This window comes from Anolis sagrei, chromosome Y (assembly GCF_037176765.1).
Source record: "Anolis sagrei isolate rAnoSag1 chromosome Y, rAnoSag1.mat, whole genome shotgun sequence".
NCBI lineage: Eukaryota > Metazoa > Chordata > Lepidosauria > Squamata > Dactyloidae > Anolis > Anolis sagrei.
The window spans coordinates 74,529,639-74,791,385 of NC_090035.1; the positions used below are offsets into that span (position 1 = coordinate 74,529,639).

Genomic DNA, 261,747 nt, shown 5'->3' on the forward strand with positions numbered 1-261,747 from the left:
TTGGCAACAACTAGTACATCTCTTTGACAGGAGAGTGGTTCAGTTCATCTTGAAGGAGGTGGGCTTCACAGATTCTTAACAGATTCTGGAACATCTGAACAGCATCCACCCTAACATCCAGTTCACTATGGAAAAAGAAAAGGAAGGAAGACTGCCTTTTCTAGATGTCCTAGTCATCCGCAAACCAGATCAACAATTGGGTCACACCGTTTACAGAAAACCCACACACACAGATAGATATCTACATAAAAACTCCAACCATCACCCAAGTCAAAAAAGAAGCACCATTAAAGCCTTGGCAGACCATGCAAAAAGAATCTGCGAAGCCCACCTCCTCCAAGATGAACTGAACCACCTCAACTGGGCTCTCCAGGCCAATGGAGACTCCACCTCAGACATCAGAAGAGCTGCAAGACCAAGAACAAGCCACGAGAGTAAAGATGAAGATCCACCCAGAGGAAAAGTGTTCCTGCCATACATCAAGGGAACCACTGACCGCCTAGGGAAGCTGATGAGGAAACACAACATACGAACCACCTACAGACCTACTAAGAAAATCCAACAAATGCTACGTTCAGCAAAGGACAAGAGGGATCCTCTCACCTCTGCAGGAGTCTACCGTGTACCATGCAGCTATGGACAAGTCTACATAGGGACCACCAAATGCAGCATTGCCCAAACACGAATCAAGGAACATGAAAGGCACTGCAGACTACTTCAGCCAGAGAAATCAGCCATAGCAGAGCTCCTGATGAACCAGCCTGGACACAGCATATTATTTGAGAACACAGAAATGCTGGACCACACCAACAACCACCATGTCAGACTACACAGAAAAACCATTGAAATCCACAAGCATGTGGACAATTTCAACAGAAAGGAGGAAACCATGAAAATGAACAAAATCTGGCTACCAGTATTAAAAAATTCTAAAATTGCAACAGCAAAAACAGCAGAGAGGAAACAGGCAGGGACATCTAATTACCTTTCAAGAAGAGTTTGCTCCAGGCACAGTCAGCCCATTGTATGCTAATCAAGGTGGTCAGTTGAAATATTCACACCTAGCCCAACTGACAAAAGTCCTTTGTCTCACCCTGGTCATTCCACAGATATATAAACCCTTTTTCCCAGTTCCAACAGACCTCACCTCTGAGGATGCTTGCCATAGATGCAGGCGAAACGTCAGGAGAAATGCCTCTAGAACATGGCCATATAGCCCAAAAAAACCCACAAGAACGTAACATCTTCACTCTCACAGAGCCTCTTCTCACACTAAACTTACACAGGAGCTTCACACAGAAGCCTTTTACACACAGCAGTCTTCACACTGGATATTTACACACGAGGCCTTCAAACGAGATTCTCTCACAGAAGCTTCTTACACCAGACTTTCTCATACTGAGGCCTACTAACACTGAGGACTCTCTCAGACTGAGGCCTTTCTCCTACTGAGGCCTTTTCACACTGAGGACTCTCTCAGACTGATGGCTACTAAGCTACAGGCACGCCTGCTTATATTGAACTGCATCATTTGATGAGTTATTGCATCCATTTAACCCTTTCAGTGCTTGACTCATTTTTGTAATTAAAAATACCTACTTACTATTTAATGTTCCTGTCAGAATCCCGCAGATAGGGTTGCCCTACTGAAAGTCAGAGAAAGCTCTTGTGCTTTTGATGTCTGTGCAGCATGACCCAGCATGAGGAGCCAAAAGTGATAAAAAGAGCAAAACCACACAGACCAACGTTATCTCTTCTTTAGGAGGCTTTTCTTTAGAGCAAAATAATATAGTTGCACTATTTACAAGAACAAGGTTTCCATAACACAAATAAAGTTCTTTATACTTCCTACTTTGCTTCCACGCTGGGCTTCTTTCTCATACAGATAAACAACTTCGCTCTCACTGAGCTTCCTCTTACACCGAACTTACACAGGAGCTTCACACAGTCGCCTTTTACACACAGCAGCCGTCGCACTGGAGCTTTACACACGAGGCCTTCAACCTGGGACTTCTCTCACTGAAACTTTTTACAGACCAGGTCTACTCACACTGAGACCTTCTCTAAGGCCTACCTCACACTGTGAGTCCTTCTCAGAAACTGAGACGTTTCTCACACTGAGGCAAACTAACACAGAGGCCTACTAAGCTACAGGCACACCTGATTATATAGAACTACAGCTTTTGCTGAGCCATTGCATCCTTTTAACCCTTTCAGTGCTTGGCTCACATTTTTGTAATTATAAATACCTAGTTAATTTTGAATATTTCTGACAGAGTCTTCCCTACTCCAAGGAGCTTCCAACTTTATGAATTCAATACTTATCTTCCGGAATTCACAGCTAAACCTTTTAAAGAATGCGAAGTCCCTTGAGTTAGCATTTTCTGCCAGCAAATACTAATCCCGTAGCCATCGGATAACAATTGAGCCTACAGAATCGAAGCAGATCTTGAGAAATCTTGTCATGAACATTCATATGGCCTGTGAAAACAGGAAACAAAAGCTGCAAGAATGGAGAAGCCATAGCTAGTAGGCAATAGTTTTGTAACCAATCTATACAAGAGTCAAAAATAGGTTTGGGTTGTTGTAGGTTTTTCCGTGCTATATGGCTATGTTCTAGAGGCATTTTCTCCTGATGTTTTGCCTCTGATGTTTTGTACTACCTCTGAGGATGCTTGCCATAGATGCAGGCAAAACGTCAGGAGAAAATGCCTCTAGAACATGGCCATATAGCCCGGAAAAACCTACAACAACCCAGTGATTCCAGCCATGAAAGCCTTCGACAAAAATAGGTTTGTTGGAGTGTTTGTACCAGAAAGGCTGCTATGTGCCTGGATGGATCTGAACCACACTTGTCACATGTACCCTTTGTTACCCAACTTACAATAATTGCAGCCTTTCAACTCCAAAGTTGGCTCCAAAAAAAAGGGGGGGGGGAGGTATACTGTGTTCCCCTGCTACTTCGCGGTTCGCTCATTGCGGACTCACTGTTTCATAGGTTTTTCATCCTTTAGGGAGCTGCGGGGTGGGAGTTGCTACTGCTGTGTTGTCACCACCTGCTGCAAGTGCTCGGGGGCACTCTAATAATAATAATAATAATAATAATAATAATAATAATAATCTTTATTTATACTCTGCTATCATCTCCCCAAGGGACTTGGTGTGGCTTACATGAAGCCGAGCCCATAATACAACAATACAAGCAATAACAACAACAATACAAGCAATTAAAATCAATAAACAAAAACAGTAAAACCATAACATAAGCTTTAACAGTAGGACAACACTCTTTAAAATCTATGGGTAGGCCGAATGTAATTAAAAATTTAAAAAATAATGCTGGACATGGGCGAAAAAGGGATGGGGCGTTTGTGGAAACATACAAGCAGACCTAAAACAATATGAAGTGCTTTGGAGGACAAAGTGCTATGGGATCCTTATTCTGGGAAGGCACACTGGAACAACCACGTCTTCAAGCTCCTCTTAAAGACTGCCAGAGTTAGGGCAAGACTGATGTCCTTAGGAAGTGAGTTCCAGAGTCGAGGGGCCACCACCGAAAAGGCCCTCTCTCTCGTCCCCACCAATTGCGCCTGCAATTACAGGTGGAAGCGCGAGCAGGGGCTCTCCAGATGATCGAAGAGATTGCGTGGGTTAGTATACTGAGATGCGGTCACGAAGGTAGGCTTCTCCTTCACTCTTCTTCACATCCAGGCTGAGCTTCCCTACGGATTTTCACTTATTGCGGGTGGTCCCGGAACAGAACCCCCGCAATAAGTGAGGGAAGACTGTATATGTATGCAGCACTCAGATACACAAGAGGACAGTATATGGGTAGAAGGGATAGGTTACTGTTAAAATGCCGGACAATGAGGCCTACAACACATCCCTGAAGACCAGTGTTCAGGCATCCTCCACATAAGGAAGTAGGCAATTTCACGTAGATGTGTATTTAGGAAGGAGTGTGTATGTCTGAGCCTTGCTCTGAAACTGAGACACTTTGACTTCCAAGAAAAGGCCAGATGAAGGAAGAAAAAGAAAAGGGGAAAGTGTTGTGGGAGGGATGGAAAGGAAAGGAAATAACAGGAGAGGAGAAAGAGAGGGAAAATGACAAAAAGGAGGGAAAAGAGGACAAAAAGGTAGGCAAGATAGAGAAAAAAGTGAACACGAAAGAAGCAAGAGGAAAGGAAGAAAAAAATAAAGGTGAAAGGAAGTTTTATGGTGGAAAGAACTGAAAGAAAGAAAAGCAAGAAGGACAAGATGAATGAGGGAAGGGAGGAAGAAATGAAAACTAATTTGAGCAATGGCCGATATATACACTGGACTGTGGCGCAGTTGGCTAGGAGTCAGCTGCATTAAATCACCACTGACCAAAAGGTCATGAGTTCGAAGCCAGCCCGGGTTGGGGTAAGCTCCTGACCATTTGTCTAGCTTGCTTTTGACCTTTGCAGCCCAAAAGACAGTTGCATCTATCAAGAAGGAAATTTATGTACCGCTTATGCGGGGAGGCTAATTTAACTAATTTATGATGCCATAAAAATCTCCAGCAACTGGTGAAAGAATGAGGAAGTACTCCATCAAGGACTCAGTGCCACAAGTGGGCCATGAAGCAACAGCTCCCCCGGTGGCCGGAATTCAAGCATACCGAACATGAAGCTGATGTATAATTGATGGTTTTAATTGCTTTAAAATTGTTGTTGATATATGTTTTTCTCTTATTGTTTGTGTTGGCATTGAATTGTGCCTTTTTGTAAGCCGCCCTGAGTCTCCCCTCAGGGGTTGAGAAGGGCGGGGTAAAAATGCACGAAATAAATAATAAATAAATAAGCTGGGATGTGTAGGTTGCTTACCTGTAAACATGGTTTCCCGAGTGACCACCTGTGGATTTGCACCTATGGTAATTCCTAAAATAGCCTCTGTGTCTATATATGTTGTGCGTCCAATGGCATTGAATGCCATGTATATGTGCATTGGAATCCGCCCTGAGTCCCCTTCTTCTGAGAAGAGCAGAATATAAATAAAATATAAAATATAAAATATAAAATATAAAATAATATAAAATAATATAAAATAATATAAAATAATATAAAATAATATAAAATAATATAAAATAATATAAAATAATATAAAATAATATAAAATAATATAAAATAATATAAAATATAAAATAAAGGGCAGGCTTGGAAAAGCTCTCCAAGACAAGAGATCTTTCTGATCAAGTCCCACTGACTCTAGGGTGCCCTGAGGTGTGAAATCCTATGAGTGAATCCAGAAAGGGAGGTGAAAGATCCAATCAGTCAAGAAAATCAAGTTAAGCCTTCACTCTGTATGTCACAGATAATTAGGACCGCAGATAAAGAGGATCCGTGCCGGGTGAGCACAAGCTAACCAAATAGGCCAACAGAGAAACACTCACCAAGGTGAAGACAAGCCACAGAGGTTATTTTCAATCTGGTCTAAAGAGATGTAAGTACATGCGGATGCTTCAGAGTGTAAAAGCATAACACAGAGAGAAAAGCATAGTTTTTTATACACATGACAACTATTCAAAAATTCTCGCTGCCCTTCCTGATTGGCTGGGAATGGGGCTGGTCTGAATCTGCACCCTGATTGGCCGAGGGCACTGCTGATGACACTGCCTCCAGGAGGGATTCCCTTTTGTGGGGAAATTGTAGTCTGGGATTTGCTGGCATTCTTCATGGATACAATAGTCAAAGTGATAGTAATGAGTCTTTGATTGACTCAGCAGTCCAGTTCCAAACTTTGACAAAGGTGGTGATCCTGGCAATCAAGGATTGGGCTCGTAATAAAAAGGTACATTTTCTGAGCCTCTGTTTCCACGGTGAGCACTGTCTCTGTCTATGCAGACCACATCTATATAAATAAAAATGTAATGTTTGTTTGTGGGATTAATATAACTCAAAAACCACTGGGCAAATTGCTGCCAAATTTGGCGACAAGACACCTACTAACCCAAGGAGTGACCATCACTCAAAAAAATTGATTTTGCAATTTGAGAGTTGTAGTTGTTGGGATTTATAGTTTACTTACAATTAAAGAGCATGCTGAACTCAACCAATGATGAAATTGAACCAAACATGGCACACAGGACTCCCATGACCAACAGAAAAGACTAGAAGAGTTTGGTGGGCATTGACTTTGAGTTTCTGAGTTGTAGTTCACCTTCATCCAGAGAGCACTGTGGACTCAAACAATAATGGATCGTGACCAAACTTGGCACGAATATTCCATATGGCCAAATATGAACACAGATGAAGTTTGGGGGAAATAGACCTTGACATTTGGGAGGTGTAGTTACTGGGATTTATAGTTCACCTATAATCAAAGAGCATGCTGAACCCTACCAATGACAGAATTGGGGAAAACTTCCCACACAGAACCCCCATCACAAGGGTAAGAAAACGTAATCAAAGCCTTCCTGACAAAGAGCCATCCAGCCATAGATATAGATAGATAGATATGATTCACACACACACACACACATGTATATGACAGATATAGTATCATAGACTTGAAAGGAACTCCTAAAGAAGGACAATGATATGTTGCATGTTCCCGAATAGGCAAACCAGACACTCTCCACATCAACACTGACAAAGAAACAGCAAGAAATACTGTTTACCCACAAGAATAAAGAAATTACATATATTAGAAAACAACACTTTCTCATTACTTTATTTTCCAGATCATCAGACTGGGCCACAGCAACGCGTGGCAGGGGACAGCTAGTGCTTAAATAAATATTTGCGGGCTTATGTGCTCTAACACGGAAACTGTCTATCTCCCTGCATACACATACAATGGCTTATGATGGTTGTCCTGGCTGGGAATGGCCAGGGGGATTTGCCCGACCTTTCCTGACTGGGAAATGTCTCAGCAAGGTTACAAAAGGGGGTTTACCTCTGGGCTCGGCCTTGCTACGTTTTGACAGGAAACATATACCTTTTATATAAAGGGACAGATACAATACATATAAAGATACAACATAGGCAGGAAGTTAGAATAAAAAGATACATTTTATTAAAGAGTTGAAACGATAAAGTCTTTGTGGGGAAGGGGCTGCTGCTGGTTCATTCTCAATCTCCGATGCTCCTGAATAACAGAAGATTGAACAATACAAATACCTACACAAATTCGACAATGCGAATTCATATATTGTGTTGTCGAAGGCTTTCATGGCCGGAATCACTGGGTTGTTTTAGGTTTTTCAGGCTGTATGGCCATGTTCTAGAAGTATTCTCTCCTGACGTTTCGCCTGCATCTGTGGCAGGCATCCTTAGAGGTTGTGAGGTCACAACCTCTGAGGTGACGTCACAACCTCTGAGGATGCCTGCCACAGATGCAGGTGAAACATCAAGAGAGAATGCTTCTAGAACATGGCCATACAGCCCGAAAAATCTACAACCCAAATTCATATGTTCATTCGTTCAGTCATCTCCGACTCTTTGTGACCTCATGGACCAGCCCACGCCAGAGCTCCCTGTCGGCCGTCACCACCCCCAGCTCCTTCAAGGTCAGTCCAGTCACTTCAAGGATGCCATCCATCCATCTTGCCCTTGGTCGGCCCCTCTTCCTTTTGCCTTCCACTTTCCCCAGCATCATTGTCTTCTCCAGGCTTTGCTGTCTCCTCATGATATGACCAAAGTACTTCAACTTTGTCTCTAGTATCCTTCCCTCCAATGAGCAGCCGGGCTTTCTTTCCTGGAGGATGGACTGGTTGGATCTTCTCGCAGTCCAAGGCACTCTCAGAACTTTCCTCCAACACCACAGCTCAAAAGCATCTCTCTTCCTTCGCTCAGCCTTCCCTAAGGTCCAGCTCTCACATCCGTAGGTTACTACAGCGAATACCATGGCTTTGACTATGCCATTCATAGTCATATATTTATTATCATATTCATATATTTATTATCATATTCATATATTTATTATCATATTCATATATTTATTATCAAAGCCCTTGGTAAACTATATATTTATCGGGGTGGGGGAAGTTATCGTGGTTTGACAACATGTACACCAGTACATGTTCTGTAGGCCCACAATATGCTGAAGGAAGTGTGGAATTCAATGCCAATTTGGTTTTGTTATTTTATGTATTTTATTTTGATGTTATTATTTGCTATTTGCATTTTATTTTGTTGTATTGTAATTCTGGGCATGGCCTCATGTTAGCCACTCCGAGTCCCCCTTGGGGAGATGGTGGTGGGGTATATATAAATTATTATTATTATTATTATTATTATTATTATTAATTCAAAGGCTGAGGATGGCGTTAACCGAGTCAAACCAGGGTAGGATCCTGTGCACTTAAGATATATCCCTTGCATGGATTAGGTCTGGCCATGTATTGTCAAGTAACATCTAAAATAGGTCATCATGGTATGATCAGCAGGAAGAAGGCAGAGGTTTTTCATGGGAGATGTCAAATGCTGAACAGTTTACCCTTTAAATCAGTGCTTCTCAACCTGAGGGTCCCCAGGTGTTTTGGCCTACAACTCCCAGAAATCTCAGCTGGTTTACCAGCTGTTAGGATTTCTGCAAGTTGAAGGCCAAAACATCTAGGGATCCACAAGTTAAGAACCACTGCTTTAAATCTTCCCAAGAGCTTTGAGGAGGTACTTCACCACACACACTCTGGCCATGTTACACGCAGACATTTTATGGATATACATACTCTACCGTTGTCTTCTGTGGCAGCACTTCCAACGTGGGATATCCTTTCCTTGGAGGGCAGCTGATGCCAACACTGGGTTCATTGGGGTGCCATGCTAAAGCTGGGCTCTTCATGCAATCCCTTTGGTTGCAATGAGCATGGTTTGACTTTTACCTGTTGTTTCGGTCCCCCTATATTACCTTGTGGGATTGATTTACATTGTTACGGGCACCACAATTCAAGAAGGATATGGACCAACTGGAAGGTGTCCAGAGAAGGGTGACTGAAATTGTCAAAGGTTTGGAAGCCAAGACTCTCTCTGAGGAGCAGCTGATCAAGGCAGCCAATTAAAATATTCACACCTACCTCCAGCAGACAAGAGTTCTTTCTCCCACTCTGGACATTCCACAGGTATATAAACTCCATTTGCCTAGTTTCCAACAGACCTCACAACCTCTGAGGATGCCTGCCATAGATGCAGACAAAACGTCAGGAGATAATCCTTATGAAACATGGCCATACAGTCCAAAAAAACTTAGAACAACCCATTCCATCTAAACTTTGGGGGAAAAGTTTTCTTTGGAGGATGGTGGGTGGGCTTATCAGGTCTTCAAAAATTTGGAGACCCCCAAAATAAAATACAATAATAATAATAATAATAATAATAATAATAATAATAATAGAGGTTTTTTTGTAACCCATCCTATCTTCCTGAGGGGATTCAGAGCAGTTTCCAACAGAAAAATGGCAAACATTCAATGCCAAAGATGAACAATAACCAATAAACAACCAAAATGGATGTGAGGGCGATCTGGCTGTGACATCTGTCACCCCATTGATCGGCAGGGTTGATTCGGCTGATCTGGCTGGCTAGGTGGGTGTCCCCTTCCTCCCTCACAGCTCCATGTGCGTCCCTCCTGAAGCTGCGCACTCGGTGGAAGAGGACGACGTTCCAGGTACAGAAGGAGTGTACCGAGGTCTCCAGTCTTCGGTCCCGGGTATACGATAGCTGCACTTTCCTACTAGAACCTCCAAACAAGCTCAACCAAATTAAAACCAATAAACAAAACAACATAAGAACTTGTAACAATAAGGCAGTCAAATAGTTAAATAGAACGTAATCAATCCAAATCAAACATACACCCACATAATAAGGATCTAATAAAGCTAAAATACTTTAAAATTATTAAATAAGGACTGCAACTCCAACAAGCCTGAGTAGGTTAGTCTCAAAATACTTTTGATCCCAAAATGTCTCTGGGCCTCTCAAGGCCCTCTATACTATACTGCTGGTCCAAGGATAATCAAAATAAACTGTTTGCTATCATCCAGTTTCAGGCATCCATGAAGTGTCTGGGATTGTATCCCCCATGGACAAAGGGTTGTTGTAAGCCTAGGACAGGGAAGGGGTAATTTCTAGTGGCCATGGCAAAGGTGGCATCTGGTTGCAAATGGAGTGTGGTTGCTGTAAATCAGGGACAACCTAGCAGCTCCATTGGGACATTTGTATTGGTTATCAGAAGATCCAGAAGTGTTGCTGGCATAGGATGGTTGCCTTGGAGGAGAGTTGTCTAGGGAAAGACATAAAGCACTACAGCACATCCATCTTCCTTCCTTCCTTTCTTGCTTGCTTCCAGTTGTGTCACCACTTCATGGATGTAAGCAAAGTTAGAACAACACACTAAGGTTATCAATATCTGGTGTTCAACAGCACCACCCTTAAACCAGAGGGACCGACATCCTGGGTACTCCATTTTACTCTGTCAGGAGACCGTTTTGGAACTACCAATACTCTCTCTCATTTACTAGGCCAAATTGGCAATCTCAATTGGAGGGAGAGCCTTTGGTATCTTCTGAGTAGTGGGAGCTATAGCTGCTTGTGGGGACAGGAGCTTATCTGTGTAAGTGGACACCCCAGCTACACACACATACATATTTTCACTTTTATTATGTGTGTAGATTGACACCTGAGTCTTAGAGTTTAGTGGATGGATATGTAAAATAAAAAAATAGTAAAAATTCATGCAGTCCAGAAACACTAGTCAAAGATAAAGATAAAGATTCCTAGCTGCTGAAATGGTGGCGGATGAAAGGAACTGAGGCAGTAGCCCCTCCCACTGGCTATATATATACTCTAAAGGGGAGAGTGGGCGGGGCTACCGCCTAAAAGTGTCTAATAAGTTTTCTAGAAGATTCCGAACTGTCTGTGCAGGCAAAGGAAATACCATATGTGTGATCCACAGTGACCACGATGCTTTTAGAAGGTTCTGAATGCTGCTACGCAGGCGCAGAGAATACCAAATGTATGATTCGCAGTGATTACGACTGGAAAATGAGAGATGCCAGATTCAATGTGAGTTTTGCATCTTGGTGTCTTGGCATCCAAAAGTTAACAGCTGATAGGATAACCAAAAACACTTCTGGTTGAAAACTATTCTCCAGATGTGCTGGCAATGAAATTTGGTAGTTGTGGCAGTGGGATCATCTCTGCTTTAGGGGAGAAGATGATTTCTAGTTCTACACTCTACGGCTACAGGAAAGCAAGAGACACTCATTCTCAAAGCAAATTCCACAATAACTTGTGCCTTTATTGAATTAGTCAGCTTTCTGAAACGACAGGCAAAACTAGTAACAATGGAGAGAAACGTATAGTTTAAAACAATACTGGCAAAAATAAGCCTGCACTCTTATTAAGAAGTGAGGTAGGGAAAGGTGCAAATGCTCTCCTTTCAGCCACAGCCCATGCACTTTTTAAAAGGAATGTAGTTCAGGAACAGGCCACGCAGGAGTAGAAACTCACTGATCCCACTTTATGAGGTGGGAATAACAAGCCCTTTAAAAAAACATTCAAACCATCCTGGATAATTCTGTGTCAGGTTGCATCCTATGAGAAAACGCAAGGGCAAGAAAATAGAAGGCACATGCGATTAGACAGTGATATATACTACCCACAGGCCCAAAAAGTGTAAGAGAACTAGTAAATTAATAATAAAAAAACCCAAAGATACACATATGCTTCCAATTCCTTTTGGCCCGAGTAAAAAATAGTGTATTTTATGGGTGACGATGTCCCTTTTGTCACCAACGGATCCAACAGTCGCTGAGTTGCCACAACCTGCTGCGTTGACACCGGCAGCCGCTGAGTTCATTCCGGATCATCCTCCGCATGAGGAAAGGCAAAGAGGAGCCCTTCGCGTCATAGTCAGGGGAGGGGAAGAAGCAAACTGGGGGGCATTAGTGCATAAACGAAGCTCCCGGTGCATCCGCTTTGCGGGAAGGCGGTGGCGAATGGCTTCGCAAGATTTCAGAGGCAGCATGTTGCAGTGATGACTGGCTGGTGAACGATGAGGTGAAGGTGAGGCTGGACGCTGGCAGCAAAAGAAGACGGAGAAAGAAGGTATTTTGAGAAACACATTCTGGAAATTGCTAAGACAAAGGAGAGGTTCAAGGTGTCGGTTCATACACTGTCGTTGTGGAGAATGGGACTGACAAGGTGGAAAAGGAGAGCTAGATAGAGCATCTATGTCTGCATGCACACCTTGGGACAGAGTCAGGCTATTAGGTAAATGATGGACATACTATCAATCATAGATGGTGCTGATAATAGGTTTGTTCCCTAAAGCCTTCCTGACATGTGCATCTCTCCGGAGAGAAAGGAACATAGTTGCTTATCCAACCTTTGCTTATCCAACATTCCGTCTTAACCGATGCCCCCTTTTCCTCCAACATTTCCCCTTCAATTAAAGGAGCGCTCCCCAACTCTCTCTTCATTCCCAATAAGTGAAAAAGGCAAGACAAAGAGGAGGAGGAGGGAGAAAAGGGGGAAAAGAGGCAGGACAGGAAGCGGAAGTGCCCTCCCTCCTTCCCTCTGGGATTTCCACGCTCCTCTTCCATATCCAGGAACTTCCTGCTGGGCCGCTCTAGCCTTGAGGCATTGCCTTGCCTTAACCTAGGCATCCTCAAACTGTGGCCCTTCAGTTGTTCAGGCCTTCAACTCCCAGAATTCTGGGCACCACAATTGAAGAGAGATGTTGACAAGTTGGAATATGTCCAAAGGAGGGTGACTAAAATGATCAAGGGTCTGGAGAACAAGCCCTATGAGGAGCGGCTGAAAGAGCTGGGCATGTTTAGCCTGAAGAAGAGAAGGCTGAGAGGAGATATGATAGCCATGCATAAATATGTGAGAGGAAGTCACAGGGAGGAGGGAGCAAGCTTGTTCTCTGCTTCCTTGGAGACTATGACACGGAACAATGGCTTCAAACTACAAGAAAGGAGATTCCATCTGAACATGAGGAAGAACTTCCTGACTGTGAGAGCCGTTCAGCAGTGGAACTCTCTGCCCCAGAGTGTGGTGGAGGCTCCTTCTTTGGAAGTTTTTAAACAGAGGCTGGATGGCCATCTATCAGGGGTGCTTTGAATGCAATATTCCTGCTTCTTGGCAGGGGGTTGGACTGGATGGCCCATGAGGTCTCTTCCAACTCTAGGATTCTATTATTCTAATTAAACAAGCCTATTAGGGCTTCTGGGAGTTGGAGGCTCAAACTGCTGGAGGGCCGCAGTTTGAGGATGCCTGCCTCAACCCTTTGAGTTCCTGTTATTAGTATTCTAGGTGTCTAGCATCATGTCGGACGGATAACAGTAGGAGACTCTGTATTAGCCAACATTTTTGTTTATCTGATGTTCTGCCGGCCTGTTTATGTCGAATAAGCGAGACTCTGCTGTATGTTATATTCTGGTGCTGGCTTATATACTGTCAAAGTGGAGTATGGGATTGGCAATGCAGAGAAGCAGGGCCAGATATGGCACCTATGTCTCCATGCATACTTTGGGATCGACTCTATTTTAAAAATGTTCTCTCTCCTCCTCACTTTCCCCTCAACTTAAATTAGTTGCAGAAAATTGATTTCAATGTGCAAAAGTACTGTATATACTCGAGTATAAGCCTAGTTTTTCAGACCTTTTTTTGGGCTGAAAAAGTCCCTCTCGGCTTATACTCGAGTCAAGGTTATTTATTATTTTACTCTGTTATAAATACGTAATAAATGTATTATTATTATTATTATTATTATTATTACATTTATTATTTTACTTTATTATTGTTGTTATTATTACATTTATTATTTTACTCTATTTATTACTGTTGTTGTTATTACATTTATTATTTTACTCTATTTATTGTTATTTTTACATTTATTATTTTACTCTATTTATTTTTATTGGAAGGGTACGCAAGCACATTTACATTGAAGACGGTCAGAACGGTTTAATCAGAGTTGAGCTGTCTTATCTTAAATTACAATTTTATGTAAATATTCAAAAACATTGAACCTCCTGATGCCTCAATTAATGTAATTTTATTGGTATCTATTTTTATTTCGAAATTTACCAGTATCTGTTGCATTTCCCATCCTCAGCTTATACTCGAGTCAATCTATTTTCCCAGTTTTTTGTGGTAAAATTAAGTGACTCGGCTTATATTCGGATCGGCTTATACTCAAGCATATACGGTATTTTCCACTTTACTGCCCTGGAGAAGGGGTAAGTGGGCAGGAAGGGATGAGATTTTCCCTTCCCAACAGACTCCGGCAAAACCAAACTGCTGCAGCTTTCTGCCACCTGGAACGCGCTCTGTTGTTTGCTCCTTGTGCCTTGAGTTTCACGTATGAAACATTGCAGGGGATGTGGGTCCCATTCTTTTAGCACTTTAGTAAGGCAAGGGGGCCCAATAATGAAAACGTGGCTCAATCCTGAAACCCAGGGGAAGGGGGGTTAAGGTATAAGTGAACAAACTAAGACCTGAGAGTATGATTCTTATAATATGATTATTCTTATAGTTTTGCCGCCATTTTCCAGGTTCAATTTTGCTCAAAATGCCTCCAAGCTCACGGACCACCTTCTCTCCAGCAGAAGTGTCAGAAAGAAGCTGAAAAGAAATCTTGGAGGCCTCAAAGAACGTTTCTCTTCTTTAATGGTGCTTAGTAGATCGGTGGCCAGCTCACCTGTCCGGAAAACAATGGCTTGTTCCAGCCTCAAGAAGACGCCGCTGATTAAGACCTTGACCTTAGGACCCACGGAAAGTGTGACTATGTATAGCAGAAGGATGCCAAAGATGGAAGCCATCGACACCTAGGAGCAGAAAAAATACATTTTTGAAAGGGGAGGTGTTTCCGCAGGAGTTTCCACAGCAAACAGGAGTACCTTTATCCCAGGGGATCACAGCCAGACACAGTGAAGACATCTGTCCTTGCGCTGTGCTACTCTGCTGCTGAGTACGCATGCCCAGTGTGGAACATATCTCACCACGCTAAAACAGTGGATGTGGCTCTTAATGAGACATGCCGCATTATCACGGGGTGTCTGCGCCCTACACCACTAGAGAAATTACACTGCTTAGCCGGTATTGCACCACCTGACATCCGCCGGGAAGTAGCAGCCAATAGTGAAAGGACCAAGGCAGAGACATCTCCAGCTCATCCCCTATTTGGGTATCAGCCAGCACGTCAACAACTTAAATCTAGAAATATTTTTTTAAGATCTACAGAGACACTCGCTGGAACACCTCAGCAAGCGAGAGTCCAAAAGTGGCAGGCTGAAACCCAGAACCTCAACCAATGGCTGATACCAAATGAGAGACTCCCTCCTGGGCACACGGAGGACTGGGCAACTTGGAAGGCGCTGAACAGACTGCGTTCTGGCACCATGAGATGCAGAACCAACCTCAAGAAATGGGGCTACAAAGTGGAGCCCATAACATGTGAGTGTGGAGAGGAGCAAACCACTGACCACCTGCTGCAATGCAACCTGAGCCCTGCCACATGCACCATGGAGGACCTTCTTGCGGCAACACCAGAGGCACTTCAAGTGGCCAGATACTGGTCAAAGGACATTTAATCAACTACCAAACTCACAAATTTTGTATTTTGTCTGTTTGTTTGCTTTGTTCTGTTAGAAATATAATATAATATAATATAATATAATATAATATAATATAATATAATATAATATAATATAATATAATTTCCAGGTGTGGGAATATTGTGGTTTTGAACTGAATATGCAGATCTTTGCATGCCTGTATGTCCCTGCAATTGGAAATCATGTTTTTTTTAAAAAAAAATTGTTTGTTCCCTGGTTTTACATGTTTGTTCCTGATCAGCCGGTTCCTATAAAGAAGGTGACAGTTAAGTAGACAATGAAACTTTGTTTGTGTGCCAGAAACTTCACGAAATGTGTGGAGGAAGTATTTTCTCTGGCCAGGACAAAGTTTGGCCCCCTAGTCAACATTGCACATATTTTCACAATAAGAGTAATCAGGAGCAGACATGTATAACCCAGGAACAATACACTCTCCGTACAGCTTATATAACCCAGAAACGAAACTTATACTTGCATCTTTGCATGCTTGCATCTTAAGGGTTTAGGAAAACCCGCTGAAATTTCCAACGGAAGTCCAGCAGCAGCCATCTTGGGAGCCTCTAAATCTTGTAACAAAGCATCAAGTCTGGACAATGGAGGCAGAAATCCCAAGACCAATAGGTCTGCATGTGAACCTCTTCTGAAGTCCCAGGATTTTTTGCCCCTGATTAAAACCCGTGATTTAGTGCTGTCTGGAGGTACTCCAAGTCACTCCCACTGGCTATATATGCTCATAAGGGGAGAGTGGGCGGGGCTAACCGCAGAAATGTTTGATAAGATCTCTAGAAGGTTCTGAAGCTGTCTGCGCAGGCACAGAAATTACCATATGTGCAATTCACAGGGACCACGATGGGAAACAAACATTGCAAGAGAGGAAGGTTTGGGATGGTTGATTAGGATCTCATCACACTAGAGAAGGCTGAGCAAAGGAAGAGAGATGCTTTTGAACTGTGGTGTTGGAGGAAAGTTCTGAGAGTGCCTTGGACTGCGAGAAGATCCAACCAGTCCATCATCCAGGAAATAAAGCCCGACTGCTCATTGGAGGGAAGGATACTAGAGACAAAGTTGAAGTACTTTGGCCACATCATGAGGAGACAGCAAAGCCTAAAGAAGACAATTATGCTGTGGAAAGTAGAAGGAAAAAGGAAGAGGGGCGGACCAAGGGCAAGATGGATGGATGGCATCCTTGAAGTGACTGACCTTGAAGGAGCTGGGGGTGGTGACGGCCGACAGCGAGCTCTGCCGTGGGCTGGTCCATGAGGTCACGAAGAGTCGGAGACGACTGAACGAATGAACAACAACAACACTAGAGAAAAAATCCACTTTAAATCTGGTTTCTGCCTCCTGCAGAATTCTGGGGTTTGTAGTTTATGGAGGAGCCTTTAACAGCCTCACTAAACTACAAACTCCGGAATTCTGCAGGAGGCAGAAACTGGATTTTAAGTGGATTTTTTTCTCTAGTGTGATGAAGTGGTCAAACCCAAGTATTATTATTTTTTTAATTGGTATGAATTTTTACAACTCTAAATAATAATAATAATAATAATAATAATAAACATGCCAAACTCCTCTGGACTTCCGGATTCAGACAGACAGAGTTTTGGAGCATAATACTCCTGACCTCACAATCGTGTTAAAAAACAAAGTATGGATCTGGGTTAATGTAGGTTTTTTCGGGCTATATGGCCATGGTCTGGAGGCATTCTCACCTGACATTTCTCCTGCATCTATGGCAAGCATCCTCAGAGGTAGTGAGGTCTGTTGGAACTAGGAAAAGGGGCTTATATACCTGTGGAATAACCGGAGTGGGACAAAAGACTCTTGTCTGCTGGAACTAGGTGTGAATGTTTCAACTGATCACCTTGATAAGCATATAATGGCCTGACAGTGAAAGTATGGATCGTCAATGTCGCAATCCCAGGTGACTGCAGGATTGAAGAGAAACAACTGGAAAAGCTGACACGATATGAGGATTTAAAGATCGAACTGCAAAGACTCTGGCACAAGCCAGTTAAGGTGGTCCCAGTGGTGATCGGCACACTAGGTGCAGTACCTAAAGACCTTGGCCTGCACTTAAACACAATCGGCACTGACAAAATTACCATCTGCCAGCTGCAAAAGGCCACCTTACTGGGATCTGCACGCATTATTCGCTGATACATCACACAGTCCTAGACCCTTGGGAACTGTCCGACATGTCATCCAATTCAACAACCAGCAGAGTGTCTGCTGAGGACTCATCTTGTTGTGTTTCAAATAACAACAACAACAACAACAACTTTATTCTTATTTCCCGCCACCCTTTCCCCAAAGGGACTCGAGACAATTTACATATGGGACAGAAAGTTCAACAGACATAAAAGCAACACAATCGACTAAAATAAGAGCATCGTAAAATACAACAATCCAGATAAAAACACAATTAAACATAAGAGGACAGCAGCATTGAAACTCAAAACAGAGAGCGGCCAAAAAACAACACAATCGACTAAAATAAGAGCATCGTAAAATACAACAATCCAGATAAAAACACAATTAAACATAAAAGGACAGCAGCACTGAAACTCAAAACAGAGAGTGGCCAAAAAGCAGCTCTGAAGCTTCATGCTAGACTTCCAAGCCAGCTAACTCCTGCAATTCCAAAGGACAGAGTTGTCTCAAAAGCATGTTAACACCACAAAGCAGAAGGTAAGGTATACAAATCTTAAATCCCTGCTCCTACAGATCGAGGAATCTCTAGAGTCTAGAAAGAATAAACTGCTACTGGTGGAGCCATGCCAAGCATACCAAACTCTAGAGAAGAAATGCCAAGGAGCACGTAGGCCCAGCTATAGTTACCTGCAAGAGAAAGACGGACCTCGTACGGCTAAGGGGCAGGCCGTGGATGTGGACGATGAACTCCAAGGCGTAGTCGCAGTAGGTGGTTTGGTCCACTCCCCTGCAGAAGCAAAAAGGAGAGAAGGAGGTTGGCTGCTGGGAAAGAGGAGTTTGGGGTCAAGTCTTCCACTTTCTCTTTCTTTCTTCTCTCACAATATGATGGCTGGATCTTGATCCCATTCTGACCACTTGCATCACATTGAAGCAATGAAACGGTTGGCTAAGTAGAGCTGAGTAGAGATCCCTTTCTCAATGAAATGGATAATTTCCCTACCATCATCACACTGTTAAATGTATCCATGCAACTCAGTAGTACTCCGCATTCTGTGAGTTTATTTGTTTTCACATTATAGAGATTTGGCCCCGCCCACCATCACTCCCCTTGCATTATTTGTTGAAAAGAAACCTCCTCTCATTTGAAATCCCAGCTTCCTAACAAATGCAAGATTACATGTCTTCAATTCTGGAAGCAGGAAGGGAGGAAGGGAGAACTGCAATTCCCAAGACTATCTCATGGAGACATGGCATTTAAAGTAAGGCCCGCCTGCATTCATTCCACAGTGTAGATGTACCAAGAGAAGGGTATGGGCCTTGGGAAACTATAACTCCCAGGAGGACTACATTGCATGGAGAGAGGGTTCATGAACCTTCGGAAACTGCAATTCCCAAGCCTATCTCATGGAGACATGGCATTTAAAGTAAGGTCCGCCTGCATTCATTCCACAGGGTAGATGCACCAAGAGAAGGGTATGGGCCTTGGGAAACTATAACTCCCAGGAGAACTACATCGCATAGAGAGAGGGTTCATGAACCTTCGGAAACTGCAATTCCCAAGCCTATCTCATGGAGACATGGCATTTAAAGTAAGGTCCACCTGCATTCATTCCACAGTGTAGATGCACCAAGAGAAGGGTATGGGCCTTGGGAAACTATAATTCCCAGGAGAACTACATCGCATGGAGAGAGGGTTCATGAACCTTCGGAAACTGCAATTCCCAAGACTATCTCATGGAGACATGGCATTTAAAGTAAGGTCCACCTGCATTCATTCCACAGGGTAGATGCACCAAGAGAAGGGTATGGACCTTGGGAAACTATAACTCCCAGGAGGACTACATCGCATGGAGAGAGGGGGTTCATGAACCTTCGGAAACTGCAATTCTCAAGACTATCTCATGGAGACATGGCATCTAAAATAAGGTCCACCTGCATTCATTTCACAGTGTAGATGCACCAAGAGAAGGGTATGGGCCTTGGGAAACTATAACTCCCAGGAGGACTCCATCGCATGGAGCCATGGCATTTAAAGAGGGATGAAAGGGCATTCATTCCATGCTGTAAATGCACCAAGAGAAGGGTATGCACTTTGGAAAACTGACTCCCAGGACTGCACAGCATGGAGACATGGCATAAGAACAACAACAACAACAACAACAACAACAACAACAATCCTTCTCTCCCAGCTTTCCCATGCAATACAAGGCGGAGACATATCACGGAAGGAAGGGAAGGGTAGGAAAGAACCCGGAAAGGCTGTTTTTTAAAAAGAAATTGTTCTGGCAAAGTAAAAACTCAGTGAGCAAAAGGTAATGCTTTCCCTAACAAGGGTACTTTTGGATATCATAATTTCCCCTCCCACAATTTCATTTCAAACCTGGGAGCAGCAAATGCCATCATATTACAGAAATGGCCAATCATCCAGATCATTTTTAAAAATCCACTTCCCTACCAGCTCTTGAAATGTTTGAAAAGAATGCTGGTGCCCACACATAAAATACACAAAGAATGCTCTATCCTACACTTGAAGCCAAACTAATGTGATAAGGAATGTGGCTTCCCGGATTATAAGTGTAGCACTCAGTGGAATTTGGTAAATGTGATGAAGTGGTCAGTGCTGCGGGTATCAAGTCAGAGGTTTGGAATTGTAGGCAATATGCCACAGGAGGCATTGCATCTTACACTGGTTTGAAGTCCCCATCCAGGATTTAGATACACAGATGACTTAACGTCAAGGGGAAACTTTTACCTTTACCTTTAAAGATTTAATATACTAACAAAAACTCCACTGCCCCACCTTCCCATTTTTACTCCCACCCTTTTTGTGTGTGTGTGTGTGTGGGGGGGGGGGGGGGGAGATGGAAATATTTAAAATATATATTAATTAAAAAAAGAATGCTCTGAAAAGCAGATATCCTTCATGCTGGTTTCAGCACCATGAATAGCACTCAGTGCTTAACTAATTGTGCTCTAGCCAGGCATGCTGGTTTCAGCACCATGGATAGCACTCAGTGCTTAGCTAATTGTGCTCTAGCCAGGCAACACAGACTTTAGCCAAATGTACTTCAACTGATTTATTGCTCCCACGTCATTTAACTGTTTAATTGTGACCCGATTAAACATAACAATTGCAAAAGGATTTAAGAGCTGTTACCTCCAAAGGGCGGCCTACAAGTATAAAAGTAAAAGTTTTCCATTGACATTAAGTCTAGTCATCTCCAACTCTGGGAGGTGGTGCTCATCTCCATTTCTAAACCGTCCTGAGTCACCTGTGGGCTGAGAAGGACGGTATACAAATATAGTAAATAAATAAATTTCTAAGCCGAAGAGCTGGCGTTGTCCATAGACACCTCCAGAGTCATGTGGCCAGCATGACTGCATGGAGTGCCTTTACCTTTCCACTGAAGTTATAGCTATTGACCTACTCACATTTGTGTGTTTTTGATCTGCTAGGTTGGCAGAAGCTGGGGCTAACAGCGGGAGCTCATCCCGTCCTGAGAATCTGAACCACCAACCTTCACTTCACTTCACTTTATTTCTTAATTAGTCACTCTCAACCAAGGTGCTCCTTCCAGTCAACTAGAGAGTGTTTGAGGACCGGGACATCCATAGGGAGACCAAGGTGCTTGTTTATAAAGTTATTGTCCTCCCAACCCTGCTATATGCCTGCAAAACATGGACTGTCTACAAACGTCATATGCAACTCCTGGAACGATTCCACCAGCGCTGCCTCCGGAAAATCCTGCAAATCTCTTGGGAAGACAGGTGGACAAATGTCAGCGTGCTGGAAGAAGCAAAGGCCACCAGCATTGAAGCGATGGTCCTCCGCCATCAACTCCGCTGGACCGGCCATGTTGTCCGGATGCCTAACCACTGTCTCCCAAAGCAGTTGCTCTACTCCAGTGGTTCTCAACCTGGGGTCCCCAGATGTTTTTGGCCTTCAATTCCCAGAAATCCTAACAGCTGATTAACTGGCTGGGATTTCTGGGAATTGTAGGCCAAAAACATCTGGGGACCCCAGGTTGAGAACCACTGCTCTACTCCAAACTCAAGAACAGAAAACGGAATGTTGGTGGGCAGGAAAAGAGATTTAAAGACAGGGCCCAAAGCCAACCTTAAATACTCTGGCATAGACACTGAGAACTGGGAAGACATGGCCCGTGAGCGCTCCAGCTGGAGGTCAGCTGTGACCAGCAGTGCTGCAGAGTTTGAAGAGGCACGAATGGAGAGTGAAAGAGAGAAACATGCCAAGAGGAAGGTGCGTCAAGCCAACCTCGAGCGAGACCATCTTCCACCTGGAAACCAATGCCCTCACTGCGGGAGAAGATGCAGATCAAGAATAGGGCTCCACAGCCACCTACGGACCCACAAGAATACTGATCCTGGAAGACTATCCTACTCGGCCAACGAGGGATCGCTAGTTCTGTAACTCAGCGGTTTAACCCGCTGCACAATCACAGCCCACTTGTAAGTATAGCAAGTTATAAATTGAATAAAACCCCAAGGTGTAGTTACCTGTTTGATACCTTCAGCACAAAAAAGTAATCTGGAGTAAAGGCATTAGTGGGAAGAATGTCGTAACAGGGAGAGTTCTGCTGGCAGACCCACCTATGAGAGAGAGAGAGAGCGAGAGAAGAGGGTCTTATGACAGATCATGCAAGGAGTTTGTGTCACGTGCCTGAGTTGAGTGCAATAGAGCTTTGGGATGAGGGATTGTAGGAGAGAGGGCGGAACAATCAGGGAAGGGAAAAATTGGACTCGAAGGAAGTTTCATAACCAACGCACCTATCACTGCCTCATTGATTTCAGAGGAAGATCAGAGACCTAGGGCAGAATGAATGTACTCTATACCGTGAAGCTTACAGTATCCCAGAGCTGGCTTGAGAGAGGACATGGAAACCTTCAGCACTGGTCATGTTATCTTCACCATCAGCCCTAAACCAGATAAGACTTGATGTTTCCCTGGGAAGAGAAAGGGAAATCAGCAAGAGCTGAGAGCAGTTGGGACACATATGGCCCTCCCAATATTGCTTGACTGGATCAACAGCAACTCCAATCAGGATGATGGGAGCTGTAGTCTAATTTCTGAGGGGCTGTACATCCTCAAATCAAGGGCTCCACAAACAAGTCAATACAGGCTAATTGTTGAACTGTTACACTGTGTAACAAAATTTGAAAAGCAATTTTGTTCCTGGTTTGGAAGTGTTATTTTCTGTTTAATTGTGCGGTCCTTACTTTGAAAGTACTGTATATACTCGAGTATAATCTGAACCAAATATAAGTCAAGACACCTAATTTTACCACAAAAATCTGGGAAAACTTATTGACTCGAGTATAAGCCGAGAGTAGAAATGCAGCAACAATTGATACATTTCAAAATAAAAATAGATACCAATAAAATGACATTAATTGAGGCATCAGTAGGTTGTTTTTGAATATTTACATAAAACTGTAATTTAAGATAAGACTGTCCAACTCTGATTCAACCATTATTCTAACCTTCTTCAATATAAACGTGCTTACGTAGCCTTCCAATAATAATAAAGTAAAATAATAAATGTAATAAAAATAGAGTACAATAATGGAAATGTAATAATAACAGTAATAATAAAGTAAAATAATAGAAATGTAATAATGATAGTTATAGTAGAATAAAATAATAAATGTTATAATAATGTAATAAAATAATAAATGTAATAAGAATAATACAGTAAAATAATGGAAATGTAATAAAATAATAATAGAATACAATAATATAAATGTAGTAATAACAATAATAGAGTAAAATAATACATGTAATAATAATAAAGTAAAGTAATAAATGTAATAACAAAAGTAGAGTAAAATAATACATGTAATAAAATAATAGAGTAAAATAATAAATGTAATAATCATGTAATAAAATAATAAATGTAATAATCATGTAATAAAATAATAAATGTAATAATAATAGAGTAAAATAATGGAAATGTAATAAAATAATAATAGAATACAATAACATAAATATAATAATAACAATAATTGAGTAAAATAATACATGTAATAATAACAGAGTAAAATAATAAATGTAATAATAATAATAGAGTAAAATAATGTAAATGTAATAATAATAATAATAATAATAATAATAGAGTAAAATAATAAATGTAATAATAATAACAACAAAGTAAAATAATAAATAACTCTGACTCTAGTATAAGCCGGAGGGGGCATTTTCAGCCAAAAGAGGGGCTGAAAAACTCGGCTTACACTCAAGTACATAGGGTACTTGTTCTGCTTCAGAAACTTCGTTATTGTGGCTGCCACAAACTATGTTGAATTGGTTGAGACTTAAGGAAGTATTCATTGAAAAGCTATAGCAAAATGTGCTGCAGGATGTTCCTCCCAAAAAAACCCCAAAGCTTTCTGTAGCTTAATACACTTTTCTATGTTTTTTGATAGAACCAATTAGGAAATGACATTTATAACTCAGGAACAAAATTCGTGTTACATAGTGTTATTAAAAGCAACTATGCATTGTGTGATACTTTAGAAATTAGCAAGTTTATTATGGCATTTCCCCCCAATGGGCTACTGCATATTGTACATACCTGCCAGTCACAGTGTTGTATTGCAAAATTTCCTCTGGGGTGAAGTATCGGATGTTATCTTCAGAAAAAGCTCCCCCACCAATGATGGTGAAGATGTAGCTGCCAGTTAAAAAAAAGCAGGGGAAGAAAAAGAAGGCGAGTTTGCAAGCAAAAGCCTTAACTATTGCAAAGCCTTCAATTTCAAACCTCAGTACTTACTGGGAAAGACAGCAGTGTCTTTTGTGGAGAGAAAAAGCGAGATGCAAAAAGACATAATAATCATAATCATAATGATAATAATTCTGCCCCTTCCTCTCCTCCTGCTAACTTTTGCATTTTGAACTCAATCTGAAGCAACTGAAGTTAAGGGAGAAACTGTGAAGAGGTGAGAGAAACCAGGACATTTTAAAAGTACCGTTTATACTCGAGTATAAGCCAGGTTTTTCAGCTCTTTTTTTTTTTAGGGTGCTTGGGTCTTACCTTCCATTGAAACGCCCCGAGTGCCCTGTCACCATGTCTTGGATCAAGAAGAAAGGGTAAAACACTGCCAAGAAAGAAAAGAAAGAAGAAAGTGTGTCAAATATGCTGAATGCTTGGAATGGTCCCAGGTGGAACGGGCTGAACTGAACAACCCCTCTTGACACTGTCTTAGTGACCAGAACCAAACATCAATTTTTACTGGTCCTAGTTGAGGAACCACTCGATTTATGCATCTTTTCTGCCATAACAAACAGATCCTTCTTGGACACAGAATGCCCCAGAGAATGTCCGTTCCACTCATCTGACTTCCCAGCTCACTTCATGGCAGAAAACCAATGCGCCCAGGTATTCCTCCCGCTGTCCTTACCATCACTGAAGTAGAAGCAGGGCATCTCGGGGTCCGGTTTCACACAGTCGAAGTAGCGCTTGTTCTTCTCGGTAGTGTAATTCTTGGTGTAAGTGATGTCAAAAGCCAGCCTTTTGCCTGGAGGACATCCAATATTAATGCCAATTGTATCACTGCCCTGCAAGGTAGGTAGAGAGTAAAGGTAAAAAGCCTTTTGCTTTACAGTTAGTAATTTCAAATTTCAAGCCTGTCTCACTTATTGTACATATTCAAAGATAAGCCAATATTTTCAGATCTTTTTATGGGCTGAAAAAGCCTCTCTCGTCTTAGAATGGGGTGAAGCCGGGCAGCGGAGCCTGGAGGCCATTGCTTGCCTTATATATTTCTTTCTCAGCTTCCCCTCCCTAAACAGTGTGTATTCTTTTCTGCTTCTGCTTTTGCTTCTGCACTGCTTCTCTTCCCAGGCTGGAATGTTTTGTAAAGGGAAAGGAGAGAAGCGCTTGCAAGTCAGGAATATCCATTAAGCATTTTCCCCTGAAATATTTGTTAATATCTCCTACAGATATATAGGCATTTCCCCACGCAAGCCTTTGCAATTGCTATGTACCTATATATCTCTATCTATCTATCTATCTATCTACCTATTTTATTTATTTATTTCCATATATTTATACCCCGCCCTTCTTCCCCCAAAGAGGGACTCAGGCCAGCCTAACAAAAGCATCATACGATGCTAGCATCATAAAAACAATCACAGTACAATCAAAATATTAAAAATTAAAACAACAATTAATTAAGACACAGCCATTAAAGTTGAAATCCAAAAACCAGTCCGGGTCAATTCATTGCCGTAAGTTGTGTCATCTTCTTCCACTTGTTGCTCACTGATCAAACACTTGGCCCCATAACCAGGTCTTGATTTTCCTTCTAAAAGACAAGAGGGAGGAGGCCAATCTGATATCTCTAGAGAGGGCATTCCATAGGCACGGGGGGGGGGGGGGCACTGCTGTGAAGGCCCTGTCTCTCGTCCCCATCAACCATGTTTGCGATAGTGGTAGGATTGAGAGCGGGGCCTCAATCACGAAGATCTTAAACTTCACGAAGATCTTAAACTTCGTGATGGTTCGTGGCAGGAGATATAGGACAGGTAGTCTGGGCCAGAACCGTTTTGGGCTTTAAAAGTTAAAACCAGCACTTTGAATGGTGCTCAGAAGCTGATCGGCAGCCAGTGGAGTTGGCATAACAAAGGAGTTGTATGTTCGCTGTACATCGCTCTGGTGAGCAACCTGGCTGCCAACCGTTGGACTAGTTGAAGCTTCCAGGCAACCTTCAAAGGCAGCCCCACGTAGAGTGCATTGCAGTAGTCTATTCGGGATGTAACAAGAGCATGGACCACCGTGGCCAAGTCAGACTTCTCAAGGAATGGGTGCAGCTGGCACACAAGTTTTAATTGTGCAAAAGCTCTCCTGGCTACCGCTGAGACTTGGGGTTCCAGGCTCAGCGATGAGTCCAGGATCATTCCCAAACTGCGAACCTGTGTCTTCAAGGGGAGTGTAACCCCATCTAACACAGGCTGTAAACCTCTATCTATATACATTAATTTTATATAGGAATTTCTCCTCATATGTTTGCAGGTCTTTGCAAATCCTATATACTTATACGTTGCTTACCTGTAACTGTCGTTTTCTTAGTAGTCACCTGCGAATGCGTACATTTGGTTCTCTCTGCGCCTGCGTAGCAGCATTCGGAACCTTCTGAAAGCAAAAAGAATGACAGTTAGCTAGGCCATGCCCCCCTTCCCCTGGTATAAATAGCCCGTGGGCAGGGCCAACCGTCAGTTCTCTTCCGCCACAAAGCAGCTGGAAGGCGCGGCATGACACCTGAGGGGAGGAGGGTGGGTATGTACGCATCCGCAGGTGACTACTAAGGAAGCAACAGTTACAGGTAAGCAACTTACAATTTCCTGTCATAGTCACTGCGAATCGTACATTTGGTAGATTAGCGAGCTACTGACCGTGGTTGGTGGGAGTCATGCCACCGCCGAAAACAGCGCCGCCCTGCCGAACTCAGCATCCTTCTTAGAGGCAATATCCAGCTTATAGTGTGAGACGAACAACAGCGGATTCGTCCAGATGGCAGCACGGCAGATGACATCTAGCGGTACTCCTCTCATGAAGGCAGCAGTAGTCGACATGGCTCTGGTAGAATGGCCTTTGACCTGCAATGGTAAGTCCTTGCCAGCCAAGTGGTAGCATAATTTAATGGTTGAAACAATCCATGAGGAGAATCTCTGAGACGACAAAGGCAAACCCTCCATATCCTTGCGATATTTAATAAAGAAACGTGGCGTCTTTCTCAGAGATGCTGTTCTGTCAACGTAGTAAGCTATGGCTCTACGGACATCCAACAGGTGCAAGGTACGTTCAATAGGTGAAGAGGGATTTTGAAAAAAAGCTGGGAGTATTATCTCTTGGGACATGTGGAAAAAAGAAGAGACCTTGGGCAAAAAGGCAACATCTGTTCTAAGCACAACCTTATCCTTATGTATCCTCAAATAAGGGGGGTCTACCCTTAGTGCGCACAGTTCGCTTGCACGCCTTGCTGATGTTATGGCCACCAAGAATGATGTTTTCCATGAGAGGTAAGAGATGTGTGTAGAAGCCATGGGTTCGAGCGGTGGTTTGGTTAGAAACGATAGCACTAGCTCTAGGCTCCATGCCGGAGCTACTGAGGCTACTGCTGGCCTAGTGTTCGCCATTCCTCTGAGGAAAACCCTCACTAGGGGATGCGCAAAAACACGAAGGGAGACCTTCCTTTCTACGGAACCACGAGACCGCTGCTAGATAGCATTTTAGCGATGCGTGAGATAACCCCGCATCTGCCAGAGACACTAGGAAATCCAGTACAACTGAAATTGGGGCCGTGGAAGGACTTTCCCCCTTTGCGTTTGCAAATGCACAAAACTTAGACCACTTGTACACATAAGATCTCTTTGTTGCTGGCTTGTGGGCCGCCTCTATAATGGTCTGAATGTTACTAGACAGTGCAGATATTGGAATTAGTGGTTCGGCCGAATTCTCCATGCCGTTAACCTCAGTTTCTCTACCTCCGGGTAAAATACCCGACCGCCCTGTGACGTCAGCAGATCTACCCTGTAGGGGAACTTGAAGAAAATTCTCTGGGACATTCGAAGCAGAGGGGAGAACCAGGACTGTCTTGGCCACCAAGGGGTTACCAAGATGCACCTCGCGTTCTCCCTCTGAATCTTTGCTACAACTCTCAATAGCAAGGGAAAGCATACAGTGGGTGACCTGACCACCCCTGCAGGAACGCGTCCCCCAAACATCCCTCCTGTTGGGAGATGTGTCGGTGCGCGCAAAACAGAGCGCACTTGGCATTGGCCTTGGACGCAAAGAGGTCCACCTCCGGACAACCCCACGCTCTGAAGAGCCTGTTCACCTCCTCTTGGTTGAGGGACCACTCGTGATTCGCAAGCGGATTCCTGCTGAGTGAATCCGCTAGCGTGTTCTCCTCCCCCGGAACATGTGTTGCTAACAAGTGTATATTTCTCTCCAGACACCAATCCCAGATCTGGAGAGTGAGATTCAACAGGGGGAGTGAGTGAGTGCCGCCCTGTTTGTTTAAGTAAAACATGACTGTGGTGTTGTCTGTGAGGATTTGGATGATCTGACCCCTTACGATCCCCTCAAAGGATTTCAGTGCTCTGTCTACAGCCAGTAATTCGAGAAGATTTATGTGTGATGTTTTTTCTTCTTCTGTCCACTCTCCGTGAGCGGTGAGACCTTGAGTATGAGCACCCCACCCCGAGAGGGAAGAATCTATTGTAACTACACAGGTTGGCTTGGGAGCATAAAAAGGGTGCCCCCTGCACACCCACCCTCTGTCTTCCCAACACAGAAGTGACTGGAGGACAGACTCGGGGATGGAAAGGTGAGTGTCTTGACTGTCTATTAGTGGGTTTTATGCCGATATGAACCATGATTGTAGCGGGCGCATATGCAATCTGGCATACGATATGACCGCAGTTGCAGAAGCCATATGTCCCAAAAGTTTCTGGACCTGCTTGGCTGTAAGGCATGGAGCATGGACAGCTTGTTGGACCATGGCCTGCAGGTTGACAAATCGGTCCTCTGGAAGATAGGCCCTTTTGATTGTGGAATCCAAAAGAGCGCCTATAAATTGGATTTGTTGAGTTGGGACCAGTGTCAATTTTTCCATGTTGATCACGAGTTCTAGCGACTGTATAAGAGACAAAATAATAGAAAGTTGTGACTGAAGTAGGACACGTGATTCAGCCACCACTAACCAATCATCGATATAGGGGTAGACCGAAATTCCCCTCGTGTGTAGGTATGCCGCCACAACAGACATACACTTAGTGAATACCCTTGGGGCAGCAGATAAACCAAAAGGTAAAACATTGAAACAAAATGGGCTATTCCCCACCATAAAGGAAAGATACCTACAATGGTGTTTAGCAATAGATAAGTGAAAATAGGCATCTTTTAAATCAATAGTGGCAAACCAAGCTCCCTTAAATAATAAGGGCAATATAGTATTGAGAGTGACCATGCGAAACTTCCTTGGTCGAACATGTTTATTTAGTAACCTTAGGTCTAAAATAGGTCTCAATCCACCAGTACGTTCTTAATCAGAAAATAACGCGAGAAAAAACAATACAAAACATCAACCGAATTAAGGGGGGAAATAGCTCCCTTCTGTAGTAACATTTGAATCTCTTCCCATAACGGTTGGGAGAAAGGGGTACTTCGAACATGTCCAACCCTGGGAAGGTCTAGAAACTCAATAACGTAACCGTGGGCAACAATAGATAGGACCCACTTATCAGTGGTAATCCCCGTCCACATGTCAAAAAGACGACAATCTGTCACCAAACATACATAGCTGTGGAGTAGTGTCAACATAACTAGTGGAATTAACAACAGTAGCAACATCTATTGCCTTGATGGCCTCAGACCCAATGGTTAATGTGTCAATAGTAAGAACGTCAAAGATGCTTTTTTGGATTTCCCTGTGGCTTCCCTTTGTTAGTCCAGGTCTGGGATCTCCCTCTGGAAAAATAGGAATTCCTTCTTCCCGATTGGAATCTATTGGTGGAGAAATTACGACCTCTATTTGATCCAGAGAAAGAATTCCCAGAATTCCTCCGGAAGTTGGAATTATAAGGATGCCAGCGCTGTCTCTGTTGAGAGTATGGCTGCCACGTGTAGCCAAATTTGTTTGCTGCTTGTCTCACATCCTGTTTTTCCTTAATCCTAACATCGGTCTTTGGATTAAAGAGTCCTTCCTCATGGAAGGGAAGGTCTTCCGCCAGAGCCCTTCCTTCCTCAGATAAATTAGCAGAACGCAACCAAGCATGACGTCTTATTGACGTAGCCGTGGAATACAAATTACCAGCCATCTCTGCAAGATGCTTGGCAAAATCCTTTTGAATCCTGGACAACACAATAACTTCCGCCTGTAACGCTCTCGGGAAGCGTTGCTTGTCTAATGGGAGAAACTCAAAGTAAGGAAGTATTTTTGCCCACAAAAAGCTTTGGTACCCACTAAGATAGGTTGCGTAGTGAGCCATCCGTGTAAGGAGGCCAGCTGACAGGTGTGCCTTTTTACCCATGGTGTCTATCTTTTTTCCCTCCCTATCTGGGGGTGTGGTAAGTGTATTTTTTGGTCTCTTTGTCTTTGCTACTTCTGCTACAACAGTATTGGGCCTGGGGGGAGTAACCACCCACTTATTAGAAGAGATATCAATCTTGTAAAGCACATCCAGCCTCCTTGGAATTGCAGGGACTGACATGGGAGATGTATCTACTACACGTGCCAACTTCAGCAAGTAGGGCAATACAGGTAAGATAGTAGCAGGTGATGTTATCTGTTCATCAGAAGGGAACATGGGATCGTCTACATGTTCTGGTGCTTTTGGAGCGGGAAGATCTAAAGCTTTAATCATTCTACCTATCAGTACATTAAATTTATTAATCTCGGCAGTTTGCATTAGAGAAGTGTTATCATTGTCTCCCTGACAAAGATAATCAGGTACATCAGACTCCTCAGATGAACTGTCCATGTGTCTGGTTAAATGTTCAACTCCCTCAATTTGAGAAGCAGCATCAGGACCTTGAGGGGTTGCATCACCTTGCGCATGAGTAGAAACTGGTTCATCATGTGCATCATTGATGGACGCTAGTGGCTCACTTGTTGGCCTCAAAGTGGCCATTCCAGCCATAGGAACGTTAATAGAATGTCTTGATGGATCCATCCCTACAGGAGATGAAGAAGATGCAGCTTGGCTCTGTGTTTCTTGTATCTCTTGAGACACACAATGGGGTCTTACACTTGAAATGGCTGATGTGGAGGGGTCTTGAACATCAGCAGGATGTACATCCAATCCTGGGTTCCCCACTCTTCTATGATGCGGATATCTCTGTCTTTGTGTAATAGAGTCAGGAGTTTGCAAGGGCATCTCTTGGTTTAAATGCCCCTCCTGACAGCAGCCTGGATGAGGATAGTAACCCATTGGAGGGTGGCCCCAATAAGGTGGATAATGATAAAAACTACGCCTATGGCGCTTATGCTGCCTTGACCTCCCTTGAGGGGAGGGGGAGCGTGAGGATGATGAAGATGATTTTGACGATGATGACGATGAAGCAGAGGGGGAATGCCCATGGCCCCCCGCCTTGAAGCCACCCGATGTCGGCGGCGGTGAGATCGAGAACTGCGCCTAGAAGGAGACCTGGAGCATCTCGGGCGCTTGCTCCCTCTCCTCGATGTGCGTCTTGGCGAAGGCCTTTCTACAGACGCTGCAGCCCTTACTGGCGTTAATTCAATTGGATTGAGAGGTAAAGCCTCAGTCATTAGGGGAGGAGCCGAGCCCGACTGCCTCCCTGCTCCATAAGCCTCGATATCAGCAGGAGGAGTCTTTGCGCGCTCCGCCACTTCAGCTGGAGCCGCAGCAGTAGGTGGGGCTGCGCTTGTGTGCCCCGCCCCCTCGTTCAGCTCAATCTCGGCGGCAGAGGGCTGAAAAGCAGGCAATGAGACCTCCGCTGCAAGCGTCTCTTCTCGAGCCCCAATCGCTGTCGGAGGCAATTTTGAGAGCGAAGCTGCTCCTGAGATCGAGGCCCCCATCTCCCCAGAGGGTGGGGGTTGATTAGGCAGGAGAATCGGCATTGGAGGGGTGAGTTTTGCTGACCTCGGTTCCCCTTCGCGTCCCTTTTGGCTAGGAGTTATATTGACGCTTTTCTTGGCCAATAGAGGGGGTATGTCCCCCCTCTCCTTCGGTCTCGATAGGGTCTCAGCATTGTGATGGGCAGCTAACGAACTGCCCACTGCCCCAGCAACGGCCGTTTTTCTGTTAACGGCCAAGCGGCCATCTTGGGCCCCTTTGTCTTTAGGTTTCTTTACCTTCTTCTTGGGGGCTATCAATTGCGCCTGAGGCGGGTCAATTTTAATAGGATCACTCGATGGTAGAAGTGCCCGTTCATAAAGGGCTGCTTTAAGTCTCAAAATCCTGTTTTTTCCTTGTCTGCGGAGTAAAAGATTGGCAGACTGTACAGGATTGAAATAAGTGAGCCTCACCCAAACAAGCGAGGCAGAGGTCATGCCCATCATTGTCAGGTAAGACATTGGGGCATTTAGTACACTTTTTAAAAGAATTAGTCGCCATAATAGTAGGCAATAGATCATAAGAGATTGCTTTCCGTTAGTAAACTGTAGCTCGCAGAGCAGAAGGTTCTCCAGCTGATTGTCAGTGTGGATGAAGAGAACTGATGGTTGGCCCCGCCCACGGGCTATTTATACCAGGGGAAGGGGGGGACGTGGCCTAGCTAACTGTCATTCTTTTTGCTTTCAGAAGGTTCTGAATGCTGCTACGCAGGCGCAGAGAATACCAAATGTACGCATTCGCAGTGACCACGACAGGAAAATATAGATATCTAGAGATTTCCATTACCTGCATATCTGCATCTATATGTATACATTATTTTATATATGAATTTTCCTCTCACATGTTTGCAAGTCTCTGTAAATCTTATATATAGATATCAATAAGTATATAGAGGTACCTATATATCTGTATATCTGTGTATATGTATGTATATATACAAATAATTTTATTTATGAATTTTCCCCTCACATGTTTGCAACTCTTTGTAAATCCTATATAGATATAATTATCTATACATAGAGAGATGTCTCTATAGATATATATGAATATAGTTATATGGGGCTGGCAAATATTACAGGGGGGAAATGCACACACAAACATATATAAATATGTGTAGATATGAATATATATAGGACATGCACACACACAAATAGAGAGATGACTAGACAGATATAAACATAGATGTATAGGGCTTGCAAATATTGCAGGAGGGAAAAGCACATATAGAGAGAGGGAATTTGCAAACGTTTCAGGGGGAAATGCATATGTGAAATTACTATATATAATTATAGATCTATATCTATCTCTGCATTGTTTATATAGGCATCGAATGTTTGCCTGTTACTATGTTGGAAGCCGGTCTGAGCCCCTTATGGGGAGATAGGAAGAGATAAATATAAAGTTTTTTTTTATTATTATTATTATTATTATTATTATTATTATTATTATTATGTTATTGTTGATACCATATTGTTTTCGTTGACATTACTTTTCCACTTACAGAGCTAGTTTACTGTTTTTCTTTGAAATACAGTAAATATTCAAAAACATTTCCCTACTTATGCCTCAATTAATGAAATTTTATTGGTATCTATTGTTATTTTTAAATTAACCAGAAGCTTCTGCATTTCCCACCCCCAGCTTATACTGAAACCAATACTTTCCCCAGTTTTTGGTGGTAAAATTAGGTGTCTCAGCTTATATTCAGTTTGGCTTATACTCGAGTGTATACAGTAATTTCAAATTTCAAACTGGTCTCCATTACCATGCTTCATATAACTGTGAGAATCACCATCAAGAAGTCAAAACCATAATTACCTGTGTGTCTGGTCCTTCCTCCGCGTACCTGTAGCAATTCATCCCTGAGTGTGCAACCTGGAAAAAGCAGGACAAACAAAACCTATCTCAAAGGACCAGCTAGTCTGGCACACCAGATAATACCTGATGGCCATCTTAGCCCTGGACTAAGAATTATCCTAAGAAACATGACAACGGAATTAAAAGATTTGGAACTGACCAAGACTGTTCTCTTACCTTTAAGTTAACAGAGCTCTTCAACAGCTCCTTCCCACTGAGCTGCTGCCTAGGGTACATGCCGCTGTCTGTGATTATCACCTGTGGGTTGTAAAGCAATGCTTTTGGGTATTGCTGTATGGCTACCCGTCTCCTCCCAGTAGACTTAAATCAAGCAAAAGTTTCATGAGAACCATCACTCCTCTTAATGATCCCCCAGCAAGAGCAAGAATATCCCTCTGGGCAGCAAAATCAGGCAATTCCAACTGGATTGCTCCCCACGAGGGTCTTCCTCCAGGGGCAAACCAAGAATGGGCAACTTGGAAGTCCCTGAACAGATCAAAAGGCAACCTGGCAAAATGGCACGACCTAGAACAGTGTTTCTCAACCTTCCTAAAGCTGCATCTCCTTAATACAGTTCCTCATGTTGCACTGACCCCCAACCATAACATTATTTTTGTTGCTATCTGATAACTGTAATTTTACAATTGTTATGAATAACTGCTGCATAAGCAGCGGATGAAAAGAACTGAGGCGGTGGCGCCACCCACCTACTACTTATACTCGCAAGGGGAGAGTGGGCAGGGCCAACCACCAAATCTATCTAGAAGGTTCCGAAGCTGTCTGCTCAGGCGCAGAAACTACCATATGTGCGATTCACAGTTGACCACGATGGGAAATTTAAATATCTGATATGCAGGATGTATTTTCACACACTGGATCAAATTTGGCACAAATACCCAATACACCCAAATTTAAATACTGGTGGGGTTGGGGCGGGGGGTCGATTTTGTCATTTGGGAGTTGTAGTTGCTGGGATTTATAGTTATTTTACAATCAAAGAACATTCTAAACACCACCAAAATTGGAACACAGAACTCTCATGGACAACAAAAATACTGAAAGGGTTTGGTGGGAATTGACCTTGAGTTTTGAAGTTTCCCCTACATCCAGAGAAAACTGTGGACTCAAACAATGATGAATCTGGACCAAACTTGGCACAAATACTCAATATGCCCAAACAGGAACACTAGTGGAGTTTGGGAAAAATAGATCTTGACATTTGGGAACTTTAGTTTCTGGGATTTACAGTTCCCCTACAATCAAAGAGAATTCTGAACACCACCAAAGAGAGAATTGGGCCAAACTTCCCACAAAGAACCAGCATGGTCAACAGAAAATACTGTTTTCTGATGGTCTTTGGGGACCCCTCTGACACCCTCTTGTGATCCCCCCAGGGGTTCCAACCCCCAGGTAGAGAAACGCTGACCTAGAAGAACCCTCCACCTTGTGCGACTGTAGAGCAGAACAGACAATTCAGCATCTGCATGCTTGCCCACAATGTCCTGCCTCAGGTACAGAGGAAGAACTGTTTAAAGCTACAGCTGCCTGTTTTTGGTCCAAAATCATTTAGCTGTGTGTTCTCCCTTTATTTTATAAGTTTTGTATTTATTTATTTATGCAATGCTTTTGACACGAAATAAATAAATAAACCCGTGGGTTTTCAATAGTACGGAAAAGGTAGAGGCAAAACAGAGAGAGGTTTGATGAAATGCTGTTTCAATGCATCAGACGTGAACCTGTTCTCCATGCAGGCTCACCTGAATGCTACCCTTCAGGCATTCAGAATCAATAAAGGTAAAGGTTTTCTCCTGACATTAAGTCCAGCCGTGTCTGACTCTGGGGGTTGGTGCTCATCTCCATTTCTAAGCCGAAGAGCTAGCATTGTCCGTAGACACCTCCAAGGTCATGTGGCCAGCATGACTGCATGGAGCGCCATTACCTTCCCATAAAAGCGGTACCTACTGACCTATTGATTGCTTATGTTGTAAATTGTACCTGGTTTTATATGTTGTACACTGCCATGAGTCGCCCTAGGGCTGAGAACGGCGGTCTACAAGTGCAGTAATAAATAAATAAATAAATAAATAAATACTCACATTTGCATGTTTTCAAACTGCTGGGTTGGCAGAAGTAAACTTATAGTAAACTTTATTTAATACCCCACCACCATCTCCCCAATGGGCAGCTTACATGAGGCCAAGCCCAACACCATATTTCCATAAGATAAAACCAAAACACAACAGCAACACAGTAAAATACATATGCGCAAGCGAACACTTCATACATCCAAGGAAACCATCTGCCAGGAGGCAGTTCTGAAATCTGCTACAGAAAAAGGTAATATGGAATCTAGCATAACATTTCACGATGGACAAAACAAGAATTTGCACACAAAAGGCTGTGCCAAACAAAATGTTCCAGGCTTTCATATGCCATAAAACCCTTTGGGGTTTTAGTCTATGAAAGACAGTGCCATGGAATAACAAATAATAATAATCTATATAAATAAAAATGTAATGTTTGTTTGTGGGATTAACATAACTCAAAAACCACTGGGGGAATTGACATGAAATTTGGACACAAGACACCTAACAGTCCAACAAGTGTCCATCACCCCTAAACACACACACAACCCCAGCGGAACAGACTTAAAAATACACTATCTATCTATCTATCTATCTATCTATCTATCTATCTACATACATATACACTCATATACATATACACATGCACACATTCATTCATACACACACACACTGTTAGCTGGGGCTAACAGAGGGAGCTCACTCTGCTCCCCGGATTCAAACCTGCAATCTTTCGGTCAGCGAGTTCAGCAGCTCAGTGGTTTAACCCACTGCGCCACCGGGGTTTCACTGCAGAATTGATAGTCAAAAGGATTTGTATCGCTTTTCCCCCAGCTGAATTTTTTTCCAGTATAGGTTCTACTGGCCTCTGTAAAATCCACCAATCAAACAAATTTCAAAGATGGCTATTACTGGGAAAACCAGATCATTATCTCCTCTGTTCCATTATCAAAGCTTTGAGAAGTTAGTTTTAGGAATGAAGCTCCCAGAACACCCCAACCAGCATCATTGGTCTGTTAAAAATCCATTTGTTGATCATCACACCAAGTGTTTTCCAGAATGGTAATGTGTACATGCTCAGAGATACACTGCTTTCCCAGAATGATGATTGGTGCATTTCTGACGCGTATAGCCTGACTTCAATTTATCTGACCTTATACAGGACGGAGCCTCTGCTGATGAGTTCGTGCCTCTGTAGATCAGCATGGATATATTCCGGATGGGCTAAAAGTACGGTGAGCCACATGTAGTTGAGAGAATTCTCTTCCGCCGTTTCCCCCACTACAGGCAAAAAAAGAAGGCCCTTTGCTCCACTTCAACCCATATGAAGCATTTATACTTATATAGAAACAGTTCCTTCACTGCATAAAAACCAAAATCTATAAATTTAAAGCAGAAAGCAATTTGGGACGCTATATTCAAAACGGAGTCAAAGCCTTGGTTTTAACAATAAAATGTGCACTTTGTGCTGTTGAGAGCTTTCATGTCCAGAATCACTGGGTTGCTGTGAGTTTTCTGGGCTGTCTGGGGCCATGTTCCAGAAGCATTCTCTCCTGGAGGTTCACCCACACCTATAGCAAGCCATCCTCAGAGGTTGTGAGGTCTGTTGGAAACTACGCAAGTGGGGTTTATATATCTGTGGAATGTCCAGGGTGGGAGAAAGAGCTCTTGTCTGTTTGAGGCAAGTGCGAATGTTGCAATTGGCCACCTTGATTAGTATTAAATGACTGTACAACTTCAAAGCCTGCCTGGTTGCTACCTGGGGAAATCCTTTTGTTATTTGGGAGTTGTAGTTGCTGGGATTTATAGTTAACCTACAATCAAAGAGTATTCTGAACCCCACCAATGATGGAATTGAACCAGACTTGGCAGACAGGACTCCCATGACCAACAGAAAATACTGGAAGGGTTTGGTGGGCATTGACCTTGAGTTTTGGAGCTGTAGTTCACCTACATCCAGAGAGCACTGTGGACTCAAACAGTGATGGATCTGGACCAAACTTGGCATGAATATTCCATATGCCCAAAGATGAACACAGATGGAGTTTGGGGGAAATAGACCTTGACATTTGGGAGTTGTAGTTGCTGGGATTTATAGTTCACCTACAATCAAAGAGTATTCTGAGCCCCACCAATAACAGAATTGCTATACCTTGTTTTCTGATAGTCCTTGGCGACCCCTCTGACACCCCCTCCTGACCCCCCCAGTGGTCCCCACCCCCAGATTGAGAAATGCTGCCCTAATATATAGAAACTGTCCCTACAAATCAACTTCTGCTTCAGTCCCCATAATTCCAGCAATGCAGGGAGTGAAACCTTGAAAATCCTTCAAACCTAGAATTCTTCAAATGCTCTTGGTCAAATGCGCCAGTTCCTTTTCTCTGGATGGTGTTTTAAAAAAGTCAAGTGAACCTTTAAGCTACTGCGAGGTTAGGAATGTGAGGCAAATGCCGTGGGGAGGGGGGATTTTATTGGGGGACAATGCCATTATCTCCCGCATCATCTTACTGCTCTGTTTGGTCGTCCGGATGCTCAAGTACACAGAGAAAAAGAAAGTCTGTTCCTTGTCCAAGTAGATGGTTTTTGGCAGCACATTATTGGGCCTGAGATTGTAGATCTTCACATAGTTGGCCATGTCAACATAGACGCCTCCAGAAGATTTCATGTTGCTGGCCAAGTAGTAGTAGTATTCCTGGAAAGAGTTGAATGCAACTCAGTTAGGCATATCAACCATCCAATCTACATATATATATAATGGTTCCTGTCGTAATGAGTGGCTTAAAAAGAAAAGAACTACTGGGCCAATACCCATCAAATTTGGCAACAAAACTCCTCACCATACAAGGTGTGACCATCAATAATAAATAACAAAAGAAAAAACTTACAAATCCTAAAAAAGGAGAAGATGCCACTGGGCATGCGTACAGGGAGGGGGAGTGCGCGCGCTCACACACACAGGGCAGCTCCACGTGGTGGAGCCTGTGCTGGCAACGGCCTGGAGTCAGCCTCGGCTCCTCGAGGTTCTGCAGCGGGAAGCCACTCACCAGCCTGACCAAGTCAGCTGGAGGCAGAGAGGCCTCTTCTTCCTCCTTCTCCCTCCTGCCTCGGGAGTAGGGATTGGAAATCAGTATGCCGGAGGAGAAAGAAGAGGAGGAGGTGGTCCAATTTTCCAGCAGGAAGGAAGGCAAGGCCAAGGAAAGGAACTTCCATTTTAATGCTCTGCCATGCAAATTGTAGTCTACACTCTTTCCTCTTTCATCCCCTTCCTTCCTTCCTTTTATTCCTTCTTGCTCTCTCCCTCATCCTTCTCTCCCTCCCTTCTCTCTTCCCCCATTTCCTTCCTTCATGTCTTCCCTTCCTCCTCTCCTCCCTCATCCTTCCCCTCTTTCCTTCTCTCTTTCCTTGCCTCCCTCCCTTCTCTCCTTCCCTTCTATCATTCCTCCTTCCCTTCTTCCTCTTTAGCTCTCCCCTTGGGTGCCGCCATCATGGGGTTCCAGTAAGCCCTGCCCCTAATGAAGCAGAGTGTGCTGAGGAAGGAAGGAAGCTAGGAAGGAAGGAAGGAAGGAAGGAAGGAAGGAAGGAAGGAAGGAGGGAAGGAAGGAAGGAAGGAAGGGGAGAGCCCAGTTCCACCTCCTCATTAATTGCAGGTGAGCTGGACATCCAAGCAGCCCCCAAGGTCAATTTCCCCCAATTTCCACCAGAATTCATATTTGGCCATGTTGAGTATAAAACCCAAGTTTGGTCCGATCCAGCTTTCTTTCCCAGTGCTATCCGGATGAACAATTTCTCCTCCCCCTCCCCCTCCTCATTCTCTCATCCACCCCAACTCCTCCTTCCTTCCCTCCTTCCTTCCTTCCTTCCTTTCTCTACTTCCTTCTCCTTCCTTTAATTCTTTGCCTCCCTGCCTTCCCTCCTTCCTCTCCCTCCTTCTTCCCTTTCCTTTTCTCCATTACTCCTCCCACCCTTTCTTTCCTTCCCTCCTTTTCCTTCCTCCCTTTCTTTCCTTCCTTTCTCCCCCCCCCCCCCACCATATATAATTACAATACTTTTTATATTACTGTTATATATACTGCTATCTCCAGCAAAGGATCACCGCCTTGTCGGGGCGCTGGAGCTTGAGCACCTCAATGATGTCATGAGCGAAACCGTGAAGGGCCACCCAAGACGGGACGGTCGTGGCAGAGAGGTCAGACCAAGCGTGATCCCTGGGGAAGGCAATGGCAAACCACTCCAGTATCCTTGCCAAGAAAACTAAATGGACCAGTACAACCAGAGATATGTCGGTATGCCATTGGAAGATGGGACTCCCAGGTCGGAAGATGGCCAAAATGCTACTGGGGAGGAGCAGAGGATAAGTTCAACTAGCCCCAGATGTGATGACGCAGCTAGCTCAAAGCCGAAAGGAAGGCTAGCGGCCGACGGTACTGGAGGTGAACGACGAATCCGATGCTCTAAAGATCAACACACCATAGGAACCTGGAATGTAAGATCTATGAGCCAGGGCAAATTGGATGTTGTTATTGGTGAGATGTCAAGACTAAAGATAGACATTCTGGGGGTCAGCGAACTGAAATGGACTGGAATGGGCCACTTCACATCAGATGACCACCAGATCTATTACTGCGGACAAGAGGAACATCGAAGAAATGGAGTAGCCTTCATAATTAATAAGAAATTCGCTAAAGCGGTGCTTGGATACAACCCAAAAAGCGACAGAATGATCTCAATTCGAGTGCAAGGAAAGCCTTTCAACATTACAGTGATCCAAATATATGCCCCAACCACAGCTGCTGAAGAAGCAGAAGTAGATCAGTTCTATGAGGATCTGCAGGACCTACTGGATAATACACCAAAAAGAGACATTATTTTCATTACAGGAGACTGGAATGCCAAGGTGGGAAGTCAAATGACAACTGGGATCACAGGCAAGCATGGTCTGGGAGAACAAAATGAAGCAGGACGCAGGCTGATAGAATTTTGCCAGGAAAACTCGCTGTGCATAACAAACACTCTCTTCCAACAACCTAAAAGACGGCTTTATACATGGACTTCACCAGATGGTCAGCACTGAAATCAGATTGACTACATCCTTTGCAGCCAAAGGTGGCGGACATCCATCCAGTCGGTGAAAACAAGACCTGGGGCTGACTGTAGCTCAGATCACGAACTTCTTATTGCTCAATTTAAAATAAAACTAAAGAGATCAGGGAAAATACACAGACCAGTTAGATATGATCTCACTAACATTCCTAGCGAATATACAGTGGAAGTGAAGAACAGATTTGAAGGACTAGATTTAGTAAACAGAGTCCCAGAAGAACTATGGACAGAAGTCCGCAACATTGTTCAGGAGACGGCAACAAAGTACGTTCCAAAGAAAAAGAAAACCAAGAAGGCAAAATGGTTGTCTGCTGAGACACTGGAAGTAGCCCAAGAAAGGAGGAAAGCAAAAGGAAACAGTGATAGTAAGGGGAGATATGCCCAGTTAAATGCGCAATTCCAGAGGTTAGCCAGAAGAGATAAGGAACTATTTTTAAATAAGCAATGCATGGAAGTGGAAGAAGACAACAGAATAGGAAGGACAAGAGACCTCTTCCAGAAAATTAGAAACATTGGAGGTAAATTTCAGGCAAAAATTGGTATGATAAGAAACAAAGATGGCAGGGACTTAACAGAAGCTGAAGAGATCAAGAGAAGGTGGCGAGACTATACAGAAGATCTGTATAGAAAGGATAATAATATTGAGGATAGTTATGACGGTGTGGTGAATGAATTAGAACCAGACATCCTGAGGAGTGAGGTTGAATGGGCCTTAAGAAGCATTGCTAACAACAAGGCAGCAGGAGACGACGGGATCCCAGCTGAACTGTTTAAAATCTTAAAAGATGATGCTGTCAAGGTGATGCATGCCATTTGCCAGCAAATATGGAAAACACAAGAATGGCCATCAGACTGGAAAAAATCAACTTATATCCCCATACCAAAAAAGGGAAATGCGAAAGACTGCTCCAACTTCCGTACAGTGGCCCTTATTTCTCATGCCAGTAAGGTCATGCTCAAGATCCTGCAAGGAAGACTCCAGCAATACATGGAGCGAGAATTGCCAGATGTTCAAGCTGGGTTTAGAAAAGGCAGAGGAACGAGAGACCAGATTGCCAATATCCGCTGGATAATGGAGAAAGGCAGGGAGTTTCAGAAAAACATCTACTTCTGCTTCATTGACTATTCTAAAGCCTTTGACTGTGTGGATCATAATAAATTGTGGCAAGTTCTTGGTGGGATGGGCATACCAAGCCACCTTGTCTCTCTCCTGAGGAATCTGTACAAGGACCAAGTAGCAACAGTCAGAACTGACCACGGAACAACAGACTGGTTCAAGATTGGGAAAGGCGTACGGCAAGGCTGCATCCTCTCACCCAACCTTTTTAACTTGTATGCAGAACACATCATGCGATGTGCGGGGCTGGATGAATGCAAAGCTGGGGTGAAAATTGCTGGAAGAAACATTAACAACCTCAGATATGCAGATGACACCACTCTGATGGCCGAAAGCGAGGAGGAGCTGAGGAGCCTTCTAATCAAGGTGAAAGAAGAAAGCGCAAAAGCCGGATTGCAGCTAAACGTCAAAAAAACCAAGATTATGGCAACAAGAATGATTGACAACTGGAAAATAGAGGGAGAAACCGTGGAGGCCGTGACAGACTTTGTATTTCTAGGTGCAAAGATTACTGCAGACGCAGACTGCAGCCAGGAAATCAGAAGACGCTTACTTCTTGGGAGGAGAGCAATGTCCAGTATCGATAAAATAGTGAAGAGTAGAGACATCAGACTGACAACAAAGATCCGCCTAGTCAAGGCCATGGTATTCCCTGTAGTAACCTACGGATGTGAGAGCTGGACCTTAGGGAAGACTGAGCGAAGGAAGATCGATGCTTTTGAGCTGTGGTGTTGGAGGAAAGTTCTGAGAGTGCCTTGGACTGCAAGAAGATCCAACCAGTCCATCCTCCAGGAAATAAAGCCCGACTGCTCACTGGAGGGAAAGATACTAGAGACAAAGTTGAAGTACTTTGGCCACATCATGAGGAGACAGGAAAGCCTAGAGAAGACAATTATGCTGGGGAAAGTGGAAGGCAAAAGGAAGAGGGGCCGACCAAGGGCAAGATGGATGGATGGCATCCTTGAAGTGACTGGACTGACCTTGAGGGAGCTGGGGGTGGTAACGGCCGACAGGGAGCTCTGGCGTGGGCTGGTCCATGAGGTCACGAAGAGTCGGAGACGACTGAACGAATGAACAACAACAACATACTGCTATATAATACATAAATATTATATATATTATTGCTATATGTATTACTATATAATATGCTACTACTATATATTACTATATTAAATAGACTTATAGAATAGAGTTAGAAGGGACTCTACCGTGTTATTGGGGGAGAACAGACAGGAAAGAAGGAAGGAGGGAAGGCAGGAAGGAGAGAAGGAAGGAAAGAAAGGTACCAAAGAAAGGAAGGAAGGAAGAAGATAAGTAGAAATGAAAGGAAAGGCGGGAAAGAGGTAAAGAAGGAAGGAGAAAAGGAAATAAAAAGTGAAAGAAGCAAGGAAACAGAAGGAAGAAATGAGACAAAGGAAGAAGTAGAGAAAGGGGGAGGGAAGGAAGAAAAGAGAGAATGAAGGATGAAACCAAAGAGTGAAAGAAGGAATGAAAGAAACAGGTAGAGAAGGAAGAAAGGAGAAAAAGGGGAAGGGAAAGAAAAAGGGGGGAAGGAATAGGTTGGTACCTCTCTTTCATAACAGTCCAGATATCTACCTCTACTTCGAAAATTCTTACTACAGGCCACAGCAACGCGTGGCAGGGCACAGCTAGGCCTATATATGGCCATAGGAGTGCTAGTATTATTAATGGGTCGGTTTACACTTTCCTTTTCCTTATGTGTTTGTTATTATGTATTGAATCAGCTGCTCCTGCTTTGATTCAAATGGGAGAGGTAGGTAAGAAAAGAGGTAGGCCTTTTGCAGAAAAGGTGTGTCTGCAGCAGAACTTTTCAAAATAAAAGCAATCACTCCATTCAGACAATGATAATCCTGTAAGATGAGTACCTGAAATAGGAACTCTATGCCAACTATATAAATACGTCACATAGTCTTATTGCTATTAGTAAGGAGCCACCAGTGGTGCAATGGGTTAAACACTTGTGCCGGAAGGCATGCTGACCAAAAGGTCAGCGGTTCGAATCCAGGGAGTGGGGTGAGCTCCCATCTGTCAACTCCAGCTTCTCATGTGGGGACATGAGAGAAGCCTCCCACAAGATGGTAAAAGATCAATCATCCAGGCGCCCCTTGCAGATGGCCAATTCTCTCACACCAGTAGCAACTCATTATATTATTAAGATATGCCTGGAATTAATCTTTGGGGAGAGGGGTCTTTGTGGGGAATCATTCCCAAGACTGTTTTTTTTTTTCCTTACTGCATCTTGCTTCTTGTTCTTCCACCAGCGCCACGTGGGGTCATGGACTGGATCGGCATAAGACTGGCAAGATAAAAAAAACTTGGTAAGGAACAGTTTGAAGACAGAGGGAGAAAGAGAAAAAATCCATCTAGGCAAGAACAACTATCCTCACTCTGTGGTAAGCTGAGTGCAGCTGGAGTAGCTGGTAGACCAGACCCTGGTATACAACCAGCGCCTTCACATCATAGAAGTTTGTTTTCTCCATGACTTCCGGTGGCTTGGCACGGTAATGCTCCATCCGAGTATAGCGCTGTGGGAATGGCAAATCCACAAAGCGGAGCACGGCAAACGGGCAACGGTGGGTGAATCTAATGTAGCTTATCCGACTGGGGAGAAAGAAGCAGACACATCAGACAAGGTTCTGAACATTGTGGTCTCTGCCCATTGGGAATGCTGCTTAGAACTAGCATGTGGAATATGGGGCCCTCCAGAACAGCGAGTTGCTTACCTCACACACACACAGCCTTTATTGGCATACAACAACAACACCACAACACAGGCACAGAAAAAAAAAGAGGAAGTCACAGATAAAAATGAAAGCAGAATGAAAGTGTTACTAATCTCCAGAATTAAATTTGCAACACAAAAGAATGCCCTAGTATACCTTGCTATATTAGCCCAGCCCTCCCATAGTTATCGAGGCCCACTCTCGAATCTTGGCCGTAGGAAACCGAACTTGCCCAATGGAATTAGCATTGAACTGTTTTTTTAAATTTTAAATATGTATGACTATTTTATAGTATTATGTCTATAATGATTGAAGCCCCCGGTGATGCAGTGTGTTAAAATGCTGAGCTTGTTGACCGAAAGGTCGCAGGTTCGAATCCGGGGAGCGGCGTGAGCTTCCGCTGTCAGCTCCAGTTTCTGCCAACCTAGCAGTTCACTGCTATACAGATAAATAGCAGGGAAATGTAGTTTCAGTAGAATATGGGGAACTTAAAAAGCTTAAAAAGTTATAAAAGACTTTATTCAAAGAATTACATACCTAGGTAGGAAAGTTAAGAAGGTCTATCTATCTATCTATCTATCTCCGCAGGGGAGCCCCCAGTGGTGCAGTGGGTTAAACCACTGAGTTGCTAATCTTGTTGACCAAAAGGTTGCAGGTTCGAATCCGGGGAGCGGCAAGAGCTTCCGCTGTCAGCCCCAGCTTCTGCCAACCTAGCAGTTCGAAAACATGCAAATGCGAGTAGATCAATAGGTACTGCTCCGGCAGGAAGGTAAGGGCGCTCCATGCAGTCCACATGACCTTGGAGGTGTCTACGGATAACACTGGCTCTTCGACTTAGAAATGGAAATGAGCACCACACCCCAGAGCCGGAAATGACTGGACTTAATGTCAGGGGAAAACCTTTACCTTATAACGATTACTTGTAATTTTTATGTCTGTAATTTCAGTGTTTGACCTATACTGGAAACCATCCAGAATCTCCTTGGGGAGATAAAGCGGTATACAAATAAAATATTGTTGTTGTTGTTGTTGTTGTTATAGTTGGACAGTAAGCTAGGCTGAAGTTTGGGTGCTCACCCTGATCAAACTGCCAACCTTTCGGTTGGGAAAGATCTATTGCTGGTGATTAAAAAGAACCTTAAAACCTGGCTCTTCCGCTGCGCCTTTGGTGAATAGGTATTCAATCCCACATTATCGCTCAGTCTCAATGCTCTGTCATTAGAGTATACGTCCGTCCGTCCGTCCCCCCGCCTCGTGGGAAAGCCTGATTCCATAACCCCCGCTATAATGAGCCCCCCTCCGCAAATAATCTGTTTCTCTTTTATCTCACCCGAGTTTTTAACTAGCTTTAATTAGCTCCTCTTTTAATCATTACATGTAGCCCGCCCATTGTCATTGGGTTGTTTCTACTGTAATTTTATATTGTTATGTATTCACATGTTTTATGTAATCATGATGTTGTTTATTGTTCGCTTTTTTGGTTTGCGTTTCGGTTTCTCTTTATTGTAATTGTTGTTTGGGCTTGCTCCCATGTAAGCCGCTCCGAGTCCCCATTGGGGAGATGGTGGCGGGGTATAAATAAAGATTATTATTATTATTATTATTATTATTAACTAGCTGTGCTCAAGCCCGGCCCCACACCTTGTGCATTCACAACTCACTTGTGCGTCATTCCTTTGTGTGGAGTGCTGATCATCTGGTCATAGGTCAGGATATGATCCAGAGGGAATTTCCTCTTGATTAACTTTCCAGTTGTTCCAGGATCCTCTTTATAAATCAGCTTTTAAAAAATGGGGCCAAGGACAATCATTTTAGCCTGGAGCGACCAGATACCCAATATACAAATGACTATCTCCACACTTCCTCCATAATGTATAATTATGCAACACTCTGTAATATTTAGTTCCGCTATACTGCCACAGACTTCAAGCCAAAGGAAAGCTATCACAGGGTTTTCTTGGCATGATTTGTTCTGAGGGGTTTCTCCATCATCTTCCTCTGAGACTGAGAGAGGGTTGGTGATGAGATTGTTTTATGGTTTTAATAACTGTTTTGATATTTGATGATGTACTGTTTTTAATATGATTTATGTTTAAAGTGTGGCTTTACTGTTGTAGTTGTAAGGCATTTAATTTAAAGTCTGATCAAGATCTGAACATGAAACCCCTGGCCCTACCACTACTCCTTTTTGGAAAGTCTGATCTGGTCCACGCTCTGGTTACATCCCGAATAGATTACTGCAATGCGCTCTACGTGGGGCTGCCTCTGAAGACGGTTCAGAAACTTCAGTTAGTTCAACGGGCGGCAGCCAGATTACTAACTGGGGCTGCATACAGGAAGCATACCACCCCCCTGTTATGCCAGCTCCACTGGCTTCCGGTCCATCTCCGAGCCCATTTCAAAGTGCTGTATAAAGCTCTATACGGTTTGGGCCCAGCTTACTTGTCCGAATGCATCCACCCCTACGTCCCACCTCGCAATTTAAGATCATCTGGGGAGGCCCTGCTCTTGCTCCCGTCAACCGTGCAAATGCGGCTGGCGGGGACGAGGAGCAGGGCCTTCTCAGCTGTGGCCCCCCGCCTATGGAACACACTCCCAAAGGAGGTAAGATCTGCTCCCTCACTCCTGACCGTTAGAAAAAAAATTAAAATCATGGTTCTGGGACCAGGCCTTCGGACAATAGATGTATATGCAGCTTTTAGTGGGATAAGGACTGGAACAGTAACTCGAATGATGAGATTGTTTTATGGTTTTAATAACTGTTTTGATATTTGATGATGTACTGTTTTTAATATGATTTATGTTTAAAGTGTGGCTTTACTGTTGATGTGCAAATATTGTGTATTATGTTTTTATGGTTTTAAATTGCATACTGTTGATTGTTGTATTTTGTTGTAAACCGCGTTGAGTCGCCGGCTAGGCTGAGAAACAGCGGTATACAAGTATAGCAAATAAATAAATAAATAAATAAATAAATACTGTTGTAGTTGTAAGGCATTTAATTTTTGCCATTATCTATGTGTAAACCGCTTTGAGTTTTACACCCCTCGGGTGTAAAACCCCTCGGGGTGAGAAAAGCGGTATATAAATACTGTAAATAAATAAATAAATAAATAAATAAATACATTTTTCAAATGTCAAAAACCACAGCAAAGGAAACCCACCTCTTGCATCCCATCCTTGTCAAAGAAAACACTGACTAGAGAATGATTGGCAGCCAAATCATAATCTGGTGAGCCTTCCATCACTTGCAGTGTATTGTACACGTTCCAGGCATCTGAGGGATACGCTTTTTTGACCTCTGTGCTGCCCTCTTTCATAACCCAGACCTTGAATTGGGGGGAGAGAAGTGCTCAATTAAAATCTCTCTTTTCACACACAGAGAGCAGTGGGGCATTTCCCTGAATCTTTCCCCACCAATTCCTTTTTGCAGTGGTCACTGATAGAAAAAGAAAAGCAACAAACAACACGACTAACGCTAAAAACAGAGACCTGTAAAACATTAGCAATGAATTACTTTGAAAAACAATTTTCAATGATCCAGGCTGAGCTCACCCAGTATCTGCACAACTAGGCCGAGAGAAACGTATGGCCCATGACATTTTCAGAAACCATTCAAAAGTTGGGTTGCTGAGTTTTCTGGGCTGTATGGCCATGTTCCAGAAGCATTCTCTCCTGATGTTTTGCACACATCTACGGCAAGCATCCTCAGAGGTTATGAGGTATATTGATACTTACTTGCTTAGGCAATCCCTCATAGCCCAAGAATGGTGGTCCTTCAAGTCTGGTGTTTTGGTGGTGGGTTTGTAGCTGGCTGTGCAGCCCTATTCTTGATCTGCATGTTCTCCCACAGTAAGGACATCGATTTCCAGTCAACTCAGCTGGACTGGTCACTTTGTCGGAATGCCCGATCACCGTCTCCCAAAGTAGTTACTATACTCCCAACTCAGGAACAGGAAATGTAACGTTGATGGACAGGAAAAGAGATTTAAAGGTGGGCTTAAAGCCAACTTTAAAAACTGTGGATTAGACACCGAGAACTGGGAAGCCCTAGCCCTTGAGTGCTCTCACTGGAGGTCAGCTGTGACCAGCAGTGCTGCAGAATTCAAAGAGGCATGAATGGAGAGTGAAAGGGAGAAACGTGCCAAGAGGAAGGTGCATCAAGCCAACTCTGACGGGGACCACCTTCCAACTGTATATTAGAACATTGCTTCTAACAAACAAGAGTTCTTTCTCCCACCCTAGACCTTCAACAGATATATAAGCCTCCCTTGTCTAGTTTCCAATATACTTCACAATCTCTGAGGATGCCTGCCATAGATGTGGGCCAAATGTCACAAGAGAATGCTTCTAAAACATGGCCATACAGCCCAGAAAACTCACAGCAACCCAGTGATCCTGGCCATGAAAGCCTTTGACAAGATATCTGTGGAACGTCCAGGGTGGGAGAAAGAACTCTTGTCTGTTGGAGGCAAGTATGAATGTTGCAACTGGTCACCTTAAAAAACAGAGGAATTCTTGACATAAAAAATCAGGGCCAGTTAACACCTTCCAACACAGGATTCTCCCAGGCAGGAAGCAGTCAGTCTTTGAAGTTGCAAAGCCATTCAATGGTAATCAAGGCCGGTGGCGCAGTGGGTTCAACCCCTGTGCCGGCAGGACTGATGACCGACAGGTTGCAGGTTCGAATCCGGGGAGAGGCGGATGAGTTTCCTCTATCAGCTCCAGCTCTTCATGCGGGGACATGAGAGAAGCCTCCCACAAGGATGATAAAAAAATCAAATCATTCATGCGTTCCCTGGACAACGTCCTTGCAGACAGCCAATTATCTCACACCAGAAGCGACTTGCAGTTTCTCAAGTCGCTCCTGACGCAACAAAAAAAAAGCAACCAATTGCAACATTCACACTTGCCTCAAGCAGACAAGAGTTCTTTCTCCCACCCTGGACATTATTGCACAGATATATAAACCCCACTTGCCTAGTTTCCAACAGACTTCACAACCTCTGAGGATGCTTGCCGTAGATGTGTGCAAAACATCAGGAGAGAATGCTTCTGGAACATGGCCATACAGCCTGGAAAACTCACAGCAACCCAGTGATTCCGGCCATGAAAGCCTTCTACAACACATTCAAGAGTTGTAACCAACAGATGAAATTCAAGAAAAACATGCAAGCCAAATCTGGCCAAATTATGCCCACAGAGAAGAAGAGAGCTCCTCATCCCATATCTATCTACAAGCAAACAGGAGCAGGCTAGCCTTGCTCAGCTACTTTGATAGTAAATAATCCATTAGTAATTAATTAATTCAATAAATCCTTTTCTTGTTTCAGTCATGGATGTCAACAGTGCTGAAAGCAATCAACTCTTATTCTCCTTCCAACATGCTGCTACTGATTTTGCTATATTTAAGGTGATGTTTCACATTCTGGGAGCCCCATTGGTGCAGCAGGTCAAACTGCTGAGCTGGTAAACTTGCTGACCAAAAGGTCAGTGGTTCAAATTCAGGGAACGGGATGAGCTCTCGTTGTTAGCCCCAGCTTCTGTCAATCTAGCAGTCGAAAACATGCAAATGTGAGTAGATCAATAGGTACCGCTTCTGCAAGTAGGTAACGGCATTCCATGCAGTCATGCCGGCCACATGACCTTGGAGGTGTCTATACACAACGCCAGCTCTTCAGCTTAGAAATAGAGATGAGCACCACCCCCCAGAGATGGATACGACTAGACTTAACGTCAGGAGAAACCTTTACCTTTACCAACACATCCTGACATAAATAAACAACAATGCCTCCACTTCCCATAACAATTAGCTACTGGGTCCACAAGGAAAATAAACACACGTACCTCATCTGCGTCCGTCACAAATGCAATGTTCCCAGTAAAGGACATAACAAAATATTTGATGGGTGAGTCTCCCCGAAAGTTGGACAAATATATGTAACTTGCCATGTCGTTGCTGTCAAGGAAAGTCGGGGGGGGGGGGGGGGAGACATTTTGTACAAATGTTATCAGCAAGGGGTTGTTGTAGGTTTTTTCAGGCTATATGGCCATGGTCTAGAGGTATTTTCTCCTGACGTTTCGCCTGCACTATGGCAAACGTCATAGATGCAGGCGAAACGTCAGTAGAAAATGCCTCTAGACCATGGCCATATAGCCCGAAAAAACCTACAACAACCCAGTGATTCCGGCCATGAAAGCCTTCGACAATACGTTATCAGCAATATATAAAGATGAGCAGGTTCTTCTGCTCCCAGAAAGTGAGTACGGTTGGGGCAGATGGGGGAATGTGAACATAAATGATAAATGTAGCCAGGTAAACTAGCAGTAGAAGTAGGAATAATGAGAAGAATGGGCAAGGAAAAATGTATCTGGAATTGGGAAGCGGAGGAAGGACAAAGAAGCAATAAGTTTAAAAAACGAGTGAGAGGAGTACAACTAGATCAGGTATGGGCAAACTTGGGCCCTCCAGGTGTTCTGGACTCCAACTCCCGCCATTCCTAACAGCCTCCGGCCCTTTTCCTTAAGCTTAAGCGCCGGGGGGAGGGGGGGAGGATGGGGCCTGAGGCTGTTAGGAATGGTGGGAGTTGAAGTCCAAAACACCTGGAGTGCCCACGTTTACCCATACCTGTACTAGATGGAAGAGGAGAAGATGTTTCGTCAGTAGTTGTAGAAGTGAGAGTGAAGAAATGGAAAGAGGACAAGAGTGAAACAAAAGGGCGTAGAAAGAGAGGAATGAATGAATGGTTTATTGTACTAGCCATAGGCCATGACATAAAATATACAACCTTTGGAAGTACAATAAGCACTTTTCAATATAAGTATTAAAACAAGTTCCGTACACAGGCTCTTTAAAATTATAGTAGTAGTGACATAATAACAATTACAAATGTCTGACTTGTATCATCCCCAAAATATCTTAATTTCCATTTCTAGCTTCTGCTGTGGGCTTTACGAGTTTGGCTTGAATTTTTTTGGGCTGCGAATGCCAATGTGGCAACCTTTAATGTTATATTTTTGGAATAATCTGCTAACAAGTCACAGATAACTGCTGACTGTTGCCATGCTGCCCTTTCTCCCAAAAGGGCTCCCAGAAGATTGTTTCGAGGGTCATTATACAGTGGGCAATGTAAGAGATAGTGTGTTAAATCCTCTCTTTCCCCGGACCCATAAATACAAAGACGTTGGGCATGAGGGATCCCTCTATGTCCTCCCTCTAACCAGCCTGATGGCATTGTTTGAAAGAGCAGGGCTGTAAACGCTTTTCTAAGGGCTAAATCTTGAAAATATTGTTGGCAATGTTAGTCACTCTTTAGTAGAGGATACCAAGTGGAGAAACCCTGCTGTTTACTAGTCCGCAAGTTGTCAATTACATCCATACATCGGCTTCTTGTTCAACTGCATTAGGGTTATTGTTGACCCATCAAAATACTGGTGGAGCAGAGGATGTTTAGCTAGGAGTTGTGGGGAAAAGACTAATGCAAGAGGGAAAGTTGGGCCATATTCAAATCAGCAGGTTTGGAGCAGCAAGTCTTACCTTTGCAAGATAACATTCCCCCAGATGTAGAATATCTTACTGAAGGGGTTTAAAGCCAAACCTCTTGGTTCGAGGGTTCGATTTGTATAATGCTCGTTCCCTAGTAACAGTACGAAACCCCCATCGGAGGCAGCTAAGGAGGTAACAGAAAGAAAGGCATGGAACGTGGAAACGCGCCGTGACCTTATAGCTGTCCAGCAACAGCACATCCCAATAAACCAGACACAAAGTCTTCCTCGCTACAGTGCAAAATGGACTGCGTTTCTATTTAACTGCCTCCAAATAGGCAGTTATGCAAAGAACCATATGCAAATCTTTGTTTCCCCCTTTCTCATCTTGTCTTGATGATATATGATATGACTAGCCCCCTCAGCGTACACCATGTTTGCAGAACCGTGATATCCCATGAAAGCTAAAGCTAACAGCAAACACGAAGACACATTGAATATTAACTAGGTATTTTTAATTACAAAAAAATTGAGTCAAGCACTGAAAGGCTTAAATGAATGCAACAACTCAGCAAACAATGCAGTTCAATATAAGCAGGTATGCCTGTAGCTTAGTAGCCGTCAGTCTGAGAGAGTCCTCAGTGGAAGAAAGGCCTCAGTGTTAGTAGGCCTCAGTATGAGAAGGCCTGGCGTAAGAAGCTTCTGTGAGAGAAGCCCAGGTTGAAGGCCTTGTGTATAAAGCTCCAGTGTGAAGGTTGCTGTGTGTAAAAGGCTACCGCGTGAAGCTCCTGCGTATGTTTAGTGTGAGAAGAGGCTCTGTGAGAGTGAAGCTGTTTATTTGCATGAGAAAGAAGCCCAGCTTGGAAGTAAGAAGGAAGTATAAAGAACTTTATTTGTGTTATGGAAATCTTGTTCTTGTAAATAGTACAACCATATTATTTTGCTATAAAAATCCTCCTAAGGAAAAGATAACATTGGTCTGTGTGTTTTTGTTCATTTTATCACTTTGGGCTACTGGTGCTGGGTCACACTGCTGCTGGTAAGTTACTCTGCTATGCACTTATGAGGAGGGTGTTTTGTTTATAAGCCCACTCACCCAACAGATTCCTCATTCTATAATGTGATTTCAAGGGCTCATATCTTCCCCTGTCAAAGCAAACAAATGAAGCAGGCCTGCCACAACTTTAGATTCCTACACAATTTCAGAGGGTGGGCTGCTGGCACTATCAATGAATGTAGAGTGCCTAGATGCAGTCTTTTAAATGGAACATCGAAGTTTGCCCTGTTACAGATCCTGTGGTTCTTACCTCTGGGTATCAATGCGGGGATGTCATATAGATGCTTATAATACACATCTGGAAATGGAATAGAGAAAAGAGGCACATGAAGATCTATATAAATAAAAATGTAATGTTCGTTTGTGGGATTAACATAACTGAAAAACCACTGGACGAACCAACGCGAAATTTGGACACAAGACACCTATCAGGCCAACGAGTGACCATCACTCATAAAAACACCGAAAAACACAGCAGAGGGGACTTAAATAGCCAAAAACAAAGAGCAAAAAGATGCTACAGTGCATGTGCAAAATGACTCCTCCTGGCAAACAAAACATACAAGAGCATATCCACACTCTCTTCCGGACTACAGTTCCCAGCATCCCCTAGACCAGGCCCTTTAAGAGAGGAGGATGATCCAAATACACTGTTTCCAAGCTGCAAGCTTTCTTCTCCTTGGATTTCTTTGAGAGCATCCCAATCCCTGCATATTTCCAGTTTACTATTCCTGGACTGCAACTCCCAGCAATCCTCCAGATAGATAAGATAGATAGATTACATATAGATAGGTAGGTAGATTGATCAGGAGGACTGCTGAGAGTTGCAGTCCAAGAATAGGGAGAGAAGGAAGAAGGAAGAAAGAGGAGAAAGAAGCAGGGGGGGAAAGTGGGGTGGGGGGGAGGAAGGGAAGAGGAAGAGAAGGAAGGAAGGAGAGAAAGGAGGAGAGAAAGAGGGAGGGAAGTTTGGCCACAGCAACGCGTGGCGAGTACAGCTAGTGTGAAATAAAAATGCTAATTTGTTGCTCATTTCGGTCACTAGGTGCTCCTACGATCTTTGGCTTCTGCTCAGACCTAGGGTTTCGTTCATTCATACATACACACAACAATAGTTCAGATTCCCCATTTGAAGTATGCAGGGTGACAGTTTAACATGGCAAAACAAATGGCGCACTAATCAATCCCTTGCCCAGAATGATCTTTCTTGACTAATTGCAGTCTTTCTGTATCTTTCCACTTCTATTAACTCACTGGGAATAAGCTGCCTTTGTTCTAGTTTACGCAGAGACAAAATTGATTTATGCAAACTATGTGGCTGTGCAGTATATGGAATTGTCCATTTCACTTAATACTATTTCCTATGTTGATTGGCAGCAGCACTCATGTTTCAAACAAAAGTCTAGCTCAGCGTTTCTCAACCTCAGGGTTGGTACCGGGGGGGGGGGGGGGGAGGGGTGTCAGGAGAGGGTGTCAGAGGGGTTGTCAAAGACCACCAGAAAACACATTATGAGTGTGTGAGGATGGAGGGAGCCGTACGCCAGTGAGTCCCTTCAAGACATGGTGGTTCTGTGTGGGAAGTTTGACACAATTCTATCATTGGTGAGGTTCAGAATGCTCTTTGATTATAGATGAACTATAAATCCCAGCAACTACAATTCCCAAATGTCAAGGTCTATTTTCCCCAAACTCCACCAGTGTTCACATTTGGGCATATTAAGTGTTCATACCAAGAGTCCACAGTGCTCTTTGCATGGAGGTGAACTACAACTCCAAAACTCAAGGGCAATGCCCATCAAACCCTTCCAGTATTTTTTGTTGTCATGGGAGTTCTGTGTGCCAATCTTGGCTCAATTCCATCATTGGTGGAATTTAGAATGCTCTTTAATTGTAGGTTAACTATAAATCCCAGCAACTACAAACCCCAAACGACAAAATCAATACACTAGCCACCGGGATTGTGGCACAGCTGGCTGAGTGTCAGCTGCATTAAGATCACTCTGACCAAAAGGTCATGAGTTCGAAGCCAGCCCGGCTTGGAGTGGGTTTCCAACCAATTGTTGTCGACCTGTTGTTGACCTTTGCAACCCGAAAGACAGTTGCATCTGTCAAGTAGGAAAATTAGGTACCACCTTAAAGTGTGGGGAGGCTAAATTAACTGATTTATGAGGCCATAAAAAAGACTCTAGCAAGCACTCCAGCAAAAAGCATGCGGGGAATGCGGAAGTACTTCATGAAAGCGACAGCTCCCCTGGCGGCCAGAAATTTTTTTTAAATAGCCTCTGTGTATGTCTGTATATGTTGTATATCAAAAATTGGCATTGAATGTTTGCAATATATGTGTACACTGTAATCCGCCCTGAGTCCCCTGCAGGGTGAGAAGGGGAGACTATAAAAGTTGTAAGTAAATAATAAATAATAAATATTCAAATTTGAGCGTATCGGGTATTTGTGCCAAATTTGATCCAGTGATTGGAAACACATCCTGCATATCAGATATTGACATGATGATTCATAACAGGAGCAAAATTACAGTTATGAAGTAGCAACAAAAATAATGTTATGGTTGGGGGTCACCACAACATGAGGAACTGTGTTATGGGGTTGTGGAATTAGGAAGGTTGAGAAACACTGGTCTAGTTGGACACAATAGGGATTGAATCAAGGACCTTCTGCAGGTAAGTAACTGGTTTTTTTCATCAAACAGAAACCTTCTCTCTAGAACTGTCATTCATTTCTTGGTCAGGAGGGGTGTTCTCTGCATTCCTAATCAGTTTCACCTCACTTCGTAATCATGTAATTCTGATGCATCTGAAATTGCCTTTTTATTTTCTCCTGTCTTTTTTTTTTAAAAAAAAAACTTTGTTTCATAGCTATTAAACTGTCAACTGCTCTTGTTTGTTAGATTGTTAGTTTGCAGTACCCACCTGAATTTTAAGTGATGCTAGTGGAAGCAGGAATGATAGAGGTGATGGAGATGATGATGATGATAATAATGATGATAACGATAACAATGCTTAAGAAAGTCAGGCTAACCTTTCCGGAATTCCACAAGGTAGAAGAAATGTGATCCTTGATCGTTCACTAGCAAAAAGAACTTGTTTTCATTTGCAGAGAAGACAGCCCACTCAATCTCACAATGAACTGGAAGGGAGAAAATGTCTCTCAAGGCTTGTTGATAATACACTGGGAGTGGGAATCATAAGTCGGAGGGATGGAATGACTTTTGAGATGACCATCCTATGAAAGAACTACCCGTATATACTCGAGTATAAGCCAACCCAAATATAAGCGGAGGCACCTAATTTTACCACAAAAAACTGGGAAAACATATTGACCCGAGTATAAGCCGTGGGTTGGAAATGCAGCAGCTACTAGTAAATTTCAAAATAAAAAGAGCTACCCATAAAATAACATTAATTGAGGCATCAGGAGGTTAAATGAATTTTGAATATTTACATAAAACTATAATTTAAGATAAGACTGTCCAACTCTGATTAAACCATTATTCTAACCTTCTTAAATGTAAATGTGCTTACATATCCTTCCAATAATAATAAATAGAGCAAAATCATAAATGTAATAATAATATAGAGCAAAATAATAAATGTAATAACAATAATAAATAGAGCAAAATAATAAATGTAATTATAATATAAATAGAGTAAAATAATAAATGTAATAACAATAATGAATAGAGTAAATGATAAATGTAATAATAATATAGTGCAAAATAATAAATGTAATAACAATAATAAATAGAGCAAAATAATAAATGTAATAATAATATAGAGCAAAATAATAGATGTATGTAATAATAATAACATAAATAGAGTAAAATAATAAATGTAATAACAATAATAAATAGAGTAAATGATAAATGTAATAATAATATAGTGCAAAATAATAAATGTAATAAAAATAATAGAATAAAATAATAAATGTAATAATAATATAAATAGAGTAAAATAATAAATGTAATAATAATATAGAGCAAAATAATAAATGTATGTAATAATAATAATATAAATAGAGTAAAATAATAACTGTAATAACAATAATAAATAGAGTAAATGATAAATGTAATAATAATATAGTGCAAAATAATAAATGTAATAACAATCATAAATAGAGCAAAATAATAAATGTAATAACAATCATAAATAGAGCAAAATAATAAATGTAATAACAATAATAAATAGAGTAAAATAATAAATGTAATAATAATATAGAGCAAAATAAATGTAATAATAATAGAATAAAATTATAAATGTAATAATAATAATAATAAATAGGGTAGAATAATCAATGTAATAAAAATAATAGAGTAAAATAATGTAAATGTAAGAATATTAATAAATAGAGTATAATAATAAATTTAATACAAATAATAACAGAGTAAAATAATAACTAACTTTGACTTGAGTATAAACTGAGGGGGGCCTTTTCAACCTAAAAAGAGCTGAAAAACTCAGTTTATACTCAAGTATATACGGTACATTGTCTGGGGGAGAAAAAACAATAAACACTTCTGATAATTTAATGAATGGGTACTTAATTTCACCTGGAGAATAACAGAACTGAAGAGACCACAATCTGCAAAGATATTTTAGCTGCTTTTTTATATTATGCTCCCAGTAGAAGGAAGATCTGTAAAGTTAGTTTAAATTCAGTCCAGCCATGCCAGCATGGACTGAATAAGTACATTTCATCGCATAACAGTTGCACTTTTATCCCTTTTTTAAACAAAATAAGGGGTGCAACTATTATAATAAAGAAATTTGCATTTGATTCTATGGTTTCTGTTTCTCTGAAGAAAAATTAATTGCCTTACTTCCGAGTCAAGAGGAGGAGGAACTGATCTCCCATTCCTTCCTTTATTATTTCTCCAGAAAGCAAGGCACTTTTCAAATCTGAAATTGGGCTGTTTGGAGGAAGGAAAAAGGAAGGAAGATCCAACTTCCAGAAACCTCCATTTCAGGTTTTTTAACTGCCTTGCCTTCAGAGAAAAAAGGAAGGAAAGGGGAATGAGCCCCAAAACTGCCTTGCAACTATTATGTGAGGAACACAAAAATACCAATTTTGCCACACAAAAAATGGGGGTGCAACTGTTATGACGGCAATGAAATATGGTATTTCAATGGTGTCAGAAGAGCACTCCCCATGCCTTTTTCTGTCCATGTTCATGGGTGGAGAGGTAGACGACAAAAGTGTAGAAAAACCTACGATTCAGAAAATCGCACACTGTCTTCTCGCGTACCCTCAGAGAGCCAGAGGAATTCACAATCCCATCTGTAAAAGAGGAGAAAAGTGATAACGTTAAAATATTAAAGCTATTCTTTTCCTTCTTAACATATAGAGAAACCCAATGCAAACAGAATTGCATGACCGCTTAGTCTCATTTGTTTCCTTAGTTTCTATTTTATCTTATCCTGTGGATTTATGAAGTAATTTGTCAAATTCTTTACTAGTAGTGTCTAAAATTATGTACAATATGTTCTGCCATAACAAAGCATTTCTATTACTGTCTGTTGCCGTATTATATTATAACTAGCTGTCCCCTGCCACGCATTACTGTGGTCCAGTCTGTGTATATGTGTTTTGTGTGTGTATATGTGTGTGTATGTGTGTATATATGTGTTTTTGCATATATATGTGTGTGTGTGTGTGTGTGTGATTTTGCACATGTGTTGTAATGTATTTTTTTATATTTTAACTTTTTAAGTCTCTTCCGCTGTGTTTTTCAGTGTTTTTATGAGTGATGGTCATTTGTTGGCCTGAGACGTGTATTGTGTCCAAATTTGGTGTCAATTCGTCCAGTGGTTTTTGAGTTATGTTAACCCCACAAACTAACGTTACATTTTTATTTATATAGATTATATTATTTTATAGATCTGTTCTATATAACCTGGTGCAGCAGGTTAAACCACTGAGGTGCTGAAGTTGCTGATCAAAAGGTTGACAGTTCAAATCCAGGGGAGCGGGCTGAGCTCTGGCTGTTAGCCCCAGCTTCTGCCAACCTAGCGGTTTGAAAACATGCAAATGTGAGTAGATCAATAGGTACTACTTCCATGCAGTAATGCCGGCTACATGATCTTGGAGGTGTCTACGGACAACGCCGGCTCTTCAGCTTAGAAATGGAGATGAACATCACCTCTCAGAATCAGACATGACTAGACTTACTATCAAGGGGAACCTTTTACCTTTACCTTTGTAGATCTGTTCTCAACCAATTCATAGAATTGCAGAATTATAGAGTTGGAAGAGACCACATGGACCATCTAGTCCAGTGGTTCTCAACCTGGGGTCCCCAGATGTTTTTGGCCTACAACTCCCAGAAATCCCAGCCAGTTTACCAGCTGTTAGGATTTCTGGGAGTTGAAGGCCAGAAACATCTGGAGATCCCAGGTTGAGAACCACTGATTTAGTCCAAGCTCCTGCCATACAGGAAAATTAGGAATAATTATACTTTATTTGTAGCCCACCCTATCTCCCCGAGGGAACACAGGACGGTTTCTAATGAGTAACAAAAATGGCAAACATTCAATGCCAAAAACAGACGAATTACAAATCAAGTCAAAAACAATGGATAAAACAAACTCAACGTGACATAACACTGATCAAATAATAGCCAAGAATGATTATTTTTTACAGTCTACCACACTGACTTTGTAGTCTTTTTTCCCTTTTTTTCCCTGCTGCCTGTGGGATGTTTGTCAGAAATATTTAAAACTAGGTATTTTTAATTACAAAAATGGGAGTCAAGCACTGAAAGGATTAAATGGATGCAACCATTCAGCAAAAGCTGCAGTTCAATATAATCAGGTGTGCCTGTAGCTTAGTAGCCATCAGTCTGAGGTAGTTCTCAGTCTGTGAGAGATCTCTGTGGAAGAAAGGCTTCAGTGTGTTAATAGGCCTCAGTATGAGTTGGCCTCAGTGTTAATTCACCTCAATGAATTAACATATCCAGGATTTTGATTCGGGGAGTGCTGAGTTTGATTCGGGGGGGGGGGGGGGGGCTGAGGATCTACCCTAGCAAACCTTTTGTATCGTTATCCCAATAGCCCCATGCATATGGGATATATTGAGCATGGTGATCAGATCATGATATGAATAAATATAACAGTTTAAATAATATATCAGTAAGGCTTTCTCATGGACTACCCTGAGGATTTTGGGGGGGGGGGGGGGTATGAAGCCCCTCAAGCCCCCCCCCCCCCCCCGGCTACATGCCTGCCTCAATGGAGAAAGGTGTCAGTCTGAGAGAGCCATCAGTGTGAGAAGGCCTCAGTGTGAGGTAGGCCTCAGTGTTAGTAGGGCTCGGTATGAGAAGTCCTGGTGTGAGAAGCCCAGGTTGAAGGCCATCATGTGTGAAGGTTGCTGTGTGTAAAAAGCTACTGTGTGAAGCTCCTGTGTAACTTTGGTGTGAGAAGAGAATCGGTGAGAGCAAAGCTGCTTATCTGCATGAGAAAGAAGCCTAACGTGGAATCAAAGAAGAAAATATAAAGAACTTTATTTGTGTTATGGAAACCTTGTTCTTGCAAACAGTACAACTGTATTATTTTGCAATAAAGAAAAGCTTCTTTTGGAAAAGATACGATTGGTCTGTTTTTTTTTTTTTTTTGTTCTTTTTATCACTTTGGGCTACTGGTGTTGGGTCACGCTGCTGCTGCTAAGTTACTCTGCTGTGCATTTATGGAGAGGGTCTTTTGTTAATAAGCCCACTCGCCCAATAATGTTTTCCACACATCTCTTTACCTCATCCTTCCACTCGTCCAGCAGCGCTACAAAAGCAGCTTTTCATCACTACCATACAGATAAATAGCAGGGAAGTGTGGTTTCTGTAGAATATGGGGAACTTCCAATATTCTAAAGAAACCATATTTTCCTGCTATTTAGATCATTTTTTTCTGGAACGTGATATTTTGTTAACATGTGCTGACCAGCTCCGGGAAATTCTACACCCAACTCACCCCATTCAGGACCCTATACAAACCACCTTGGCCCACTTCCTTGCACAGGGCAGAAAGCGAGCAGGCCTGACCCATCAAGCTAGCCCCATTCACCTGCATTGTATAGTGCAGAATGAACTCACTCTGAGTAGCAGAAGAAAAAATACCTTGTATTGTGATAAGAAAGAGTTCTCCTATATGTGTGCCCTCGCCAAGAACAATCACATATTCACTGTCATTGCCAGTGAAAAACACGGGGTTTAATCTCTTCACACAGATATTGTTCATTATACGTGTCCACAGTTCTGAAGGAAAATCAGGAAAAAGGAGAAAGAAGATAACAGTTAACTTAGTGTGGAACTGTTCTAGTCTACATTTTCTTCTAGCCACTAAAAAAAAGAAAGATTTGATGCTCAGTTCCTTTCCTAGCCAACAATTAACCATCCTGAATTGTGTAAATCTGTTCCAAGCAAAAGTTTTCAAACTGTTCTAACTTTAATAGTTATTAAATAATGGGAGGTATATTTTGTTGAGCCACCAGCACTATTTAAAACATAACTGAAGACCTATCTCCTCTGCCAGGCTTACTCAGTACGTTTTGACTATGAATTTTAAACTCACATTCTAAGGTTGTTGTGTTTTAATTTTGTTCCATGTATTTTAATATGTGTCCCACCTCGAGCCATAAGGAGAGGCGAGTTATTAATAATAATAATAATAAGAAGAAGAAGAATAATTTTATTTCTTATCCAACTCTCCCCATAGCTCGAGGCTGGTCAAAGTACAGTAAAAAAAACCCCACAAAAAATACTATAAAAATTCTACAAACATACATTTTAAAATGCAGTTCCATAAAATATACATTTCAAAGCGTTTCTGTAAGTGTTGTACTCCAAGGATGGGAAGCACCTCTGCACTTAACACACACACACCAGTCCAAGGTAAAACAGCAAGCAGTTTACTGAAGGATATATAAAAAGTAATTCAGCAAAATAGTATCAGAAACCAGTCCAAAAATCTGAGATAATCCACAAATAATAATAATAATAATAATAATAAAAAAAAATCTTTATTTATACCCCACCACCATCTCCCCGCTGGGGACTTGGAGCTGCTTACATGAGGCCAAACCCAGACAACAAATTACAGAAGAATAAAACCGAAACCACAAACAAAACAACATCATCATAATCACATAACACATATGAATACATAACAATGTAAAATTACAATAAACACAATCACAACGACAGTGGGCAGGCTACATGTAATGATTAAAAGAAAACTAATTAAAAACTGAAGCAGGTTATTTGCGGAAGAGGGCTCATTAAAAATGGAGGTTGTGGAATCAAGCTTTCCCATAAAAGGAGGGGGGGGACATATACTCCAATGACAGAACATTGAGGCTACGCAATAGTGTGAGGTTGTATACCTAAAAACAAAGTATATGAGTAGCATCCAAAAACCAGGAATACAAGAGCAGAATAAATCCAAAACATGAAATTCAGGAACAGTCCTCAACACTTGTAAACATGAAATACGAACAAATAGGAAAACATGAACATGGCCTTAAAAATCCCTTGACTTGACAGGAGTTCTGTTCTCAATCTCCAAGGTTGCTTCCACTGACCAAACATTCAGTTGGTCTAGCTAATATAGTGAGAAAAGTGTGCCCTTTCCCTTGGGAAATTGGTACAGACTTCCTAACAAGTGACTTGACCTTCAGACTTTTTCATGTGAAACTCTATGTCGACAAAACATAAATTTTCTATCTAATTGCTCATTCATCAGTCCACTTGGACTCCCACTATCATCCCCCACTGAGCTCAGTTCTGTTGAAATGTGGCCTTCAGACAAAAACTGCCCATTTTCAGTCTTTAGTTGTGTAACGATAGCCACCAATTTGCGAGGAAGAAGCCACCAGTTCGCAACGATTTTGTAAAGGAGCCACCACTTTGTAAGGGATTATTAATTTGATAGCGTAGCTAATAGCTAGTAATATTGAATTGGTCTTTTTTCAAGGTGTAGCGTGACTTAACTTGGAAAGGATTTGTAACAGAGACCAGGCTTTAAAAGAAACGGTAACAAGTTTATTGAAATGTAGCAGAAGAGGTTACATTTATAACATTCCTTAAGACAATTCTGGAAAGGACTCTTCCTTCTACTAAACTGGTTTCAAACTTATTTTTCTTCAAACTGTGTTTCTTCCCTTACTAGGTTACTTCAGATACAAGCTTATTCTTTCTTTGTGATATTTCTGTTGCAATAAAGATTCTCACTGGGTTTCTCTCACCCCTTCTACTTACTCTAACTACTAATATAAATAAGTCAACTTGACTTATCTAAACTACCTAGGCTAAAAGCCAAAACCTTCCTGATTCTCACTACAGTAGAATCAGCCTTTCCCTGTAGTTTTTAAACTACAATCTACCTTCCTGGTTCTCACTACTACAGAACCAGCCACTCCTGTAGTTCGCTGACTACAGACTGCCTTACTGGTTCTCAACACATCACAGAACCAGCCTCCCTGCAGTTCACTGACTGCAGACTGACTGTTTTAAAATGGCTGCCCTGCCAAGTGGCAGTTGGCTCTGCCCCTATTTCCATAGCAACCCTGCTCAAAGTGAGCTGAGCTGGCTCCCATCCCCCCATTTATGCTACTCTAAATACTTACCTCTATAAACACCTATCTATAACTATACATAACTGTAGATTTAAAATTTACACTTCACCACAGCTGCCCCTGATGATTTCCTGCTGACTTGCAGACTCAGAATCCCTTGTGTCAACAGGCTGACTAACAGGCCCAGAATCCCCAGAGAGATTGGGTGCAGGAATAATCAAAGGCTGAACTACAACAGTAAGTTACACACTAATCACACAGGACAGAGACCAAAACACAGGACAAGAGTTTAAAATTCATGCTTTCAACTGGCTTGGTAGGCAAAGAAAACTAAAGACCTCGTCAAACTACAACTCCCATGATTCCATAACACTGAATTATGGAAGTTAGTGATGTCAAACTGCATTAGTTCTACGTGTAGAACAGTGTTCAGTGTACAAGGCCATTCTTCCAAATACAAGTCAGATTTATAATATCTATTTAGGACTGGATTCCAGGCACCACGTCATAATGACCACTCCTTCTCCACAGGGAAATCTTGAGAAGCAAAATCTCTTAGAGGACTGAGGACAGAACTCCTGTCAAGCCATTGTGGCACTTAAACTGGCATAAAGTAGTGTAGTTCATATCAGTATTATTTATTTTTCAGGCTCACTTACCTGAACTGGGGCCTCTCATGTGCAGAATGGGGTAATGACCCACAAAGTAATAGACCAGCTGGTTCTGCCGGATGAAGAGGGTGCTTTCTGTCGCAATGCAATCACGAACAGTATTGGAGAAACCCCTTTGTCGGCATTCGATGGAGCCAATCCAGCAGCTGTCAATGCCAACCTGCGTTAGAAAAGGAGAAAAAAGAGGGAATCCATGTCTTTTATGTAGAGAAGGGGTCAAGTCCTATTGAGCTAAAAGCAACAGGGACATTCCCATGATAGAGTCAGGAAAAGAGCCTGTCTTCTTTCCTGTCGGGCCTGAATCTTAATTTCAGGACTATCCCAGGTCCTGAGATTTGAGGGACAAAACCTGAGGTTTTGGGGTTTGTGATATCGCAGAGGGCAGGCCCTGGCGGTGGCAGCAGCTTCGTGCGACAGAGGTGTTGGGGGGTAATTGTCAAAAAGGAAAATGCATTTAAAATACATAAAGCAGCAACAACAGCAGGAGCAGCAGTTCAGCAGATCAGAAGCTTCTAAAGCCAGCAGCAGAGTGACTGCGCTTAAGCAATTCAGCAGCAGAGTCAAGCTTAAAAAGTTATAAAATACTTTATTCAAAGAACTACATATCTAGATAAGGAAGTTAACAAGGCCTATCTATCTATCTATCTATCTATCTATCTATCTACAGATAGATACTGTAGTATCTATCTACAGTATCTCTGCACATATCTTGTCTCTCTTCGTGTTTCCAGGAGTAGAACAAAAGAACAAACGGAAGACTCAGGAGTTTGTCACGTGTCCCTGGGAAGTATCCATCTAACCAGCAAGGTGATCGGTGCCAGAAACTAGGCATTTTTAATTACAAAAATGTGAGTCAAGCACTGAAAACGTTAAATGGATGCAACGACTCAGCAAAAGCTGCAGTTCTGTATGAGCAGAAGAAGTAGAGGACAAAATTTGGAATATATTTTTTAAGGATATAAAAAGGAAAGAAATTAAGAGAATAAAAAACCCAATGTTGAGAAATGTGATAGGAATTTGGAATAGATACAAGGAAATATTATTATCAGAAAGTTCAACACTAACACCAATTATAATGGATAAAAATTTCCAAATTTTTTTAAAAAATTATTAGTTAAAAAATTAAGAGAGAAGAATATAGATAAGATTGGAGATTGGATAAAAGCAAATATGAGGAAAGAAACTATATTGAGAGAATTTAGAGATATTAAACTCTCATGGTTTCATTGCTTACAAATAGAGCAAAGATTCAAGAATTGGATAAAAAATAATGGGAAAGGAGGCAAACTTACGCAAGTTGAACAAATGATACAAAAAGAGAGAGCTACGGGAGGATACCACAAGCTGAAAGGAATAACTAGCAAATTATATAAGATAATAATTGACATTAAGGGGGGAAAATAAAGGATGTAACATTAAGAGAGATATGGGAGGAAGATCTAGGGATTAGAATAAAAGAAGCGAATTGGGTACAATTATGGGATCAAAGAAATTTAAAGAACTTATCGCTACGTGTTAAAGAAAATTACTACAAATTGGTTTGGAAATGGTATTTAACACCAGTAAAGATTGCAAATATTAATAGGAATACTACAAAAAATTGTTGGAGAGGTTGCCAGGAGGTGGGTACATATATACATATGTGGTGGCAATGTAAATATGTAAATGAATTTTGGGGAAAGGTATTTGGAGAGACAGAAGCTATAATGGATATGAAGATAGGGAAAAGTGCATCCATGCATTGTTGTCACTATATAATGGTAAGAAATTGAAAAAAACAGAGAAAGATGCAATAGATAACTTGTTAACTGCAGCAAGATTACTGATAGCGAAGAACTGGAAAAGTAAAATAAATATATCAATTGAAGAATGGTATAAAGAATTATGGAAAATAGCAATAAATGATAAATTGACATGTAGGTTAAAAGTCAAGAAAGGGGTATGGAAGGAAAATGATGTTGATAAAGTTTGGGGAAAATTTATTGAGAAGGGCTTAAAAGAAGTAGAAATTACCTCCACAAGAAGAAATGGCATTTTGGAAAGAGAATGTAAATTAAAGTGGCTCGGAAGGTGAGGGCGGGGGGGGGGGGGGGCACAGAGGTGGGAAAAAGTATGTAAGATATATATACATTTATGGTTGTTGTAACGAATTGAGAATGGAATGTAAGAGAATTGAAGGTATTGATGTATTGATGTATTCTAAGGACACCAATAAAAAATATTTGAAAAAGAGAGAGAGGGAAGAACCAATTGTTTCTGCTTAATGTGAATGTGGCAGCTCTGTGTTTTGTTGATATGTGTATTTGTTAGGTATACATTGAGTTAATTTAGATACTTTCACATCACCACAATCAGTGGATTTTGGTCTCCACAGTTTTAGGGGAACCCATTTTTCTTTTCGGCAGGTGCATTCTAGGCATGAAAAGATTGCCGCACAACCAGTAAGGTGACATGAGGAGAGAACAGAGTGACAGGCAGACAGAGAGGCCATTGGGGGAAAGGTTTTCTCTGCCAACTAACTCATTTGCCTATTTAGCTCCTTGATTAGAACTACAAGCTTATGCAGAACCTGATTGAGTTCCAACAAGAAATGTATTTCCTAGGTCTGTTCTCAGATTTCCTTCCAGACAGAGACCTTGGAGCAATAGAGACTTGCAGAGTGTGTATGGGGGAGGGGGCAGGGCTCTCTACCTGCAAACCAGGAAGATATGCTCTGCCTAGCTACCTGTGGTCAAAGCAAGGGATTGAATTTCCGATTGCTACTGCCACTCCCATCAGATTTGCATGAGAAGGAAACCAGGGGAGGCTGGCCGCCATGATTATCCTGAGCCCGCATCCCACCCAACTCACCCCCACCATCTCTCACCTCTATTGGAAAGTAATCGTCATACCCCGTGTCTGAGAGGAGGACCACCTTGCTCCTGGGGATGTCACCAAGGATGAGCACAGGGGCTCGTATGTGGGTGTGCCATAAGGGACGCGACGGATCTGACAGAGACATGAAGCGATTCAAAGCTCTCATCTATTTGGACACAAAGAGGCCAGAGAAGAGAGCATCAGGACACAATTAACATTTCTCCTGCATATTGAAGCCACAGAGGCCCAACTACTACATTCCAAAGGATCTATGGTAAAATTTTGCATGGCCTGTGCCACTTTTGGCTGCAGATTGGAATGGTAAATTGTAGGGCTGGGCAGTTTCGTTCATTAATTTCGTAATTCGTTATTAATTCGTTTTTTGATAACGAAGCGATATTGAACCATTCAGGAGCAACTAAAAATCGAAACGAATTTTTCAATTCGTTTCGTAATTGTTTTGAAATTGTTTCGAAATCGTTTCGAAATCGTTTCGTTATTATTTCCGCATGTCTGGTGCAAGTTTTATAGTTGTTGTTTGTTTTATCAGTGAAAAAAAAATATAATTATCACACCAACAGTCAACAACAGAGGGAGAGGGAAGCTTCAGAAGTTCCCCCTGTCCCATTTGGAGGTTTTTTTAGCGTATTGCGTGGTCACGTCTGCCATTAACGAATCGATTCGTAATTGTTTCGTAATTGTTTCGTAATTTCCGAAATTTCGTAAATTTCAAACTTTTTTAAAGAAAAATTTTGGAATTCTTTTAAAAATCAAAACGCAACCCCCCCCTAAAAACGAATCGAGTTTAGAAACAAATTTTTCCGTGGTTGCCCAGCCCTAGTAAATTGTAATGTTGCTGCATAACAAATCTCCACGCACAAAGGAAGGAAGAAACCATGGCAAACTGAAAATTATGTTAAAGCAACAAGAGGATCAGGCATTTGGGATCTGATATTTTATTTTATTTCTAAGAGTTGGAAGAGACCTCGTGGGCCACCCAGTCCAACCCCATTCTGCCAAAAAGAAGGAAAATTGCATTTAAAGCACCTCTGACAGATGGCCACCCAGCCTCTGTTTAAAAGACTAGAAAGAAGGAGCCTCCACCACACTCTGGGGCAAAGAGTTCCACTGATGAACAGCTCTCACAGTCAGGAAGTTCTTCCTAATGTTCAGGTTGAATCTCCTTTCCAGTAGTTTGAAGCCATTGTTCTGCGTCCCATTCTCCAGGGCAGCGGAAAACAAGCTTGCTCCCTCCTTCCTATGACTTCTTCTCACATATTTATACGTGACCCTCAACATATCTCCTCTCAGCATTCTCTTCTGCAGGCTCAACATGCCCAGATCTTTAAGCCGCTCCTCATAGGGCTTGTTCTCCAGACCCTTGATCCTTTTAGTCACCCTCCTCTGGACACATTCCAGCTTGTCAACATCTCCCTTCAATTCTGGTTGCCCAGTGTGATTCCAGGTAAAGTGGCCTGACCAAGGCAGACTAGAGGGGTAGCATGACTTCCCTGGATCTAGACCAGGGGTCCTCAAACTTTTTAAACAGAGGGCCAGGTCACAGACTCTCAAACTGTTGGAGGGCCAGATTATAATTTGAAAAAAGCATGAATGAATTCCTATGCACACTGCACATCTTATTTATAATCCAAAAGCACTTAAAAACAATACAATAATTAAAATGAAGAACAATTTTAACAAATATAAACTTATTAGTATTTCAATGGGAAGTGTGGGCCTGCTTTTGGCTGATGAGATAGGATTGTTGTTGTTGTTGTTGTTGTTGTTGTTGTTGTGTGCTTTCAAGTCATTTCAAACTCAGGTTGACCCTGAGTGAGAGCTGGGTAAATTACCTTGGAGGGCCGTATTCAGCCCTCGGGCCTTAGTTTGAGGCCCCCTGATCTAGACACTAGACTCCTATTTGTGGAGCCAAAATCCCATTGGCTTTTTTTTTTTTTTTTGCCACCGGATGACATTGTTGTCTCATGTTTTACTTGTTGTCCATGAGGACTCCAAAATCTTTTTAACACATCCTGCTGTCGAGCCAGGCATCGTACCCCATTCTGTATCTTTGGGTTTGATTTTTTCAGCCTAAGAGGAACATCTTTCATTTATCCCTGTTGAACTTCATTGTGTTAGCTTTGGCCCATTATCTCTCTAATCTGTGCAGATCACTTTGGATTCTGCTCCTGTTTTCTGGAGTCGTGATTCTCTCTCCCAATTTGGTTCCATCTGCAAACTTGATGATCATGCCTTCTAACCCTTCAACTAAGTCATTAATAAAGATGTTAACCAATAGAGATGAATTAGTCAATGACATGGAACTAGTGGGATTCTTAGTTAGGCATGGCTATGTCCTCTTGGAATTTAACAGAGGAACCTCGGTTTTGGAGGATAGAGTCGTGGTATTTGATAGAGTCGTGGTATTTGAAGCAGCATCTCACTGTTATAATAGACTAGCTGTACCCACCACGCGTTGCTGTGGCCAACCTTCCCTACCTCTTTCTCTCCTTCCTTCCCTCTCTCTTTCCCTCCCTCTTTTTCTTTTCCTTCCTCTTTCCCTTCTTCTTTCTTCCTTCTCTACCTGTTTCTTTCCTCCCTTCCTTTGCTCTTTGGTTCTATCCTTCCTTGTCTCTTTCTTTCTTTCCTTCCTCCCTTCCCTCCCTCTTTCTCTCTTTCATTCCTTCTCTCCTTCCTTCCCTCTCTCTTTCCTTCCTTCACTTTTTTACTTCCTTCTCTCCTTCCTTTTCTACCTTTCTTTCTTTCTTTCCTTCCTTCTCTCCTTCACTCCTTCTTTCCCTCTTTCTCTACTTCCTGTTTTGCGCATGCGTTGTAATATATATTTTTGCATCTGTCATATACATATGTGTGTGTGTGTGTGAATGGCTGGATGGCCCTTTGTCAAGAGGGCTTTGATTATGTTTTCTTGCCCTGGTGAAGGGAATTGGACTGGATGCCCAGAATTGGACACAATATTCCAGGTGTGGTCTAACCAAAGCGGAATAGAAGGGTAGAATGACTTCCCTCGATCTAGACACTATGCTCCTATTGATGCAGGCCAAAATCCCACTGGCTTTTTTTGCCACCACATCACATTGTTGGCTCATGTTTAAATTGTTGTCCACGAGGACTCCAAGATCTTTTTCACACGTACTGCTCTCGAGCCAGGCATTGTCCCTCATTCTGTATCTTTCGTTTTTTTCTGCCTAAGTGGAGTATCTGGCATTTGTTGAACTTCATTTTGTTAGTTTTGGCCAATCATCTCTCTAATCTGTCAAGATTGTTTTGAATCCTGCTCCTGTCCTCTGGAGTATTGGCTATCCCTCCCAATTTGGTGTCATCCGCAAACTTGATGATTATGCCTTCTAACCCTTCATCTAAGTCTAAGAAGGTGTGAAGTAAACGAAGAAGATGATGCGTCCTGGCCATCTTCCCTTTTATTAAGAATCTTTCTAAGCACAAAAGATTCCTTACCAACCCCAGGAATTTACCTTTGGTCCAATCCTGAAGGAAGCTCTGTTTCTTCTCGTGAATCCATTGATATTGATAGAGAACCTAGTATTAAGAAAATAGATTATGGAAAAATGTAACATTATGGGAATCAACGTATTTTAAAATATTTTCTGAAACATCAGAGGCATCAAGCAGCCATCTCTATATAATGGGATTGCAACTCCCAGTACACCTCACCTTTAGCTGAGCTAGCCAGAGGTGCCAAGTGTTGGGGAATTTCAAAAAGGAAGAAACATTTAAAATGTAAATCAGCAACAACAGCAGCAACAGTTTAGCAGATGAGAAGCTTCTTGAGCATAGCAGTAGAGTGAACAAGCTTCAATAACAGAGGAGACAGAGCCAAGCTTAAAAAGTTACAAAAGGCTTTGTTCAAAGAACTACATTTCTATATAGGAAAGTTAGGGCCTAGCTATCAAACTAGCTCTCTAGAGACATCATGTCTCTCTTCATGCTCACAGGAGAAGAAAACAACAGTTTCAGCCATATGGGGGGCTTCCCAGATGGATGAAACTGAAAACGCTTTGTCCCTGAGAAGCATTAGTCTAACAAGGAGGAGGGAAGGGATAATACAGAGACAGGCAGACAAAGAGGGCAGTGAGAGAATGGCTTTCTTATCATCTAACTCAACTGTCTACCTCTTTCTATAGGATCCCCCGGTGGTGCAATGGGTTAAACCCTTGTGCTGGTAGGACTGAGAACTGACAGGTCAAAGGTTCGAATCCGGGGAGAGTGTGGATGAGTTCTCTCTGTCAGCTCCAGCTCCCCATGCGGGGACATGAGAGAAGCCTCCCACAAAGATGGTAAAACATCCGGGCATCCCGTGGGCAATGTCCTTGCAGACTGCCAATTCACTCACACCAGAAGCAACTTGCAGTTTCTCAAGTTGTTCCTGGCATGAAAAAAAATCTTTTTCCTTGATGAGGACTATAAACTTGTGCATGGCCTGGCTGAGTTCCAACACCCATTCCCATTCATTTTGAAATAACAGTTTGCATTTTAAGAGACGTCATGAAATATGAATGCAGAGGAGAGGGGCAAACTGGCCAATTTAATCACTATCATTTGGTGACATCAAAGTGCCAAGGACTGGTGAAATGGGCCTTATAGGCCTGAGAGTAAGCCCTTCTTTTTTTGCACTGGGCCTTTCCAAAAGGTTAGCGCACTTGAAGTTGTTCTCATTCAGTGTGTGAGTTAGTGAATGCTGCATCCCAAGCGCAAGCATTTCTCTCACCTCTTATCGTCCACTGTCATGCCAAGGTGATTGCTGGCCACAGTCACATCCATGACTACACTGCCATTCATGAAGGGCATCGGTGTGAACCAACACATCCTGCAAACCTCTTCACTGTCACAACCTTGTGGGAATGGAAGAAGCACAGAGACCAAGTCAAATCATACAGGAGGCAAAAGATCATAAACCTTACTTGCTCCCTCCAAACATATCAACGTGGATTCTTTTCCTTTGAAGGCCACAAATACACCAGAAGAACTAACACACGTATATGGTATTTGGAGTGTGGATCCAAATAAATATATCCTTGTCCAACACACCAACCACTACACTATGAACAAAAAGATAAAGTGGTCCCAACTAAAACTGAAGCAGAATCCCCACCCCTAAACTAGAATAATATTTTTTATCTCTTAAAAGGAGCTTACTGATCACTCCTTTGTGCCCAGACCCAAGGGGAATCATAGAATCATAGAGTTGGAAGAGACCTCATCGGCCATCCAGTCCAAACCCTTGCCAAGAAGCAGGAATATTGCATTCAAAGCACCCCCAACAGATGGCCATCCAGCCTTTGTTTAAAATCTTCCAAAGAAGGAGCCTCTACCACCCTCCGGGGCAGAGAGTTCCACTGCTGAACAGCTCTCACAGTCAGAAATTCTTCCTAATGTTCATATGGAATCTCCTTTCTTGTAGTTTGAAGCCATTGTTCTGCGTCCTAGTCTCCAGGGCAGCAGAAAAGCGGTAAGAGGCCCTTGAACATGCCACTTTCCATCACCATCACCCATCTCACAATTTTTGACAATTCCTGAAGCCACTGAAATATCCAAGTAAAGTGTCGGGGAGAAAATTATTATTTCCAAAACCAGATTTAATCATGATTAGCATACTTGGTCCCACTGGATCTCAGGATTATGTGTACCAACATACCTTCCATCCTGAACGGAGCTCCCGTCATTTCAATCTGCAACTGTTCTTGTTTCTTACGCACAGAGTGGACAGGTTCTTCAAAAGTGACAGTCACAACTGGTCTCAGTCCAGTGTAGTGAGCTGTTCGAAGTGCCATTTCAGAGTCCTAGAAGGGAAGAGAAGTATAAGCCTTCACACTAGAAAAGAGGTGGACAAAACATAACTCATGAGCCATACATAGTTTCCTAGGGCTCTTTTTATAGCCAAAATGCATTTGTTTTGCACCAAAATGCCCTCTGGGGCATGTGGACGGCATTTCCACCATGTGCTCTCCGGTACGAAAATAACGACACAAATCCAGTTTGCAAAATGTTTCCATTTTTTTTTTGCCCCAAATTGCCTTCTGAAGGATTCAACAATAATATTTGCCATACATTTCATACAATGTTTTGGAAACTTGGAAAATCAAAATGTTGGTCATTTTTATTTGAGAACAGGAAAGGAACTCAACGAATCAACTCAACTACTGCCAACCAATGACTTAACAGTAACATGAGTTCAAAGACCAACATGTCACCAAAAGAGTAGATAAGCTTCAGAAAGCACCCTCAAAATTTGAACTCATTTCCCACCAAGATCTCTTAGACCTTTCGACATGTTTGTAGTCTTGCCCTTACCACTGTACTGCAGCTCAGATTAATTTTCAAGTAATATGGAAAGCTCAGGTATTTCTATTTAAAAGAAGAAGAAGAGGATTATTTCGGTAGCACTTTCCATTCCGAGAACACAACAATAAGTAAGATCACCACAAGGCATTGTAAGGCATGGATAAATTGCTATCTTAATCTCTGTAGAGTAATCCCTTAAGGCTCTGGTTAACTGATGTAACAGTTTAGCTAGCCACAGCCCTGAATCAATGCAATAGTAGTTCTTGTCATGAAGGTTATTTTTCGAATGGAGTTGCAGAGTATCTTGACCTGAGTTATTCCCTCATCAATTGGCAGGTCCCACACTACCTAGAATCACCCTCTTCCCTTTGCTTGGTTTCTTTTCCTGCCTGTTTGATGATCACAAAACGCTTGGTGTGAGCTGTTTCTTTTAAGGAACAGACTGAAATGGTAATAGAAATTCAATCTCTTTAGGAATGGTTTCCTCAGAGATGGAGCTACAACTGGGTGCAAGAAGTTGGTCAGCTCTTTACAGTGAGCCTGTTCTCTCATTTCTGATGAATGTTTGCTTACCCTAATATTTCTAGAGCAGTGGTTCCCAACCTTTTTTTGACCAAGGACCACTTTGGCCAGGGGCCACTTTGGCCAGGGGCCACTTTGATCAGGGACCACTTTGACCAGGGACCACTTTGATAAGGGACCACTTTGACCAGTTTGACCAGGGACCACTTTGATCAGACCACTTTGATAAGGGACCACTTTGATCACTTTGACCAGGGACCACTTTGACCAGGGACCACTTTGACCAGGGACCACTCTCCAACATTAATACCAAAAGGTTACAAACCAGGTTTTGGTCAACTTTAGATTTGGTTTGGTTATTGCATTTGAGAGACCACATCAGCTCTAGTTTCTGATACAGAACATATGCCATCCAGTAGTTGCTATCAGCTCACCCACAGAAACCGTATTTATTAAGCCTCAGCACTATAAGAGTTTCACGAGACCAGTTGCTCTCGTTACAGCTGTGTAGTAACAGTGAGGCCACAGACCACACTGGTGGTCCATGGACAACAGGCTGGGAACCACTGTTCAAGACGTAAAGAACGTGTCTATGTCATCTGTAGATCTATGGCAACTCTGTGAATTTCCGAGTCTTCTCAGGCAAGGGAAACTCATGGGTGGTTTGTAATTGCCTTCTTTTGAATATAGTGTTTCTCAAATGTTGGCCTTTCATATATCTGAAACCTCAACTTCCAGAAACCTCAGCCAGTTTCGCTGATGGTCAGGAGTTTTGGGAAACGGGGCCCAAAATACCTGGGAGACCCTGGTTGTACTCACTGCATCTTTATCATCAGCATCGATGGCAGAATCCACCAATTTCTTGAAGATGTCGTCTACTTTCTTAATTTCATGCTGATAAGAAAAGATATTCCGGTTGCCCCCAAGGTTATTAAACCTGTTGACTACAGCCACCCACTGGCATTCTGAGCCCAAGACAACAAATATTGGATGCAGGAGGAAGAGGAGCACTTTGGCCACAAGAATTCTCCACATGACAGATACTTTTCAGAAGGAAACCTAAGAGATGAATGAATAAATTAACATGGAGCTAAGATTCTTATTTAAGCAACCCTTTGAGCTTCATGTGTATGTGTATATTTGTATGTCTATAGGTGTAAACGCATTTGTCTATATGTGTATACTTGTACAAACACATTCACAAGGCATTGCCCAGTATTATGGCCTTCTGTCCAATGCTTGATCACACTTTAATATGTCAAAGAAACAAAAAAAAGGAGGTTTGTAAAGTTACCCCAGTTTGATACCATACTGAGGTTTGATGATGTTGGGAAGGAATTAAAGCAGTACAAATGTACTATACACTTGAAATTGCACTTAAAACTGAAGAGCATGTTAATCTCTTTGTAAACTGTTTTTATCTGTGTACTGTTGTAATTGCTGACCATTCTGGGCTTACTTCCTTTCCGTCATGAAGCAAGTCCAGCAACATAGACTGAAACATGGATGTGAACTCAGCTGAAGCCGTATGCACTCTGAGACATAACTTTTGGTGATGTGAAGATTAAGTGGCTATTAATGGTTTTAACTTTATTTTTTAAAGTCCTTGCCTTTGAAGACTGCTCGGAAGCTTCAAATAGTCCGAGAGGCAGCCAGGTTAATAACTAGGGCGGCATACAGGGAGCACACAACTCCCATGTTACGCCAGCTCCACTGGCTGCCTGTTTGCTATCGGGCACAATTCAAAGTGCTGGCTTTGGCCTATAAAGTCCTAAACGGCCCCGGCCCAAATTATCTGCCCGAACACATCTCTCCCTATGAACCATCGCAGAGATTAAGATCCTCTGGGGAGGCCCTGCTTTCCGTCCCACCATTGTCATAGGCACGATTGGTGGGGATGAGAGACAGGGCCTTCTCGGTGATTGCTCCCCAGCTATGGAACTCCCTTCCTGGTGAGATCAGGTCGGCCCCCTCCCTCCTGTCCTTTAGAAGGATGGTAAAAAGTTGGCTGTGGGACCATACTTTCGGGACAGGGCAAAAAAGCAGCAATAGAAAAGATGACCAGGCCAATTAGATTTCACGTGGATGACTAGGATGGTTTTAAATGGTGTGTTTTAGTATTTTGATAAATGTTTTTAATGTTTCTATAGGTATATAAGAATTTGTGTCCCAGCATTGAATGTTTGCCGTATATATGCTGTGCTCCACCCCGAGTCCCCTTCGGGGTGAGAAGGGCGGAATATAAATGTTTTAAATCAATCAATCAATAATTCTATTTTGGGTTGTTGTAGTTTTTTTCGGGCTATATGGCCATGTTCTAGAGGCATTCTCTCCTGACGTTTCACCTGCATCTTAATTCTATTTTAATGTTCATATGCTTTAGGTTGTAAGTTGGGATATGGTATTTTTTTCTTTAGTATTGTTTGCCACTTTGAGACTCTTTTAAAAGAGAAAGAGAAGGATATAAGTAAACAACAACTGTATCTCCTGTTCTAATTGGAAGTTTTTATACTGTACTAGCCGTCCCGTCACGCATTGCTGTGGCCAGCCTGTGTACATATGTCTTGTATGTGTATATATTTGTGTTTCTGTGTATATATTAGTGTGTTTGCGTATATATGCGTTTTTGCATGTGTTGTAATGTATTTTTTATTTTTTGGCTTTTTAAGTCTCATCTGCTGTGTTTGTCAGTGTTTTTATGAGTGATGATCACTCGTTGGCCTGATAGGTGTATTGTGTCCAAATTTTTGTGTCAATTAGTCCACTGGTTTTTGAGTTATGTTAACATTACATTTTTATTTATATAGAAGACTAGCTGTCCCCTGCCATGCGTTGCTGTGGCCCAGTCTGTTGATCTGGAAAATAAAGTAATGAGAAAGTGTTGGTTTCTAATATATGTAATGTCTTTCTGCTTGTGGATAAACTGTATTTCTTGCTGTTTCTTTGTCAGTGTTGATGTGGAGAGTGTCTGGTTTGCCCACCCTGGAACATAGAAGATATCTTTGTCCTTCTTTACGGGTCCCTTTCAAATCTGTGATACTATATCTCTCTGTGTGTGAATCATATCTATCTATCTATCTATCTATCTGTCTGTATGGCTGGATGGCTCTTTGTCAGGAGGACTTTGATTATGTTTTCTTGCCCTGATCATAGAATCATAGAATCAAAGCGTTGGAAGAGACCTCATGGGCCATCCAGTCCAACCCCATTCTGCCAAGAAGCAGGAATGTTGCTTTCAAATCACCCCTGACAGATGGCCATCCAGCCTGTTTAAAAGCTTCCAAAGAAGGAGCCTCCACCACACTCCGGGGCAGAGAGATAAAGGGAGTTGGATTGGATGGCCTTAAGTATTTTCTCTTGGTCATGGGGGTTCTGTGCGGGAAGTTTGCCCCAATTCTGTCTTTGGTGGGGGTTCAGCATGCACTTTGATTGTAGGGGAACTATGAATCCCAGTATCTACAACTCCCAAATGTCAAGGTCTATTTTCCCCAAACTTCCATCTGTGTTCATATTTGGGTATATGAAATATTCGTGCTAAGTTTGGTCTAGATCCATCATTGTTTGAGTCCACAGTGCTCTCTGGATGTAGGTGAACTACAACTCCAAAAGTTAAGGTCAATGCCCACCAAAACCCTTCCAGTATTTTCTATTGGTCATGAGACTTGTGTGTGCCAAGTTTGGTTCAGTTCCATCATTGATGGAGTCCAGAATGCTCTTTGATTGTGGGTGAACTATAAATCCCAGCAACTACAACTCCCAAATGACAAAATCATAATTTTTTGAGTGATGGTCACTCCTTGTGTTGTGAGACATTTTGCTGCCAAATTTGGTGTGATTTCGTTCATTGGTTATTTTGTTTTTAAGGTACTCATTATGCACAGAGCATTTATATATATATATATATATATATATATAGAAGATATATATATATATATATATAGAAGATATATATATATAGAAGATATATATATATATAGAAGAGATATATATATACATCTTATATATAGAAGATTGTCTGCCTTTGTTTTCTAATGTTTAGTCCTGGGTGTCCTCTCCAAGGTACAGATCTATGCAATATGGCAAAATCCAAGCCATTTCCGGTTTCAGGCGTTTCTGAGAAGTGGCTCCGCCCCCTGAGCCGTGATGTCACGGAGCCCCGCCCACCCACCGCGTTGCTATGGCGACTTCAAGCGAACTCGCCCCCGGAGGCGCCCCTTCTCCCTCTTCAACCTCCTCTCCCGTATTTCCTGAACCTGGGCAGCCACAACCTACATTCAAACTCGGCCCTCACAGCCTCCAACCCCCATCCCGCAAAGGAGGAATCCAGGCGCCCGCTTCTCGCCTCACAGCGCTTCGCCCCGCTTCTGCGCATGCGCAAGGAAGGCGCGGACCAATCCGTTGCGACGCGTCACCCGAGGCGCGCGAGGGACCTCTAGCGGGGAAGCGGTTCCCATGGAGACCGCTGGAGAAGGCGCCGCGGCAGCCGTAAAGCACGGCTGTCGCGCTTGGTGTCGTGAACGGCAGATGGCAGTGGGCAGCCATTCAAGCCAGCTGAGGACTAAAAGAGTTGGAAGAAACCTCATGGGCCATCCAGTCCAACCCCATTCTGCCAAGAAGCAGGAATATTGCATTCAAATCACCCCTGACAGATGGCCATCCAGCCTCTGTTCAAAAGCTTCCAAAGAAGGAGCCTCCACCACACTCCGGGGCAGAGAGTTCCACTGCTGAACGGCTCTCACAGTCAGGAAGTTCTTCCTCGTGTTCAGATGGAATCTCCTCTCTTGTAGTTTGAAGCCATTGTTCCGCGTCCTAGTCTCCATGGAAGCAGAAAACAAGCTTGCTCCCTCCTCCCTGTGGCTTCCTCTCACATATTTATACATGGCTATCATGTCTCCTCTCAGCCTTCTCTTCTTCAGGCTAAACATGCCCAGTTCTTTAAGCTGCTCCTCATAGGGCTTGTTCTCCAGACCCTTGATCATTTCAGTCACCCTCCTCTGGACGCATTCCAGTTTGTCAATATCTCTCTTCAATTGTGGTGCCCAGAATTGGACACAATATTCCAGGTGTGGCAGAGAGAAGAGAGAAACTGGGACACTTTGTTGTTGTTCATTTGTTCAGTCGTCTCCGACTCTTCGTGACTTCATGGACCAGCCCACGCCAGAACTCCCTGTCGGCCGTCACCACCCCCAGCTCCTTCAGAGTCAAGCCAGTCACTTCAAGGATGCCCTCCATCCATCTTGCCCTTGGTCGGCCCCTCTTCCTTTTGCCTTCCACTTTCCCCAGCATAATTGTCTTCTCTAGGCTTTGCTGTCTCCTCATGATGTGGCCAAAGTACTTCAACTTTGCCTCTAATATTCTTCCCTGCAGTGAGCTTGTCCATTCGTTCAGTCGTCTCCGACTCTTCGTGACCTCATGGACCAGCCCACGCCAGAGCTCCCTGTCGGCCGTTACCACCCCCAGCTCCTTCAAGGTCAGTCCAGTCACTTCAAGGATGCCATCCATCCATCTTGCCCTTGGTCGGCCCCTCTTCCTTTTGCCTTCCACTTTCCCCAGCATAATTGTCTTCTCTAGGCTTTCCTGTCTTCTCATGATGTGGCCAAAGTACTTCAACTTTGTCTCTAGTATCCTTCCCTCTTGGTCAGACCACATCTGCAGTGAGCAGCCGGGCTTTATTTCCTGGAGGATGGACTGGTTGGATCTTCTCGCAGTCCAAGGCACTCTCAGCACTTTCCTCCAACACCACAGTTCAAAAGCATCTCTCTTCCTTCGCTCAGCCTTCCCTAAGGTCCAGCTCTCACATCCATAGGTTATTTATTTATCGTGTCATCAGCAACCATTGTATTATAATTCTAACAGAGCAAAACAAACACACAGAATTAAAAAGAAAAAGAAAAAAAAACAGATTTTGCAAATTTGATATTTGGTTAAATGTCCTTTGACCAGTATCTGGCCACTTGGAGTGCCTCTGTTGTTGCCGCAAGAAGGTCCTCCATCGTGCATGTGGCAGGTCTCAGGTTGCATTGCAGCAGGTGGTCAGTGGTTTGCTCGTCTCCGCACTCGCATGTCACGGACTCCACTTTGTGGCCCCATTTCTGAAGGTTGGCTCTGCATCTCGTGGTGCCAGAGCGCAGTCTGTTCAGCACCTTCCAAGTCGCCCAGTCTTCTGTGTGCCCAGGAGGGAGTCTCTCATTTGGTATCAGCCATGGATTGAGGTTCTGGGTTTGAGCCTGCCACTTTTGGACTCTCGCTTGCTGAGGCATTCCAGCAAGTGTCTCTGTAGATCTAAGAAACAATTTCTTGATTTAAGTCGTTGACGTGCTGGCTGATACCCAAACAAGGGATGAGCTGGAGATGTCTCTGCCTTGGTCCTTTCACTATTGGCTGCTACTTCCTGGCGGATGTCAGGTGTGCAATACCGGCTAAACAGTGTAATTTCTCCAGTGGTGTAGGGCGCAGACACTCGTGATAATGCGGCATGGAAGAGTATTATTTGGGGCTAAAATAGCCAATGGGATTTTGGCCTGCATAAATAGTTTTGTGTCTAGGTCCAGGGAAGTCATGCTCCTCTATTCTGTCTTGGTCAGACCACATCTGGAATCACACTGTGTCCAGTTCTGGGCACTGCAATTGAAGGGAGATGTTGAAAAGCTGGAATGTGTCCAGAGGACGATGACTAAAATGATCAAGGATCTGGAGAACAAGCCCTATGAGGAGAGGCTGAAAGAGCTGGACATGTTTAGCCTGAAGAAGAGAAGGCCAAGAGTGTTGCATGAAACCTCTCTGGGCAAAATTATTATTTGGTCCCTTCATGCCTGCAGCAGAGAGTTCCAAAGGCTGCAGACACTTAAAGTGTACCTGTTTGGCTCTGTGCATGTTCAGACAATCAGGAAACTAGCTATAGACTGCCTATGATCCCTTAATAAATTGGTTACCCCGAACTCTGTGCTTCTCTTGCCTTTCCTTGCTGTAATGTATCTTTCTCAGCCATCATGTACCTTTCCTTGCTGTAATTCAGGCTTTCCCCCTTTTCTTCTCTTTCCAGATAGCTGGTTCCCCCATTAGAAAGCCTTGGATAGTTTAAGCTCTCTCTGCTCATTATACTTCTCTCCTGCCACCCTCCCTGTCTCAGAGCACACTCTCTGGCCTCTTTTGGGACCTAACTCAACCCAGGGATTCTGAAGACTGTTTTCCAAGCCTGAGAAACTATATCTCCCAGGGCTGCAGTTAAAAAGAACTCATTACCCGCTGAATACTCCTATGTTCTAAAGTTGTTTTCCTTATCTGTTCCCATCTTTGCAATGTGTAACCATCCTGCCTTTTTGTTCCAAAGTCCCCCTGAAAGCCCACTCTGCATGTGCTCCTTTCCGAGTATGGAATTGTATTATTTCTGTGTATTTTCCCTTCCTTATGCCTTGATCTACATACAAGGGAGCCCGAGGGAAACCCATTCACCACCACTCAATGCTCAATGAGCCCTGCTACATGCACAATGGAGGACCTCCTTGCAGCAACACCAGAGGCACTCCAAGTGGCCAGCTACTGGTCAAAGGACATTTAATCAACTACCAAGCTTGCAAACTTTGTGTTTTGTTTGTATGTTTGTTTGTTTGTTTGTTAAAAAAATTAAATACAACTGTCTGGTATGCTCCTGACATGATAAATAAAAAAAATAAATGCTCTTTGTCTCTTCACAAGCCAACTGCTCAGCAAAGCCCCCTTTCTGTGACTGGTCAGAATTGGGAGACTCATCCAATGGGCTTCGCTACAGCTGATGTTGCTACAGTGGGAAATTTGTGTATAAAAGAGGCTGTATTTCTATATTTGTTATTCTAGCTTCTTTGTGAATGTATCACAAGCTAGGATCTTATCTGCAGATAATACAATCTTCCTTGCCGAAATCACCTTCTCACCTTGCTGCTGGATGATTTTAATTGGGGCTGATCTGGATGCTTGCCACAGCAGGGACTCACAGAAAAGGGACAGCTCAGACTTATCACTTGTCTGGGTTTCTGCCAACAGGCTTCTTCCTGGTCTCACTGCCAGGGGTTGCCTCCTAAATTGGGCCAACAAGAGGAGACATAATGAGGGCCATGTATCAAGACATGAGAGGAACTCATAGGGAGGAGGGAGCAGGCTTGTGTTCTGCTGATCTGGAGACTAGGATGCAGAACAATGGCTTCAAACTACAGGAAAGGAGAATCCACCTGAACACTAGGAAGAACTTCCTAACTATGAGAGGTGTTCAGCAGTGGAACTCTCTGCCCCGCAGTGTGGTGGAGTCTCATTTGGAGGCTTTGAAACAGAGGCAGGATGGCAAACGGTCAGGGGTGCTTTGAATGTGATGTTCCTGCTTCTCAGCAGAATGGGATTGGACTGGGTGGCCTACAAGGCCTCTTTCTACTCTATGATTCTTTTTTTTCTTTGTTTTTGTCATGTCAGGAGTGTCCTGTTGTGAGAGAATTGGCCATCTGCAAGGACATTGCCCAGGGGGCGCCCGGATGATTTTGATGTTTTGCCATCCTTGTGGGAGGCTTCTCTCATGTCCCCGCATGAGGAGCTGGAGCTTATAGAGGGAGCTCATCCACCTCTCCCCGGATTCGAACCTGCGACCTGTCGGTCTTCAGTCCTGCCAACACAGGGCTTTAACCCACTGCGCCACCGGGGGCTCCTATGATTCTATGAACTCCCACAATGTATCGTGTTAGGATATCCCAGCTCTAAGTTCTATAGTTCCTAGAGATGCTCTTTCCCAAAACATATTCTGCAATCACTGAAATTTTTATTGAATTTGACAGTTTCTCAAATGACAGGCAAAGTAAATAAATACATAAATAAAACCTAGAAACAAAAGTTAGAGGAACACGTAGTTAAAAATACCACAGTTGAAAAGAAATCTGAATTCTTAACAAGAAACCTTTGGAAATGAGCTGGGAAGAAGATGTAAAGTTGTTTTTTTCCCATTCGGCCATAAACAGTATACACCGAGGCAGTTTTAAACCTCAAACCAGCTCAGGAATAGGAAATGCACAACCAGACACTTCATGAGGTAGATATAACATTGTTTTTTTTTAAAAAAAAAAATCTTACTCATTCAATCCTGTCTGGAATCATTCCGTGTCACAAGAAAATACCAAGGCAAGAAACTGAAATGCATGTAGTATTTTACTATTGATGACTCACACAAGTGTGAGTGGACCAGTAAATGGAACAGAAAGGGAAAGATACAGATTTCTTTTCTGGCCGTGGTTTAAAAACAGTGGATTTTATACCCTCCTAGATCAGGCATGGACAAACTTCGGCTCTCCAGGTGTTTTGGCTGTTAGGAATTGTGGGAGTGGAAGTCCAAAACACCTGGAGGGCCACAGTGTGCTCATGCTTGTCCTAGATAGTCTTATAATAATTTTACAGAGAATCAGTGGCTTCTGGAATACTTCCTATGACTCCTCTGCACGCTTCCTGCAACCTGCTCAGTGACGGTTTTATGCAGCTCAAGAATTCATAGGTGAACTCTTGGGGATTACTTTCAAGGACGCCATGGCCTTCCCCAAAGTCAGGATCCAACAGTCACCCAATCGCCACAATGCTGACAGTCACTTGATTAATCCAAGAAATCCTCTGCATCAGAGGCAGAGGAGTGCAGGAAATTAGCTGGCTGGCCTTAATGCTTCCCTGAGTGTTCCCGTGCACTTGATTTGGATGACGGTTGGGCCAAACTGCCTCGGATCGCTTCGGAAGCCATATGTTGCAGTGACGATTGGCTGGTGAACGATGAGGTGAAGGAGAGGGTGGATGCTGGCGGTAAAAGGAGACAGAGAAAGAAGGAATTTTGAAACACGTTCTGGAAATCGCTAACAAAAAAGGAGAGGAGAGGTTCAAGGTGCTGGTTCATACACTGTCATAGTATGGAATGGGACTGATAGTATAGAAAAGGAGATCCAGTTATGGCATCTACGTCTGCATGCATATCTCAGGACAGACTCTGCAGGAGTCTACCCTGTTCCATGCAGCAGTGGACAAGTCTACATAGGGACCACCAAATGCAGAATTGGCCAAACATGAATCAAGGAACATGAAAGGTACTGCAGACTCATTCAACCAGAAAAATCAGCCATAGCAGAGCACCTGATGAACCAACCTGGACACAGCATATTATTTGGGAACAAAGAAATGCTGGACCACTCTCACAACTACCATGCCAGACTATACAGAGAAGCCATGTGGACTGTCAAGATCCAGAAGCCTCAAGTAGAGCCAAACACAAGATAAAGAGTTCAAACACAGCTTTATTGTACAAAAATAGTCTTTTAAAGCACTTAACTTCAGTGCATAGAGTCAAAGTAGCAATTTGGCATCAAAAACGCAGTAATAGCAGTAACAAAAATATAACCCGGATTATAACGCTGTTTAATCCGGGTTAAACTCAAAGTTCAGAAATCTGCTTGAAAATTAGCACAGCACAAAAACAGTCAAAGAAGATGAAAAACAAAGTCCCAAAAATGATGAGATGTTCAAGCACAAAGTTAGTAGAGTTTAAAGTTCCAAAAGTCAAAAGCGAAAGTCAAACCGGTCTATGGTCAAGCTGTAGTAAAAGGTAAACACTGGAATGCAGGAATCTCAGGAAAGCAGGAACACAGGAAGCTGTAGCTCAAGGACCCAAGCTAGAGAGTTGGCAGTAACAAAGATTTATGTCCCATAAAGACACTTTGCCTTCTGCACAGTATCATTCAAACATAACCCACTTTTATCTTAGATCTCCTCATTAGAGGATGATGAGCTCCCCACCCTTTCTTCATCGCTCTCAGCTGCATCCAACCCCGCAGCTGAGCCCGAGTGCATATCCCTCCACCTCTGCCAGCGTCTGCTAAGACTTAGATCTTGCCAAGTGCTCCCCGGTTGACAATCCCCTGTGAACCCCTCAAATTCATCACTGGAGGTGGGTTGGTTACAAATGTCTCTAATCTGTTGAACACGGGTCCAATCCAGCTCCTCCTCCTCTCCCATATCACTCCCAGACCCATCACTCCTTTCAAACCCCATGAAATCCTCGTCCTCCGTAGGAGCACTAAGTATTTCCCGGATGCGCTTCCTCTGAAGCTCCTCATCGGACTCCAGATCGCGAGTAGCCCTCTCTACTCCCCTGCTCGCCTCCCCATCTCCCATTTCACAATCAGAGAAGCCCTCAAACGTCTCGGAATCACTTGGGGCGAATATTATTTCCCTAATGCGTTTCCGCTGTTGTTCCCCCTCTGACTCTTGCGCAGATCTCTTCTCCCTCCTACTAGTATTAGGAACGTTACCATCATGCTGAACTACAACATGGACAATTTCAATAGAAAGGAGAAAACCATGAAAAGGAACAAAATCTGGCTACTAGTATTTTAAAAAATTAAAATCATAACAGTAAATAAAGAACAACACTCAAAATTGGGATTTCCATAAAAGAAAAAATCAGGGCCAGCAAATCACCTCCCAACAAAGGATTCCCCCGGCAGTAAGAAGTCATACCTTGAAACTGCTTGGCCATTAAATCCTTATCAAGGTAGCCAATTGAAACATTCACAGCTATCTCGGACAGATAAGAGTTGTTTCTCCCACCCTGGACATTATTCCACAGATATATAAACTCCATTTTTCTAGTTTCCAACAAATTTCACAACCTCTGGGGATGCCTGCCATAGATGCAGATGAAATGCTAGGAGAGAATGCTTCTGGAACATGGCTATACATCTTGGAAAACTCACAACAACCCAAAACAAAGCATGTTTATCCTTTTCAATATCATTCAATGCATTGTTTTGACAACTCACTTGTCCGATAGGCCCATGCTTCTTCCATCCTCTTGATGAGTCCGTGGATGTAGCTCTTGCATGTGGGAGCCATGGTAAGGATTGATATGTATAGGATAAGCACACCTATGATGGCGCCCATCCATACCTGGGAGCAAAATAAGCCATTTGTAAAGGGAGGATGTTTGATTTGTTGTTGATCAGTTATGGCCATATGTAGGCAGACAGCACAAAAACTACGAGAGAGGAAATAGAGACTGCTTGATTGATCTTTTATCTTATAGAAATAATGAAGAAAGAGGAGAATGAGAAGAGAGGAAATACTCAGAATGGGGAATTTGATAAAACTAGCCCTCACTTTACTGCATTCACTGAGCTGGGATGAGCTTGTTCTAATCAGACTTGCCCACCTTCTGTCTTCACAATACCTTTTGGGGAATAACAACTCTCAAAGCAGAGGTGGCCAAAGGGCAGCTCTGAAGCCCTACACCAGGCTTCCAAGACAGAGCATGCTTCACTTCACTTTTGCAATTCCAAGGCTGAGTTACACTTGTACAGGCAGTCCCCGAGTTACAGATATCAGACTTACAAATGACTCATCGTTAAGGACAGAGGTGAGGCAACAGAAAGTGAGGGAAATCTACCCCTTGGGGGGAGAGAAATTCACTCCTAGAAGTGTTGTTTTCAAGGGTAAAAGGTGTCTCCACTGAAGTTTTATCCCTAATCCTCGTTTCCACAACAAACCAAATTTCAAAATTCATTGACCACAGGAACAAGGTGAAATGATATCTTCTGAACAGGGGCACAGACAGCAAAACAAACCCCACCAGGGAATCTTTTTTTTCCTTCCCCACAGTGCTCCCCTCCACCCGTCTCAAGCCACATTTCTTACATTTCATCTGTCCAAAATTTCATTTCTTCTTGTGACGGTAATTTTCCTTCCTTATTTTTTAATCCATTTACCACAAATTTTCCCCATACAGCATCAAAATCGCTTTGTTTCCATATACCTTTTTTAACCTTTAATATACATGTCAGTTTATCATTTATTGCTATTTTCCATGCTTCCTTATACCACTCCTCTATTTGTATATTCATTTCTTTTTTCCAATTCCTTGCTATGAGCAGTCTTGCTATAGTTAATAAATTTGTTATCGCTTCTTTATCTTCCTTTTTCAATTGCTTATTGGTATATAATGATAGTAAGGCTATACTAGGACTTTTGTCTATTTTCATATTCATTATAATTTCTATTTCTCTAAATACTTTCTCCCAAAAATTATTTACATATTTACATTGCCACCACATGTGTATATATGTTCCTGGTTCTTGACACCCTCTCCAACAATTTATTGAGTTATTTTTATTCATATATGCTATTCTTACCGGTGTTAAGTACCACTTCCATATTAACTTATAATAATTTTCTTTAACTCGTATCGATAATTTTTTTAAATGTCTTTGTCCCCATAACTGTTGCCACTCTGTTTCACTTATTTTTATCCCTAAATCCTCTTCCCAAATCTCCTTAAGGGTACACTTTTTTGTTTTTCCATCCTTCATTTCAATTAGTATCTTATAGATTTTGCTAATTATACCTCTCAAGTTTTCATGTTCTTCTACTGCCCTTCCCTTCTGTATTATTTGTTCGAATTGATTGAGTTGGCTTCCATTTCTATTTTTTTTCCAGTTCATTAACCATTGTTCTAATTGTATACAATGAAACCATGATAATTTTATTTCTTTAAACTCTTCCAACATCCTTTCCCTCTTCATTTCCACCTTCATCCAATCCCCTATTCTATCTAAATTTATTTCTCTTACCTTTTTATCCATTACTTTTTTAAAAAATTTTGGGAATTTCTTTTCCATCACTATTAGGGTTATAATTGATCCCTCCTTTATTAACCTCCCCTTATATTTATTCCATACTTTCAGTTTGTTACTCAACATTGGGTTTCTAATTTCCCTCAATTCTTTTCTAGTAAGCTGTTTAAAAAATATATTCCAAGTTTCATCTTCCACTTTTCCTGAATAATTACTAAGCCAATCTATTCCCTCTTTTTTAACCATTCCTTCTATAACCAAATTTAATCTACTTGCTTCATAATATTTTTTTATATTAGGTAGTGCTAGTCCACCCTCCTTTTGCGATCTATACCATAACTGTTTATTTAGTCTGTTTCTTTTACTTCCATTGCAGTACTTATTAATCATTTGTTGCCATCTAATTAGTTCTTCTTCTGTGATTTGAAGTGGTTTTAAAGATTTAAATGGTTTTAAAGTACTTACAAACCTAGAGGGCGCTGGTGTTTTGCTTCTATAGTGTTGCTAAAGTTCTAACAAAACTTTCAAAATTTTGTTGTAAATGGGACTTCCTTAGTTCTATCATAAAAATCGCCAATAATGAAATAATAATAAATTTTTGGAAGTTTTGGGAAATTTTCACCACCAGAACTTTAGCAACACTATAAAAGCAAAGCACCAGTGCCCCCTAGTTTTGTAAGTACTTTAGAACAATTTAGAACTATGTATTGCCCATGCCTAGTGTTTGTGTATGTATGTATGTGTGTGTGTGTGTATGAGAGAGACTAGAATTACAATTTAAAATGGACCTCTTCTGGCTTACAAACCAATTCCTCTTAAGAACAAACTTACAGGATCTTGTTCGTAACTTGAGGACCGCCTGTACAAGGTATACCTTTTAGGATTTCCTTGAGAGTCTGCCTGGGAGATGAGAGTCCAGATCCCCATCTGGTCATGGAAGCACACTGGGTGTCATTGGGTGATTCACATTCTCTCAGCTTCAGAGGGAGTCCAGGGCAAACCTCCTCTGAAGAAAACCCTTAGAGAAGGTCGGAGTTCAATGTATTGTCGAAGGCTTTCATGGCTGGAATCACTGGGTTGTTGCAGGTTTTTCCGGGCTATATGGCAATGTTCTAGAGGCATTTTCTCCTGACGTTTCGCCTGCATCTATGGCAAGCATCCTCAGAGGTAGTGAGGACTGTTGGAACTAGGAAAATGGGTTTATATATCTGTGGAGTGACCAGGGTGGGACAAAGGACTCTTGTCTGTTGGAGCTGGATGTGAATGTTTCAACTGACCACCTTCATTAGCATTTGATAGCCTGGCAGTGCCTGGGGCAATCTTTTGTTGAGAGGTGATTAGATGTGCCTGATTGTTTCCTCTCTGTTGTTTTGCTGTTGTAATTTTAGAGTTTTTTAATACTGGTAGCCAGATTTTGTTCATTTTCATGGTTTCCTCCTTTCTGTTGAAATTGTCCACATGCTTGTGGATTTCAATGGCTTCTCTGTGTAGTCTGACATGGTGGTTGTGAGAGTGGTCCAGCATTTCTGTGTTCTCAAATAATATGCTGTGTCCAGGTTGGTTCATCAGGTGCTCTGCTATGGCTGACTTCTCTGATTGAAGTAGTCTGCAGTGCCTTCTATGTTCCTTGATTCATGTTTGGAAAATGCTGCTGCGTTTGGTGGTCCCTATGTAGACTTGTCCACAGCTGCATGGTATATGGTAGACTCCTGCAGAGGTGAGAGGATCCCTCTTGTCCTTTGCTGAACGTAGCATTTGTTGGATTTTCTTGGTGGGTCTGTAGATAGCTTGTATGTTGTGTTTCCTCATCAGCTTCCCTATGCGGTCAGTGGTTCCCTTGATGTATGGCAAGAACACTTTTCCTCTGGGTGGATCTTCATCTTGACTCTTGTGGCTTGTTCTTGGTCTTGCAGCTCTTCTGATGTCTGAGGTGGAGTATCCATTGGCCTGTAGAGCCCAGTTTAAGTGGTTCAGTTCATTTTCGAGGAGGTGAGCTTTGCAGGTTCTTTTTGCACGGTCTGCCAAGGCTTTAATGGTGCTTCTTTTTGACTTGGGTGATGGTTGGAGTTTTTATGTAGATATCTATCTGTGTGTGCGTGTTTTCTGTAAACAGTGTGACCCAATTGTTGATCTGGTTTTTGGATGACTAGGACATCAAATGCTAATCAAGGTGGTCAGCTGAAACATTCACACCTAGCTCCAACAGACAAGAGTCCTTTGTCCCACCCTGGTCATTCCACAGATATATAAACCCATTTTCCTAGTTCCAACAGACCTCATTACCTCTGAGGATGCTTGCCATAGATGCAGGCGAAACGTCAGGAGAGAATGCCTCTAGAACATGGCCATATAGCCCGAAAAAACCTACTACAACAACCGAAGGTCGGAGTTGTTTTGAAAGCAAGTTAACATCACAAACGAGAAGGCACGGCCTATATATACATTAACTTCTCGCTTTTGCAAAGCTAGGAAACTCTAGAGAGAATGAACTGCTACTGGTGGAGCCATGGCAAGCACATCGAATGCTAGAGAATAAATGCCAAGAGGCATGGAGGCCCAGCAGTTGTTACCTCCAAGAGAAAGAGGGCTCTGGTATAGCTAAGGCGCAGGCCGTGAACGTGGATGATGAACTCCAAGGCGTAATCACAATAAGTGGTTTGGTCCACTCCCCTGCGGAAACAAAAAGGAGAGAAGGAGGTTGGTTGCTGAGAAAGAAGATCCTCTTTTGTCAGGAATATTAAAGATCAACTGGGTATTTTTGATGGCAAAAGTGTGAGTCAAGCACTGAAAGAGTTAGTAGGCCGAAGCCTGTTAGTGGGCCAAAGCGAGCGTCGCCCTGAGGAGAGGGAGTAGGCTGAAGCCTGTTAGTGTCAGTTTGCCTCAGTGAGGGAAATGGTCATTCTGTGACAAAGTGTGAGGCAAGCACTGAAAGAGTTAGTAGGCCGAAGCCTGTTAGAGTTAGTGGGCCAAAGCGAGCGTCGACCTGAGGAGAGGGAGTAGGCCGAAGCCTGTTAGAGTTAGTGTGCCAAAGCGAGCGTCGCCCTGAGGAGAGAGAGTAGGCCAAAGCCTGTTAGTGTCAGTTTGTCTCAGTGAGGGAAATGGTCACTCTGTGACAAAGTGTGAGGCAAGCACTGAAAGAGTTAGTAGGCCGAAGCCTGTTAGAGTTAGTAGGCCAAAGCTAGCATCGCTCTGAGGAGAGAGAGTAGGCCAAAGCCTGTTAGTGTCAGTTTGCCTCAGTGAGAGAAATGGTCAAGCTGTGACAAAGTGTGAGGCAAGCACTGAAAGGGTTAGTAGGCCGAAGCCTGTTAGACTTAATGTGCCAAAGCGAGCGTCGCCCTGAGGAGAGAGAGTAGGCCAAAGCCTGTTAGTGTCAGTTTGTCTCAGTGAGGGAAATGGTCACTCTGTGACAAAGTGTGAGGCAGGCACTGAAAAAGTTAGTAAGCCAAAGCCTGTTAGAGTTAGTGGGCCAAAGCTAGCTTCGCCCTGTGGAGAGGGAGTAGGCCGAAGCCTGTTAAATATTAGTTTGCCTCAGTGAGGGAAATGGTCAGTCTGTGCGAAGTAAATGTCTATATGAGAGAAGCCTTGTGTGAGGGAGCTCCAGTGTATAAGGGCTGCTGTCTATATAAAGCTACGATGTATTTGTTTGTTTGTGTTGTGGAAACCTTGTTACTGTAAATAGTACAACTATATTATTTTACCGCAAAGAAAAGCCTCCTATGGAAGAGACAACATTGGTCTGAGCGTTTTTGTTCTCTTTACCACTTTGGGCTCCTGGAGCTGGGTCAATCTGCTGCCAATGAGTTGCTCAGCTGTACATTTATGATTAGGGTCTTTTGCCATTAAGGCCACTCGCCTGACATCTTTCATTTCCCTCCCTCGCATTACCAAAATGAGGGTTCAAATCCCCGTTCAGCCACAGAATCACACTGGGTGATCCTGGGCAAGTCACATTCTCTCAGCCTCCATGGATGGCAATGGGAAGTGCCGCTGAAGATCAACCTGAGACTCCTGAGCCTGATGGGTTCACTGATGATTTAGAGGATGATAAAGGTAAAGGTAAAGGTTTCCCCCTTGACATTAAGTCTAGTCGTGTCCAACTCTGGGGGCTGGTGCTCATCTCCATTTCTAAGCCAAAGAGCCAGTGTTGTCTGTAGACACCTCCATGGTCATGTGGCTGGCATGACTGCATGGAGCACCGTTACCTTCACACCAAAGCAGTACCTACTGACCTATTCACATTTGCATGTTTTCGAACTGCAACCGCTGACCTTCCGGTCAGCAAGTTCAGCAGCTTAGTGGTTTAACCCACTTCATGACTGGGGGCTCCTAAGCATAATAAATTAAGATATAAAGGCACAGAGTTTTAAACTAAGATAAACTGGAAAGTGAACAGTTATACCTGTTTGAAACCTTCATCACAAAGAAGTACTCCGGAGCAGAGGCATCATTGGGAACAATGTCGTGACAGGGAGAATTCTTCTGGCAGACCCACCTTTGAGAGAAAGAAGGTTCATTTCGCATTTCAGAGTTGAGTCCAGGAGAGCTTTTTAGATAATATCTTGTAGGAAAGGAGGCCGAACAGGGAAGGAAGGGAAACATTGAAATCAAGGGGGATTGCCTCTTTTATTCAGGATGGAAATCAGAATAAATAATACTCGGTGAGCCTTACAGTATCCCAGAGCTGTCCTGAGAGAAGACATTGAAACCTTCGGCATCGGTGTTGTTATCTTCACCATCAGCCCTCAGCCAGATGAGACTGTTTGTTATGCTAGGAAAAGAAAATGAAAACAACCCAAGTTGGAAATTGGGCGTCGTTGGGAATCCTGCAGCCCTCCTGATGTTGCTGGACTACAACAACAGCCTAATCCACGGAGAAGAATGCTAGGCGCTCAAGTCCAATACTTTCAAGAGGAAGGGATGTTTGAAACCTCTCCAATCCTGAAATTAACACTGTAGGTTGGGGCAGAACCACTATATCGCTGTGTCTAATTTCCGATCCAGAGATGATCCAGTGGGATATCTTGACTGATGATGTAAACCACTGCTAAGAAACAGGCCACTGTCCATCCATCGAGGAAGCAAGTTTATGTTAGAGGCCAAACATAAACTTGCTTCCTCGATGGATGGACAGTGGCCTGTTTCTTAGCAGTGGTTTATGTTAGAGGCCAAACCCCCTCGATGGACTGTCACCTTGTCGTGGTGAGGGGGCTTGCGTGTTCCGATGAACCTGTGGGCACAACAACTGGAGTCGTGCACTCCCAGGAGTGGCCGCGGGGGAGGTCCCAGACCAAGCACAGTCCGAAGACCCAAAGACCTCAACGGCGGAGCAGGCGGAGGATAACATGGCACATGTTACAACGGCTGCGAAGGCGGAAGAAGGCTGCAACAGACTGAGAAGCCATGGTCATTGTGTTAAACTACATCACCAGTGGAACCTCATCTGTGAAGACTGTGTGTTGTTCAGCTGTGCACTGACCTCCACACATTAAAAAAACCCACGCACAGGCGTCTTCCAAAGAAAATAAAAACCAACCAACCAAAGTCCCATGGCGATCAGCGAGTGGCGACGGGGGCAGGACTGTGAAATCTGGAAGCCCCTAGTCACAGACTGGCACATGGGCGGTGGGTACGGACTCAGTCGTTCTACCTCAAGGTCCGAGGCAGTTGAGTAGTTCGGCAGCTGTATTCGCGACTGAGCAGCCCTTTTAAGGACCCACTCTGCTCACCCCACATGGGGAGGGGGCTAGAAAAGGTGCCCTAAACATAGTCTGCCTCACTTATCCCTGACTGGACTGCCGCGTCCAGTGGGGTCACCATCCTGCGGCCAAAAAAGAAAAATGAACTTCGGTACGTGGAACGTACGGACACTGATGGACAACAGTGACAGTGAACGCCCCGAACGCAGAACTGCCATCATCGCAAGGGAGCTGGGACGCTTCAACATCGACATAGCAGCCCTTCAGGAGACCCGGAGAGCAGGAGAGGGACAGCTGAAGGAAGAAAAAGGAGGCTACACCTTCTTCTGGAAGGGACTGCCCAAAGAAGACCAAAGAATGCATGGAGTTGGCTTCGCTATAAGAAATGATCTGATGAAACATCTGTCCGAAGCACCCACTGGCATCAACGAACGACTCTCCACCCTCCGAGTTGATCTTGCCAAAAACCAACGGGCAACCATCATAAGTGCCTATGCACCAACACTAGACGCTGACGAAGACATCAAGGAGAAATTCTACTGTCAGCTGGACACCGTCCTATCGGGGATACCTAAGGAGGACAAAATCATTCTCCTGGGGGACTTCAATGCAAGAGTCGGGCGAGACTTCGACCTGTGGCCAGGCACCATAGGAAAAGACGGGGTTGGAAACAGCAACTCGAATGGCATCCTGCTTCTCACCAAATGTGCGGAGCACAACCTTGTCATCACCAACACGCTCTTCCGCCAGAAAAACAAGTTCAAGACATCATGGAAGCACCCCCGGTCAAAGCACTGGCACCTCTTAGACTATGTAATCACACGTGCCAGAGACCGCCGTGACGTACTCCTCACAAGAGCCATGACAGGTGCTGACGACTGCTGGACCGACCACAGGCTAATCCGATCCACAATGGCTATCAAGATCGCCCCCAAGCGCAGACTCCAAGGAAGAAAGACAAGGCGCAAAATGAACACCCAAGCCCTTCAGGAGCCCTCCAGGCGAGCCCATCTCCAAACAGCACTCAAGGACCATCTACCCACAGAACACCCCGAAAATGTTGAGGAACATTGGAACAAACTGAAGACCTCCATCATCCAAGCCTGCGAAGAAACTATTGGATACCAAGCCAAGAAACATCAAGACTGGTTTGACGAAAATGACATCGAGATCCAACAGCTAATCGACAAGAAAAGGAAAGCCTTCCAAACATGGCAGAGAGACATCAACTGTGCTGCTAAGAAAAAGATCTACGCCAGTGCAAAAGCTGAGGTCCAAAGAAGGACAAGAGAACTCAAGAACATCTGGTGGACAAAGAAGGCTGAAGAAATCCAACACCTGGCAGATACCCATAATGCTCAAGGATTTTTCAAAGCCACAAAGGTCATCTATGGGCCAAGAAACCATGGCATACAGCCTCTACGCTCATCAGACGGAACCAAACTCCTGAAGGACCAAAAGTCAATTGCACTACGTTGGAAAGAACACTACCAAAGCCTCCTAAACCGCAGCTCCAGTGTGGCCGAAGAGGTCCTCTCACAAATCCCGCAACAACAAACCAGGGATGAGCTTGCAGCACTGCCTAGTTTGGAAGAAGTCAGCAATGCCATCAGCCAACAAAAGAACAACAAAGCCAGCGGACCGGATGGGATCCCTGCTGAAATCTTTAAAGAGGGAGGACCTGCGCTGACACACCAACTCCACCAGCTCATAGAAAAAGTGTGGGTGACCGAGAAAATCCCAGCAGACTTCAAGGATGCCACCATCATCACCCTCTTCAAAAAAGGGGAAAGAACAGACTGCGGAAACTATCGAGGTATCTCCCTTTTAACCTCTGCTGGAAAAATCCTCGCAAGAATCCTTGCAAACCGCCTTCTGCCCCTCTCAGAAGACACCCTCCCAGAATCCCAGAACGGCTTCCGCCCCTCCAGAGGAACTGTGGACATGATCTTCACTGCACGACAGCTCCAAGAAAAATGCAGGGAACAAAACCAACCTCTGTACATGGCATTCATCGACCTTGCAAAGGCATTCGACACAGTGAATCGCAGCGCTCTCTGGACCATCCTCCACAAAATCGGGTGCCCAAGCAAATTTGTGAACATCCTGCGGCTCCTCCATGACGACATGATGGCAACAGTCTTGGACAGCAGTGGCTCCCAAAGCGACCCATTTAAGGTAGAATCGAGTGTCAAACAGGGATGTGTTATTGCCCCAACTTTATTCTCCATCTTCATCGCCATGATACTTCACCTTGTTGATGGGAAGCTTCCCACCGGAGTGGAAATCATCTATCGGACAGACGGCAAGCTATTTAACCTCAGCAGACTGAAAGCCAAAACCAAGGTCACAACAACAGCTGTTATAGAACTCCAGTATGCTGATGACAATGTCGTCTGTGCGCATTCAGAAGAAGATCTACAAGCCACTCTCAACACCTTTGCAGAAGCATACACAAAGCTTGGCCTGTCACTGAACATCGAGAAAACCAAAGTGCTGTTCCAGCAGTCACCAGCCATCCCCTCTCCAATGCCAGAGATACAGCTTAATGGTGTAACATTAGAAAATGTCGACCATTTCCGCTACCTTGGCAGCCACCTCTCCACCAAAGTCAGCATCGACGCCGAAATACAACACCGCCTGAGCTCTGCAAGTGCAGCATTTTCCCGAATGAAGCAGAGAGTGTTTGGGGACCGGGACATCCGTAGGGATACTAAGGTGCTTGTCTATAAAGCTATTGTCCTCCCAACCCTGCTATATGCCTGTGAGACATGGACTGTCTACAGACGTCACATGCAGCTCCTGGAACGATTCCATCAGCGCTGCCTCCGGAAAATCCTGCAAATCTCCTGGGAAGACAAGCGGACAAACGTCAGCGTGCTGGAGGAAGCAAAGACCACCAGCATTGAAGCGATGGTCCTCCAACATCAACTCCGCTGGACAGGCCACGTTGTCCGGATGCCTGACCACCGTCTCCCAAAGCAGTTGCTGTACTCCGAACTCAAGAACGGAAAACGGAATGTTGGTGGACAGGAAAAGAGATTTAAAGATGGGCTCAAAGCCAACCTTAAAAACTCTGGCATAGACACTGAGAACTGGGAGGCCCTGGCCCTTGAGCGCTCCAGCTGGAGGTCAGCTGTGACCAGCAGTGCTGCAGATTTCGAGGAGGCACGAGTGGAGGGTGAAAGAGTGAAACGTGCCAGGAGGAAGGCGCGTCAAGCCAACCCCGACCGGGACCGCCTTCCACCTGGAAACCAATGCCCTCACTGCGGAAGAAGATGCAGAGCAAGAATAGGGCTCCACAGCCACATGCGGACCCACAAGGAAACCCATGATGGAAGACCATCTTACTCGTCCAACGAGGGATCGCCTAAGTAAGTAAGTAAGTAAGAGGCCAAACCAGGCCTGAAGCTGGATTGAACTGGAGTTTAGGAAACCTCCAAGACCACTTCAAGTCAAACTGTTCCCCTTCCTAAGATACTTCCGAGACTTTGATTAGAAATTTCATTAATACATTAAATCAGTGGTTCCCAACCTTTTTTGACCAGGGACTTGACCAGGTACCCCCTGAACAGGGACCACTCTCCAACATTAGTACCAAAAGGGTTACTAATCAGTTTTTGATCAACTTTAGATTCGGTTTGATTATTATTTGGGGTACTGATGCAGAAGATTGCATTGGCTAGACCACATCAGCTCTAGTTTCTGATACAGAACATCTGCCATCCGGTAGTCGCCATCTGCTCGCCCACAGAAAAAACATATTTAACAATCTAGTTGATGTGGTAGTAGTAATCTTTCATGGGTAGTCAGCCTCTCCCCTCCTGACATCCCTGTTGCCTCGGCACTAGAAGAGGGGTCCACAAGACCAGTTGCTCTTGTTGCCATGTGGTTTCAAGGTAACGATGTAGCAATGGTGAGGCTGTGGACCAGATTTTCGTTCTTGGCGGTCCATGGACCACAGGTTAGGAACTACTGCATTAAATGGTCTCACTTCTGCTTAGTCCTCCAAGATAGGCAACAGAGATCCCTCTAACAGTTTGAGGGATTGTGACCTTGCCCTCTGTTTAAAAAGTTTGAGGCCCCCTGGTCTAGAGTAAGGATTTCCCTTCAACTATGTTTCCTGTATGACAGTTGGAATATATCTAATTTCTTCTCTCCTCTCTGTTTCTGCTCTCATTCTGATTCTTTAAAATGGATAGTTTTCTACTGCAAATTTTTTTGAATCTGACTTCTGCCTTCTGACACTGTAGTATGGACAGAATGTGCTGTGTGCTTTGAGATCTCTCCTTGTGTGTGTGGAGAGATAACGTGATTGAGTTTTCCCCCTCCATTGAAACCTTAGAAGAGATGGGTGTTAGAATAGCTCAGACTCAGTTCTTGATTATTAAGAAATATAATTATTTGTTATTATTGTAAATAAACTTTCTGTGATTGTTTTTTAAAGATTGGATACTGCATGTTTGCCTCCTAAGCTCTGAATTCTTTACAGCCACATCACACGGCACTTCACGCTCCGTATGTTGCGAGCTGATGCTTAACTTTATGTGCCCAGTTTGTTTTTGGATGTTCTGCTTTATATTTTAGGGTAGTTTTCCCTAACACAACTCTCTCCAACATCCATCCCTCATCAGGGAGAACACCATTTTTATACATCTCCCATTACATCAGCCTCCACACTCTGATTACAGAGACACAGAAATTTTACATGTAGTTAAAAATGCCAGGTATTTTACAAATCCTGACACATACAACTCCCAGCATCCCCTCTCACTGGCCAAGTTGGTTTGGGCTAGTGAGAGCCTGAATCCAACAATGACCTGAATGACCACAAGACCCACCAACTGCTGCTTGGGAATCAACTACTGCAGAAATGGCAGAAGAGTGTGAGAGACCATGCATTGTATGCACCTGCCAATCATGGTGTTGTAGCGCGGAAGGTCCTCCTCTTTGAAGTATTCAATGTTATCGACTGAAAAAGCTCCCCCACCAATGACTGTGAAGATATAGCTGTCATGAAAAAATGGGAAGAAAAAGAAAATGAGTCTGCATGCAAAGGCTTTAACTCAGTGTTTCTCAACCTGAGGGTCGGGACCCCTGGGGAGTCAAGAAGGGGTTTCAGAGGGGTTGCCAAAGACCACCAAAAACACATTATTTCTGATCATCTTAGGAACCCCCTTGGCGGAGAAGGCTGAAGATCTCTCCACCTGTCTTTCTCTTCCTTTTTGGAAACAGGCGGCAAATCCTCCCACCAACCCCCCCCCCCCCTTCTGCTGTGATTGTAGGTGAACTATACATCCCAGCAACTACAACTCCCAAATGTCAAGGTCTATTTTCTCCAAACTCCACCAGGGTTCACATTTGGGCATATTGAGTATTTGTACCAAGTTTGGTCCAGATCCATCACTGTTTGAGTCCACGGTGCTCTCTGGATGTAGGTGAACTATAACTCCAATACTCAAGATCAATGCCCACCAAACCCTTCAAATATTTTCTGATGCTCATGGGAGTTCTGCGCACCAACTTTGGTTCCATTCCATGTTTGGCAGAGTTCAAAATACTCTTTGATTGGAGGTGAACTATAATTCCCAGCAACTACAACTCCCAAATGAGAAAACCAATCTCCCTCAACCCCACTAGTATTCAAATGTGGGTGTATCGGGTATTTGTGTCAAAGGTGGTCCAGTGAATGAAAATACATCATGCATATCAGATAATTACATTGCGATTCATAACAGTAGCAAAATTACCGTTATGAAGTAGCAACGAAAATAATTTTATGGTTGGGGGTCACCACAACATGAAGAATTATATTAAAGGGTACCAACATTAGGAAGGTTGAGAAGCACTGCTTTAACTATTCCAAAGCCTTTTGAACACTTAGGACAAAATCTTCACTCCTTTTTCCTGGAGTTACCTAGCCTGCACTTTCGTGCAAGGATGGTGGTATTAGAGGAAAAACTGGATGTTGCTGAGCGAAGGAGAATGAATTTGACAGAGAGGGCTATGAAGGAGGAGGAGGAGGAGGAAGATGATAATTTGTATCTTTTTTTCTCTGGGGATTAAGAATGCTGCACATATTGAGGAGGCTTATATTTGCAGAGCTAGCAGGAGAAGCTTATGTTTGATGCAGGGAACACAACAGAACATATATGCCACAAAAAGGCCACAGTCCCAATCCAAAATTGTGGCAAAGAGAAAGGAGTATGATCAACCAATAAACAGAAGGCAGCTGGGCATGAATGCTTTTGAAACCTCAATACCTACTGGGAAGGACAACATTCTGCCTCCTTCTCTCCTCCTCCTCCTCCTCAGTTAACTCAGTACAAACAACTTTTGCATTTTGAACTCATTCTGCAGCAATTGTAGTTAAGGGAGTAACTGTGAGGAAGCGAGAGGAACCTGGACATTTTTAAGGAAGCTGAAAATGTGGCGCAACAAAGGATTAGCCAGGAGTGTCCCTGTCCAAGTGCATTGGGTTTGGACCCAGGTGCCTCCGCCTTGTTCCAAAGAACTTGAACGAAGGGCTTGAGAATGTATTCATCCCGACTCAACATTTCCACAAAGCTGTGCTGAGGCCTCACCTTCCATTGAAACGCCCCGAGTGCCCTGTCACCATGTCTTGGATCAAGAAGAAAGGGTAAAACACTGCCAAGAAAGAAAAGAAAGAAGAGTGTCAAATATGCTGAATGCTTGGAATGGTTCCAGGTGGAGCAGGCTAAATTATAAGTTGCTTACCTGTAACTGTAGTTTCCTGAGTAGAATCCTGTGAATACGCACATATGGTAACCTTGCACCTGTGCAGTTCAGCGATCGGAACCTTCTAGAAAGTAAAATGACCATTTAGACTCCCTCTGGCCACGCCCCCCTCCCTCATCCTATATATAGCCCGGGGCAGTGGCCGTTACTCAATTCTCTTCCGCTAGAAAGCAGTAGAGATGGCATGACCTTCAAGGGGAGGAGGGCGGGTGATGTGCGTATTCACAGGATTCTACTCAGGAAACTACAGTTACAGGTAAGCAACTTATAATTTCCTGTCGTAAATCCTGTGAATCGCACATATGGTAGATTAGCGAGCAACTGACCGTGGATGGTGGGAGTCATGCCACAGCCAAAAACAGGACCGCTCTGCCGAATTCCGTGTCCTTCCTGGAAACCACATCCAGCTTATAATGGGTCACGAACGACAGTGGTGACGACCAGATAGCTGCTCGGCAAATAGCATCCAACGGAACACCCTTCAGGAAAGCCGCTGACGTGGACACCGACCTCGTGGAATGGCCCTTGACCTGTTGAGGCAAATCTTTCCCGGCTAAACGGTAACACAGCCGGATTAGAGATACAATCCACCCAGATAGCCTCTGGGAGGACAGTTGCATACCTTGTGTGTCTTTACGCTATTTCACAAATAGCCTAGGGGTTTGTCGAAAGGAGGACGTCCTATCTACATAAAACGCCAGAGCCCTACGGACATCTAAGAGATGCAAACTCTTCTCAACAGGTGATGTGGGATTCTGATAGAATGCCGGAAGTACTACGTCCTGGGACATATGGAATCACGAAGATACTTTAGGCAAGAAGGCAACATCTGTGCCAAGCACAGCTTTATCCCTGTGAAATCTCAGGTACGGGGGATCTACTCTCAATGCATTCAGTTCGCTAGCCCGGCGTGCTGAGGTGATAGCCACCAGAAACACCGTTTTCCAGGAGAGATAAGAAAGGTCTATAGTTGCCATAGGCTCGAAGGGAGGTTTTACTAGCCTTGACAGAATGATGTCCAAGCTCCAACCTGGGGGTACTGGAGCTACAGACGGCCTTACGTTAGCTACGCCCCTCATGAATGTCTTAACCATTGGATCTGTGAAACAGGAGGGGTACCCTCGTTTCCTCCTATACCACGATATCGCACCTAGGTAACACTTGAGGGAGGAGTGTGATAGGCCCGCCTCTAACAGAGAAACTAAAAACTCTAACACAACAGAAATGGAGGATTCCATCGGATCCAGCTGTCTCCCTTTACAATACTTGGAGTAACGTGTCCATTTATAGATGTAAGAGCGTCGTGTGGCGTTCTATGCGCCGCCTCAATAAACTTCAATACAGACTGTGGCAGTTTAGAGAAAGCTGCTAGTGTTCCGGGAGGACCCGCCATGTGGTCAATTTCAACTTGTCCACCTTTGGGTGCAAAACCTGACCCTCCTGTGTGGTCAGAAGGTCCGTCCTGCACGGTAGGCGGACGAACGCCCCTCTGGCCATCTGGTGGAGAAGAGAAAACCACGGCTGTCGTGGCCACCACGGCGAATCTTTGCTATGACCCTCATCAGGAGGGGTATTGGCGGGAAGGCGTACAATAGTCGGCCTGACCACCTCATCAGAAAGGCATCCCCCAAGCATCCACTCTCTGGATGGGCCCGTTGTCGAGCGCAATACAGAGGGCACTTGGAATTGGCTTTCGTTACAAATAAATCCACTTCCGGGAATCCCCACGCTAGGAATAGTCTGTGTGCTTCTTGTGAATTTAGCGACCACTCGTGGTGCACTAGTGGGTTTCTGCTTAGTGCGTCTGCGAGTGTGTTCTGTTCTCCTGGGAGATGACTCGCTAAGAGATGTATTCCTCTTTCTATGCACCAGTCCCAAATCTGTATTGAGAGAGATAGTAGGTCTCTCGAATGCGTACCTCCCTGCTTGTTCAAGTAAAACATTACTGTTGTGTTGTCTGTAATAATTTGGACTACCTGACCCAGTATGACCTTTTCGAAGGAGTGTAGAGCCCTTTCTACTGCGAGAAGTTCCAGAATGTTTATGTGCATGTCTCTTTCCTGCCTTAACCATACACCGTGTGCAATGAGCCCCTGAGAATGCGCCCCCCATCCCGTAAGGGAAGAGTCCGTGATGATGACTCTGGTAGGGTACAAATGGTGGAATCGGAACCCAGAGCAGACCCATGCTTCGTCCTCCCAACATATTAGTGATTCGCGGACCACGGGCGGGAGGAAGAGTTTCAACTCGGGACTGCTCGTCAACGGGTCGAATACTGACAGGAACCATGACTGGAGGGTTCTCATTCTGAGTCTCGCATAATGGTTGACTGAAGTAGTGGCTGCCATGTGACCTAGTAGTGTTTGGATCTTTCTTGCCGAAATGCAAAAGGAGGTCCTTGTTTGTTTGACTAGAACTTGTAGGTTGGCAAACCTGTCCCTTGGAAGAAATGCTCTCTCGGAAACGGAGTCCAACAGGGCGCCGATGAACTGGATTTTGCGGGTGGGTGTTAAGACCGACTTCTCCCTGTTGACTACGAGGCCCAACGACTGGAGAAGAAACAAAATGGTAGACACTTGGTCCTGCAACTGCCTGTACGATCTAGCCACTACCAGCCAGTCATCAATGTATGGGTAGACGGTTATTCCCTTTGTTCGAAGACATGCGCCACTACAGACATACATTTTGTGAAAACACGTGGTGCCGTCGAAAGGCCAAAGGGAAGAACGTTAAAACAAAAAGCATTCTGTCCTACCATAAACGAAAGATATCTACGATGTTGAGGGGCTATTGATATATGGAAATAGGCATCCTTTAAATCAATTGTAACAAACCATGCTCCCCTTGGAATAAGGGGCAAAATTGAGGCTAGTGTGACCATCCGAAACTTCTTTGGAGTTATGTGAGTATTTAAGGCTCTGAGATCTAGAATTGGACGTAGTCCACCTCCACGTTTATTAATCAGAAAGTATTTTGAGAAAAAACAGAACTTAACTTTATCAACACCCACCGGAGAAATTGCTCCCTTTTCCAGTAACATATTTACCTCCTCTAACAGAGGAGTGGATTCTTGTGTTCTCTTAACATTGCCCACTCTAGGTAGGTCATTAAACTCTATACAGTAACCTGAACCAATAATAGATCTAACCCATTTGTCCGTGGTGATACTACACCAGGCATCATAAAACATACTCAATCTGTCCCCAAACATAGGAACCCTAGAATTCCAAAGATAAGAACTTGTTTCCACATTAACTTCAACATCAACTCTACTATTGCCCAATGGGGGAACTATATAGCCAGTGTCATTCTCCCCTTCCATGACGTCAAAGACGTTTCTTTTGGTTAAATTGGCCCTTGAGTTTGTTTTGATACGGCTGTGCCCTATTCCTAGAGAAATAAGAATTTCTTCCCCCCCCCCCTGAAACCTAGAAGATCAGTTGCCCCTATTTCTAAAGGGGCCAGTATAGTAAGTGCCATATGATCTAGGGTAGGTGTTGGACGGCTGTTGCCATCTAGGCCTTTGTTGCTGGAAGGGTTGGCACGTATAGCCGAACTTATTAGCGGCTTGACGGACATCTTGCTTTTCTTTTATATTGACATCAGTGTCTGGGTTGAAAAGCCCTGCTTCGTGACAGGGAAGGTCTTCTGCTAAAGCCTTCCCTTCTTCAGAGAGATTGGACGCACGTAGCCATGCGTGCCTTCTAATTGCAGTAGCTGTTGCAAATAAATTTCCCGCTACCTCTGCTAGGTGTTTAGCAAAGTCTTTTTGAAATCTGGAAAGTACCATAGCCTCTGCTTGGAGGGCTTTAGGTAGGTGCTGATCATCCCTAGGTAGAGATTCGATACTGGGTAAGATCTTTCTCCATAAAAAAGACTGATATCCACTCATGTGTGTTGCAAAGTGGGCCATGCGGGTAAATAACCCAGCAGCAATATGTGCCTTTTTGCCTAAAGAATCAATTCTCTTGCCCTCTCTATCTGGAGGTGTAGTTAGAGTGCCCTAAGGGCGCTTAGATTTTGCCACCTCAGCTACTACCGTGTTCGGTTTTGGGGGAGTAATAACCCATCTAAATGCAGAAACATCAATCTTAAACATGGAATCCAGCCTTCTAGGTACCGCCGGAGTCATAAAGGGGGATACATCTACAATCTTAGCAAGTTTCAGTAAATATGGCAGAGCTGGCAACGACATCGAGGGAGAAGCATTTTGCTCCTCGGAAGGAAACATGGGATCATCGACATGTTCAGGCGGTTTTGGAGCTGGGATTTCAAGCCCTTTTATCATTCTTTCCATTAGTGCATTAAACCTACTAAAGTCTGTTAGTTGAACACCATTGTTTTCCTCACCCCCCAAGGTTTGAATTGTATCTGGGGAGTCGGAATCTGACGCCGTGTCATTCAGTTCAGTTGTGGCAATATCAGGTGCATGTCCAGGTGCTGCTTGTACACTCATCAAATTCTGGGCATTATTTGATTGGGTAGACGTAGACGTTGTAGCAACAGTCGTGTCATGTAGTCCCTGTTCTCTACCTTGGTGACCTTCTGTAGGGTTTCCCTGGTGTGCAACCCCTTGAGCCATTGCAGCATCTTGCACTGTAAACCCCCTATCACAATTTCTCATGTGGGTTACAGTATTATTAGTATTATTATTAGTAGCCAGAGTTGTCATTGCAGTATCTTGCACTGTAAACCCCCCATCACAAGGTCTCATGTGGGTTACAGTATTATTATTATTAATATCAGTAGTCAGAGATGTCGTGGTGTTTCCACATTTGCAGTTTGTCTATTGAGCATCATGGGGGTCTCTCCCTGCGCTGATGCTGGTCTTGACAGTGGCTGTTGTATAAACATCAGTTGGCCTGAAGGGCCCATTTGCCAAAACCCTGGGAAGGGCATTGCTCCAGGGCCATATCTTCTCCAGTGACTTGAGGACCTGAGGACCTGGAGCGGCTTTGCCTCCTTGAACGTCCAGAAGAGGAGGAGGAGGAGGAAGAGGAGGAGGTGGAGGATGAGGAGGAGGAGGAGCGCGAGCGGCGGCCCCTCCTCAACGTAGATCGGTACCGCCTACGCCTGGATCCGCAGCATCGCGATGGGGATCTTGAACGTCTAGGACGCTTGCTTGGGCGGCGAAACGTAAAGGCGAGCCATGATCGCAGGGAGGATGCTGCCGCTCCAAGCGCCGCAACGTTCGGATGATCCTCCTCCTCTTGAATTGCCTCCCCACCTCTTGGGGGAGTTTCTTGTCCCCTTTGGCCGCCAGCGTCCTCCGATACCGGCTGAGATGGGGCATGGTCATCAGCCCTGGAAGCGGGAGGGCCATTATACACGCCTTCGAAGGCGTGGCTAGTAGAGGGGAGGGCGGGGTTAGCCTCAGAGGAGGAGCCGATATCGGGAGTGAAGGGAGCAACCGTGCAAACTCCTCCCTGCGCGTTCGGGGACAGCAGCGGCATCGGAGGGGTCAGACCATTGGTCGTCGCCCCTCCGTCAGCATGTACTCGAGACATCCCTAAAGGGATGGTGCTCGCTGCATTGGGGCCTTCGATGCCCTTAGCGGCTTGGCTTAAGTCTCTCTTTGTTTTGTTAATTATTTCGCCCTCACGATCCTTAGCGGAGAGATTTGCTTTCTTTGCCGGAGCTTTTTTCGCCGCGGCGGTTTGGCGGCCATTTTGGAGGCCGCTATTTTTGACCTTCTTAATCTTTTTCTTTCCCCCTGAAGGTAAGGAGGATTGCTCACGGGAATTCGCCTGTGGTTGAGCGGGTTGCAGCATTAGCGCTTTCTCGTAAAGCGCCGCTCTTAGACGGGATAATCTGTTTTTCCTCGTTTGAGGAGTAAAAGCAGCGCAGATGTCACACGGCTGAGAAAGATGCCCCTCTCCCAGGCACTCAAGACACAGCGAGTGTCCGTCTGTGTCCGGAAGAATATTTGGGCAGTTTGTGCATTTCTTAAAAGCTGTAGTAGCCATTATATTGATTAATAAATACTGTTTTGTTAATTCTCTTCAGTTAATCTTGTCGTTTATCAACAGAAAGGTTCTTTCGCTGTTTGCTTTAGCGCGGAAAAAAGAGAACTGAGTAACGGCCACTGCCCCGGGCTATGTATAGGATGAGGGAGGGGGGCGCGTGGCCAGAGGGAGTCTAAACGGTCATTTTACTTTCTAGAAGGTTCCGATCGCTGAACTGCGCAGGCGCAAGGTTACCATATCTGCGATTCACAGGATTTACGACAGGAAACTGAACAACCCCTCTTGAAACTGTCTTACTGACCAGAACCAAACACCAATTTTTACTGGTCCTAGTTGAGAAACCACTGGATTTATGCATCTTTTCTGCCATAACAATCAGATATATAACCATGTCCGTTCCACTCATCTGACTTCCCAGTTCACTTTATGGCAGAAACCCAATGCACCCAGGTATTCCTCCCGCTGTCCTTACCATCACTGAAGTAGAAGCAGGGCATCTCGGGGTCCGGTTTCACACAGTCGAAGTAGCGCTTGTTCTTCTCGGTAGTGTAATTTTTGGTGTAAGTGATGTCAAAAGCCAACCTTCTGCCTGGAGGACATCCAATATTGATGCTGATTGTATCACTGCCCTGCAAGGTAGGCAGAGAGTTAGAATATAAGCCTTTTGCATTTTGGGGTGGAATCGGAGGAACACCTTGAGGAGACAGACTTGGAGCGATATGCAAGGAACTTCCCTTCTTGGACACAGAATGCCCCAGAGAATGTGGCTGGCATTGTTAATACATGAGGGTAGGAATAGATGGCAGATGGAAGGAGGCCACGGCAAAGGGATGAAGGGAGGGAGATGGGTGGTCAAATTGTTTCAGGGTCCTAAAGATCAAATATTAATTCTATGTGTTGTCGAAGGCTGTCATGGCTGGAATCACTGGGTTGCTGTGAGTTTTCTGGGCTGGGCAGAAGCATTTTCTTCTGATGTTTTGCCCACATTTATAGCAAACAGGGTTTATATAACTGTGGAATGTCCAAGGTGGAAGAAAGAATTATTGTGACTTTAAGGCAAATGTGAATGTTGCAACTAGCCACTTTGATTAGCTTTTAAGGGCCTTGCAGCATCAAAGCCTGGCTGCTTCTGCCTGGGGGAATCCTTTGTTGGGAGGTGTTAGCTGTCCCTGGTTGTTTCCTGTCTGGAATTCCCATTTTTTGAGTGACCAATTGCAACATTCACACCTGCCTCAAACAGACAAGAGTTCTTTGTCCCACCCTGGACATTCCACAGATATATAAACTTCACTTGCCTAGTTTCCAACAGACCTTATAACCTCAGAGGATGGCTGCCACAGATGTGGGTGAAATGCCAGGAGAGAATACTTCTGGAATATGACCATACAGCTCAGAAAACTAGCAACCCACTGATTGTATGCTTCTTGGGGCTTCTTGCAGAAGGATAGAACAGGGATCGTCTCCCTTGCCATCAGGAAGGTAAAGCCACACTTACCTTTATGACTGGTCCGTCATCCATGTAGTGGTAGCAGTTCATCCCTGAGTGTGCAACCTGGGAGAAGCAAAACAAACTGAACACATTTCAAGTGAAGCACTAGCCTAGCACACCAAATGGTATCTGATGGGCCATGCTAGCTCCAACCAAAGAGTTTCACTTTGATAATCAGAAAGAAAGCCATTGAAATTAAAGATCGGGCATTGATAAAGATTGCTCTCCTACCTTTAAATTAGCAGAGCTCTTCAACAGCTCCTTCCCACTGAGCTGTTGCATTGGGTAATGGCCACTGTCTGTGATTGACACCTGTGAGGAGGAGTTGTTGTTGTTATAAGTGAGGCAAGACAAAAAGATGTGAAAAGAAAACCTATTTCACTATCAGGCTTCCCCATTTTCCATGTTGGCTTCCCCTTTTTGCTAGCCCTTCAAGTACGCATAATCAATGACCAAGGTATTTGTATTCTCACTTTTTCCACACACTGAATCAACCCCATAATTCTGAAGCTGGCTCCTCTTGCTTTGTTTTTCACTGTTGACCCTGCTTGCAGCACTCAAATGAACTTCAAATACAGCCACCAGAAGTTGACTACTCAGACCAGAGTCTTCTTCTCTTGGCCCCATTCACACTGTTCATTTGGTTGGAATGGAGGGGACCCTTACCTTATAGAGGATGGAGCCTCTGCTGATGAGTTCGTGCCTCTCTAAATCCGCATGAACATATTCCGGATGGGATAAAAGTATGGTGAGCCACATGTAGTTGAGAGAATTCTCTTCCGCTGTTTCCCCCACTAAAGGCAAACGAGAAGAAGGCCTATGACTCCACTTAAACTCTTATTGTGTATCTGCGTTTGTAACACTGTGTATAGCAATAGTTTCTGGGCATTTCCCTATGTGCAATGTGCAGTCTTAGAAAGTTTGTAATTTCAAACCCTTTGCCTGATTATTTTAAAGGCTATTTTTTTAAAAAAAGTTTCACATATGTCATTCCACATTGCTCTCTATATCTAAAACAGTTTTTGAAACAACAGTTCTACCTGTCTCCAATTTGCAAAAAGAGAGAATTGATCAGGAATTAGGGAACCAAAATGGGGGCACTGCCCCACAAATAAGAATTCTTGCCCTACAAATGGCATTTCCAACATTTCTAGTTTCACAGAGAACAAGACTCTGAAAACCATTCACACCTAGAGTTCTTTGTTGGAAAGGACAACCTTCTCGTAATGTTTATCTATGATCCTGTTGCTTACTGTTTCCTATATGTATGCAGCTTCCTTTACTCTATAGTTCCCGCGAAGTTATAAAAGGGATTGCAGACCACATGCTCTCTCTCCCCCCCCCTCTCATTTTGATTGATTGATTGATTTACAGCATTTATATTCTGCCCTTCTCATCCCGAAGGGGACCCAGGGTGGATCACATAACACATACACAGCAAACATTCGATGCAGACAGATAGTGGTATGCGTCAGCATTTTTCCAATCAGCATCCTGGAGGTTTTGCTTGATTCCAGCCACGGGGGTGCTATTGTTCCATCCTTTATGACGAGCCTTTTTGATCACAGACTTTTCCTCCTGTTCTCTGATCACCACTCTTTATGGTGCCATAAAATACCTCTCAGTCTAAGCAGTGCCTAATTTCTCTACTCACAGCTCACAGATGTTTTCGAACTGCTTAGGTGGATAGTAAGCTAGGCTGAAGGTCGGGTGCTCACCCCGACCCGGGCTCAAACTGTCAACCTTTCAGTTGAGAAAGATCTATTGCTGCTGGTGATTAACAAGCTGTGCTAAAGCCCGACCCAATTTTGACTATATGACCTGTTGCTACCTGTTTTGTTATGAGAGAGATGCCCTGGTTAGATGGCGCAGAAACGTATCTGAAACTGGACTAATAAGTTTTGTACTTGTGTATGCTGAACACATGAAGGTTGAGAGTAAACCAAATATGTGATTTCCATCAAATAACATAGTCCTATCTACTTCATTTTGTCTCTTGAGTGCATGATATAAAACAAGTTGTTTTGTGGGATAATATATATATTTTGGGCAATACTCTGCTGTTTTATGCACTGGCAAAATCTCTGTTTTCCTAGCAGATCAAAGATAACAGGTTATTCAGTCTAACGACTGAAACTATTGCCTTGCATAATTATATGTGGTTGTATACAACAAGAGAAGATTCTACTCCAAAGCATTTTGGCTCTTCTCTGAAAGGTCATGATCTTCTAAAATGTTATGATCCCCAAAAGGTGTTCTTCCAAAAGGTTATAAATGCCTTTTTCCAAAATTCTTCAAATTCCCTTGATCAAACCTGCCAGTTCATTTTCTCTAAATGTTCAGATTGTATTTCTAAAAATTCAAGTGAATCTTTAAGCTACTACAATGCTAGGAATTTGAAGAAAATGTCATTGGGGGGGGGGGGGGGGATTTTTATTTTGTCATTATGTTCCCTCCCTGTAGCCACAATCTGGTCTATAATATATCTACCCAGTCTCCCCCTGCTCTGTGAGGCCCCTTCTACACTGCCATATAAAGTCCAGATTATCTGCTTTGAACTGGATTGTATAGCCATGCAGACTCATATTATCCAGTTCAAAGCAGATAATGTGGATTCAAAAACTGGATTATATGGCAGTTTAGAAGGGGCCTGAGTGAGTCTCACATCTCTAATCTCCCACATCATCTTACTGCTCTGTTTGGTCGTCCGGAGGCTCAAGTACACAGAGAAGAGGAAAGTCTGCTCCTTGTCCAAGTAGATAGTTTTCGGCAGCAAATTATTGGGCATGATGTTGTAGATCTTCACATAGTTGGCCATGTCAACATAGATGCCTCCAGAAGATTTCCAATTGCTGGCCATGTAGTAGTAGTATTCCTGGAAAGAGTTGCATGTGATTGTAAGGAGGGATATAAACCATCCGATTCTTTGTATGTCTATAGCCACAGTAGTACCAATGCACACCTTCCCCTATTATGTGTTTGATCATACGTGCACATTTAATCTGCTGCTCCCTGCTTTGATCCATATGGAAAGGTAGGCAAAACATGTAGTGATGAGTGAAATTTTAATCTCTGTGCTTTCATGTATGTAAATACTCACAGGATTCTAACATATACACAGACCTGCTCAGAGGCTTAGCCACTTCAGATCTGCCATAACGGACCCGCTCCTTTACTATTTTCCCTAGTTTAACTGGATGAGAGCAGAAATCAGAAGCAGGCTCTGGAATTGTCTTTTTCAGACCTACTCTGAACTTGCTATTTTAGGGCATAAAATACCTCCAAACCAGGATATTTTAACCTGCCAAAAGGGAACTAAGTCTAAGATACAGCTAAACTTAATCTTCCCGGTGGGGAGGAGCTTACTGAGGAATGATTCTGTTATCGAACACCACTACCCCAACCCTAATAAAAAAGAATGTATAGTTAGGAATTTTTAGTTTTCCAAGGGCAACAAGCCAGAATGAGGTACAGTGAGATAACCCTAAACCTAACCCTTTTGCATAGAATCCCTAGGTCTCCCCAACACCCCATGACTTCTCTCTCTTCCCTCTATAAACTGTATTTCATTCCACGCTAAAACAGTGGATGTGGCTCTTAATGAGACCTGCCGCATTATCACGGGGTGTCTGTGCCCTACACCACTGGAGAAATTACACTGCTTAGCCAGTATTGCACCACCTGACATCTGCCGGGAAGTTACAGCCAATAGTGAAAGGACCAAGGCAGTGACATCTCCAGCTCATCCCTTGTTTGAGTATCAGCCAGCACGTCAACGACTCAAATCAAGAAATAATTTTCTTAGATCTACAGAGACACTCGCTGGAACACCTCAGCAAGTGAGAGTCCAAAAGTGGCAGGCTCAAACCCAGCACCTCAATCCATGGGTCATACCAGATCAGAGACTCCCTCCTGGGCACACAGAAGACTGGGTGACTTGAAAGGCGCTGAACAGACTGCGCTCTGGCATCACGAGATGCAGAGCCAATCTTAAGAAATGGGGCTACAAAGTTGAATCCACAACATGCGAGTGTGGAGAAAAGCAAACCACAGACCCCCTGCTGCAATGCAACCTGAGTCCTGCTACATGCACAAGGGAGGACCTCCTTGCGACAACACCAGAAGCACTCCAAGTAGCCAGATACTGGTCAAAGGACATTTAATCAACTACCAAGTTTGCAAAATTTGTGGGTTTTTTATCTGTTTGTTCGTTTTGTTCTGTTAGAAATGTAATACAATGGTATGGCTGCTGGTGACACGATAAATAAATATTCCACTTTGATTCTTATAATTCTATTAAACATGTTGCATTTTACTTCTGAAACTGAAAAACATTAACCTTTACCTGACCTAGGTCAGGAGGCAAATTATCCTACTCTTGTCTCACGCTGGGAAATGGTCCTAGGTGTGGCTCAAGACAAAGGGGACTTTGGGTCATTGCCATATCCTTTATCTGGCTGGTCTGGAAATATGGCATAATCATGCTTAGACATCCAAAGCCAAGACTTATATTTATCCATTCCTTTCTGTATAATGTCTATCCTTTTATATAATGTGTCTGTTTCCCAAGTTTGAAATGTATAAACTGTGCTTTTATTCCGCCTTATTCTTAAATGTACTAAAATAAGAAACTAAACTGTCTGACTCAAGCCAGTCAATAATGTTTTTCAGTCTCAGGCAAAGAATATAACAAAATAGAGTGATAGCTCCTCAACAGGCACCCTTGTTTACCTAGCCAAGCCAAGACCTCAGAGATCAGCTTCCACTGTTCTCCAAGGTCTGGGGTTCATAATCCCATCATCCCCGCCCTGAACCCCGGCTGGTCTGGAAAGCCAGCATTCCTTAGAGACTCTGCTACACTCAGAGAGTTTTCCTCACCTGGCTGGGAGGATATTTCCAGCCACATCATCAGAGCTCAGCCAACCAGAAACAAAAGAGGGAGCATTCAAACTGAAACAATGGACCTTCTTGTATAAAAACTGTTGTACAGAGCACATGCTTTCTTATGCTTGTAATTTTCAGAGCAGAAACTCTGATATGCATCACATCTCAGCCAAAATGGAATAAAACGCCTCCTCTGACCTATGCCTTTGCTTCATTGGTGAGTTTTTAATCTGGAACTTGGGGTTTTTTTAAATTATGGTTGGTATAGCTCACCAATCCAAACTCTCTCATTTAATTGTGGTCTAAATTCCATGTCAATTCCCCAAGACTGGTTTTTCTTACTGCATCTTGTTTCTTGTTCTTCCACCAGCGCCAAGTGGGGTCATGGACTGGGTCAGCATAAGCCTAGCAAGATAACAAAAAAGAAAACTTGGTAAAGTACAGTTGGAAGAAAGAGAAAAGACCGCATTCGGCTACAAGAGCAGTCTCATCCAGAAGGAACCCAGCATTATCTGTGACAGTAGCACAGAAACCAAGCCAGAAACATAAAATCCACATCCCGCCTTGGATTTTTAAAGTAAAGTGGGACTTCCAGAGAAAGCACTGGAGACAGGAGGTTCTTGTGGGCTTGTGGTGGCCTCTGGTGGCTGATAAGAAGCAAGACACTGAGGCTCATCCACACTGACCATTTAAAAGCTAACTTCAAACTGTGGCAGCCAAGCAACAAAAATGCTCCAAAACCATGCAAAAGAAAGTGCTCTGTGATTTGTGCCAGCATTTCCTATGTAATCATCTGCATACCGAAAAACACTTTCTTCACTATTGTTTTGAATCTGCATTAATTGGTCAAAGAAGATGACGCCTAAGAAGGCAATGTTCCTGTTCTGCTGTGGACATGGCTTGTGGGATGCTTCCCTTAGGACAAGATGCTCAAATGCAGGCACATACAAGAGCCCCACTCTCATTGGAAAAGAAGACTTCCCTCTTTAAACTCCCCAAAAGACCTCCAGAAAGTACAAATGCCACCCTTGGCTTGTTTTAATCCAAAACAGGGGAAGAAGGGTTGACATTCAAAGTGGGCCTCTTGGTCCTTTCAGTGGGAGGGACCTGTAAATAAATCTATAAATATGTAAATATTACACAAGACCATCAAGGCCAAGGAGCGTCTTCTGTTTTCAAATTGGAAACAAGTGTTTCCCAAGCTTCAAATGGATGTCCCAGATTCCAGGTGAGAAACTAGGGGCTGCTCACTTCTGCAAGCTTTCAGCCCAAGAATGACACACAACAAGGGCAGAAAAAATTAGGGTTTGGAAACTGAGAGAGGAGAGGCATTTTCATTCTAGTCAGTGGAGTTTTCCAGGACCTCTTCCTGCACTGAGGCCTGGATTCAATCTGATAATTCTAGGCCTTGTACCAGGAGTGGACGGGGAAAAAGCCCGATGTAAGTGAGCGCAAGCCTGTGCATAGGAAAACCACTTTCTGAAGTTGACATCAAAAATCTGTCCTCACTCTGTGGTAAGCTGAATGCAGCTGTAGCAGTTGGTAGACCAGTCCCTGGTACACAATCAACGACTTCTGGTCATAGAAGCCTGTCTTGACCATGATTTCCGGAGGCTTGACACGGTAATGCTCCATCCGAGTAAAGCGCTGTGGGAACGGCAAGTCCACAAAGCGGACCACGGCAAATGGGCAACGGTGGGTGAATCTGATGTAGTCTATGCCACTGGGAACAAAGAAGCCAAGCCATCATTTATGGTTATTATTATTATTATTATTATTATTATTATTATTATTACCTACCTCTTCTCGAGGCGGGTTACAGCATAATTGAAACATATAAACATTGTAAACATTCTTTAAATATACATATTATTTACATCTGACTATGAACTATTTCAATCTCACAAACTCAAGGAGAATTCTACCTCAAATGTGGAGGAAGGGAATGGCCCTCCAGAAGTACATGGACTGCAACTCCCATCATCCCTCAACCTGGATGGTGCCAATGGAGTTTGAAACCAAGAATACATGATGGGTCATACATTCCACATCTTTGACCCGATCCTTGACTGGAGTCCTTCGATCCAATGGAGTACCCAGCCATAGTCTGGGTTTAGACTTCACCTCACAGTGAACAACTTTCCCTGGGCACAAGAAAGTGCTGAGAACCACTGTGGAACAACCGACCGAGAGTGGGATTTCTGGCTAGCCTTGAAGGCCATCGTTTGTGTCTGAGCGAACGATGCTCTCTCGTCCAAAGAAACTTTCAAATAAAGTGGAAGCAGGTGCTATATCTGAGAAGCCATTCTCTGGACTACAACAATCTATATAGTCCATTGCCAGTAGAACTATTGCTGAGATGGTGGACAAGTTCAGAAACAATTCAGCCGCACCTTGTGCGCCACCACTCACTTGTGCGTCATCCCTTTGTGAGGAGTGCTGATCACCTGGTCGTAGGTTAGGATATGATCCAGAGGGAATTTCCTCTTGATTAACCTTCCAGTGGTTCCAGGTTCCTCCCTATAAACCAACTGAAAGAGAAGGGATTAAGAGCAGTTGATTCAGGCCTCTTCAACCCTCCTGCTGTTTGGGCCAGCAACTCCCAGAAGCCCTTCAATAGTCAATGGTTAGGAATTCTGGGAGTTGGAGGCCCAAAGAGCTAATCATAGAGAGAATCTAAGGGTTCCCAATAAATAATAATAATAATAATAATAATAATAATAATAATACTTTATTTGTACCCCGCAACCATCTTACATAAGGCCGAGCCCAAAACACAACAATACAAGCAATAATAACAACAATACAAGCAATTAAAAAACATAGACCATAAAATATACAACATTATCAATAAGACAACACACAATTAAAAACAGTGGGAAGGCCAAATGTAGAGTTAAAATTGGAAATAATGCTGGGACATGGACGAAAGGTGATACTGGTGTTTGTGGAAGGGCATACGAGCAGACCTAAAGAAATGTAAAGTGCTTTGGAGGACAAAGTGTGTAGGAACATTATTCCGGGAAGGCACACTGGAACAGCCACATCTTCAAGCTCCTCCTGAATACTGCCAGAGTTGGGGCCTGTCTGATATCTTTAGGGAGTGAGTTCCAGAGTGGCCACCACCGAAAAGGCCCTCTCTCCCGTTCCCACCAATCGCGCCTGCGATGCTGGTGGGATCGAGAGCAGGGCCTCTCTGGATGATCGAAGGGATCGTGTGGGTTCATATACAGAGATGCGGTCACAATATTCACACAATACAATATAATCCAAAACTCCTACTCTTTTTATTTGTCCAGGGACAGCAGAAGCAAGAGCAAGCATGTAGTCTCTTCTCAGAGCGGGCAACACATTTCCCAGCCATTTCTTGGGCCTCTCTCCCAATCCCTGTTAACACAAGTTGTGTGGGTGCAGTACTTGTTGTTCGATGCACTTTAGTTGGGAATTGTTTACTGAGGGCAATGAAGAATGAAAAATGGAGAAACATGGGGCCAGCATTTGTGGTTTGGTGACAGCAGTCACATGGCGATTGAGCTCAACAGCAGCCTGATCAGAAGGCTCAATGTGAAAATGCTCTCTGAGATATCCAAGGGCCACAGTGACAAGAAGAGGGCTGATCTCATATTAAGCAAAAAGGGAACAGATGCCGATAAGAGCAACATTTCAGCTTGGTTCATACATATCCCAGTGCTGAGAGAAAGAGGCAGATGAAGCCATGATTTTATTTTATTTATTTATTTTATTTACTGTGCTTATAGACCGCCGTTCTCAGCCCTGGGGCGACTCACGGCGGTGTACAACATGTAAAATCAGGTGCAATTTACAACATAAGCCAACATCAACTAGCAATATCAAAAACAACATTAAACAACAACATCAATATCAATAATACAATTACAATAAGTCATTCGCGACGTCTCATCGTTGAACCACAATCCAAATTTTGTGATTGTGAGTTACCGTACTCCTTGAATGTCTCTGTTGTCAGATTCTCAGTATTTAGGTTCCTAGACATCAGGCTATGATCATAATGAGAAGGAAAAGTCAAAGGTGCATCACTTGGTCACCAATAAAAGGAATTAAGTGTGTTAAGAGAAAGAAGGGCTGCAACAATGGCTTTGGGAGAGCCGATCCTCCATTGCCTTCCTCTGGAGTTCAGAGAGTGCCAGTTGACCTTGGCTCACCTATGGTGGGTTTCCATAGGCGAGCCAGGATCTGAAATTCTCATCTCCAAGAGTCCTGCTGATACTGTTATCAGGACTCTCATGCTGTTTCTTACTACCATAGTTCCACTTGAACTTCTAACTGTCACAAACACACCGGAGACACCCACCTCTTGCATCCCATCCTTGTCAAAGAAAACCGTGACTATGGATTGAGTGGCATTCAAGTCGTGATCCGGTGAGCCTTCCATCACTTGCAGGGTATTGTACAATGACCAGGCTTCGGATGGATATGCTCTTTTGATCTCTGTGCTGCTTTCTTTCATAACCCAGATCTTGAATTGAAGGGTGGGAAGAGAGAGAGAAATGCGCAACTAAAATCTGGTTGACATTTATTTTAATCCCCCATCCCCTCAATTCTTTTTTTGCTGTAGTCACTGATAGAAAAAATAAACACAACAAACAACATCATGAGTAACAGAACAAAGGTAATACTACAAAATGGAAGCCTGTAAGACGTTAGAAATGAGCTACTTTGTATAAAAAAAGACTTTCAGAGCTAATTAGACCGAGAAGAAAAGCATGGTCCTGGTCCACCATATTTTCAGAGATCACTCAAACAGTATCATTTGTTAACAAGGGACTACACTGAAGAAATGATTCCAAGCCAAATCACTTTGGCGGAAGGGAAAATAAATGCACGTACCTCATCTGCATCTGTCACAAAAGCAATGTGGCCAGTAAAGGACATAACAAAATATTTGATGGAATAGTCGCCCGGAAAGTTAGACAAATATACATAGCTCACCATGTCATTGCTGTCAAGAAATATCAAGTAAGGAAAGTTTATGTTATTGCTTTAAAATTTTAAATTGCTCAAGTAAAGCATTGCTCTTATGTGCCTTCAAGTCACATAACATGTGACTATGAAGCAGGTGAGGACTACCACCTCACCTGCTTCACAGGAAATCTACTACAAAACAGGAGCTTTTTTGTTGCTTTTTAGGGTCAGAGAAGCAGATGGCGAAAACAGAAGAATGGCCTTTCTCAGGATGCCGTGCTTGCTCAATCAATGTTCAACATTTACACAAATGATCAGTGACTGCCAGGAGGGACAGAGAGTTTCATCTATGCTGACGATCATACCATCACCGCTCAAGCAGCAAGCTTTGAAATGGTTAAACAGAAGCTCTTTGAAGCTTTAGGTGCTCTTACTGCATATTACTGGGAAAACCAGCAAATTCCTAATCCATATAAAATGCAGACATGTACTTTTCACCTTAGGAACAGACAAGCATCTTGAGCTCTGAGGATTACCTGGGAAGGAATCCCCCTGGAGCATTGAAGCACACCCAAATACCTGGAAGTTACTCTGGATCATGCTCTGTAATGTAATGTGTTTTTAATTACATTACAACTGTACCCTCAATTCACTTCTGACGCGATAAATATATAATTCATTTCTGACTTACGGTGATTTTCTCCTGCCCTCGAGTCTAGTCAGGGGCTACTGTGGTTTTTAGTTCTGAATATGTTTTTATGGATTTTAACTGATTTTTTAAAAATACAAATGATATTTCTTTCTGTTTTAATGTTTGTATATTTGTATATTTTAAATTGTATGGAAATGCTTTTAATTTACACCACTTTGAATCTCTTGGTGGGAGAAAAGTGGGATAGAAATAATTATATTTTTTATTAAAAAAAAAAAGCACTCAGGGGAATGGGTTCAAGTTACAGGAAAGGAGATCCCACCTGAACATTAGAAAGAGCTTCTTGACCACGAGAAGAGCTGTTCAACAGTGAAACTCACTGCTTTGGAGCGTGGTGGTGGTTTTTTCTTTGGAGGCCCCTGGAGTCTCCTCCAACTCGATTATTCTATTATTCTAAGGCTAAGGTATCACGAAGCATTCTTGGCAAGAGTTGTTCAGAGGGAGAGAAGGGTTGCACGTCCCTCCCTCTGAGGATGAGAGAGTGTGGCTTGCCCAAAGTCACTCAGTGGGTTGCCATGGCCAAGCAGAGATCTGAACCCTAGTTTCAAGTCATAGTCCAAAATCACTAACCCAAGCTGATTCTAAGGGGCGGGGGGGATTACAACAGACTCTCCTCCCATGATTCTACCTCCTATTGAACTAAAGATCAGCCATGAGCCTAGAGCAGGGCCTGGGACTGGCTCTAGACAAACATGTTGGGGTCTGCAGGACAGGAGTGTGAACCCACAGCCACATGGATGGGTTCCCCACTCTGACTGCAGCCTCCATTTGAGAACATTATTCCTGTTACTCAAAAAAGGATTAAGGTACAATATTGAAATGGGAAGCCACCCGAGATCACATTCGAATCAGCATGTTTTGGGCAGCAGGCCTTACCTTTGCAAGATAGCATTCCCCCAGATGTAGAATATCTTACTGAAGGGGTTGAAAGCCAAACCTACGGGGGTGAATAATCGAGTAGTATATTGCTCCGTCCCCAGCAACAGCACGTAACCTCTGTCTGAGACAGCTAAGGGGAAAAGACAACAACAACAAAGACAAGGAACCACAAAAGTTTTGCAGTGCAATGAGTTACAGAGGACAGCAGGGAGCGGAAGAGATGCAGCGGAGGTGACTGCCTCCCCCTCCCCCCACCAGTGTTAGGCAATTTCAAAAAGGAAACAGCATTTCCAAAGGAAAGATGCAACAACAGCAGCAGCAGTTTTGCACATCAGAAGCTTCTTGTGTTAGCAGTAGAGCAAATAAGCTTCGACAATTTATTCAAACACTTTATTCAAAGAACTACACTTCTAGATAAGAAAGCAAAGGCCCTTGTTATCTAGCCATGTAAATCACAGCTGACATATTGTCTCTCTCCATGCTTACAGGAGAAGAACTAAATGGAGGACTCAGGAGCTTGCCATGTGCTCAGGAAAAAGAGGCGTGTCCCTGAGAAGTATCAGTCTAACAGTCACGGAATCGAAGGAAAAAACAGAGTGAAATGCAAGCCAATGGGGAAGGGCTTTTCCTGCCAATAAACCCATCTGCCTATCTCTTGATGAGGACCATAAACTTGTGCAGGATGTGGTTGAGTTCCAACACTTTCCATAAGTCAGACTTTATTTTGAAACAAGAGTGTTACTGGACACTCAGTGTTCATCTCTTCCCTACCCCATCCCCACCCCAAATACAAACAAGCAATTGCAACAACTTTGGATACCTATATGATTTGCAGGGAGGGTGTCAATGGATGTAAAGTCTTTTAAATGTAACAATAGACTCTGACCTGTCACAAGATGCTGTGGTTCTTACCTTTCGGTATATATTCAGGGATTTTAAAAATGATCTTAAGATAATTATCTGAAAATTGAATAGAGAAAACCACAATAAGATGTGCAACAAAGACCCACATTTGTAGCCTGTACTTCAGTCACTAGCTACTTCTTTGGGTCCTACCCAACCTCATGTTTCACAACTTCTCACTCACTGTACACATACACCTTTGCTGCCTTACAAGTGCTAGAGCAGTGGTTCCCAACCTGTTTTTTTTAAAACCAGGGACCACTTGACCAGGGTTCATTTCTCCAGGGACCACTTTGACCAGGGACCATTTGACTATGGGCCACTTGACTATTTCATTTATTGTCAAAGGCTTTCATGGCTGGAATCATTGGAGTGTTGTGTGGTTTTTGGGCTGAAGAGGTTGAAAGTCAAACCTCCGGGGATGAGGATTCGGATCATACACTGCTCTGTCCCAAGCAACACCACATATGCTCTGTCTGAGGCAGCTTCTTCTTCTTCTTATTATTATTATTCTTCTTATTATTATTATTATATTTATACCCCGCTTTATCTCCCCCGAAGGAGACTCAAAGTGACTTAGCATAAAAGAATTAGTGAAAGGGCGGAACATGCAAGTTTGCTGAGCAGTCTGCTGAAAGCTCCTCCATCAAAAAAGTAAGTTAAAAATAACTCACCCGAGGTCTAATGCGATTGGGATGGACTCACAGCTTAGCTAATATATCAAGAAACAAAAACAAAACTTAACGTCTTCCTACCAAGAAAAGAAAAAGAAAAAGGCTGGGAGACAGAAAGAGAATGATTAGCAATCTCCAGTTTCCTGTTGAGGCAGCCTGGAGATGTGTTGCTATTTTGGATGAACTCCAGCAGCAGAGAATCTAGATTAAAAGAGGAACAGAAAACAGAAAAGAAAAAAAACAGCCGAGCAGAGGTGGGAGTGCCGTTCTTTATCTGTTTTACTCATTAGGTTATAAGTCATCTAGAGATGGCCTCAAAAGCCCCTGAAGCTCCAATTTCCACAGATAACATAGGAAAAAAGCTCGACCTTCTGGTGGAAATGATTAAAGGGCTCAAAGGCTCTATGGAAGTTAGAGAGATAAGAGAAAAGATGAGTGAAATAGTATCAAAGGAAGTAAAAAATCAAGCCAGGATCCAGTCACTAGAACTGGAAATTAATTATTTGAAATCAAGGGTGGTGGCTCTAGAAAACCATTCCAAACGCAGACATTTTTGCTTACAAGGGATTCTTGAGTATATAAAAGACAAAGACTTGATTAACTCTCTGTGTGAGTGGTGGAACCAATGGGACATATCAGCTGGAGAAGAAGATAGAGCATACAGACTTTATCCTCAAAAGAGGGAGCGGGGGGGGGGGGGGGAGAATCACAAAGGCACCACACCAAGAGTGGTAACAGTGACATTTGTTAAAGAATCAACATGCCTAAAGGTTTTCAAAGCCTTGAGGAGTGTGAATGATCTGCAGTTTAACAGTAATAAAATCGCAGTTTTCCAGGACTTAGCAAGAGCTACAAGGGAGGAGAGAGCCTCCCTCAAGGACATTACGGTCAGCAGACGTCAAATACACATGGGCCTTTCCAGCCACACTAATCATTTTCAGAGAAGGAAAAAAAAACTTACTGCAAAGACTATAGAAGAAGGGGAAATGCTCCTGAAAGACTTAAACCTGATCCAACTCTCACAGAGAAAATCTTCAAGAGAAACAGGAGTCCCAACAGATGAAGGAAAAGTGTCTGAAACAGAGGAAGAACAACCAAGAGAAGATCGTCCAACTAAAGAAGTAACCACAAGAAAAAGACCTGAAAAACCTTGTTCAAAGATCTCCTATAGAATTCCTAACAGAAGAAATTTCAAATAACTATACATAATGGACTGTTTCTATAGCTGGGTTTAAAGAAATGCTTATTGGTACCGGCAAAGACATTCTGTAGGGATTTAAAGGACCAGAGCAATCACAACCAGCAAAGACAGGAATTTTTTTTGTCTTAATTGCTAATATAATTTAAATTAGTTTAGTTTTAGTTTATTTGATGCTTAGACCATAGGTCTTTCACATACAAGGCAAGGCAAATAAATAAATACATGAACACCAGATTATTAAATACAATATAAAATACACAATAAAATCCTATAAATCATCAAAATGCTACATATACCAATGGCAAGATGCACTTTTGAAATACTACATAATGTATAGACTCACACCTGCGTAATTAAAAACCAAGTAAAAGCAAATAGATACAGCGTTATTAAAACTACATAAACAGCCAGTATTAGATGAGAGCATCCCCAGCACAGTCAACTGCAATATCAGAGATTAGTTTTGCCCGGATTTTCTGTGCTGCCAGTGCAAAAAGAGACACCTTTTGCGTAACCATAGGGTTAGTGTCAGCCAAGAGATAGAAAATCTTTTCGGACACAGTGTTGGTCTGAAGGAGGTGAAGAATAAACCCCAGGATTTTGGTTCTTGGATCAGAATACAAATTTAAATTAAAAAATGGGGAAACGGTTGCTAACTATACATGAAAAAGGAGAAGGTGGAGTGTTCTGGAATTAACAATAGGGATGAAGATTGGGTTAAGGGACAGGGATTAAGCGATAGGGATTTTTAAAAAAGTAGATAGCCTGGAAGGGTGAGTAATGCGAGAATTTTATCTGACGGATAGGAGGGGCGGATGCAGGGGCCTCTGTCCTTCATTACTCTCTGGATGGGTGCAAGGAATCTTTTCCTAGCAACCTCCTCAAGGAGGAGGGGGTCATGGGTTCCAGAGGAGGGGTTGTTTTGGGGTAGGGATCTGGGTCCTGCAGCGGTAAGGGTTAATATAATGGGATAACCTGCGAAAGAAAGTTGGGAAGGTAAACAACTGACCTATGAGGGAAGAAATTAAATTATTGTCGCTCAATATAAATGGCCTATCTTCTCCGGTTAAAAAATATAAACTGTCTAGAATGTTAACTGAACAGCATGTTGATATATGCTTAATCCAGGAGACTAACAAGAAAAAAAGATAAGGAAAAAATGGTTAAACTTAAAGAATTGGGATTTACAATATGAATCAAGAGGATCAGATAAATCCAGAGGAGTAGCAATCATAATAAAGAATGCTAACAGTTTTGAATTAGAGAAAATGATATCAGATAAGGAATGGATAAGGGGAAAACTAAACAATAGTGATATCTCTATTGCAAGTGTATATGCTCCAAACACAAAACAAATAAGTTTCATAAATAAAACATTTGCCAAAATTGAAAAACATGCAAAGGGCGATGTAGTCATTGGGGGAGATTTAAACACAGAGTTATACATGAATAGAAGGAGCTTAGGGGTTAGTCCCCCAAGGTTAGAATGTAATGCCAATTTTAAACAATGGAATCTAATCGAGGTCCATTACAGAATAGGTGAAGAGGGTATGGCACCAACTTTCTACTTACACAGACACTCCAAATTCACAACTATAGATTACTTCATAGTTGGAATTAATAACTCTAGAGAAATTAACGAGATTAAAGTTGGGAAACAATGGCCAGGAGTTCATGCTCCGATTTTGCTTAAATTGGGTGAATCTGTGAGGAGACTCGCAAAGAAATGGAGGTTTAACCCAAAGGTAACTTTCAAAGAGAAAGACAAACAAGACATTACAAAACAGATAAAATATTTTTTTCTAATAAACAGACAACCAGAATTAAAAGAAGTATTAATATGGGATGCTTTTAAAGCTACTATTAAGGGTACATCATCACTAAAGAAATTGGGATTAATAAGAAAGAAAAATCTACTCTTGAAAAAACTAGAGGAGAACTTCCTCCAACAATTTCCAAAATCACCCAACAGCTGAAAATAAGACAAGATGGATAGAGAAAAAACAATATTTGGAGAACTTAGAAAAAATTGACGCCACCAAAAAACACCTGTGGATCAAAAATGATTACCAAATCAACTCCATCAATAACTAAAAAAGTTTGTCCAGATTCCTAAAAAAAAAAAAAAAGGCTAGAAACAGAATACTAAAATTAAAAGATTACAAGGGTCAATTAAAATCAACAGATAATGAAATTAGAGAAATTATGGCAAGTTTTTATGAGAAACTTTACGATGATAAAGATACAATAGAACATGAAGTATATTTACAGGCAAACATAGACTATCACTCACAAATAGAATTACATAATACAATATCAAATTCAGAAATTGAAAATGTAATAGACAGTCTAAAAGTGAACTCAGCCCCCAGACCAGATGGCCTTACCACAAATTTTTACAAAATTTTTAAAGGGGAAGTTACAATTTTAAAACCAAATAAAGACAAGACAGATCCTAATGCATATAGACCTATCTCCCTCCGTAATGTGGACTATAAGATTTTTACAAAAATCTTAGCAAACAGAAAAAGGGAAAAAATCCCAAAAATAATCCATGAAGATCAATATGGATTTATTAAAAATAGGAAAACAGCAGACCCTATCAGGATCATTCTAAACACTCTAAATCATGCCACAGTTAATAGATCCAAACTGCTTATAGTAAAGCTTGACTTTCATAAAGCATTCGACTCAATAAACCACAAATACCTGAATAAAATATGTGAGGCAAGTGGAATGGGGGGGAAATTATGCAAAGTAATAAAAGAGATATACAGCGGAAATAAGTCAGTCATAAATGTAAATGGGTTTGATTCAAGATAAATTAATATAAAGAGTGGAACTAAACAAGGATGCCCACTCTCCCCACTATTATTTGCATTGGCCATTGAACCTTTAGCAAATTTAATTAGACAGGACCAAACCATCAAAGGATACAAGGCGGGCAAAGAAGAAATAAAAATAAACCTTTATGCGGATGACGCCATAATAATTTTAAGCGAGGTGAAAGAGTCGCTAAATTCACTGGTCAAAATAATAAAGGAATTTGGGGAAATCTCAGGGCTTGCAATTAACTTAGATAAAACAGAAATTCTCCATGAGAATCCAACATCGAATGAACTAAAAATCGCCCATAATATTATAGGAGTGAAACTGGGAAAGAAGTCATTAAAATACTTAGGAAAAATCTAAACAACATTATCCAATCAAACTTCAACCACTTATGGAAATCTACAAGTAAATTATTTAAAACCTGGGGGAAGAATTTTCAGGACATCACTTCTAGACTTAAAATTTATAAAATGAAGATTTTACCCAAATTCCTACATTTATTTCAAAGTCTGTCCGTAAACATCTCTGTAAAACTCTTTAAGAAGTAGGACAGTTCCATAAAAAATGGGTAGCAGGAGGGAATAAAAATAGAATTTCTAATTTTATATTCTATGGTAACCAAGAAACGGGGGGATGGGGAGTCCCATCCCTAGAGTTGTATTATGAGGCATGCCATATTACTAAATTAATAGAATTGGAACTGGAAGGGGAAAATAATGGGTGAAATTAGAGAAAGAATTAAACAATTGGAAAAAGGGCCCATTTATGGAAGAAAAAATTGATTAACAAGAGCTTTAAAAATTAAGAGATGGCCCCCTCCTCTCAACATTGCATGTTTGGAAGAAATGGAAAAATAAATTACAAATAAATAAAATAGATCCCTTTCCTCTAAGAACCCTGAAAAATAAAGATAAAACATTTAGGAATTTAATCAGGTCCCTGAAAGAGAATGGAGTAAAGAAGGTATGAGACTGCTTGGAATCCAATGGAGATATTTAAAAATGGGATAAGATAAAGGACAAATGTGGCTCAAAGTATTGGATAGCTTGGTTAGGCTTGTCGCAAAGAGCACAGGAAATAAAAAAGAAAGAAACATCAAATGCCCCATTGAATAGAATAATTGGCTGAAAAATAGAAAAAGAGAAAGGCATTATAGGGGAAATATATAAGGAACTAATAGCCTTATCCTATAATACAAAACATACTTTAGTAGAGGCCTGGAAACAGGATATAAACTTTAATGAAAACTTAGTAAACTCCTGGATCAATAAAACTCAAAAAAATTAAACAAAGAAACATAAGAATCAAAGAAACACAAAAGAAAGTAATTTCAAAATGGTATAGGACCCCCTCTCAATTGGCTCACATTATGAAAAACACTTCTAACAAATGCTGGCATAAATGCGGGGAGACTGGTACTTTTTCACACATGTGGTGGGACTGCTCTGAAATCCAAAAATATTATAATACTGTTCGAGAAGTAATAGAGGAAATAATAGAGCAAAAACTACATTGGAATAAATCTCGATTTCTGTCCCTCACCATAAAGGAGGGGAACAATGAATGGTCAGATATATTGAAATTTATGATAGACACTATACATCCCGGAAATTCCAGATGATCCAAAGGGGGGCGGCCAGGTTGTTAACTGGGGCGCTTTACAGGGAGCGGTCAACCCTCCTGCTCAGGGAGCTCCGCTGGCTGCCATTCATTTACCAGACCCAATTCAAGGTGCAGGTGCTTACCTACAAAGCCCTGAACGGTTTGGGACCCACCTACCTGCGTGACCGCATCTCTGTATATGAACCCACACGATCCCTTCGATCATACGGAGAGGCCCTGCTCTCGATCCCACCAGCATCGCAGGCCCGGTTGGTGGGGACGAGAGAGAGGGTCTTTTCGGTGGTGGCCCCTCGACTCTGGAACTCATTCCCTAAAGACATCAGACAGGCCCCAACCTTGGCAGTCTTTAGGAGGAGCTTGAAGACGTGGTTGTTCCAGTGTGCCTTCCTGGAATAATGATCCCATAGCACTTTGTCCTCCAAAGCATTTTACATTTTTCAGATCTGCTCGTATGCCCTTCCATAAACGCCACTATCACCTTTCGTCCATGTCCCAGCATTATTTCCATTTTAACTTTACATTTGACCTTCCCACTGTTTTTAATTGCGTGTTGTCTTATTGATAATGTTGTATATTTTATTGTCTATGTTTTTATTTTAATTGCTTGTACTGTTGTTGTTTTGCTTGTATTGTTGTATTCGGGCTCGGCCTCATGTAAGCCGCACCGAGTCCCTGGGGAGATGGTAGCAGGGTACAAATAAAGTGTTATTATTATTATTACATGCCACAATCGCCAGAGGTTGGAAAGATAAAACAAGGTGGGACCTGAAAACCTGGTGGTCTTATCTCTCTGAATATTTGATTAATGATTTCATCTATGAAAAGAAAAATAAATATTTGAATATTCAGTCAAGACAAGATTGGTTTAGGAAATGATCTTGTTTAATCGACAAAATGGAAGGAAAAGATAGGTACAGAACTTTAAATCAGGCCTTCCAGACAATTAAATCAATGAACCGATTTAAGTAAACCCAGATGTGGGTGGGAGGGAGGTGGGGTGGTAAGGGTGGGTGGGTGGGGGGATTTAAAGGGGTAATTAATCAAGATATATGGTAAAGGGAAACACAATTGGAACCTGTATCCTAGCCATAAAAATTGTAATCAGTTTTTGATATTATCTTTTAGATGGCTAAGGTTCGTATTGTGTTGTTTTGTTATCTGTATGGAGAAATTAATAAAAATTTCAAAAAAAAACATAAAAGCATTAGCATAACCATTTTAAAATATATAAATATAAGAACATGAAAACAGGATTAAATATAAACAACATTTTAAAATTCCCAGTTAAAAACTATGAAAACAAATTCAAAGTTAAAAACCACAACACCCCCTGAATTGATTTTAAACACCTTCATCTTTAAAAGCCTGCTTGAATAAAAAGGTTTTGGCCTGCCACCAGAAGGACAGCAGGGAGGGGGCCGTTCTGGCTTCCCCGGGAAGAAGGGAGTTCCAGAGTCGAAGGGCAGATACTGAGAAGGAAGGCCTGCTCTCTCTCTCGTTCCCACAACCGAGCCTGAGATGGAGATGGGACTGAGAGAAGGGCCGCTCCTGAAGATTTCAGGGCCCAGGCAGGTTCATATAAGGGGATGCAGTCAGCAAATAGCCTGGATCTGAACCTTCTAGGGCTTTAAAGGTCATAACCAGCACTTTGTGCCTGGGAACAGACTGGCAGCCAGTGGAGCTGCTTCAACAGTAGGGTTGTGCACTCCCTGTGGCCAGCCCCAGTGAGCAACCTGTCGGCAGGTCTTTGGGCCAGCTGAAGTTTCCAAGCACTCCGCAGAGGCAGCCCCACATTGAGTGCATTACAGTAATCCAGATGGGATGTAACTAAGGCATGGGGGACCATGGCCAGATCTGGCTTCTCAAGGAATGGACTCAGTTGGTGCACAAGTTTTAATTGGGAAAAGGTCCTTCCAGCCACCACCAATACCTGGGTCTCCAGGTTCAATGCCAAGTCCAAGAAGACCCCCAAACTGCGAACCTGTGTCTACAGGGGGAGTGTGACCCCATCCAGCACAGGCTGGATCCCTATTCCCTGGTCTGCCTTCCAACTGACCAGGACTACCTCTGTCTTGTCTGGATTAAGTTTCAATTTGTTTGCCCTCATCCAGTCCATTACTGATGACAGGCATTGGTTTAGGGTCAGGACAGCTTCCTTGGTTTAGGTCAGTGGTTCTCAACCTGTGGGTCCCCAGGTGTTTTGGCCTACAACTCGCAGAAATCCCAGCCAGTTTACCATCTGTTAGGATTTCTGGGAGTTGAAGGCTAAAACATCTGGAGACCCACAGGTTGAGAACCACTGGTTTAGGTGGAAAGGAGTAGAAGAGCTGGGTGTCATCCACATATAGGTGACACCATACTCCAAAACCCTGGTTGACCTCTCCCAGCAGTTTCACGTATATGTTAAACAGCACAGAGGACAAAATGGAACCCTGAGGAACCCCACAGGTCAATGGCCAGGGTGGGGGGGGGGGGAATATCCCAGCACCACCTTCTGGGTACGGCCCTACAGGAAGGACGAGAGCAACTGTAAGACAGTGCCTCCCAGTCCCATCCCAGCATGATGACCCAGAATGATACCACGGTCAATGGCATCGAAAGCTGCTGAGAGGTCCAGGAGTACCAACAGGGACACACTCCCTGTCCAGCTTTCTTCGTAGGTCATCCACCAAGGCAGGCAAAGCTGTCTCTGTTTCATAACCTCACTGAAATGGATCTAGATACACACACACACACACACACATACTAAAAGAAGCAATTATTTGTTGGGCAGTGCCCACCTGAATTTCAAAGGACGATGACAGTCAGAGCATTCATTGCCTCTGAAAACCCTATAAATGCATGGGGTCACCATGCGTTGGCAGGTGGCTTGAAGGATGATGCTTAAAAGAGTCAATCTAACCTTTCTGGTATTCCGCAATGTAGTAACGTGTTGATCTGTAACGATGCACCAGCAAAAAGAACTTGTCGTCATTTGTAGAGAAGATAACCCACACGATTTGGCAGTAAACTGGAAGAGGAAAAAAATGTCACTTGTTGATACCTTGGAAGTGGGAAACTGTGTGTGTGTGTGTGAGAGAGAGAGAGAGAGAGAGAGAGAGAGAGAGAGAGCGCACAACTACCCGTAATAGATTTAAAAACTTTCCATGCTAAGCCAAACGTAAAAGAAATTTTGGCTTGCGTGGCCAGTATAGACCTAACTATAAATTTTAAAAATCACATTCTATGTTTATCGTGTTTTAATTTTTGGTTGATTTTTAAAATATTTATTTATTTATATCTGGTATTTATACCCCGTCTCTTCTCTACCCCCAAAGGGGGATTCAGGACGGCTTACATTTAGTAACGGTACAAGGCCGCTACAAAACAATTACAATAATATAACCACAATTAAGTACATAAAGCAATCATTAAAACTAATACATACAGCATTAATTAAAACAGTAAAAATATAACAATGCCATCTGCTGCAACGCCATTCCTGTCAATGTCCATCTAAGGTGCTAGTTATGTCTACTGTCCGAAAGCCTGGTCCCAAAACCACAATTTTAATTTTTTTTTTGAAAGCTAGGAGGGATGGAGTCGATCTTATCTCATTTGGGAGTGCGTTCCATAGGTGGGGGGCCACAGCTAGGAAGGCCTTGTCTCTCTTCCCTGCCAAATACACTTGTGATGTTGATGGAAACGAAAGTAGAGCCTCCCCGGATGATTGTAGGCTGCGAGATGAGACGTAGAGGCAGATGCGTTCAGACAAGTAAGCTGGGCCAGAACCGTATAAAGCTTTATAGGTCAAAACCAGCACTTTGAATTGGGCTCGGAGATGGACCTGCAGCCAGTGGAGCTGACATTAACGGGGGGGGGGGGGGGGGGTGCCTGGTAGCTGTGATGAACTGGATGAGGGTTAACAAGTTGAATCTTAAACCAGACACAGCAGAGATCCTCCTGGTCAGTTGCGAGGCTGATCGGGACATAGGGTGACTACCTGTGCTTGGCAGGGTTACACTACCCCTGAGGACACAGTATGTCGCTCCAGTTAGTAATCTGGCTGCCACCCGTTGGACTAGCTGCAATTTCCAATCTTCAAAGGCAGCCCCACGTAGACCGCGTTGCAGTAATCTATTCGGGATGTAACTAGAGCATGGACGACCATAGCCAGATCAGATTTCCCAAGGTACGGGCGCAGCTGGCACACAAGTTTTAACTGTGATTGTGTTTGTTTTATGTGTTTGTTTTAATATGTAGCTTTATCTCTACGCAGATCACACAACTTGACTACACTTTTCCACCACAATCCAAGGAAGCTCCCTAGACCCTGGACCGGTGCCTGGCAGCTGTGATGGACTGGATGAGGGCTAACAAGTTGAAGCTTAATCCAGACCAGTAGAGCTCCTCCTGGTCAGTTGCGAGGCTGATCGGGGCATAGGGTGACAACCTGTGCTCGGCTGGGTTACACCCCCCCTGAGGACACAGGTCCACAGCCTGGCAGTCCTCCTGGATTCATCACTGACACTTGAGGCTCAGGTGTTGGTGGTGGACAGGAGGGCCTTTGCACAGAAAAAACTTGTGCGCCAGCTGCGACTGTACCTCGAAAAACCTGACTTGGCCATGGTGGTCCATGCCTTATTTACATCTAGAATGAACTACTGCAATGCACTCTACATGGGACTGCCTTTGAAGACGGCCTAGAAACTGCAATTAGTGCAAAGATCAGCTGCTAGATTACTAACTGGGGCAAATGATAGAGAGCATATGATGCTCCTATCAAAGCAGCTCCACTGGTTGCCAATAAGTTTCCGGGCTCAATTGAAAGTGCAGGTTATAACCTTTAAAACTCATACAGTTCAGGTCCAGCCTATCTTCGAGACCGCACCTCCTATGAGCCAGCACAAGCTCTGAGATCTGCTGGGGAGGCCCTCCTCTCGGTCCCACCTCCATCTCAAGCATGGCCATCTCAAGCAAGACGAGAGAGAGGGCCTTCTCTGATAATAAATCAGAATTAGCAAGGCTTGCTAGACAGGCTAATGTTGCTTTTAATGAAGTACAGCTGAAGCATTATCTGTGGAGGCCACTGTAAATACTGCACGCTGTTGCAAACAGATTTGTGTAAATGGGTGGCATCCAAAAACCGTTTACTGTTGCCAAATATTTTGTGACCCCCTACACCAGTGCTTCTCAACCTGGGGGTCGTGACCCCTGGGGGGTTCATGAGAGGGTGTCAGAGGGGTCGCCAAAGACCATCAGAAAACACAGTATTTTCTGTTGGTCATGGGAGTTCTATGTGGGAAGTTTGGCCCAATTCTATTGTTGATGGGGTTCAGAATGCTCTTTGATTGTAGGTGTCCCAGCAACTACAACTTCTAAATGCCAAGGTCAATTTTCCCCAAACTCCACCAGTGTTCATATATGGGCATATTGAGTATCCATGTCAAGTTTGGTCCAGATCCATCATTGTTTGAGTCCACAGTGCTCTCTGGATGTAGGTGAACTACAACTCCAAAATTCAAGCTCAGTGCCCATCCACCAAACCCTTCCAGTATTTTTTGTTGATCATGGGAGTTCTGTGTGCCAAGTTTGGTTCAACTCCATCGTTGGTGGAGTTCAGAATCCTCTTCGATTGTAGGTGAAATTTAAATCCCAGCAACTACAACTCTCAAATGACAAAATGCACCCCCCCCCCCCCGAACCCACCAGTATTAAAAATTGGATGTAGCATGTATTTGTGCCAAATTTGGTCCAGTGAATGAAGATCCATCCTGCATATCAGATATTTACATTATGATTCATAACAGTAGCAAAATTACAGTTAAGAAGTAGCAATGAAAGTAATATTATGGTTAGGGGTCCCCATCACATGAGAACTGTATTAAGGGGTCGTGGCATTAGGAAGGTTGAGAAACACTGCCCTACATTGTGCTAAAGGGACCCCCATTTAGGCTCGGGAGCCAGGGTTTATGAAGCCCTGATCTAGATTGTGTTCTTGATCTTTTAAAAAATGTAAACTGACTGTCTTTATTCTGAACTAAAGATAGACAGTCAATTTTCATATTTTAAACGATTAAGAACATAATCTAGATCAGGGCTTCGTAAATCGGGGGTCCCGACCCTGAATGGAGGTCCCCTGGTGGTGCAGCTGCTGAGCTGCTGAACTTGCTAACCAAACGTTTGGCAGTTTGGATCCAGGGAGCGGGGTGAGCTCCCGCTGTTAGCCCCAGCTTCTGCCAAGCAGGTCAAAAATATGCAAACATGAGCAGATTAATAGTTACTACTTCTGTGGGAAGATAATGGTGCTCCATGCAGTCATGTTGGCCATATGACCTTGGAGGTGTCTACGGACAATGCTGGTTCTTTGACTTAGAAATTGATATGACGCCAGAGTCAGACACAACTAGACTTAACGTCAGGAGAAATCTTTACCTATCCTGAACTAACATATTGGGGATTTGGGGGCAGGGGGTGATAGAGCACAACCCCAGGCAACCAGAAATCCTTTCCAGTGAGCCAGCCCTTCTTAGACCTCAACAGCCATCGATTACCATCTCACACACATTTTTAAGCATTTCATCATGGCTGAAACGGCTAGAAATGGCTAAACACTTTAATAATAATAATAATAATAATAATAATAATAATAATAATAATACTTTATTTATATTCTGCCCTTCTCACCCCAAAAGGGATTCAGGGCAGATCACATTACACATACACAGCAAACATTCAATGCTGCTTTGTATAGACAGTACACAGACAGAACAGAAAGGAGGTATTGCCAATTCAGTGTCCAGCTGTTTTTGGTGCCAAGGAAGGTGAGTCCAGCCACAGGGAATGCTGTTGCTCCATTCTCTATGACGAAGAGCCTTCAGGACCTCCTCCTCCCTTTTTGGTCACCCAGCATTTTCTGATCTTTCTTTATGGCATCGTAAAACACCTCCCTGCTTTTAGGTAAAAGTAAAGGTTTTCCTCTGACATTCAGTCGTGTCTGACTCTGGAGTGTGGTGCTCATCTCCATTTCTAAGCTGAAGAGCCGGTGTTGTCCGTAGACAACTCCAAGGTCATGTGGCCAGCATGACTGCATGGAGCACCGTTATCTTCCCACCAGAGTGGTACCTATTCATCTACTCACATTTGCATGTTTTCGAACTGCTAGGTTGGCAGAAGGTGGGGCTATCAATGGAAGCTCACGCTGTTCCCCGGAATCAAACTTGCGACCTATCAATCAACAAGCTCAGCAGCTCAGCACTTTAACCCACTGCGCCATCGCTTTTAGCTGTACCTAATTTCTCTAATTACAGCTAAAGCTGTTTTCGACTGCTTAGGTCAGTGGTTCTCAACCTGGGGACCCCAAATGTTTTTGGCCTTCAATTCCCAGAAACCCTAACAGCTGGTAAACTGGCTGGGGTTTCTGGGAGTTGTAGGCCAAAAACATCTAGGGACCCCAGGTTGAGAACCAATGGCTTAGGTAAACAGTGAGCAGGGCTGATAGTCGACCGCTCATGCTGACCCAGGGCTTTGAACTTGCAACCTTTCAGTTGACAGATCTTATAGTTGCCGGTGATGTACCAGCTGTGCGAAACCTCCGACTACCATCCTATGAGAGGACTACTTCACTTGATGGAGAAAACACCATAAATGCTTCTGATAATTTAAAGCAGTGGTTCTCAACCTGTGGGTTCCCTGATGTTTTGGCCTTCAACAGCAAGAAATCCTAACAGCTGGTAAACTGGGATTTCTGGGAGTTGTAGGCCAAAACACCTGGGTACCCACAGGTTGAGAACCACTGCTTTAAAGACTGCTGGTTTATTTTGTTTGTAATGATATTTTAAATATTTTTATATTACACCCTGGGTATAAGGAAGATCTGTAGAATTGATTAAAATTCAGCTCAATAGAGCCAAGTTGGTTTGGAATAGAGATTAGTGCCAGAAGAGCACTCCCCATTGTATTCTTCTCTCCATTATCATGGGTGCAAGGGGAGATGAGAGGTTGCTTACCTGTAACCGTAGTTTCCCTAGTGATGTGCTGTGAATTCGCACTAATGGTACTTCTGCGCATGCGCAGCTTCGCTCCGGAATCTTCAGTTAAAAATTCAAAAGAATCGGCGGTTGGCCCCGCGCACACTCCCCAGTACATTATAAATAGACCGCGGCTGGTCAACCGCCTCCAGATCTCTTCTTCCGCCACTAGAGCAGCTAGAAGGAGGAGGCATGACAAACTGCGGGGAGGATGGGCGGGGCCGTGCGAATTCACAGCACATCACTAGGGAAACTACGGTTACAGGTAAGCAACCTCTCATTTTCCCTACGTGAGTGTGCTGTGAATGCGCACTAATGGTAAAAGACTAGCAAGCTACCCACCTTGGACGGCGGGAGTCATGCCACCGCAGAAAACAGCACAGCACGACCAAACGCCGCGTCCCTCTTGGCCTGTAGGTCCAGCTTGTAGTGAGACACAAATGTCAATGGGGTGGACCAGGTGGCAGCGCGACAGATGGCATCCAGGGATACGCCCTTCCAGAAAGCAGTTGTTGCAGACACCGCTCTCGTAGAGTGTCCCTTTACTCCAACGGGAAGCTCCCTTCCCGAATTCTTGTAGGCCAGCTTGATTACAGACACTATCCAGGAAGATAGACGTTGCGATGAAACAGGGAGTCCGCAGGTATCTTTTCTATATTTAACAAACAATCTTGGCGTTTTCCTCATACTTTTGGTTCTACTGAGATAAAAGGCTACTGCCCGGCGTACATCCAACAAGTGAAGACCACGTTCCATAGGGGAAGTGGGGTTCTGAAAAAATGCTGGCAAAACTATATCCTGGGACATGTGGAAAGAAGACGTCACCTTGGGAAGAAAAGAAATGTCTGTGCGAAGCACAATTTTGTCTTTGTGGAACTTGAGGTAAGGCTCATCCGATCTCAACGCGCAGATTTCACTTACACGCCTGGCTGAAGTAATTGCTACCAAAAAGGAGGTTTTCCAAGATAGATGCGAAATATCGCATGTGGCCATAGGCTCATAAGGTGGACCCTGAAGAGATGAAAGTACTATCTCCAGGCTCCATGAAGGAATAATAGGTGGCACTGTTGGCTTAACATTACTGAACCCCTTAAGAAAAAGCTTAACCAAATATTCTGAGAAGAGGGAAGGCAATCCCTCTTTCCTCCTATACCAAGATATGGCCGCCAGGTAACATTTTAGGGATGACAATGACAAACCCGAATCAGATAATGAAACTAAGAAATCCAATATCGCAGAGATCGGGGCATGTACTGGGTCCAGATCTCTCCCCCTCATATACTGAGAATAACGCGTCCATTTATACACATAAGAGCGCTTCGTGGAAGGCTTTTGTGCTGCGTCCAGGATTGCCTTAACTGGAGCAGACAAAGCCTCAGATGAACCTAACTGTCTGGAGCAATCCTCCAGGCAGTTAGTCTGAGCGCGTGGGCATCCGGGTAAAGGACCTGTCCGTTCTGTGATGTTAGAAGGTCTAGTGTGTTTGGAAATCTCCTGTATCTCCCCTTGGACATATCGAGGAGAGCCGAAAACCATGGTTGGCGTGGCCACCACGGAGACACTAGAATGCAATCCCCGTTGTCCCTCCGAATCTTTGAGATTACTTTCGGAAGTAGCGGAAACGGAGGAAACACATATAGAAATTCGTTGTTCCACTTGCGTAGAAACGCATCCCCTAGACACCCTTGTGTCAGATCTGCCTTCCTGCGTGCACAATAAAGGGGACACTTTGTGTTTTCTCGTGACGCAAATAGATCTATTGCTGGAAACCCCCAGATCTTGAAGATCGTATTGAGTTCCCTGTGATCGATGGACCACTCGTGATTGGACATGGGGGATCTGCTCAAATTGTCCGCTAATATATTCTCCTCCCCTGGAAGGTGCACAGCTACTAGATGTATCTCCCTGGCTATGCACCACTTCCAAATACGCATAGTTAGACTTGACAGGATTTGTGATCTTGTACCCCCCTGTTTGTTTATATAATACATTGTTGTAGTATTGTCCGTAACTATCTGCACTACCCTGCCTAATAAAGGTATCTCGAAGGATTTCAGCGCCTTTTCTACGGCGAATAACTCCAGGACATTTATGTGATGCATTGATTCCTCTGGAGTCCAGACACCTTGGGCAGTCAAACCCTCGAAGTGTGCTCCCCAGCCTTTCATGGAGGAATCCGTCGTGACCACAGCAGACGGATCTGGGGTCTGAAACGGCAAGCCCACAGTTACATTGTCCGGCTCCATCCACCACAAAAGAGCACGCCGAACTTTCTCTGGAATGGCAAGCCGCACATGGGGGTTGTCCCGTCCAGGGTGAAAAACGGACAGGAACCAATTTTGGATTGGTCTCAGACGTAGCCGTGCATAAGGTGTGACGGCAGTCGTAGATGCCATGTGCCCTAACAAAACTTGAATCTTTTTCGCAGACACTTCCCTTGAATTCAGGGCACACACAATCAACGACTTGAGGGACGAAAATCGATCCTCCGGCAGAAATGCCCTCTGTTGGATTGAATCCAAGACTGCTCCTATAAACTGGATCTTGCGAACGGGCATTAGGTGTGATTTTTCCCTGTTTACCACAAGACCTAAAGACTGGAGAAGAGAAAGAGTTAGGTCTATGTGCAGATGTAAACGTTCTTGCGAGTCTGTCACCAAGAGCCAGTCGTCTATGTACGGAAACACCGTAACGCCCCTAGTTCTAAGATGAGCGGCAATCACCGCCATACATTTAGTGAACACCCTTGGGGCCGTAGTAAGGCCGAAAGGTAAGACATTAAATCTGTAAGCTCTATCTCCAACCATAAAGGCGAGATACTTCCTATGATGTTCTGCCATAGAAATATGAAAATACGCGTCTTTTAAGTCTATGGTAGCGAACCAATTATCTTTATTCAGAAGAGGGAGGATCATAGAAAGAGAAACCATTCGAAATTTCTTTGCATCAATATACATGTTCACCCCTCTTAAGTCTAATATTGGACGTAAACCACCAGTTTTCTTTGTTACTAAAAAATAACGAGAAAAGAAACAATTTGCTAACGAAGAACTGTCAACCGGGGAAATGGCCCCTTTTGCTAAAAGAGTTTCAACTTCTTCCAGCAATGCTGGAGACTCTGGTGTGGTTTTTAAACATCCCAACGGGGGCAACGAAACAAACTCTATCGAATAACCTTCCTCAACTATCTGGAGGACCCACTTATCAGTGGTTATTGAAGCCCAGGCTCTGGCAAAAGGTCGTAGCCTATCCTTATACCAAATAGAACTGACATGCTTATCAGAATCATTTATGCCATCCCTTGGGCTGCAGACATCAGAAACATAAGATTCGTCAAAGACGACGTCTTGCACTACCTGACGCTTTAGCCTTAGATTGGTATGGCTGATACCTAGGCTTTGCGTAATAATTCTGCTTCCTACCAGATTGAAATTTTGATGAATTACTACGATTGCCCTGGTTTGCACTAAACCCATTAAAAGGTGCCCTACGGTAAGAGGACGGGTTTTGCTGCCACCGAGGCTTTTGAAAGTTACCTGGCTGCCATGGGTACGGGTATTGGTATGGATACTTGGCAGCGTGCAAGACCTCTCGAGATTGCTTAATTTTTTCATCCGTTGTTGGATCAAAAAGACCTTCCTCAGTCATAGGAAGGTCTTCTGCCAACAACCGGCTCTCTTCCGACAGCGAGGAAGTACGCAGCCACGCATGTCGCCGTATGGCCGTGGCAGAGGCAAAGAGCTTGCCCGATATCTCAGCCATGTGCTTGGCGAAATCCTTCTGCAATCTAGAGAGAATTAAAGCCTCGCCCTGATATGCCTTGGGAAGACGTCGGTCTTCAGTTGACAAGAGGTTAACATAAGGCAGCATATTGTTCCAGAGAAAACTCTGGTATCCACTAAAATAAGTAGCGTAATGCGCCATCCTGGCAATCAATCCTGCAGCCACATGTATTTTCTTCCCAAGGGCGTCAATCTTTTTGCCCTCCCTATCTGGAGGCGTGATTGAATATTTCTTTGGCCTTTTTGCCCTAGCTGCCTCCGCTACCACCGTATTCGGTAGTGTAGGATGGGCAATCCAGCTCGCTAGTGACAAGTCAACTTTGTAGAGAAGGTCGACCCTCCTAGGAACTGCAGGAGCAGCGGACGGGGCTACATCAGGAACTTTAGTCAGCTTTAATAAATATGGAAGAGTAGGAAGTAACAAAGAAGGTGAACTGTCCTGTTCCTCAGACGGATACATGGGATCATCAACTGTTGAGGCCGGCTTCGGGGCCAGAATGTCCAATGCAGTTATCATCCTATTAATCAGCTGAGCGAACACGTTAAAATCCTCTATACGCTTTGCATTAGCAGTCTTATCCTTGTCAGCAGCAGAAGAGTCCACTAATTCTACTGAAGAGTCAGAATCGTCATCATCAATTGGGGGTTGGTCTTCAGCAATTGAAGGCAACGGGGTACGCCTCTGATCCCAGTAAGCACCCTGATGACCATGATGCACAGGGAGAAGTTCTCGACCTCGCATCCTCAATATGGTTCTTAGAACCATATTGTGCAACACCACCGTCAGGAGGTAGACCACAATAGATAAAGCGCCCCTGGGGAGTTATCTCATACACTCCCGGGGGAGGAAGGGGAAGTCCACTGTCACTGAGATCCTCCACATATGCTCCAGGTGGGGATCTCGCTCTCCGCGCGCGTGCAAGCCTGCGCTTTCTAGTGGAGCAGGAGGAATCAGAGCATGATGAAGAGGAGGATGAGGAAGAGTCGCTGGAGCTCGACTCGCGGCGCCTCCGCTTCTTATTGTTCTTTGAGCGCGATGGAGCGCGCGCTCGGCGCCGAGTCAGAGCTGTAGCGGCAGGCATCCCCGATGTCGAAGGGAGCGTTGCCATGGACGCCCGCGCTGGCTCCTCCCCAAGGCCACCAGCTGATACTATGGGAGGGGCCGGCGCCGTGAGCGTCGGCATCGGGGGAGTCAAGTTTTCAGTCTGCGCACGCGCGGGGCGTGCCTCGGACTCCAAGTCCCTTTCGTTTTCATTTTCCCCCTGAACTCGCACGAGGCGAGCGGAGGTCGGCACCGGCACTGAACCAACGGGGCAATCCCGTGGAGGGGTCTCTCGTGCCCTTTCAAGGGGCGAAACCAACAGCGAGGAAGTGGCTTTGGATCCTGCCGCTTTTGAGGGTTTTGCCGGAGCCGTCTTGCCCTGAATGGCCTTCTTTGCCTTGGGCTTCTTCAGGGCCGCTTGCAGGAACGCCGCTTCAGGTAAGGACTTTTCTTTATGTTGTTGTGGTTCTGGGAGAAGGGCCCGTTCATAAAGGACCGCCTTCAAACGAATCTCTCTATTTTTTCTTGTTTTCGGAGTGAAGGACTGGCAAATTGAACATGTTTGAGATAAATGTCCTTCACCCAGGCAAGCAATACACAGAGAATGTGCATCATTATCCGGAAAGTTGCCCTGGCATGCAGAGCAACGTTTAAATCCCTTGGTATTCGCCATCTTAGCAAAGAAATAGGAATAATAGACAAAGAAGAATTCCGAGCTACTGCTATTAGCGCGGATGAAGAGATCTGGAGGCGGTTGACCAGCCGCGGTCTATTTATAATGTACTGGGGAGTGTGCGCGGGGCCAACCGCCGATTCTTTTGAATTTTTAACTGAAGATTCCGGAGCGAAGCTGCGCATGCGCAGAAGTACCATTAGTGCGCATTCACAGCACACTCACGTAGGGAAAACTCAAGTAGCCTGATCTGGCTTTGCCTGCCCCTTCCCCCAAACGACCCACACCCCCTTCAGCAGACCAGGACAGGAGCTATGGGGCAGACAGCAGAAATGTAGAGAAACCTACTATTCAGATATTGACACGGTCCCTTATTCTGAAACGTGAAAGAGGCAGTGGCATTCACAATCCCATCTGTAAAAAAAGGAGGGAAGGGGACAATAACATTAAACTTGCCGGGGCTATTTCTGCCCTTTTAACATACAGACAAATCCAATGCCAACAGATTCGCAAGATGCTTACGGTCTTCTTTGTTTCCGCAAGCTCCATTCATCCTATCTAGTGGATTTATGTACATGTGTTCTTTCACTCACACATCAGCAAACATCCTCTTCTTGACCAATATGGAAACACATAAATTTCAAAATACAATAAGCAAATTATGAAGTACTAGTCGAATTCTTCAGTAACAATGCAAACTTTGGCCCTCCAGGTGTTTTGGACTTCTACTCCCAGAATTCCTAACAGCCGGTAAGCTGTTAGGAACTGTGGAAGTCCAAAACACCTGGAGGGCTAAAGTTTACCCATGCCTGGCCTAAAACTATGTTATTGTCTGTTGCCTTATATGATATCATGATATTATACAGCGATGCCCTGAGTTAAGAGCTTAATTTGTTTTGTGATTGAACTCTTAACTCAAATTGCTCTTATCTCAAAGTGAACTTACCATTTAAATGCTGTTATTGTATATACTTGGGTATAAGCCGACTCGAATATAAGCTGAGGCACCTAATTTTACCACAAAAAACTGGGAAAACATATTGACTCAAGTATAAGTCAATATGTTTTCAAATCATCCCATCTGTCAGGGGTGATTTGAATGCAATATTCCTGCTTCTTGGCAGGGGGTTGGACTGGATGGCCCATGAGGTCTCTTCCAACTCTTTGATTCTATGATTCTATAAGGCAAGGGTGGGAAACGTAGCAGATAATGGTACATTTCAAAATAAAAATAGATACCAATAAAATTACATTAATTGAGGCATCAGCTGGTTAAATGTTTTTGAATATTTTTGAATATTTACATAAAAGTGTAATTCAAGGTAAGACTGTCCAACTCTGATTAAGCCATTATTCTAACCTTCTTCAATGTCCATGTGCTTACATATCCTTTCAATAATAATAGAGTAAAATCATAAATGTAAAATTAACAATAATAAATATAAAACAATAAACGTAATCTCAGTTCTTGTGGGTTTTTTCGGGCTATATGGCCATGTTCTAGAGGCATTTCTCCTGACGTTTCGCCTGCATCTATGGCAAGCATCTTCAGAGGTCTGCTGGAGCTGGGAAAAAAGGGGTTTATATAAACGTAATAATAATAATAGAATAAAATAATGTAAATGTAATATAGCAGAGTCTCACTTATTCAACATTTGTTTATCCAACGTTCTGTATTATCCAACGCAGTCTGCCTCCCACCCGGAACCACAGCTGTTTCAATACATTGCGATGCTTTGGTGCTAAATTCGTAAATACAGTAATTACTATATAACGTTACTGTGTATTGAACTGCTTTTTCTGTCAATTTGTTGTAAAACATGAAATTTTGGTGCTTAATTTGTAAAATCATAACATATTTTGATGTTTAATAGGCTTTTCCTTAATCCCTCCTTATTATCCAATATTTTCGCTTATACAATGTTTTGGTGGCCCGTTTATGTTGGATAAACGAGACTCTACTGTAATAATAGAGTAAAATAATAAATGTAACAACAACAACAGAGCAAAAGAATACATAATTTTGACTTGAGTATAAACCAAGGGGGGGGGGCGCTTTTTCTGCCTAAAATAAGGGCTGAAAAACTCGGTTTATAATTGAGTATATATGGTAATCTAGTCTGGCTCTCCAACCCCCCTCCCCATTTTTAATTACGTATTTATTTTATTAAATAAGAAAATGTACTTTATAAATATCAAATAATATATAAATGCACATTCACGTGGAAAAATAAAAAATAAATTCAACTTTAAAATCGTAGAGGCTGAAAGTTGTGCCAAGGAAGCAAAAAGCACAAAGTGAAGAGGCAGAAGCAACAATTTCTTCATCCTGTATTCATTCCAGCCTTCCTCCTTCTTTTGCTCTCTCTCTCTTCATTAAGCCAAACATACCAGGAATAAATACCACACAAAATCAACTAATCCAAGGTTCCTCAAAGTGGACAAGAGCAAAGCGGACAGCGATCTCCCAAAGCAGACAAGAGCACGAGGTATGGAGGCACAAGGCACGAGGCTGTTCCTTTGAGTTAAGAGCTAACTTTTGGAGCTAGTGCTTAACTCAAAGTGAAACCCAGGCCGAGTGACAGATCTTAACTCAAAACACTCTAAAATAGGGGTGCTCTTAAGTTGAGATTCCACTATATTACAGATCTGTTATTGACTGTTTAGAAGTGACTTTTATGAGTCTAATTATTATTATTATTATTAACTTTATTTGTACCCCGCTAGCATCTCCCGAAGGACTCGATGCGGCTTACACGGGCCGAAGCCTCAAATACAATACAATAGAAAACATAACACAACAATAAACAAAGCAAAACAAAACAATTAAGCAAAATAACCACAATGACAATACATCAAGACACTATTAAAACTGGTTCGGCCAGCGCAATGGGGTACAGGGTTAAAAGTGCTGAGATGGCAGGAGGAACGTAAGATTAAAAGTGCGGTGTGCAGCAACAATAGTTGTGCTAAAGTGCATCTAGGACTTGGGATGGGGATTCCTAATCTGCGAAGGCACATCGGAACAGCCAAGTTTTTAGGTTCCTTCTGAAAACTGCTAGAGTAGGGGCCTGACGAAGCTCTTTTGGAAGGGCATTCCAAAGTCGGGGGGCCGCCACAGAGAAGGCCCTGTCCCGTGTCCCCACCAAGCGCGCTTGCGACGTAGGTGGGATCACGAGCAGGGCCTCCCCAGATGACCGGAGTGAGCGTGTGGGTTCGTAGATGGAGATGCGGTCACGCAGGTAGGGTGGTCCCAAACCGTTCAGGGCTTTGTAGGTGAGCACCTGCACCTTGAATTGGGCTCGGAAAATAAATGGCAGCCAGTGGAGCTCCTTGAACAGGAGGGTTGACCTCTCCTGATAATGAGCTCCAGTTAGCATCCTAGCTGCTGCCCGCTGGACCAATTGAAGTTTCCGAGCCGTCTTCAAGGGCAGCCCCACGTAGAGCGCATGGGGTTATTCTTTGCAGCTCTTCATACTGTTGTGATTAAGCAAGATGAAAATGAGGGGTTTAAGGGTTCAGGGCTTGATGGTTCTGTAGGTGAGCAAACAGAGGAGGTTTTAGAGCAAAATGGTTCTGTAGATGAGGGAATGGAGGGGGTTTCGGAGCAAGATACTGTTGCTGAGACAGAGTGGGAAAGTGAAATTGTTTCGGAATCCAACAGGCAGGGAGAGGAGGACAACATTAGCTCATCCGAGGGAGCAACTGGCTTAGAAAGAGATACCAGGCTGCTTCTGAGGGGGCAGAGATTCAGGTGCAGGAAAATTCGTGAGAAAGAGAGTCAGAAGGTCAAAGGAATGCGTTCATGTTTTGCAGTCCTTAAATTAGGGAGAGAGCTGTTCGGATTTTAGATCAAGCAGCGTCGCTATTGGAGTGAGGAACTCCTGTCTCGTTCCTAGTTCATGTCTTAGTTTCAGACCCAAGATTCATGCACAAGTTTTGCTCCTTGTTTTATGGATTTACCTTTGGATTCATGCCCATGTTTTGCTCTTTGTTTCCTGGATTCATGTTTATGTTTTAACCATCGTTTTCTGGATTCACCTGTTGCCTTTGGGACTTGCTTCCTTTATTAACTCTTGGATGTTTACCCTTCCATTTGCTTATGTTGCATTTGGCTATAATAAACTGTTTATTACCATGTTTGGTTTCTTCGTGAGTGCAAGGTGAACTCCTACTGAGATGCAACACATACTGAATTTGTTCTCAGTTTTACCCTTTTCCCTGCTGTCTGGGGATGTTATCTACTCATCACTGTTTTTACTTCATCCATTCTCCCACTCATCTAGCAACCCTAAAAAAGCAGTTGAACATCACTGTCATAGAGATAATTCACTGGAAATTCCCCATATCCTACAATCTAAATTTTCCTTGCTTTTTGAATGTACTTTTCTAGAATCCGATCATTTGCCCATCACCAGAAAATTCTACACCCAACTGACCTCATTCAAGCCATCTTGGCCCACTTTCTCACATGGGACAAAAAGAGAGCAGGACCAGCCTGCTAAGACAGAGCCCATCCATTCTGCCCTGAATTTTGGAAACCTAAGAAAAATACCTTGCACAGTAATAAGATAGAAGTGCCCTTCTTGCGCACCGCCACCAAGAGCAATCACGTATTCGGTGTTATTCTTCACAAAAAACACAGGGTTTAGTTTTCTCACACAGACGTTGTTTAATACACGTGTCCACACCTCTAAAGGAAAAACAGAAAAAGACGGGGGGGGGGGGGGGACGGGACAACGCAACAGTTAAAACAGAGTGGAGAAACACGACAGAATGCAAACTGATCCAGGTTGTAATTTCTCGTGACAATCGTTGCTTAAAAATGGACTCATTCTCCTTTGCAGTCCAAATTAAGCAAATCGGTGCCAGGCAAGTTTCAGTCTGTGCTATCTATAATAACAGTTGGCGAGTGCAAAATAGGAAGAGTCGAAGGAAGAGCAGCCTTTAAAACTATAAAGTTATTATAAAACATTCTTACAAGAAATAAGATTAAAATAAGAAATGCCAAATTTATGGAAACAAGCCAACATTTGTGTAATAAAGAAAATTCAGATCCAGAAAATGTCAAAAATTACAGACCAACTTCATTGTTAAGCTTAGATTATAAACTATTTAGTAGCATAATAGCGACAAGATTTAAAATATTCTTAGATAAATTGATCAAAGAAGAGCAGATGGGATTCCTTCCAAATAGATACCAAAGAGAGAATGTAAGAACAATTATTGCTCTGATAAAATACTATGAGAGGAACGTTTAAAAAAAGAGGTAATGTTTCTAGCCCTGGATGCTGAAAAGCATTCGATAATGTCAACTGGGATTTTTAAAAACTGCTTATGAAGGAGATAGATATAGGATATTACTTTCAAAACATAATTGAAACAATATACAAAAATCAGGAAGCGAAAATAATAATAAATGGGCAAGAAACCAAAACTATAGAAATACAAAAAGGAATAAGACAAGGATGCCTGCTATCACATCTAATTTTTATACTAACATTGGAAGTCCTACTGAATAAAATAAGAGAAGAAAAAGAATGAAAAGGAGCAGCAAAAAAAAAAAAAAGAATGAAAAGGAGCAGCGATAAATGGTCAATCATATAAAATCAGAGCCTTTGCCAACGATATAATATGTATAATTGAAGACCCAAATAAAAAGTTTTTTAAAAATGGTTAGAGGTAATAAATGCATTTGGAGAAGTGGCAGCATAGTAAAAATTCACACAGTCCAGAAGTGCTAGTCAAAGATGAAGAAAAATGAGATAAAGATTCCTAGCTGCTGGAATGGCGGCGGATGAAAGGATCTGAGGCAGTAGCCCCTCCCACTGACTATATATACTCTCAAGTGGAGAGGGGGTGGAGCTACCACCTAAAAGTGTCTAATAAGTTTTCCAGAAGATTCTGAACTGTCTGCGCAGGCGCAGGCAATAACATATGTGCGATTCACAGGGACCACGATGGGGAAATTGGAATATTCAGATAAGCTCTAAGATAAAATATCTCGCCATCATAATCACACCAAAGAATGCACAATTGTTACAGAATAACTATGGGGAAAATGGAATGAGATTTAAAAAGATTTGGAAAAATTGAAAAATCTAAAAATATCTTTCTTGGGCAGAATTTCAAGTATAAAAATGAACGTCGTACCAAATACGATCTTCCTATTCCAAAATCTACGAATAATAAGGAATCAAAAGAATCTAAAGTAATGGAATAAAGATAGCAAAAAACATATTTGGCAAGGTAAAAAAAACAAGGATAAATTTCAAAAATATGACTGATGAGAGAAGAAGGGGAGGGCTAGATATGCCAGACCTAACTCTATATTTCGAAGCAAGTGCTGATTGAATAAAACTAAAGAAGAAGAAAATCTTCAATTTGGAAGGGGCAGATCTGAGAAAAGGATGGCACATGTTCTTATGGTACGGAAAAAACAAAACTGGAAAAAATTGGAAACCACTTCATCAGCTGAGCCATTATTCATGTTTGGGAGAAATATAAAAATATGATATGCAATAAAACCCAATTATGGGTGTCCTCCTTGGAATCCTGTCAACGAGGAGAATTAGGTTGGGATAATTGGCCCAATTATAAAGATATATTTTTAAAAGATGGGGAAGAAGTAGTACTTAAAAACACAACAAGAAATAAATGTGACACATAAAAGCATATGATGATTTCAATATTAGCAAATAAAAGAACATTTCACCACAGATAAAGAAACAGGCTTCTCAATGAAGGAAACCATCTGGGACAAAATAATGAAAATAGAAAAAAAATGATAACTAAAATATACAAAAAATTATTGGAGTGGAGTACAGAGGAAGAAGGAGTAAAAGAATGTATGATCAAATGGGCAAAAAACATTGGAAGATCAATAGGAACAGAAGAGTGGGAGATAATTTGGAATAAAAAATTGAAATACATGTGCGCTTACAATCAAAAAGAAAATTGGGTAAAAATGATGTACATGTGGTATATGACACCTCATAAATTAAGAAAATATTATAAAAATATAAATTCAAAATGTTGGAAGCGTGGGGAAGTGGAAGGAACCTTCTACCACATGTGGTGGTCATGTAAAAAAGCAAAAATATTATGGACAAAAATATTTGAAAATTTACAAAAAATATTTTTTAAAAAGACACCACTCAAACCAGAAATATTTTTACTAGGAATTAATGAACAAAAATTAGACCGCATTATAGACAAACTCCTCTTCTTATCAAAATCAGCCGCAAGACTATGGAGAAAAGGGGAAATACCCAAAATGGAAGGCTGGGATAAAAATATTATGGACATAAGAAATATGGACAGACTAACCTATCTGATGCAAAAGGAAAGCAACAGACTGGACACTGATAACTGAACATTTCAAATAAGAATAATAAATAAGATAATTATAAGGGGAAAAACCCATCCACACACCAGATGGAGACTTTATACAAGAAACGGAGAAAAGGGATAAGAAAAGGATGAAGATGACGGAAAAGGAAGAAAACTTCCAGGAAGTAGCCCGGAAGTGGAACCAATATCTCACTTTTTTCATTTTCTTTTTTCACTTTTTTTTCTTTTTCTCTCCTTCTCCTCTCCTCTCTCCATTCCCTCATTCCCCTCCCCAATTATTCCCTTTTTCTTATTATGCACATGAGTTTAAATTCTGTTTTTGTGTTGTGTAAATACTCAATAAAGATTTTTTTTTTAAAAAAACTATAACGTTATTCTTTCAGGTAGGAATAAAAAAATATAACCAAAAAGCCTGCATGTTACTCAAACATGAATCATTATGGCCTTTGTTGTTGTTGCTTTTTGCAGGCTCGCTTACGTGAACCTGGGCCTCTCATGTGCAGAATGGGGTAATGCCCCACAAAGTAATAGACCAGCTGGTTCTGCCGGATGAAGAGGGTGCTTTCTGTCGCAATGCTGTCAGCAATGGAAGTAGAGAAACCTCTCTGCGGGCAGGAGATGGAGCCAATCCAGCAGCTGTCGATGCCCACCTGGAGAAGAAAAGGAGGCAAGGCGCATCTTATGTGAAGAGACCATGATGAGTGCTATTGAGCTGAAGGCAACAGGAAAACTGAGGTGAAAGGGTCGGGAATGGAGTCTGCCTTTTGAGCTGAAAGGGTTGGGAGAGGAGCCTGCCTTTTTTCGTGTCAGGTCTGAGCCTGGCTCCCTTCAATTTCAGGACTATCCCAGGCTCTGAGATTTGAGGGGCAAAACCTGGAGTTTCGGGGCTTATGATATCACTGAGGGCAGGCCCTGGTCAGTGTCGGCAGTTCCGTGCGACAGAGGTGCTGGGGGATAATTGTCAAAAAGGAAAATGCATTTAAAATACATAAAGCAGCAACAACAGCAGGAGCAGCAGTTCGGCAGATCAGAAGCTTCTAATGCCAGCAGCAGAGCAACTGGGCTTAAGCAATTCAGCAGCAGAGTCAAGCTTAAAAAGTTATAAAAGACTTTGTTCAAAGAACTACATATCTAGATAGGGAAGTTAACAAGGCCTATCTATCCATCTGTCTACAGTATTTATGCACACATCTTGTCTCTCTTCATGTTCCCAGGAGTAGAACAAAAGAAGAACAAAATGGAAGCCTCGGGGGTTTGTCATGTGTCCCTGAGATGTACCTGTCTAACCAGCAAGGTGATAGGTGTCAGAAAGTAGATATTTTCAATTACAAAAATGTGAGTCAAGCACTGAAAGGGTTAAATGGATGCAATGACTCAGCAAAATCTGCAGTCCTATATCAGCAAGTGTGTAGCTTAGTAGCAGTTAGTCTGAAATAAACCTCAGTGGGAGAAAGGTCTGTCTGTGAGAGAAGCCTCTGTGTGAGGTAGGCGTCACAGTGTGAGGTAGGCCTTAGTCTATGAAGAGGCCAAGTATGAGGAAGGCCTGGTAAGAGAAGCTTCGGTGTAAGTTAGCCCAGGTTGAAGGCCTCATGTGCAAAGCTGTGTAAAAAACTACCGTGTGAAGCTCCAGTATAAGTTCATTGTGAGGCTCGGCTCTGTAAGAAGGATATTGTTTCGCTGCATGAGGAAGAAACCCAGCATGGAAGCTGTTGTGGTTCAGCCTGTAATTATTTCATTGCCTGAGATTTTACAGAACAGTGAACAAGCTTTTACAGACCCACAGTGGCCTGAGAATGGTGATTCTGGACAGGAGTCTTGTGTTGCTCATGATGGGGCTGAAGATTCTGGGATTGTCAGGCCAACAAGGGATGTTCAGTTAGAGACAGATTCAGAGGCTGACAGGTCTTAGCTAGTTTTTCCCAAGAGAACCAAGGTTGTAATTTCCTTGGAATGTGTTAATTAGAGATGTAGATCCATCTGATGACTTCCCTGAGTTAGACAGAAGGAAATAAATTTGTCAGAAGGCAGGTGGCCGAAGGGAGGTGCCGCTCTCAGAGACTGTTATTTAAGAGAGGCCGTCCTCAGACTTCTCAAGGAAAAAGACATACTTTCTTAAGTATAAATGAGGGTTGATTTGGAGTGATACTTTAGAGGAATCAATGTCTAGATAAAGGGAACAAGTCTAAATTCCTCTCTTGTAGTTTCAAGATTCATGGACCCAAGCCTTGGATTTTCTTATGTGGTTTTTCATGGACTCATGTTTTGAATATCAAACGTTTTTTCATGGTTTCTTGTATTGTTCCTAGTACCAACTGGTTTCATGGACTGTTATAGTTTTTTGGATCTTTCCTATGCTTGTACTGGGCCCACGCATCGGGCAGGACACACGCTAGATTTGATTTTTAGCGCAGGAATTCAAGTGACCCAAGCCTCCACAATAGAGGTTCCATGGTCGGATCACTGCACCTTGAGAGTCTGGTTGGAGCATGCTTACCCACCCTGCAAGGGCACCAAGCCAATTTGGGCTCGCCCAAGGAGACTTATGGAACCCAGTAGGTTCTGGAATGCTCTGAGGGATCTGGAGCCTGCCAGCGACTCGATTGATGTGCAGGTGGACACATGGAACATCAGGCTATCCAATGCACTCGACGAGATCGCCTCTAGACACCCTCTCCGACCCCACTGAAATCGGTCTCCTTGGTTCGCCGAGGAACTTCGACTGATGAAGCGGGAAAAGAGACGGCTAGAGGGCGTGTGGTGAGAACTCCGTGACGGAGCATCGAGATCAGCTTATGAGGCATTTAGGGAGTCCTATGACCATGCTATCACTGAGGCAAAGCGAGTATATTATGCTTCTTTGATAGCGTCTGCTAGCTCACGCCCGACAAAATTGTTCAAAATAATTTGATCTCTAACGATGGTTCCTACCGTCCCAAAAAGTGGTGATCGGGCCCCTTCAGCCGAGGTTTTTCAGAGCTATTTTGCAGACAAGATCTCGCTACTTCGCCAGGACCTCCCCCCACCATTGATACAGTGAGAGAACTTGAGACTCCGTGGCTACTTGCTGGACCCATCCTTGACCGGTTCATCCCGCTGGACGCAGGGGCTGTCGATAGGCTTATAGCTGCAGCTAGACTGACCACTTGCTCCCTCGATCCGTGTCCCTCTTAGTTGGTGAAATCCTGCTTGGAGGGATTACGTGACCCTCTGTTGGTATCTCTTGTTCCTGGGCAAGGTGATTGAGAGGGCAGCAGCGTAGCAGTTGCAGCAATTCCTAGACGACACAGTCGGACTAGATCCCTTCCAGTCCGGCTTCCTGAGTTCGGCATCCCACCCAACTCACCCCCATCATCTCTCACCTCTACTGGAAAGTGATCTTCAAACCCCGTGTCTGAGATGAGGACAACCTTGCTCCTGAAGCCACCAAGGATGAGCACGGGGGCTCGTATGTGGGTGTGCCACAAGGGACGTGACCGTCGTGTCATAGACATGAAGCGATTCAAAGCAGTCAGCTATTCAGACACAAAGAAGCCAGAGAGGAGAGCATCAGGACACAATTAACCTTTCTCGTGCATCTTGAAGCCACCGAGGCCCAAACACTACATTCCACAGGATATAAAGTCAAGATTTTGCATGACCTGTGCCACTTTTGGCTGCAGACTATGGTGATATATTGTAATGCTGCTCCATGACAAATCTCCGCGCGCAAAGGTAGGAAGGAAGGAAGCATGGATAACCCAGATTTATGTTGAATCCTTCTCTGTGCTATCTTCATATCATGTTTGCCCGCTAAAGCCCTTTTTATAAACGTGGCACAACCAAAAGGGAAACTCGTGTACTTTCGGCTGCAGATGGTAGCTCCCAGGCCAAAACATAAAGAAACACTGTACGTCCTTTAAAATATTTTAACCTATCTTTTAATGAATGTTTAAATATTTTTCATTTCACAGATTTATTGCTTTTCAAAATACTTTTAAAACATATTTAACTAGTGTTTTTGTATGTTGAGCTGTAAGGTGGCCTGAGCCACAATATTGGGGAAAGGGCAGGATACCAATTTATTTATTTATTTATTTGCTATACTTGTATACCGCTGTTTCTCAGCCTAGCCGGCGACTCAACACGGTTTACAACAAAATACAACAATCAACAGTATACAATTTAAAACCATAAAAGCATGATACACAATATTCACACATCAATAACAATCCAACGCATCTCCTGACTAAAATCGTGATCCAGTTTCGTGATCGTCCATATTACCAATCCTTAATTATTACATTCATTGCATCGAATTAACCATATGCCTGTTCGAACATCCAGGTTTTTAATCTTCTACGGAACACCATCAGCGAGGGGGCTGATCTTACCTCCATGGGAAGGGCGTTCCATAGCCGAGGGGCCACCACAGAAAAGGCCCTGTCTCTCGTCCCCGCCAGCCGCACCTGTGAAGCAGGCGGGATAGAGAGCAGGGCCTCCCCAGAAGATCTTAGGGTCCTGGTGGGCTGATAGGCCGAGATACGTTCGGATAGGTAGGTTGGGCCAGAACCGTTTAGGGCTTTAAAGGCCAACGCCAGCACTTTGAATTGAGCCCGGTAGCAAATCGGCAGCCAGTGGAGCTGGTGCAGCAGAGGAGTTGTATGCTCCCTGCGCTCCGCTCCAGTTAGTATCATGGCTGCCGAACGTTGGACTAATTGGAGCTTCCGGGCCGTCTTCAGAGGCAACCCCACGTAGAGAGCGTTGCAGTAGTCTAAACGGGATGTAACCAGAGCGTGGACTACCGTAGCCAAGTCAGACTTCCCAAGGTACGGGTGCAGTTGGGCGCAATGAGGATGAGGGTGATTTTTAATAATGATGATAATGGAAATATTAACAACTCGGTTGCTGAATAATTGTGTGAATGCAGAACCCTCATCATCCACAGGAGTTTACCTTTCTCCCAATCCTGATTCTAATTCTTTCTTTACTTTGTCTCATAAATCCATTTACATTGATAGCGAACCTAGAAATAAGAAAATATTATGAATTTTTAAAATTGCACGAATCAATATCTTTTATACTGTTTATGTTAGCAAACACCACAGATCCTTCACATGTTGTTGGATTGTAATTCACAATACTGCTCACTATAGGATACACTGGTTAGGTCTGAAATCTAACAATACGTGAACAACAGCACGATTCTCACCCGTTGTAAAAGAAGTCTCTATTCTAAGGGACATGATTCAATAGGAAGAGAGAAACCAACTAATTTAATCGTGTTCATATCTACCTATATAATAAGGTCAACATGTGTGTGTGTATATATATATATATATATTCTGTTGCACGCTGGGCCTGTAAAGAATTTCCTTTAAAATAGGACATGCAACCTTTGCCCAGCAGGAAGCCAGCGGGCCCAAAGAGAAGTTCTCAGGGATTTTCCAGAAGTGATGGTCTTTAGAGTCTTTGATAATGCAACAAAGTCTTTATTATGGAACAAAAAACAAATCTTCAATGGTTCAAACAACACTTCAAGTCTAGTCCTCAATGGACTGGCACCTGACTTTGATTAATTAAACTTTCTCTGTAGGAAAAACCCTTTTTAACTTCTCCCAGGCTGACTGTAATCTAAGTCTTACTGATGTGGTCTCCACTACCGGGTCGAACTGCGTCTCAAGCACCGAGTGGACCTACCAGTAAGGGCAGTAAATTCTCCAGATGGTCTTCCAAAACTGTTTACCCTCCGAAATTCCTCAAAGCTTTAGGGCTGCTTCCCTGGAAATCTTTGAAGAGGGTTGGATGCTCTTAAGACTGTTCTCCCCCGGAAAGTCTTAAGGGTTGAAGCTTTTGTGCAGGAGAAGCTTGAACACATCCTCTACATTAGCTTTCCTTACTGAGACTAACTAAAAAATGGCTCCCTTCCCTTCCCAATTGCCCTGAACAAGGGGCGGAACCAAAACTTAACGATGATGGATAGGTGACTTGCCCTACGACTGCAACCAGAGGAAGCCACCTTTCTGCAGAATCCCAGGAACCTTGGATTGCAAGCAAACATTTAATACAAAGCAAATAAAATTGGAGCTCCTGGTACAGCCGTACCAGCACTATCTATCTATCTATCTATCTATCTATCTATCTATGTTTGCTCATAGTTTCCAAGGTGGCCTTATCTACAGAGCCCTGTGACTCCCGTCAATGACAGAGGACGATGGGAATTGTAGTTAACCAACATCTTGCAAGCACAGGGAACCCACCAATGATGGATTTGGACCAAACCTGGCACACATACCTATCGTGCCCAACTTTAACTACAGCTGCATTTTGGGGACAATGACAGATGATGATGGGAGTTGTAGTTCACATATCAATGTGCATTTTCTAATGGGACCATTCATAAAATCCAAAAACAAACAATTATTATTTCTAATGTTAGCCCTTACAAAATGCCTAGGCTAGTTGCCTTATAAAAGCGGAATGGCCCCTACAGCACAAAGGTTGACCCAGTCCTGCTGGTGGTATGAGTTTTGGGTATTCCAATCTCTTGGAAAACACCTTAAAATTATTTCCAAAGCTATTTCGGTGGGGGCTATTTATGTGGTCGGAGGGGGGCGTGGCTTAGCTAACGACTCTTTGAAGTCTCGAGAATGTTTGATGCTGCCTGCGCGCGTGCGCAGAATTACCATAGGTGCAAATCACAGGTGGTCACAAGGGAAAAAGAAATGTTCACTCAATATTGTGTTCACTCAAGCTATACGCTGAACGTTGCATCACAAACCGAAGCATTTCTCTCACCTCTTATCGTCCACAGTCATGCCAAGGTGATTGCTGGCCACAATCACATCCATGACGACACTGCCATTCATTAAGGGCATCGGCGTGTACCAGCACATCTTGCAAACCTCATCGCTTCTGCAACCTTTTGGAGACAGGGCATGCTCAGAGAACAAACAGCAACACAAGTGCATTACAACCTATCGAGTAATATTAATTAGTATTAATAATCCAGATTGGCAGATAACTTTGTGGATTTATTTGCAAAGCCATTGCCACATGCCAGGGGTATTCACTATCTGGAAATGACATAAGTTTCAATCAGTATTTAGAAGAAAAACACATCTCACAAGCAATCACTTGTGGTCGTGTATGATTGTCTTCCAAGAGTAGAGTCTTGGCAGTGGTTCTGTAAGTGACTGTAGAGATATATTTTGTTTTTGTTTTTTTGTTTTTGTTTTTTTAAAAATTTTATTGAAGGGTTTTCATAATTACATACATCCATACATACAATATCATCATTACATTAAAAGTTACCACATAGATCCTGCAGTCATTTCCATAAAAGAAAAAAACGACATTGGTTATTCCTTCACCTGCAAGCAGGTAGAGATATATTTTGGACCTACAGTGAGGACATAGATTGCCAGATGGAAGGCCGTCACAGCAAGGGCTCATTTGATGTGTCTTCCTCTTGGGTGGTTTCTCCTGTCCCTCAAAAAGTAATACAGTTATATAATCATAAGAATGTATATTGTATCTATGCTATAGTACTACAACATGCAATGTACTAGCAACTTATACAAAGTATACCTAACAGCAATTCACAATGCAAATCTTTAAGCCAAAAAAATCCTTATCTATATAAATAAAAATGTAATGTTCGTTTGCGGGATTAACATAACTCAAAAACCACTGGGCGAATTGACACCAAATTTGGACACAAGACACCTGTCAGGCCAACGAGGGACCACCACTCATAAAAACACTGAAAAACACACCAGAAGAGACTTAAAAAGCCAAAAAACCAAAGAATACATTACAATGCATGCATAAAACCACACACACACATACATATATATATACATATACATAAATATATACACACGCAAAACACATATACACAGACTGGGCCACAGCAGCGTATGGCAGAGGACAGCTAGAGTGGGATAAACAACTAATTCCTACAGCAAAATGCACAAGTGTGTAAGCCCTTTTTAAAAACCAAAAGTTTATCAATGCCAAATCAATGTTTGCAAGTCCTTTTTTGCAAGTCTCTTAATCACAAACTTCTTAATATGGGACAAACAGCTGATTCCTACAGTGGAATGCACAAGTTTGTAAGTCCTTTTTTAACCAAAGTTTGTCAACAACCAATCCAAGTATGACAGTCCTTTTTTGGAATCAACAGTTTATAAACCACAACTGGTTTCAACAACGTTGAGTCTTCCTCAGGTAGTAGTTGATACAAGTGTAGAAATCCTCAAATAGTCAGTTTTGCAAAGTAGAGAGTCAACAATGACGTGAACCTACAGGGAACACATATGAGTGGCTAACGAACTTTGATTTGGCATTGATAAACTTTTGGTTTTCAAAAAGGACTTACAAACTTGTGCATTTTGATGTAGGATTAGTTGTTTATCCCACATGGTTTAGAGATTTGCATTATGAATTGTTGTTAAGTATACTTTGTACAAGCTACTACTACATTGCATGTTGTAGTACTATAGCATAGATATGATATACATTCTTATGATTATATAACTGTATTACTTTTTGGTGTATAGTGGCCTCTTGCCCTTGTACTTCGGGGAATCCTTTCTCTCTATTCTCCTGTCTCTCCCCAATGAAATTAGATCAACCCCTTCCCTCCTGACCTTCAGAAAGAAATTAAAAATGTGGATGTGGAACCAAGCTTTCAGGCAATAAATTTTCAATAAGTAAATACAGAATAGTGCAATGAGAACTGGAACGGCTTCGGATTATGATTCTGCAAATCTCTTGGGAAGACAGGTGGACAAATGTCAGTGTGCTGGAAGAAGCAAAGACCACCAGCATTGAAGCGATGGTCCTCCGCCATCAACTCCACTGGACCAGCCACATTGTCTGAATGCCCAATCATGTCTCCCAAAGCAGTTACTCTACTCTGAACTCAAGGACAGTAAATGGAATGTTGGTGGGCAGGAAAAGAGATTGAAAGATGAGCTCAACGCCAACCTTAAAAACTGTGGCATAGACACTGAGAACTGGGAAGCCCTGGCCCTTGAGCGCTCCAGCTGGAGGTCAGCTGTGACCAGCAGTGCTGTATAATTTTAAGAGGCACGAATGGAGGGCAAAACGTGCTATGAGGATGGCGCATCAAGCCAACCCCAACCGGGACTGTCTTCCACCTGGAAACCGATGCCCTCACTGCGGGAGAACATTGTTACAGGATGTGCATATGTATGCTAAGTCTTTGCAAGAATCATCTCCTGTGTGTGTGTGTTTGTTGAGGAAAAAAATCTGGACAATTAAACTTGAGCCACTCCCTGCATGGAGTATATCATGAGGAGTGCTTCATGGTGTATTCAGAGAAAAGGTGATCAAATGACTGAGAAGAGACCAGATGGGACTTCTATGGACTTACTACAGGACTTGCTGAAGTTCTGGACCTTTTACTACAAGACTCCTTGCACCATTGAAGAAGCAGAGAATGCATGGTTTTAATGCATTGGACTTTGTGTGAGTTATTTTGCTGCTATGGACTAAGTTTATTTTCAAGGCTGATTATTTTGTAAAGCTGCATATTTATCTCTGACTACTCAAGAGTAAAATTTGTTTTTCCTTTTACTCTGACTCTGTGTGATTCAACAGAGGGCTGGGGCTGGAAAGACTGAGTAGGTTCCGCATAGACTGTAAAACCGCAACAAACATGCAGGTCAAGAACAGGCCTTCACAGTCACCTACATACCAACCACCAGGACACCATACTTGGAGAACAATCTTACTCGGACAATGAGGGATCGCCTAAGTAAGAACTGGATTACGTGGTTTTAATAATTTATTATAATGTTGAGTTCAGATTTTTTTAACTTTTTGGTTTTAATGTATATGTTTGTATGCATGTTTGTGCGGCATTGAATTGTTGCCTGTTGTAAACTGCTCTGAGTACCCTTCGGGGTGAGAAGGGCAGGGTAGAAATATAGTAAATAAATAAATAAATAAATATCAAAATACCTCCTATCCTGAATGGAGCTGCAGTCATTTCGATCTGCAATTGCTCTTGTTTTTGACGCACAGAGTGGGCAGGTTCTTCAAAAGTGACAGTCACAACCGGTTTCAATCCACTGTAGTGAGCTGTCCGAAGTGCCATTTCAGAGTCCTGGAAAAGGAGAGCAGTACAAAACTTTACAGGGTGGTGACTCTAGAGGCATGTGGCTCTCCAAGGTTGTTTTCACAGGCAATAGAGAGGTGTGGAAAACATTTCCACCATGTATTGTCGAAGGCTTTCATGGCCGGAATCACTGGGTTGTTGTAGGTTTTTTCAGGCTACATGGCCATGTTCTAGAGGCATTCTCTCCTGACGTTTCGCCTGCATCTATGGCAAGCATCCTCAGAGGTAGTGAGGTCTGTTGGAACTAGGAAAAAGGGTATCCAGATACATAAATCCTTTTTTTCTAGTTCCAACAGACCTCACTACCTCTGAGGATGCTTGCCATAGATGCAGGCGAAACGTCAGGAGAAATGCCTCTAGAACATGGCCATATAGCCTGAAAAAACCTACAACAACCCATTTCCACCATGTTTGGATTCTCTCCCCAACAGCACACCAGGAAGCAAAAAAACTATATTAGAAAATATTTCAATTGTCTTTCCCCCAATATGCCTTTTAAAACATTTCACAATAAAACGTCCTGCTCAGACTTCTGGAAATTGGACTAATCAAATGAGTTCAGTTGTTCAGCAACAATAAAACCACAAAACCCTATTAGCATTTAAAAGCAATGGCTTGAAAGCGGATTTGCAGATCTCCACTGTGTTGGAACACTGGGTAGGCTTCAGGAAGCACCTTTGAAATCTGAATTCACGTCCCACCAAGATCCAGTAGGCTTTTGCCAAGTTTGCAGCCTTGCCCTTACCAGTGTTTTGCAGGTCAGATTAATTTTCAAGTAGTATGGAAACCCCAGGTATTTCTGTGAAAAAAGAGAGCTATTTCAGCAGCAGTTTCCATTTGGAGAACACAACGTTGAGTAACATTGCCACAAAGCCTGAAAAACTCATAGCAACCCATCACCACAAAATCTTGCAAGCGTGGACAAGTTTGTGTCTGAATCTCTGCAGAGCCATCCTCTAAAATTCTAAATGGCTGATGACCAGTTCAGCTGGCTGCATAATTAAATGCAATATTAGTTCTTGTCATGAACCATCCTTTCCTATTGGGGATGAAGGATATCCTAACCTGAAGTATTCTCTCTCACCAATTAGTAAGCAGGACCCATGCTGCCTAGAGTCACCCTCTCCCCTTTCTCTGGTTTCTTGTCCTGCCTGCTTGAGACAAAAACTACTTTGAAGATTTCAGACAGTTTTCTTTGAACTTTGTCTTTCAATAGACAAGTTCCAATGGCAGTCACAATTATTCTTCCTTTCCTTGGGGATACAACTAGAACTGGGCAATAGATGTTGGTCAGTTGTGTACAATGCTGTTATTTTATTGCTTATTTAAATGTCTTTAAAAGGAAACAATATGTTTTGAAATCTCCTGTCAATCTATGACAATTCTATCAAGTTCACTTTATTATGGTCAATGACCAGCTCATGAGAAGAGGGACACAGTCCCATGCAAACACATCAGAACAATTCTATCAACAACAGTGTTCACATAGCAAGGAAGACCCACGGATTATCTGCCTTTGCTGTTCTATAACAGTTTTCCTCTAACTTTGATCCAACACATATTTGAGACTCCGACTTCCAGGAGTCAGTTCAGCCAAGAATCTGAAATTCTAAGAGATGAGGTTCAAAATATCTGAGGAATCTAAGATCTGAGAAGGTTGAGAGGAGACGTGGTTGCCATGTATAAATATTTAAAAGGATGTCATAAGGAAAACAATGTTTCATGCTGCCCTGGAGACTAGTGTTGATATGTTTTGAAATGTAATGTAGATTTCAAAGTGTGTTTGTATGTTTAAAGATGCAATGCTATGTGCTGAGTGTAATTCCTGTGTGGAGTTAACTGAAACATGAAGGGAATTGGCATTACTAGAGAGGTCATAAATCTTAGTATAGAGAGCAGCTTAGGGTGTCGTATGTCATACGTCACTCTGGAATGCAGGAGGTGTGGACTGCTACTGATAACGATGTGTTCACGATGTAGCTGCCGGATGGAGAAGAAGAGGTTTTATGATGTGCTTAGCTTCTAATGTAAATAGTTGTACAATAAATTAGTTTATAGCATAAAAGAGACTGTGATCAATGTGTTTCCTTGCCTTGCTGTGCGGAGATGCCACTGACAACTAGGAGTCGGAGCCATGGGTTCAAATGACAGGAAAAGAGATTCCACCTGAACATTAGGAAGAACCTCCTGACTGTGACAGCTGTTCAGCAGTGGAACTTATTGGGCGAGTGGGCTTATTAACAAAAGACCCTCCTCATAAATGTACAGCAGAGTAACTTGATAAAAAGAATAAAGAACACACAGACCAATGTTATCTCTTCCTTGAGAGGTTTTTCTTTATAGCAAAATAAGATGGTTGCACTATTTACAAGAACAAGGTTTCCATAACACAAATAAAGTTCTTTATACTTCCCTCGTTGCTTTCACGCTGGGCTTCTTCCTCATGCAGATAAACACCCTCACTCTCACAGAGCTTCTTCTCACACTAAACTTACACAGGATCTTCACACAGTAGCCTTTAAACACAGCAGCCTTCACACTGGAGCTTTACACACAAGGCCTTCAACCTGGGCCTTTTCATCCCAGGCCTCTCATACACTGAGGCCTACTAACTGAGGCGTTCTCATGCTGAGGAAAACTAACACTGGAGCCTTCTTATGCTGAGGCCTCTCACACTGAGGCCTCTCTCAGATTGAGGGCGACTAACACCGAAGCATACTAAGCTACAGGCACACCTGCTTATATTAAACTGCAGCTTTTGCCGAGTCATTGCATCCATTGGTGGGGATGAGAAATGGGGCCTTCTCAGTGGTGGCTCCTCGGCTGTGGAACTTCCTCCTCAATGAAATCAGATCTGCTCCCTCCCTCCTGGCCTTTCATAAAAAACGTAAAACCTGACTTTGGGATCAAGCTTTTGAACAACAGATACAGCAATTTGAATGAGAATGACCCTATGCGACGGGCAATTGGACTGAGCTTGGATCATGATTTTAAACTGGCGGAATTTTAACTGTTTTAAATTGTTGTCTCAATTATGATAATGTTTGGCATCTAATGGTTGCCTGTTGTAAAGCCGCCCAGAGTCCCCCCTCGGGGGTGAGAAGGACAGGGATACAAATGCATGAAATAAATAAATATTATGAACCCTTTTAAATGCTTGACTTACATTTTTTTGTAATTAAAAATACCTAGTAAATTTTTAATATTTCTGACAGAACTCTCTGCCTCAAAGTGTGGTGGAAGCTCCTTCCTTGGAGGTTTTTAAGCAGAGGCTGGATGGCCATCTGTGCTTTTCCTGCATAGCAGGAGGTTGAACTAGATGGCCCATGTGGTCTCTTCCTATTCCATGATTCTATGAAACCATTGGTTGATAGCACCTGATATTATCCCTCCCAGGTAATAACTAAGCATGTGTCTGCCTAGTTGCTGTGACCTAGTGCTTTCACAGTATTAATGTTTAGGTTTCATAACTTTTCCCTCTCAATGCTTCCAAAAGTAGGCAACAGGAGAGAAAAACACAATAAAGCTATTTAAATCCTTGGTTTGAGATAATACCCTTTTCCAAGTGTCCAGAAATAGTCTTGTATCGGACACGAAGAGTTTGCTAGTGAAAACAGATTGGAAAATTATCTGGGATCATGTGAAACTGGAATGTTAGAACAGACAGTCTGAACCAGTAGTTTTATTATTTTTATGACTCCTGTATCCCCGCTTCCATCCCCACTCCGGGGCTCCATCTACACTGCCATTTAATGCAGTTTGAAACGGCAATGTATGGTCAATGCAGACTTGTATAATGCAATTTAACTGCATTATATGAGTATACACTGACCATATTATTAAATACATTATACGAGTCTACAATGACCCTTTCTGTTGGGAACGACAACCTTCTTCAAGCCTTCTTCTTTACTAATGTTTATCTATGATCCTGTTGCTTACTTTTTGTATGTGTGTTCTGGTATGCAGCTTCTTTTACTCTATGTTTCCTGAGAAGTTATAAATGGGGCTGCAGACCACATGATCAGACTGCAGGCAGACTATTACAAACAGACTGCAGATAGCTGACTACAGACTTCTTCAGACCTCAGATCACAAGCTTTCTGTTAAAGATGCCTGGCCGGATGGCACTGAGAATTATCTCACACATATCGGAAACTGGACAAATACGTTTTTGTTCCTATGTATGCTGAACACATGAAAGCTGTGAGTAAACCAAATCACCTTTATCCAAATCTACTTCATTTTTGTCTCCTGAGTGCATGATATAACACAAGTTGTTTTATGGGAGAGTGTGTATATATATATATGTGTGTGTGTGTGTGTGGGTGTGTATATATATATATGGGGCACTGAAAAACATATATATGGCACTGTTTTTATGCACTGGCAAAATCCGTTTTCCTAACAGTTCAGAGATAAGTGGTTATTCAGCCTGACAACTGAAACCATTGCCTAGCATAATTATATTAGATTTGATTCTAAAGGGTCTTTGGCTCTTCTCTAAAAGGCATTTTCCAAAAAGATATGAATGCAATTTTCCAAACATTTCAAACTGCATTATATGGCAGTATAAATGGGGCCCGAAGAGCTCTATGTGGCTTATGATACAGTGTGAAAACAGCTTCAGTTGGAGACCTATGGGCAAAAGTATGATAGCTGGGACCCAATGCCGAGACAGCGCAGCAAGTGAGAGATGAAGGTGTAACAGAGTCGTGGCAAGATAGTTCGCCAGAAAGGGGGGGGGGGGGGACAACAAACAGCCAAGCACAGTGCTTGAGGCTATCCAGATATTGTATACAAGCACGTTCAAATACGTAACATCTTCGCTTCTCTAATTTTGACCCATGTCACGCAACCAGCATTGGGTCCCAGCTATCATACTTTTGCCGACCTGTGCAACCCAATAACACTTCTGGATCTTCTCCTTTCTCTCGTCTCCCACTTCTAAACACGGCTGCTAGTACTCACTGCGTTTTTGTCATCAGGGTCTATGGCCGAATCCACCAGCTCTTTGAAGACATCCTTTACTGAAGGAACTTCATGCTGCCGGAAGAAAATGTTCTTGTCATCTCCGAGGTTATCAAACCTGTTGACTACAGCCATCCACTGACAATCTGATTCGGAGAGCGTATACACTGGCTGCAGGAGGAAAGGGAGCAGCCTGACCACAAGAAATCTCCACATGACAGATCTTCTCAGAGGGGAACCTATCAAATGGACAAATAAACCCAGAACTCAGATTCTTATTTAAATCACCCTTTGAACTTCATGTGTGATAGCACATTCATGTACGCACGCATACATAAGGCATTGCCTGGCATTATGGCCTTTGCCCAATGTTTGATCACACTCTAATGTGTCCAAAAAGGGGGAGGTTTGTAAAATAGCCCCCATTTGATACACAATAGGCCCCTTCCATACAGCTGTATAACATCCACATTGAACTGGATTATATGGCAGTGTGGACTCAGATAACCCAGTTCAGAGCAGACATTGTGGATCATCTGCCTTGATATTCTGGGTTATATGGCTGTGTGGAAGGGCCCATAGTGAGGTTCAATGGAGCTGGGAAGGAATCTCAGCAGTCTAGAGTATAAATGTACTATTATGATTAGAATTGCTTTACTTCAGGGGTTTCCAGACTGGATTTTAGGACTGTTTTTGAATGGTATTTTAGAGAGCATTTTATTTTCACATATGGAGTACAAAGATACTCTATTATGCTTGATATTACGTATCCAAATTAGATTTCAGAACCATTTCTAGATTGCTTTTGAATGTTTTTGGGCCCCTTCTACATTGCCATATAATCCAGATTATCAAAGTAGATAACTCAGATTATCTGCTTTGAACTGGATTATATGAATAATCTGCACTGCCATATTTTAATGTCTTTTTCATCTTCGTACTGTTTCAGCATTGGATCTGAATGAGAATTTTAACTGTTTTAACACTGGATCTTGACTTTCATAATCTAAAGTCCTTTCTACATAGCTGTATAAAATCCACATTATCTGCTTTGAACTAGATTACATGGCAGTGTAGACTAAGATAATCCAGTTCTAATCAGATGTGGATTATCTGCTTTGTAACCTGTATTATCTGTTTGTCTGCTGAGACACCGGAAGTAGCCCGAGAAAGAAGGAAAGCAAAAGGAAACAGTGATAGGAGGAGATATGCCCAATTAAATGCACAATTCCAGAGGTTAGCCAGAAGAGATAAGGAACTATTTTAAAACAAGCAATGCATGGACGTGGAAGAAGACAATAGAACAGGAAGGACAAGAGACCTCTTCCAGAAAATTAGAAACATCAGAGGTAAATTTCAGGTGAAAATGGGCATGATAAAAAAAACCCCAAAGATGGCAAGGACCTAACAAAAGCTGAAGAGATCAAGAGAAGGTGATGAGACTATACAGAAGATCTGTATAGAAAGGATAATAATATTGAGGATAGTTTGGACGGTGTGGTGAGTGAATTAGAACCAGACAACCTGAGGAGTGAGGTTGAATGGGCCTTAAGAAGCATTGCTAACAACAAGGCAGCAGGAGACGACGGGATACCAGCTGAACTGTTTAAAATCTTAAAAGAGGATGCTGTCAAGGTGATGCATGCCATATGCCAGCAAAGTTGGAAAACACAAGAATACCCATCAGACTGGGAAAAATCAACTTATATCCCCGTACCAAAAAAGGGAAATGCTAAAGAATGCTCAAGCTTTCATACAGTGGTACTTATTTCACATGCCAGTAAGGTAATGCTCAAGATCCTGCAAAGGAAGACTCCAGCAATACATGGAGAAAAAATTGCCAGATGTACAAGCTGGGTTTAGAAAAAGCAGAGGAACGAGAGACCCAATTGCCAATATCCGCTGGATAATGGAGAAAGGTAAGAAGTTTCAGAAAAAATATTTTATTCGTTATTTAAAGTATTTATATATATAGTCTTTCTCACCCCTGGAGGGACTCAAAAAAGAAAAACGTCTATTTCTGTTTTATTGAGTATTCTAAAGCCTTTGACCGCGTGGATCATAATAAATTGTGGCAAGTTCTTGGTGGAATGGGCATATCAAACCACCTTGTCTCCCTCCTGAGGAATCTGTATAAGGACCAAGTAGCAACAGTCAGAATTGACCATGGAACAACTTTTTTTTTGTCATGTCAGGAGTGACTCCTGGTGTGAGAGAATTGGCCGTCTGCAAGGACGTTGCCCAGGGGACGCCTGGATGATTTTGATGTTTTTATCATCCTTGTGGGAGACTTCTCTCATGTCCCCGCATGAGGAGCTGGAGCTGATAGAGGGAGCTCATCCGCCTCTCCCCGGATTCGAACCTGCAACCTGTCTGTCTTCAGTCCTGCCAGCACAGGGGTTTAACCCACTGCGCCACCGGGGGCTCCATAACAAACTGTTTCAAGATTGGGAAAGATGTACGGCAGGGTTGTATACTCCCACCCAACCTATTCAACTTGTATGCAGAATACATCATGCGATATGGGGGACTTGACAAATCCAAGGCTGGAGTTAAAATTTCTGGAAGAAACCTTAACAACCTTAGATATGCAGATGATACCACTTTGATGGTTGAAAGCGAGGAGCAGCTAAGGAGCCTTTTAACCAAGGTTAGAAGGCTCCTCAGTTAAACATAAAAAAAAACCAAGATGATGGTAACCAGACTGATTGATAACTGGGAAATAGAGGGTGAAAACATGGAAGAAGTGACAGACTTTGTATTTCTAGGTGCAAAGATGACTGCAGACGCAGACTGCAGCCAGGAAATCAGAAGACGTTTCCTTCTTGGGAGGAGAGCAATGCCCAATCTTGATAAAATAGTGAAGAGTAGAGACATCATACTGGTAACAAAGATCCGCATAATTAAAGCAATGGCATTCCCCGTAGTAACCTATGGATGCAAGAGCTGGACCATAGGGAAGGCTGAGCGAATGAAGAGAGATACCTTTGAACTGTGGTGCTGGAGGAAAATTCTGAGAGTGCCTTGGACCACCAGAAGATCCAACCAGTCCATACTCCAGGAAAGGAAGCCTGACTCCTCACTGGAGGGAAGGATATTGGAGGCAAATGTGAAGTATTTTGGGCACATAATGAGAAGACAGGAAAGCTTAGAGAAGAGAATGATGCTGGGGAAAATGGAAGGAAAAAGAAAGAGGTGCCGACCAAGGGCAAGCTGGGTGTATAGTATGCTTGAAGGGACTGCCTTGACCTTGAAGGAGCTGGGAGGTGGTAACAGCCGACAGGGAGCTCTGGTGTGAGCTGGTCCAGGAGGTCACCAAGAGTCAGAAGCGACTGAACGAATAAGCAACAAACAACATCATCTGGCAGTGTAGAAGGAGCCTAACTCTTGCAGCAAAGATGACTTGTTCCTCTGCATAATTAATTCTATATGAACATGGAGTAATGGCAGTTTATCTTTGCATTATGATTAATTCCACCCTGAGCAGAGCTTTGGCATAGGTTGCCAGAAGCTCTTTTGGGTGGAAGAACGCAAAATATTCCAAAAGGTTTGTTCAGACAGGTCCTATAACCCATGATCTCATCCCAGGTGTACTTCTTTAAACTGAATTATATGACCTTGTTATTGTATGTCAATAAAGGCTGTGTACTGTATACCCGAGAAACTGTGTTAAAAAAGGATGAACAAGGATCTTATATTTGTTGGAACTGCCCAAAGAAAGCAGGAACCTTTTTGCTCATATGTAGTAAAGCCAAAATGTTCTGAATGGGGCTCCATTGCATGATTGAATCGGGACTATTCAAGGATCAGCATGAAAAGAGATGTAGAAGAATCCTACAGAACAATATACGGTATGTTAATAGCAGCAACAATTGTTTATGTGCTACAGTGGAAATTCCATCTGAACATTAGGGAGAACTTCCTGACTGTGAGAGCTGTTTAGCAGTGGAACTCTCTGCCCCGGAGTGTGGTGGAGGCTCCTTCTTTGGAAGCTTTTAAACAGAGGTTGGATGGCCATCTGTTGGGGGTGCTTTGAATGCAATTTTCCTGCTTCTTGGCAGAGGGTTGGACTGGATGGTCCATGAGATCTCTTCCAACGCTATGATTCTATGAAATCAAGGCTATCTTGTGAAACAAATATTAGATTGTCGAAAATGTATGCTTCTGATTCCACCTACATTGCAGAATTCATGCTGACACCCCTTCAGCAGGCATGGCTCAGTGCTATGGAATCCTAGGAGTTGGTTTGGTGAGACAGCAGCACTATTTGGCAGAGAAGGCTAAAGATCTTGTCAAACTACAACTCCCAGGACTCCATAGCATCGAGCAATGGCCATTAAAGGGCTGACAAATATTAGTTCTGCAGTGTAGATGGGAGTCAGAAGAATACATCTTCCACAATCTAATATTTGGTTAACAAGATAGCCTTGATTTTCACTGTATCACAATTGTTGCTACCGTTAACATATATTGGACTAGATGGCCCATGAGAACTCTTCCAACTCTTGATTCTATGTGTAAGTGAACCCTGAGCTGAAATGGACAGACTTGACCATTTTAATCCAACTGGGAAGTTCAAGCCAGAGATGCAACTGGTTGTGAAATACTTAAAAAGAAAACTGGAATAGATAATCAGTTATAGTGTTTGAAGAGTACAGGCAGTCCCCGAGTTACAAACATCCGACCTACAAATGATTCCTAGTTGAGAATAGGGGTGAGGCAAATCTACTCCTCGGAAGAGAAATCCACTCCTGGAATAGTTACTATTGTTGGAATTCAACTCCACATTGCCCAAGTCTCAAGTCCTCAACGAGGAGCAGTTAGTTAGTTTAGTATAGGCTGAGGGAAGCTCCCTTCTAAGGGCCCTTCCACACAGCCCCATATGCCAGAATATCAAGGCAGAAAATCTCACAGTATTACAGTAATTCCTTCAGCTGGAAAAGTAGAGCAGTTCCTCCCTTGTGTTGCCGAAAACTATCCTGGCTGAAACCACTGGGTTGCTGTAAGTTTTCTGGGCTGTTTGGCCATGTTCCAGAAGCATTCTCTCCTGACATTGCGCCTGCATCTATGGCAGGCATCCTCAGAGGTTGTGAGGTTTGTTGGAAACAAGGCAAGCGGGGTTTATACAGGGTGAGGCAGCATAACTTCCTTTTTTAAAATGCGCGCCACTCCGTCGGTTGAAGACGTAGCAGAGCGCTAGTGGTCTCATTCGAGAGGCGGGAGTATAAAGTTTTGTCCTAACACAGTCGCCATCATACGTTGGAACAGTGAGGAGCGCGCTTTTGCCGTTTAAGCCTACTTTTCGAGCAGATATGGAGTGGCTGGCCCGCTCTCCAGATTTGGCCCCTTGTGATTTTTTTTCTACGGGTTTTTTTGAAATCCCGTGTTTATGTGAACCGTCCAAGGGCCCTACAAGATTTGAAGACCAACATCCAGGAGGAAACTGCCAACAGAATGCCTGCTATGCTGGCAACAATCATGACAAACGCCAGATATCGGTTTACTCAGTGTTGTTAATGTTTCAGATTCATTTGTTGTTCATTCGTTCAGTCGTCTCTGACTCTTCGTGACCTCATGGACCAGCCCACACCAGAGCTCCCTGTCGGCCGTCACCACCCCCAGCTCCTTCAAGGTCAATCCAGTCACTTCAAGGATGCCATCCATCCATCTTGCCCTTGGTCGGCCCCTCTTCCTTTTTCCTTCCATTTCCCCCAGCATCGTCTTCTCTAAGCTTTCCTTTCTTCTCATGATGTGGCCAAAGTACTTCATCTTGGCCTCTACTATTCTTCTCCTGATTTTTTGGCTGCAGTCTGCGTCTGTAATCATCTTTGCACCTAGAAATACAAAGTCTGTCGCTGCCTCCACGTTTTCGCCCTCTATTTCCCAGTTGTCAATCATGTGGATCTTTGTTGCCAGTGTGATGTCTCTACTTTTCATTATTTTATCGAGACTGGTAATTGCTCTCCTCCCAAGAAGTAAGAGTCTCCTGATTTCCTGGCTGCAGTCTGCGTATGCACTCATCTTTGCACCTAGAAATACAAAATCTGTCGCTGCCTACATGTTTTCTCCCTCTATTTCCCAGTTGTCAATCATTCTTGTTGCCATAATCTTGGGGTTTTTTTATGTTTTAACCGCAAGCCAGCTTTTGTGCTTTCTTCTTTCACCTTGATTAGAAGGCTCCTCGGCTCCTCCTCGCTTTCGGCCATCAAAGTGGTGTCATCTGCATATCTAAGGTTGTTAATGTTTCCGATTCATTTGTTGTTCATTCGTTCAGTTGTCTCCGACTCTTTGTGACTTCATGGACCAGCCCACACCAGAGCTCCCTGTCGGCTGTCACCACCTCCAGCTCCTTCAAGGTCAGTCCAGTCACTTCAAGGATGCCATCCATCCATCTTGCCCTTGGTCGGCCCCTCTTCCTTTTACCTTCCACTTTCCCCAGCATGATTGTCTTCTCTAGGCTTTGCTGTCTCCTCATGATGTGGCCAAAGTGCTTCAACTTTGCCTCTACTCTCCTTCCCTCCAGTGAGCAGCCGGGCTTTATTTCCTGGAGGATGGACTGGTTGGATCTTCTTGCAGTCCAAGGCATTCTCAGAACTTTCCTCCAACACCACAGTTCAAAAGCTTTCTTCACTCAGCCTTCCCTATGGTCAAGCTCTCACATCTGTGGGCAACTATGGGGAAAACCATTGCTTTAACTATGCGGATCTTTGTTGCCAGTGTGATGTCTCTACTCTTCACTATTTTATCAAGATTGGACATTGCTCTCCTCTGAAGAAGTAAGCATCTCCTGATTTTTTGGCTGCAGTCTGCGTCTGTAATCATCTTTGCACCTAGAAATACAAAGTCTGTCGCTGCCTCCACGTTTTCGCCCTCTATTTCCCAGTTGTCAATCATGTGGATCTTTGTTGCCAGTGTGATGTCTCTACTTTTCATTATTTTATCGAGACTGGTAATTGCTCTCCTCCCAAGAAGTAAGAGTCTCCTGATTTCCTGGCTGCACTCTGTGTCTGCAGTCATCTTTGCACCTAGAAATACAAAATCCGTTGCTGCCTCCATGTTTTCTTCCTCTATTTCCCAGTTGTCAATCATTCTTGTTGCCATAATCTTGGGGTTTTTTTATGTTTAACGCAAGCCAGATTTTGTGCTTTCTTCTTTCACCTTGGTGAGAAGGCTCCTCGGCTCCTCCTCGCTTTCGGCCATCAAAGTGGTGTCATCTGCATATCTACGTTTGTTAATGTTTCTTCCAGCAATTTTCACCTCAGCCTTGCATTCGTCAAGGCCCGTACATCGTATAATGTGTTCTGGATAACCGCAAGCCAGTTTTTGTGCTTTCTTCTTTCACCTTGATTAGAAGGCTCCTCAGCTCCTTCTCGCTTTCGGCCATCAAAGTGGTGTCATCTGCATATCTAAGGTTGTTAATGTTTCTGATTCATACAATGGGTTTTATTAAATTTTAAAAAAAGAATGTTATGCTGCCTCACCCTATAGATCTTACAGCCTGTGAGGATGCCTGCCATAGATGCAGGCGAAACGTCAGGAGAGAATGCTTCTGGAACAAGGCCAGAAAACTCACACCAACCCACTTCCTTCCTTGTTTTGATTTCTGGGCGGGTTGTTTCTGTAGCAAAGGAGAAGGCAGGCCATCCCTTCCCCACTTTGGGCCCTTTCTGTGTCTATATGGCTTTGCATGTGGATGAGGATGGTTTTCAAAGGAGAGCCTCCAAGGAGATTCCCTCTCTGGGAACAACCTCCCCAATCCAGAGCCACTTCCGGTCGGACGCCCCGCCCACTCAAGGGAGGCCACGCCCCTCGCGCGTGACGTCATGGTTCCCACTTCCACATCGCTATGGCGACCTCCGCCTGTCTCTCCGTTAAGGGCAAAACTCTTCCCGGCCTTTCCGCCTCGGTTCCCCTCCGCCCTCTCCCTCCTCCCTCCTTCCCAGCCTCTGGCGCCCACCCCGCCAAGGAGGCCTCCTCGGGCGACGCTCCGTCCCTCCCTCACAGCCGTTGCTCGCTTTCTGCGCATGCTCGGGGAAAGGGGGCGGGGCCTCCGTGACGCATCGCGCGAGGGCCAATCAGAGGGGAGCGGTTTCCATGGAGACAGGCCGAGGGGAAGGCTGCCGTCAAGCAAAGGCTGTCGCGCAGGGTGCCGTAAGGGGCGGCGCCGGTGTTGCCGATTCATGGCCGCGGGGACGACAGTGGTGATGGCGGCAGGGGCGATGTCGGGGGGCCCGGTGCTGAACGGAGCCGAGGCGGGCAGCGTGGCCGGGCTCCAGGAGGCCGCCGGCATGTACGAGCAGCTGCGCGCCGAGTGGAACCGAAAGAACCTCAACCTCCACAAGTGCGGGGACCTGCTGGGACGCCTCAAGGTGTGAGCGGGGAAGGGAAGGGAAGGGAAGGGGGGGCTAGAAACCGCCATCTGAAGGGAAGGGAAGCCTGGAAGCCGCCACCCTATGGAGAGGGAGGTCTAGACACCACCATCTGAAGAGAAGGAAGTCAACTGGAAGGGAAGGGAGGCCTAAAACTGCCATCTGAAGGGAAGGAAAGTCTAGAAACCGCCATTTGATGGGGAGGGAGGTCTACATACCACCATCTGAAAGGAAGGAAGATCAAGAAACGTCCACTTAAAGGGGAGGAAGGTCTAGAAACCACCATTTGATGGGGAAGGAGGTGAAGACACTACCATCTGATGGGGAGGGAGGTCAAGAAGCATCCACTTGAAGGGGAGGAAGGTCTAGATACCGCCATTTGATGGGGAGGGAGGTCTAGACACCACCATCTGAAGGGAAGGAAGGTCTAGACACTGCCATCTGATGGGGAGGGAGGTCAAGAAACTGCCATTTGATGGGGAGGGAGATCTAGACATCACCATCTGAAGGGAAGGATTGTCAAGAAACACCCATCCAAAGGGGAGGAAGGTCTAGAAACCGTCATTTGATTGGGGGGGGGGGGTCTAGATACTGTCATCCAATGGAGAGGGAGGTCTAGACACCACAATCTGAAGGGAAGGAAGGTCTAGAAACTGTCATTTGATGGGGGGGGGGGTCTAGATACTGTCATCCGAAGGGGAGGGAGGTCTAGACACCACCATCTGAAGGGAAGGAAGGTCCAGAAACCGTCGTTTCATATGGGGGGGGGGTCTAGAAACTGCCATCCGATGGGGAGGGAGGTCTAGACACCACCATCTGAAGGGGAGGAAGGTCAAGAAACCGTCATTTGATGGGGGGGTCTAGATACTGTCATCCGAAGGGGAGGGAGGTCTAGACACCACCATCTGAAGGAAAGGAAGGTCAAGAAACCACCATCTGAAGGGAAGGGGGTCTAGAAACTGCCTTTTGATGGGAAGGGAGGTCTAGAAACTGCCATCCAATGGGGAGGGAGGTATAGACACCACCATCTGAAGGGAAGGTCAAGAAACGCCCATCTGAAGAGGGGGAGGAAGGTCTAGAAACTGCCATCTGAAGGGAAGGTAGGTCTAGAAACTGCCATTTGATGGGGAGGGAGGTCAGGACACCGCTATCCGATGGAAAGGGAGATCTAAACACTGCCATCTGAAGTAAAGTAAGGTCTAGACCAGTGTTTCTCAACTTTCCTAATGCTGCGACCCCTTAATACAGTTCCTCTTGTTGTGCTGACCTCCAACCATAGCATTATTTTGTTGCTTCTTCATAACTGTGATTTTGCTATTGTTATGAATCATAATGTAAATATCTGATATTCAGGATGTATATCCATTCACTGGACCAAAGTTGGCACAAATACCTGAAATGCACAAATTTGAATACTGCTGGGGTGGGGGTTGATTTTGTCATTTGGGAGTTGTAGTTGCTGAGATTTATAGTTCACCTACAATCAAAGGGCACTCTTAACTCCACCAATAATGGAATTGAACCGAACTTGGCACTCAGAACTCCCATGAACCAACAGAAAATACTGGAAAGGTTTGGTGGGCATTGACCTTGAATTTTGGAGTTATAGTTCACCTACATCCAGAGAGAACTAAGGACTCAAACAATGAAGGATCTAGATCAAACTTGGCACGAATACTCAATATGCCCAAATGTGAACACTGGTGGAGTTTGGGGAAAATAGACCTTGATATTTGGGAGTTGTAGTTGCTGGGATTTATAGTTCACTTACAATCAAAGAGCATTCTGAACCCCACCAATGATAGAATTTTGCTAAACTTTCTACACAGAACCTCCATAACTATCAGAAAATACTGTGTCTTTGGCGACCCCCTCTGATACCCTGTTGCAACCCCCAGGTTGAGAAACACTGGTCTAGACACTGCCATCTGAAGAGAAGAAAGGTCTAGAAACTGCCATCCGATGGGGAGGAAGGTCTAGACATCGCCAATAGATGCCGAGGGATACCTAGACACTACCGTCCGAAGCGAAGGGAGGTCTAGATACCACCATCTGAAGGGTGGGAAGGTCTAGAAACTGCCATCCAATGGGGAGGAAAGTCTAAACACCGCCATCAGATGCGGAGGGATATCTAGACACCTCTATCTGAAGGGAAGGTCTAGACACCATAATCTGAAGGGAGGGAAGGTCTAGAAACTATCATCCGATGGGGAGGGGATCTAGACACCACCATCTGAAGGGGAGGGGGGTCTAGAAACTGCCATCTAATGGGAAGGGGGTCTAGAAACCTCCATCTGATGGATAGCGCCATCTAGAAACAGCCTAGCAGTGAGCAGGGATTGGGGGGTGGGTCGAAGCATTTAAAAATTATCCCTTTTGATGAAAAAAAATATGATCTACCTTATATAGTATAATGGTATGAACTAGAATGAAAAATCTAAGGGATATTTTCAACAGAGGATTGGTTGCTTGAAGATGGATCTCTCTGGCTCCATCTACAGGGTAAATTTAACACAGTTTGGCACTGCTATAACTGCCATTATGATTGTTGTTGTTATTATTAGCTTTATTTCTATCACCCCCTTTCTTCCCATAAAGACTCAAGGCGGCTAATATGACATAATCCACTAAAATAAAAACAAAAACAAATCAAATGCAAAAAATACATATTTGTGTCATGAATACAAAGTTAAAAATACAGTTCAAATACAACAAAGATAAGTTAGAATTTAATTTAAAACCTACCATGGTTCATTCCTGTGGACTCCTGGGTTTTGTAGTTTGGTATGGAGCCAGTACTCTTGGGCTGAGAAGGCTTGAACACTTTTTGAAAACTATAACTCCCATGACTCCATAGTACTTAGAGTGGTGTCATTTCAAGAGGCTGGTAACCCCTACTACAGGTTGAACATCCATCTCCAGAATTCCAAAATGCTGTGAAAGAAGTATCATTGTCACACACTTTCGCAACTGACAGCTGTTTAGATTGTCAAGCTTTTGTTTGTTTGTTTATGTGTCAGGAGCGACTTGAGAAACTGCAAGTCGCTTCTGGTGTGAGAGAATTGGCCGTCTGCATGGATCTTACCCACGGGATGACCAGGTGTTTTGATGTTTTACCATCCTTGTGGGAGGCTTCTCTCATATCCCCGCATGGGGAGCTGGAGCTGACAGAGGGAGCTCATCCACGCTTTCCCCCCGGATCGGAACCTACGATCTGTCTTCGGTCCTGCGAGCACAAGGGTTTATCCCACTGTGCCACCGGGGACTCGCAAGTGTCTGTCTTTTACTTGGTGGGGTGAAAAGCTTTTCCTTACGTGTAAACTAAACAAAATGCTAAAAGATTCCTGAATAATAATAATAATAATATATTATACCCCACTCTTTTTCCTACCAAACAAGACTCAAAGCAGCTAACACTAAAAACTGTAAGGATGTGTGAATCTTAACATATTTCAACATTAAAATAGAATTAAACATAGAAATATTTAAAATACATACTGTATATACTCGAGTATAAGCTTAGTTTTTCAGCCCCTTTTTTAGGCTGAAAAAGCTCCCCTCGGCTTATACTCGAGTCAAGGTTATTTATTCTTTTACTCTCTTATTAGTATTATTTTATTACATGTATTATTTTAGTTTATTATTATTATTATGATTGTATTTACCTTATTTTGCTCTATTATTCTATTTATTATTTTGCTCTATTATTATTTCATTTACAGTATTTTACCCTATTATTACTACATTTATTATTTTACTCTATTATTACTGTTTTTATTGCATTTTCATAATTTTACTCTACTATTTGTATTATATTTATTATTTTAATAAGTACATTTACATTGAAGGAGGTTAGAATAGTGATTTAATAAGAGTTGGACAGTCTTATCTTAAATTACAGTTTTATGTAAATATTCAGAAACATTTAGCCTATTGATGCCTCAATTAGTGTAATTTTATTGGTATCTATTTTTATTTTGAAATTGACCCATAGTGGATGCATTTCCCACCCTCGGCTTATACTCAAGTCAATACATTTTCCCAGTTTTTTTGTGATATATTCAGGTCAGCTTATACTCGAGTATATACGGTAGTTAAAAGCAATAAAAACAAATCTATTAAATGACATAAGAGGCATTGTCCCTCCCTTGCAAAGACAGACAGGTAACTTATGAATGGACACAATGTATTAAACAATAGGCACTCCACAAATTACAAACAAGATAGGATCTGTTGGCTTGTTTTTAAGTTGAATGTGTATGTAAGTTGAAACAAGTACATTTTTCCAGTGTAGCTCCAGCCCAAAAGATATATATCGTATTTTCCAGCATATTAGATGACTAATGTATTGTCGAAGGCTTTCATGGCTGGAATCACTAGGTTCTTGTGGGTTTTTTTGGGCTATAGGGCCATGTTCTAGAGGCATTTCTCCTGACGTTTCGCCTGCATCTATGTCAAACATCCTCAGAGGTAATGAGGTCTGTTGGAATTAGGACAATGGGTTTATATATCTGTGGAATGGCTGGGGTGGGGCAAAGAGCTCTTCTCTGCTGGAGCTAGGTGTGAATATTTCAACTGACCACCTTCATTAGCATTTGAAGGCCTGAAGACCTTTTAACCCAGGAAAATCCTCCCTGAACTTGGGGGTCGTCTAATATGCCAGGTATAAGATATCGCTCCCTGTTTGGGTCAAGGTGAGGTAGGCGGGCAGCTGTCCTGCGCTGGAGCAGGACATCCGGAGTCAAGTGGCTCCTCCAGCGCCACTTGGCTTCCGCTGTCGAGCTTCAGCCTGACCGAGGGGCTTTCTCACTCCAGGCGCCCTGCCTGCTTCCATCGCCTGTTAGGAGCCTCCATCTTGTTTTGGATCCAAAACAGGAAGTGATGTTTTGGACCCAATACAGTGATGAGCACGGTGGTTGGCTGGCTGGCTGTGGCGGAGCCTGGCTGCCATGGAAGGGAGGCTGCCTCTATGGAACTGGGAAGCCTCCTCAAGGCCCAGAAAAGGAGGCTTCAGGACCTGAAGGGGCTGGCAACTGGCAAGAGGGGTAGTCTAATAATGGCGAGTATATAAAAAAATTGAAATTTTAAATTGAAACATTGGGGGTCTTCTTATGTGCCCAGTCGTCTTGAAGCTGGAAAATACAGTGTTTTAGATAGACAAGGTTTAACACCCCTGCTGGGTTTGTTTTGCTGTCGGTGCTCCGGTTAAAAAAAAATTCAGCTCACTTTCTGTCCCTCTAAGACAGTGTTTCTCAACCTGGGGGTCAGGACCCCTGGAGGGGTCACGAGGGGGTGTCGGAAGGGTCGCCAAAGACCATCAGAAAACAGTATTTTCTGTTGGTCATGGGGGTTCTATGTGGGAAGCTTTGCCCAATTCAATCATTGGTAGGGTTCAGAATGCTCTTTGATTGTAGGTAAACTATAAATCCCAGCAACTACAACTCCCAAATGTCAAAGTCTGTTTCCCCCAAACTCCACCAGTGTTCTCATTTGGGCATACTGAGAATTTGTGCCAAGTTTGGTCCAGATCTATCATTGTTTGAGTCCACAGTGCTCTCTGGATGTAGGTGAACTACAACTCCAACACTCAAGGTCAATGCCCACCAAACCCTTCCAGTATTTTCTGTTGGTTATGGGAGTTCTGTGTGCCAAGTTTGCTTCAATTTCATCATTAGTGGAGTTCAGAATGCTCTTTGATTGTAGGTGAACTATAAATCTCAGGAACTACAACTCCCAGAGCCCCCGGTGGCGCAGTGGGTTAAAGCACTGAGCTGCTGAGCTTGTTGATCGAAAGGTCGCAGGTTTGATTCCAGGGAGCGACGTGAGCTTCCGCTGTCAGCCCTAGCTTCTGCCAACCTAGCAGTTCGAAAACATGCAAATGTGAGTAAATCAATAGGTACCGCTCCGGCGGGAAAGTAATGGCGCTCCATGCAGTCATGCTGGCCACATGACCTTGGAGGTGTCTACTGACAATGCTGGCTCTTCGGCTTAGAAATGGAGATGAGCACCACACCCCAGAGTCAGACATGACTGGACTTAATGTCAGGGGACTACCTTTACCTTTACAACTCCCACGGGATAAAATCAACCCCCCCCCCAAACAATCTCATTAGTATTCAAATTTGGATGTAATGGATATTTGTGCCAAATTTGGTCCAGTGAATGAATGTACATCCTGCATAACAGATATTTCCATTATGATTCACAACAGCAGCAAAATGACAATTATGAAGTAGCAACAAAAATAATTTTATGATTGGGGTGGGGTCACCATAACACGAGGAAGTGTATTAAGGGGTCATGCCATTTGGAAGGTTGAGAGCCACTGCTCTAAGAATTAGATTTTGAAAAGAATGGCTTGTTGTGGAAACAGGGATTGGTGAGAAAGCTTTTCCCCATGGTGATAACCCTTTCACGAGTGAATTTCCCTTCCAAGGGGTAGATTTCCCCCACTTCTTGTTGTCTCGTCCCTGTTCTTAACTATGAGTCATTTATAAGTTGGATGTTTGTAACACGGGGACTGCCTGTACATGACTAAGAGAACTGGAACCAATGTTTGTGTGTTGCATTAGGTAGAACAAAAACTTTACTAGCTGCTTCCTGGCTGCCAACTCGTGATGTCATGGATTTCAACTGTCCCTTCTCCGGTTTCGGAAACCTGGCAAGGCTGCCTCTGCTCCTAGTTAAGGAAGGCCTCTCATTCCTTGGAGGCCGCCGGAAGAGAGGTGGATGACTCAACCATGTTGTTGCTTCGCCTGTTTGTGTATGAGTTCCTCCGCCTGAGTCAGGCAGTTATAATTTGATGATGGCAAAGGCTAGCAGCCAGAACCCAGCTCAGCGTTGCCTCCATTTGTGGTTAGCTTTCTTAGAAGATCATAGTCCTAGAGTTGGAGAAGATCACTGAGGCATCAATGTTGTTACCATTCCCAGCACAGCTATATAAATAAAAATGTAATGTTCGTTTGTGGGATTAACAGAACTCAAAAACCACTGGACGAATTGACACCAAATTTGGACACAAGACACCTAACAATCCAATGTGTGTCCACTCAAAAAAACTAATTTTGTCATTTGGGAGTTGTAGTTGCAGGGATGTATAGTTCACCTACAATCAAAGAGCATTCTGAACCCCACCAATGATGGAATTGAACCAAACTTGGCAAACTTGGCACACAGTTCTCCCATGACCAACAGAAAATACTGGAAGGGTTTGGTGGGAGGTCTTCTTTGGTTTTGGAGTTGAAATTCATCTACATCCAGAGAGCACTGTGGACTCAAACAATGATGGATCTGGACCAAACTCCACACAAATACTCAATATGCCCAAATGTGAACACTGGTGGAGTTTGGGGAAAATAGAATCTTGACATTTGGGAGTTGTAGTTGCTGGGATTTGTAGTTCATCAACAATCACAGAGAATTCTGACTCCAACCAACGATAGAATTGGGCTAAACCTCCCACACAGAATCCCCATGACCACCAGAGTGGGCCACAGCAATGCGTGGCAGGGGATGGCTAGTTATCAATGAAAAAGTATTGCCTCTGAATAGGGAGGCTCTGTTCCCTGTAACAGGTATAATTTAGAACCCTGTTGTTGTTGTTGTTACCAAAGTTCCTTGATAGAAGCTTATGGAAAATGTAATCCAGAAGCTCTGGTTAGCACCAAGTTTCTTACTCCTTCCTAACAGTTTATGAGGTATTTGTGTAGGTAATGTGGAAGAAATTCCACAAAGACAGAAAGTCAGTGAGATAGGAAATACTATGTGTTTTGACTCCCAATTAACACTTTCTCTAGGTGGATTTATACTGCACTATAAAAGGAGAGTACCACTGGTGCCTGACTCTAATTTTGCTTTGTTTTTATGTTAGATATCATATCCTTCAAGTGATCCATAGGCAAAGGGTCCTTTTAAAGAGGAGATGGACACTTGAGAATGGTGGTCTAGCTAAACTTCTCACCAGACAGCTGGCACTAAAACTCCCAGTAGGATAATGTACTTGCCACAGATTGTGAGCCTTCACGCTGGGAAACATCTTGTGATCTGATGCTTTGAGTCTCCTTTGTGGAGAGACAAAGCAGGGTATTATTATTATGTTATGAGTAGATCACCGGGGAGCTCCCGGTGTCCCAGTGGGTTAAACCACTGAGCTGCTGAGCTTGTTGACCAAAAGGTTGCAGGTTCGAATCTGGGGAGTGGCGTGAGCTTCTGCTGTCAGCCCCAGCTTCTGCCAACCTAGCAGTTCAAAAACATGGAAATGTGAGTAGATCAATAGGTACTGCTCCGGCGGGAAGGTTTGTCCTGAGAGCCTGAGGGTTGTGTGTAATTTCTCTCCTTTCTTTCTGTTCCAGTTAGCCCTGCTTGAACTCAACTTCCTCCCCACCACAGGCTCAAAACTAACTAAACAGCAGCTTATCTTGGCAAGTGAGTATATTCAGACCAGGTGCAGGCACATACCTGAGGCAAAGTCTGGCAGATGAATCCAAGCCACTATTCTTTCCCCTCCCTACATTTCCACCTCCCCCCCCCCCCCCCCCCCCAGCATTATCCTCTCAACTCAAGCATAGCCATTGTCCCATATTGGTTACTTTTCTCTAAGCCAGGAGAGTGAACCATGCTGTACTACACCTCCCAGTCAACATCACCAATGGTTAGGAGTGCTAAGAATGATATGCCACCCTGAATTGGAGAGCTGTCTGATTTTCCCCTCTGCCTGAAAAGGAAGCTAAAATAAAAGCTTGCTCTTTCCTTCTGTGAACATGAGTAAGGGTTTCAAAAGGGCTTCCTTTTGTCTCTAACCTATTGGTAAATTATTTATTTCATTTTAAATCTGTCTTTGTAGAATTAAAGAGGCATTACGGAATGTTCCTAAGCAGTATCTTATTCAGATGATGCAAAACTATTTAGCTTGACCACATTATGAGCCTCAGTTTGGACCTTGTATTCAGCTTCTATGTAGTATCTAAAATAGTTAATGTACAGTTTCTTACTCTCATCTCTCAACTGAGCTACTGAGTTATGTTTCTGTTATTCTCTGAAGGAGGTTTAGAGGCTGACCACCTTGGACAGTCAGGAAGGATTCACAAGATGCTTTATGTCCAATCCGCACTCATTATCCAGTGTTTATTTATTTATTTATTTATTTACGACATTTATATGCCGCCCTCCTCACCCCGAAGGGGACTCAGAGCGGCTTACTAGTATATATTACATACAATATATTATATTATTAACATAGTACAATATCAGCATTAAACATTGCTATATTGCACCATACCATTATATCGTTATATTATTAATGATGTTACATGTAATATAAATATATAATTATAATATATTTTTATTAATATTATTCTATTGCATTACATTACAATATTATAAATATTATATGTATATACAATATATTATATTAGAATAGCACAGGAAAGCCCCTGGTGGCGCAGTGGGTTAAACCCCTGTGCCGGCAGGACTGAAGACCAACAGGTCGCAGGTTCGAATCCGGGGAGAGGCGGATGAGCTCCCTCTACCAGCTCCAGCTCCTCATGCGGGGACATGAGAGAAGCCTCCCACAAGGATGATAAAAACATCAAATCATCCGGGCATCCCCTAGCAACGTCCTTGCCGACGGCCAATTCTCTCACACCAGAAGCAACATGCAGTTTCTCAAGTCTCTCCTGACACAACAAAAAAAAAAAAAAGGACAGGACAGGAGACAAGGTGGAACTGTCCCCTGGCCCCCTCTCTCTTCACTCTGGCCCAGAGCAACAGTTGGTGTTGGGTAGAGGGGTCTCCAGCTTATGGCATATCCAGGAGACAAGATGGAACTTGTCTGGGGTTTCTTAGAGTTGAAGTCCAGTTGAATCTGGAGTCCAGCCCTTCCCATCAAGAATCACTGCCTCGGGGAATTTGTGGCAGAAGTACAATCCAAATCCCAGTCTTCCTGATGTTTAGTCATGTAGCTTTTATATGTTGACAGTCTGTTCATAGCTTCATTTGCTCTCCTTGTTGCATTCTCTAACCTGGCTGAAGGTGAAGACAATATGCTGGCTTGATTAGTTTGCTCTTAATAACTACCTCATATTTTTTGTTTTAATGTATTGTCAAAGGCTTTCATGGCCGGAATCACTGGGTTGTATTAGGTTTTTTTGGGCTATATGGCCATGTGGCAAGCATCCTCAGAGGTAGGGAGGTCTGTTGGAAGTAGGAAAATGGGTTTATATATCTGTGGCACCAACAAGCCACACCAAACAACTGCCAGGCCATCAAATGCTAATCAAGGTGGTCAGTTGAAACATCCACACCTAGCTCCAACAGACAAGAGTTCTTTGTCCCACCCTGGTCATACCACAGATACATAAACCCATTTTCCTACTTCCAACAGACCTCACTACCTCTGAGGATGCTTGCCATAGATGCAGGCAAAACGTCAGGAGAGAATGCCTCTAGAACATGGCCATATAGCCCGAAAAAAACTACAACAACCAATTTTTTGTTTTGTTTGTCAACACTCTACTGATATCTCTCTTCTTGCCATCCAAGGAGACATCCTCGAAATTGGGGCTCAGTGGAGTATCCTGAAGAAAGACATCCCCTCTTTTGAGAGATACATGGCCCAGCTCAAGTGCTACTATTTTGATTACAAGTAAGCATTTCCCGCCATGCAGTCTTGAGCAGATTGCATTCCTATTTTGTGTCTCTCTGTAAGACTTCTTTTTGCCGATCATTTGGCTGGGAGAAGCAGAGGCTGATACTCTAATCCTAGGCCTGTTCCATATACACACATCTCCTTGATCTCATTTCACTGTGTTTTCCCTCTTCTGCCTCAGAGACGAGTTACCAGAGTCAGCCTACAAACACCAGCTCTTGGGTTTGAACCTCCTCTTCCTGCTGTCCCAGAACCGCGTTGCTGAGTTCCACACGGAGCTCGAAAGGCTCCCAGCAAAGGATATCCAGACCAATGTCTACATCAAGCACCCTGTGTCTTTAGAGCAGGTAACTTCCCACTCTTCTTTACCTGGATCTTGTGTTGTTAAATTGGAGGTGTTGTCTTTCACATTCAGAACAAATTCTTAATTGGGAACGTTTCTCTCTGCACCTCAGTCCCATTACAGAGAGGAGGGGTATTTACTGTATATACGCGAGTATAAGCCTAGTTTTTCAGCCCCTTTTTTTAGGCTGAAAAAGCTCCCCTCGGCTTATACTCGAGTCAAGGTTATTTATTATTTTATTCTGTTATTAGTATTATTTTTATTTCATGTATTATTTTATTACATTTATAGTATTTTACTCTATTGTTATGATCATGATTATTACATTTATTATTTTGTTTTGCTCTGTTAGAATTGTAATACAATGGTTGCTGATTACACAATAAATAAATAAATACATTTATTATACTTTATTATAATTATTGCATTTATTATTTTACTCTATTATTACTGTTATTATTGCATTTCCATTATTTTGCTTTATTATTATTACTACATTCATTATTTTACTCTCTATATTATTGTTGGAAGGATACGTAAATACATTTACATTGAAGAAGGTTAGAATAATGATTTAATCAGAGTTGGGCAGTCTTATCTCAAATTACAATTTTATGTAAATATTCAACACCATTTCACTTCCTGATGCCTCAATCAATGTATTTTTATTGCTATCTCTTTTTATTTTGAAATTTACCTGTAGTGGCTGCATTTCCCACCCTCGGCTTATACTTGAGTCAATATGTTTTCCCAGTTTTCTGTGGTAAAATTAGGTGCCTTGGCTTATATTTGGGTCGGCTTATACTTGAGTATATACGGTATTTATTACTGTACTTAGAGGTATTTCTGTATTGCCTTCCAACCCACAAGGGGTCTCAATTGGATGAACAGATTATTTATTTATCATGTCAGGAGCAAACCAAACAATTGTATTGTATTTTTTAAAAACACACAAAGTTTGCAAACTTGGTATTCTATTAAATGTCCGTTGACCAGTATCTGGCCACTTGGAGTGCCTCTGGTGTTGCTGCAAGAAGGTCCATTGTGCATGTGGCAGGGCTCAGGTTGCATTGCAGCAGGTGATCAGTGGTTTGCTCTTCTCCACACTCGCATGTCATGGATTCCACTTTCTTGCCCCATTTCTTGAGGTTGGCTCTGCATCTCGTGGTGCCAGAGCGCAGTCTATTCAGCACCTTCCAAGTCGCCAAGTTTTCTGTGTGCCCAGGGGGGAGTCTCTCATTTGGTATCAGCCATTGGTTGAGGTTCTGGGTTTGAGCCTGCCACTTTCGGACTCTCGTTTGCTGAGGTGTTCCAGCTAGTGTCTCTGTAGATCTTAGAAAACTATTTCTTGAAAAGGTGATTAATACATTCATTGTGTGTCCTCCACAGTACCTGATGGAAGGCAGTTACAACAAAGTGTTCCTCGCTAAAGGCAACATCCCAGCAGAGAGCTACGCTTTCTTCATTGACATCTTACTGGACACTGTCAGGTTGGTTGTGTTCTCTCACCAGCATTAAAGTGGCTCAGAATCTCTCCACACCGGCACCTCATTCCCCAAAAACCTCAATAGCAAGTGTGATTAGATTGTTCAGCCCAGAATTACCCAGTATTGGTAAAGTTGCCTACTGTATCCTTGCACGAGTTTCTGATTTCACTCGAGATCTTCCAATCAACATGGTTCCCAGAACGGTTCCTCATTGAGAAACTCAAGGGAAATGTGTGTTTTCTTGGCTCACCCAAACAACCTTTTAAGAGTGTGATATAGCTATAAAATGAATTCAGGAGACAAGATTTTCCTTTTCCTAAATTCTGGGGACTTTTTCTACCATACAGACCAAAATCACCCATATAGCACACAATACATGCAATTCTGCAACTCACTTTCCCCCTTCACAGCAGCTGGGGCAACACTATTAGGCCCATTGTTAGGGACAGGAGCAATCCAGCATTTTTGTTGTTTATTCGTTCAGTCACTTCTGACTCTTTGTGATCTGCTAGACCAGCCCACGCAAGAGCTCCTTGTCAGCCATGGCCACCCCCAGCTCCTTCAAGGTCAATCCAGTCACTTCAAGGATCCCATCCATCCATCTTGCCCTTGGTCGGCTCCTCTTCCTTATCCCTTTCATTTTCCCCAGCATCATTCCTCTCCTCCAAGCTTTCTTGTCTTCTCATGATATGGGTAAATTCCTTCATCTTTGCCTCTAATATCCTTCCCTCCAATGAGCCGTTGGCATTATTTCCTGGAGTAAGGTCTGGTTTGATCTTCTCGCGGTCCAAGGCACTCTCAGAATTTTCCTCCCAACACCACAGTTCAAAAGTGTCTATCTTCCTTCACTCAGCCTTCCTTATGGTCCAGCTCTCACATCTATAGGTTTTGTTGTTGTTCATTCGTTCAGTTGTTTCTGACTCTTCGTGACTTCATGGACCAGCCCATGCCAGAGCTCCCTGTCGGCTGTCACCACCCCCAGCTCCTTCAAGGTCAATTCAGTCACTTCAAGGATGCCATCCATCCATCTTGCCCTTGGTCGGCCCCTCTTCCTTTTTCCTTCCATTTTCCCCAGCATCATTATCTTCTCTAAGCTTTCCTTTCTTCTCATGATGTGGCCAAAGGACTTCATCTTGGCCTTTACTGTTCTTCCCTCCAATGAGCAGTTGGGCTTTATTTCCTGAAGTTTGTACTGGTTGGATCTTCTTGCAGTCCAAGGCACTCTCAGAGCTTTCCTCCAACACCACAGTTCAAAGGCATCTCTTCCTTCGCTCAGCCTTCCCTTTGGTCCAGCTCTCACATCCGTAGGTGACTACGGGGAATACCATTGCTTTAACTATGCGGATCTTTGTTACCAGTGTGAAGTCTCTACTCTTCACTATTTTATCAAGATTGGACATTGCTCTCCTCCCAAGAAGGAAACGTTTCCTGATTTCCTGGCTGCAGTCTGTGTCTGCAGTCATCTTTACACTTAGAAATACAAACCATGTCACTGTCTCCATGTTTTCTCCCTCTATTTCCCAGTTGTCAATCATTCTTGTTGTCATAATCTTGGTTTTTTTATGTTTAGCTGCAACCCAGTTTTTGCACTTGCTCCTTTCACTTTGGTTAGAAGGCTCCTCTGTTCCTCCTCACTTTTGGCCATCAAAGTGGTATCATCTGCATATCTAAGGTTGTTTCTTCCAGCAATTTTAACCCCAGCCTTGGATTCCTCAATCCCTGCATGTTGTGTGATATGTTCTGCATACAATTTGAATAGGTCAGGTGAGAGTAGACAGCCCAGCCATACTTATTTCCAAATTTTGAACCGGTCTGTTGCTACTTGGTCATTATACAGATTTCTCAGGAGAGAAAGGTGTCTTGGTATTCCAATAATAATAATAATAATAATAATAATAATAATAATAATAATGCTTTATTTATACCTCGCTACCATCTCCCCAAGGGACTCAATGCAGCTTACATGAGGCCAAGCCCACAGTACATCAATAACAAAAGCAATAACAAAAGCAATCAATACAATACAATTAACATAAACAATAAACAGTAACACACAAGCATTTAAAAACCTATGGCCGGGCCAAATGTAATAGTTTAAAATTAAAAAAATAACGCTGGGCATGAACAAGGTAGGATATAACTGGTATAGGGTTTTCAAAGAGAAGTGAGGGAACACAATCAGTCCTAAATCAGTGGTAAAGTGCATTTTGAGGGCATATTGTTGAGAGTTTTCCTTATTCTGGGAAGGCACACTGGAACAACGACGTTTTCAGGCTCCTCCTAAAGGCTGCCAGAGTTGGGGTATATCTGATGTCCTTGGGAAGTGAGTTCCAGAGTCGGGGGGGCCACCACCGAGAAGGCCCTCTCCCTCGTCCCCACCAATCGCGCCTACATAAACATCTTAAAATAGTTTGCAGCACATCTGTTTTGACAAGAAAGAATTCAGCATGTGCCGAACTTGCCCACTGATGTCATCTGAGCTTAGAAATGCTTCTTGATGGCTGGATTTTGTTTCCTGTGTCAACTGATTCGGGTTTTTTTCCTCTCTCAACCCAGGGACGAGATTGCCAGCTGCATTGAGAAGGCTTATGAGAAGATTCTGTTCAATGAAGCCACTCGTATGCTCTTCTTCACCCCCAAAAAGATGACTGACTATGCCAAGAAGGTGAGGTTTTCCAGATGGGACCATGCTTTGTTTGAGCTTCCTTCCTTGTGGGGTTCTCTGTAAGAATGATCCATTCTTACCACGTTGAATGATAGCTCTCATCTTCCCTAACTGGAGTTGATGGGAGTGTTCGTTGAACAATACCTGGTAACGTCATATTTTTCCTCCTACTTTTCTAGAAAAAGTTCAATTTCAGTAGCTGTGCTTTCAATTATGTATTTGCTTGCTTGTGAACATATACAGTTGGGGGGTGGGGGGAGTATTTAGTCAGATACCAATTGTACAAGGTCTCCCACTTAAAAAGATGAGAGAGGCCTGTAATTAACATCATAGGTAGATCTCAACTATGAGAAACAACATGAGAAAACGCATCCAGAAAATCTGATTTTTAACAAATTTATTTGCAAATTATGGAGGAAAATAAGTATTTGGTTCATAACAAAAGTTCATAACATCTCAATTCTGGGTTTGAGCCTGCCACTTTTGGACTCTCGCTTGCTGAGGTGTTCCAGCGAGTGTCTCTGTAGATCCTAGAAAACTATTTCTTGATTTAAGTCATTGACGTGCTGGCTGATACCCAAACAGGGGATGAGCTGGAGATGTCACTGCCTTGGTCCTTTCACTATTGGCTGCTACTTCCCGGCGGATGTCAGGTGGTGCAATACCGGCTAAGCAGTGTAATTTCTCCAGTGATGTAGGGCGCAGACACCCCGTGATAATGCGGCATGTCTCATTAAGAGCCACATCTACTGTTTTAGCGTGGTGAGATGTGTTCCACACTGGGAATGCATACTCAGCAGCAGAGTAGCATAGCGCAAGGGCAGATGTCTTCACTGTGTCTAGTTGTGATCCCCAGGTTGTGCCAGTCAGCTTTCATATGATATTGTTTCTAGCACCCACTTTTTTGTAGCGCTCTGTTTCCAAGAATCAGTAACCATGCAGAAACTGCAGGTATTTCCTGTTAGATACAGTTTCATGTGGTTGTTTTAAATGGCTGTGTCAGAACATACCAACAGTTGTGCCGTTAAAAATGCAGATCTGGAGCATTTAAGGTTGGCTTTGTCACCACTTCTCAAAAATGTGTCTCCTCCCCTTTCAGCGTGGCTGGGTCCTGGGCCCAAACAACCACTACTGTTTCACGGGTCAGCAGCAGAAACCCGAAGACGCCACCATCCCTTCAACGGAGCTAGCCAAACAAGTTATCGAATACGCTCGGCAGCTGGAGATGATCGTTTAGCGCATGGCTGCTGTTGCGGGCCAGCACTGTGGGCTGTTCCTTTCCTTATTTTCTCCAATTCCCATCCAGCTGGGTGATCCCTTTACTTTTATGGATAGAATGGGTGGGAGTATGAATGTCTATTTGTCTTGGAATGCTAGAGTAAATGTAAACTGGTCTCATCTGTGTGTCATCCAGAGTTGCATTGTTTCTTGGGGTCAGATTGGGCATCTGAAAGGGAAGAGGCAGTCTGTGGCCATTTCTGACCTGAGAAGGATGGAAACTCCCTTGTTGTGTACCAACCTGTTCTTTGCTAAAGTCCAGAACCAATTGCAGGAACTTTTGGTTGCATTGGAAAGAGACTATTCTCTGTTTTTTGGTCAGCGTGGCTTCAAAAATCCTCCCAGATTTATGTTCATGCTTCTGTTTTGGCTTGTTCTTTTATTTTGTACATCACTACCCCCTGTTTGGTGTGTCACTTAAAGGGATGGTTATAGGAGAAACAAATAAAACACAATTTCTACTACAAATGTAATTTTCTAGTTGTCATAAAGGGATCCTAAAAGTTTTAGAACTTCTTTACAAAATGTAACAAGCTGTAGCCCAGAGACAGTCACCTCTCCATAACCCTGCTGAAGTAGTTCCACAAGAACAAGAAGGTTGGACAAATCCCTCTGGCTGTTTCCCAAGCCAGATATTCAAGCCACCTACAAATGGGAGGTGTGGTTAGATGTAATGTCAAACCAGGGCTGAAATCCAGTGTGTGTGTGAAGTTACTGCCGCCACTCCCTTCGCCTGCACATCCACGAGGAGACGGGAAGCATTCCGTTCTTTATGGCGCTAATCCTGGTTTGTATTGCTCAGATTGCACCTAGAATTCGTCTCTCTATGACCTAAGTTTGTTGGACTTCTGGCAATGAGAAAAGAACGCTGATGTGCTTCTTGAATGCCAGGATGCCCAGGTAAACAGGGAAATGCCCAGGAAATAGGGCAGAGCTACTTAATGCTGCTTAAGGAGGAGAAACACCCCAAGATGGGTTGTTGTAGGTTTTTTCGGGCTATATGGCCATGTTCTAGAGGCATTCTCTCCTGATGTTTCGCCTGCATCTATGACAAGCATCCTCAGAGGCAGTGAGGTCTGTTGGAACTAGGAAAATGGGTTTATACAGGGTTAGTCAAAATGCATAGGCCAATAAGCCATTCAATTGAATGGCTTATTGGCCTATGCATTTTGACTAACCCTGTATATCTGTGGAATGACCAGGGTGGGACAAAGAACTCTTGCCTGTTGGAGCTAGGTGTGAATGTTTCAACTGACCACCTTGATGAGCATTTGATGGCCCGGCAGTGCCTGGGGCAATCTTTTGTTGAGAGGTGATTAGATGTCCCAGATGGGGTGCTGCATTTGGTGGTCCCTATGTAGACTTGTCCACAGCTGCATGGTATACGGTCTACATAGGGACCTCCAAATGTAACATTGCCCAAACACGAATAAAGGAACATGAAAGGCACTGCAGACTACTTCAACCAGAGAAGTCAGCCATTGCAGAGCACCTGATGAACCAACCTGGACACAGCATATTATTTGAGAACACAGAAATGCTGGACCACTCTCACAACCACCATGTCAGACTACACAGAGAAGCCATTGAAATACACAAGCATGTGGACAATTTCAACAGAAAGGAGGAAACCATGAAAATGAACAAAATCTGGCTACCAGTATTAAAAAAAACTCTAAAATGACAACAGCAAAACAACCACCAAATGCAGCGCCCAATCAGGGACATCTAATCACCTCTCAACAAAAGATTGCCCTAGGCACTGCCAGGCCATTAAATGCTCATCAAGGTGGTCAGTTGAAACATTAACACCTAGCTCCAACAGGCAAAAGTTCTTTGTCCCACGCTGGTCATTCCACAGATATATAAACCCTTTTTCCTAGTTCCAATAGACCTCACTACCTTTGAGGATGCTTGCCATAGATGCAGGCGAAACATCAGGAGAGAATGCCTCTAGAACATGGCCATATAGCCCGAAAAAACCTACAACAACCCAGTGATTCCGGCCATGAAAGCCTTCGGCAATACAACTCCCCAAGAGTCTTTACAACTTAAACAGGACAGGTTCAAACAGTTGTTTTCCGTGTTGGGAGGGTAGCATTAATGGACATTCAGGCCATGCAGCTAGTACATTCGAGTTGCAAGCCAAGTCCTTTGTATATAGAGGCAATGTTTCCAGTCTTGAGGGACCTCCAATTCAAACCAGAATTTAACAGAAGGTAGCTTAAATTTTGAAGGAAAAAAACACTTTTTAGGGAAGAGGAGAATAAGATATGGAAGCTACTAGTCCTTATTTTTTGAACCCCCTAGCAAGTGGTTCTCACATTTGGAGATGCTAAGCAGATATAGTAAAGGTAAAGGTCTCCCCTGACATTAAGTCTTGTTGTGTCTGACTCGGGGGTAGTGCTCATCGCCATTTCTAAACTGAAGAGCTGGTATTGTCCGGAGACTCCTCCAAGGTCATGTGGCCATGGAGTACCGTTACCTTCCTGCAGAAGCGGTACCTATTGGTCTACTCACATTTGCATGTTTTCGAACTACTAGGTTGGCAGAAGCTGGACCTAACAGCAAGAACTCACCCTGCTCCCTGGATTCGAACTAACTTTTCAGTCAGCAAGTTCAGCAGCTTGGCGGTTTAACCCGCTGCACCACCAGGGGTATTTATATACACACACGCGTGCGTGCACACACGCGCACACACACACACATATATATATATATATATTCACTGGATGAATTGAGACCAAATTTGGACACAAGACACCCTATCAGGCCAACAAGTGACCATCACTCATAAAAACATTGAAAAACACAGCAAAGGAGTCTTAAAAAAACAAAAAACAAAAAATACATTACAGCGCATGCGCAAAACCATACATATACACAAACACATACATATATGCACACACACACACAAAACACATATACACAGAAGGAAGGAAGGAAGGAAGGAGAGAGAGGGAAAGAAGAAGGGAAGAAAGAAAGGTAGAGAAGGAAGGAAGGAGAGAAGGAAATAAAAAAGTGAAAGAAGAAAGAAAAGAGAGAGGGAAGGAAGGAAGGAGAGAAGGGATGAAAGAGGGAAGGAAGGAAGAAAAAAGAGAGAAGGAAGGATGGAACCAAAGAGCAAAGGAAGGGAGGAAAGAAACAGAGAAGGAAGAAAGAAGAAGGAAAAGAAAAAGAGGGAAGGAACGAAAGAGGGAGGGAAGGAAGGAGAGAAAGAAAGGAGAGAAAGAGAGAGGGAAGGTTGGCCACAGCAACGCGTGGTGGGTACAGCTAGTGTGTGTGTGTGTGTGTGTGTGTATACTATCTGTATCTGCCACGCATTGCTGTGGCCAACCTCTCTCTCCTTCTTTCCCTCCTTCCTTCACTCTTTCTTTCCTTCCTTCCTTCCTTCCCGTATTTCTTTCTCTTCTTCCTTCCTTCTTTATCTCTTTCCTTCCTTCCCCCTTTTTTCTTTCTCTTCTTCTGTCTCTCATTTCTTCCTTCTCTCTTTCCTTCCCTCCCTCTTTCCTTCTTCCTTTCCCTTTTTTCTTTCCTTCACTCCTTCCTTCCTTCTTTCCTTCCTTCCTCCTTTTTCTTTCCCTCCCTCTTTCTCTCCTTTCTTCCTTCTCTATCTCTTTCCTTCCTTTTCCCTTTCCTTCTTTCCCTCCCTCCCTCCCTCTTTCTTTTCTTTTTCCCCCCTTTTCTTTCTTTCTTTTCTCCCCTTCCCTCCCTCTTTGTTCCCTTTTTCTGTATTGTCATTTAGCTTTTCATCATTTAGCTTTTTGGGGCTTTTTAAATCCCTTCTTCTGTGTTTTTCAGTGTTTTTATGAGTGAAGGACATACATTGGGTTGTTAGGTGTATTGTGTCCAAATTTGGTGTCAATTCCCCCAGTGGTTTTTGAGTTCTGTTAATCCCACAAACAAACATTACGTTTTTATTTATATAGATCAGTGTTTCTCAACCTGGTGGTCTGGACCCCTGAGGGGATCGCAAAGGGGTGTCAGAGGGGTCACTGAAGAGCATCAGAAAACATAGTATTTTTTGTTGGTCGTGGGGGATTCTGTGTGGGAAGTTTGGCCCAATTCCATCATTAGTGGAGTTCAGAATGCTCTTTGATTGTAGGTGAACTAGAAATCCCAGCAACTCCAACTCCCAAATCTCAAGGTCTATTTTCCCCAAACTCCACCAGTGTTCACATTTGGGCATATTGAGGATCCACACCAAGTTTGGTCCAGATCCATCATTGTTTGAGTCCACAGTGATCTCTGGATGTAGGTGAACTACAACTCCAACACCAAAGGACACTGCTCACCAAACCCTTCCAGTATTTTCTGTTGGTCATGGGAGAACTGTGTGCAAAGTTTGGCTCAATTCCATCATTAGTGGAGTTCAGAATGCTCTTTGATTGTAGGTGAACTAGAAATCCCAGCAACTACAACTCCCAAATGTCAAGATTCTATTTTCCCCAAACTCCACCAGTGTTCACATTTGGGCATATTGAGTATTCTTCCCAAGTTTGGTCCAGATCCATCATTGTTTGATTCCACAGTGCTCTCTAGATGTAGGTGAACTACAACTCCCAAACTCAAGGTCAATGTCCACCAAATCCAGTATTTTCTGTTGGACGTGGGAATTCTGTGTGCCAAGTTTGGCTCAATTCCATCATTAGTGGAGTTCAGAATGCTCTTTGATTGTAGGTGAACTATAAATCCCATCAACTACAACTCCCAAATGACAAAATCAATTTTTTTTTTAGTGAAGGACATACATTGGGTTGTTAGGTGTCTTGTGTCCAAATTTGGTGTCAATTCGTCCAGTGGTTTTTGAGTTCTGTTAATCTCACAAACGAACATTACATTTTTATTTATATAGATATGTATGGAAAGAGATACTTCCTTGAACCCACATAGAATGAATGATTCCCACCCCTGCCATACGGTGCCCACTTTGTACAGTTCAGAAATCGCTTGCAATTGCCGTCATCTCAAGAAAACTCCTGGTGAGACAATGCAGTGTCAGGCAGGTGGTATACAAGTTTTATTGCTGCGTAGGCCTGGGGAAGGGGCAGGGAGCTTCAGTCCTCCTTGGCAACATGTTGTTGGTCGAAAGAGTCCAGGCAGAACTTGGTCCCAGCAACCAGGGAGACAGCCAGCATGGCAGTAGCAACCCAGGGCGGTTCTGCCAAATGGTTGGTGGAGGGGTTGAGCCTGCAGGGAAAGGGGTTGAAAGGAAAACAGAGCAATGGTGCGGATGAGTAGACCAGCTTCTGTGCACATCTACACCCTTCTTGGGTGAATCGTAGTCCGCCCAATAATAATAATAATAATAATAATAATAATAATAATAATAATAATAACAACAATAATAATAACTTTATTTGTACCCCGCTATCATCTCCCCAAGGGGAGCCCCCAGTGGCATAGTGGGTTGAACCCCTGTGCTGGCAGGATTGAAGACCGACAGGTCGCAGGTTCGAATCCGGGGAGAGCTCGGATGAGCTCCCTCTATCACAGTGTTTCTCAACCTAGGGGTCGGGACCCCTGGAGGGGTCACGAGGGGTGTAAGAGGGGTCACCAAAGACCATCAGAAAACACGGTATTTTCAGCTGGTCATGGGGGTTCTGTGTGGGAAGTTTGGCCCAATTCTATAATTGATGGGATTCAGAATGCTCTTTGATTGTAGGCAAACTCTAAATCCCAGCAACTGCAACTCCCAAAATGTCAAAGTCTATTTTCCCCAAACTGACCAGTGTTGACATTTGGGCATATTGAGTATTTGTGCCAAATTTGGTCTAGATCCATCATTGCTTGAGTCCACAGTGCTCTCTGGATGTAGGTGAACTACAACTCCCAAATTTAAGGCCAATGCCCACCAAACCCTTGCAGTATTTTCTGTTGGTCATGAGAGTCCTGTGTGCCATGTTTGGTTCAATTCCATTGTTGGTGGAGTTCAGAATGCTCTTTGATTGTAGGTGAACTATAAATCCCAACAACTACAACTCCCAAATGACAAAATCAACCCCCCCCCCCCCCCCCCCCGTCCAATACCCCACCAGTATTCAAATTTGGGCATATCGAGTATTTGTGCCAAATGTGGTCCAGTGAATGAAAATACATCCTGCATATCAGATATTTACATTACAATCCATAACAGTAGCAAAATTACAGTTACGAAGTAGCAATGAAAATAATGTTATGGTTGGGGGTCACCACAACATGAGGAACTGTATTAAGGGGTCGCAGCATTAGGAAGGTTGAGAACCACTGCTCTATCAGCTCCACCTCCCCATGTGGGGACACGAGAGAAGCCTCCCACAAGGATGGCTAAAAACATCAAAACATCCGGGCGTCCCCTGGGCAACGTCCTTGCAGACAGCCAATTCTCTCACACCAGAAGCGACTTGCAGTTTCTCAAGCTGCTTCTGACATGACAAAAAAAAAATCTCCCCAAGGGACTCGGTGCGGCTTACATGAGGCCGAGCCCACAATACAACAATAATACAAAACAGTAAACAAACTCATGAGCAAAAATAAGCAATAAACATTAACAATAACACGACGCATTTAAAAACCTATGGCTGGGCCAAATGTAATAATTAAAAAATTTAAAAAAATAATGCTGGGCATGACAAGGTGACATGTAACAGGTAGAAATTTTGGAGAGGGAGGAAATGTGCAGACAAACTTAGATCATTAATAAAGTGCGTTTAGGGACATATTGCTGGGAGTTTCCTTATTCTGGGAAGGCACACTGAAACAACCACGTTTTCAGGCTCCTCCTAAAGACTGCCAGAGTTGGGGCTTGCCTAATGTCCCTGGGGAGTGAGTTCCAGAGTCGAGGGGCCACCACCGAGAAGGCTCTCTCCCTCGTCCCCACCAATCGCGCTTGCGATGGTGGTGGGAGCGCGAGCAGGGCCTCTCCAGATGATCGAAGAGATCGTGTGGGTTCGTACACAGAGATGCGGTCACGCAGGTAGGCGGGTCCCAAACCGTTTAGGGCTTTGTAGGTAAGCACTTGCACCTTGAATTGGGACTGGTAAATGAACGGCAGCCAATGGAGCTCCTTAAACAGAAGGGTTGACAACCTCCAGTTAACAACCTGGCCGCCACTCAAACCAGTTGAAATTTCCGGGCCGTTTTCAAGGGCAGCCCCATGTAGAGTGCATTACAGTAGTCCAATCTGGAGGTGACAGGCGTGGACCACCCTGGCCAGATCCACCTTCACGAGGTACGGTCGCAGTTGGCACACGAGTCTTAATTGTGCAAAGGCCCTCCCGGCCGACGCCTGAGCTTCAAGTGTAAGTGATGAGTCCAGGAGGACCCCCAAACTGCGGACCTGTGACATCAGGGGAAGTGCAACCCCGTCCAACACAAGTTGCCACCCTATACCCCGATCTGGTTTGCGATCTACGAAGAGGACTTCTGTCTTGTCGAGATTAATCTTCAGCCTGTTCCTCCTCATCCAGACAGCCACAGCGGCCAGGCGCTCGTCCAGCACCCGAAGGGCTTCCTTGGAATTAGGAGGAAAAGAGTAGTAGAGTTGCGTGTCATCTGCGTAGAGGTGGCACCCAACTCCAAAACTCTGGATGGCCTCTCCCAATTGATCATGAGCACCTTGTTTTTAACTGATTTAAATTCTCACTGATTTGAGACTTTTCCGATCCCCTAACTACAACTCCAAGAAGCCTCTGTTCATAACATCTTCTGGGAGTTGTAGAATAGTATATTTGATGGGCCCAATGCAGCATACGCATTTGCGTAGTCTAAAACAGGATTCTCAAGCTGTGAACTTAACGAATTTTTCTCTCCCTTCGATTCCTGTTGCCCTGAGATTTTTGTTGAAATTCATTGAGCTGAACGAGGGGATTTCTTCCTAATTTTGAGGGGGGTCCGTGACCCGCAAAGAGGTCAGAACCACCGGTCCAAAGTCACATAGCCATAGGACTGGGGAAGAAGCTGTGTGGGTCGTTGCTAAGCAACATCTGGAGTTTGCGCATTCGAAAACACGGGGGTGGTTACGAGGCAAAGACTTGCTTTGGGGTGGGGAAATGTGGGAGGCTAAGGGGATGCATTATGACCCCCCAGGAGACTTTGGAGGACTGCATCTCACCTACAGCACTGCTCTGCAGTTTCAAAAGGCCACCAACCTCCCCTGGGCACTTTTGCCCCCTTTAGAGATCCATAAGCCCCTTATAACAACAGGAAATTACTGGAAATCCTTTTAATGTTTCCTTTAATGGTTGGGTAGGGTGTGAGGATCTCCTATCTCAACGTCCCCATTAAATTACAACCCTCAGGATTCTTCAAGAGGAAGTCATGATTGTTAAACTGGCAGAAATTACTTGCGATGCAGATACACTGCTTTTCCTTCTCAGCCAGATTTTTTTTTCCGGGTCAGAAGCGACTTGAGAAACTGCAAGTTGCTTCTGGTGTGAGAGAATTGGCCATCTGCAAGGACGTTGCCCAGGGGATGCCCGGATGCTTTTTGATGCTTTTTGAACAAGCCCTATGAAGAGCGGCTTAAAGAGCTGGGCATGTTTAGCCTGAAGAAGAGAAGGCTGAGAGGAGATATGATAAAAGGTAAAGGTAGTCCCCTGACATTAAGTCCAGTCATGTCTGACTCTGGGGTGTGGTGCTCATCTCCATTTCTAAGCCGAAGAGCCAGCATTGTCCGTAGACACCTCCAAGGTCATGTGGCCGGCATGACTGCATGGAGCACCGTTAGATATGATAGCCATGTATAAATATGTGACAGGAAGCCACAGGGAGGAGGGAGCAAGCTTGTTTTCTGCTTCATAGAATCATAGAATCAAAGAGTTGGAAGAGACCTCATGGGCCATCCAGTCCAACCCCATTCTGCCAAGAAGCAGGGATATTGCATTCAAACCACCCCCGACAGATGGCCACCCAGCCTCTGTTTAAAAGCTTCCAAAGAAGGAGCCTCCACCACACTCCGGGGCAGAGAGTTCCACTGCTGAACGGCTCTCACAGTCAGGAAGTTCTTCCTCATGTTCAGATGGAATCTCCTTTCTTGCAGTTTGAAGCCATTGTTCCGCGTCCTAGTCTCCAAGGAAGCAGAAAACAAGCTTGCTCCCTCCTCCCTGTGGCTTCCTCTCACATATTTATACACGGCTATCATATCTCTTCTCGGCCTTCTCTTCTTCAGGCTAAACATGGACGCGGAACAATGGTTTCAAACTACAAGAGAGGAGATTCCATCTGAACATGAGGAAGAACTTCCTGACTGTGAGAGCCGTCTGTCAGGGGTGATTTGAATGCAATATTCCTGCTTCTTGGCAGGGGTTGGACTGGATGGCCCATGAGGTCTCTTCCAACTCTTTGATTCTATGATTCTATGATTCTGCCGCTGAGTATGCATGCCCAGTGTGGAACACATCTCACCATGCTAAAACAATAGATGTGGCTCTTAATGAGAAATGCCGCATTATCACAGGGTGTCTGCGCCCTACACCACTGGAGAAATTACACTGTTTAGCCGGCATTGTGCCACTTTACATCCACTGGGAAGTAGCAGCCAATAGTGAAAGGACCAAGGCAGAGACATCTCCAGGTCATCCCTTGTTTGGGCATCAGCCAGCACGTCAACGACTTAAATCAAGAAATAGTTTTCTAAGATCTACAGAGACACACTCACTGGAACACCTCAGCAAGCGAGAGTCCAAAAGTGGCAGGCTCAAACTCAGAACCTCAATCAATGGCTGATACCAAATGAAAGACTCCCTCCGGGGCACACAGAAAACTGGGCGACTTGGAAAGCTCTGAACAGACTGTGCTCTGGCACAACGAGATGCAGAGCCAACCTCAAGAAATGGGGCTACAAAGTGGAATCCACGACATGCGAGTGTGGAGAAGAGCAAACCACTGACCACCTGCTGCAATGCAACCTGAACCCTGCCACATGCACAGTGGAGGACCTTCTTGCGGCAACACCAGAGGCCAGATACTGGTCAAAGGACATTCAATCAACTACCAAGCTTGCAAACTCTGTTTTGTCTGTTTGTTAAAAAATTGTTTAGAATGTAATACAATTGTCTGGTTGATACTGACACGATAAATAAATAAATAAGGGTTTAACTCATTGTGTCACCAGGGGCTCCTCTCAGCCAGATAACTATACAGTACCGGGCACACTCCTGCTCACCAAGCCATGACGTTCTTGGGCAGCTTCCTCTGATCCCGGTGTTTACAATAGCACTTCATGGAACAAGAATTTGCCACCTGGAAAGCTGGCCAATGGTGCGCAGGAGACTGTTCGGCCTCTCGGTCTTGGACAGGTTTGTCCTGGGCGGAGGTCGCATCCTGGTCGATACCAGCTGGTTTGTCCAGAGAAAGAGGTGTCTCCTGGACAAAAAAAAAAGATGTCCTTGCTTAAAACTTTGATATATGCTCTTCTTGCACACCAAATTCAGCTTATTCATACTCTTCTGTTAATAATCAAGGTACTGTTATGTGTACAAGATCACATATGCAGCTCTCTCCTTCAGCCAAGACCTGGAAGGCACTGCTGTGGCCATCAAGCAGCTGGAGAGAGGTGACCCTTCCCACTATATTAGTCAGACCTTATCTGGAATAGCAGAACCTCATTTTAGGAAGGATATGGACCAGCTACAGTGGGTTCAGAGAAGAGGAACAAGAAAAAGATGTATGGAGAACAAAATGTACCCTGAAAGGTTGAGGGAACGGGTATGCTCATCCTGATGAAGAGAAGACTGAGGGGTGACCCTCTTTACATATCTATAAAGAGTGTCACAGGTGCAGCTTTGTTCGATGCTGCTTTAGAAGGGTTCCAGCCCCATTTGTGCACTTCTTCCCTCGAGCCATCACAACCTCTATCCCGCAGGACTTGTTCTTCTATCCCAGTGGGGTTTGTTATTTTTGGGTTGTTGTAGGTTTTTTCAGGCTGTATGGCCATGGTCTAAAGGCCATACAGCCCTCACTACCTCTGAGGATGCTTGCCATAGATGCAGGCGAAACGTCAGGAGAGAATGCCTCTAGACCATGGCCATACAGCCCGAAAAAACCTACAACAACCCAGTGATTCCAGCCATGAAAGCCTTTGACAACACTTTGTTATTTTTGCTGCTTCCCGAAGGTCAGATTCAGAAGATGGAGAGACTGCACTACTTGTCAAGATACTGTGGGTTCAAAATGGACTTTTGGCCATTTAAAAAAATATTACATATAAGGTAAAGGTTTTCCCTTGAAATTAAGTCCAATTGTATCTGACTTTGTGGTTGGTGTTCATCCCCATTTCTAAGGGCCAGCGTTGTCCGTAGACACCTCCAAAGTCATGTGGCTGGCATGACTGTATGGAGCGCCGTTACCTTCCTGCCGGAGCAATACTTATTGATCTCACATTTGAGTTGTAGGTTTTTTCGGACTATATGGCCATGGTCTAGAGGCATTCTCTCCTGACGTTTCGCCTGCATCTATGGCAAGCATCCCCAGAGGTAGTGGGTAACCCTAACCTCACTGCCTCTGAGGATGCTTGCCATAGATGCAGGCGAAACGTCAGGAGAGAATGCCTCTAAACCATGGCCATATAGCCTGAAAAAACCTACAACAACCCAGTGATTCCGGCCATGAAAGCCTTCGACAATACGTTCTCACATTTGCATGTTTTCTAACTGCTAGGTTAGCAGAAGCTGGGGCTAACAGCAGGAGCTGACCCCGCTCCCCAGATTCAAACCTGCAACCTTTCAGTTAGCAAGTTCAGCAGTTTAACTCACTGTGCTACTGGGGGTTCCATATACAAATATTACATACTAGCTGTACCCGCCACGCGTTGCTGTGGCCAACCTTCCCTCTCTCTTTCTCTCCTTCTTTCCCTCCTTCACTTTTCTTCTTTCCTTCCTTCCTTCTCTACCTCTTTCCTTCCTCCCTTTTTCTTTTCCTTCCCTTTCTCTTTCTTCCTTCTCTACCTCTTTCCTTCCTCCCTTTTCCTTTTCCTTCCCTTTCTCTTTCTTCCTTCTCTACCTCTTTCCTTCCTCCCTTTTTCTTTTCCTTCCCTTTCTCTTTCTTCTTCTTCCTTCTCTGCCTCTTTCCTTCCTTTGCTTTTTGCTTCCATCTTCCTTCCCTCCCTCTTTCTCTTTCGTTCTCTTCTTCCTTCGCTCCCTCTTTCCTTCCTTTTTTTCTTTCCTTCTCTCCTTCCTTCTTTTTCTACCCATTTCTTTCCATCCCTCTTCCTTTCCTCTTTCTCTCCTTTCTTCCTTCTCTACCTCTTTCCTTCCTTCCTTCCTTCCTTCCTTCCTTCCTTCCTTCCTTCCTTCCTTCCTTCACTCTTTGCTTCCATGCTTCCTTATCTCTTTCCTTCCATCCTTCCTTCCTTCCTTCTTTCTTTTCACCATCCTTCCTTCCTTCCATCCATCCATCCATCCATCCATCCATCCCTCTTCCTTCCCTTTTTTCTGTATGTCATTTATCTTTTCGTCATTTATCTTTTGGGGGGTTTTAAGTCCTTTCCACTGTATTTTTTTTTTGGGGGGGGGGGTTATGAGTGATGGACACTCATTGTTCTGTTAGCGTTGCTGTGGCCAACCTTCCCTCCCTTTTTCTCTCTCTCCTTTCCCTCTTTCCTTCGTTCCTTCCTTTTTTCTTTCTTTCTCTCTTTCCTCCCTCCCCCCTTTTTTACCTTCTTTCTCCCCTTTCTTCCTTCTCTACCTCTTTCTTTCCTCCTTTCTTTTGCTCTTTGCTTCCATCCTTCCTTCTCTCTTTCCTTCTTTTTTTCACGCCCTCTTTCAATCCTTTCTTCTCTCCCTCTTTCCTTCCTTCTCTACCTCTTGCCTGGGCACTGGCAGGAAGGGAGCCTTGCTGTGGCCCTCAGCCTTGCTGGGCCGGGCGTGGGGCAGGCGGGTGGTGCTTTTCAAGGCAGGCTTCACTCACCCAGCGCTGCCCCATCTTCTTGGCTGTGGGGCACCTTCCCTGCTCAGTGGGAGGGCACGCAGCCAGGTTCATATGGAAGGCTCCCTGCGGTTGAGGCAGAAAGAAGGGGCCAATGTGTGTGAGCAAGACCCACCTCGAAAAATGCCTCCTGCCTCCGCCGGGCCCTGCAAGGCTGAGGGCTGCAGAGCTCCCTTCTCGTCGACGCCCAGGCAAGGGAAGGTGAAGCCTGGCGAGCAGCGTCCACACGGAGTAGCCACCCGCCCGCCTCTCCAGGGGGAAAAGAAGGAGGAGAGGTCTGTGTTTGGTGGGGCCGCCAAAGAGAGGAAGAAGACTGGGAGGGAGGGAAGGAAGGAAGGAGGGCCCACGCATGGAAAGGGACTCCATGGCTAGGCCTCTCTTCCCTCACAACGGTTGGTGCTTCATTCTTCTCGTGCAATGGGGAGAGGGGCTTTTGCGCATGCTCTGTAAGGCATTTTCCTTTTGGGGGAGTTTTAAGTTATTTCCCCTTCATTTTTTACAGGTTTTTTTGTTTGAAAGACATAGATCGGATTAGAATGTGTTTTGCTGCCAAATTTGGTGTCGTTTTGTCCAGTAGTTTTGAGTTCTGTTAATCCCACAAACGAACATTACATTTTTTATTTATATAGATACGAATATTAAATATGACTTCTCCGTAATGTAATATTTATAGGCCCGAATTCTGTTGGAAGTCCTAGAGATTTCATTCAGCAATAGTGTATTCAGCAATTCAGCAACTGTACCAGGAGCTCCAATTTTGTTTGCTTTGCACTGAATGTTTGTTGTAGTCCTAAGTTTCAGGGACTCTGCAGATAGGTGTCTTCTTTTGGCTGCAATCATAGGGCAAGCCACCTGTCAATTATAGTTAGGTTCCCTGGTCCCACCCCCTTTTTGGGTTTTGGAGGGAATAAGAGCCAGTTTGGGTTCAATCCACACAGAGAAGCCTTTCATGCAGGACATAATACCAAGAGCTCCTGTAGAAAGCTTCGTCTTCTACGGCTTGGCCGGGGAGATATACAGCCCACAGCTTGGCCAAGGTTATACAGCCCTACAGCTTCTTTGCTGAAGGACTTCAGTCAGCCATCACGGAAACCTGAATTCTTTTTCCCCTGGAAGTCTACAAAGCTCTGCTTGGTAAGGGTCACTCGCGGAAGCCAGAAGCAGTTGGCACCGGGTGTAGGGGCTCCACGCCAACAGAGGCAAAGACAGACTGCCCAGATTAGAAGTTAAGGATTTCCCTAGTAGTTACAGTTATGAAGGTAGTGCCTGTTCCCTGTGGACAAGATTGAGAGAGAGCCAATAGACTGTTAAGAAAGCCTTAAAGTACCTGTTTGTTTTCATTAATAAATAACTTTGTTGAACCTTTAAGCAATCTAAAGACTCTGTTTTAAGGAAATCCAAGGGCCTTTAATCTGAGGCAGCCCCAGCGTCCTGTTGGGCACACAGAATTTATGTCCTGTCTACAGTCTTATGCACAGGCCCAGCGTGCGACAGCACAAATGGACTGAGTGAATCTACTAAGCAAATAGAATCCAAACTGATAAACAAATAATGTATTACTCTCTTATTAAGAACAACACTGCTAGCAGATCTGTTTTTATAAACTGTGTCCTGAACCAGACTGGTAAAGATCAAAATAACGTGAAAATCTATCCTCAAAAGATAAGGTAAGAACAACCAGGCAGAATGGGAGGAGATATGGCAGAGAAAATTAAAATACACTTACTCTACTGAACTTAAGGAAAACTGGCTAAAACTCTTCCATAGGTGGTACCTAACCCCTGTCCAACTAGCAAAGTTCAACAAAGGAAGAAAAGAAGGAACCTGTTGGAAGTGTGGGGAAAAAAGGTGACTTTTTTCACATGTGGTGGAAATGCAAAGTAGTAAAATCTTTAGATATAATGAACATGGACCTACTAACGCAAAGGCTGTCACATAACGGAATCAAATCTAGAGAAACAAACTGGGACAAAATATTAGATTATGTGGAAAAAGAGAATAAGGAAATAGGTTTTCTAAGAATGACACAATATGAATAAGAAGTAAATAATAATAATAATAATAATAATAATAATAATAATATACATATAATTAATTAAGACCGTAGATATCGGGATAGCAATGAAAAAGATCAAGAAAATTTCTAATAACCAAAATATATATACTTATATACACACACACACACACACACACACACACACACACACGCATATGCATATGCATATACATATACATATACATAAACATATACAAATAAATATGAACAAGAAGGTCAAGCTGTGACCTGGAAAACCTGGAAGTGTCTTTCCACAAGTGTCCAATTTCTTTGGTCACTTTGTCTACCCACTCTACCCTCCCTCTCTTTCCCCAACCCCAATCCACTCCCACCCCCCCCACTACCCCTACCTTACCTTCATTCTTTCTGTCAAACCATTGTTCCCCCTCTTTCGATGTAAACGTAATTTCATGTTTTTTTAATTGTATGGAAATAAAATGAAATTTTAGACTTTTCTATCTCGCTCTACTCTAAGAGCATATATTCTAAATAAAAAGATATTTAAAAAAACAACAACCAGGCAGCAGCACACAAACACAAGAAATGCAGCTCAGCCAAAGTAACTCAACTCACCAATGGCTCTCCGAAATAGAAAGGCCGTGCAACCTTTTCGAAAGGTGGGAAGAGAGGGACGCCCTCTAATCTCAGAGGGGACGTCATGCCATAACCTCGGGGCCACTGCTTTTGCCCTTTCCCCTTAGGCGGCTTAGCTTTGGGTTGCCCCGAAGTTTTGAGTTTCTCTTTAGATTTTGGAGCGGCAGAGCCTTGCTTTCGGATCTTGGGCCTCGCCTGAGCCGCGGCTGGCACTTTCTGATCCGGTATCAGTCCAATGGAGACGCAGAGAGATCGAGGGGCCGAGACGGCGGGGCTGGGCACCTCCAACATTTCCTTGGAAGAATGAGGAACTGGGTTGAGCAGCGGCATCATGACCTCTTCTTCCTTTTGGAGAGGCTGCGTAGGTGCCAATGGACAACTGAGGCCCCAGGCAGTGCTAAAGGGACCTATCTTGAGTGGCGACGCTTCTTTTGCACCTTCTTCCAGTCCCTGCAGCCTCCTGCGTGATCTCTGGGGAGTCTCATCCACTTCTGTTGAAATTTCCCAAGCCAATGAGAGGGACGCGACAGGTGGAGAAGAGCTTGGCGCTTCCTCGGCCCCTTTGTTGACCCCAATTGGTGGCTCCACGTGCTCCTTGCCCCCTTCCTCGGCGGCCACCATGGCCTCATCCAAGGAGGCCTGGCTGTCATCATGGAGGAGCCAGTCACACTTAGGGTCGCTCTCTAGGAAGGCAACAACCTGTGACATGGCGGTGCCAAACTTGGGTAGCTTTCTTCCCTGAGTTTTGCGGCGTTGAGGGTATGGGGTCGGCGGCCGGGGTCTTTGCCACTCGGTCCGCTTGGTGTTGCTGGGAGAGAATTCCTCAAAGAAGGTGACCATTTGCTGCATGGGAGCGTGGGAGGTAGTGGGCTCCTTAGGCGGGGGGACTTTCTTGAAGTGCTCCAGGAACATGTGGCTGAGGGAAGAGAAGTCCTCCGGGTTGCTCCTCTCCAGACCTTTGAAGGAGGGCAGCTTCTTGCCTGCGGCGGTGAGGTGGTGCAGTGCTTTTGGCAACACCGGGGCCCCGGCGGGGGATTTCTTCTGAGGGCTCTGCTTCAGAACGTCGGCATAGGAGATGCCGGAAGAGATGACGCTGGGCTTCTGCTTGACCGCCTTGATGCTAGGTGGCCACTGCCCTGGCTGGATGGTCACTTTGTAGAGAAAGTTCAAGCCTTTCTCCAGCAGCTCTTGCATCGTTTCGGAACTGACGGCTTCTGCTCCCAGACCTTCGTACTTCACCTCGGCCTTGGCCTCATTTCTGGAGGCTTGGGACCTTTCTATGGGGCCACCTGAAGCATTGGCCAGCTCCTCAGGCAGTAAGGCAACCAAAGCCGGGTCCTTGGAGTCTCCCTCGCGCCCTGGTGCATTGTCCCGGTGGCACGTTTGTTCTTTCTCCTTCTGGATCCAGGACAGAAAGGCCTTCTTCCCTCCAGGTAGAACCATGCAGCTGAAAGGAGATGGGCTGCTTGGGCTCCTCTCGTTCAGAGGTCTAGGGCCCACCCAAACATCTTCAGTCATCTTTGACGATTCCGTTCTCTCCGTCGTGGCCACCGCTTGCTTCTTGGCTGAAGCTTCTGACACTTGACCCTCATTCTCTAGGTATTCCTTGGCACGGGCTTCAGTGTGTTGAGTCCAACAAACCTCTCTTTCAACCACATCCTTGGGTGCTTCTGTAACTCGGTCCAGTTCTGCCAGCTTCTCCGGCTGAAGGAACAGCGGCCCCTCCGTGTTCTTGTCAAGATGGCCACCCTCCGGCTTGCCCTTCCCTTTTGCTGGTGCTCGTTTGGCGCCCAAGTCTCTCGCCTCTGCGCCGGCCCCCTGAGGAGGCCTCAAGGCTGCCTTCAACCCTTTGGGCTCCTCTTGGAAGATGTTTCCCAAAGTCTGCCCGCCCTGGAGGTCAGCTCCGCTGAGGCAGGCCAGTCCCCGCTTCTCTGTCCCCGTGTCCTGATTACAGAGGCTGGTCTCCTTCATCCCGCCGCTAACCACGTTCTGGGTCCACATGGAGGAGAGCTTCAGCTTGGATTTTTTGGAGTGGTTCTTCCCCATTTCGGCAGCCCCCGCCTGCCTGTCCCCGCCACCCGGTTCGCTGCTCAGAGGCGGACTGGCTGCTTTTGGCTCCGGGGCCTCGGGGTTGGGGGAGCAGTTCCCCAAGTCATGCTTGGTGCTGCTACTCTGGACTCGATCCGGCTTGCTTCTTTCCGGGTTGGCTTTTTCCTCCCCGTCTTTGGCAGACTCTGATTCTTGTGTGGTTTCTGATTGGACATTGCCCATTATATAAAGTCATCCTAAGGACGGAAAGAGAAAGAGCGTGACAAAGAGAAAGGCGCACATGGGCGACAGGGGAAGTGCAATGACCAAGACAACACTTTGGCAGTGCGGTGGGTATGCCCTGAGATCATGGTCTGCAGTAAATAATGCATTGGGTGTATCTAAACTGCAGAATCAATGCAGTTTGACACCAGCTGAGATGTTCTGGCTTAATACTATGGAATCATGGGAGCTATACATTTAGGCCTTTGCTGGTGCCTCACCAAACTATAGCTCCCATGAGCCATGAAAGTTAAGGTGGTGAGAAACTGCATTCATTCTACAGCACTGTTTCTCAACCTGAGTGTCGGGACCCCTGGGCAGGGTGTCGCCAAAGGCCTTTCTATTGTTCATGGGGGTTCTGTGTGAGAAGTTTGGCCCAATTCTATCATTGGTGGGGTTCAGAATGCTCTTTGATTGCAGGTGAACTTTAAATCCCAGCAACTACAATGCCCAAATGTCAAGGTCTATTTCCCCCAAACTCCACCAGTGTTCACATTTGGGCAAATTGAGTATTTGTGCCAAGGTTGCTCTAGATCCATCATTGTTTGAATCCACAGTGCTCTCTGGAGGTAGGTGAACTACAATGCCAAAACTCAAGGTCAAAGTTCACCAAAACCTTCCAGTATTTTGTGTTAGTGAGCGTTCTGTACCAAGTTTGGTTCAATTCCATCACTGGTGGAGTTTGGAATGCTCTTTGATTGTAGGTGAACTATAAATCCCAGTAACTACAACTCCCAAATGACAAAAACAACCTCCCCACCCCTCACCTTGCAACCCCACCAGTATTCAGTATTTGGGCATATTGGGTATTTGTGCCAAATGTGGTCCAGTGAATGAAATGACATTACAATTGAATGACATTACAATTCATAACAGTAGCAAAATGACAGTTATGAAGTAGCAATGAAAATAATGTTATAGTTGGGGGTCACCACAACATGAGGAACTGTATTAAGGGGTCGCAACATTGAGAACCACTGTTCAAAGATTGAGGAAGATTGAGAACCACTGTTCGACAGTGTCGATGTGCCCATTGAGCTATGGCAGTTAAAATGGTGTTAAACTGCATTCATTCTACAGTGTAGATGCACTCCATAAAGTAGTGCTAAACTGCCTAACTTCTACCATGTAGATGTGTCCATTGAGCCATGGCAGTTGAAGTGGTGCCAAACTGCATTCATCCTACATTGCAGATGCACTCCATAAAGTGGTGCCAAATTGCATTCATTCTACCATGTAGATGCATTCCATAAAGTGTTGCCATACTGCATTCATTCTACATTCAACCCCTCTGACACCCCCTCATGACCTTCCCGCAGGGGTCCCGACCCCAAGGTTGAGAAATGCGGCTTAAAGGCCATCCAGTCCACCTCCTTTCACTAGGGCAAGAAAACATAAACAAAGCCCTCCTGACAGAGAGCCATCCAGCCATAGATATAGATAGATATATATGATTCTCACAGTATCATAGATTTGAAAGGGACCCCTAATGAAGGACAATAATATGTTCCATGTTCCAAAGCAGGGGTCCTCAAACTTTTTAAACAGAGGGCCAGGTCATAGTCCCTCAAACTGTTGGAGGGCCGGATTATAATTTGAAAAAAACCATGAATTAATTCCTAGGCACACTGCACATATCTTATTTGTAGTGCAAATTACAAATACAATAAAACAATACAATAATTTAAATGAATAGAAATATAATTTAACTGATTTACGAGGCCATAAAAATATCCAGGAAGTATGCAAAGAATGAGGAAGCACTTCATCAGTGTCACAAATGGATAGTGAAGCGACAGCTCCCCTGGTGGCCAGAAGCTGGAATGTTAAATAGCCTCTGAGTGTCTGTCTATATATGTTGTGTGTCTATGGCATTGAACATTTGCCATGTATATGTACATTGTAATCCGCCCTGAGTTGCCTGTGGGGTGAGAAGGATGGAATACAAATACTGAAATTAAATAATAAATAATAAATAACCCAGAGGAAAAGTGTTCTTGCCATACATCAAGGGAACCACTGACCGCATAGGGAAACTGATGAGGAAACACAACATACAAACCACTTACAGACCCACCAAGAAAATCCAACAAATGCTACGTTCAGCAAAAGACAAGAGGGATCCTCTCACCTCTGCAGGAGTCTACCGTATACCATGCAGCTGTGGACAAGTCTACATAGGGACCACCAAACGCAGCATTGCCCAGACACGCATCAAGGAACATGAAAGGCACTGCAGACTACTTCAACCAGAGAAGTCAGCCATAGCAGAGCACCTGATGAACCAGCCTGGACACAGCATATTATTTGAGAACACAGAAATGCTGGACCACTCTCACAACCACCATGTCAGACTACACAGAGAAGCCACTGAAATCCACAAGCATGTGGACAATTTCAACAGAAGGGAGGAAACCATGAAAATGAACAAAATCTGGCTACCAGTATTAAAAAACTCAAAAATTGCAACAGCAAAACAACAGAGGGGAAACAAACAGGCACATAAAATCACTCTCAACAAAAGATTCCCCCCAGGCACTTCCAAGCCATTGAAGGTGATCAGTGGAACATTCACACCTAGCCCCAGCAGACAAAAGTCCTTTGTCTCACCCTGGTCATTCCACAGATATATAAACCCATATTTCCTACTTCCAACAGACCTCACTACCTCTGAGGATGCTTGCCACAGATGCAGGCGAAACGTCAGGAGAAAAATTGCCTCCAGAACATGGCCATATAGCCCGGAAAAACCTACAACAACCCAGTGATTCCGGCCATGAAAGCCTTCGACAATACAAACTACTTATACTTATGTACATTGTAATCCGCCCTGAGTTGCCTGTGGGGTGAGAGGGATGGAATACAAATACTGAAAATAAATAATAAATAATAAATAAACGTATTAGTATTTCAATGGAAAATGTGGTCCTACTTTTGGCTGATGACATAGGATTGTTGTTGTTGTTGTTGTTGTGTACTTTCAAGTAGTTTGAGACTTAGGTTGACCCTGAGCGAGGGCCAGGTAAATGACCTTGGAGGGCCGTATCTGGCCCTCGGGCCTTAGTTTGAGAACCCCTGTTCCAAAGTAAACAAACCAGACAATCATAGAATCAAAGAGTTGGAAGAGACCTCATGGGCCATCCAGTCCAACCCCATTCTGCCAAGAAGCAGGAATATTGCATTCAAATCACCCCTGACAGATGGCCATTCAGCCTCTGTTTAAAAGTCTCTACCACACTCCGAAGCAGAGAGTTCCACTGCTGAACAGCTCCCAAAGTTAGGAAGTTCTTATGTTCATGTGGAATCTTGTTTCTTGTAGTTTGAAGCCATTGTTCCACGTCCTAGTCTCCAAGGAAGCAGAAAATATTGCATTCAAATAACCCCTGACAGATGGCCATCCAGCCTCTGTTTAAAAGCCTCCAAAGAAGCAGCCTCCACCACACTCCGGGGCAGAGAGTTCCACTGCTGAACGGCTCTCACAGTCAGGAAGTTCTTCCTAATGTTCAGGTGGAATCTCTTGTAGTTTGAAGCCATTGTTTCGCATCCTAGTCTCCAGGGAAGCAGAAAACAATCTCGCTCCCTCCTCCCTGTGGCTTTCTCTCACATATTTATACATGGCTATCATATCTCCTCTCAGCCTTCTCTTCTTCAGGCTAAACACGCCCAGCTCCTTAAGCCGCTCCTCATAGGGCTTGTTCTCCAGACCCTTGATCATTTTAGTCGCCCTCCTCTGGACACATTCCAGCTTGTCAATATCTCTCTTGAATTGTGGTGCCCAGAATTGGACACAATATTCCAGGTGTGGTCTAACCAGAGCGGAATCGAGGGGTAGCATTACTTCCCTAGATCTAGACATTATGCTCCTATGAATGCAGGCCAAAATCCCATTGGGTTTTTTGCCGCCACAGCACATTGTTGGCTCATGTTTAACTTGTTGTCCACGAGGACTCCAATATAATTGACTGGCTGCCCTGACACGAGAAATAAAATGGAAAATGTGGTCCTACTTTTGGCTGATGACATAGGACTTGTTGTTGTGTACTTTCAAGTAGTCTGAGACTTAGGTTGACCCTGAGCGAGGGCCAGGTAAATGACCTTGGAGGGCCGTATCTGGCCCTTGGGCCTTAGTTTGAGGACCCCTGTTCCAAAGTAAACAAACCAGACCATCTCTACATCAACACTAACAAAGAAGTACCGTTTACCTTCAAGCATAAAAGACATTACATATATTACAAAACCAACACTTTCTCATTAATGTACTGTCGAAGGCTTTCATGGCCGGAATCACTAGGTTCTTGTGGATTTTTTTGGGCTATAGGGCCATGTTCTAGAGGCATTTCTCCTGACGTTTCGCCTGCATCTATGGCAAGCATCCTCAGAGGTAGTGAGGTCTGTTGGAAATAGGAAAATGGGTTTATATATCTGTGGAAAGACTGGGGTGGGGCGAAGAGCTCTCTGCTGAAGCTAGGTGTGAATGTTTCAGCTGACCACCTTCATTAGCATTTGAAGGCCTGCCTGAGCCTGGGAAAATGTTCTGTTGAGAGGTGTTAAGATGTGCCTGGTTGTTTCCTCTCTGTTGTTTTGCTGTTGTAATTTTAGAGTTTTTTAATACTGGTAGCCAGATTTTGTTCATTTTCATGGTCTCTTCCTTTCTGTTGAAATTGTCCACATGCTTGTGGATTTCAATGGCTTCTCTGTGTAGTCTGACATGGTGGTTGTTGGTGTGATCCAGCATTTCTGTGTTCTCAAATAATATGCTGTGTCCAGGCTGGTTCATCAGGTGCTCTGCTATGGCTGACTTCTCTGGTTGAAGTAATCTGCAGTGCCTTTCATGTTCCTTGATTCGTGTTTGGGCAATGTTACGTTTGGTGGTCCCTATGTAGACTTGTCCACAGCTGCATGGTATACGGTAGACTCCTGCAGAGGTGAGAGGATCCCTCTTGTCCTTTGCTGAACGTAGCATTTGTTGGATTTTCTTGGTGGGTTTGTAGATTGTTTGTATGTTGTGTTTCCTCATCAGCGTCCCTATGCGGTCAGTGGTTCCCTTGATGTAGGGCAGGAACACTTTTCTCCCAGCCATTCCACAGATATATAAACCCATTGCCCTAATTCCAACAGACCTCACTACCTCCGAGGATGCTTGCCATAGATGCAGGCAAAACGTCAGGAGAAAATGCCTCTAGAGCATGGCCCTATAGCCCGAAAAAACCTACAAGAACCTACTTTCTCATTACTTTATTTTCCAGATCACCAGACTGGGCCACAGCAACGCCTGGCAGGGGACAGCTAGCAAAATCCATCAGTCAATACTGATGTGCCATTGAGTTAAAGTGGTGTCAAACTGCACTCATCCTACAGTGTGGAGGCACTCCCTATCAGGCTCAGAAGGCAAAGCCAAATCTGGACAGGCCTAACCTTTGCTGATGATGAAACGCCTCCCTTCTTCTTTCCCCACTTACACCTTGCCTGGGGATGGCCCCGCCCCTAAGCCAGTGACTCCTCCCCCTGGCGGGGCAAGCGCCACCCCTTCCCAATTGAGGCCCCTCCCACTCACCGCCTGCCTCTGCGGCTGCTCCCGGGCGGAGCTGGGGGAATAGAACGAGGGGGCGGGGCCTCAACGGATGCAACGGACGCTCCGCCCCCTCAGCCCTGCCTTCCAAGGAGGATGATTGACAGAGCCTCTTCTGTATGCAAAGTATGTGCAGGAGGAATATTATTACCTGTATAGGGGTGCATTTGGGATGAATGCAATTGGGCACCACTAGGGGGTTGCATTTGGGTGAGGCACCAACACTCTTTGGCAGAGAAGGCTCAAGACCTTGCAAAACTACAACTCCCATAACTCCCTAGCATTGAGCCATGGCACTCAGTGTGCTGCCAAACTGCATTCATGTTTACAGTGTGAGTATTGTAAGTAACCCAGGCATGGGCAAACTTGGGTCCTCCAGGTGTTTTGGACTTCAACTCCCACCATTCCTAACAGCCGATTTGCCCAAGCAAATTTGTGAACAATGTATTGTCGAAGGCTTTCATGGCCGGAATCACTCAGTTCTTGTGGGTTTTTTCGGGCTATATGGCCATGTTCTAGAGGCATTTCTCCTGACGTTTCGCCTGCATCTATGGCAGGCTTCCTCAGAGGCCATAGATGCAGGCGAAACGTCAGGAGAAATGCCTCTAGAACATGGCCATATAGCCCGAAAAAACCCACAAGAACTGAGAAATTTGTGAACATCCTGCGGCTCCTCCATGATGACATGATGGCAACAGTATTGGACAGCAATGGCTCCCAAAGTGACCCATCTACAAAGCTCTGCTTGGTAAGGGTCACTTGCGGAAGCCAGAAGCAGTTGGTACCGGGTGCAGGGGCTCCATGCCAACAGAGGCAAATACAGACTGCCCAGATTAGAAGTTAAGGATTTCCCCATTAGTTAATGTACAGTTTATGAAGATAGTGCCTGTTCCCTGTGGACAAGATTGAGAGAGAGCCAATAGACTGTTAAGAAAGCCTTAAAGTACCTGTTTGTTTTCATTAATAAAGAACTTTGTTGAACCTTTAAGCAATCTAAAGACTCTGTTTTAAGGAAATCCAAGGGCCTTTAATCTGAGGCAGCCCCGGGGTCCTGTTGGGCACACAGAATTTATGTCCTGTCTACAGTCTTATGCACAGGCCCAGCGTGCGACAGCACATGCAGATTGAACTGGTTTATATGCTGGTGTAGACTCAAATAATCCAGGTGTCAAACAGGGATGTGCTATTGCCCCAACTTTATTCTCCATCTTCATTGCTATGATACTTCACCTTGTTGATGGGAAGCTTCCCACCGGAGTGGAAGCCATGTATCTGACAGATGGCAAGCTATTCAACCTCAGCAGACTGAAAGCCAAAACCAAGGTCACAACAACATCTGTTATAGAACTCCAGTATGCTGATGACAACGTCGTCTGTGCGCATTCAGAAGAAGATCTACAAGCCACTCTAAACACCTTTGCAGAAGCATACTAGAAGCTCGGCTTGTCATTGAACATTGAAAAAACCAAGGTGCTTTTCCAGCAGTCACCAGCCACCCCCTCTCCAATGCCAGTGATACAGCTTAATGGTGTAACATTAGAAAACGTTGATCATTTCCGCTACCTTGGCAGCCACCTCTCCACCAAAGTCAACATCGACGCCGAAATACAACACCGCCTGAGCTCTGCAAGCGCAGCATTTTTCCGAATGAAGCAGAGAGTGTTTGAGGACCGGGACATCCATAGGGAGACCAAGGTGCTTGTTTATAAAGCTATTGTCCTCCCAACTCTGCTCTATGCCTGTGAGACGTGGACTGTCTACAGACGTTACATGCAACTCCTGGAACGATTCCATCAGCGCTGCCTCCGGAAAATCCTGCAAATCTCTTGGGAAGACAAGCGGACAAACGTCAGAGTGCTGGAAGAAGCAAAGACCACCAGCATTGAAACGATGGTCCTCCGCCACCAACTCCGCTGGACCGTCCATGTTGTCCGGATGCTCGACCACCGTCTCCCAAAGCAGCTGCTCTACTCCGAACTCAAGAACGGAAAACAGAATGTTGGTGGGCAGGAAAAGGGATTTAAAGATGGGCTCAAAGCCAACCTTAAAAACTCTGGCATAGACACTGAGAACTGGGAAGCCCTGGCCCTTGAGCGCTCCAGCTGGAGGTCAGCTGTGACCAGCAGTGCTGCAGAATTTGAGGAGGCACGAGTGGAGGGTGAAAAAGAGAAACATGCCAAGAGAAAGGCATGTCAAGCCAACCCCAACCGGGACCGCCTTCCACCTGGAAACCAATGCCCTCACTGCGGAAGAAGATGCAGAGCAAGAATAGGGCTCCACAGCCACATACGGACCCACAAGAATATTGGAAGACAATCATCCTCGGAAAGCGAGGGATCGCCTAAGTAAGTAAGTAAATTAGGAATGGTGGGAGTTGAAGTCCAAAACACCTGGAGGGCCCAAGTTTGCCCATGCCTGGTAACCCAAAACCACCCTGTTGATTTCCATAGCTAAATGGCCATTCAAACCCTGATAGGCTGTTAGGAATTGTGGGAGTTGAAGTCCAAAACACCTGGAGGGCCCAAGTTTGCCCATTCCTGGTAACCCAAAGCCACTTGGTTGATTTCTATAGCTAAATGGGCATTCAAACCCTGATAGGTTGTTAGGAATGGTGGGAGTTGAAGTCCAAAACACCTGGAGGGCCCAAGTTTGCCCATGCCTGGTAACCCAAAACCACCCAGCTGATTTCCATAGCTAAATGGCCATTCAAACCCTGATAGGTTGTTAGGAATGGTGGGAGTTGAAGTCCAAAACACCTGGAGGGCCCAAGTTTGCCCATGCCTGGTAACCCAAAGCCACCCACTTAATTTCCATACCTAAATAGGCATTCAAACCCCAATAGGCTGTTAGGAATTGTGGGAGTTGAAGTCCAAAACACCTGGAGGGCCCAAGTTTGCCCATGCCTGGTAACCCAAAGCCACTTGGTTGATTTCTATAGCTAAATGGGCATTCAAACCCTGATAGGTTGTTAGGAATGGTGGGAGTTGAAGTCCAAAACACCTGGAGGGCCCAAGTTTGCCCATGCCTGGTAACCCAAAACCACCCAGTTGATTTCCATAGCTAAATGGCCATTCAAACCCTGATAGGTTGTTAGGAATGGTGGGAGTTGAAGTCCAAAACACCTGGAGGGCCCAAGTTTGCCCATGCCTGGTAACCCAAAGCCACCCACTTAATTTCCATACCTAAATAGGCATTCAAACCCCAATAGGCTGTTAGGAATTGTGGGAGTTGAAGTCCAAAACACCTGGAGGGCCCAAGTTTGCCCATGCCTGGTAACCCAAAGCCACTTGGTTGATTTCTATAGCTAAATGGGCATTCAAACCCTGATAGGTTGTTAGGAATGGTGGGAGTTGAAGTCCAAAACACCTGGAGGGCCCAAGTTTGCCCATGCCTGGTAACCCAAAACCACCCAGTTGATTTCCATAGCTAAATGGCCATTCAAACCCTGATAGGTTGTTAGGAATGGTGGGAGTTGAAGTCCAAAACACCTGGAGGGCCCACGTTTGCCAATGCCTGGTAACCCAAATCTACCCAGTTGATTTCCATAGCTAAATGGCCATTCAAACCCGGATAGGCTGTTAGGAATTGTGGGAGTTGAAGTCCAAAACACCTGGAGGGCCCAAGTTTGCCCATGCCTGGTAACCCAAAGCCACCCAGTTGATTTCCATAGCTAAATGGACATTCAAACCCTCTTATGCTGTATTTTTCAGTGTTTTTATGAGTGATGGTCACTCGTTGGCCTAATACGTGTATTGTGTCCAAATTTGGTGTCAATTCGTCCAGTGGTTTTTGAGTCATGTTAATCCCACAAACGAACATTACATTTTTATTTATATAGATATCCTCATAGGTCGTGAGGATATAATATAGCATGGAATGTTCTATTTGGGAGGAAATAGATTTTTTTATAAATTTATGAACAAAGAAATCTCCGTGTCCCTCCTTGATATTCTGCAGCTTGGATACAAATCAATCAGCCACAATCTATGCTTAAGAGTGAGGCCCTATCTACACTGACTTTATGGCAGTGTAGACTCATACAATCCAGTTCAATCTGCATCATATGAGGCCCCATCTGCACTGCCATATACGTTAGTTTGAACTGCAATATATAGCCAGTGTAGACTCATATACTGGAGATTGAACTGGATTATTTGAGTCTACACCAGCATATAATCCAGTTCAATCTGCATGTGCTGTCACACGCTGGGCCTGTGCATAAGACTGTAGACAGGACATAAATTCTGTGTGCCCAACAGGATCCTGGGGCTGCCTCAGATTAAAGGCCCTTGGATTTCCTTAAAACAGAGTCTTTAGATTGCTTAAAGGTTCAACAAAGTTCTTTATTAATGAAAATAAATAGGTACTTTAAGGCTTTCTTAACAGTCTATTGGCTCTCTCTCAATCTTGTCCACAGGGAACAGGCACTATCTTCATAAACTGTACATTAACTAATGGGGAAATCCTTAACTTCTAATCTGGGCAGTCTGTCTTTGCCTCTGTTGGCATGGAGCCCCTGCACCCGGTACCAACTGCTTCTGGCTTCCGCAAGTGACCCTTACCAAGCAGAGCTTTGTAGACTTCCAGGGGAAAAAAAGAAGGAATTCAGGCTTCGGTGATGGCTGACTGAAGTCCCTCAGCGAAGGAGCTGTAAGGCTGTATAACCTTAGCCAAGCTGTGGGCTATTTATCTCCCCAGCCAAGCTGTAGAAGACGAAGCTTTCTACAGGAGCTCTTGGTATTATGTCCTGCATGAAAAGCTTCTCTGTGTGGACTGACCCAAAAAAGGCTCCTATTCCCTCCAAAACCCCAAAAAGGGGGCGGGACCAGGGAACCTAACTATAATTGACAGGTGGCTTGCCCTATGATTGCAGCCAAAAGAAGCCCCCTATCTGCAAAGTCCCTGAAACTCAGGACTACAACAAACATCCAATGCAAAGCAAACAAAATTTGAGCTCCTGGTACAGTTGTAGCTGCACACTGCATTATAATGGCAATGTAGATGGGGCCTGGTTGGTTTTATATCCAGGAACATATCCCCTGCAAGTATGGGGGGGGGGGGGGGTGTCATCCTACTTATGTTATGACACTTATTTACAGCACTCCTATTCAAAGAAAGCATACACTACAATTCCTGTATCCCTGGGCAATATGTTCTTAGAATCATAGAGTTGGAAGAGACCTCGTGGGCCATCCAGTCCAACCCCCTGCCAAGAAGCAGGAAAATCACATTCAAATCACCCCCGACAGATGGCCATTCAGCCTCTGTTTAAAAGTCTCTAAAGAAGGAGCCTCTACCACACTCCGAAGCAGAGAGTTCCACTGCTGAACAGCTCCCAAAGTTAGGAAGTTCTTATGTTCATGTGGAATCTCGTTTCTTGTAGTTTGAAGCCATTGTTCCACGTCCTAGTCTCCGTGACAGCAGAAAACAAGCCTGCTCCCTCCTCCCTATGACTTCACATCTTGATCCATGATCCTCATTGTGTCTTCTCTCAGCCTTCTCTTCTGTAGGCTACACATGTTTAGCTCTTGAAACTGCCCCTCATAGGGCTTGTTCCCCAGACTCTTGGTCATTTTAGTTGCCCTTCTCAGGACACATTCCAGCTTGTCAACATCTCCCTTAAATTGCGGTGCCCAGAACTGGACATAGTATTGAGTTTGCATGGATGGCAAAACTATGCATAATAGCAGACCCTACTGAAATGAAAGACTTCTGGCTCCCAAATACTATAGTGTTGTACTGGAGGACCTAGAAAATGCAGAAGTTGGAACATCCAAGAGTTACAGATAGGAAAGGTATGTTGTTGTTTATTCGTTCAGTTGCTTCCAACTCTTGGTGACCACCTGGACCATCCCAGGCCAGAGCTCCCTGTCGGCCATGGCCACCCCCAGCTCCTTCAAGGTCAAGCCAGTCACTTCAAGGATGCCATCCATCCATCTTGCCCTTGGTCAGCCCCTCTTACTTTTTCCTTCCATTTTCCCCAACATAAGGTCCTTGACCTGTGGGGTCCCGCAAGGCTCCATTCTGTCTCTCATGCTTTTTAACATCTACATGAAACCACTGGGAGAGGTCATCCGGAGTTTTGGAGTTAGGTGCCACCTCTATGCAGATGACACACAACTCTACTACTCATTTCCACCCAATTCCAAGGAGGCCTCTCGGGTGCTGGACGAGTGCCTGGCTGCTGTGTCTATCTGGATGAGGAAGAACAAGCTGAAGATCAATCCCGACAAGACAGAGGTCCTCCTGGTCGATCGCAAACCTGACCGGGGTATAGGGTGGCAAACTGTGTTGGACGGGGTTACACTCCTCCTGAAACCACAGGTCCGCAGTTTGGGAGTGCTCCTGGATTCATCACTTACGCTTGAAGCTCAGGTGTTGGCGGTGGCCGGGAGGGCCTTTGCACAATTAACACTCGTGCACAAACTGCGACCGTACCTCGTGAAGGCGGATCTGGCCAGGGTGGTCCATGCCTTAGTCACCTCCAGATTGGACTACTGTAATGCACTCTACGTGGGGCTGCCCTTGAAAACGGCTTGGAAATTCCAACTTGTCCAACGAGCGGCGGCCAGGATGTTAACTGGTGCTCCCTACAGAGAGAGGTCAACCCTCCTGTTCAAGGAGCTCCACTGGCTGCCGTTTATCTTCCGAGCCCAATTTAAGGTGCAGGTGCTTACCTACAAAGCCCTGAACGGTTTGGGACCAGCCTACCTGCGTGACGGATCTTAGTCTACGAACCCACGCGTTCACTACGCTCATCTGGAGAGGCCCTGCTCGTGATCCCACTTGCGTCGCAAGCACCTTTGGTGGGGACACGAGACAGGGCCTTTTCCGTGGTGGCCCCCCATCTCTGGAACACTCTCCCCAAAGATCTTAGACAGGCCCCTACATTGGCAGTCTTCAGAAAGAACTTGAAGACCTGGCTGTTCCGATGTGCCTTCCCAGAATAGGAAATCTCCAAGACCAAGTCCCAGAAACACTTTATTAGAATGAAGACTGCCGCACACTGCACACTGCACTTGCCCTATAATATCACCTGTCACATCAGCACTTTTTAATCCTGTACCCTCTACTCTGGCCCAGCCGTTTTATCTTGTTGATGTATTGTTTATTGCTTGTGGTTTTGTTGTTTTAATACTGCCTTAATTGTTTTTAATTTGCTTTAAGTGTATTGTTATGTTGTGTATTGAGACCTTGGCCTTTGTAAGCCGCATCGAGTCCTTCGGGAGATGCTAGCGGGGTAAAATAAAGTTTAATAATAATAATAATAATAATTATTATTATTATTATTATTATTGTCTTCTCTAAGTTTTCCTGTCCAAAAGGCCAAAGTACTTCATCTTTGCCTCACATATCCTTCCCTCCAATGAGCCATCGGGCTTTATTTCCTGAAGTATGGACTGGTTGGATCTTCTCATGGTCCAAGACACTCTCAGAACTTTCCTCCAACACCACAGTTCAAAAGCATCTCTCAGCCTTCCCTATGGTCCAGCTCTCACATCCGTAGGTGACTACGGGGAATACCATTGCTTTAACTATGCAGATCTTCGTTGCCAGTGTGATGTCTCTACTCTTCACTATTTTATTGAGATTGATCATTGCTCTCCTCCCAAGATGTAAGCATCTCCTGATATCATGGCTGCCATCTGCATCTGCAGTCATCTTTGCACCTAGAAATACAAAGTCTGTCACTGCCTCCATGTTTTCTCCCTCTATTTCCCAGTTATCAATCATTCCTGTTGCCATAGTCTTGGTTTCTTTGATGTTTAACTGCAACCCAGCTTTTGCACTTCTTTCTTTCACTTTGGTTAGAAGGCTCCTCAGTTCCTCTTCGCTTTTGGCCATCAAAGTGGTATCATCTGCATATCTAAGTTTCCAACCATTGCGACATACAGGGAACATACAACTCCTTTGTTACACCAACTCCACTGGATACCGATCAGCTTCCAAACACAATTCAAAGTGCTGGTTTTAACCTTTAAAGCCCAAAACGGTTCTGGCCCAGACTACCTGTACGAACATATCTCCTGCCACGAGCCATCACAAAGTTTAAAATCTCCAGGAGAGGCCCTGCTCTCAATTCCACCACTATCACAAACACGGTTGATGGGGACGAGAGACAGGGCCTTCTCAGCAGTGGGCCCCTGCCTATGGAACACCCTCCCTAGAGATATCAGACTGGCACCTCCCTCTTGTCTTTTAGAAGGAAAATCAAGACCTGGTTATGGGACCAAGTGTTCGATCAGTGAGCAGCAAATGGAAGAAGATCACACAACTTATGGCAATGAATTGACCCAGACTGATTTTTGGATTTCAATTTTAATGGATGTGTCTTAATTCGTTGTTTTAATTGTTGTTTTAATTTTTAATATTTTGATTGTACTGTGATTGTTTTTTTTGATGCTAGCATCGTATGGTGCTTTTGTTAGGCTGTCCTAAGTCCCCTTTTGGGGGGAGAAGGGCGGGGTATAAATATAGGAAATAAATCTATATAAATAAAAATGTAATGTTCGTTTGTGGGATTAACAGAACTCAAAAACCACTGGACGAATTGACACCAAATTTGGACACAAGACACCTCACAATCCAATGTATGTCCTCCACTCAAAAAAAATTGATTTTGTCATTTGGGAGTTGTAGTTGCTGAGATTTATAGTTCACCTACGACCAAAGAGCATTCTGAACCCCACCAATGATGGAATTGAACCAAACTTGGCACACAGTTCTCCCATGACCAACAGAAAATACTGGAAGGCTTTAGTGGGCATTGACCTTTGGTTTTGGAGTTGTAGTTCACTGAGCACTGTGGACTCAAACAATGATGGATCTGGACCAAACTCTACACGAATACTCAATATGCCCAAATGTGAACACTGGTGGAGTTGGGGGAAAATAGAATCCTGACATTTGGGAGTTGTAATTGCTGGGATTTATAGTTCACCTACAGTAACAGAGCATTCTGAACCCCACCAACGATGGAATTGGGCCAAACCTCCCACACAGAACTCCCATGTGGGCCACAGCAACGCGTGGCAGGGGACAGCTAGTAAATAAATAAATTGCTTAGGGGTCAATGAGACTGAGTCATTGATTGATTGAATTTATATCTGGGAATGTATTCTCTGCAGATACAAGAGGTCATGATGTATATTTTATGGCACTATTTCTTGCACTCCTTTTCAAAAAAATCATATACCAACATCCCACTATTCATAGGTGAGATTTTCCTGGACTTTGGGTGAATGACAAAACCATCCACCCAAACGAAACGAAATCTTCTGGCCCTAAAAGAGCATACAATTGCATTGGTGGGTCTAGAAAATGCCTAGAGAGGGCCTGTTTTGTCTGACATGGATACTGGTCCCATGGATACAGGGGTATTCAAAAGGAGCCTGACACTGCTTGGTTATACCTTAATACAGTGGTTCTCAACGTTCCTAATACCGCGACCCCTTAATACAGTTCCTCATGTTGTGATGACCCCCAGCCATTAAATTAGTTTTTTTTGCTACTTCATAATTGTAGTTTTGCTACTGTTATGAATCGTTATGTAAATATCTGATATGCAGGATGTATTCCCATTCACTGGACCAAATTTGGCATAAATACCCAATATGCCCAAATTTGAATACTGGTGGGGTTGGGGTGGGAGGATTGATTTTGTCATTTGGGAATTATAGTTGCTGGGATTTATAGTTCACCTACATTCAAAGAGCATTCTGAACTACACCAACAATGGACTTGAACCAAACTTGGCACACAGAACTCCCATGACCAACAGAAAATACTGGAAGGGTTTGGTGGGCACTGACCTTGAATTTTGGAGTTGTAGTTCGCCTACATCCAGAGAGCACTGTGGACTCAAACAATAATGGATCTGGACCAAACATGACATGAATACGCAATTTACCCAAATGTGAGTACTGGTGGACTTTGGGGAAAATAGACTTTGACATTTGGGAGTTGTAGTTGCTGGGATTTATAGTTCACCAACAATCAAAGAGCATTTTGAACTCCACCAATGATGGAATTGAACCAAACTTGGCACACAGAACTCCCATGACCAATAGAAAATACTGGAAGGGCTTGGAGGCCATTGTCCTTGAGTTTTGGGGTTCCAGTTCACCTACATCCAGAGAGTACTGTGGACCCAAACAATGATGGATCTGGACCAAACTTGACATGAATACGCAATTTACCCAAATGTGAGTACTGGTGGACTTTGGGGAAAATAGACTTTGACATTTGGGAGTTGTAGTTGCTGGGATTTATAGTTCACCTACTACCAAAGAGCATTCTGAAGCCCACCAACAATAACATTAGGCCAAGCATCCCACACAGAACTCCTATGACCAACAGAAAATACTGTCTGTGATGGTCTTTGGTGACCCCTCTGACACCCCCTCGCGACCCCTTGAGTGGTCCCGACCCCCAGGTTGAGAACCACTGCCTTAATACCTTTCAGTCACCTGTTTGTATAAACAACAAGGGTGGCTAGTCAAAACCAAGATGGATTCCCTCTTCTTGCCCTACCATACATTCACGCAGGCATATTTATTCTGCTCTGGGTTGCCATGATCTGGCAGGTGTACATGCCAGGAGGTTTGCTGTTGATTCATCAGAACGGCATGTAGTTTATGCATCAAACCTCTTTCCTCAACCACATCCTGAACCTTCTTTTTCTCCTGACTTGAACCAGATCTCCATGCAGCACCTAGTAGTTAAGAGCTGAAGAGGAAGTGCGCTCAAGCACCCCACTCATAATGGCTTTTGCAAGGAAAAGGGAGCTGCGATTGGATCAGGACCACTTCTGAAACCTCTGAATCCCTTGCTGTTCTGATAGGCTGCTTCCCTTGAATAAATCCAATTTTCTTGGGTCTACATCCATCTCTTGCATCCTTTTCCCTTCCTCCTTTTGATCTCTCTCTCCTCCTGATTCTTCCAGGGCATTAGGACCAGGTGGAAACCTTTTTTTCCCCCTCTCTCTCTTTCTTTCTTAGCTTTGGATTCCACCCCCCACCCCAGCTTTTTTTTTTTTAAATAAAAAAAGCTTCTGGCCCTGCAACATCAGTGTAAGAGACCCACTCTTTGCATCCTGTTTTTTTGGTTAGTCTCAGTTTTGGGCTCAGAGGGGATCCAGAACAGGTGCCAAGTAGGGAGAGAAGGAGGGAGGGAGGGAGAGGAGGCGGTGGGAAAAGGTGGGCAGAGGGAAAGTGGGGGCGAGGAGGATGCCATTGGGGGGGGGGGGGGGTGTATGTAGAAAGGATGCTAATTTGTACTAGCTGGGGGAAAATGGCTGCTAGTTTCTCATCCTCTTTATGATAAAGGCAAGCTCTCCTTCTATCTGGGCATCTATCTATCTATCTGTATATGCATATAAAATTCTAATTAATTGAGAAAAGGGGGGGGGGGTGCAGTTCTTTCAACGTGATAATGCAACCCTAACGCGCCAGCTGTAACGACCCATCGATTCACAGTGAGTCATTCTTCTGAGATATATAAATATACATAGATAGGTAGAGCTACAGAAGGGGACATCCCCCCCCCCTTTTTCCCCCCTTCTTGCAAAATGCATCTATAAATCACCAAAAAAGGGGGGGCTGTTATTATTTCTTCCTCCCCCTCTTTGCTTAGTAATGAGAGAGATTGCAGGGGAAGAGAAGACCAGGAGGCATCATTTCCCATTCATAAAAATCAGCATGCTTTAAAGACCTGTTTTTTTCCTCGGGTATGGTTTCTATTTTATCTTTATTGTCATTTGGCTGGTATTTTTTTAAAAATGTATATATATGTATATATATAAGCACACCTTCCTGTTCTAGCTGTAATTATTTGTGCTTTTAAATATGGTGTTTGTAGTCCTTGTAGGTGTCATGTTATCAGAATGTAGTCTTGTTTCATTGAGGGTTTTCTTTCTCCTCTGAGGATGAAGGTGGGTCTTTTTTTTTATGAATGAAATTCAATCCCACCAAAAAAAAAAAAAAAAAAGAGGGTGGGGGTCTATTTGTTTGTGAATCAAAGCCATTTGCATCGGGATTCATTCATAAAAAAAGCCAAGGTCCTGCTGTAACATTCATAATGGTGAGAGCTACATTTTTTTACCCTGTTTGTTTTTCTAGCCTGTCAATTTTGGATGTTGTTAAAAGGGGGGGGGGTTATGGAGAGGGGGGGCTTCTTAGATGCATGTGTCATAGTGGATGGAACTGGAATTGTTTCAAGATAATGTGTGTGCGTGTGTGTTTGAGAAAAACAGGGTATGCATATTGAGATTTGCCCGATCTATATATTCCCCCCCCCTTTTAATATAAATATATACTGCACTCCATCTGGATCTCTCGAGATATACGTGTTAATCCCCCCCTTCACCTGTTGTTTATTCAAGAAACAGGGACAAAGAACCTAGACTAGGTCATGTGACCCTCCATTCACAAAAATCCAGCCCAGGGTTTCCATTGAGATGGGCTGAAGGAATAGGCAGCTGGGCCATAGAGAGACATACCTTTTTTCAAAGCCCTGTTACATAGCATTGGCAAAAAAGGAGAGATAGTGGTTGGAGGAGGGAAAAGGGGGGAGTGAGACAGCGAGGGAGAAGGAGGAGAGGGTGGGTGGGTGGGTAGGTGGGTTTGCAGTTTTTCAAGAAGAGACTGTTGACAACCTGCATCATACGTCTTAAAAGGGGGGGGGGCAGCAGAGGGGGGTGGAGAGACCTCCTTTTTTATTTTTATTTTTATTACTGCTTGAAATATTTTATACCACACCAGGCCACACTTCTGCGACAAGGTTTGCCACTGGAAATATGTATTTAAATACGAACTAACTTATATAACCTTTCGTGCATGTTTGGAGACGTCTCTGTGTATGCATATATGTATTTGATCTTAAAAGGAAAACTAGTTTATGTCTGTTTTTTAAAGATAGGATAAAGGGGACTTTGGTCTGCAGGATGTTATGTTAATATGTTTTTTTTTCCTCCTTATGGTTGCAGGGGAGGATAGATTGGACGGGAATTGATCTTGTATCCTTTCCCACTAGAATCCAATTTTTGCCTACGCCAAGGCCAGAGAGAATTGTGTGTGTGTGTGTCTGTGTTTGCATCAAATATATTTTATTGCGTGCTGTATATCTCAGGTTGTTGCTTTGATGGGCAAGGTGTGTGTGGTGGGGTGGGGGTGAGCTTAGATCTTAAATTTTCCAAACACCCCCTTTCATAATAATGGTAGCAGGGTTTTTTATCCCCCCATTAAATCTGAGCTTATTCCAGCAATCAAATGGTGGGTTTGGAACCAGAAACTTTGCACTGAATGTATTCCCCTTTTCTATATCCTTTTGGTGATGGGGAGGTACGGTGGGATGAAAATGTGTTGCACTGGCAAAATGGGAGTTTGCTTTGGTCTTGTGCATTTTTCGTGAAAGGGCAATTTGTTTATGTTCTTGCAAAAAAGAAGAGTCTTCCCCTCCTTTTAAAATATATATTTTCTGTGTCGTCCCCCCCCCCTTTCTCATTTTCTCTGGCTTGCCATCAAAACAGGGAATATGTGTCTCCACTTTGCTTCAACATCTTTGATCTTGTAATACATAATGTCATTTTCCATGGCAACGCGTTGTGATGTCACCTGTATGTTGAAAACGCTGTGAGATATATATATATATATATATATATATATATATATATATATAATATTGAGTGGGGGGTTTTGATGTTTTCACCTTACCTCTTGATTTTGTATCAATTCTGTTTCCCTTTTGGAGACTCGTAAATACATATCCTATCCTGGGCAACTGGGCGGTTGCGGATTCTTGGTGGTCGGACCGAAGTGGGGGAGGCATCTTATATGGCATAGCCTTTATCCATATTTCTCGATGTCTTCGTTCTCTTTTAACTACCTCTCCAGCCAGGTACATCTCCTTTGAACCACTTAAATGCTCTGGAAGAGCAAGAATTTGGGTCTCTCCTAGCTCTTCTTTCTGTTTTTCCTCACATTTCCATTTAAAAGTTGGTGGGTTTCCATCGGCACAGGATCAGATCAGAAGTCAACCTCTTTTGCAGCCTGGGATTTTCTGATTAATCGGTTTGATTTTCAGGGGAATGTTAAAAGTAAATAGGTTACTAGGAAAGGAGGTTTCTTGAACGCAGGGGAAGGAATATGGTGGACTAGTTTTGAGCCAAGACAGAGGTCAGAGACAAACACACATCAGGAAAGGCTTTGCGTGGCTGCACAGAGGACCAGTCTACAACGTAGGCTGAAAACTGGTTTAAAGCATCTTTCTTTTGCAACAGGGAGTCAAAGGACCAGCTGAGCAGAAGGTGAGGGATGTCCTCACAGTGGACCCCCAATATCTTCACCAAAAGATAATTCCCAAGAATCTTTGCAAGGAAGCCATGATGGTTTAAATGATACCAAACCGAATTGTGTGTTTGTAGAGACGACCCCACTGCCTGCACTGCTGACTCATTGTGTAACCTTGGCTGGTCCTTCCTTCCCATTTTTCGGGCCGTAATGTTGGGTAATTAATTAGATGGATAAGTTATTAAACAGTTACTTAACTGATTACATAGACCCCCCCCCCCCCTTGGTTTAGTCAGATATTGTATTTTTTTTAATTGCTATCTCTCCAGCTATATTCTTATTACACATTATTTGGCTAATTGCAGGTGCTACCTCTGCAAAAGCATTTCTCTATCTATCTATCTATCTATCTATCTATCTAGCTGTGTTTTTAAAAATACTAATTACGGTTTGTGGCTCATGGCAGGTGCTACCTTTGCAAAAGCACGTCTCCAACACACAAGATGAAGTGTCTAAGATCATGCGTGCCGTCACAGTCGTGGGTACAATCTCAAATCATGTTTGTTTTATTGAAATGCAGAATTATGCACAGAACTGATTCAAAGTAAAATGAGTTGGCAGATGAATCACGTAAGATTTATTTGATCAGGCCTGGATTATTATTCTTTCTTTGCTCATCTGTGAAATGGGCAGAGATAGAGGAAGAAACCACAGCCCATGGGACTCAGGATGAAATCATTTCCAATTTCCAGAATCTATCCTCTTAAAATGGCTCTGGTTTACTGCTTTCTGGTTTCAAGGCTCGCAAATCCAGAGCACAGTCCTCGAATGCCCCAGTCTTTGCTCATCTTGACCCAGGAGCATCTTGCCTCATCCAACATTAAGAAAGTATTAAAATGTCAATGTGAGTTGTCAATATCAAGGAAAAGCTCATTGTTAAAGCTCCAACGAGAAACCCTAGAGCCAAATCCGACCTGATTGGGAATTCAGTCTGGCCCTTTCTGTCCTTTTGTGACTTCCCATCATCTCGATAAAATTCTCTCCTAAGACTTTAAGAAGATAGATAGAGCACAAAATAGATAGATAGATAGATAGATAGATAGATAGATATCTGGATGGATGGATGAATAGATAGATAGATAGATAGATAGATAGATAGGTAGATAGGCACATGCATAGATAGATACCTAGATGAATGGATGGATGGATGAATAGATAGATAGAGCACAAAATAGATGGATGGATGGATGGATGGATGGATGGATGGATAGATAGATAGATAGATAGATAGATAGACAAACAGACACATACATAGATACATAGATCTATACCTAGATGAGTGGATGGATGGATGGATGGATAGATAGACAGATACATGGATGGATGGATGGATGGATACATAGATAGATACCTAGAAGAATGGATGGGTGAATGGATGAATCGATAGATAGATAGATAGATAGATAGATAGATAGATAGATAGACAGACAAACAGACACATACATAGATACATAGATCTATACCTAGATGAGTAGATGGATGGATAGATAGATAGATAGATAGATAGATAGATAGATAGACAGACACATACATAGATACATGGATGGATGGATAGATACATAGATAGATACCTAGGTGAATGGATGGGTGAATGGATGGATGGATCGATAGATCAATCGATCAATCGCTAGATAGACAGACAAACAGGCACATATATAGATACATAGATCTATACCTAGATGAGTGGATGGATGGATGGATGGATAGATAGATAGATAGATAGATAGATAGATAGACAGACATATACATAGATACATGGATGGATGGATGGATGGATAGATACATAGATACCTAGAAGAATGGATGGGTGAATGGATGGATCGATAGATAGACAGACAGACAGACAGACAGACACATATATAGATACATAGATACCTAGATGGATGGATAGGTCAATAGACAGACAGACAGACAGATGGTTCTCCTTCTTTCCCTTTGGCCCAAAGTTGGAGTGCAGTAATCCTATCCTAAGTCGAGTTCAGGTTGACTTTCCATTATCTAAAATCCTTGGGATCCTGATTTTTCCAAGTATTTGAACACTTTGCATAGAGTTATTAATAATCTTGGAGATGGGACCTGAGTCTTTAAAAAACTACCAAATTTATTTAAGTCCCATTTGAACCACCAGAAAGGAAAGGTAACCTATCCTCTCAACCAGCCATGTGGATGATTTTATGGATGATTTTGGATTTCCCGATCAGGTGTTTGTTTAATACAGGCCAATGGCCCGTGTAATGTAGTCCACCATCTTGTCCTCTGAGGCAAAGCCCTCAAGGCTTCTGTTTCCTTCTTTGTTGTTCTTTTTGGGATCTGGTTTCCATTGGAGGACAATAATAGGTTTCCTTGAGGCCTCTGCCACTTGAAACGATGGTTCCTAGGAAAGAAAGAGGGTTTTTGGGGTCCATCCAAATAGGTTTTGTGTGTTAGCTTAATAACAATCCCGTCTTTTTCCCCCTCAGAAATGACCGTTCTGTGAGGGAGCCTTGAGTGTCTCAAATGAGATCCTCGCCAAACCATTACTGTGCTTCTTTTTTCTCCTGAAGGAGCCAAGATACTTAAAATCTGTTTGCTGAGACATAATTCCTTGTGAGGTTTTCTTTTTTTGGTATTTTCAGTCACGGTTTTACCTCAGAATTGCTCTCATATCCTGTGTGAACAGCCTTTATAAGAATGGATTGGGGAGCCATTTTGCCCTCCTCAGAATCAACTGTTGTCTTTCCTGAATTGTGTTGAGGGTAAACGATGGAGTCTGAGGCCTAGCAAAACATTCCTAAACCAGACATTTTGAACCTTCATTCTCAACCAAATCTGTCAAAACGTCATCTTATAATGATAAGAATGGATTTAGGGGCCATTTTGCTCTCCTCAGAATCAACTGGTGTCTTCCCTGAATTGGGTTGACGGCAAACAATGGCAGCTGAAGTCTAGCAAAACATTTCGAACTAGACATTTTGAACTTTCATCCTCAGCCAAATCTGTCAAAACGTCTTCTTATTATGATAAGAATGGATTGAGGGGCCATTTTGCCCTCCTCAGAATCAACTGGTGTCTTCCCTGAATTGGGTTGAGGACAAACGATGGTGGCTGAGGCCTAGGAAAACATTCCCGAACCAGACATTTTGAACCTTCATTCTCAGCCAAATCTGTCAAAACATACTAGCTGTACCCGCCATGCGTTGCTGTGGCCAACCTTTCCTCTCTTTCTCTCTCCTTCTTTTCCTCCTTCCTTTGCACCCCCTTTCCTTCCTTCCTTCCTTCCTTCCTTCCTTCCTTCCTTCCTTCCCTTTTCTTGTTTCCTTCTCTCCTTTCTTCCTTCTCTATCTCTTTCCTTCCTCCTTTTGTTTTCCTTCCACTTTCTCTCCTTTCTTCCTTCTCTACCTCTTTCCTTCCTTCTTTCACTTTTTGCTTCCATCCTTCCTTCTGTCTTTCCTTCCCTCCCTCTTTCTCTCCTTTCTTCCTTCTCTACCTCTTTCCTTCCTTCCTTCACTTTTTGCTTCCACCTTCCTTCTGTCTTTCCTTCCCTCCCCTTTTCTCTCCTTTCTTCCTTCTCAACCTCTTTCCTTCCTTCTTTTCTTTTTGCTTCCATCCTTCCTTCTGTCTTCCCTTCCCTTCCATTTTCTCTCCTTTCTTTCTTCTCTACCTCTTTCCTTCCTCCCTCCGCTTTTTGCTTCCGTCCTTCATTCTGTCTTTCCTTCTTTCCTTCCTTCCTCCACTTTTTGCTTCTATCCTTCCTTCTCTCTTTCCTTCCCTCCCACTTTCTCTCCTTCTTGCCTTCCTTCCTTCCTTCCTTCCTTCCTTCCTTCCTTCCCGTTTCTTCTTTCCTCTCTCCCTCCTTCCTTCTCTACCTCTTTCTTTCCTTCCCCCCTTTTCTTTTCCTTCCTCTTTCTTTCCTTTCTTTCTTCTCTACCTCTTTCCTTCCTTCCTCCGCTTTTTGCTTCCATCCTTCCTTCTCTCTTTCCTTCTTTCCTTCCCTCCCGCTTTCTCTCCTTCTTGCCCTCTTTCCTTCGCTCCTTCTTTCCTTTTTTCTTTACTTCTCTCCTTCCTTCCTTCTCTACCTCTTTTCTTCCTTCCTCCCTCCGCTTTTTGCTTCTATCCTTCCTTCTCTTTCCTTCTTTTCTTCCGTCCCGCTTTCTCTCCTTCTTGCCCTCTTTCCTTCGCTCCTTCTTTCCTTTCCTTCCTTTCCTTTTTTCTTTCCTTCTCTCCTTCCTTCCTTCTCTACCACTTTCTTTCCTTCACCCTTTTTCTTTTCCTTTCTCTTTCTCTCCTTTCTTTCTTCACTACCTCTTTTCTTCCTTCCTTCGCTCTTTGCTTCCATGCTTCCTTCTCTCTTTCCTTCTTTCTTTCCTTCCCTCCCTCCCTTTCTTTCTTTTTCTCTCTCCTTCCTTCACTCCCTCTTCCCTTTTTTATTTATCTTTTCGTCATTTAGCTTTTTTGCGTTTTTAAGTCCTTGCCACTTTTTGGGGGTGGTGGGGTGGTTATGAGTGATGGTCACTTGTTGGTCTGTTAGGGGTATAGTGTCCAAATTTCATGTCAATTCGTTCAGTGGTTTTTGAGTTATGTCAGTCCCACAAACAAACATTATATTTTTATTTATATAGAAGAATGAATTTAGGGGCCATTTTGCCCTTCTCAGAATCACCTTGCGTCTTCCCTGAAATGGGTTGAGGGCGAACAATGTCAGCTGAGGCCTTGCAAAACATTCCCAAACCAGACTTTTCAAACCTTCATCCTCAACCAAATCTGTCAAATTATTATTATTATTATTATTATTATTATATCTGGAGTTGCGTACAGTGAACCAGCTTATTTTATCCCGTCGCTGGGAATTAATAGTTCAGTGCAATGTCCTTGATATCCTTTTCTTTCGTTCACAAAAACCTCATTGTTGCTCCTTTAGCATTGATATATATATGTGTGTGTGTATATATATATAGGTATAGGTATAGATATAAATATAGATATATTCTCCTTTATTCCATGCTTGAATTCCCTTAGGAAAAGAGCCAGGTAGAATAGGCTCGGAGTGACACGAAGGGATTGAAATCAGAATTATTAATTGTGGAAGCCCTAAAAATATATATTTCTCTTTATATCAGCCATGGGCAAACTTGGGCCCTCCCTCCAGGTGTTTTGGACTTCAACTCCCACAATTCTTAAGTGGTTGAGGAGAGAAAGGAAAGGGCCTGAGGCTGTTAGGAATTATGGGAGTTGAAGTCCAAAACACCTGGAAGACCCAAGTTTGCCCATGCCTGTTCTATATGGATACGGATGGACAAATTAGGTCATTCCATGGCTTCTTGGAAGAAAATAGGCGTATTTGTGATTAATGTTGTGCATATATTGGTATGACTAAAATCCATGACAATCTTTGGCAAAAAGAACCATTGTGACAAACTATTTTAATATGTATATGTGTGTTTACATCTGTATGTATGTGTGCATATAATATATATATTAATGGTTTTAATTTATTTTAAGTTCATAGTGATATGTAGTAATTATTGTGATTTCTTTGTGTACTGTAGTAATTATTGTGATTTCTTTGTGTATTGTAGTAATTATTGTGATTTCTTTGTGTACTGTAGTAATCATTGTGATTTCTTTGAGTCCCCCCTCGGGGGTTGAGAAGGACGGGGTAGAAATCCACCAAATAAATAATAATAAATAAATAAATACTGTATGTTGGCATTGAAATTTTGCCATTAGTCTGTTGTAAAGCATGAGAAAGGTGGTATATACAGTAAATAAATAAATAGAGGCTCCTTCTTTGGAAGCTTTTAAACAGAGGCTGGATGGCCATCTGTCGGGGGTGCTTTGAATGCAATTTACCTGCTTCTTGGCAGAGGGTTGGACTAGATGGTCCACGAGGTCTCTTCCAACTCTATGGAACTATGATTCTATGAAATGCATAAATGTATATGTGAGTGTAAGTGTATGTATGCATATGTGTGTGTATAATATATATAAATGGTTTTAATTTATTTTAAGTTCATAGAGATATGTAGTAATTATTGTGATTTCTTTGTGTACTGTATGTTGGCATTGAATTTTTGCCATTAGTCTGTTGTAAAGCATGAGAAAGGTGGTATATACAGTAAATAAATAAATAGAGGCTCCTTCTTTGGAAGCTTTTAAACAGAGGCTGGATGGCCATCTGTCGGGGGTGCTTTGAATGCAATATTCCTGCTTCTTGGCAGAATGGGGTTGGATGGATGGCCCACGAGGTCTCTTCCAACTCTATGGAACGATGATTCTATGAAATACATAAATGTATATGAGTGTATGTGTATATATGTATATGTGTGTCTATAATATATATTAATAGTTTTAATTTATTTTAAGTTCATAGTGATATGTAGTAATTATTGTGATTTCTTTGTGTACTGTATGTTGGCATTGAATTTGTGCCATTAGTATGATGTAAAGCACAAGAAAGTTGGTATATAAATACAGTAAATAAATAAATAGAGGCTCCTTCTTTGGAAGCTTTTAAACAGAGGCTGGATGGCCATCTGTCGGGGGTGCTTTGAATGTAATTTTCCTGTTTCTTGGAAGAATGGGGTTGGACTGGATGGCCCATGAGGTCTCTTCCAACTCTATGATACTATGATTCTATGAAATACATAAATGTATATGTGAGTGTATGTGTATGTATGTATATGTATGTGTCTGTGTATATGTGTATGTATATGTTTGTATATGTGTATGTATATGTGTGTATAATATGTATATATGTGTGTATCTGTGTATGTGTATGCATGTATGTGTATTAAGCTTATATGTGTGTATGATATATATGTGTGTGTATGTACGTGTGTGTATATGTGTATGTATATGTGTGTATAATAAGTATATATGTGTGTATCTGTGTATGTGTATGCATGTATGTGTATTAAGCTTATATGTGTGTATGATATATATGTATATGTGTGTATGTATGTCTGTGTATATGTGTATGTATATGTGTGTATAATATGTATATATGTGTGTGTATATATGTATGTATGCATATATGTGTGTATAATATATATGTATATGTATGTGTGTATGTGTATATGTGTATGTATGTGTGTATAATATGTATATGTGTGTGTATCTGTGTATGTGTGTATATGTGTCTGTGTATATATATAGATATATAAATATATGTGCAATGAGGACTAGAGCCTTTTCTCTACTTTTTAAATTGACATCTGAGAGCTAAGATGTTGGATGCTTTCTTGCTCAGGTTACTGCGTTGTGTTTTCAGGGCCGTGTTCAATGCTTCCTAGTGAAATAGTGAGCAAGACGAATTCCTCCTGCCCTGCTTCTTTTTTTAAAGCCTTGCATACGTCTTTTTGCCCCCTTCCTGGCGTTATATTGACGCAATAGCAAGGCTGCAAGTTGCCTTTTTTCTTGCGACTCTTTTGGCATTCTCTTTCCTAATGCATTGTCCCTTTGTATCGCTATACCGCATGCTTTACGAATGCTACGTGTCTCTCTCTGTGTGTTTAACATGTTTACCATTCATGCTGTCCTCTTCTAGCAACCTGAGCTATTCCTTTCATTATTCTTAGTTATTTTTTTTCTTTTGAAATCATGACCAGAAACATACCTTTTCAAAACACGAACATATATGCATTTTGGTATATTAAGTGAATGGACAAAAATCGGAAGGGGCAGGATGCGAGATTGGGAGTAGGAAAGTGTCAACATCCAATCAATGAAATAAGCAATATTTTAAAATAATGTAAGGGAAAAAATGTGAAAAAGAACAAACCAAGAAAGAAGGAAAGGAAAGAAGAGAAAAATAAACATGACAAAAGGAATGGAGAGATTATGAAACGAGGACTAGAAATGGAAACCATTGCGAGATAGTTAGCCATACGACTTGTGCCAGGATGAGTTTTGGTTATTTTTTAGTACATTCTAAAAAATGCTAACAAGGAGCAAAACACATATTTACACTTTTAGTCAACTAACAAGTTAAAGCCCTTGCGACAGGGACAGTCAATAAATTGGGGGCCAAACATTATGGATCGGAAAGGTTCTTCCATTCTAGAGCATTACTTTTAGCAATGGGGAAAAAAACAGCCGTGTTTGGAATGGGCTTTGAATGACGACTGATCATTTCTGTTTCCTCGACCGCAAGATCTCTGGATCTCAATTCAGTATTTCGAAGAGGTATGGGACGTCGAGGCGAGGATAACATGCAGCTATATCGATTAAAACCCAGCTGATTATTTGGTGGCTGGCCTAAATTGTTGGTTGTTGTTGTTTTTTTGAAAAATAATCAAACCTGTGCGTAATCCACAAACGATGACGACGCATGATGATTTCTCAGTGTGGACTGTGCAACCTTGGCAGCCCTGTTGAGAACAAATTGTACCATCGTCAATTGGGGCGGAAGTGCTTGCAGAAACCTTTTGGCTTTGTGTTCAGGATTTGCACTGGAAATTAGTCAGCCGTCTAAATCGGGCATGGGCAAACTTGGGCCTTCCAGGTGTTTTGGACTTCAACTCCCACAATTCCTAACAGCCTCAGGCCCTTTCCTTTCCCCCCTCAGCTGCTTAAGCTTAAGGAAATGGCCCGAGGCTGTTAGGAATGGTGGGAGTTGGAGTTCAAAACATCTGGAGGGCCCAAGTTTGCCCATGCCTGGTCTAAATCCTGCAGTATGAGCAATGCTATGTCGGAAAATGGCCTTTCTCCTATAATGGAGGGTCAACTTATACTGACTGTTGGATTTGCATCTGTTGTGATTGACCCTTTTATGGACAATTAATCACCAGTAAACATCAGGCGAGAGTTCATTTGTACATGTTGAGATCTCTGTCCTGATATGATGATGATAATGTTGTTTATTATTATGTTTATTATTAATGCCTTATATACCACCTGTCACATCAGCACTTTTAATCTTGTACCCATTACTCCGGCCCGGCCCAGTTTTATTTTGTCTTAGTGTATTGTTATTGCCTGTTGTTTATATTGCTTTAATTATTTTAATTTGCTTTAGGTTTTGTATTGTATATTGTGTGTTGAGGCCTTGGCCTTTGTAAGCCGCATCGAGTCCTTCGGGAGATGCTAGCGGGGTACAAATAAAGTTTAATAATAATAATAATAACAATAATAATGTTTATTCTTCTCTCCACAAAGGAGACTCAAAGTTGCTTACGTCAAAAGCCTTTCAATACAAATTAAAGTCCCAAAATATACAAGAACTTAACATCAATGGTATTGTCGAAGGCCGGAATCACTGGGTTGCTGTGAGTTTTCTGGGCTGTATGGCCATCTTCCAGAACATCATGAGAGAATGCTTCTGGAACATGGCCATACAGCCTGCAAAACACACAGCAACCCATCAGTGATATTAATTATAAATTATCAGTCTAAATCAGTGGTTCTCAACCTGTAGGTCCCCAGATGTTTTAGCCTACAACTCCCAAAAAACCCAGCCAGTTTACTAGCTGTTAGGATTTCTGGAAGTTGAAGGCCAAAACATCTGGGGACCCACAGGTTGAGAACCACTGGTCTAAATTCTTAAAACTGATTAAAAATGGATTCAGAGCTAAAATCACATATAACATCTGTATTAGATATAAAAGAATCTCCATTTGCTATCTACTGCAATGCTGCCTGTGCATTTTTCACCTTCTCCAGATGTTCTGACTGCAGCTGCTATTATCCCCCAGTTGCATTGCATTGTAGGATCATGGGAGTTGTAGCCAAAAACATCTGGAGAGGACTAGATTGAACTATACTTAGGCAAATACTAAGGTTTAGCTAGGAGAAGTGCCGGGCAAACTAGTCCCATTGTATTATTCCAAACTACATTTAAACTAACTCTGTATTTTGAAACTCATTGTGTTTGACGATATCACTTTGGAGGTTCAGTGGATTCACGTTACAAGGAAAGAGATTCCACTGAAACATTAGGAACAGGCTCGTAGCCAGGATTTTGATTCCGGGGGAGGGGGCTGAGTTTTATTCGGGGGGGGGGGAGGGAGTTTGATTCAGAGGGGCTCAGGATCTACTCTAGCAACCCTTTTGTATCATTATCCCAATACCCCCATGCATATGGGATATATTGAGCATGGTGATCAGATCATGATATGAATAAACATAACAGTTTAAATAATATACCAGTAAGGCCTTCTCGCGGATCACCCTGAGAATTTGGGGGGGGGGGCTGAAACCCCTCACCACCCCCCCCACCCCCCGATAAGGGCCTGATTAGGAAGAACGTCTTAAGCAGAAGAGTTCAACTGTTGAATATACTATCTCAAAAATAGTGAGCTCTTCCAGTTTAAAAATCTTTAAACAGAGATCAGATGGCCATCTTTCAGGAAAGTTTTAGCAGTGTATTCTTGAGAGTTGGACTAGATAGTTCTTGAGGTCTTTTTAACGGCATGATTTCTGTGAAATAGAAAGATCTGAGAAATTTCTATATTGGATAAGGCTTGTTTTTAACACAGTGATATTTCTTCCCAACTGGAGCTGAGAAAAGTTTCCTTTGGACTACAGCTCCCATACTCTCCCAGCTAGCATAGTCACTATTGTCCAGTTGATAATCTTTTCCAGAATCCTGGTACAGGGCTATTTCCAGGGCCTGCTTAATCTGTTATATCGAGAAGGTTTTTGCTTTCTTTATTCCATGGGATCTGACACGCAACAAAAAAGAAAGAATGTCAAGAAGTAACTTTTCCAAACATTGCCTAGTCAAAATGTTCCTGGGAAGCTCACTAACAGGGCATTAAGCCAAAGGCTCGCATCAGATTCTTTGCCCCAGTCCAAATTTGTGTTGCCGTTTTTAGTGTGAGTGGCTCGCTGTGTATAGTGTGTCAAGAAGCTAATCAAATCTTTTTGTCTTTTTTAAAAAGCAGCTTTCTAATACTTCTGAGCTTTTGATATAGATGTGAGGTGCCCCGGTTGCAGAGGTGCAACTTTGGGAGGGGATGAGAACATTGCCCCCACAGTAAGATTACTGCTCTCCCAAATGAACTTTCTATTCGATCCCCAAATGCCTCGTATTGCATCGAGTGGGACATTGATTCATACCTAGAACTCTCTCTTTGTTATTATTATTATTTCCAAACAGCAATTAAGCATTTAAAAATATAGTTTAAGCATTCAAATAAAAGGGAAAGGCTGAGTTACCAAGGGGATGCACACATAGCAAATAGAAGAATTCTCGGTGTGAATTAATTTAACATCTCTGCAATGCCAGACATTTGGGGGAAGAAGGAAAAAATCATCGAGGGAAGCCACAATTCTTATTAGAGGGCGTTAATGCCCTCATTTTGCCCTCTGCGTAGTTTTTTTTCTTTGCAATTTTAGGCTTTTGTCTGCAAAATTGTATTGATTTGAAGTAATATCTTTGGTGATGGTGTCATACATTGCCGCAAATTTTTGTGTTGTTTTTCTTCCCTTATATTGTTGAGTTTTCTGTTGTATAACATAGATCCAGTGGTTTCACGTAAGTCGTCTGTTGTTTACCGAATGCAGGTCTCTTTTACACAGTTCAGTAATATTTTGGTGTCACTTTGGTGTCACTTTGGTGTCACTTTAAATGCGTGCCTGCATTTAAAAGACAGCATCATTTGAATTCTCCTGCAGAGAAATCTAGGTTCCTTACCAAACTATAAATCCCAGGATTCCACAGGATGGAGTCATAGGCTGTTAAAGTGCAGTAATTGTATGGTGTGAAAAAGTTGCTAATTTGGAGAAGCATGGTTCTCTCTTCATTTAATAACTGCTGCATCTGGATCCCATTCTGACATTTTCATCTGTGAAAGTTTGGAGGGTATGCAAGATATAAAATACTTCCATTTTCCTCGGTAGTCTTCAAAATGGCAGATTCTGAGTCACTTGCGGTAATCATTTTGAGAAGGGATAGCATAGGAAAATAGAGGTGTTAGGGAGTATGAGAAGTCTGTGTTGGTGAGATGCCTTGCATGGTTTTATGCATTTTCAATGTGTTTTTTTTTTTAAGAGGAAAATTGCCTAAAAGCTGCACTGGTTTTTGTTTTATAATGAAGAGGGCTTGGGAAAATCTGTTAGAGGAGGCATGGGCAAACTTCGGCCATCCAGGTGTTTTGAACTTCAACTCCCACAATTCCTAACAGCCGGTAGGCTGTTAGGAATTGTGAGAGTTGAAGTCCAAAACACCTGGAGGGATGAAGTTTGTCCACGCCTGTGTTAGAAGTATGTGGGACCACAGAATTGAGATCTATGGGCTGCATGCAACCCACACTCTGCCCATCCCTGCTATACGTTCATACATAGGCTAGGCTACAGGGATCTTCTTACATGCTACTTTAAAATCTAGGACTTTGATATCTTTACCCCTCTGTCTCTCTCAGTTAGGCCAGAAAACTACTGCTTAATCCTCTGCCTTCCCACTTTCTTTGCCAATTTGAAAATGTCCTGGTCTCTCCCTCCCTTCCTCCCCCTTTGTCTTCCGCTCACTTCAGTTGCTGCAGGCCGAATTTAAAGTGTAAAAATGGTCTGAACACTCAGGCCCCTTCCACACACCTCTATAAAATCCACATTGAACTGGATTACATGGCAGTGTGGACTCAGATAACCCAGTTCAGATAAGATATTGTGGATTATCTGCCTTGACATTCTTGGTTATATAGCTGTGTAGAAGGTCTCTGAGTAAAAGGGAAGGAGAAGAACGAGTTAAATTTTGCTGTTCCCAGTAAATTCAGGCAACAGCAAGCTTCTTGTGGACTTTTCCTCCTTAATAACCCTTGACTGGTGGCGCAGTGTGTTAAAGCGCTGAGCTGCTGACAGAGGCGGCCCTAGGTAAATTTCAACAATAACCAAACAGTATTTTGCCCCCCGCCCCAACCAATCACTGATATATATTTTCTGTTCGTCGTGGGAGCTCTGTGTGCCATATTTGGTTCAATTCCATCCTTGGTGGAGTTCAGAATGCTCTTTGGTTGTAGGCGAACTATACATCCCAGTAACTACAACTCGCATATGTCAAGGTCTGTTTTCCCCCAAGAGCGTCTCAAGAGTGTCCCTGGGCAAAATCAACTATACTGCAAAGGCTTACTTTGCGTAATGGGTTGAGCCGCCCCTGGCTGCTGAGCTTGTTGACTGATTAGTTGCTGGTTCGATTCCGGGGAGCGGCGTGAGCTTCCGCTGTCAGCCCTAGCTTCTGCCAACCTAGCAGTTCAAAAACATGCAAATGTGAGTAGATCAATAGGTGGGAAGGTAACAGCGCTTCATGCAGTCATGCTGGTCACATGACCTTGGAGGTGTCTACTGATAACGCCGGCTCTTCGGCTTAGAAATGGAGATGAGCACCACACCCCAGAGTCAGACATGACTGGACTTAATGTCAGGGGACAACCTTTACCTTTTTACCCTGATGTAACTTGGTCACATGTGCCCCAGTTTTTTTCTGTCTAATGGTGGAGTGAATGCAAGATTTGGACGAAACTGGGCTTCAATCCTTTATTTGATAGACTCTTATCAGTGTTGTTACATTGGTGCAGCTATGCCAGAATTGGAAAATGTTGCCTTTTGCGTTTCCTGGGGAATGCTAGGGGAGTGGCAATCCAAAAAATATCACATTTCCATGATCTGAACTAGGAGAATTCGACTGTGGTCCACATACTTTCGGCCCTCTGCACGCATGGGTTTTGTATCCACAGCGTCAACAAAACATGGCCCGATTTCTTTTTTAAAGATCCAAAAAGCAAACCTGGATTTTGCTGTGTGCTGAGCATGACGCTGATGTGTAGGCATAGCTTGCTGTAGCCTTCCACCATTTCACAGATCCTCAGGCTCTCTCCGGCACTCAATTGAGTTGTTCGCCATTTTATGTAAGGGAGGCCATTTTACTGTGCCACTGTATGTAACGGGTGTTGAGCATGCACAGATTTTGGTATCCAGAAGTGTCCTGGAACCAAATCCCAGCAGATGCCTAGGATCCCCTGTACTTTCATAAAGCTTGATGCGGTTTTAGACAGTCGTGTGTATCACTTCAGTTGTAAAACATATGCAGCTAAGACTTACCTTCTCTCTATGCTTTATATCGGGATCTACGTTCATGCTATGTCCAGGCAAATGAACAAGTCTGTTTGTCTATGCTCAGTTAAGGAAAGGAAGAAATAATCCTGGGACATATAGCGTCAGCTTTGAAACTCATTACAGTATTTGTGTCAGAACACTTCTATGTCTACGAGGAACAAAATGGAGTTTGCTATTGTTGCCCGGATGATCTGGAGTGGAAAACAAGCACCATTTTGTTGCAAGAGACGAGTGCATTTTCAGAATGGAAAAGTTGCCGTGAGGATCTGTGAATCTTTGTGTGCTCTCCCAGTTTTTATACTATTAGATTTAAAAACAAAACATGGAAAGATTTTTTTAAGCTGTCTAGATTTTTGTAAAGCTGTCTAGATCGGCCTCTGGTTTGCTTCTGATAATCCGGATGCCGATGCTCCATCCTCTGCCATTCTATGAAATGGTTCGTGGCAAGGCTTTGGACTTTGCCCTTTAGTCCAAACCTAGTTGAACCACTTCCTCTGTATTTCTTTATGTTGCTACTCATGTGCTACTTGCATACCCTCTGATTGTCTCAATGTAACAGTCCAGCTTCATCCCCTGTTCCACTTCTTCAACTGCTTTTAAAATGTCTCAGTTTTTCTCCTTTCCTCCCTCCATCCTCAGTTTCCTTTTATTGTTGCAAATAGTGTTCAATAGTCAGAAACAGTTTTGGTTAACTCAGAAGAGAGAAGAGGAGGGGGCAGAATCTTGCTTTTCACAGTAAGATGCAGCAAAAGCTGCAGCTTCTTCTCACATGTGTGTTCATCCTTATTTGAAACATTTACCGGTACTTCTTTGACCACAATCTCCGACACATGCGAGGCCACATGTGTCCAAGATTCCACCTGTGAAACGTTGAAGGATGTGCATGGCGTAGTCATGGCTTACTGTTGTATTGACGGATGTCTTTAGCCGGGCCTTGAAGACCGCATTTGTAGTCTGTTTGCTCTTTCTAGGATATCAAAACTAGCATCTTCTGCCTCCCTTTTCTTCACATAACCCCCTCCTCTGTCCCAGCAGTTTAATGATTAACGTTTCAAGCGAGATTCTGAAAATTACCTGCTTGCTATCAAAATCAGCTAGACCTGGAGTTTGCATAACCCTTCGGAGGCAAGGCTTTACTGTGGTTGGGGATAATAGACAAGGGAAAGTGGAAGTAGTTGCGTAAAGTCCGCTGCATTTTGGCTCTAGGTACCCATTTGACTGATGGAGCAATGGCTTTAGATGTAGATTGTCTCAGATTCATTTATTGGCATTTATATCTTTTATTTTTGAGGATGGTGCGAAATGTCTCTGTCAGATTATTTCTCAACTGGAACAAAACAAATGTCCACATTACTGCTCATGAGATAATATTGCTAACCATATTTTTCATACTCCCTATGTGAATAGCTTAAGAAAATGTCATAACAATATTCAATGTATGTTTTCAAGATACCTATTGACTTATAGCAACCCCATGACTCTTATAGGGTTTTCTTATGCAAAGAATACTCAGAGGGTTGTTGTTAGTTTTTTTGTCAGTTCCTTTCTCAGAAATATAGTTTACAGAACCTAGTGTTCATTCGTATTCATTGGTGGTAATGGGTACAGTTATTTTCTGCTCATTGACTAGCTGGAGGCCTGGTATTGACGGTCAAAGGTGCTGCTTATTTCCATATCTTCTCCAGTTGCTACTTAAATTTCCTAAAATTTATGATATTATCAAAAGTTTTTGTCTTAACTGACCAAGAAGGATTGAGCTCTGGCTCACCCAAATTGCAGGGCTAAAAATGAATTCACACCTGGAGATTTTTTGTGTGCTGCGATTGCATTTTCTAATTGATTTATGGTTGCACATACACATTTTATTTCTGTGGACACCGCTCTTAAAATAACCCACATATGTGTACAAAAAGGGGTAATACTTTTGAGAACTCTTTCAGGGATACATCTCCCATAATCCCTTAAAGGGAAGGCTGAGCGAAGGAAGATCGATGCTTTTGAGCTGTGGTGTTGGAGGAAAGTTCTGAGAGTGCCTTGGACTGCGAGAAGATCCAACCAGTCCATCCTCCAGGAAATAAAGCCCGACTGCTCACTGGAGGGAAGGAGACTAGAGACAAAGTTGAAGTACTTTGGCCACATCACGAGGAGACAGCAAAGCCTAGAGAAGACAATGATGCTGGGGAAAGTGGAAGGTAAAAGGAAGAGGGGCTGACCAAGGGCAAGATGGATGGATGGCATCCTTGAAGTGACTGGACTGACCTTGAAGGAGCTGGGGATGGTGACAGCCGACAGGGAGCTCTGGCGTGGGCTGGTCCATGAGGTCACGAAGAGTCGGAGACTGAACGAATGAACAACAACAATCCCTTAATTATTGTATTCACCAACTGTCTTGATTTGGTGGAATCAATCCTCTATCATCCCAATTTTTCACCTTTTAAAATGTTCTGGTTTCTCTCATCTCTTCTTCCATTTTGCTCCTTGGTCCTCAGCTTACTTTAATTGCTCCGAATGAGTTCAGGAGAGGGTTGGATGAAAAAGTGTCCTTTCCAGCAGGCTCAAGCAAAAGCAAAGTGCTGCAGTCTTTCCTACCTTGTGTGTCTTCCATTTTGTATATTTTTGCCTGTCTTGACCACACTCTGATGTTCATATTCAAAAGTAGATTGCACTCATTAAAACCAGTAGAGGAGAGGAGGGAGTGGGGTTGCCTTTTCCCATAGGCTCAAGCAAAATTAAACTGCTGCAGCCTCTCCTAGCTTGTGTGTTGCTCTTTTAAAATATTTTTTATAATCTTGACCGCATTCTGATTTTGCCAGCTCAAAAATAAATCCGGTTTAAATCTGGGAAATGACGGAGAGGATGTACTAGTGATTGATGAGTGGTATGTTTGAGGGGAGAGATGTTTTCCTCCATTGATAGTGGGTTTGTTTCTTATCTGACGGTTCCTCTGCTCTGTGTTTCCCTCCAGTTACATGGTTCGGGTGCGGGCTGTGGTGATGACCCGAGACGACTCGAGTGGGGGTTGGGTGCCCATGGGGGGTGGCGGCCTGAGCCACGTGATGCTCTGCAAAGTCCGACACCCCGAGGAAGGCCGGCACCGGCAGTACCTGATCAGTGGGGAACGCTTACGGGACCAGACGGTAAGACCTGGAGGAACAATACTTGAATGTTATCAAAACTACTCTGCTTCCAAAAACATCTTTCATAGCAGAAGTAAGAGAAGGCAGGGTCAAAGAGGACCTCTGACTTGCATGGATGTGAAGCAATGTTTAAGAATATAACTGACAGTTAGCCACACACATCCAAAGATTCTGTGACCATGTATCCAACCATCTACAGCAAACCTTTGCAAATATTTCATTCCATTTGAAACATGCATCCTTTTGCGACACAGTAATTCAGTTTTACTAGAAAAGCAGAAGATCAACCAACCCCTTATAAGAGATATGGACACATACATACATTAGTATTAACAAAATCTATGGGGCACATCACATCTCATGAAAACCTTTCATTTATATTTTTTTTAAAAATCTATGATTTACTTTCTATTTCACATAGACTAAGGGGTTCTCCTTAAGTTCATGTCACACAACTACACACTGCAGCCAACACACTAACATGTCATGACACAGTTTAGAAAGCTGTGATCTACAGTTTGGAAATACCCCCCACCCCTCAAAAGCAAACCTTGATTTTGCTATATTATATATATGACATGCCATTTTACTATCCCATTGTATATAATGGGGTTGGAACATCCACAAATTTCAGATGTCTTGTAATTTAAGCCCAGTGGAATGCCCCGTTCCCACTGTAACCAGTCTGGCTGAAATTCACTCATTCATTCTTGCAAGAGCTAAAGTAGGGGCAGCTAGTGGCTTTCCTGTCACTGAGGTGGTGAATTCACTCCAGGGATTAAAATGAAAGTCAGTGGTTTTAGGTTGAACCTGGTTAAAATTCAACACCGTCAGTTTCAGTCTAAATCCCAGAGCACTCTGTGAACCTACAAGTCACCACTGAGCTAGGCATAACTAAGTTTGATGATGATTGTATAGGTTGATTATCCCTTATCTGAACTGCTTGGGACCAAAATTATTTCTGTTTCTTGATTTTTTAATACTTACATTTTCATACATGTACACAGGGAGATATCTTGGAGATGGGTTCCAATTCCAAACGCAAAATTCATGTATGTTTAATATGCATCTTATAAACATAGCCTTAAGGCAATTTTATGCACAATATTTTACATCAGTTTGTGCACTGAATACATTAAACCATATGAAGTGATACGTTAAACCATCTGAAAGCAAAGGGGTCACTAGTTCTGCTGCTTGTGTGTACAATTTCAGATTTGGGACTATTTTGGAATTCTGTATAAGGGATGCTCAACTTGTACCTGACTTTCACTCATTTTGCAGTGCCATAGGTGGCTTTCAGATATGTTTTATAGGAAAAGCGACGGTTATTTTTGATAAGCAGAGTTAACAAATAATTCGTTCTGTAACAGAAAATAATTACTTTCAAAATGTTATTTGTTTAGCTCTGGTCTTGAGATGTCACTATCTGGACTTATATTTCGTAGTGGTGGAGTAGAGGTGACATTACATTGGTGTAAGTGTGTGTGAGAGTGTGTAAGTGAGTGTAAAGTCAGCCGCTCCCAACATTTGGGCCAGTTGGAGATCAGTGAGCGGCTGCATAGATGTTTGTATAGCCTTTAGCAACTCTCCCCATGACACACTTTTCTCTCTCTCCCTGCAGACAATCTTGGAGTGCACGCTGAAGAGGGACCTTGTTTACAACAAGGTGAACCCCATTTTCCACCATTGGAAAGTGGGGGACAACAAGTTTGGCCTTACGTTCCAAAGCCCCGCAGATGCTGTGGCCTTCGAGAGGGGCGTGCAGGCTGCCCTGGAAGAAATTGCCGAAGGTGAAGAGGAGGCAGAAGGAAAATGGGAGAGGGGAGGAAGGGGGAAGGGGTCATAGGATGAATTGCAAGGTGCTGAGAGAGAGAGGGAGCCTGTAACATTAGTACCTCGTGGATTGATTGGGGGAACCTTACCCCTAAGTAACGGTGGATATTTGGAAAGGATTTCCATTCTTCTCAACCAACAAGCCACTCAAAAAGTGAAAATCCCTAATTCAAATGTTGGCTCAATCACAGACTCACAAGGTTTGAAGGGGTGGGCAACTGTGTGGAGGGTGGCAAAAGCCTGTTTACACCTCCTGACCTCCCATAGGTTCCACCTGTCCATTTCATCCTATAACTATCTTGATAGTTAGCTGCATTACAGCCAAAGTTGTGATGTCACTTCTGGTAGTCATTTTGGTGAAATGTGGGAATGCTTTTGTAGAGAATGAGATTCTGGGCAAGTTTGGGAAGATGCAGAAAGGCACCAGTTTTAGATCTGGTTTTTAATTTTAAGAAATGCCCCCAGATTGCACCCAAATTTGGGGGATTTCAGGGGACTTTAGGAGCTGCACAGTAGTTTGTAAAGGTGTGTCTCTTTCAGCCTCTACATCACCAACAATGGCTTAAAGCAGGGGTCCTCAAACTAAGGCCCGGGGTCTGGATGCAGCCCTCCAAGGTCATTTACCCGGCCCTTACTCAGGGTCAACCTAAGTCTGAAACGACTTGAAAGCACACAACAACAACATCCTATCTCATCAGCCAAAAGCAGGCCCACACTTCCCATTGAAATACTAATAAGTTTATATTTGTTAAAATTGTTATTCATTTTAATTATTGTACTGTTTTTAAGTGTATTTTGCACTACAAATAAGATATGTGCAGTGTGCATAGGAATTCATTCCTATTTTTTTTACAAATTATAATTTGGCCCTCCAACAGTTTGAGGGACTGTGATCTGGCCCTCTGTATAAAAAGTTTGAGGACCCTGGCTTAAAGGAACCCAGCATTGGTTGCCTGTATTTATTTCACCATCATGACATAATATCACAGTAGAATTTTTGGTAATTTCTGCCAGTTGGCTCCCTGATATTCACAGATTTGAAGTTAACAACATGTTGAAACATGGCAGTATTGATAATAGTGACCTACCATGTTAGGAGGTGGTTGGAAAGAAGTGATGAAACTTAGGCTGTTTCCTTATTCAAAAAATGCATGTCGCTCTTACTGCAAAAATATACCGGTAGTTTTGGCCTTGCTCCTTTTGCCTTTGGTTCTGCAAACCATCAGAATGCAGCCCTTGGGAATTTCTCCAAAACTGAATGAGGTCTTTGGAGTGAAAGAGGTTCTCCGCCCTTATTGTAAAAATTACTGTGATTATGAATCTGTGTAAAAAGGATTATTTTATACTAATAGTAATAATTATATAATTCTATGTAATAATTGTGAGAATTATTATTATTTATACCAGGCCTGCTGTTTTACATGTGATTTTCCTGGTAGTTTAATTCTATGTCTTGGCTTATTATTCCTATATTTATTATTCTCAGGTTCCCTTTCACCTTCCTCCACTTCCTCCTCCTGTCAGGATGAAGCCGAAGGGAAAGAAGAAGCTCTGGCAGTAAGTCTATTTTCTGAATTCAGGATCTGCAGCAGAAAAAAAAATGGCATTGGCCATGGAATTCAGTACTAATGGAATTCGCTTTTCTCTGTATTAAAAAAGTAAGTTTCTGTAAGTCATGTTTGTCAACATAGGCTTGAAGCTTTTGTCAAATACCTAATGAAATTTCAATGGGGACACTCTAGAGCAGAGCTTAGAAAAGTTGTATTTTGGACTACAGCTCCCAGTATTTCCCCCAAAGAGTGAAAAGGTAACATTTCCAATCCTAGTCTAGGGGTAGTTACTCTAGGTTCGATACTATATCTAGTGCCTAAGCGAAAGTGTCATCGGAATCTACATAACTTTCGTTGCCTTTGTAAACCGTACTTTCTCAATGCCATCTCTTGCTGTCTCTCTTCTCTCTAGGTGCACACAGATAGTGAATCCTCCTCCAACAGCCAGAAGGAAATGCTCCCCAAACCCATCACTATTGTAACCAGTGAGTCCTCATCCAGCTGCTACATCCGCTCATCCGTCTCAGAAGAGTTCACCTTCAGCACACCAAAGGGAGCAGGGTCGGCTGGACCGGTACGTGTGAAGGGGCCATTCAAGTGGCATCTTTTTTCTTGTCATTTGAATATAGATTGGTTCCTGCCCTTCTGTCTAGAACAGTGTAAGATACATTTGCTCCATTTTCTATGGGGAAGGGGTGTCAAAATCATTTTTATTGAGGGCCACATGAGCCTTAGGGTAGCCTTCAAAGAACCATTGAATCCATGGATGGAGAATCGGTAGAGACAGAGGGGTATTCTAGTTTATGCCCAGTTTGGGGCACCAGGTATTATTATTATTATTATTATTATTGAACAATAGCTCCTATCACTTTTGATTATCCGCTATGCAGACTTGGGATAATGGAAATTGTGACTATGTGGCTCTGAGGGGGAGGGGGAGGAGGGGGAGGCGAGGAAGGTCCACGGTGCTTGAATGAAGGACTTTCCTTCTCTCCCTCCCTTCCCTTCTTTCCACCCTTTCCTTTCTTTCCTTTTCTTCTTTCCTTCTCCTTCCTTTCCTTCTTTCCCTCCTTCCCTTCCTTCCTGTCCCTCCTTCCTTTTTCCTTTCCTCTTTTCCTTCCTCCTTTCCTCCTTCTTTCCCTTTCTTCATTTCCTTCCTCTTCATTTCCTTCCCTCCCTCCTTTCTTCATCCCCCTCCTTTCTTCCTCCTTCCTTCTCCTCCCTCCTTCTCCTCCCTCCCTCCCTTCCTGTCCCTCCTTCTTTCTTTTCCTTCCTTCCCTTCTTTCCCTCCCTCCCTTTTTCCTTCCTGTCCCTCCTTCCTTCCTTCTTCCTTTCCTTCTTTCTATGTAAGATATAAATACAATATTAAATGGAACAGTCAAGAAGTAACGAGAGAAGGAGGGAAAGAGGGAAGGAAGGAAGGAGAGAAGGAGGGAGGGAAAGAAGGAAAGAAAGAAAGATAGAGAAGCAAGGAAGAAGAGAAGGAAATAAAAAAGTGAAAGGAAAAAGTGAGGGAAGGAAGGAGAGAAGGAACGAAAGATAGGGAAGGAAGGAAGGAAATAACCAAAGGGCAAAGAAAGGGAGGAAAGAAACAGGTAGAGATGGAAGAAAGATGAGAGATAGGGAAAGAAAAAGAGGGAAGGGAGGAGAGAAAGAGAGAGGGAAGGTTGGCCACAGCAATGCGTGGCAGGTACAGCTAGTACATAATAAAAACAAACAGTCAATGATTATAAATAGTTAAAAACATTAAAACAATACAATTAAAATCTACTAAGAATTACCACTCTGGTGGCCATTGTTAGCCGAAAAAAACTGTGGTTGGATGCTCCATCAGCTTATCCATAATCCATTTCTAAACCATTGTCAACATGGAGAAGAAAACTCTTTGTGTGTGAATAAGCTGTGAAGGGAGTCCATAGCCCTTCACTATTGATGGTATGGGTTAAGGTTGATGGGAATTGCAACCCAGCAACTGAAAGGCACCCATTGATCAGCCTCCCTTGCACAAAGGCCCAGGGCTTGACCATTTTGTATTGGTCAGTAGAAACCTCTTGTGAACAGACCATAGGGAATAAAAATGGTAACTACGTTGCTGTGATGTCAGTATCCCTACTACCCACCTCTTTGGCACACCATATTTTTATAAGCCAAGCAAAAAGCTTTCTTCTTTCTTCCTGGATCTGTGTCAAGCTTCTTTGTGCTGTAGTAAGACATTTTTGATCTTGGGAAGGAAGCACTGAATGGCTGCCTAGCAACCAGCTCCTTTACTATCCATATTCTTCGTCATCTCTGTATCCAAGCTGCTTTTTGGCTGGCATCAATATTTTTTCCCCTGATTATCCATACAAAAATGTGGATTGGCATCAAAGTATTTTGCCTGAAAGGAGCTAGAAAAAAATGTGGATTTAGATTTCTCACTCAGGTTGTTATGCTACCTGGCGGTGAAAGCAAGGCAGATAATAATAATAATAATAATAATAATAACAACAACTTTATTTATACCCTGCTACCATCTCCCCATGGGACTCGGTGTGGCTTACATGAGGCCGAGCCCATAATACAACAATACAAGCAATTAAAATCAAACATAGACAATAAAACAATAACGTAAGCATTAACATTAAGACAAGGTAAAGGTAAAGGTAGTCCCCTGACATTAAGTCCAGTCATGTCTGACTCTGGGGTGTGGTGCTCATCTCCATTTCTAAGCCGAAGAGCCAGCGTTGTCCGTAGACACCTCCAAGGTCATGTGGCCGGCATGACTGCATGGAGCGCCGCTAAGACAACATTTAGACATTAAGACAACACACTATTAAAAACTATGGGATAATAGTGATTAATTATCTTAGCTTTTGAAGTATTATTTTGCACTAGATGCCCCCGACCCCATTGGACGCTGCATCTACCAGTTCACCTGCATGTGGTGTGCTAAGATTTAATGTTTGCAGATTGATGTATTGGTGAATTTGATTAATATTCATTGTTATTGTGTAATGTGGATATACCTTTTCAAACCTGTAGTCCAGCACTGAAACCACTACATGATGGTGATCCTTAGATCATGATTAAACCATCTTAAATCTTCCTGTAATCATTCCCTGAGGGCTCTTGGAATTCAAGTTCAGCTTCTGCTGCACGAATACCACGGTGCCATTTTTTGCTCTCTTCTTTCCTACACACCAGGTCCAGCCTCAGCCTTTGCAACAGTTGACCCTCCCAGACGAGGAGGAATTGGAGAGCATCTCCCCCTGCAGAGACTTCTGGGTGACCAAAGGCTATGAGGACTACCGCCGGGCCGTAGTCCAGAAGCACCAGCCGGACCCTGATAAGATTGACATATGTGTCCACTTCAAGAAGGGTGGAGGAAGTGACAAATCATTGCGGGAGAAGGAGTATAGCTTCCCGCCTGGGGCTGAGGGGCGGCTCAAGGACCCCAAAGCCTCTCCCTCTTGCCGGATCCATGGCGCCCCTTCACCCCCCAAACACAAGCCCCTGAAGGAGCAGCAGCAGCCACCCCCGCTTGGGCCGGCAAGCTTGGATGAGGACACCGTGCCCTCTCGATGCGTCTACTGCCGGGACGTCTTTAACAACGAGGAGAACGGGCGCGGGCAATGCCAGGATGCTCCTGACCCCATTGGCCGCTGCGTCTACCAGTTCACCTGCATGTGGTGCGCTGAGAGCATGCTGTACCACTGCATGTCGGACTCGGAAGGGGAGTACTCGGACCCTTGCTCCTGCGACACTGGCCACCCCCACTTCTGCATCCGCTGGATGGCCTTGGTCACCCTCTCCCTCGTGGTTCCTTGTATGTGCTGCTACCTGCCCCTCCATGCCTGCCACTGGTGTGGCGAGCACTGTGGCTGCTGTGGGGGCAAGCACAAGGCCGTGCGGTGAAGCCGGAGGGGGTCCGATACGGGGTGCTCACTTTTAGCTGCCAGGGCAGCAGCAGGCATACGCCGGCAGCTTTCCACAAAGCCGGAGGTTTGCTGGGGGCGTCTGGTCCGACCCCACTCTTCCCCGACCCCACTCTCAGATCCTCTTTCCGCTTCCCCTCCAACCCTCTTATGCCAGTGTTGGGGAAAAGAGCACTGTGTTTTGAGGCAGACTGGTGGGATTCCTGTTTTGTTCTGTTTTCATTTTCCAATTTTAAAAATAGTCGGGGTGGGGGGGGGGAATCATTTTTACAACAAAATGGTTTAAGAAATAATGATCAAGAAACACAATTGAACAATTTTAGCAGGCTTGGCAATGGGATGTTGCCATATGGGAGATAACAGGTTACAAGTACTGTCTGCTTTCTGTCTTGTTTATAAGAAAATAAGTTAAAATTCAAGAGAGAAATGAAAGGGATGTGTGCCTAATGAGGTAGGGGCACCATCTTTTTTTTTTCTGCCTTCCATCCCATGCCTTGAAGGTCATAGTGTTTTAAAAATCCTCACAACAAAGATACTAAGCTCCATTCTGGAGCAGGTGATTTTGGATTGATGGATCACCACTTGCATAGACCCCAGGTATTACCTCTTGTTGGCACAAGGCCTTCCTTGGAACTGCTCCCAAGTTCGCTCAGCAAGACCTCAGAAACTTTCCGATGCCGCACCAGGCAAAGTTCTGGAATTTCTTGAGTGAAAACTTAAGAGGGCATCTATTCCTTTAATGATTTTGTAGAAGAGAGAATTGCAGCAGGTGTTGCCTTTTATTTTATCTATTTCTTTAATTAATGTGTATGACACCATTCTCCTGAAGTGGCTTACTAAAAGAATCAATTAAATCAATCAGATACAGTGACTTACTAAATCAATCAATTAAATTTTCCCAGTAAAAAATATGAATCCAGTTTTAAATCCCATTAAAACAACGTAACATAAATATAATGAAACATCTTTCCAATAAGAAACCTCACTCTCAATAAAATCAAAAGGAAAACCAAAAGGAAATTGAAGTGGGTGGTAGTAGCCACTGAAAAGGCTCTCTTGTGTCCTCACCAACCAGGATTGAGAGGAAACCTCCCCTATGGATCTTAAAACTCTGGCAGGTTCATATAGGGAGGTTTGGCCTTTTAGATAGTCTGGAACTGAATGCGGTTACTGCTTTGATCACTGAACTATGACTCTAGAGACCAGGGCTAGATTCCATTGTTGGCCATGGAAACCCACTTGATCAAATCAAAATACTCTCAGCTTCAGAAAAACCTTGATAGGTTTGCTATAAGTCATATAGATCTGTTGTACAGTTGTTTGTTACCTGGATTATGGGGCAGCTGCTGTTCACCTTGCCTGTTGTAAGCAGGCATGCACAGCTACAAGAAGAACCCCACCTCAACCTTTATTGTATTGTTTACTACAGACATACTGATGCCACCCAGTACCGAAAGCCTGTGTTTCTCCAGTTTCTTCACAATCTTTCTAATGCCAATGCTGCTACAAAATGTTGAGATAGATAGAGGACAAGGAGAAAAAGGGAACCTTGGCACATAAAACGACTTTGTAAAAGACACAATCTTTTTCAGAGACTTTGCTGACTGAGCTATGTCTGTACTGTAGTATGTTTTGTAGCAAGGTGATTTGCACTCAACACTCAATCCTCAATAATAATTGGGGGCAAAATATTTAACTTTTTAGGGAGATTTTTTAAAAATCATGGGCCCACCTAGACCCCAATTTGCCCACCTCTGTGATAGATGTTCCCCTTCCTTGGGAATGAAGATGGGAATTGAGGTTAAGTGTCTTTGGAAAGTCTCTGAACTAAAAGTTGTTTTCTGCTGGAAATGTATCACAAAGGATGTGGCTGTTATTACTGAAAGCTTCTCCACGTTTACATTTTCATGGTGGAAACCCAAAGTAGGATCATTTAGACTGAGGGAGCATATTCTGTCTGGGTAAAAGTCTAAAATGTCAAACCCTTTTAAAGAGAGAAAGGATATTCATAGTATTTTCTTTCATTCTCATGCATACAAGAATCAAAAGAACTCAAACTGGTTTAAAAATTGCTTGGAATTTAACATTGATTCTGTAGCACAGTGTTTCTCAACCTGGGGGGTGTCGCGAGGAGGTGTCAGAGGGGTCACCAAAGACCATCAGAAAACACAGTATTTTCTCCTGGTTACGGGGGTTCTGTGTGGGAAGTTTGGCCCAATTCTATCTTTGGTGGGATTCAAGGGGCTCTTTGATCGTAGGTGAACTGTAAGTCCCAGCAATGACAACTCCCAAATATCAAGTTCTATTTTCCCCAAACTCCGCCAGTGTTCACATTTTGGCATATTGAGTATTCATGCCAAATTTGGTCCAGATCCATCATTTTGACTCCACGGTGCTTTTTGGGTGCAGGTGAACTACAACTCCCAAACTCAAGGTCAATGCCCATCAAACCCATCCAGTATTTTCTGATGGTTGTGGGAGTTCTGTGTGTCAAGTTTGGTTCAATTCCATTGTTGGAGTTCAGGATGCTCTTTGATTGCAGGTTAACTATAGATCCCAGCAACCACAACTCCCAAATGACAAAACTCTTCTAGTGTTTTCTGTTAGGCATGGGAGTTCGATGTGCCAAGGTTGGTTCAAGTCCATCATTGGTGGAGTTCAGAAAGCTCTTTGATTGTAGGTGAACTATAAATCCCAGCAACTACAACTCCCAAATGACAAAATCAATCTCTCCCAGCCCCACCAGTATTCAAATTTGGGCATATTGGGTATTTGTGCCAAATGTGAATGAAAATACATCCTGCATATTGGATATTTACATTAGGATTCATAACTACTAAAATTACAGTTATGATGTAGCAACAAAAATAATTTGATGGTTGGGAGTCGCCACGACATGAGGAACTATATCAAGGGGTCGCGGCATTGGGAAGGTTGAGAAACATTGCTGTAGCATCTTTGGAGCTTTAGGGAAATTGGAAAAGAATGGAACAATGCAGGGGCAGGTATGGGGTAATTCTTGACTACATTATGGCATAAGTCATTTGCAGTGTTGGAGGGTCATTTTACCAGTGTGTGAGATTGGAACTCCAGTCCCAGGGCGCCCCTGCATTGGCATGCCATATTATTCATAATAACAAACTGAGAGAGCTATGGAGTGTTGTGGATTTTCTTAAAAGCAGAATAACAACTTAGGACAAACATAGTTTGGTGCAAGATATAGCAATGCACTTTTAATATGATTGTTTATGCAGACAGGGTTCGGTTTACAGGGTACGTTTTAATGCCCTCATTGTATTCTTTCTTTTTCGTATGTGTGTGTAGATTTGTGTGTGTGAGCACCTTTGTTAAGATTTACATTCTGACGAGGCAGAGAAAACGTAATTCACAGCACTAAAGGAAGAGATGGGTGCTATACAAAACAAAAATGCCAGGGGGGGTATCATTTTGACTAAATTTCCAAACCTCTCTGCCAGTTCAGTCCTAACAGAAATTTTCTATTTCTGAAAAGGAGGGTTGGCACAACTGTTCCAATATTTCATCCCTGTCATTCTAACGTAGGTTACTGCTGGTCCCACTGTATTGGTCGAGGAATGGAGACAGAGCCAATAAGTAGGAATTTAAAGCATTAGTACAATTGAATAATTGGGGTGAAAGGGATTTTTATCATTTGACAAACCACTGTAACTGGAAAACAAATCAAACTCTCACCAATCTTCCAAGGTGTGAAATAGTGCATCTTCAAAATACACTTTGTCGGACCACTGGGAGAGGACTAGGGACACCGATCATTTTAAGGAGTATGTATCAATGGCATGTGGCTTAATTTCTCTCTCACTGCTTCTCAGACTCATGTGTGAATAGTCAATGAGAGACAGGGAGCAGGGTCGAGACAATTGGAAATGAAAAGGATGCCTGCAGATGCCAAAAGTGCAGTAAGAGGGCATGCCTTTGTGAAAAACCACTCCCCTTTAAAGCACACAATCTACAGAAGCCTCAAAACAATTTTTGCCTTGTCATTTTTTCCATTCCCCGTCGGATACTGTGGTTCAATTTCTACAGCTGTTTATTATGACGAATCAGCGTCACTGTTTGATTTACATGTGAATACCTTAATTGTGCACTTATAGGAGTATTTCTAAGCACTAGAAGCAAGCCTTACTCAAAGCACGGGTCTTGTTCGGGGGCGAATTTCCTTGGGATCAGAAATTCCTAATGTCCTGGGCTCAAGGGCTGAACCAGAGCTTGTAAATTAAGAATCATAGAGTTGGAAGAGACCAGAAGGGGTATCTAGTCCAGACCCCTCTAATTTGTGGAAAGGGGGGCTATATCTCCCAGAATCCTTCAAACAAGGCTTTGCAAAGAAACTGGGAGATTGATAAGCCTGTTCCCTGAGGAATTTACAATTTAGCAATCACTGGCAACTTTTCAACAGTAGCATTGCAGATGTGTCCTAATGAACATGGGGCTTCCCATGTTCTTTCATAGTACATAAATCAATCCAAGGAGAACATACATGGGAGAATATGTTCAATCCCATAGATATTATCCTATGGGTTAGATCTAGCTGTCTCCTGCAGCTCAAATTCTCTTCCAAATCTACCATCCCAGGTAACAGGTAAAGAGACTTGGAGAAAAAGTAGGACTCTCTGTTTTCCTAGCTCTTTCTCATGTTTTTTGGCAATGTCATACATGAATCCAGATCCCTTTGGTCCACATTTAGAGCTTGGGTGTTCTGGATTTCGCCTTCGCATGCCCATGCGGGAATACGGATTACAGAAACAGGGATCAGAAAAGGTTTTAATAAGGGGTGTTGTATATTGTTGCCCAAGACTGTTTTCATTCTGTTTTATATATTTAAAAGAAAAGGAGTCGTTAACAAAAACCAAAACAGCAGGGGCTAAGGAGATGAATACTGCAAACATTTTTTTTCCTTTGGTGTGGTTGCCAATCTGATTTTTTTTCCTGTTTTAAGTATTTTATCAGATTTGTATATTCAATATTGTAATTTATGTGTATTTTAAAAAGATTCTACAAAAGAATGGTAGAGATGAGACTGGAGAAGAATGCTCTATTATTTAAAAATGTATGTTGTAAATTAAAAACAAAACAAAAACACTCGTAGAAAGAGCCTGGCATTCTGTGTGTTTCTTGTTTTCATGGGGTAAAAAGGTGGTACTTTTTCTGTCTTGGTCTTACTTTTCCTTTTATTCCTGCGTGTTGAATGGGGGTGCTGCCCGCCTGCTTTCTCCCTTCTCCAGCTCTGACAAAGCCTACCTGATAGTGTCTCCATAGCAATATTCTGGCAACAAATGACAGGCTCTTTCTTTTCTCCATTTCCATCATACACCTTCCTCTCTTTTCTTTGCTTTCCTTCTTCCTTGCTTTCCCACATACACCTTCCCCCTCTTTTCTTTCTTTCTTCCATTCATTTATCTTCCCTTTCCCCCCTCCCTTTCTTTCCCTCCCCAATACCTTTTCCCATTCCCTTTCTCTTCCTTCCTTCTCCTTTTACTTCCTTCCTAATCTCTCACCTTCTTTCCTTCTTCTTTTGCTTTCCCTCATAAACTTTCCCTGACTCCTTCCTCTTCCCTTCTTCTCTCTTCTGACCCTTCCTTCTTTCATTTCTTTCTCTTTCCCCCACACACCTTCTCCCTCTTCTCTTCCTTTTGAAGTGGATAAACTATGACCGTGGATAAAAGGGTCTGGGCCTGGCGAGTGTAAGCTAAATCAAATGGGCCAGGACAGGGAAACACTCACCAGGTTGAAGACAAGCCACGGAGGTTTATTCAATTTGGCCAAAAGGGCTGCAAATACAAGTGGAAGCTTCAAAGAGTACAAGCATAAGCATACAGAGGAAGCATGGTGTTTTATACAGTTTAACAGCTATTTAAAACTCCTGCTATCTCTCCCCCCAATTGGTCAAAGGAAGGGCCAGTTTGGATCTGGGGGTTCCACTGCCAATGTTGCTGCTTCCAGCTTTTCCTTAACCCCTCCTTATTATCCAACATTTTTGCTTATCCAACATTTTGCCAGGCCGTTTTTGTTGGATAAGCAAGACTCTACTGTACTCTGAACTTCTGATTCTGCAGTCAGCACTCTCTCAGCCTCAAGTGAACCATTTAGCTAATTCCGGGCTGACACAGGAAATAATCTCTACATAAACAATGGACCTTGATGAATACCTGGCTCGGGAAACAGCCAGAGGGATTTGTCCAACCTTCTTGTTCTCATGGAACTACTTCAGCAAGGGTTATGGAGAGGTGACTGTCTCTGGGCTACGCTTGTTACATTTTGTAAAGAAGTTTATACATTTTATATAAAAGAAAGAGATACAGTAAACAGATACAAGTGATACAGAAAGTCAGAGAAAACAGATACAGTAGGGGGCGGGGTATTTAATCAGATACCAATTGTACAAGTTCTCCCACTAAAAGATGTGAGAGGCCTGTAATTGACATCATAGATAGACCTCAACTATGAGAAACAACATGAGAAAATACATCCAGTAAATCACATTGTCTGATAGTTAACGAATTTATTTGCAAATTATGTCAGAAAATAAGCATTTGGTCACCTACAAATAAACAAGATTTCTGGGTGTCACAGCAGGCTCCTCTGTCCTCCACTCATTACCTGTAGTAATGGCACCTATTTGAACTTGTTCTCAGTATAAAAGACACCTGTCCACAACCTCAAGCAGTCACACTCAAAGTTCCACTATGGTGAAGGCCAAAGAGCTCTCGAAGGACACCAGAAACAAAATGGTGGCCCTGCAGTGCCAGATGTGTCCCCCTGCTTAAGCCAGTACATGTCTGGGGCCGACTGAAGTTTGCTAGAGAGCTGGGTTGTTGTAGGTTTTTTCGGGCTATATGGCCATGGCCTAGAGGCATTCTCTCCTGACGTTTTGCCTGCATCTATGGCAAGCATCCTCAGAGGTAGTGAGGTCTAGAGAGCATTTGGATGATCCAGAAGAGTATTGGGAGGATGTCATATAGTCAGATGAAACCAAAGTAGAACTGTATTGTTGAAGGCTTCCATGGTTGGAACCACTGGGTTGTAGGTTTTTTTCGGGCTATATTGCCATGGCCTAGAGGCATTCTCTCCTGACATTTTGCCTGCATCTATGGCAAGCATCCTCAGAGGTAGTGAGGTCTAGAGAGCATTTGGATGATCCAGAAGAGTATTGGGAGAATGTCATATAGTCAGATGAAACCAAAGTAGAACTGTATTGTTGAAGGCTTCCATGGTTGGAACAACTGGGTTGTTGTAGGTTTTTTGGGCTATATGGCCATGTTTTGGAAGCATTCTCTCCTGGCGTTTTGCCTGTATCTATGGCAGGCATCCTCAGAGGTTGTGAGGTCTCACAACCTCTGAGGATGCCTGCCATAGATGCAGGTGAAACGTCCGGAGATAATGCTTATAGATCCGTGGTTCTCAACCTGGGGTCCACAGAAGTTTTTGGCCTTCAACTCTCAGAAATCCTAACAGCTGGTCAGCTGGCTGGGATTTCTGGGAGTTGTAAGCCAAAAACGTCTGAGGACCCCAGGTTGAGAACCACTGTTCTAGAACATGGCCATCGAGCCTGAAAAACCTACAACAACCCAAAGCAGAACTGTTTGGCAAAAACACAACTCGTCGTGTTTGGAGGAGAAAAAATGCTGAGTTGCATCCAAAGAACACCATACCTACTGTGAAGCATGGGGTTGGTAACATCATATTTTGGGGCTGTTTCTCTGCAGAGACCAGGGCGAATGATCCATATACCTGAAAGATTGAATGGGGCCAGGTCTCGTGAGATTTTGAGTGCAAACCTCCTTCCCTCAGCAAGGGCACTGAAGATGAAACGTGGCTGGGTCTTTCAGAATGAATATGATCCCAAGCACATTGCCAGGGCAACGAAGGAAGGAGTGGCTTCGTAAGAAGCACTTCAAGGTCCTGGAGTGGCCCAGCCAGTCTCCAGATCTCAACCTTATCGAAAATCTTTGGAGGGAGTTGAAAGTCAGTGTTGCCCAGCGACAGCCCCAAAACATCACTGCTCTTGAAGAGATCTGCATGGAGGAATGGGCCAACATACCAGCAACAGTGTGCCAACCTTGTGAGGACTTACAGAAAATGTTTGACCTCTGTCAATGCCAATAAAGGATATATAACAAAGTATTGAGATAAACTTATGTTATTGACCAAACACTTATTTTCCAAATACTTATTTAGAAAAGGTAGAGGAACGAGAGACCAAATTGCCAATATCCGTTGGATAATGGAGAAAGGCAGGGAGTTTCAGAAAAAACATCTATTTCGATTTTATTGACTATTCTAAAGCCTTTGACTGTGTGGATCATAATAAATTGTGGCAGGTTCTTGGTGGGATGGGCATCCCAAGCCCCCTTCCCTCTCTCCTGAGGAATCTGTCCAAGGACCAAGGAGCAACAGTCAGAACTGACCACGGAACAGGAGACTGGTTCAAGATTGGGAAAGGCGTCCGGCAAGGCTGCATCCTCTCACCCAACCTTTTTAACTTGTATGCAGAACACATCATGCAATGTGCAGGGCTGGATGAATGCAAAGCTGGGGTGAAAATTGCTGGAAGAAACATTAACAACCTCAGATATGCAGATGATACCACTTTAATGGCTGAAAGCGAGGAGGAGCTGAAGAACCTTCTAATCAAGGTGAAAGAAGAAAGGGCAAAAGCTAGGTTGCAGTTAAACATCAAAAGAACCAAGAAGATGGCAACAAGACTGATTGATAACTGCCAAATAGAGGGAGAAAACGTGGAGTCTGTGACAGACTTTGTATTTCTAGGTGCAAAGATGACTGCAGATGCAGACTGTGGCCAGGAAATCAGAAGACGTTTCCTTCTTGGGAGGAGAGCAAGGACCAATCTCGATAAAATAGTGAAGAGTAGAAACATCAAACTGGCAACAAAGATCCGCCTAGTCAAAGCCATGGTATTCCCTGTAGTAACCTACGGATGTGAGAGCTGGATCAAAAGGAAGGCTGAGCGAAGGAAGATTGATGCTTTTGAGCTGTGGTGCTGGAGGAAAGTTCTGAGAGTGCCTTGGACTGCGAGAAGATCCAACCAGTCCATCCTCCAGGAAATAAAGCCCGGCTGCTCACTGGAGGGAAGGATACTAGAGACAAAGTTGAAGTACTTTGGCCACATCATGAGGAGACAGGAAAGCCTAGAGAAGACAATTATGCTGGGGAAAGTGGAAGGCAAAAGGAAGAGGGGCCGACCAAGGGCAAGATGGATGGATGGCATCCTTGAAGTGACTGGACTGACCTTGAAGGAGCTGGGGGTGGTGACGGCTGACAGGGAGCTCTGGCGTGGGCTGGTCTATGAGGTCACGAAGAGTCGGAGACGACTGAACGAATGAACAAGAGAACATCTAATTTTCCTACTTGACAGATGCAACTGTGTTTCGGGTTGCAAAGGTCGACAACAGGCTACACACAATTGGTTGGAAACCCACTCCAACCCGGGCTGGCTTCGAACTCATGACCTTTTGGTCAGAGTGATCTTAATGCAGCTGACACTCAACCAGCTGCGCCACAATCCCGGTGTGAAAGAAGCACCTTGGTATCCCTACGGATGTTCCGGTCCTCAAACACTCTCTGCTTCATTCGGGAAAATGCTGCACTCGCAGAGCTCAGGCGGTGTTGTATTTCGGTGTCAACGTTGACTTTGGTGGAGAGGTGGCTGCCAAGGGAGCGGAAATGGTCAACATTTTCTAATGTTACACCATTAAGCTGTATCTTTGGCATTGGAGAGGGATTGCCTGGTGACTGCTGGAAGAGGACTTTGGTTTTCTCGATGTTCAATGACAGGCCAAGCTTCTCGTATGCTTCTGCGAAGGTGTTTATAGTGGCTTGTAGGTCTTCTTCTGATATGCGTTCAAACGACGTTGTCATCAGCATACTGGAGTTCTATAACACGCTCTCCTGCTGGAAGAGGACTTTGGTTTTCTCAATGTTCAATGACAGGCCGAGCTTCTCGTATGCTTCTGCAAAGGTGTTTAGAGTGGCTTGTAGGTCTTCTTCTGAATGCGCACAGACGACGTTGTCATCAGCATACTGGAGTTCTATAACACGCTCTCCTGCTGGAAGAGGACTTTGGTTTTCTTGATGTTCAATTACAGGCCGAGCTTCTCGTATGCTTCTGCGAAGGTGTTTAGAGTGGCTTGTAGGTCTTCTTCTGAATGCGCACAGACAACGTTGTCATCAGCATACTGGAGTTCTATAACACTCTCTTCCGCCAGAAAAACAAGACATTATGGAAGCACCCCCGGTCAAACATGGCAGACAAACCCTTCCAGTACGAGGGTTGAATGAAAAGTAATGCCTCCACCTTTGTCAGCTGTCATGGCTTTTGTGAGAAGCACGTCACGGTGGTCTCTGGCCACTCATGGGTGGCCAGAGACCACCGTGACATGCTTCTCACAAAAGCCATGACAGATAGCTGACAAAGGTTTATTTATTTATTTATTTATTTATTGTGTCATCAGCAACCATTGTATTACAATTCTAACAGAGCAAAACAAACACACAGATTAAAAAGAAAAAGGAAAAAAACACACAGATTTTGCAAATTTGGTATTTGGTTAAATGTCCTTTGACCAGTATCTGGCCACTTGGAGTGCCTCTGGGGTTGCCACAAGAAGGTCCTCCCTTGTGCATGTGGCAGGGCTCAGGGTGCATTGCAGCAGGTGGTCAGTGGTTTGTTCTTCTCCGCACTCGCATGCCGAGGATTCCACCCTGTAGCCCCATTTCTTAAGATTGGCTCTGCATCTTGTGGTGCCAGAGCGCAGTCTGTTTAGCGCCTTCCAAGTCGCCCAGTCTTCTGTGTGCCCAGTGGGGAGTCCCTCATTTGGTATCAGCCATTGATTGAGGTTCTGGGTTTGAGCCTGCCACTTTTGGACTCTTGCTTGCTGAGGTGTTCCAGCAAGTGTCTCTATAGATCTTAGAAAACTATTTCTTGATTTAAGTCATTGGCGTGTTGGCTGATACACAAACAGGGGGTGGGACAGAGATGTCTCTGCCTTGGTCCTTTCACTATTGGCTGCTACTTCCCGGCAGATGTCAGGTGGTGCAATACCGGCTAAGCAGTGTTATTTCTCCAGTGGTGTAGGGCGCAGACACCCTGTGATAATGCGGCATGTCTCATTAAGAGCCACATCTACTGTTTTAGTGTGGTGAGATGTGTTCCACACTGGGCATTCATACTCAGCAGCAGAGTAGCATAGCGCAAGGGCAGATGTCTTCACTGTGTCTGGTTGTGATCCCCAGGTTGTGCCAGTCAGCTTTCGTATGATGTTGTTTCTAGCGCCCACTTTTTGCTTGATGTTCAGGCAGTGCTTCTTGTAGGTCAGAGCACGGTCCAGGGTGACTCCCAGGTGTTTGGGTGTGCTGCAGTCTCCAGTGGGATTCCGTCCCAGGTGATCCTCAGAGCTTGGGATGCTTGTCTGTTCTTAGGATGAAAGGCACATGTCTGTGTTTTAGATGGGTTAGGGATCAGTTGGTTTTCCCTGTAATAGGTAGGAAGAACACCTAGAGCTTCGGAGAGCTTCTGTTCTACCATCTCAAAGCTCCCTGCTTGAGCAGTAATGGCACGATCATCAGCATAGATGAAGCTCTCTGTCCCTTCTGGCAGTGGCTGGTCATTTGTGTAGATGGCTGACAAAGGTGGAGGCATTACTTTTCATTCAACCCTCCTACTTGAAGGGTTTGTCTGCCATGTTTGGTCCAGATCCATCCAGCCGTGGAGGAGCCTTTGTGGGACAAACCCATCTGGGCCTTTTCAAGAACATACATGGCAATTAGGGTAGAATAATAGCGCTATAATCGTGCCGTGTGATTAGCAGG

At 43.4% G+C, this 261,747-nt stretch overlaps 5 protein-coding genes across 10 annotated transcripts; 2 read left to right on the top strand and 3 right to left on the bottom strand.

Annotated features, from left to right (window-relative positions):
• Positions 1 to 11,709: 11,709 nt before the first annotated feature.
• Positions 11,710 to 79,072, bottom strand: LOC132780188 (cation channel sperm-associated auxiliary subunit gamma-like). The gene is made up of 30 exons (XM_060783759.2): positions 78,992 to 79,072; positions 75,539 to 75,778; positions 74,207 to 74,260; positions 73,551 to 73,695; positions 72,624 to 72,747; positions 71,371 to 71,434; positions 67,890 to 68,045; positions 65,012 to 65,183; positions 61,897 to 62,034; positions 59,004 to 59,069; positions 56,814 to 56,921; positions 54,031 to 54,078; positions 52,776 to 52,908; positions 51,086 to 51,197; positions 48,403 to 48,567; positions 46,900 to 47,018; positions 44,903 to 45,116; positions 44,749 to 44,811; positions 38,786 to 38,969; positions 37,431 to 37,558; positions 34,371 to 34,451; positions 34,155 to 34,211; positions 25,157 to 25,313; positions 24,790 to 24,853; positions 24,331 to 24,429; positions 22,604 to 22,702; positions 22,256 to 22,348; positions 18,425 to 18,524; positions 14,671 to 14,797; positions 11,710 to 12,039 (listed from the first exon to the last, which is right to left on the bottom strand). The coding sequence occupies exons 2-30, from the start codon at positions 75,752 to 75,754 to the stop codon at positions 11,906 to 11,908; spliced, it is 3,420 nt and encodes a 1,139-aa protein (XP_060639742.2). The 5' UTR covers positions 75,755 to 75,778; positions 78,992 to 79,072; the 3' UTR covers positions 11,710 to 11,905.
• A 4,716-nt stretch (positions 79,073 to 83,788) lies between these two features.
• LOC132780187 (cation channel sperm-associated auxiliary subunit gamma-like) lies at positions 83,789 to 170,868 on the bottom strand. The gene is made up of 30 exons (XM_067461326.1): positions 170,808 to 170,868; positions 162,851 to 163,089; positions 158,625 to 158,678; positions 157,723 to 157,867; positions 154,528 to 154,651; positions 152,686 to 152,755; positions 151,113 to 151,265; positions 148,232 to 148,403; positions 144,956 to 145,093; positions 140,749 to 140,814; positions 129,797 to 129,904; positions 120,574 to 120,621; positions 119,659 to 119,791; positions 117,996 to 118,107; positions 117,460 to 117,624; positions 115,539 to 115,657; positions 114,636 to 114,849; positions 113,469 to 113,531; positions 110,934 to 111,117; positions 108,909 to 109,036; positions 108,474 to 108,554; positions 108,249 to 108,305; positions 107,226 to 107,382; positions 100,613 to 100,676; positions 98,940 to 99,038; positions 93,002 to 93,100; positions 92,732 to 92,824; positions 90,903 to 91,002; positions 86,527 to 86,653; positions 83,789 to 84,511 (listed from the first exon to the last, which is right to left on the bottom strand). The coding sequence occupies exons 2-30, from the start codon at positions 163,064 to 163,066 to the stop codon at positions 84,378 to 84,380; spliced, it is 3,423 nt and encodes a 1,140-aa protein (XP_067317427.1). The 5' UTR covers positions 163,067 to 163,089; positions 170,808 to 170,868; the 3' UTR covers positions 83,789 to 84,377.
• Positions 170,860 to 188,105, top strand: LOC132780186 (26S proteasome non-ATPase regulatory subunit 8). Its single transcript, XM_060783757.2, has 7 exons — positions 170,860 to 171,219; positions 179,571 to 179,643; positions 181,759 to 181,861; positions 182,046 to 182,211; positions 183,597 to 183,697; positions 186,251 to 186,359; positions 187,459 to 188,105. Exons 1-7 carry the CDS (start codon positions 170,875 to 170,877, stop codon positions 187,594 to 187,596), a joined length of 1,035 nt encoding a protein of 344 aa, XP_060639740.2. The 5' UTR covers positions 170,860 to 170,874; the 3' UTR covers positions 187,597 to 188,105.
• Positions 188,106 to 192,694: 4,589 nt separating this feature from the next.
• LOC137095668 (uncharacterized) lies at positions 192,695 to 210,977 on the bottom strand. The gene is made up of 5 exons (XM_067462435.1): positions 210,916 to 210,977; positions 203,170 to 205,475; positions 200,523 to 200,606; positions 197,782 to 197,981; positions 192,695 to 192,827 (listed from the first exon to the last, which is right to left on the bottom strand). The coding sequence occupies exons 2-5, from the start codon at positions 205,459 to 205,461 to the stop codon at positions 192,695 to 192,697; spliced, it is 2,709 nt and encodes a 902-aa protein (XP_067318536.1). The 5' UTR covers positions 205,462 to 205,475; positions 210,916 to 210,977.
• An 11,034-nt stretch (positions 210,978 to 222,011) lies between these two features.
• On the top strand, positions 222,012 to 255,012 carry LOC137095413 (sprouty-related, EVH1 domain-containing protein 1-like). Of its 6 annotated transcripts, none has more exons than XM_067462057.1 (6): positions 222,012 to 222,141; positions 242,411 to 242,582; positions 244,207 to 244,375; positions 245,905 to 245,975; positions 246,381 to 246,542; positions 249,152 to 255,012. In XM_067462057.1, the coding sequence occupies exons 2-6, from the start codon at positions 242,415 to 242,417 to the stop codon at positions 249,860 to 249,862; spliced, it is 1,281 nt and encodes a 426-aa protein (XP_067318158.1). In that variant the 5' UTR covers positions 222,012 to 222,141; positions 242,411 to 242,414; the 3' UTR covers positions 249,863 to 255,012. The 6 variants fall into 6 exon arrangements, with proteins under 6 accessions (XP_067318158.1, XP_067318157.1, XP_067318154.1 ...); XM_067462056.1 differs by having other exon boundaries at positions 222,133 to 222,175; XM_067462053.1 differs by lacking the exon at positions 222,012 to 222,141 and adding an exon at positions 222,334 to 222,545.
• Positions 255,013 to 261,747: the final 6,735 nt, after the last annotated feature.

Coding starts and splice junctions, on each gene's coding strand:
- LOC132780187 (XM_067461326.1), bottom strand. CDS start 163,066: ATGTGGAGATTTCTTGTGGTCAGGCTGCTCCCTTTCCTCCTGCAGCCA. Junction 113,532..114,635: donor TGCATTCAGCTTACCACAGA/GTGAGGACAGAT, acceptor TTATCTTGCTAG/GCTTATGCTGACCCAGTCCA. Junction 111,118..113,468: donor AGAACAAGAAACAAGATGCA/GTAAGAAAAACC, acceptor AACTCTTTCCAG/GAATACTACTACTACATGGC.
- LOC137095413 (XM_067462057.1), top strand. CDS start 242,415: ATGGTTCGGGTGCGGGCTGTGGTGATGACCCGAGACGACTCGAGTGGG. Junction 242,583..244,206: donor AACGCTTACGGGACCAGACG/GTAAGACCTGGA, acceptor CTCTCCCTGCAG/ACAATCTTGGAGTGCACGCT. Junction 246,543..249,151: donor GAGCAGGGTCGGCTGGACCG/GTACGTGTGAAG, acceptor CCTACACACCAG/GTCCAGCCTCAGCCTTTGCA.
- LOC137095668 (XM_067462435.1), bottom strand. CDS start 205,461: ATGGGCAATGTCCAATCAGAAACCACACAAGAATCAGAGTCTGCCAAA. Junction 200,607..203,169: donor TCTATTTCGGAGAGCCATTG/GTGAGTTGAGTT, acceptor CCTCAACCGCAG/GGAGCCTTCCATATGAACCT. Junction 192,828..197,781: donor CCCAAGAACGTCATGGCTTG/GTGAGCAGGAGT, acceptor CTTTCCCTGCAG/GCTCAACCCCTCCACCAACC.
- LOC132780186 (XM_060783757.2), top strand. CDS start 170,875: ATGCTCGGGGAAAGGGGGCGGGGCCTCCGTGACGCATCGCGCGAGGGC. Junction 181,862..182,045: donor TGCTACTATTTTGATTACAA/GTAAGCATTTCC, acceptor CTTCTGCCTCAG/AGACGAGTTACCAGAGTCAG. Junction 182,212..183,596: donor ACCCTGTGTCTTTAGAGCAG/GTAACTTCCCAC, acceptor TGTCCTCCACAG/TACCTGATGGAAGGCAGTTA.
- LOC132780188 (XM_060783759.2), bottom strand. CDS start 75,754: ATGTGGAGAATTCTTGTGGCCAAAGTGCTCCTCTTCCTCCTGCATCCA. Junction 62,035..65,011: donor CATGAGAGGCCCCAGTTCAG/GTAAGTGAGCCT, acceptor ATTTTCCTTCAG/AACTGTGGACACGTATAATG. Junction 56,922..59,003: donor AGTGTGCGATTTTCTGAATC/GTAGGTTTTTCT, acceptor TCTCCCTTCCAG/TTCATTGTGAGATTGAGTGG.